This window comes from Tachypleus tridentatus, chromosome 7 (assembly GCF_004210375.1).
Source record: "Tachypleus tridentatus isolate NWPU-2018 chromosome 7, ASM421037v1, whole genome shotgun sequence".
NCBI lineage: Eukaryota > Metazoa > Arthropoda > Merostomata > Xiphosura > Limulidae > Tachypleus > Tachypleus tridentatus.
Genome location: NC_134831.1, coordinates 148,490,690 through 148,779,047, shown reverse-complemented (window position 1 = coordinate 148,779,047; position 288,358 = coordinate 148,490,690). Strand labels below are relative to the sequence as shown.

The window sequence follows — 288,358 nt, the reverse complement described above, 5'->3', positions numbered from 1 at the left end:
ACTTCTATACAAACCCTATATCAGCGCTATGTAAATGACAGTAAATCAAATTTAACGAAATATTACAGAAAACCTACGTGTACGTTATTAATGGTAAATAGAGCAATATCATTACAGTATACAACAGTAGTAGTCACTTCCTAACAGATACATTTACCGCACACTTTTATTATAAAAGTTATTACTTATTCATAAAATACTGGCTTATCAATAGTTAAACACACATAACTGACCTCACATTTAAAAAGAACATCACTGCATCCATCATAAATCTAACTGCTGTCTGTTGCACAAGAAGACATTTCTTATTGTTTGTTTATAAAGGAATAACGTATAATATTCTTAGTACACAGCTAGTAACTACCTGCTTATAAAGATGGCCACATGTATAAACTAACGCTCATTCCTTATCTACAGTAAAGCTGATTGGCCTCACAAACTATTCAGTGCAAAATTACAAAAACTATTTTACATATTGTTTTATATTAAGTGTAAATAATATAACCTACCAGTTTACAATATAGCTTACCACATGTGATAACTCATTTTGTTTAATAATTACATGTTTGTAAAGAAGTTGAACTTTAAATATAATTAGCGCCTCTCTCTCTCTGTGAATTGAAAACTGATACTAGTTTCTTCTTACTCCATGAAATAACTTATTACATGTGAAATAAAGTTTAAAAATAGATTACGTTTATGTTTTGAAGAATACTAATTAGCTCATGAAAATTAATATTTTACTATTTGAAAAGTATACGAATATGTTTCTTAGTTTCAAACACATCGCCTTCTCCAGGTGATCCATCATAAAATATGAACGCCAACAAAACTTTGGGAGTAAGTTTTCAACCAACATATCTCGTAATATGATTCATGGGTATTATTTTCTACATTTTGTTTTTCGAACTATTGATATTTTCAAATACTACTTATTTCATAATCTGAATTTTATTGGCAAAAAAAAAAAAATTATGTATAATGCAATTTAGCAGAAAATGGGATTCCAGCCATTGACTCTGAAGTGTGAATATTATTCCTACATTATATACCCTAATGTGCAATATTAGAATTTTATTTCGGGTATAGCAAGTTGGTCCGAAATTCTAACATCAGCTTTTAAGAATCGTGCAGCGTTAACGTTTTACAGTGTTCACACAAGTGTTTATTTCTTTATTTTTATTATTCGAGTTTTATGTTTAGCCATACCTTATTCTTGCGGTTAGACGTCAAGTAAAACAAAAAAAAATGTGTCAGTTAGAATTTCATGACTCTTGTCGTATGTAATAGATGTCGGAAATGTTCAATTCAGTGTAGACAATTTAGGTTTATTTTTTATTCTTTCGCTAATACTTTCACAAACCTCTTTGAGGACAAATATTTGAACGAACAAGGTGAGGAGCTGATAGGATAAAATCAGTTATCACAATCGATTACATCGTCTGCCTTAGTTTATACATAATAACATACAAATATATTGTTTACTTGTTCTGTTTTATTTATCAGTATTATTATTTTAATAACCACGTACCGAACATACTTATCCAAATACAAAGAAACAAAGCCCTATTTATATAAATATATAATTCAGGGGTTTTCCTAATATGCAGTTAATCACAACTGTCCATAGATTTGTAGATTTGAAAATTCACCTACATAAGTGAGTTCTAGTGGATAAACATAAAAAACAACATGTTCCGGAGCTGATAAATAAATGCATTTATTAAAATATTCTTCATTTTTTGTATCATTTGTTACTAGGCCTATATATGGATGCAACAAGGCGTGATGTATTTAAAAAAGTGAAGTTTAAAACACAATTCTGCTGTTGAAAAAAATCTTTAGGAAGAACCGTGGTATAATTGTTCACTTAAAGGCTTGTAATTGAAATCATTTCGTCACGAAGAAGACTGGCGACAATTAGGAGCACTAGCGTAATAACAAATATTATAAGTATGTACATCTAAAAGGAAGGCTTTTGGCTAAATACACTGGCCTATTGCTCTTCTGATTGAGCTCGGCATGGCCAGGTGGTTAATGCACTCGACTTGTAATCCGAGGGTCGCAGGTTCGAATCTCCGTCACACCAAACATGTTCGCCCTTTCAGCCGTGGGGGCGTTATAATGTGACAGTCAATCCCACTATTCGTTAGTAAAAGAGTAGCCCAAGAGTTTGCGGTGGGTGGTGATGACTAGCTGCCTTCCCTCTAGTCTTACACTTCTAAATTAGGGACTGCTAGCGCAGATAGCCCTCGTATAGCTTTGCGCGAAATTCAAAAATAAACAATCTTCTGACTGTACAGTCTTTGCCCCCCAATGGCAGAGCGGTATGTTTGCAGACTTACAACACAAGAAAATGGGTTACGATACCCGTGGTCCGCAGAGCACAGTGAAATGGAATAACAAAACAAAAAATAAAACAATACTAAATTGTGTTTTTCTTAAAATGCAAGTCATTAGATTAAATAATCAGTTTACAACATCTGTTTATTGTAAGAAAACATATGCAGGCTTACATACTCGTTTCTACATTTTTATTCTGGCTTCCTTTAAACGTAATATTATATCCAGTCTTTTTAACAGATCATCTGTTCTGACTACCTCTCTCTTCGTGCCGAAATAATCACCTATAGAAGGTTCTAATGAACATTGGCTGTCCCTTGCATTTCATTTAAGTCCTAATATGCAAATTCTTTTCTAACAAAACTGATCTCCCAAAGTAACAATACACTGCAGGCAAAATACCCGTTAAGACTGATTATCTATTTTTTAGGTAAACGAAGTATCATAGTGAAGTCACCGATTTTAAGAATAATTAATAATAAGTTAAGCTACAAATGATTCTTAAATCGTCTTTCTAGATTCAAAATCATATGTAAAGGCTTATTACCTAACCCTATTCCTTTCGGGATCGTGTATAAATATACGTGGTGGTCGTAACGTCTCTTACATATTGGTAAAACATAAACGCCAGTTACACCTCCGAGCATATGGGATTGTCAAGCAGAATTATTAAGTAATGATAAAGTCCCCCAGATTTCGTAACTCGTATTCATAATGAAAACAGGAACCACCATATCTCGATTAAAATGTCAAAAGTCATCTCGTGTTATCATCCAACATTGAATTTTTAATTAAAGAAGGTTTTTTCTATTGTAATTGAATTCCCAACTTTAAATAGTAACAGAAAATCACTACAATTATGTATGTTTTAAATAATTTGTATAATGTTGTTGCACTATCCTGTTCTTTTTTTTAAATTAACTTCTCCCCTTTATTCTCTAATTCCTCTTTACAAAATGTTAGAACTTTACTGAATAAATTTTTGTATCTGATATTTTATCTTATTTAATATAGCTTGTTGAAGGATGGAATATTTACATTCCGATAGGATTAAATGTTTGTGTTGAAGCGTGTAGAGGGCAGCGTTGTGTGTACCAAGTAATGGATTGTAAGGTCCAAGGCTTGAGACCAAAATACATCACTGAACACGTTCGCATTTTCATCTGTGGGCGCGTTATAAAAGTGAGAGTCAGTTCTGTGTAAATGGTTTATGATGTTAGCTGGTTGTTCTCCTTCTCGTTAACAGTTCAAAATTAGGAGCAGCTATATTTGAACCGTAAAGTCTCTGACCTGACCGTTTAGCATTTGTATCAAGTAAGGCTCACTATATACTCCAGAATGAAACAATATCACCTCATCTTTAGGACGTATTAATTATAGTGACAAATATTACATGTTCCAAGAGCATAAGAAGCAAATTTTCATTTAGACGCATGCAATCAAGAGAACTTGTGTTATAGTAAATGTGTTAGTATCTCAGTGGCTACGTGACAGTAGTACGATAATTGTAGGTTTCGTTTTGAAATTATCAAGTTAAGTACACAAGTGTATGTTGCCATATTCCACGATTTAAAAGCGGGAACAAGTGAAAAAATGATAATATTTTTGTCAACTGTCTATTAAGACCAAATACGATTAAATTTCAGTTTTGCTTAAATTAAAGTCAGACAAAGTAGTTATTCTTTATAAAAATGTGCAATAATAAATATAATTGATAACGATTTTACTTAGAAATAAGAGCAGAACAGAAAGTCAAAGAAATGCTTTATTCAAAACTATGACTTACGAGATACCATTGGTTTAGAACCATCCAAATATTTTCCCGAAAGTTTTGTAAGATTTAAGTCGACTAAATACTTATGAGATTTATGAAAACCTGATCCTAACATGTCGAAATTCTTAAACCACTTTCAGTGCTGTCAGTGAGTTCGACAATGTTTTAATGGCAAGAAAGCTGCGTGAGAATCTGTAATGTTTTTTTCCAGGTGTCGCAGTTTCTTCTCTTGCATTGGCACAATCACCGAATTTATTAATGATGTTTGTTAGACTTGATCAGCCATTGGTACCATCACGAGCCTTGCTGTATCCATGTGACTGGAGGCTGGAGAAGAATAAGCCAGAAAAGAAAGAATCTTTATTCACGAGAAAGCTCTACATGAACATTTTACAATGAATTGTTAAATATGTGTTTGCGTCAGCATGATGTGAGTTGGTGGTAAATTTAAGCGTGCGTCTGTATAGATATTGTGGCGAGGAATGTTTTCAAGAATGAAACCAAAGTCAGTACGTTTGAAATGATGATGTGGAGTGATAAATGTTTTACTACGGAAGCTGTCCACAGACATTACAATGTAACATCCACAATACACTGTGTAAAAACATCGATTATGGTATAATGTATGAAATGCATGTTTCATTGTAAACATTAATTGAAATTAATTTCATAATTTAATTTTCATTCTAGCGTAAAATACATCTTTAATTTTACTGTAAATGAATTATAAATTGTATACATGAAATATAATAAAACTGAAATCACGAGCACTATTCCTTTCTAATAACCGGATCCATGGCCTATATTTGGCCCCGATAACAGAATGATTAATACTGCACACTATCAGAGTATTTTTAATTGCTATGATGTTCTCTAAATTAGATGTGCTTTCTTTATATATATATTTTTGCCTCCAGTAGTCCAGTGGAAGTTTTATAGGGCTAAGAAAACAGGTTTCGAAATTCATGATGGCACAGCACAGATAGCCCATCTTACACCTCTGTACTTAATACCAAACAAATTTTTACTTTTTTGTGAAGAAAAGATCGAATTTCATCCTAAAAGAACGAGTAAAATAATTTTTTAGCGTAAATTACATGGTAAGAAACTCTTAAGCATGAATTCATTGTGATACTTATCAGTAAATAATTTATTGATATTTTCAGTTAGCCAATATTTCTATCCATTTTTTAGTAATCCGTTGAAAAGATTCAAGCTATAGAGTTAACTTTTATTAAAATTATAAAATAAACATGTTTGATCATAACTGACCGCTAGTGATCATATACAGCAAGCGTTGTCACGAGCCCCGATCTTTAGTGATAGAAGTACATGTGTACTATATTCGATACTCCTGTTATTAAATCCATAACTTTCCAATTGCTTCCAAGTGTCTCTATGGGTCAGCGGTAATAGTACAGCCTTAAAACAAAAACGTCCGGGGCTCAATTTAAAATGGTGGACAGAGCGCACATTACCCATTTGTAGCTGTGCGCTAACACATCATTACAAAATAGCTACCAATATATTTATGATTTAATCAATTGAATTGATATATACACCACCAATGAACCTTCTTAAGTGATTTTCCCATGCTGTAAATTTAATTGAAGATTGCATCCACGTCTGTTTCTTGATTGACCACAGTGTTTTTATATTTCTCATCCTATTTGATCTCAACGTTTAAGTTTATATGTTGATTGGCCATAAACGTCCTGCTTGGTGTTTACGTTCAGTATTGGTTGTGGAGTCAATACTTCAAATGACGTCATCACTTTCTGATTGTCTTTGAAACGTTTTTGTAACTGCACAACACGCATAACTTGCTGTTTTAAATTTCAGGATAATAGAACTCTGTGGCTCATGTCGAACCAAATTTACTGGGGAAATGTTTACGTTTATGCTGTTGTTGTTCATCAAAGTTTTGTGGACACCTCGATACTTCATCTAGTCATCTGTTTATAATAACACACTACATCATCTGTATGTTGGGAAGGCCTTGTCAAGAGACAAATTTTCTTGTAGAGCAATTGTTCTCAGATATTTCAGGCGCGCACGCTGCTTTTTATTTCATGTTTTAAAATTAGAAATTTAGTCCTAGTTTTAAAAGAAAGATAAAAACCTAGTTACAAAAATTCGTATTATTAACACTTACCCTTTAATGCAATGTATGCGATTGTTTTTATGGCACGATTGAAGAATATGTGATACCATTTTTATCAATTTTAAGGGGAGAAAATACTGGCAAGTCTATACAAGTAAATGGTGAGTCTATAAGTGAGGAAAGTAATATGTATAAGTATGTGAAAAGCTGAGACATAGCTTATTACAAATTTGTTTATTTTTTTAATGTTAATTGTGTCGTATGCTATAGACATTAGCTCCGTGTAGCACAGTTTGAGAATCCCTGTATTAGAGCTTCGAATCATACCCGAATTGTCTAAAATATATAAAAACTCACACAGAACGATGCAACAAGTTCAAACTAGGTAACCATCGTATATCGTACGTATTTAAAATAATGAATACATCCAACTAGTTTACCTTATAATGCGTCAATTTTTCCTCGTAATATTTGTTGTTGTTAACTTGAGGTACAGTGCATTGGCAGGACCGATTAATATTTCACCTGCCTTGTAATGTATACTTGTACATTACATTGATAAACCCGCTTAATATTTCACAGTCCTTTTAGTGTATAATTGCCTGTCTTGCCATCTTTCTGGTGATTTTGGAATATTGTGTAGCTTTACTTTCGGTGAGCTCAGCTGATAGCCCGATGTGGCTTTGCCATAAGAAAGCATACACAAACACACACACATTACTTTCACCAAATGAATGAACATCCTGAATTATCTGAATGAAGTTTCGAACTCCGTTTATGTTTTTGCAAGCGCCACCAGAATTAAGTTGAGGTATCGCTATTTATTTTAGATTTTGTCTTAGTTTTGTTTTTGACTCGTCTTATCTGCCACTGTAATTGTTGACGCCATCATACCCTTGTACCTCCATATACAAGAGTTTTTAAATTCAATGATAGATTCTCTAACGTCTTTTTCAATGGGTGGTGTACCTTGAAATTAAGGACACCTGCTCTATTTATGGACAATCACTTTTTTCGACCATAATTATAATGGAACATCCCGCATTCTTGATTCTTGATACAATGTGCATCTTTACAACAGTTGCTAATGATTGTATAAAGTAATTCTGAGTTCTTGGAGTGTAGTACTTTTCCTTTATTTTAGATTCGTTTAGTTGACGGTGGTAACGGAGTCATATTTAGCCTGTAACTTTTTTTTTTCCCCATGTTTCTGCCTAGACTTCCTTTATGGTGACCTTTAAGCAGCGTATGATGTCCAACAGACGCTTCGGGTTCTTTCGTATATAAAAAATAATGTTTAGACTGCGAAATATTCTATATCTTAGAAGAAATAGTCAGAAAATTAATATGAGATCTAAGGAAAATGACAGACGAGAAGACTCAAACGAATACATGACCGAAAACTAACCCGATATAAACTTAAAAAATGTTAATCTTTAATCTAAAGAATACAGAGGAAAACTCAAACAGAATAAAAAGCCTGGAAGCACCAATAATCAAAGAATTGAAACCTAATATTAATGACACATCAAGAGTATCACTATATTTACATTGAGTTAATTGAGTCTGAAAAGAGGAAGCTGGTATTAATACGAAGTATTTGATTGAGTGAATTTGCAATTTCAATATACTTGTACATTGTACAAGTTGTACAAAGTTGTACCTAATTGTTTCTCACTGTTACATATGACATATTGTACAGAAATAAATAGATTATTCCACAAATAATTGTTTCAAAAGTCATATTATCAGACCTTTTTTATCTTGTTTCCACTCTGTATATCGGTCTGTAACAGAACATGCGTGTGTAAAATATTTCATAGGCTATCTTTGTTTCATTATGGATTTCCGTTTTTTGTTATTTTTTCTTATACTTGAGCACTTTTCCCAGTTCTTGATTTATCCAATTATCTTCTGTTAATAGCTCGTGCAAACTGCTGAATAGAAAACAGGTAAAGCAAAATATTGCGTGTTTTTGAGGTGAGTATTCGGGCTTCTTTCTATCCATTTGCTAGATCATTTTTTTTTCTCAACTCTCGTGGAAACCTGTTATAGAAAGAACAGTTTCAGGAAATTGGAACATGCAAAACGAGAAGAGCCAAATATAAATGAAAACATGGCTGAAAAACTACTCAAAATAAACTTTTAAAATATTAAAGTAATGAATACAGAGAAAAACCGATATAGAATAAAAATATGGAAGCACTAAGAACCCATGTAGCTTTACTTCAGCCCGTATGGTTTAAGAGCATAATTTTGTTTTGTTGAAAATCAACTGCAGTAGTAAACATTTCTCCTTCTACATATAGAAGTGCTGAATTGCTTAGAAATCACTCTGACGTGGTAATGTCTGTTTAAGTAAGAGCTTCATTGGAGACTATAAGTTCTTTAACCTGACCAGATATAAATGTTGTTGGTCATCCGTAATCTTCGGACAGAATTTGGTCAACCATGTAGAAGAGTATGTAGTATTTGGTCACAGAAAAAGAACCACAATAAACCGAGTCATGGCTTTTAGTTTCAGCTATCACTTTAAGTAAAGGTTACGGCTTAATTACCGTCGTTACTTGTTGCTACGTTAATTCGTCATCAACTCAGTTATCGGCTGCTCTGAAAGAAGCTTGCAGGGATTCAGTAAAGGTTATTGCTCCTGGTGCAGGCGGTTCGTTGGACAGTGGCTAGAGCATAGAAACAACGTCATCAACCTTTACAAATTATGTTTTCTTTACTACCTACACATTTGTTTCGACATGGTGTATGAGTGGATATGTAGTCGTTGTCAAATACTGCTTGGCATACTTAATTTTTCCACATTGTCGACGTGAATACCCAAACAAGTATTTGTCCAAATTACTGACCATTTTATCTTTCTCTATATATTATATTAGCTATCATGTAACGTATACGGTTTTCGAAAATAATTATTTTGAAAAATTGGAACAATTTCATGTCACTTTCCTTCTGCCCACATGGTTTAAGAGCACATTTTAACTGTTAAAAATCGATCGTGTTTAGTATTTTTCTATATACGTGGTAGTGGTGGTATTTACGTCTTTGTATATATGTTTTGAATAATCGTCAGTTGAACATCCTTCGAAGTATTAACACTGAACTTTGAAATGACGCTAATTCAGCCTTATTCTTCTCTCGTACTAGTAGACCCGGCATGGCCAGGTGGGTTAAGGCCTTGGACTCTTAATCTGAGGGTCGCGGGTTCGAATTCCGATCGCACCAAACATGCTCGTCCTTTCAGCCGTAGGGGCGTTATAATGTTACGGTCAATTCCACAATTCGTTGGTAAAAGAGTAGCCCAAAGTTGGCGGTGGGTGGTGATGACTAGCTGCCTTTCCTCTAGTCTTACACTGCTAAATTAGGGACAGCTAGCGCGGGTAACCCTCCAGTAGCTTCGCGCGAAATTCAAAATACAAATGCAAATACTCTCTCGTAGTAATTCAGTTTTACGCAGAAATAGTCATTTTGTAGTTTGTCATCACATACACTAAAAATTGTTAGGCGTGACATCATATTAAACATAGTTGTTATTTTATCAGTGTGAAGATAAGAAATTATTGTTTGAAATATGTACATGGTATTAGAAATAAATTGCTTATTTTGTAGAATAAATCCTTTTCCTTGTGTGAAAACTTTTAATCAAAGAAAGCCAAGGAAGTATTTCACGGCGTTGTATCAGGCGAGTTTATTATCTGTGTAAGCAGATACAATATCGATGAATATAGAATTTTCAGCTTAAGCAACATTAATCACTATATATAGGCCTGTATGTTTATGTACTATAAGGGGATTGAACACAGCGATTTCAGTTTAAGTATAGTCTGTTAACGTTAAATTAAAAATGAACAAGAACGGTATGCATCTATAATGTAACTTTATCAGCGAAATATTGCGCTAATAAAGTTACATTCTGGAGACATTGGTCGTAATTTTATTTACCTTTATATAAATGTCTCATAATAAACTCCAGTTTTCGTTAAACAAAGTTAAGACTAAGATTGTTTGTTTGTTTTTAATTTTGTGCAAAGCTATTCAAGGGCTATTTGCGCTAGCCGTCCCTAATTTAGCAGTGTAAGACTAGAGGAATGGCAGCTAGTCATCACCACCCACTGCCAACTCTTGGGCTACTCTTTTACCAACGAATAGTGGGATTGACCATCACATTATAACGCCCTCACGGCTGAAAGAGCGAGCATGTTTGGTGCGACAGGGATTCGAACCCGCGATCCTCAGATTACGAGTCAAACGCCTTAACGCACCTTAAGCATAAGAATGGTATATAGTTTGCGGTGACCAGTAGAGAGTTCTTAACGCACCTTAAGCGTAAGAATGGTAATAGTTTGCGGTGACCAGTAGAGAGTTCTCAACGCACCTTAATCGTAAGAATGGTATGGAGGTTGCGGTGACCAGCAGAGAGTTCTTAACGCACCTTAAGCGTAAAAATGGTATGGAGTTTGCGGTGACCAGCAGAGAGTTAGTTCTTAACGCACCTTAAGCGTAAGAATGGTATGTAGTTTGCGGTGACCAGCAGAGAGTTCTTAACGCACCTTAAGCGTAAAAATGGTATGTAGTTTGCGGTGATCAGTAGAGAGTTCTTAACGCACCTTTACGTAAGAATGGTATGGAGTTTGCGGTGACCAGTAGAGAGTTCTGTTGTTCGTTTTTTGTAAACTTTTTGAGAATATTTCTTGTATTTTTTTATTTTTTGAATCTACTTCGAAAAATGTTTTTGTTAATTTTCTTCTACTTCTAGAAAATCAGTAGGTGTAATTGACAGGATTTAAATAATGTAGACGTAGACCAAAATCTTCGATTGTAATTTTTTATATCGAGCAAAATTTCCCAGTTTCTTGAAATGCTTATAAAAGCCAAATAAACTTTTTGTTTGTTTGTTCACCTGATAATGATCAGGAACCTACGTTACAAGTAAACTGTTTTTCCTCTCAAGACGTTGAAAAAGTAAGCGGGCGTTTAAGATTAACTAGTAATATTGCATGGAATTTTTAACAAACGTTTTACGAAAGCAAGTCTTTGTAACTGTACGTATACATTGAAACTAATAATCAGTTTGACTTAATTAAATAAGTAGTGCTAGCTTCAACCTGTGATGGATAATAATAACAGAATAAAAACACTTATTAGTTCTTTGCGAGAAATATTCCACTAGCGCAACATAGAAAACCAGTCATATGTCAAATCGATATTTGCGTGTAAGAAAAGGAAAAGAAATATTAAGGAATGAAAGCGTACTTATAGTCAGAAAACGGAGAATGTAATGTATGTTTATTTTATATGAACAACAAACAAAACAGATGGAAAAATGGGTGAGGATTTCGTTTTATGCAGTTTATCTCGAGAGAAGTTAATATTTGTACATACTTGGAAAGAGCTACGAGTAAGAAACAGTGTATAAGTGAGTAAGCTGCACATCATACAAGTAATTTTTTTCTGGAATCACTAACTTATTTACGAGTTTTACAGACATATAAATTATACCTAAGAATAATGAATGTCTTCAAAACGCAGTTAAGTTCAGTTAAGCCTCACATTATCATCAACTCGAAGTATATACAAAAAGCTAATACTAGATATTTGAGGGAGGATTTTGTACCAGAACATAAAATTTATATCTTGTAGGCCTGTTCATGATAATGTATTCATGTAGTGTCTTAATAATGTTACATGATAAAATTAATAATTTAATAGTCATTAAGGTATATTTTCCTTTCTTATTAGTAGTGTACACTTATTCCTAGAGCTTAACAAAGTCATTAACAAAGTATCTATAATTCTCTGTTTTCTGTTCTTGTACTCGAAGAGTGGGAGACAGACATCTTGGATTCTCCCCCCCCTCAACTGCCCTTGATGTACAGTTCAGCTTTGTAAAATATACGTTATGTTCGAAGATTAACTTTATAACACGACGATTTTGAAGTAAGATTTGCTTGTTTTAAACTGAAAATCTCTTAAATATTACTCTTAAGATGTCTTAATGAAAAAGTGAAGAAAAAAAAACTATCGCAGTTGTGAGAATTTTGGTCAAAAAGATTAAATCCCCAACAACTTCAACCTACCATTTATGATATTTAGGCTTTTATTCATCATGAATTTTGAATATCCTAAGCGACACGTGCATGTATTGTAATGTTTTATAAATAATTTTAGTTCTTTACAACTCGCTGGGTATATATATACAAGTCAATCAGAGTAACTTGAAATCAAGTTAGGAAAAAAATCTAAAAAAATGCACTCAAAACAGTAAAACTATACTGGTTCCTCAATCATGTAAAAGACAGTAATAAAAACAAAGTTTTATATGAATCGGAATAGTACATCAACTGTATATTAAAATTGGTCATTTCCTCAAACTAGTAAATTAAACATTATTAGTAAATAATGAACCATTTTTCTTTGATTTATAAGTTAAATTAGAATTGTATTTTACTAATGTGAAATAACCAGTTTGTAAACATACTGTTATTATTATTATTATTATTGAAATACAAACTTGGAGACGGAGAGAGATTGCATGACTACTAACTGTGTGTCATCGTCACTGTGAAAATAATTATCAGTGCGAATTCTCACGTTTGTTCTACCCAGGGGAGTTTTCAAGGACTTTCAAAGGGGTGGTAGTGACGCCAGCGTGATCTTTTGTCTTATACACCTGCTTCAATGTTGTCATCAGTCAGGTTGCATACTGGGTGTCTAGTGTTAGCTATTCCACTAAGAAGCCAGTGTAACTTTTACCTTGACCTAAAATATTTCTACCTGTCTGTAAATCTGTATGTATCTGGTTGAAAGCTTGTTTGCATACGTGTCTCCCTTTCGAGAAAAAATTAGTAATTTACTACCCCTTATAGTCTGTATTCGTTGGAATGATAATTGTTCTATAAAACCCATAATGTTTTAAAGCAACGGAGGGTAAAACCTTTTGAGTATCTCAAGGATCTTATCTTGTGTTCATCATCAGTTTCATCTATATGAACGTTGATTCCAATATTTTAGTACGTGAGAGACGTTTCTGTCCGATAAGTCTTCAGTGACTAGGGGGTAAGTTGAAAGGCCTATAGCGCTAAAACCGGGTTTTGATACCTGAAACAGGCACAGCACATACAGTTGTGTAGCTTTGTGCTGAACAACAAAGATTAACCTAGTCTTTATACTTCGATCATATATGGAAGTATTTCATATGAAAGCTCAACTTCTTTAACCTTCACCACGACATTTTGAGGAAATTTGATCATTAAACATGAATTCCAAATTATGTTTTTACTAAGTTATAGTTTGTATCAAAATATTCTACGAATGGACAAGAACGATTGAGATTAACATGGTTGGTGGTTTACTTTAGTGTTCATCATATTAATTAACTACCAAAAAACTTCTGAAATGAAGTCTCCATTTTGTATTATCAAGTGAAAATCATTATAAGTCGATTTATCAGACCTCAGTCTGTTTTTTTTTCACTTAATTGTTTATACACAAACTTCTAATTTTATAATTCCATTCAACTTTCTATGTTATAAATTAGAGCATTTATTTATTGCAACTTATGCAATAAACAAAAATAAACGTGAATGCTCACTGAAAACAATGTTTAGATGTTATATATCTCAGGACACAGATGAGCGTATAGATGTTATATGTAACAAATATTTCATTTTGATTCAAGGTACAGATAGACTTTGAAGGAAGAAACGTGTAGATGTTATATGTAACTATCATTTTCATTCGAGGCACAGATAAGCTTTGAAGGAAGAAACGTGTAGATGTTATGTGTAACTATCATTTTCATTCGAGGCACAGATAAGCTTTGAAGGAAGAAACGTGTAGATGTTATGTGTAACTATCATTTTCATTCGAGGCACAGATGAGCTTTGAAGGAAGAAACGTGTAGATGTTATGTGTAACTATCATTTTCATTCGAGGCACAGATAAGCTTTGAAGGAAGAAACGTGTAGATGTTATGTGTAACTATCATTTTCATTCGAGGCACAGATGAGCTTTGAAGGAAGAAACGTGTAGATGTTATATGTAACTATCATTTTCATTCGAAGCACAGATGAGCTGTGAAGGAAGAAACGTGTAGATGTTATACGTAACTGTATCCATTGAACCCTAGCCTTCCCGAAACAGCTGGAGAATAGGTATTCCTATTATTTCATGGGAAGAAATATTAGTTAAGTCTTTGGGTGCAAGGTGTAAAGATTTTCTTGTGATGAATTGATGGAACAAGTGCTGGGAAACCGTTGTTGTACAATATGCAGATTGGGGAATCGCCTAGGAGGAGTCGCATACTTTGGACGTGGCATCCTTACGACGTAGCCTTTTGTAGTAAAAACTGCTCTGCAGCCTATTTCAAGAGGCACGGACGTCAGATAGAACATTACCTGACGTGTCAACATTAACTGTAACGACGTGTTGAATTCCAAAATCGTTTTGATATTACGCACTTAACCTTTCTGTAGTTTCGATCAGATATATCAGACGTTAAATCTATAGGCTTAACTGTTAAGATATAACGTCTTGAAAGGCAGCAAAATAAAACGACATTGTTGGATTCGATCGCTGTTAAACAAAGGATCTAACTTCACTATCTATATGTATGTGTGTATGCTTTACATGTATATTTTTTCTTACAAAAATTCTAATGAATTTCCAATTAGCATTTGAGTACAATATGTAATTTGGATTAATCTGTTTAGTTTGTGCAGTTATATGTACTGTGTTAGTGATGTCAAGCCGGCTTGAGTTTGTTTAACTTGTTCCTGTATGATCTTGATCAGCAATTAGCAGTCTCGATCTGTACTTGTCTATACTAGGCCCGGTATGGCCAGGTGGATAAGGCGCTTAACTCGTAATCCGAGGGTTGCGGGTTCGAATCCCCGTCACACCAAACATGTTCGCCCTTTCAGCAGTGTGAGCGTTATAATGTGACGGTCAATCCCACTATTCGTTGGTAAAAGAGTAGCCCAAGAAATGGCGGTGGCTGGTGATGACTAGTTGCCTTCCCTCTAGTTTTACACTACTAAATTAGCAACGGCTAGCACAGATAGCCGTCGAGTAGCTTTGCCCGAAATTCAAAACAAACCAAACCAAACCAAATGTTATTAAAACTTCTTTGGCATGTAACTATAACCATATTATTTAATAAAAGGCATTTTTATTCTTATTTAAAATTTTATGATGTCGCATATGAAGAAGGTGAATGACAGGTTTTTATCTATAAAACTGACAACCATTCATAAGCATAGACTATATATTAATAGTACATTACATTTCATAGACATAAGAAGCAGAAAAAAAAATTAGTAGGGCAACCAGTTGCATTCACTTTATATGGATTTATGCGCATTACGGTTTAAAGTGTCTACCAAAGTATCTGTGTAATATTCAGAACTTATTTATGATTTTCATCGATTGTCATATAATTTTCCATTTCATGCTTGTATATTCTAGCTGTGTACGAGTTAGGCAGGGTAAAGGTATTGATTTTGGAATCAATTGAAAGTTAGTTTGTTTTTTACGAACAATGCTAACAAAATCGGATGTGAGGATAAAAGAAAAACATGTCGCAAGTTACATGTCTTATTTTTCACATATTACCAGTTAAAAGAGGTAAATTTCAATCGCATGTTACAGAGTAAACGCATTTTACTCGCATGCAAAAAATATTCCCTGTTTCAAATTACTCTGGCATTTTTAGTAAAAATATGAACTGTTGCGCAGATCTATACGCTCATTTGTATATAATGCAAGAAACACAAATGATCGTAAATACTTTTTGTTGTTGTTTCTCTAAGCGTAAAGCTGCACAATGAGTTATATACGCTCTGCCCACTGCAGGTTTCGAAGCCATCAAACTTAACACTGAAACACGTGCTGATGTCTCAACGCGAACCGTGTTAATTACGATACATTGCTTCTATTGTTCCATGGTCTTACTCGTATCACTTCGACAAAATACAGGTGTGGTGTCACGAATGTTTTAAGAATATTGGTTGTCTGTAAGGTGTTTTCTACACACACCATCTACAAAAGTGTGTAAAATAGTGCAATTCATAGAGTGAAATATCAGGACTATATGCAGTTGGAGAAGGACTGTCCATTCAATCTACACAGTTGCATTAATTGCACGGTTAACAGTATGAGAGTTTGACATTGTTCTATTTTATCTTGTTCCAAAAGAACATTTATACAATAACAGCGGATCAGTGTTAGCTTGTGGAAAACAAAAATTGCTTTCGACCTGCATATGGGAAAGAAAATCCTGTTTGTTTCTGAACAACTTTTGCATATTAACTTATATCAGAGAAGTAATTTTGCTAATTTATTATTACTATACTGTACAAATTTCACACATACATGTTTAAGTACATCTTGTTCAAACCGAAGTTCTCTAGAATGGCTCTAATTGCTTGCTATGCACCATTGCGACATCATATCGTGAGAGCTGTGCAAAACCTATTTTTATGTTACTGAGTGCTGTAAAAACGTTGTCTTTCGAATGAAATAACTTTTGCCTAATAACACCTGGTATCATAACTTTACATCGACATCATTCGAAATTAGATCATCTTTGTTTTTATATTTTCAATCTCACGACTGCAAATTTTATATTTAGCGAAATTAGGATTCAAACTGAACCTAGTTATCTCTATCGAATTATGGAATAATTCTTCCCAAAAAAATTTTGTACGTTTATTGTTGTAATTTAAAAATTAAAGACAATGTTTCTTTGTTTTTGAATCTCGCACAAAGCTACACGAGGGCTATCCGCGCTAGCTGTCCCTAATTTAGCAGTGTAAGACTAGAGGGAAGACAGCCAGTCACCACCGCCCACCGCCAACTCCTGGATTGGTCTTTTACCAACGAATAGTGAGATTGACTGTCACATTATAACGCCCCCACAGCTGAAAAGGCGAGCATGTTTGGTGTGACGGGGATTCGAACCCGCAACCCTCAGATTACGAGTCGAGCGCCCTAACCACCTGGCCATGTCGGTGTAACGATTTCAAACTATCCCCTGTAAATGTTACCCCAGGTAATTTGAATTCTTTTTCATATTACCGGAGGTTAGGACAAAATCGATTTCAGGTTACCTCCGGGGTAGTCTGAAATCGATTTCTAGGCCTTTTGCCTCTTATCATGTACTTAAATACGTACTCGACACGCACTACAAATGTTAAAAGCAATCATTATATTTGTCATTTTGGAGTTAGAAGAAGGAATAATTTGAAATTAAGGGGGGTAATTTAAAATCGATTTCATGTTACTCCCCCGGTACTCTGAAAACGATTTCATATTACCGGGGGGTATTTGAAATCGTTACACCGGGCCGTTAAAAACGAAACAGAGTATTTTGAAGTTGTTCAATAAAAACTAATAACTTGTTCAAAGCTTTCGTGGATATAATTTATCAAGGACGTAAAGGCGTATGAAGTAGAACTTAAAAGTGTAGTTAAAGCAAAACCTTCAGTCGTTTTATAAGAAATGGCATTTTATTACAAATACTGTAAACAGAGTAATGACATGGTACATCAATGTTTAACTGTGCATAACAACCACATGAAGTAATTTAGTTATTCAAGGTGGACGAAAACTTGTAGTTTTGAAAAGAAAAAGTTAATTGCACTTCGTTGTGTTTAATGGTTTTTACTGACAGTATTAATGATTTGAAAGAGATTAGGCCTAATCTAAGTATCGGCATAGTAGTGACTGTTGAAATATCGTCGTTTAAGGTTTCCTGAATATCCCCACATACACCTAGGGAATCATTAGTAGAATGCTAAATATCCTGCTGCTAAGTTGTGCGTCATTAATCGCGCATGGGGATGCAGTAGTCGCATCTTAAAACACTTACATGTATGTATATAACATAGTTTGTTTTGGTTTTTTTATGAATTTCGCGCAAAGCTACTCAAGAGCTATCTACGCTAGTTTGTTTTGTGACTCCTGTTTAGTTTTTAAAAGATTAATGTAAAATCAGCAAATATCACCTTAATAAGTGCCGGAAAAGTCTGATTTTTTTGTTTTGGAATTAAAGGAGAAGTCTACAATCTAATTGTTATGGAAGTTTGTAATAGAAATAGAGTCTAATTCAGTAAATGTGAAACATGAAGTCTATACATTGTTCCCGAATCGCAAAGCCCTCAAGCAATATTGAATTTAGAAGAAATGATCTTGTGTGTTGAAGTTCTAAGTTTATTTGGAAGTGTTACAAATGTGGTTTCGAATCTTTTATATGAATGGATCTTCACCAAACTTGGTATGGAGGTTAGTTAAATTTATGCTGCGAACGTACAAATTTTCCATTTAGCTTTTATGAGCGTTTTTGCGATTTTTACCATTACTTTGTCCCGGTATTGATGGACCTTTACCAACTTGGACAAGAATATTTGTTGGATTCATGCAGAGATACATACAAACTTGCAATTTCACATTTTATAATTTGAAGTTTATATGGACGTTTTTGCGTATTTTGTTTTGGAACTGCATATAAGAGAAACAACTTTTCATGTTATAAGATAATTATATTTACTTAACCTTTCATTAATCTTGAATTTACGTAACTTCCGTCCAGGATCGGGTACACTAGTGTAATTATAACCAATGTATACTTATATTACACTTTTTTACTATTACTTCACAAAACAACTTTCACACGGACAGAACTTTATTATCGAGTGATATTTAGACGGAAATCTCCATGTTTCTAATTATAGAGTAAAGTTTGTGTGGGAAACAACTACGCCAAGATTTCGCGCTAAATTTCTAATTTTTCTATATACTGAGAATAGCAGCATAAGACTAGAGAAAGATAACTAGTTGTTATCACCCATTGGCAGCTCTTAAGCTACTCTTTTTCCAACAAATAGTTGAATTGATCGAAACATTATAACGCTCACATGGCTGAAAGGGTGACCATGTTTGGTATGACTGGAGAAACCCGCGTCTCTTGTTACGAGTAGAGCGTTCTAATCACCTGGCCATGCGGGAACACATTATAGAAACAACAACAACAAAAATTAAAATTCATAAAAGTGATTGACAAACATACTCGGTAATATGGGTTTATCTGCAGTAAAACCATCATAAAATAATACGAACCATAGATAGGAAATAAAAGAAGCCTCCTACATCCACCTAACCGATAACTCAGTCAGTCAGTCAGTCTACCATAGAAGTGAAAAACTCAGAATACAACGCCCTCTTGAGAGCGTTAAAATAGTTGATTCATGTTTTAATGGAGTATAGACCCAGTCAAGTGGATAGCATAAGCGGAATATGCGCCTCTAAGTAGTTTAGAAGAAACAAAAAACCGGGTTTAGATAGCTATGGGAGGAGGTAAAGCACAGGTAATCCTTCATATAGTTTTGTGCTCAACAACAACAACAAAAGACAACAAAGATCCAAGATTGAACTTTGGCTATTGCAAACGTAAAAGTAATCCTGAGGACTTTTCTGGAGACAACAGTGGATTAACAGTTGAAATATAGGATTAACAAACCAGTCATTAATTAGACTTGTTAGACTTTGGTGTTCGTATAGATCAGTAAATATGACAGCAATTATCTTAAGAACTATTACCCTAGTAAAATAATAAATGTTTCTTATAATCACTCAAATTACTTTTTCTTCTTTTGTTTGCATGATGATTCCATATTATCCACGTAATCTTCGTGGAATTCCAAATAATTGGATTGTTTAAAGTTTGCTGGTTACAATCACCAGTTAAAAAATTTCGTTTTGGGAAAAGAAATTAATAGAATAGTTTTTGAATTTCTACTTGGACAGAATACTTTTAGGAGTATTGAGTTAGTGCTTAAGATAAATGCCCTTGCTTTGTGCAAAAACAAGAAAGAAAGAGTACAATAACTCGAAAAACTAATGTAATCAATCAAATTTGTACACAGAATATGCTTTCATTTTATTTATTTTTTATTCGTTGTCATAGTCTGCTCTTGTCTTTCATGTTTCTAAAATGTTGGACTACTCTATAAAGTTTTATTTTTGCGTTTAGTATTTTTCTGTTTGTTTTTATACCCACACAATAAATAGAAAATTCAAGTTGTAAATATATAATTTTGAAGTTGATCTGTAGGTGGTTTTCACGATGCATATTACTTTGATAAATTAGTTTCCGAAATATACATACACAGATAATCCTGTCCTAAAAGGGTTCACTCTGTGAGTTCGAGAGATCACGCATTACTTACCATTTTTGGGGTAACACTTTATTGAAAGCTCTTTTATCTTAAACTTTTATCGAGTTATTATTAACCTTTATCAACTCAATAAGAACCGGGTAAAACTAATTATGTATATTATATACATATAAAATAAATTTAAAATACTTCTCTTCGTACTCGAAACGTATTTAACTTATTATTTGTTTTCTGAATGATTATAACTTAGCAGAATAAACATCCTTAAACGAAGTATTTGAGCGTTAAAAATTATTTTTCTTTTTCCATAATCAGACCAAGCAACAAGATGTTTGTTTTCGGATGTTCACGCAGAGCTACTTAAGGGCTATCTGCGCCTGGCGTCTCTAATATTGAGCTTTTAGACTAGAGGAAAGGCAACTAGTCAACCATCAACTCTCAGACTACTGTCTCTCCGAATAGTGGGATTTCACCCTCACACCCCGAATGTGCGGAGTACGATTCTTATTATTTTGCAGTCTGAAAGTGCTTTAGTTGGAAAATTTCATCTTGTTATTCTCCTAGGGAAACACGAAATTATTTTATGCAGGTGAACTTTTTTCAGAGACCCTATTTGTTTTTATACAATATGGTTTAAAATACCAATACACATCTCATTAAAATCTGAGTTAGGAACACATTGTTTCGCCAAAATTATTAGTCATGGCAAGAGGTTTTGATGACTTTATTGCCCTAATAAGATGTAACGACATCTTAACCTGAAATCCTGCTGTTATTCTAGGCATGTTGTCGTATAGGTTCTGATCTGTGTTTGATGCATAATAACTCTCTATTTCTTTTGAAAGGTTTTCCAGATGATAGTGACTAGATTACTTCTATTTTAAACTTTCGAATTACCACCTCTGTCTGGTCCCAAAGTTATTCTGTAAGCCATACTTACTTCAAAACTGTACGTGGGTTGTTAGTTCTTTACGACAGAGAATATTATATTGTAGAAACATTAATTACTTCTAAGTGAAATATCCTGCATGGCCATTGGAACGTTTTCCTTTAAGATAAGTACAGGGTAAATCAATTCTGAACTGCTCCCATAGAAGTTTTTCACAGATCACACCATACATTCAGAGTACACTCTTTTGTTTATAGAACATATTATACAATTTACAGATGACAACGTACAGTCAGAGTAGACTCTTTCATTTATAGAACACACTATATAATTCACACATGACACCGTACAGTCAGACTAGACTTGTTTAGAAATCACATTATACAATTTCACAGGTGGCATCCTTTAAGTGGATGCATGAACCTAACTGTAAATTGGTCTCGTTATGAGTTTTGACATTTCTTTACAATCCTGTTAATCATATGTTTTTGATCGTCTTACTTCACTAAAACCTTTATCACATATTATACTGTTAAGTTCTCGACGACATTGAAAAGTCTAACGCACACCTGATCCCACTACTCTGGTACTGCAACCATTTCACGTATCAAGAACGTGTGATCTCTCATCTATCAGATTCATTTAACTCATTATGTTGTGTCATCCTTAACACGTCTGTACCAACCTATCTCTGTAGCATTCTTTGTATTTACACTCACTGTCATTCCCTTTCAAAACGTATTGAGTGGGCCTTATCACATGACTACACTTTGATAAACTTCAATTTCTTAATGAACTGGTCATTATACACAGACTTAAACAACTATTTTATATACAAATGTAGTGAGTAACTACAAATTTGTTAATAACATATCTAAATATTTTATCCCATCCGTTAACAAAATAGATGAGCATCAAAATATATTATAAGGATACTGTTAAAATAAAGAAAATAAAAATTTAAACCAATAGAAATGCGACCAGGTGGGTTAAGGCACTCAACTCGTAATCTGAGAGTCGCGGGTTCGAATCACCGTCGCACCAAAATGCTCGCCCTTTCAGCTGTGGGGGCGTTATAATGTTACATTCAATTCCACTACTCGTTGGTAAAAGAGTAGCCCAAGAGTTGGCAGTGGGTAGTGATGACTAACTGCCTTCCCTCTAATTTTACACTGCAAAATTAGGTACAACTAGCGCAGATAACCCTCGTGTAGCTTTGCGCGAAATTCAAAACAAATAAACCATTAGAAATGCAAAATAGGACTTATGGTTAATATTATACAATAGAATTCTGGATAAGGAATTCCTACTTTTTACCTCCGTTCTGGCCTAATAACTTTTGTGATGCTTGTATAGAGTATCAGTGATGTAAGATATTTTTAAAAGAGTCATTAGAAGATAAAATTAAATCTTATAACTTTATTGCATGCTTGTTGGTAATTTTCTAATAAACTTTGTTTGTCGTGCAATGCATTAATACTTGTTAGCTATTAAAGCAACTTAATACTAGAAAAAAGGTCAAGGGTTTGTATATAAATTATGTACATATTTATATCTAAAACCCAATGCTTATTCATTTTTTTGTCAATACAGTTAAGTTTACTTGCAGTTTAGTAGCGAAAAACTTTTGATAAATGTCATTTCGCAGTCATAGTACAGATTAAACCATTCTCACAGATTAGCCCCCCCCGCTGGTACAGCGGTATGTCTATGGATTTGCAACGCTAAAATTAGGGGTTCGATTCCTGTCGGTGAGCTCCGCAGATAGCCTGATGTGGCTTTGCTCTAAGAAAACACACAAACACACTCAAGATTATCTGTACTTTTCGTAATATTTGTGGTAGAAGGTTTAAGGGTATTGTGGTTATGTGTTTTTTAGTTGTTATTTAATGTTTATGCTAGACTACAGCAAATACTGCTAATATGCTCAAGCAACAATGTATTATACCACTATATATCTATATATTCACTGGTTCGAGTGCGGTTACGCTCTGCTGTACTAATTCCATGTTTTCATAGCCGTTCCAGAACTCACCAAAACATAATTTGTATTAACAAACCTATAAAGGTTGGAACTCTATGAATCAAAACGAAACTTCCGGTATGGGACACCACATTAATGTTAAAGAGCCAATATTTATACTTCAAATGTTGACGAAAAGAGCCAAGAATTATTATACATCCCACTTTCTGCGGTTATGTCCACGTAATACTTTATTACCAAACTTACCCATTTCATGGGTAGCTATTTTATAAGGATATATACAGTTTATTACGTATTATTTTGTAATTTATATCCTAATTATCAAATATAGAAGCATTTAATGTTTAGTCTTCCACTTTATAATGCAGGCTGATATTTCTACGTGTATGCCTCAGTCATTTCATTTTATCTGTGTATAATCTCGTTATAATCAGCCAGCCAGGTTAGATGTGCTTGCAAGTAACCTAATCATTCTAGTTATGTAGAAACGATGTGTATTTAGACTTTCAGTTTAGTCTGTTCGTATCTCTCTCTGTTTAGTTCCATTTAAGGATAAATACTACATAACCAGATATTTAACTTACTCTGCGTGTAGCTATATATATGTATATCTGTATATGTTTATATACACACACTTACTTACTCACAAAATACGATTTTAGAACTGTTCCATATAACATTTTCCTTGGTAGGCTTTTGTTGTTGTTGTTCTTTTCCACTGGATAGCATATGGTTATTCCTTTGCTATATTCTCTAAAATGGTGAGAATTAAAGAAGTGTGTCTGACATTGATCGTTTCCATTTCACTTTCTTCCTTTGGCAGAATTTCTTTACGTTAGCACTACCATGAGGTTCCTGTTGGATATATGTATAGTATATCATGACAGCAAAATGAAACTATATCGCTTTATACATCAATAAAAAGACTTAAACACTAAATTAACTGTGTGTGTTCAACAAATTCTTGATGAAACATCTCACACCAGAGTGGGTCAGCAGAAAGTTTATAGATTTACAACACCATAACCTAGCGTTCCATTTCCTGCGGTAGACAGTGCAGATAGCCCATTATATAGCTCTGCACTGAGTTATTGTTGTTTGTCATTAAATACAAAGGGATATCTGTGCTTTGCCCACCACGGGTATCGAAACCTAGTTTCTATGGATAAAGGTTTGCAGGCATGTTGCTGTGCTACGGAGTGTGAAGCTCTGTGCTAAGAGAACATCAACATTAGCAACATCCCAAGTGAACACACAGGTGAAGAACATGGTTAAGAGAGCATATCGCATATCATGAAATCGTGTCATCATAGGAAGTTCCCGAGAGAGAAGAAACAAAGAAAAATGCTTAACAAAACTAAAAAGAAATTTGAAGGTTTTATATTGCTAAACATTTATCAGAAGATTCATCATTTGTTTCGAAAATATGTCAAGGGAAGTTCAAGTTATCACCAAGGAAACGAAAAGATAAGGGTAAGAATGATCTTGAAATTGGAAATATTATGATTGAAATCAAAGCTTCAGAAATATGAGCAAGCTACTAAATAAAAAACATGTCACAGATATATTACCAACAAATAAAAAAGAAAGGTGAATACTTTATGAGTAAAGTTAATAGAAATTGGAAGGAAGAAAATAGAAAGGTAAAATAATTTAGGCGAAATAAATACTCCTTTAAAAATAATACATAAAGAACGTAACACTGAATAATTTGAAAGTATGCCTTACCCCAGCTTTTTTAAACAACGTGGGAGAGGAGCTACCTCATATTACGAAGTGTAAGTGAAAATGATACCAACGAGGAAATTGTCGAATTGGTTTAGTTTTTGAATTTCTCGCCAGGCTACACGAGGTCTATCTGTGCTAGCCGCCCCTAATTTAGCAGTGAAAGACTAGAAGGAAAGAAGCTATTCACCGCCCTACCGTGACAAAGCGGTTTCGATACCCGTGGTGGTCGGAACACAGATTGCTTATTGTGTAGCTTGGCACTTAACAACAAACAAACAAGCTAGTAATAACCACCCACCGCCAACGCTTGGGCTACTATTTTACCAACGAATAATGGAATTGACCGTAATATTATGACGCATCCACAACTGAAAGAGCGACCACGTTTGGTGGGACGAGAATTCGAACTCGCGACCCTCAGATTGCGAGTCATGTGCCCTGATCACCCGGCGAAATTAAAGAAAACAATTATATCAATAACATTAAAACAGTCTTCAATACAATTTTAATCACCATTCTCAAATCAATAAGTCCGGAAACGCAATACAAAAGATTTGTGTAAACCCGATTATCCAAAAGAAAAAACGTGCGAGGACATCACTTAAATGGTCGAACTAATATACGAACCAGAAAACAAAACATTAAAGATATAATTATGCGAACCTGGTGGTGTTTTATATATCTTTGATACGTATATCTGTGCACAAGTATATGTAGTTCACCGTCTTATGTCAAGCGCTTTATCCCACTTACATTAAATTATGGCTCTTCTGTTTAACTTCATAGACATTGTTTCAATGTAAGTGTTCATGTTTTTAGCATATAATCAGCTCTTATTATAGTTTGTTACTTTAATCTACCTCCAGCCCGCATTGGCCAGGTGGTTAAGGCACTCGACTCGTAATATGAGGATCGCGGGTTCGAATTCCCATTACATCAAACATACTCGCCCTTTCAGCCGTGGGGCGTTATAACGTGACGATCAGTCCCATTATTCGTTAAAAGAGTAACCCAAGAGTTGACGGTGAGTGGTGATAACTAGCTGCTTTTCTTCTAGTCGTGCACTCCTAAATTAGGGACAAGTAGCGCAGATAGTACTCGTTTAACTTTGCGCGAAATTAAAAAAAAAGAAACCTTATTCTACTTACAGTGTTGAGTTTTTTATTTTCTTTTTTTTTAAGTTTTTATTAAATTTTCATTCATTGGAAAGAAATTAGTAGTAAGGACTTTATGTAAACATTCCATTTTCCTCAACGGCAAGACAGACATTTGTGTAAAAAATCATAGCAATGGTGTGAAAAGATTTTAAACAATTTGAGGTATTCTAGCGGCGCCGGTGATAATGGTTTTTGAGGGTAATCATCAGGGTATCAAACTCAATGTCTTTTACATCATACTTCCTAAACTTTGTCTACAGCGGTATTTTTGTGAGACATTGTAGATGTATACACTTCACGTCTATGATTCTTTGAAGTTGGGTAAACTATATGAGGAAAATAATTTAATGAAATAACAAAATTGGTTTTTTGTTGTTTTAGAAGTAACCAGTATTCTAGTGAAGTAATTTCTTGGTAAGTCTTTCCTCGTTATGTTTCATGGGATTTCCTTTTTCAAATTAAAGTTTAACTGTACATTATTATTGTTACTAAGTTTTAGTGCGTGTTCTCAATCAAGTTCTGTGGTATTTTTTGTGACACGTGTTTGCTAAAGTTAAATTATGTTCCTCGCATATTAAGTTTTAGTAGTTGCCCCATTCAAATTACGTTTATGGTGTTCTTTTTAATTTTTTGTATGTTTTTCATAATTTTTAATTCCATAGTTTTTCTTTATTAACTCTCATCGCATGATCTTTGAAAATAGGTTTGCTGTATTCCGTCGTTTATTGTATCTAATGCGATTTATAGAATATATAAAATTGATTGCATTTAGAATAATGTTATTTGCATATGCTAATGCAATGATGTGTTGTTGCAGGTGCAAGTCATGGCACTACGAATAAAATGTTCAGAACACACACACACACACACACACACACATATATATATATATTTCACAGTTAATATTCGATCACTAGAGTCTGTTACACTACCACAATTAATATTATAAAGTGATATTTATCATAGCCCTTTCCGATAAACTACAGTTTCGAGAATATTAAACTATTTGAACCTTTCAAGCGAAATAACTTGTACAGAAGTGCAATGTTGATTAAGGTTTAGGTATCTTTTGTATCATTAACAGTAGAGTGAACAAAGATCTGAAGTGTTAGTAGCTCACAAAATTTCAGTCATAGCTCGAAATCAATTATTACTTTCACAAGAAAGATGATAGAAGAAACTGGAATTACAGCAATTCCATTCGGCCACATATTTGTAAAGCTTAGTGGCTTTTAACGTTGAAAACAGGGTTTTGATAGTCACAGTGAACAGAGCACAGAAATTCCATGGTGTTGTTTTATGCTTAATAACAAACAAATAAACTTTGATCTGTTTGAACGTGTTCTTGCAAGCCGACGTCCACGTAGATTGGTGGGTCTGTGGAAAGATTGTCAGTCTGTGGTCGGAAATACTTCAGTGTATACTATGGATGTTTAATAGTCGTGTGCAATCATGGCCATCAGATTCAGCAAGATCAATGACGGAGAAAGTAGTTCTAAGGGAAATAATGGATCTAGAGGATTATTCTTATAGAGTGCAATTAACTCCCAGTATTTCCTGCCGAAGTTAGTTTTAATAGTTATTTGTTGGTGAGGGTTTTCTGTAAAATAGACTTAGTATTCTGAAACAATCTGGACAATTAACCCTGGCAACCTACGGTGTGCTTTAAAACCAGGCGACATTTCGAGTCTCCTTTGTCATTATTGTTATGTTTTCAACTTACTCCCTATGGGATTCATCCACCTTTAATTGTCTGTTTTGCTTTCTTAACTGTTGAAAGGTCGACATTCTTACAGAATTTATTCCACCTCTGATTGTGCGTTTTTGAACGAATAGGAAAGCTTTAGGTCTCAAATCTTCACTAGTATGATAAGGAGTAAGCTTCAGAAGGTATTTGTTATTGACTTTTCATACTTTTTTAGCTAAAGTTTTATACGTAGTTCTATTTATCACAGAAACAATTATTTTGTTTAATACTATCCGTTTTAATGTTTCTTGAACATTTTGAGGAAACTGTAGAAAGGGCACAAACGCTGTTTGTAGCGTTAAACAAAGAGAAAAAATATGAAGAGTTTGTACGAATAAAATGTTTTACTACGTATTAAACTGATATAAAACAATAGGTGATGTTACACTTCAGCAATCTAGGAGAAGACAACAGTTAAATAACAATAACAGACATATATAGTGGTAAAAATATTATTCAAAGTTGGAATTCTTAACTATATATAAAGTCACTTCTGTTAACTCAAGATAAACTATATCTAGACCTCAGGGAGGCCTTGCAAGTCGTGTGCGAAGAGGATAAACTTGTTTCAGTGATATGTGTTCCTTGTATATTTCAAGCTGTGATTTATACTCCGATTTAAAAACAAATGTTTTATTTTATAAAATCAATTTTATCAGCTTCATCATTCTTTGCAATTTTGATCACTTAAAAATTAGATTTTCTTTTTATATATGGATGTTTCTAACATGCATACTGCTATTTGTGTTAATACTATAAGTTCCTAGTATTCTTTAACATAAAAAGTTTAGTTCAAAAAGGTTACTTTTTGTCCATCACAACCTGAATATGTTGCCTTATAAAACCTTTAAAAAAGTTAATCCGTAAAATACTTGGTTTGTTTTGAATTTCGCGCAAAGCTAGTCGAGGTCCATCTGCACTAGCCGTCCCTAATTTAGCAGTGTAAGACTAGAGAGTAGGCAGCTAGTCATCGCCACCCACCGCTAACTTTTGGGCTACTCTTTTATCAACGACTTTTAGGACTGTCACGTTATAACGCCCCCACAGCTGAAAGGGCGAGCATGTTTGGTGCGACGGTGATTCGAACTCGCGACTATAAATTAGGAGTCGAGCGCCCTAACCACCTGGCCATTCCGGGCTGTCTATTAATTATCTTAACAAGTAAATATAAATTTGTTGTTGTTTTGAATTAAGCACAAAGCTACGCAATGGGCTATCTGTGCTCTGCCCACCACGTGTATCGAAACTCGGTTTTTAGCGTTGTAAGCCCGCAGACATACCGCTGAGCCACTGGGGGCAAATATAAATTTGAAGTAATGTTGTTGTCTTACGTGAGTGTTAAAATAGCAGATCATTCAGACTTCATTTGATTATTTAGTTTTTATATACTATTCGTGAAATACATTTTATTCAAGTGATGATTCAAGTGTATATTGATTACATACATACACTTATTTTCTGCAGTTTTTGTTTTCTTCATATTAGGAAACTGTCTTTCACTTTAATTGTTATGGAACTAGTTGCGTTTAAATTTTAATAGAATTCTTTCTTCAGACCATCTATGCTTTATCTACCATCCAAAATGAAAACTCGCATTTTAGCGTTGTGAGTCTGTAAAGTTACTACCAACCCAGTGAGGGACTTAGGTTTGAATAATAAATTCCTATTAAGTTCTTAAACATTTCGTAAATTGATTTTAAAGAGGACAGTACTAAACATTTAACTCGTAGTTGTACAAATTTGTGACAGGTTTAGTAAACTATGGTGAATGAATTAGCTTAACTATTGGGATTTGAGGACTATGTAAGTTGTTTGTTTTTAATTTTGACAAATATTGGAGAATATTGCTCGTGAGGTATTCTGTTGATAACACTGGGGAACACTCATTTTGTTGCATTAAAAAAAAGACCTTTCTATGGTCAATTTGAGTGTGTTGATTTCAAATCTGAAGTCGGTTTTTGTCTGCAAGCTACAGATTTTATGCAATTTGACATTGTTATTTATTTTTTAATTTTTCGTTATTATAGGAAATTATAGGAATAGCTTATCAATTTGTTTGTGTATTTTATTCAGGTAGGAATTTGCGTTTGTACACTTCATCTGGACAATCTCGTTTAATGCTCCAGCAGTAGTCAGCCATCATACTTTTGTCCCAGCGCCCTTGGTAGCGTTCTTCCATGACCTTTAGGTCTTGGTGGAATCGTTCTCCTTGTTCGTCACTCACAGCCCCCAGGTTGTCAGGGAACTTATCAAGGTGGCTGTTCAAAAAATGAAGCTTGATGCTCATGTTGCACCCGAGATCACGAAAAGCGAGGAGCATTCTGTTCACAAGTTCACTGTAGTTCTCCGCCTTATTGTTTCCAAGGAATTTCTGAACGACTGCCACAAAGGATAACCATGCTGCCTTTTCTAAAGCGGTCATCTTAGCAACAAACTGATCATCACAAATTAGGGTTAGAATCTGTGGGCCATCAAACACGCCTGCTTTGATCTTCTCAAATGATAACCCTGGTAAAGCTGTGATGATGTGTTGGAAACATTCACCTTCGATTTCCAGTGCCTTGACAAATTGCTTCATCAAACCTAATTTGATGTGAAGAGGAGGTAAGATGATCTTATCTCTGCTTACAATTGGGTCTTGTATGATATTTGGCATGACTGCTTCAAGGGTGTCACGAATAGACCAGTCCTTCTGGACCCAATGTCTGTCTCGTGCTTGGCTGTCTTACATACAGATGAAACATGGTGAAACCTTTCTGTTGTCCAAGAAGAAAGTTGACAATCTTTAAGTCTACACAAATGATCCAATTGTGCTCATGATATTTTAATAAGTCCATGACCATTCTCATGTCATCATAGTCTTCCCGCAAATTCACTGAGTGACCGACAGGTACTGCTCCATAAACATTCCCATTATGTAAAAGAACACACTTTAGACTGCGTTTTGAACTGTCTAAAAAGAGTCTCCATTCAGCAGGACTATAGTAAGGTACACCCAGTTCTTTGAGAAGCCCTTGGATGTCATGGCAGTAAACAAACTGTCTGTCTTCTGAAAAGAAGGTCACAAAAAGCTGGTCACGCTTTATGAAATATGATACTTTAACAGAGTGATCAACAAGATTTCTGCCTTGTAATTTTGATGCCAAAAGCTCTGCTGCTTTCTTTGAAAGACCTAAATCCCGCACTAAATCATTCAGTTCAGCCTGGGGAAGAGGCTTGGGGACGGGGAAAGGTTCAGTGTCTGAAGAACAGTTCTCCGATTGTGTACACTTTTCTGACAATTCACTGTCACAACTGTCTTGTTCGCTTGTATCATGTCCAATTTCTTTATCGTCCAATGAAGGCAAGCCTTTGAAAACTGGAACAGGAACTTCTTCAGAGTGCGGAGCAGGCCGAATAGCTGAGGGAATGTTCGGATACGTAATCTTATGTCGGTTTTTCTTCCCAACACCCGTTGTGTTTACCATGCAGAAATAACAGTCAGTTACATGGTTGGTGGGTTCGCGCCAAATCATTGGAACACCAAAAGGCAGACCATTGCGTTTTCCTTTGGTCCAGTCTCGAAGCATTTCCTCACAATTGTGGCACACAACATGAGGAGCCCATTACTTGTCTTGATCACCAAGATGAACTTCAAAATATGCCTTGTAGGCACGCTTGACGAACGAGGATATGTTACGTCTCTGACGGTTGAGTGTGTAGCATCCACATATGTAGCAGAAGGCATCAGGCTTGTTTCTGCAATGATATCTATTTTTGGAAGCCATGTTTGATCTGAAACAAAAGAAGAATGATCAAAATATTAGAAGCTATCTATATATATGGACGTGAAAATGCTTATACATGGTTTACGCAAGTTCACAGTTGTACAATTTCATTAACCTCAAATTGCATACAAACTAGAGCTTGTAGAGAAAAACTAATTTCAGATTTGAAATCAGCGCCTAAAACTCCTTCAGAATCAGTTAAAATATCCAATGCAACTCAAAGTTACTGAAAAAGTGTTCCCCAGTGATCAATATTATTAAAGATTAACCAAGAAACGTTTGAAATATTTATTGCAGGTATTTGACGACTTTCATATATAAATTATTGTTCGTCTGGTTTTACTTTATACAACAATATTTCATTTAAGAATTCCTGTGAAATAGTACATTGTCATTGTTGATGAAAATTAAAAAATAATATTTTATATAGTTCTATATATTTTGTAAAGTATGTCATGTCATTTCGGTGAATTTCGTTTCATTCTTAAAAGATGATTGTTTATGGTGATGTTAGAGTTTAACACGCAATTAACACAAGTTAAATAATAATATTATTTTTTTATATACTTACTTTAATAGAATTTCGGCTGTGTGTATGTTATTAAATTCTGATTAGAGCAAACTATCCACTTATATCAAAACTAGAAAAACAACTTAGTTGTGATTAGAGTTAATTTAATATAGCGAAGATTATAATGCATTGTTTCGTCAGTTGTGTACCTTCGCTGTTAGCGATATTTTTAGCCATAACCATAGCAAAAGTTCATGCACGATTTGAGCAGCTTAGGAGATTTAGGTTAGACCTATATCCATATAAGTATAAGCAACTTAATCATAAGATATATGGTTGTATGGTTTCTTGAAAATAATTAATATGGCAGTCACAGAACTTATAATTTGGATTATGCAGATCTTGTTTAAGAAATTATACGCTTTCAAGTCAACAAAAAAATATTTATTGAAATTGTTGGATTTTGATATTGACAATTTAACTCCGTTAATTAAGAGAATAAGTCTGTTCTGTTTCTTTTTCGTCACTTTTATCTGTCTTTGATTTCGTTGGGTTTTTTTCGTCCCATAGACGATGAAAGAAAATGAGTACATGACCACAAAGGTCATACGTAACATATTAATAGTTTAAGTAATTTTTATGTTGTATAAGTACATACATAGGAATATATATCACTGTAATTCACCTTGTTACAGGTAACATGGTGGACTACAAATGAAGAGTAAAACCACAAAACGTGATATATGCATTTCCAGTTAAGTTCTTGCCTGTAGATAATTTAACAAAAGGTCAAACGTCATTGCATCACAAGAATCTTGTAACAGATACTCTGAATCGGTTTGTACGTGTACTTATTGCGATTGTTTGAGACTGTAAAGGTTTAGTCAGAAAAATCTGTTTATGATAATTAGTACAACACTGATGCATTGATTGGCATTGCTGTTTTTTATGTTTCTGTTCTATTGGCACGAGCACGAATGAGGATATGATGTTTCTTACACTATAATTAGGAAATAAATATAATATACTTAGCAGGATTTATAACTTGTTGAGTAAAGATATGTTGTGTAAGCAAAAAAACTGTTAATAATGACGGTAAATAGTAATCAAGACAAAACATAATGTTTAGTTTAATAAATCTTATGATGTTGACAAAGCTTAATAGAAGTGTAGAAAATATACAAAGTGTATAAAATTTTAGAAGTAGATTAAGTGGAACACTTGGCTCTTTACGTCTATGCAGTATCTTTAGAGCACGTGTACTGGAGTGTGTTTTTACTTGATTTCTTTGGTATTAATTCACTTGCGTTCTTTTTTAGATTCAAACCTTGAAAGATTCAACAAACCAATAACGCTGTAGTTTTTATGCTTGTTAAATTCAGCATCACTGTACGTCAAAGAATAGTGAACAGTGCAGAATAGACAGACGTAGAACAAAAATAAATGAATAGCTATGAAAAGTTATAATCAGCAAAGGGAAAGTACAGCTTACGAAGGTATCGGCCTCTTAGAATTGTGGTTAACTTGGACCACCCTGTAGGAAACTACGTAAACTAATAGTTCGCTGCTGACGGCTATAAGGAATCTAGAAGCTTAGATCGTTGGTTGTAATCTACCATGTGTATGTATTAAAAAATAAAATAAGAATAGGCTATCATTATTAGGAAATGTGTCACATACACATATATTCAAAAAAGTATTGATATAAGTCCCAGTCAAAGTACTTTACTTAAACTTTGAATTTATTTATTTTAATAACTTTTATTTAACGCACAAGCAGTACCTGAATATAAAAGTTTATCCCAATGTTTCACGAACATAATGCGCCTATTTTTGTGTTTTAAGAAAAATATTTTCAAACGTGCTTTTCGTCTTAGGCCAAGAAATGCGTATTTTCAAATAATTTTTCGGGTTGAATAAAACTCCTATATTCCTAGCACTAGTGTTAAGCCTACGGATTTACAACGCTAAAATCAGGAGTTCGATTCACTTCGGTGGACTTAGCAGATATCCCAATGTGGCTTTGCTATAAGAAAACATATCCTAGAACTAGATTTATAGATTAGGGTTAAGATTCAAAGAAGTTTTCTATATATTTTCTTCACAACGCCACTAAAATGTTGAAAGCTGGTTGTCAGGGGAGGAACTCACTTTTGATTTTATTATAATATACAACAACAGGATGTTTCCGCCCCTTCTCTTCTTCTGAAACGTTTCCCGGTGTTTCTTGATCATCTGTTATAACGATGCAACATATTTTCTTTAAATGAGGTTATGTTACCCTTTTTATGAAGTGTGTCTGTGTGATATTGCATGTTGCTTTTGGTCGAAACTGTTGAAAATATCTTTTGGTCCCCGTGATGTTCCTTCGATAAGTTCGCAGTGAATGCATTACCATGCCCAATAATTACAGAAGTGTGTGTAGTAATTGTACTTTGTTTTTGTTTTATAATTTACAATATTGCTGTTGCATCATATCATATTTTAACTCAGTCATTGTGATTTTCAATCATATTTCTCCCAAACCAACAATGTTACCACAGTCTCTCATCAATCCAAATGGATATCCTTACATAGTCTCATCTTTTAGCTTGACGCATATCCTTACCGTAGCCTGGCCTTCATGGCCAGGTGGTTAGGAACACTCGATTCGTAATCTGAGGGTCGGGGGTTCGAATCCCGTCACACCAAACATGCTCGCCCTCTCAGCTGTGGGGGCGTTATTAATCGACGGTAAATCCCACTTTTCGTTGGTGAAAGAATAGCCCAAGCGTTGGCAGTGAGTGGTGATGACTAGCTGCCTTCCTTCTTGTCTTACACTGCTAAATTAGGGACGGCTAGCGCAGATAGCCCTCATGCAGCTTTGCGCTAAAATTCAAAACAAACAAATAACTCTTATGGTAGCCTTTCGTCATGCATTAACTAATACATACTCTAACGGTATAGTTTGTTTCTGATGATGGCCATCTATCATCATGTTAACTATATTCTTGACGATACACCGTGTAAAAGTTTCATCATGCATATTCTATTCTTAGCAACGTTGTTGCTACAGCAGTTTTGTATTATGTTTTACCCTTAGCGATGTTCAAAAAGGGATCTTTTTATGTTCCGAGCTCAGTGATATTCCTTAAAATCATGCTTTCGTCATGGCCAGTTCTTAAAGATCTCCCTTAAGTAACCTTCCATCATGTTATCTTTACATAGATCTCTGATCTTGATAACCATGATCATTGGAACAATCTCGCGTTGTGTTCTACTCATTTTGTTTTATTTTCAGTAGATTATAATGTTATAGTATTGCCAATGAAATGGAAGAATTAATCATGCTTTGTTTTTCTCGGTATTCTTGGAGTAAAGTTATCGTGGTCTGCCTGTGTTATTTCTTTAGTATGTTATTTATTAAATCTATAGATATTTATAGAATAGTATATTCAGTGTTTTTTCTGTAAATTTTCCTGCACTAATGTTATGTGTATACTTCTTTTCTGAAACAGTTATTTCAGTGTGTGTGTGTACAAATTATGCTTTATTTGAGATCAAATGTCGATGTAAGCCGTCTCGTGTTGGAACTTCATGTGCGCATGTGCACTCACAAAAGTGGTTTCAACTTCGTGATGAACAATCTTTGAAAGCTAATACCCTGATTAACTCAGTATACTCTTAACTCATTTCTATTCAAACAGAATTTTTTGAACTTCATCAGGCTTTTGAAGTCACTCCAATCTTCTATTAATTATATTGTATGTTTGTTGTTTGTTTTTTTTTCGCGCTAGCCGTCTCTAATTTAGCAGTGTAAGACTAGAAGGAAGGCAGCTAGTCATCACCACCCACCGCCAATTCCTGGGCCAATCTTTTACCAACGAATAGTGGGATTGACCGTCACATTATTATTCCCCCACGGTTGAAATGGCGAGCATGTTTGGTGCAACGGGGATTCGAACTCGCGACCATTAAATTAGGAGTCGAGCGCCCTAACCACCTGGCCATTCTGGGGTGTTTATTAATTATCTTAACAATTTCTTATGGATCTCTATCACACGTGAAACACGCATGAGAGCACGTGCATTCCATTAATTCTGTTGCTGCTGCTTTACTTGAAAAGTCTGGCATATCTTGTTTTGTCAGTAAGCGAGTTCTTATACGTGATGCATATAAATATGTAATATCTATTTCTGGTGGTTTTAGTACAGCACACACTAAAGTGTAGTAGTAAATTTTATGTGCGTATGTTAAGTTTCATAAACATTTACACGTAAGCAAACAAGATATAAAAAACAGTTTTAGGAAAAATAATATGATGCATAAAGGAGAAACAAGCTGATCTTAGCTTATCAGACTTTAATGCATCATCAGCTTATCTTAATATGCTAAACTTATCATTATGGAAACCTCACAAATATGTTGGTGTAGAGAACACATGCTCAACTGCAATGGAAGAAACTCCAGTGCACACTTTTTGGAGGACATAATTATAAACCTTGTTTTAACGGCATGAACGTGGTAATGTGTAATTTATGCTATAGAAGAAATGTACACAGAAGATATGCATCTAAAGCGGCCACAAATGAATCATTTACGCATCTTTCAGTGATCTTGATGAAAATCTGTCTAGTTGAAGAAATCCATGAAATACAGACAGCTAATACTTTTTCCTTATTTTATTTTGTTTCTCTCTAAATACTCTGAAACATACATAAATGATTCATTTCTGTGCCGTTGTTCAAATGGTGTTTTTATTGAAGCCGACTATAGACCCAGTATTTAAAGACCAAGGTGCATTGCATGATTAGCCATTTATAGTTGACTTCGGAATTTTTCGCTTTTGAACTTAAAATTAAACTACTACAAACGTTATAGAGGCTCATATTGGAGGATGGATTAGTAGCATGCATCATTTATTCACTGAGCACAGTTGATGAGTCAATTTCATTGATAATGTACCACTAGTTACAACTCCTGATAAGTAAGACCTTCAGTTCATGAGTTGTCGGTATTAATCTGAGTGAATTAACTCTGAGCAACAAGAGATACTCATTAACGTTAATGAGTCCTCTGGTATCGGTACAGAGTCTTTATATATACAGCTTATTTCTCCTCATTTGGCGGACCTTGTTCCATTCCTTACTCGTTGAAATTCCAGTCTCTTTGACGCCGCTTTGTGGATTAGAGTGTCTAACTAAGCGGTGTTTAATAAGATGATAAAGACATTCCATAGAACGTATGTATCAGGACTTACTAGAGCCCGGCATGGACAGTTGGTTAGATTGGTTTGAATTTCGCACAACGCTGCATGAGGGCTATCTGCACTAACCGTCCCTAATTTAGCAGTCGGTTAGGGCGCTCGACTTACAATCTGAAAGTCGCGAGTTTGAATCCCCGTCACACCAAAGATTCTCGCCCTTTCAGCTGTAAGGACATTATAATCTTACGGTCAATCTCACAAAACAAAGTGGCGATAGGCTGTTCAAGATCTTCTTATACCGCCCGGCATGACCAGGTGTTTAAGGCACTCGACTCGTAATCCGAGGGTCGCGGGTTTAAATTCCCGTCACACTAAACATATTCGCCATTTCAGCCGTGGGGGCGTTATAATGTTACGGTCAATCCTGCTATTCGTTGGTAAAAGAGTAGCCCAAAAAATTGCGGTGGCTGGTGATAACTAGTTTCCTTCCCTCTTGTCTTGTATTACTAAATTAGGGACGGCTAGCGCAGATAGCCCTCATGTAGCTTTGCGCGAAATTTAAAACAAACCAAACCTTCTTACATTGCTAAATTATGGACGGCTATAAGTTCAAACAAACAACTTCTTCCCTGACAGTCCATTGCGTCTATTTGTTTGTTTAAAATAATTCATCACATTTCTGACAGAAGGACGCTGTACATTAACCTGTATCAACACACAAGTCTTTAATCAAAATGAGACATACAACTACAGGCTTAACACAACACGTGAATATATCTGAAAGCATTAAACCCACCTTTTGGAAGAACAATAAGATTTCGTAATGGCTCTTTACACTATAGCTTAACCACCCGTTAAATTATTATTGTGGGTAGGGTAAAAAAAAATTCCATATACTAAAAGTACGTGTACGATACGTTACTCCCGGCTGTGACATGCTTAACAAAAGCCAAGGCGGTCTTTATAATTTTGTCGGTCTGTTATGAGCCTGCAGTGGATTTTGTCGACCTTAAGCCAACCAACTTAATGAAGTCTGATTACCGTTAGGGGTATTACGGTATCTTCAGTTGCTGTCTTGTAGTTCGTATTGAGTCCATAGGTTGTAGAATAGTAAAGTTATGTTATGCAAATGTCAGTCATACTGCGTTGTAGTTCATCTTTGATCATCTTGTCTGATAGGATATTCATGACCTTTTTATTATAGGTAGGAAACAAAGGATTCCCTTCACTATATAAGAACGTATCGTAAAATAGCAGCTTGTCACAATTGCTGAGATCGTTTATAAGCTTCTCAAAAATTTAAAGGAACAAGTACGTTTTCTTATATAAGTTATCTCAGTGTTCCAAATGTGACAATATTTTAATTTTTTTAGGTAATTTGCCTCATTTCAGTTCCATCTGTATCCATTTTTGAATGTGTAATGAGTAGTAAACCATGGAGAAATAAAATTTAAAAAAAATAACCAATATCACCAAAACTGATATCCCATACTTTAAGCAGTTTACATGCGTTTATTCAAGAAATGTTTGAAACATTCAATATCTAGTGTGACCTCCACGGGCTGTGACACACTTCTGACACCGATTTTGCACACTTCGAATCAGCCTATCGATCTTATCTTAGGGTATGGCAGACCACCCGTCTACCAGGGCTTGTCGGAACTTCTGTACATTCTAAGGAGGGTGCTGGCGTTCACTAACATACCTTGACAGCATATCCCAAAAATGTTCAATCGGATTTAAATCTGGAGGTCTGGCGGGCCACTAAAAAGTCTATTCCTTCCTCGTTAAGGAAGTCCATACACAGTCTGGCGACGTAGGCTCGCGCGTTAACCTGCATGAGAATGAACCCATCGCCGACAGTACCGGCAAAAGGCCTCACAATGGGTTCCCGAATTTCGTCTCTATATCGTCGTACGTTCAGAGCACCCGTGTCGAATATGAATAAGTCCGTGCGGCCACCCAAGTATATACCTGCTCAGACCATTACAGAACCTCCTCCATAAGCGTTGACATGCACAATGTTACAGGCGGAAAATTGCTCTCCTCGGCGTCTCCACACTCTCACACGTCCAGCATCACGAGACACAGTGAACCTGCTGTCGTCTGTCCACAGCACGATGGCTCATTGTCGAAGTTTCCAGTTCAGGTCCTGACGATCGAACTCCAGCCTGGCTGCACGGGGTCGCGCTATCAGAATACGCCTCTTGCAGGCCGTCTGGCTCTAAGGCGTCCTTCATGCAGACGGTTGCGAACTGTTTGAGTCGACACATGGGTTCCAGTGGAATGCTGAAGGTCAATTCTCAGTGACCGAGGCGTAGCTAACCTATTCTGCAGAGCGGTGGTCACGATGTATCGGTCCTCTCTGGCTGTTATGCAGCGATGACGGCCTTGACCTGGTCTCCTGTCATAAGGGTTCGTCTCCTGGTAGCGTCGCCAAAGTCGATTGATGACGCTTGTGACATACCGACGCGCTGTGCCATCCTCCTCTGGGTCTGGCCATCCTCCAGCATCTGCACTCCCCTGGCCATCTCGTTCTCTGTTAAATGGCGCCTGACTACTTGGGTACACAAGATGAAGGAACACACTGACAAAACAAGCCACAACAGATCCATGTTGGTGTTTGTTTCGAGAATTAATGAGGAATGCATAGTTTCACGTCACTCAAGGAGGATACAACTCAAGGTATCCTATATAAGGCTGTTACGTTATAATTAAATTTATGACAAAAATATACTGAAATATGTATATGTTCCTTTAATTTTTTTTTTAGCAGTATATATTTCTTGCACAGCGAAGTTCCGACAATTCAATTCTGCTACAGATAAGATGTGTGAATAGAAAAAAATCTCCTAGCCTTTATCGAAGAAGTATATATTTATAGTGACATAATTAAATGACGTGGAGCCAAAGAATACAAAATTTCGAAGAAGGAAGCTTTCAGGGCTTTCCATAAGCACAATATAATATAAACAGCAAATGCTTTTAAGATAGCGATGGGTTCCAACATTACACTCACTCTTTGTCAGTCGAGAATAATAACTTCATCAACATACTAAGTTAGGGATATGATTAAGAAATATTACCTTCTGTGTGGTAAAAAAAAAATGCTATGATGCTGGCCACATAATCTGGTACCATTAATAAGATAATGAACAATGAAGTGTCATTAGATATATATCCAGAAAAATTAGAATCACAGCTATCCTATTCATTCATCTACCTATAAAGTATGGAGCTCCAGTGGTATTTTGAACCTTTATTTCCTTAAGTTTGATCCTGGAAGCTTACGATCCTGTACGTCCATTGCTCTCTCTCTCTCTCTTTCTTGTTGTTTGGGTGTACAAATTTTGTATACCCGGCAGGGTCAGGTACTCTAGACCTCTTCCTTCTTCCTTTTCATTGTTACAGTGGACTTTATTTAAAGTAAATACATGAAGGCCAGAGGGCAATGTCTATGTATATTGTACTTTCATATTTTCTAAGTCTAGAACATATGTGGCCTGTTTTATTTTAGCACCAGTATATATATATAATTTTTATTGCTATTTTATTGATATTTTTAATACCTAATTTTAACTTAATGATCGAATGTATTAGTTTATCGGGGAGAGGTGTTTAGGACTCTCTTTATCATATATGCAATATCTGTCTAGTTCGCATAACAGCTCATTTTTTCTCCAATTTTTATTGAAATATTTTATTGTACTATGTAGACGTCTGTCTGGTATTGTTTGTGTATTAGAGTATTTGTGCATGAACTTTGAGGAAGTGGTTTTGGGTACTCTATATGCTGTTGTAATTAATGTGTTTTCTAATGATTGTAGTTTGATTTGCAGTTGTTTTAACTTACGTTTATCCATGCAGGAGCTGCATAGTCTACTACTGGTCTTATATATGTTATGTGTATTTTAAGGATGTTTTAAGGTGTTGTTCCATAATTTTTATCAGTTAGACTCCTAGCATAGTTTGTTCTTCGCCAAATTTTGGTATTTATGTTATTTACATGTAAGTTTAGAATCATATGTTAATCCTAAAATTTTGCAGGTGTAGCAGTCTGGTGTTGTATTTTTTGATGTTTCGTTGATTTTAAAAATGTCACTAATTGTGTCTTTGCTGTGTTTATTTTGATTCTGTATTTTTGGCAGTATTCACTTATTCTGTTTAGTTGTGGTTGTATGTTAGTGGCTGCAATTTCTGGTGTAGGGGCACTTTTAGAAATTGCTACATCATCGGCGAACTGTGAGTATCCATGATTTGGGTCTTTAAGTGGCATATTATTCACATACATGATGAAGAGAACAGGATTAACCACTCCTCCTTGACGGACGCCAGCTTCTGGAGAGAAGAATTCCCTTTACGTTTACTCTGCGTTTTCTATTTTCCAAAAAGTTAGGTAACCAGCGAATAATTCCACTCGATAGTCCCATTTCATTCATACGAAACCAAAACCATTGTGCCATATAGTGTCGAATACTTTCTCGATATCGAGGAAGCAAGCGACAGTGCATTCTTTTTTATTAAAGGTATTTATTATCCCTTCGTTTAACCTTATTAAATGATCTGTCGTTTATCTAAATTTTCTAAATCCGTTTTGCTCCTCAGGTAATTTTGAAGTAATCTCCAAAAATGTGGAGAGTCTAGTACTTATTCGTTCAAGAATTTTGCTTACACAGGTGGTTAAGCTGATTGGTCGATAACTATTTGGTTTATTAGCTGGTTTTCCTTCTCTGTGGAACATTAATATATTAGATTGCTTTCCATTGCTATTGTATAGTTTTGATTTGATTTTGAATTTCGCGCAAGCTACTCGAGGGCTATCTGCACTAGCCGTCCCTAATTTAGCAGTGTAAGGCTTGAGGGAAGGCAGCTAGTCATCATCACCCACCGCCAACTCTTGGGCTATTCTTTTACCAACGAATAGTGGGATTGACCGTCATATTATAACGCCACCACGGGTGAAATTGCGAGCATGTTTGGTGTGACCGAAATTCGAACCCACAACCCTCAGATTACGAGTCGAGTGCTTTGACCACCAGGCCGTATCAAGCCGAAGTTTTATGTACAACTGAAAGTCCAAATATATAGGGTTGTCCGTAAGTCCCTACCCATCCATATGTTATTATGTTATATTCAATTACGCATGTATTATACATTTGTTTCTTTTTTTCAGAACGTTTGGAACAATAACCTCTGCTATGTTGAGGAAAATGTCTCACAGAACATGGCGTCGCATAGTTTTATGCAGCGAGAATGAGGGACAGCACACAGATACACTGGATACATAAGATATATTGACGGGTAGGAACTTACGGGTCACCCTGTACATCAGAAGAGTCATCGCGAATATAACGTTACATTCTTTCGGATGTACAGTATGTTGTAATGCAAAATTGACTGTTGTTTATAAACGGCTCTTTTAGAATTAAGTAGATAAAATGCGGTTAGACTTTAAAAAGTATATATGGGTCATTGCAAGTCCAAACTACTCATTATTATGTTAATTGAGTCTAAATTCATGCTTATTTTCATTGAAAAATGCCCTCTTAATGTTAACAGTGTTCAAGTTTCAGGAGTAAAAATGTTAATTCGTAAGAAACAATAAGTGTCAAAAAAAATGACGATTTTTAAAGGAAAAGTTTGTGCAAAAACCTCTACTTTATAATTTAATTATTTTTACGTGTTTAAGAATTGAATTTTCTATCAGCGTTAGCCCTCGTCGTTAATGGGTTATTATATATTTATATTGTGATTGTAACCATTTTTTATGACGTCTCTAGAAGGGTATTATTAATGTCGGACTTGTTTTTACTGTTTGGTCAGATGTGCTTACATGCTAAAATCAGGGTTGATTCTTAACGGTGAATAGAGCCCAGATAGTCCATTAGGTAGCTCTGCAATAAAAAACACAAAATTTCACGTTTGATAAAATAAATGTTGACGGTTTTTAGCGCGAAGGTACGCAGTGAGCCATCTGCATTCTGTCGATCGTTGGAAAGTGAACCACGTTTTATCATGTTGTATGTCCAGACTTACAGCGGACTCGTCTTGCTGTGCGAAATATCATATATGATTATAACATTAATATTTTTCTGAAATAATTTTGTTTTCGTGGTTTGTACACTGAGTTCCCCTTTTTCTTACGTATGTACATGTGCACGTGAGTGAGAGCTTCATTATTCAAGAAATATTCGTTTGATTTGCCTGGTTTTGACGATATTTTTCGCATTTGATTTAACAGTGGGTTGCACGATAAAATATTTCCGAACTACCTGGAACAAAAAAAGAAACCTTATTCAGTTTTATACATTATCCAAACTTTTGTGTGGGGTGGGGAGCGACATACAGATCAGCGTGGTGGACTGTGAATCTGAGTTTATGGTTTATGTTCTGTTGTTGCAAAATCAAATTTCTTACTTTCGAAACGTTATAAGAGTGACAGCCAAATCCCACAGTTTGATCAGTGAAACCCAAGATATGGCGATGGGTGATATTTACTAGCTGCCTTTCTTTTCAACTCAAAATTAAGAACGCCTATCGCAAATAGGCCATTGTGTCTTCGGGTTAGACAACGTTAAAGTAACCCGTCACCAAATGATTCAAGAACAGGTGCACTGTAGCAACCTACGATTCATATCACGTAAGAAACCCAAAAAATACATAAATTCAAATTCACTTGTTTTGTCGCTGGCTACATTTGGAAGAATTCTAAACGTGTTTAACCTTCAACGCTGATGTAAGTTATGTTTCGCAAAAATTTAGCACAATAATGCTTAATCGCGTGCTTTTTTTTTTTTTTGAGAAATGCTTTTTGCTAGAGGTTAAACTATCCGTATCGATATACTTTACAACAGAACAGTTCGTATCAGTTTTGGAAACTTGGATTAATAGTTTACATGGCAGTGTGTAATTCAAGTACTCGCTGTGTAGATAAGGCAATGAAGCAGATAATGTGGTTGGAATATGTTTCTCTAGCTCTCGTCAGCCTAGGTACTGGATAAACTGATTCCATCTCGTATGCTTTAGTGTGCCCTGAAGAAAACATCCTATAATACTATATTTTGAGTGAATAGAGAATACGAATGTTCAATAAACGCGATTATAGTTTTTGATCAAATGGCTTGAATTATGATAAAGTAACGTTTTTACTAATAAGTACTTTCTTATTACTTGAAACTATTTAAGACATTATTGGCTTATATTTACAATCGCTTTTCTAATAAGTAACCCATATTTCTACCATTTTGTGTGTATATATTTTAAAATGAATAATCTCTACTTTGGGCTTCTTGTTATATATATTACATTCAATTTTATACACGTATATATATATTAATTGACTGGTATTTTTCATTTAGGTTAAAATCAGTTTCAGGATTGACAATTTAATAAAATGTTTGTGTGGTTTACATTTGGAAAGCGATCTTCGTATAGCAACTATGAATAACGTACAACAGTATGCGAAAGTTGACTTCTGAGCATTGATTAGCACTGCAACGGTTTGTTTGACGTGCAGTTTGTTTTTCGTTTTTAAAGCTACGAGATAGACATTTAGTTATCAATCTTTGTAAATGAAAATCCTTTAACTTTGGTTTTGTTAAAATTGCGGAATAAATTGTCAAAGGTTTTTACAGATTATAGATTACTAACAGCGAATAGATATAAAAATCTAGCATTTATTTGTTTATTATTCTCAGTTCATAGCATAAAATAATGCATATTTGACATTCGGTGTTAGAATTAAATGTTTTTAATTAGAACACTATTTTATTGACTGATTAACGTGAAAAACATACTATCATTAGTTTAAGTAAGATTAACTATATTTTGATAATTTTGTTATAACTTATAACGTCATGAAGAAAGTGTAACGTGGGGGTTGCATGGATGTTAGAGAAGTTAACTAGTAGATCTTGTACGCACACTTTTAGTTCTGTCAAACCTTTTATTTCTGTTAATCACATACTTCTTCAACGCGTCTATGTAGGGCTACAGACTTCACGTAGGAATTACATTTCTTAATCCACTTTTAGTACGCTCTCTTAAAGATCATGAACTGCATTCATATAATACGCTCTGTAACTGACTGAAGTTTCTGTGCAACTGACGATGCGTATCACAGGAGAAGGTTACGGTTCTTGTCTCCCTGTTAGTAGTGTGTACTGTCATTCTGTCTCCCTGTTAGTAGTGTGTACCGTCATTCTGTCTCGCTGTTAGTAGTGTGTACTCCTGTTCTGTTTCCCTGTTAGTAGTTGTGTCCTGTCATTCTGTCTCCCTGTTAGTAGTGTGTACTCTTGTTCTGTCTTCCTGTTAGTAGTGTGTACTGTCATTCTGTCTCCCTGTTAGTAATGTGTACTCTTGTTCTGCCTCCCTGTTAGTAGTGTATACTGTCGTTCTGTCTCCCTGTTAGTAATGTAAACTCTCGTTCTTTCTCTCTGTTAGTATTGTATACTGTCATTTTGTCTCCGTGTTAGTAGTGTGTACTGTCATTCTGTCTCCCTCCCTGTTAGTAGTGTGTACTGTCATTCTGTCTACCTCCCTATTAGTAGTGTGTACTCTTGTTCTGTCTCCCTGTTAGCAATGTGTATTCTTGTTCTGCCTTCCTGTTAATAGTGTATACTCTCGTTCTGTCTCCCTGTTAGTAGTGTAATCTCTCGTTCTTTCTCTCTGTTAGTAGTATTTACTGCCATTTTGTCTCCGTGTTAGTAGTGTATACTGTCGTTCTGTCTCCCTGTTAATAGTGGATACTGTCATTCTGTCTCCCTGTTAGTAGCGTGTACTGTCATTCTGTCTCCCTCCCTGTTAGTAGTGTGTACTGTCATTCTGTCTCGCTGTTAGTAGTGTGTACTCCTGTTCTGTTTCCCTGTTAGTAGTTGTGTACTGTCATTCTGTCTCTCTGTTAGTAGTGTGTACTCTTGTTCTGTCTTCCTGTTAGTAGTGTGTACTGTCATTCTGTCTCCTTGTTAGTAATGTGTACTCTTGTTCTGCCTCCCTGTTAGTAGTGTATACTGTCGTTCTGTCTCCCTGTTAGTAATGTAAACTCTCGTTCTTTCTCTCTGTTAGTATTGTATACTGTCATTTTGTCTCCGTGTTAGTAGTGTGTACTGTCATTCTGTCTACCTCCCTATTAGTAGTGTGTATTCTTGTTCTGTCTCCCTGTTAGCAATGTGTATTCTTGTTCTGTCTTCCTGTTAGTAGTGTGTACTGCCATTCTGTCTCCCTGTTAGTAATGTGTACTGTTGTTCTGCCTCCCTGTTAGTAGTGTATACTGTCGTTCTGTCTCCCTGTTAGTAATGTAATCTCTCGTTCTTTCTCTCTGTTAGTAGTATTTACTGCCATTTTGTCTCCGTGTTAGTAGTGTATACTGTCGTTCTGTCTCCCTGTTAATAGTGTATGCTCTCGTTCTGTCTCCCTATTAGTAGTATACACTGTCGTCTGTCTTCCTGATAGTAGTGTATACTGTAGTTCTGTTTCCGTGATACCGGAATAGACTCTTCTAGTTCCAAAAGTCGTTTGTAACCTAAAAAATATGGAAAAAAAACACATTTCACTTTATTTTCCAACAGTATGTATTTCAACAAGACGCACTCTAACCCACACATAAGTGATTTTACCATATATATCGATATGCAGGTTCGATTCTTTGAAGTCACAATATTTTATTTGAAACGTTGTTCTACGCTTTAGTCGGCCTCGGAAAACATGATTACTGTTGTATTTATTTTCTTACATTTTTGCGTTTTGGTTATTAATAGACAATTTAACAATATTAAGTCGATCATAACAGATAGAATAAACATTTTCCTGCTTTTTAATTAATTATCTTGGTGTAAAGTGCCTTCTTGTAAAAATTCCTATGTGAATTTTGTATTAACTAATCAAGCTAATGTGATCAGAACTGCTCATTTGTCCTTCGGTACCACATATTATTAATATAATATCAGTGGAAATTCTGTAAAGAAAAGTTTTAAAAAAAAAAATCCCACAACTATGAATATAAGTCAGAAGTACACTACCATAATTTAAGCATTTATAAGAAATTGTAGAAAAGTATTTCTTTTTGAACGTTCAAAAACACAAATAGCACATAAACAAATTTATCGGTTTTCTGGTATTTTGATTTGTCTGTAGTTCTGAACGGATGTGACGACACACAAGTGTGTTGTAGAAGAAACTGGTCATTTGAAATCGGCAGGATGACTAAGACATATGCTAAACACTATACAGACCCATAGAATATTCCCATTTTTCTTTCCTTCTCTTTTGTTTCGAAGCCTGCGGGCTCGGCATGGCCAGGTGGATAAGGCCCTCGTCTCGTATTTCGAAAGTCGCGGGCTCGAATTCTCGTCACACCAAACATGCTCGCCGTTTCAGCCGTGGGGCGTTATAATGTGACGGTCAATCCCACTGTTCGTTGATAAAAGAGTAGCCCAAAAGTTCTCGGTGGATGGTGATGACTAGCTGCCTTCCCTCTAGTCTTACACTGCAAAATTAGGGACGGCTAGCGCAGATATCCCTCGTGTAGTTTTGCGCGAAATTCAAAACAAACAAACAAATCGAAGCTTGTGTAGGAAAGAAACCGAAGAATGAAAAATGATATTACAATAAAAATTGCTCGGTAGAAGTATTCATACATGGTTTACTCTTTTTTTATTATTATGCGTGTTTGATTAGCATCTAATGGACTTCTGTTGTTATATTAAATGAAGGTTGAGAGCGTAATCGTATTCAAGTGACCCAAGTAAAAGAAAAAAAATGGTTTGTAGAACTAGCAGAGTAGAGGCAAGAGTGAGTTATTACCATTATTATTCCCAACTATTACCAGGGCTTAAGGCCTGATTAATCTTAATACGGCCCAGGGTTTGTGTCTCTCTATTATTTGGTTTTGCTTGAGAAATTTGATATGCATATGGTTATCTGTCTATGCGTAAAATTTATTACGAGTATTGTGCGTGAAAGTGATGAAAAGATCAACTTAGATGTATTTGCTGATATATATATGTGTACGAAACATCGTGAATTTTAATATCCATGCAACCAACAGACTTACAATGACTATTTCTTAGGACTCTTCCTTCACGTTTTGTGCTAGTTAAGATGCTTGTGGCTGAAATGTGCAAAATCATTGTAATGACAGTTATATTCATTCCGTTAGGACCTCGTGTGGCCTGATGGTTAGGACACTAGACTCGGAATCTGCGGGTTCGAATCCCATAACTGAAAGAGCGAGTATGTTCGGTGATGGGATTCGAACCCGCAGATTCCGAGTCTAGTGTCCTAACCATCAGTTTTAATCCCAGTCTGTACTTAACTAGAAATAGTAAGTGTAGTGAAATCTGTTCATTTATGAATGTTAACCACATACTCCGATCCCTCACCTTAAAAATCTTTCCATGTTGGTATCAGTGTTCCCTATGAAAATTGAAATATATCCATTTTTAAGAAGAGTCAGATTTCGAATATGATATTCATTTTTTTCTATCCCATAAGGATCTTTTTACAAATCGGGAAGAAAAAAAACTCGGGTGAAATTATTATTTCGTTTACCAAAATGAACATTTTTTTATTACTATGTTTGTTATATTTGGGTTATAAAATGATCGATAAGACTCTTACGTCGCGATTGATATAGAGCCATTTGCAGTCATTAGTTGTCAATACTTTAATCATAACAAAATGTCACCGGATTTGAAAGAAAATAATTCACTTATGTAAACGTACATATGACGTTTTATGAGAAAAATCTGGAGAGTAAGACAGACACTTCTGATTGGTTTGAAATTCTCATTCTTGTTTCTTCTATATCTCTTTTCTGGTTCTTTTTTTTATTAGAGGAAACTCTTGATTACATATTAACGACATTGGTGAAGGGGCACGTGGAATTATGTCTTAATTATCACTGATGAGTAATGTCAGAGTTTGAACTGTTCATAATCCGATTGTAATTTGAACCCAAATTATTAAAGGTGATGTGATGTAAACATACTAACTGTTTGGAGTTTCCGATAAATAGGTAATTAGTGATATGTCTGGAAATATATGTTTACTGATAAATTTAGAAAATTTAGATATAATAGTTTAAAGGCCTGGTTAATCTTTTGCTGTTGGTTTTCAAGAGAATCGAATCTTAGAAGTGCAAGGCTTTATCAGGAGACTTATTTATAGATTCAGCCAATTTGAGGAGAAGACGAAGTGTAGTAGCTTCTCATAAATATCATGAGTTGTTATTGAGAAGAGTAATGATATTATTACGTATTTTTCTGAATATTTAATTTAGTGGTTTTTTTTTATAATATGGCAGGTGCATAGTTAAAGAATTTAGACACTTGAATAACACACGTACAAAACGTGCTCGACAAGCTCGTGCTCTGAACGAGACAGAATCTCACTTCAGCCACTTGCCTATTACGGAATATTTAAATGTGATAGTTATCTTTGCAGTCCAAAACAGCGTATTTCTTATAGAAATGTAGGCTAAGCTTTGTACTAACTTCGAAAAATGGGAATCGGGCAGAAAAGCTATTTGTGACTGACGTTTTCCGAATGTAAAGTTTAATGCTTATGATATATGCGCGTTACCCTTTCTCGTATTATCGATCTTAATAACACAGTGAAACAATTAAAATATTTAAATCACTGGATGATAGACGACTTGTAACTGTATCACCATACACGTTATATGCATACAAAAACATATCTTGAGGACAGTAAATTTGGTAATTTAATTTTGGTGGTCCAAAAACTTTAAATCACGTTATTCATAAGATATACTATGTGTGTTCAAATATGAGATGACGTTCCACGATGAAAATGGAGACAAAGTCGTTCGCTTTCAAAAATAAAGGGGAAGGGGGTTAGTAGTGAATGTCCACCGCTGGGATAGCGGTAAGTTTATGGATTTACAACGTAAAATCAGGCGTTTGATTCGCCTCGGTAGTCTCAGCAGATAGCCCGCTGTGGCTTTGATTTCAGAAAACACATACACACATACCCTCACATCAAGATATTTTTGTTTGCAAATCTGATTTTAGGTGTTATCTCCGCTATAGAAATATTTTGAAAGTAAAAATGATTAACTACTATAGTTTCCCGGTCGGATAGCTGTAAATCTGTGGATTTACAATGCTAAACTAAGGAGGTTCGATTGCCCTCGGTGAATACAGCAGATAACCCGTTGTCGCTTTGCTGTAAAAAAACCAAAAACCAACAACAACATAATTGCTGCAGGTTTAGACAATGATCATTTTAATTTTCTGTAAAAGGATCATGTGAGCAATATTTTTATTAACATTATTACACAAAGGAACGAATAAAAAACCCTTTCTAGTTTTCATCTTTACAAAGGTGACCTTGTCGTAATGACTAAATGTACTAACGTGCCTTATGAAATTGAATACAAGACTTACAAGTGTTCTAATACAATTGCGTTTTAAAATAAATTTGAAAACGCTCATATATATATGTTTCTGTTTACCGATTTCTGTAGCGTGTTACTTTTTGTGTTTAAACACAAACGTTCTCGATGATTTCCTTAGACGATAAGATTTAATTAACAAACTTATTACGTATAGTGTATTGATTTCTTACATTCTCTTAATTAAAATATAAATTCGTAGGTATTGTGTCATGTAATTAATAAGTTCAACAAAAGAAACGAGATGCATGCTGCTTCCTAATCTTCTTTGCTTTTGTTCCTGTGTATGCACGTATTTGCCTGATGCACATACCTGCCTCACGGCTAATAAAGCGGCAAACATAGTCGTTTAATGACAGATTATTTCCTTGAGAATATGTTGTATTGACCAGTATCGTGTTAAGAAATTAATGTTTTATATATATACCTTGAAGAATAGGGTCCGAGGTATCAAGCAGTAAGGTAGATTCAGTAATTATTACTTCTTTTTAATTTACTTTCATGCGTTGCATATAATGCTTCTATAACTAAATGGGGGAGCAAAACTTATATGTAGAGAATCAACTTTTACAGTGTAAGTTAGCAGACTAAAAGAATATGTGTTATATGTGCTTAAACCCAAACATAAACTTACAGTTGTAATAAAAAATTAATAAAATGTTTAGTTTAACTACGATATTAAACTTATCATAATACGTGCAATTTTTAATGCAATGTAAAAGGGGATGGGTAAATGCCCTCTCTTGCTCCTTCCTACGTTAGTATCCATGTTTGTTTTTGAATTTCGCGCAAAGCTACAAAAGGGATATCTGCGCTAGTCATCCATAATTTTGCAGTGTAACACTATAGGGAAGGCAATTAGTCATCACCACCCACTGCCAACTCTTGGGCTATTCTTTTACCAACGAATAGTGGAATTGTCTGACACATTATAACGCCCCCACGGCTGAAAGGGCGAGCATGTGTGGTGTGACGGGGATTAGAACCCGCCACCCTCAGATTACGAGTTGAGTACCTTAACCACCTGACCATGCCGGGTATCGCTCTTGTATGACTATATTGAAATTGCTAATATATTAACATTATTTAAACTTTTATAATTCTAACATCTCTGCGTGGTTCGTTTGTTTATTTTCCTATAATATGTTTTTTTTTATATTTTCACACCTTTGGAAAACAGTTTTTTTAAAAAATACAGCTTTCCAGTTTACTCGTGATGTTGTATTGTTACAAAACTGTAATCGAATAGATCTTTCCTTGCTCTGTATAAGAAACGTATAGTTAAAAATATTAAACGTTCATGATCAATACATACGGCTTCAGGTTGCACAATTTATTCGCTGTACATGTTATTTGAGATTAAGGTTATAACACATACTTGTGGCCCAGCAACAGGTACCTGTAGAGAGTGTGTGTTTTCTTATAGCAAAGTCACATGGGGCTATCTGCTGAGCCCACCGAGAGGAATCGAACCCTTCATTTTAGCGTTGTAAATCCGTAGACATACCGCTGTACTAGTAGCGGGGGGGGGCACCTGTAGAGAGAGAGAGAGAACGATAAATATAGGTTCATAAGTTTATTCATGTATGAATAAAGAGTTCTAACTTAACGCAAAATGAATCATTGAAATGCAGCTTCAAAAAAAAAGATCACAATTAATACATTTCTTGTAAGGTAGTTGAGCTCCTCGAATTGATGGATTCACATCAGCCCTTAAAGTTGTAGAGATTGAAATTATGCTGGTAAGTAATTTATAGTAATATCACATCAACCAAACATAAAATTACATATATGTGTATATGTTGGTTTAATTCAGTATTTATTAATGCTTTACAAATATATTTTATTGTACGTTGCTTTTCATTTTTACGTTTAATTAGCACTTGAATATAAAGTTTATGAATACTTGCAGTATGTAATATCTGTGCGTAGTTTTTATTGGCACTCAATTATTCAGTTGTTGCTATGACTCATGTTATTCTAAATGATTTTTGAATACTTATTTCAACACCTTTACATAATTCTTAAAAAAACATGTCTAGAAACTCCGTATAAGTTACGGTATCGATGAAATTTCTAATGTTTTCTCGTTGGAAGACATTAGAAAATATACTACATGTAAGACAATTATACTTAGTGCACTAGAAACGTTTGAACGAGCTTATGTCGTTCTAAATGATTCAGCATTTAAAAAAAATGCTTATTAATATTCATTTTTTTATATTTAAAGAACGGGTGTGGCATGGCTTGATGTTTACGGTGCTCAACTCCCAAAATGAGAGTCGCGGATTCGAATCTTGTCACCGAACATGCTCGCCCTTTAAGCTATGTGAAAGTTATAGTTTTAAAGTCAGTTATTTTTCATTGGTAAAGAGTAGGCCTAGAAGTGGGGATGAATGGTGTTAACTAGATGCCTTTCCTCTGGTCTATCACTTACAAGGGCCCGGCATGGCCAGGTGGGTTAAGGCGTTCGACTCGTAATCTGAGTGTCGCGGGTTTGAATACCCGTTGCACCAAACATGCTCGCCTTTTCAGCCATGGGGATGTTATAATGTTACGGTCAATCCCACTATTCATTGATTAAAGTGTAGCCCAAGAGTTGGTGGTGGGGGGTGATGACTAGCTGCTTTCCCTTTAGTCTTACACTGCTAAATTAGGGACGGCTAGCGCAAATGGACCTTGAGTAGCTTTGCGCAAATTAAAAACAAACAAATCACTTCCAAACTTGGGACCGCTGACGCAAATAATTCTGGAGTTGCTTTTCGCGAAATTCAACAAACCTAAATAATATTAACTTCAACTCTTGGCTTTCGAGTGCTACTGTGCTCCATATAGTTTGATTAAACCATTATTACGTTAATGCTGTATGACTGTATTGTATACAACTTATTTAGTCTGACCAAAAACAGAGCACAACATATTCTTTACTCGTTATTAAATTCCATCTGAATTTCTTATAGGTGAACGTAAATTAAAGCGGGCATGAACAGTTACTGCGCATTTTTGTCTTAGAGTATGTCTTACATCTAAATTGCATCTACGCCCGACTATAAACGTTTTTAATGTGCTCGTTAACTTAACATGTGGGTACATTCGGCAGTAATCATAAAGGTAGATGTGGTATCGTTCTGTTTCTGACATTGTATAGGTAGGGAAGAATGAACACGCCACGTTGTTTTCAGATGGTTTTAACAACAAAGTTTCCAAGGTGAGGAACCTGTTCTAAAGTCTGAAACTTGTATGTCGCGTGACGTTAATTAAACAAGAACTAGTATATTATTCATGCTCTTTTCTCTTACACTGATAAGTTTGTATGACAGAAATTCAGTGATTTTACACCACTTGCTAAAAGTATTCGTACATAGAATAATAAAGGCCTTTTAGAGTGATCACTCTTTTAACATTATGTAACATAAACTGTTCTGAATAACTAACTTGTTATTCAGCGAAGAATATCTTCAACTGTGTTTCGATAGATAACCTGGTACAGTTTTCATGTTATTTTTTAAAGTACAGTGAGTTACAGTACCAGAAAACTGACGTTTAACTTTCCGAAGTAACTCCTCCAGGTAGTTCTAAAGCTATTTTATTGTGTTAGTATACGATATTTTTACATTATCACTATTAATTTATGCATAGGTTATATGTTTGTCTGCCACCCTCCGGAGCTATATTTAACCATCGTGACAAGTCTTCGTTATTCCAGTGGTAACGTGCTTTAGAGACAGTAAAACGTGTTGAGCAAGTTTGATATTTCATGTGTGATTTGTCTACCACACTTCTTCCAAAATATCCATATTCAAGGAGAGAACTTTGCATAACCATTTTTTGGTTTGTTTTGAATTTCGCGCAAAACTACACGAGGGCTATCCATTTTTTAGCTGAGGACGCGTTTCAAGTTTTGGATGATGCAAAGTTTATTTCCTTCATTTATTGCTGATCACAAAAAAGTGACTCTTAGTCACACTCTAAAAGAATCTCTGGTCTGCCTCATTCTTTTTCTTTAGATATTATACTAGCTGTTTCTTCATACCGTTTATAATGGTCGTATAAACAGTAAATTGCGCGTGACCAAGTATTTTTACCATTTCACTTATTAGTATTTCCTGCTCTAACATATTTTACCCTATCATGCTCATGTAATTTATATCGTTTAGGAGTCTTTCGTACTCTTGGCAACTGTGAATCTGTTTATCTATATTTGTGATCGTATTCGTTGAATTTTTTTGCATAACATGCGGCCTGTAGCAGTGTCACGGGGTGTTCGGTTACGTTTTACAGGGGCCGTCTGACTTAGAGCCCATGCATAATATTCAGATCGGTGATGTGTTTGTTGATATCATACATTTATCAAATAAAATCAGTTCTCGCTCTTTGTATGTGTGCCATCAGTTGGTTCACCGGTATGTCTGTGGACTTGGGACGCTAAAAACCGGGATTCGATACTCTTGGTGGGTGCAATACGCATAGCCATAATGTAGATTTGCTCTAAGTTATAAAGAAATTCTTGTATGTGATGTCGTTTAATAAAGTTGTGGTAATAGCAGTTTTTATCACGAGTAACGAGTATTGTCTATTTAGCGAAGGGAGTTTTAAGACTGCACCTTCTAAAAGAATAATGGATATATTATCCAATTAGATTAAAATCAGTTTTTATAATGGATTGTTTTGATGTTAGCACACTGAAACATCTCGAACTTGAACTAAATACAGTCTAATTTAAATCTAGCATTCTTAGGAATTTAAATTAAAACCTAGGTTAGTGAACTAAATTATAAGTCTTAGCTGATATACATATCCAAGCCTAATTTGGTCCATGCTTCGCTCTACGGAGTGGTATATGGTCGTAAAATAATTATTGTCTAATTCGTCCCGAAGCTGAAGTACAGAGGGCTAATAAAGCTTTTGTAAGAATAACTTGCATGTTTTTATGCGTCTACCAGTGGCACAGTGTTATGTCTGCGGACTTATAACTCTAGAAACCAGGTTTCGATACCCGTGATGTGCCGAGAACATATCGCTCATTGCGTAGCTTTGTTTGCTTAACTTCAAACATATTTTAATGCAGTGGTGTGTTACAGTTACGAACCGTGGCGCCAAGGACGGCATATTTAATATCTATAAATTTGATTCTCGGCGAGTCCTTCTCTTGAATCTGATGAAAACCTTTTGGATGAACATGACTTCGTATTTGCCATCTTGATCATCTTCCAATTTCTGTGACCCACTTGCTCTATAATAGAGACCAATCGTTCAATACACCTGACAGCATTCTCTGCAGTCTATGTCACGCCGATTTCAAGCTGTTGTCCTGATGAAACATGATTAAATCCGATAACACTTTGTAACAAAATAACTGTATAAAAATCCAGCTTTACGACCATCTGTTTATGTTAATTTTCATTTCTATCTTCGAGTTTTATTATTTTTATATTTCATAAAATATTGTAGTCTTTATGTTATCTCAAGTAATTCTGGAATATTCCATAAGTAATGAAACTTTAACAGTGTCTTTGCCGTGGTATTCTTCCTTTTATTGAAATGTCTTTGAAATAGTATTTATACATATAAATATGTATGGTTCATATTTTAAGTTGTAATAATTACTGAACTTATATTTGTTAAAACAGTAGTAAAACGACTAGCCATCAAATATTACAAACACTACACGCAAGTGGTTTTCTACCATGGGTGTATGTGAAATGTTGTAAAGCGATGCAAGGCTAAAACACTGTATACATAAATGTATATATCCAGTTCCAATAACAACTGATCTAAAAGAGTTTAAGTGAGAAATTAAAAAAAAGTAAATGGAAAATAAAAAACACATACGTACCTGTTTGCCTCATTAATAATATCGATTTTATTCTGAACATTCCAATAGAGGGGTTTAGTGGCATGTTAAATGTACGTTAGAAGTAAAAGTCTGTAAAAGTGAAGTAAATCAAGTAACGTATCCTATTTTACACTGTTTATGTACACATCTTCACCTATTTATTCTCACCACTAGTTGCAACTATTACGCTCTGTCGGTCCGTTTATTACTATAGCTCGTTCGTTCATTCATCGTGGTACTCCATTTCTCTGTGTAACTATGTAACTGGAAAATATTTCTTATTGTTTTGAGCAAAATTGATACAAAAGTTACGAGTTGCACAAGAATCAGTTGAGTAACTTATATTGAATGTGGCACAGAGGTTAAGGTCATACTCTAGGTCGACTAATTACGTTATAATGGAAGAAGTTTGAGATTTTTCAAAACTGTCATAGCTCTAGAACAAACTGGATAGAAAGAAAACCTTTGCACCTGCACCGAAATTTTTGAGGACAAGGAACCTTTCTGGTGTATATTTTTAGTTCAGTTGCTGCAAAAGTAGAAAACATTGCGTGATAAGGGTTGCACTAGATATTATCACATATAACCTTGTTATTTATCAATTACTAGTTTATTTGATTTCGCTTCACTGTGGCTCATTACGCAATCATTTACATGAATTGCACTTCCATTAGTCGCTACAGTTCGATTCTGCATTCGCTATGGTGCATGGCACAGTTATTAACATGATTTGTACATCCATTAGTCGCTACAGTTTGTTTGTCAGTTCACTATGGTTCATTGTACAGTTATTGAAATGCTTTATACATTCATTAGTCGCTACAATTCATTTAACTATTCATTGCAGTTAACACAATTTTGTATAAAAATAAAAGTGTAAAAAATGTAATTGCACTGCAAAATTCAAGTATATAAATGTGTTATCCCATATCATCGCTAAACAGCCTCATTTATTCTTCAATATTGATATTTGTGTTTAATTCTGTAACGGTACTGTTTACTGTTGCTGAAAAAAAATTATGAATTTCGTTCATTTTACCTTTTTTAAGACGGATTTATGCAATTTTGTTCCTTTTAACGTAGAGAGTATTTGGGAGTTTTCTGGGTTTTAATACTTTTTAGCCCTAAAATTGGGAATCTTTCCTAGAAATAATAGCTGTTTTGGTTATCGTAGTTTCCAGCAAGCGACAAAAAGCACTAAAACTTCTTTTCAACGATAACTTAGTATCAAAGCTTTTGTACAGTACAAAGTTTAATCACATTGGGTCGCCTTTTGCAGAGAAACCTTCATTTGAAAATTAAATATTCCTTCCATTTGTGCCAAAATTTTGGTGAAAGTCCATTGCTGTTTGTAAAGTAAATAACCTATGACCTATTTTCAGTGCTAAACTCGTTAATATACAGTTGACAAGTGTCTCAAAATCATGTTTATCCTAGGTTCAGTTGGAAGAGCGATATTGAAAGGTGTAGTGTTTGCGTAAAATGCAAACGTTGTGGATTAATTTCTGTTGAAGGGAGAGAAGTCATCCATAAACGTTAGAATCCAGGGTAAAGAGAACAAGAAAACTGAGAAATAGTTGAAATAGTATGAATAAGTTAATTTGTATCCACCACTTGTGTTTGTCTTATGATCATTTATTGATTTCATACTTGAATATGGTTAATCAGACCTCAACAAATGAGTGATATCAAAGAGTACAATTTGTTGTTTTTTGTTGTCTCTACTAAGTGTGCAGAGTTTTAGATGTCGTGAACATACTGAATCCTTTCTAACATAAAAATCAAGTTAAAATTTCTGATCAAAAGTATCCATCCTTTGGGAAGACATCTCGTCAATACCAGAACAACATTTTGTGAGAATTATTGTCTTTTTTGGAGAGAGAACTCGAAACCTAAGCTTGTACAAAGAAGTTTTTATAAATGAGATTTTAGCCAAATGAAAACTTCTGTCGATCGATTCACGATTTTAGGCTTAAGAAGATATTTTTCACCATATTTAGCTAATAGGAAATTAAATAGTCCTGGCATGGCAAGGCCATCATTATAACAGACTGTAACTCTTAGGATACATGGTTTGCGTACGTTGACGCAAAACCGCTATCCTCACTATTGGACAATGGATGTATTGTAAGAGTGACGGTTAAATCCTTTTGATTAGAGTAATACACAGGCGGTGGTAGGTGCTGTTGCTTAGCTTCCGTCTCTCTGGTCTGTCAGTTCAGTACAGACCTACCTGATGGTTAGGGCGTTCAACTCATAATCTAAGGGTTTCTGATTCGAATCCTCGTCACAACGAACATGCTGCCTCACTCATTTTTTTACATTTTTACAAGCCATTGGTCTTTTTAACTTAATTTAAGGTTTTTATTGGACTATACACTGTTTTAGCATGATTTCTTTTACACATTTTTATTTTGACCTGAACCCAGGACTGGAAATGCCAACTTCAGGTGTCTGACAGCAAGTTTGAACTTAATGCTTCAGCCTTCCTGGCAGGTCTTGATTTTACAGATTTTACGTATTTTTACCTTCATTTCTATATACCATTATACTATACTATATCTTGTTTGACGCAGATAGCCTAGTAACTTTGTGCCAATAAACATGACATACCTACCTACCGAAAATACTCGTTCTCTAAGCCATGAAGGCATTATAAGGTTACAGTGAATCCCACTATTTGTTGATAAAAGAGTTGACAGTGGATAATGTTTAGTAGCTCCCTTCTCTGTAGTATGGGCTTTATAAACAACACTCACGAATCAAATCAACAGACGAAAATGGAGGCAGAGATCCAGGATGTACCTGATCCTTCCAGGTCACATAACCAAACAATTCAATGAAACGACTTCGATATATGGGACAACTAGTGCAGATAACCCTTATTTAGCTTTACACGGACTTCCCAAACAGTCATAGTTGACTAAAAAGTAGCATTTGGGGACATATTAATTTCTGCAAGTTTTGATTTTCGAATAGTTGTTATTATGATTTTAAAAGTATGACCATCTTTAAAAGCATTATAGATGTGTGCATATCATTTAATATACAAGTATACATACTATTTGAAGTTACTATAGAAAATCGACAAACCAAACATTAGAGAAGATTACATGAGGTAAATATTATGTACCTAAGAAAGATACTTTTTCTTCCATCAACTGCATTTTAATAATTTACAGGGTTGCTTTCAATTCAGTAACACAAAAAGTAAAATACACAAGACATTCCAGTGTCTACCACTGCTAAAGAAGATGAATAGCGGAAACTCGTCTGGAGCGGAGAGATTGGTAAATGAGTTTATACAAATTAAAAATAACTACCGTAAATTCCGGCGTATAAGTCGACGTGGCGTATAAGTCGAGGTCTATAAGTTTGGCCTAAAAATCATGATTTTGACATATACCTGCCGTATAAGTCGACCCCCTTCTCTGGCTCAAATCGCTTGGTCGGAATATTTCAGTCGGCATCAGCGGCGAGGTGTAGCTAAGGAAGTGATATTCAATAATCAACTGCGTCATCAGCAGACTTTGTCAGACGGCGCCATTTTCAAGAATTCTTATTATCCGCTGTGACTAGCTACGCCTCGCCTCTGGTCGGCATAAAAATGACAGATTTGCACTTTACAATAGAGAGCAAAAGTTCTGTCACTACGTGTTCTGAGAATTCATTTTTGCTGACTCATTCGTGCACTTTCACTCACGTGACGTTTCGTTTGCCAAAGTAAAGTGAGAAATCTGCGTTGATTGGCCAACATGACTTGCTTGCTCGACAAATAAGGCTTTCACTAAAAGAAGAAGTGTCACGTTTTATGCACCTTACGGTATTCCTGTCTAGACAAATTTATTGATTTTCTTTTATCTGGTGTGTCTGACCTTGCTACGCTTAGCTAGGAAATTAGCTGACCAATCGGCTCTGAATGAATTTTTAACTGTCTATCCAGTTTCAATTTCCAGTTTCAAAATGTCAGTTACAAATTTCAGTGACAAATTTTTAAATAATTATAAATCGTTAAACAAGCAAGATGTCCAGTCAACCACGAAGAAGAATGAAATATGATGCAGCATTCAAGATAAAAGTCGTTCAAGCAGCCAAAGACAGTAGCAACAGCGCAGCAGCTCGGCACTATTGCATAAGTGAAAAATTGGTCAGAGATTGGAGGAAGGCAGAAAACACTATCAAAGAATTGCCCTTAACCAAATGTGCGAATCGTGGTCAAAATCAAGAAAAATGGCCAAGATTAGAGAAGGAAATAGCGACATGGGTGTTATCTGAACGTCAATGTGGCAGAATTGTAACAAGTGCCCTTATCCGACTGAAAGCTTTACAATGGGCAGCTAAGAATAAAGAAGACAGCATGGATTTTAAGGCAACAGTCAGTTGGTGTTCTCGTTTTATGCATCGTCATGATCTGGTCATTCGTCAAAAGACAAAATTGCTCAACAGCTACCGAAAGATTTGGACTACAAGATCACGCAATTCCAGACCTTCGTCATCAATCAAAGAAAACGAAATGAATACGATATGGCTCACATTGGAAATATGGACGAAACGCCCATGTTTTTTGATGTCGTCGGCAACACTACAATTAACAAAAAAGGAGAAAAGACAGTTCTGGTGAAGACCACAGGGCACGAAAAACAACACTTCACCGTCGTATTGGCCTGCCTCGCCGATGGAACGAAACTGCCGCCTATGATAATATTTAAAAGAAAACGATGCCAAAGACAAGTTTCCGCCAGGAGTCGTGGTTCATGTACAAGAAAAGGATGGATGGACGATAGTGGATGTGTCAAATGGATTAACGAAGTGTGGGCCCGTCGGCCAGGTGCCATGCTTAAACCCAAATCGTTGTTAGTGTGGGACATGTTCAAGTCACATTTAACGGATACTACGAAAAAGCATTAAAATCGAAAAAAACAGATATGGCGGTGATTCCAGATGGATTAACATCTGTACTGCAACCTCTGGATGTATCGTTAAATAAACCATTTAAGGATTCTATGCGCACCAAGTGGAATGAGTGGATGGCATTGGGTCAAAAAACTTACACTGCTGCCGGAAATATGCGTGCTGCATCTTTGCCTACAGTGTGTCAGTGGGTAAAAGATTCCTGGGACTCTATTGATCTAAAATCGTTGTCAACTCATTCAAAAAATGCTCAATTACCAATGCGATGGACGGTACGGAGGATGATATGTTATGGGAAGAGGATGACGATATCCCCTCATCATCAGTGGAGCATGACATTATTCCAGAAGAGGATCTTTACGATGACCATTTGAATGGTGAGGAATGGGACTTTGTGTTTGATCGATCCCATGTTGAGTAGGATTACTAGTATTTTACTATTTTATAAATAAATACCTATATGTCATCTCATATAATTTTGATTTGCGATGGTTTTCTCGAATCTGAATTTACTATAATTCATGTCATGAAAAACGTCACCGCCGTATAAGTCGAGGATGGATTTTTAAACTTGAAATTTGGTGTTAAATTTTCGACTTATACGCCGGAATTTACGGTAAGATGATGTTAGCTCTTGGGTTTTATCAAACCTAATTATCTTTCGTTTAAGGCCTTATATCAACAACCATTAGAGCTCTAATAATAACTTTTGGTGTAGTGTACACATTAAAAGTTTGTATAATTAGAGGATTGAAATGAGTATTGAGCTCTAACTGCCCTGTTGTGAAGCATGCAGTTTATTAGAACCATGGAGGACTCCATTTTTTTCCTACACGCGCATCTTTAAGATAAAATTTTTTCAAGGTTATGTTTTTAAAGATGCAAAATAGCTGCACCAAGATCCTTATGACCTCAAGCCTGTTGAATGGTGAGAAGTTTGGAAACCAGTTTATGGCGACCACAAAAATGCTTATGGTGAGGAGGACAAAACATGTATGTATGGGATTTACAGTGTAATTCAATAGAATATGTTATGTGTGCATAAAAGCAAACATAAATTTACAGTTTTAATGAAATATACTAAACATATTTAGTTTAACTATGATGTTAAGTTTACATCAAAATATGTACAATTTTGTGTGTGTGTGTGAAATGTAAGGGTGGGAACAAATTCTCTCTATTGCCCCTTCCTGCGGGCGCCCATGGAAAAGTTTTAGGTGCGTAAGTTAACGGCCAGTAACAAAAATTTTATTCCAATAAAAACATACACAAATGTTTTTTTCGAATCTTTGTGCACAGTGGTAAGAGGTAGAAATACAACAATGTTTGATACTATGACTTGAACTACTGGTATACTTTTTAGGTCAGATTGTGTTATCTATAGTTATATATAGAAATCAGCCGGAAATCTATTCCAACTATGATTTCATATAAATATTTATGGAGCTTATGCGTGATTAAACGCGTATGTACAAAGTTTTTATTGTAGAACAACATTAAAACTTGTTTTATTTTGGATAAATGTTTTATTCTTTGGAAGAGGGTTGTCTTATAATGTCCATTTTGGAATTTTTGGTTCACAAACTCTTTGTGACTTGTTATTGTGAAAATAGGGCAATCGATTTATCAATATAGTAGCTCTATTATATTTTAATGTATCACATATAGGTGATACGAGATAAAAATACGACAATGTTTGATACTATGACTTGAACTACTGGTATACTTTTTAGGTCAAATTGTGTTATCTATAGTTATATATTTTAATGTATCACATAGAGGTTAATTTGGCATTGATATGAATACGTTTTCTGTGTTTGTGTAACTACTTGCGATGTATATGTATGTTGCTCTTTTAACATTTAGCGATATATAATGTTAATCATGTTACAGTTGAGTGGTATACTTCATAGATGTTTCAGTTGAGTGGTATACTTCATAGTTCATTTTTGATACCACGCTTTTTCAGGTAGATCAACTGGACGAATTGTTCCATAATATATTTACTAACCATGTTTAAAAATTCTTAGGATACACAAAGAAAGATTTAACGAGTAGGCGAAGACTTAAAAATTGCCCATAATCTAGTAGTGTCTGTAGCTTGACGTCAGAATGCCTGATAGTCATGTCTTGTTTGTTGCGTAGTTAGTTCGCTCGTATTTTGTATCGACGTCAAACCATTACTATGTGATATGTAGGATAATAATAAACCCTTATTACCTATTTTTTCAATTTTTGTTGTGAAACAATAGTGAATTCTCTGCTAACGTGATAACAATTGCTATAATATTTAATTATGTTTATTTAATATTTTTAAAAGAAGGGTTGACTGAACCTCTCTTATAAATGTGTTGTTAATAATAATAATAATAAGTCTAAAATGACCTTTTATTTAATTGGGAATGAATAACTTGTTGCAGCAGCAAAGATTTGTAATAATAAAGATAATATTTTAATAATAATATAGAGGTTGACAGGATTTCCAGATAGGTTTGTTATTCATAAGAAGTCATGTTATTTAGAAGCCTAAAATAATATTTTATTTGCTTGAAATTCAATTGGTATAACCATGAAAATGTTTCTTTACTCGATTTTTATCGTTATAAGCGGAACCACAGGGGATGAGTAATAATAAAAATATTTAAATGATAACAATAAAGGAGTGACCTGAACTTTTCCCAGGGGACGCGTTATTACTGTGCTTATAAGAGACTACAGTCTTAGGTCTAAGTTAGCATATGTGTTATTATGAGTCATATGTCAAACAACTCTGTTCTTATGTGGTTACTGCTAATACTATTATACATCATTGCAACTACAAGCGTGATTTGTCTACACTCTAGTCATCATCAGATTGGTGTCTCTTCCCCATTTTGTATGAAAAACTTTGTTTGTTTTATTTTAATTTCGCGCAAGGCTTCACGAGGTCTATTTGTGCTAGCCGTCCCTAACTTATCTGTGTAAGACTAGAAGTAAGGCAGCTAGTCATCATTACCCACCGCCAACTCATGGGCTACTCTTTCACCCACGCATAGTGGGATTTACTGTAACATTATAACGCCCCCACGGCTAAAAGAGCAAGCGTATTTGATGTGACGGGGATTCGAACCCGCGACCCTCAGACAACGAGTCGAGCTCCCTAACAACCTGGCCATGCCGGACCAATAAATTTTGTTCCCCAGTGGGATTGCTGTAAGCGTAGGTTTTACAACGTTAAAATACGAAGTTTGATTCCCTGCGGTAGACATGGCAGATGACCCAAAGTGACTTTGCTTTTAAGCAAACAAAAAATAAATCAAATTAGACATTAATTGATGGTCATGTTAAATTGCAGCTACTTTTTGTGAAACATTCATATGTTTTATCAGTTTTAAAAGGAAACTTCTTTACAATGTCTGCTTTGATTATCACACACTAAACTGCTTTATAATCTCTGCTTTGGTCAACACACACATTAAAACTGCTTTTCATTGAATGTCTATATCAACACTCACTAAACTGCTTATTCTTTTTGGTTTTTGGCCATTGGCTGGTAAGATCTATTAATCTTACAATATTCACTCCAGTTGTAATGTGTTCATTCATAAAATATGTCATACCGTGAAAGACTTGTCTTTCACACACTTCTAACGCTCAGTCGCTACAGACACTGATACACGTAATATCTATAACTTCTGATATTTCAGTAATTAGTTTCAAAACATTCGAGCAAAGGATTCTAATATATACGTACAAACTATAGTGGAAATTTCCTTATACGTTCATAGGATGAAGGTGTTCATTTTAATATTTTAGCATCTGTTATACTATTTAGGCATGTGGACAATTTTATGATATATATGTCTATATAACAAATGCTAAAATATTAAAATGCTGGACGTTGTTATCCTATGGACATGTAATGGAAATTACAATATAGCATTTATACTCAATTCAGGATTCTTTTCTTTGGTACCTTCTCAGAGCATGTTTGTCAAACCGTACAGTCATGTTAAAATATCTCACTGCTGCATCGTTATTCTATTTGAAAAGGAAGCTTAATACAGATAGTGAAATATATCAAAATTAAATATACTTACAAGCAACTCTTAGCACATGGCTGTATCTTCAGCTGCCATAACATGAATCGTGTCCTACCCAGCATGTATGTTTGTATTAATCAGGACTTTAAAGCTGAAAAATATGCACACTTGTGTGTGTACGTAATTTTAACAAGTTAATTTTCCCAGAAAAATGACATCAAATACGTTTGTTACTACATATTTTGTTGTCTTCTGCTATAAAGACACTCCGTGGACATTTTTTTAATGGTGCTGTAATATATTTGTAACTCATAGCCAGAGGTTTACTGGCTCCATTACTTCGCCATATATGTAAGCAGTGGTTTCAAAATCATACCACGGTGAATTTTATAACTCATTAGGTGACGCATTATAACCTATACTTAATAAGGAAAATTATACTTTCCCTGAATTCTGAGTCACTTAAATCTGCTTTGGATTGGTTGGCTTTTTTTTCACTACATTTTTTTATAACTGTTGCCACAAATTTTCAAATGCATTATGATAAAACTTTGAACTAGCTATTCTATAAAAATGGTATCACTAACTGTGGGTCAATTAAACGTTTACTGGATAGTACATAATAAATTGGGATATTGTGGTATTGTTCATTATTCATGGTACGATTTTATAACGCTCTCTATTCCTGCAATAAAAACAAATATCCTTATACTGTTATATATTCACCACTATGTGTCACTTGTTACGTAGTATAATTTACCCCAGATTCTCATCAACAACAACAACATCCTTAAATGAAACAGTGATCGGCTCGCTCGCCATCTTGGATTACATTTCCCTCAATCAAATTGTTTCCTAACAATAATGATACACCCTTAGTCGGCAGAATATGTCCTACTCCAACCATAACTAGTCCCGAAACTAGGTCTGATGGTAAACAAATGTTATAAAAAAGGACATTAATAAATCCACCCTCAATACCCTGAACTATAACAGACTCACCAGTGGCAGAACTTGAAGCTAAAGACAATATTCCTTCTAACGACAATGATAGGGTCACCCTAGTATCACATAGAATGTGTATGGTAGAGGATTAGCAGTGTCGTTTATCAGAGATATAAACTAACAGACACAAAAGGTTTAAATTCCTCTTTAACTACATCAGTAGCCAAATCAACAGAATTTGGTGATCTGGTGAAATTACCTCCTTACTTGGATACGAACGCACTGAGTGTTGCCTCCTTTTCTTTTTTCATTTATAATAATTGGACATAACATGACCCGCTTTTTACAAAAATAGCCGACAAGCCTAGGATTATATAGTTTCCATAACTGTATACTTTATAGCGTGACTACCATTCAAATATATTTATGTGAAATATCACCTTAACTACAATGGAGACAGTGTATATTGTTGGTTTGCTACAGTTGGTATACTATAAACCTCGAAAGCTATCACTTTGGTTAACGATTATTAATCGGGAAACTTACAGATATTTCACCAGGAACGTTTAGAGATTTTGAACATTACAAAACATTTAATTTCAGTGAATTTACATTGGAAATGAGGATTTTCACAAACACACTCCACAAGCTCAGCAGCAAAAAGTCAGTTTGTAAACAGGATGAGACAAGCGAAGAATACAGAACTAACCAGCTTCCTCTTAGGTGAATTGTATCTACGTTAACACGAAATTAATTCACTTATCGTGAACCCTCGATAAAATAACAAGGAAGTTCCAGACCGGAAAGAAGATTTAATATTGCTTGCAAGTTTTTAAACCTTTTGTAAGTAAATCATTATCTGTAATAACTGTTTGTAATAACCGTTATTATAAACTATTATTGTCTGGATATTAAAATATATTTATTTTAAGAATGAAAACTGTGTGCATCAATCTTGTTGGCAAATATCGCAAATTGGATACATATCGGCATTTATCGAACTTCTAAATCCAAACTACGATTTAACTCAGTTTCAGGCTATTTGAAACCCTAATACGTAACATAATAAATCGGAAACTCGTCCGGGATAAATATATTACGTAACATTATTCACTGCATTTCTAATATTCCATAAACTTTTTTAAAGTGAAAAAAGTTCCCCAAAAGCTCAATATTTGTTTTGGTTCGTCAGTTGTTTTATAAAGTTTTGAGAGTTTTTGAAAAGTTGAAATTCATAATTTAAATTTTAAGTCTTTTTTTTAAATGCAACTACTTTATATAATATAAATAGCTCTGGTATTGACTTTAACTCTTTAATGTTATGTTTTTGTTCATTTCCATAGATATATCTAGTAAAGATTCAGGTGTTTTTATTCAATGTACCATCATTTAATAATACATATAAACTACCAAAAGCAACAAAACAATTTTACGTTCTTTAATTTGTACCTTTCAAAACAATAAATCTGTATATCATAGTTTGTTTTTATAAATCAAGTCATGACTACATTTGTGTAGATTTTGCTAGTTGTACACTGCAATTATCGATTTAAAGAAAAAAGTTTTTATTATTTATAACAACCATGAAGAAAGTATTATGATGAAAATGTGCATCAGTGTATTAAACCCACTTCATCCACCTGTAATGGTGCCTAGTAATTGAAGTGTTGTTATACTCCCAGCTCAGTTAAAAAACAATTTGTGTAAAATGGTGTATCTCTCTTTGTATGTTAATGATCTCACCATTTGTTTCAGTTCTTGCTACTTTTAACAAAGTTATTATCTTATTATTACTGAACTCTGACTCATAACTTAAATATCACTGACATTCTTTGGGCTACTTTTGATACCAAAGTTCAATCGAGGTTATTTCTTTTTGTATTATTCAGTTGAGTTGAACTAGAAGGATTTTCTTACGACCACATAGTCCTATCTCTGTAGTCGTATTACTGCAAAAATTTTCTTCACATTTGTAGTTTCTACTTTCTGGAATTTTTTTTTTTTATTTTGCGTAATGCTACATAAGAGCTATCTGCGCTAGCCACCCCTAATTTAGCAATGTTAGACTAGAGGGAAGGAAGCTAGTCAATACACCCACCGCCAACTCTTAAGCTACTCTTTTACCAACGAATAATGAGATTGGCCATCACATTTTAATGCCCCCATAGCTGAAAAGGCGAGCATGTTTAGTGTGATAGGGATTCGAACCCACGACCCTCAGATTGTGAATCGAGCGACCTAAACACCTGGCACAGGTCTTGGAAGAAGAGTTTACCAAAGATACCCTTGTATGTTTCACTAATTATGTTTAGTATTTCAGTGAACAGTAGCGTTCACTAATTATGTTTAGTATTTCAGTGAACAGTAGCGTTCACTAATTATGTTTTGTATTTCGGTGAACAGTAGCGTTCACTAATTATGTTTAGTATTTCAGTGGACAGTAGCGTTCACTAATTATGTTTAGTATTTCAGTGGACAGTAGCGTTCACTAATTATGTTTAGTATTTCAGTGGACAGTAGCGTTCACTAATTATGTTTAGTATTTCAGTGAACAGTAGCGTTCACTAATTATGTTTCATATTTCAGTGAACAGTAGCGTTCACTAATTATGTTTAGTATTTCAGTGAACAGTAGCGTTCACTGAAATATTGTAGCATTTTGATGCTACAATAAAACGAGAAACAATGAAGTTTCTGAGTTCAGTTTGACATGTTTTGGATTTTATTCTCGAGTTATACTATATCTTATATTAACATCTACATAGTAGCGAGACTCGCAAAATATTTAACATTTTGTAGAAATTAGTGACTATTCCTTTACCCATAAATTATGGAAAATGATGAAGTTTTCTACTTTAAAAACTATTTTGTTTGTTTACCTTAGATATTCATTAAAAACTACACAAAGGCTCTCTGCACTAGCCTTCCATATTTTTGAACTAATAAACTAGAGGGAAAGCAGCTGGTCAATAATTCCCTCCACCAGCTTTTGGGCTATACTAATCGAACAACAGGATTTAACTGTCACTCTCGTAACTCATCCATAGTTCAAAAGTACAAGAACAAGTATGCAACAGCACAACACGAACCAAGAATTCCCTGGTTCACACTTCAGCATTTAAACTACTGGCTACTCTTGGTCCACTTTAAAAATATTTCAGTCGTTAAACTATTCAGAATAACGTTTAAGAATAACAAGCGGAACGCATATGACAGGAAATAATGATTAATTTTTCTTCTCAAAATTCTATTTAAACATGTTTTATGAACGTGTTTTTAATTAATTATAATCTAGTAATACAATATATGTATGAAGAATAAGTATCCTATATCTGTTATTTCATGAAAACAGCCTTTTTATATATATATTTTGTCTAATCCAAGTATTGCTTGATTAGCATTTTAACGTCAATATATACGAGCCATATCGAGCGTGCGGCGCTCCTACACCCGATTCGAATTTTATTACTCCTCACGATCTTTACTAACCTATCCTCGAATCTGATTATATGCCCAAAGTAGCACATCTTCCATTTGAAATATATATATATGGCTGGAAAAATTCTAAAAAGACAAGCTTATTTGTTATACCAGAAAGCATCTTTCTTTCGTACAAGTTGCATGTCAGTCGATACCTTCAAAGGCTTGTGATATCGGTGTGACAGGTGGAAACCTTATCTACTTCGTACAGTAGATGTATTGTTTTTAATAAAATTTACAAATATATAAACATTTAAGATTTCTGTCATCATCGTAAATCAATTGTGCTGATCTTCCTTTCTCATGTGACTGATTTTTTAATGAAACAGGATGATCCTGTGGTAGAGCTCTGGATTTCAGAGAATTAGAGTTGAATCCAAATGATAAAAGAAATATTCCCTAAATTTTAAGCTGTTGGTGCACTAAAGAGCAACAGTTAACTCCTCAGCATGGATGATAGGTGGTAAGATACTACTGACTGGCTGTCTTCTTTCTGGCCAATATTTCAAAATTAAGGATGGTAGCAGATAGAATTAGTAACTTTACCGTAAACACAAAAGATGTTTAAACAGTTTGCTTATAAACACTATAGAATTTCCAGCGCCAGACGATTTGGCACACAGAATCATTATGAAATGTTATTAAATTAATGTTTTAATGTAAGTGCAATCTAAGGACTTCGGGTTAGGTGAAGTAAACTAGAAGCTGCAACAGTAACAGTATTGACATTGTATGGATTATGTTACTCTTAATATTTGATTTGAAACTATTCTTAAAGAAAGGGTTTTTATAGTACATTCTAACTCACTTTATCACTATAATTTATTTATTAGTATACTATTCAACCTCAAAATGTTTGCCCATTTAGATACTCAAGTTTTTTATCGCAAATTATGATACTGGTACATTTAATTTAATTCAACTGGAAATTATTAACTGGTATTTTATCTCAAATATGCTACTACCTTCTTATATTTGTTAACGAAAATAACTTTTTTAAATGCCCAAAAGTTGTATATAGTAATGAAAACGTACACAACTTTTAACAAAGATAGCGTTGTCTTACTAGTGTTTTCTAACATATATTATTCTCTTTTATATTGTGTTTCGTTTTGTTTTTTGGCAAAATGCAAGCTTTCTAAGGTTTAGTATTTCTTTAATTTAATGTGTTGTGTTTATTCTGTATTGACATGTCATTTCATGATTTTGTTGAATACATAGTCTTTAAAACTAAAGTTTGAAGAATAAATAATTTGTACAAGGAAGTTCATATTTGACACTAATTTTATTTCGTTTTTCTAAAGGAATTAGAAGAGCATGGTGCTATGTTTGCACACCACGATTCCATTGAGCCTCAATCTGTAAATGATTCCCAAGCAAATGATTTAAAGGAGTCAGGATCAGTTTGGTACAACCCTGCACCTGATGAATCATTTCATGTAAATATTGAACAAACTAGGAAATCAGAGGAAATTGACTCTGCGAGTCATGACTCTAAGCGTAATGAAAATTATCATGTAAATACTCCTCAGATTAGGGATTTATTAAAAGAAGATTATCCCTATCTTAACTCTGGATTTGGTAAAATTTCTGGTATAGATGCTTCACAGACTGAAATAAGAAAGTTAAATCTCGTTATGGGCATAGAGAGTAATCATACTGGTCCAAATGTTGGCATCTTAGGTACAGAAATAGCAGACTCTGGTCAGCTAATTTCAAATATTGTACTTACACCTGGAAACAGAAGAATGTATCGTACTCAATTCACCAAGAACAGTCTTATCTCAAAATCTGAACGGCAGCTAAAGACATGCAGTATACCTCAGCTTGAAGCATACAGCAATGAAGATGTTCATACTGGTCCAAATGTTGGCAGCTTAGGTACAGAAATAGAAAACTCTGGTCAGCTAACTTCAAATATTGTACCTGCACCTGGAAACAAAAAAGTGTATCGTACTCAATTCACCAAGAACAGTCTTATCTCAAAATCTGAACGGCAGCTAAAGACATGCAGTATACCTCAGTTTGAAGTAGCACACAGCAGTGAAGATATTCGACGAGGAGGCCGCAGTCATCACCGACCATGGTCGCACGTTTATAGTAAAGTTGAAACCAAACAAATTTTAAATAACTCCTTTAACCTTACTGCTGACAAGTCCAGTGATAAGATATTAAGTAAATCTAGTGGTAACTTTTCACCGTTAGAAGCACCAAATGGTGAAAAATCTGCAGTATTTAATCGCCATTATTCAATCAGAACATCTAATCCACGATTAGCAACAGGCGATAGCGTTCTACAAAAATTTAGAAAAACTTTTTCATTACGCTTTCAGAAAACTAAAAAAGACACCTCTACCACTGGAATATATTCAAATTCCGAAAAGAATAAAAGCTTTGACGAATCTCTTTCACGAACCACCTTCTTTGAGGAAAGTGATACTGACTCCCTCTCTCAACATGCTGTAGCTGGGTCATGCTTCAACACTGAAATTTTCAGAAAATCACTTCAAAGTATAAGTTGCAAGAATCAATATGAAAAAGGCGGTTCATTGGTACTAAGATCTTCCAGAGAGAAAACGGGAAGATACAGGCAGGATCGGCACAGTCTTAGAGTTTCTAGTGTTTGCTATGCTGATTCTTCTGGACAATTAAAACCAAAAGTTTCAGTTACTCAGGTGAGTATAGTTAATATTCAACAAAATATTATGTGGTGTGTTGGCATAAAATATATAAAACAGACATTTTTACTTCAGGACTATGTGATAATTTTCCGAGTGAAGAAGAATTATATGCAAATCTAGGTAGTGGGATGCTTGGGGAAGCTCTAAACTAAACTTACATGGTTGTGGCAAGAGTTTGAGAAATTTCGAAAAAAAAAATTATATTTGAGCATGGTAATTTAAATAATAGTTTTAAAAGACCAATAAATTAAAAAATTATATCTCGTACGCTATTTCCTTTCACATTGTTATGTTTTAGTTCGGTGCTATTCTCTCTCTGCAAAAATGGTTTCGCATGCCACAAACCTTAAACTCCCACGATTAGTCCCGGCATGGCCAGGTGGGTTAATGCGTTCAACTCGTAATCTGAGGGTCGCAGGTTCGAATCCCCGTCGCATCAAACATGCTCGCTCTTTCAGCCGTGGGGGCGTTATAACGTAACGATCAATACCGCTATTCGTTGGTAAAAGCGTAACCCGAGAGTTGGCGGTTGGTGGTGATGACTAGCTGTCTTCCCTCTAGTCTTACACTGCTAAATTAGGGACGGATAGCGTAGAAAGTCTTCGTGTACCTTTGCGCGAAATGAAAAAAACAACCAACAACCAACCCACGATTAACATGGTTCAACTGCGTCTCGCATGTAAATCATAATGCTACAACCCTCCAGTAAGAGAAGTGTGACACACCTTCCTGACCTATATAACTCCTATTCGATATTACTAAACTGTCTCTTTTCCTTAGGTAGTGATCTAGTGCTCTTGTAATGTTTTCTTTACAATTTCCGTGAAGTAGTGATTACATTTAAATATTTTCCTACTGTTTGCTTTCTGTAGTTTTAACTTACCTTTGTTTATCCTTTTGTTTTTAATTATTCACCGTTTATGATATGTTACCACTGTGCACTTTTTTTCACTTTATTTTAGCACTCTTATGCAGGTCACGGGACTTCGACTGAGGAATTTTCAGCTTTAATTTGAGGGGAGATTTGTTTTCATATGAGTTGACTTTCTTCTTTCGATATTTCTTTGAATCTACCTTCCCTGTTCATGATGAAAAGAATTTTGGTAGCCTTTTTTCCTCCACAGAACTATACTGTGCCTTCCCAAGCATTTTGTGTAGAATCTACTAGGCCTAACTCAGTCTTTTTAGATGTTATTTTACAACGTGTTCCATTTTATCCATTTCACCGATTTGTTTTTTTCATGTGTGTTTTCTTATAGCACATCGAGCTATCGGCTGAGCTCACCGAGGGAAATCGAACCCCTGATTTTAGCGTTGTAAATCCATAGCCATACTGCTGTACTAGCGGGGGGAGTCTTTTTATCTCGTTCTTTCCTCAAAGTATTTTGTTTTATTTCCTTTCCCTGACATCAGAGTTCATGCTGAACAGTTTGTTTCTTAATTAAGAGTGGGTTCTAGCAAGTCTCATTCTCCATAGGCCTTGCCTTATTTTTTCTTGGGTTATTATTAGGCTGATTAACCTTTTCTTAATTCTCAGCAGTTGGAGTCACTTTTACCTATGTAGGAAGAGGCTGACCCTAAAAATCCTAGTCATTTATCTCCTCCACAGATTTCCTGTCTTCTTTTTATCCTTACTGCTCTCCTATGATACTTGTCCACCATACACCTCCTTTCTGAGACACTTTACCAATCTCCTGCAGAGTTTGGGGAGATAACATTTTCATTGTTAATTTCACTTTGGAGTGATTACCCTCTTTGGCTGTATCCCTTCACACATTGTTTTTTTATTGTTGGGATCTTGGAAGGGACACTATCTTGTAACAGGTTCGTCTTTGGTATTTGTGTATGGCTCCTTTTCTCCATTTATCTGTTTTTGGTGATATTCCCGAGTCTTTAGAATCATGGAATCTATGAGACAACATTTGGACCCATTCATCTTTAGTTGCTTGTTTGTCTCATTGTGAGCCCTTACACTCTCCTGTTCTTCTTTCCCACCCTACACCTTCTTGTCCTTTACTCGTTTCTACCAGTAAAGGTTCAATAGTTTGACATGTTTGTTGTCAACAGTACCAGTGACTATTCAGTGAGGACAGATTTTTTCCCCAATAATTCTTGGATTATCCAAATTTTTGTGAAAAGAACTTTTCCATTTCCTTTCCCCATTCCCTATTGTCTCAGGTATCTATATTCTTTCCTTTAACTCTGGATCCTGCTACTAGGAGATGATGTAGGCTTTTCTATCCTATAGAGCTATTAAGCCTGTCAGCCAACCTTCCCCAGTTTTTTTTATTTTAAGCTTTTGTGATTTCCCAAGCAAACAAGTTATTTAATATGGTTAGACTTTTTTTCAATCTGGAGGTTTGGTGGCTTTTATTATAACTGAGTATTAGAGATGAACTACTGCCTGTTGAGGTTGAAGAGTCAAAATAGTATGCAAGATGTTGAATGTACATGGGTTACAATCAGAGATTTCAAAGATAGAAACGTTTTTAGTTGGCAATGATTATCAGAAACATGATATCAATGTTATTAATAATAAGAATAATGATGCAATAATTATGGGTGACTTTGATGTTATGCATACCGATTGAATTTGTTTGAAATCAGATAATTTCTTGATGTTATTAAGAGCCATTTTACATTTATTATTACCTGCTAATGAAAATATTATTGTAATAATTGAAGTGGGGAAACATTTTTGAAAGAGTAATTATTGAATAATTAGATTTGATGTGTTGCTGCATGTAAAGATAACAAAGAATGAAGTTCAACTTAGTTTTTCAGAAAGCACATTTTAAACCCATTATGAAAAGTTTATCATTAGTAATGTATTAAAAGATGATTCAAGACAGATACAAAAAACTTTTTGTAATAAATTCTTTTAAGTAATAACAAGCAGAAAAAGAATAATGGGAATATTAAACTTAATTAGCTTAGTAAAAACATTAATAAAATATTTAGGTAAACAATTACAATGTAAGAGTTACAGACTTAAAAATATTTAGTTAAAAATTAAAAACCATAAAGAGTATATGAGAAACGGCTGATTAATAGTGTTTATTTCAATGTACTTGCTATTAATTTCAACTAACAGAAAATTTGTTACTACAAAGATTAGCAAAAAATGTGGATTGGATTCTTAAAGGATACTTATGTCAGTTTTTGTTAAAGATAGAACTTTAACTATTTACTTCTGTTTTACAAAAAATATATTGATAGTATTTCTGACATTACATGAGAAATAATTAAGTTATTAGATGATAAATAGAAGTATTGAGAAACTTAAAAACAGATGATGCACCAGAATTGGACAAGGTTTTTGCCAGGATATTTAAGGGGTCAAAAATTAGATATTATAGCCTCCCTTTTTCATATTTGGTAGCTCAATAAATTGTGGGTATATGCTTGATGATTGAGGAACTGTTAATGTTACTTCTATTTTTAAGGGAGCGATAATAATTTCTCTGAATATTATAGGCCAGTTAGTATTACTCCTTTTATGGGGGTGCAGATAGCCTAGTTGCTTTGTGTCTTAAAACACCAAACCAACATTTTATGGGAAACATTCTAAAGTGTCTGATAAATAACGCTTTCAAAATATGATAAGAGAGAGCTAATGTGTAGTCACTGAAATGAAACTTACCTTACTAACAGTTTGTTTTTTGCTGTGGATATTACTTGTTATCTGAATGAAGGAAATGGTTCAGACTTGGAGTGCATAGATATCTGAAAAGTATATGATAAGGATTAGCATAGAAAATCACAGTGATAGTGGATAGAGAAAAACTAGTTAACTGGATTATAGAATACTTGGATGAAGGCATTCAAAAAGTTGTTATTAATGGAATCTAGTCAAATTTTACCCTTGTTACTAATGAAGTTCTTCATGGGTCAGTGCTTTTTGCTTTGCTGTTTTTTTTGTTTACGTTAATGATATTGATAGGGATATAATTAGTACATTAATTAAGTTTGCTGATGATGTTAGACTTTACCTATATTGAGGATTTTGAGGTGCTTTAGAATGACTTGGATCAGTTGTAATGTACAAATATTTGGCAAGTAACCTTTAATGCAATGTAATGTTCTTTGGTTAATGAAATTTGGATTACATTTTATTTTTTTTAACATGAAGAACCTACTCGGTTATATCACTGAATAGAAAAAATTTGGCATAGTGTCCAATAAATCATCATGGCAGTGCTCTGTTGCTATTAGTGAAGCTAATAAAATTTTAGTGTGTCATAATAGGCATTGATTACAACTCAAAAATGTAGTTATCTCAATAAAAATTGCTAGTTACAGGAGGTTCACTAAAATGGTTTATAAAATAGAAAGATTGTCTTATAAGAATGGATAAAGATATATTTTCCCTTGAAAAGCTAAGAGTGAGAGATGATCTTAGCTTATTAAAGTTTACAAAACTCTCTATAGGATCAGTAAGATAAAGGCTTTTGATCTCTTTGTGCTAAATTATGAAGATGATAAGGATCTGTAGAATTTTACTGAATTATATTAAGTCTTTTTGAATTTTGATCATTTTTTATAGCCTGAAGATTTCATTGGTATTATTCTAAAAGTATTTTTGAATAATAGTTACAAAAGAAAGGATATTGCTAAGTATTTAGAACAATCAAATACTACATAAAAATTATATCTATTGACAAATAATTAATACATAATTTTAAAAATTAATAGGTATTTAACTTACAAAGCAATACTATACATATTTTAAAATTCTTAAAGAAATAACTTGGGAAATAATAATTTGACACATTCTATGATATCACCTACCAGTCAGTCTCTGCTTATTCCTTTTGTAACATTTTTCAAAATGTAGTTTTTGAATTTTTTGAAACCTTTTGAATAAATAGGTCAATATTGTAATGCATAAGTTATGTTAATGCAGTTTTTCTTACAAACAAATTAACATTTTTATCTTCCAAAAGTTTTGGCAAACATTAAATTTCTTAACTTCATTTCATTTATTGTGGCACAGTTTATCATATTGAAGTTTTTTCTGTAAATTTCCTAGACTGCTGACTCCACAGTGCTTTCAAAACCTAAGACACCTTCTAACTCCTCTTCTGACGTGGAAGAACCATTCCAAGATAAGAATAAACCGGTGAGCAGCTCAGTTATATATTTTATTAATGCCTAGGTTATCTTCAGAATTATAAGAATTTTTTTAGCAATAATACTTATAATAAAAAAATTGGAAGATTTTATGTGAATACTGTAAACTATTTTTATGAAATTACATATGATAGCATAAAAACACAGTAAATTTTTGTGTGATAGATGTATATAGAATAAAGAGTAAAAATCTGATAATGCTGTTTCTTATTTGAGGCATTATGGGAAATCTTGTGAGATGCTATCTTATAGTTGTACATATTCTTTTGGGTGTCAGTTACTGTTTTTTCAAAGTCAACTATCAAGTACTAGAGATAAGTTTTGTAGAAAAGTTCTTAATTGTTCAGTCACTACAGTACTTTCAAAGTATGGTAGAACGTATTCAGTGTATATATATGTATATAATTAAAAATTGTAATCAAGGAGAAAAGTCACTTTTAATTAGTTTTGCCAACTTGTTAATACTCAAAATAAGAAACTATATTAGCTTGAATGCCAGTGCTAAAAGTACAGAATTTGAAATTGAATGTTCATTGTAATAACATTATGGAGTTATATACTCTTCAAAAAAAGAAACGCAAAAGGGATATTTTTGTTATTTTAAAGAGAAATATATGTAATAACGTTACAAGCTCAGAGTATGTGATGTTACACTTGTTAAGGCACTGATTGTCAGATCAAAATGACAAAAAAAGTTGTGCACATTGAAAACGGAGGAAAACATCGGATTTTTCGCCAAAACGCATTCGTGCCCAATAAATTTGTTTGAGAGATGTGCATGTTCTGCAAGTGCAACATCCCTATAAAAGTGACGGGTTCTTGGTTTCCATAGCTCAATGTTAAGTCACCGACACGCAATACAGTTACGCCAAGACTGACTGAAGCACAACGCAACATCGCCATTGGTCGCTTGGAAGCAGGCGAATCTCGATCAGATGTTGCCAGAGCTGTGAATGCCCACCCAAGCACCATCACATGGCTATGGAATCGTCACCAACAACATGGATCAACTTGTGATCGTCCACGATCTGGCAGACCACGTGTGACCACGCCCACATAAGATCGCTACATCCGGTTACGTCACCTTCGGGATAGGACCACCACTGTGACGTCTACTGCCTCAACTATACCAGGGCTGCGTAGGATTTATGATCAGACCGTACGCAACCGTCGACGAGATTCTTAGGCCCCATGTGCAACCCATCATGGTGAACGTCAACGACGTTTTTCAACATCGCCCGTCCTCACGCAGCCCAACTCACCACTGTTTTCTTGAGACACCACAACATCAACGTTCTTCCCTGGCCCTCCAGATCACCAGATTTAAACCCCATTGAACATCTTTGGGACGAGTTGGACCGACGTCTGCGACAGCAACAACCTCAACCGCAGACTCTACCTCAGCTTGCAGCAACTTTGCAGGCTGAGTGGACAGCCATTCCACAGGATGTGATTCGTCATCTCATCGCTTCCACGGGCAGGAGGTGCCAAGCAGTTATTGATGCTCACTGGGGGCATACTCGTTATTGACGTCGAGTGACGTTAAACGTCAACTAGTGAGCGTTGACTTCGCAGACTTTGGATGTTCAGCAGTGAATGTGCAAAGTTTCACACATGTCCTACAGAACTACCCAGAATAAACTTGTTAACAATGTCTCAAATTTTGCCTTTTGCGTTTCTTTTTTTTGAAGATTATATTTTTATATACTTTAAAGTTTTCCTCAACCAAATCCAATTTTTATGATCAGATATTTTTTACAATATAATTTTTATCTCACTAATAATATTAGTAATAATATTAGGCTTCACAACAGTTTTTATAAAATAGTTTTAATGTTGTGAAAATGCTAAAAAAGTCAGTCTGAAAATGGATTACTATAAGAGTGAAAAAGTAAACATTGCCTTTTTTTCCAAGTACTAGAAAAGAGTAAAGTTTTTCAGTATTGTTTACAGGACATATTGACAGCAAAACGTATTGGAACATATTTATATCAACTAATTCCTTTTATAGTAAACTATGGAAAGAGATGTAAAGTTTACTGGTTTTTGTAACTTAATTATTCTTGTATTTTCACTGCAAAACAAAAAGGTAAGACTTCAGTTATTTTATATTCCACTGAACAAAAGTGTGTGTAAATTGCATTTAACTGGTATCTTTGAAAATTCAATTGAGTATAGATTCAAACAGTTTTATACTCTCAAATAATTTATTCTATTCTTGACAGGGCTTTTTAATTTTTGTACATTGAAACTTGTAATTAATGATTAATTGTAATGAAAATTGTATTTCATATAATTAATAGATATATTTTACTGTGTTAGTGTAATAAATATTACCAGGTAAGTTGTAAATGACAGTTAAATTCTTTTGGGTGTCAGTCACTGTCTTTTTTTCAAAGATAAGTATCAAGTGCTAGGTAAATGATAATTATTTTGTTTAAATAATGTAGTGTGTTCTGTTAAATTCTACATTTTTCTTCAGGTTGAATTGAAAACGCTTAGCTTGAAAAATGTTCAGCACAGATGGTCTGTGGAGGTTGATCAGAATCAAATTCTCCATTCACCAACAAAAGCAAGTGTTAAAAGGGTGAGTAATTTTTAGAGTATGAGTTTACTTTTATTTGAGCACTTTGACAAGTAAGAGGTACAGTATATATTGTTATGCTTACTTTGGAACAGTTATTTATTTACATTTGAGAATAATTATATTCTTATTGTTTTATTTGCTTAGATTTGTATATCACAGTGATCTATTAGAAACTGTTAGTTTATTCTGCCTTGATAAACAAATAAGGGCTTAGAACTCTGATAAAATGAACAGAAAATTGCAGTGTTGTAAAATTTAGTATTGTTCTCATCAGCTTTATGTTATTTTATAATATCACCCAGCACTGATTAATCAAAAGAGTCCATAAAATTATGTAACACAAATTTTGTACCTGGATACTATTGTTAGTTCATAATTGCTTATGTTGTAAAGGTACAGAAAATGGCCATTATTCCCTTCAAACTTTGGTTTTATGACCTGGATAATGAAATTTAGAAATTAACCTATTTTCTTTGTAAAAACAGGCAAATTTGCACATTTTCATTTACATAAGGTCTGAATAAAACAACATATGAATCATGATTTTCATGTATTTATACTAAAGTTATACAAAAATGTTTAGAAGTGAGTAGTCTTTTGAAATTTACGACTGTAATGTAAATCATTTTCACATATCAGCCCCCAAATATAGTCTCCCATCATGTTTTCATTATATGCTTCCAGGCCACAAAAGCAAAATTTGAAGAGAAAAATGGGTCTTTTCCATTTACTTTAGGCATAAGCAATTGGGAAATAACACTTTCTGCCCAGGAACAAGAAAAAGTAAAATAGTTTGTCACATAGTGTAATAGAAGTAGTGATGGTGTCACTTTGATATCTCAGTCCTAAATTTAACACATTAAAATTTAACATGTTTTCCTTTTTTTTAACAATCCTTAAAAGTGTAGTATATAATTTTGCTAAAGGATCTTGCATCTTTATTACAGTATGTTTTTTTATATTCCAGCAATTTTCCACACCTCATCCAGTAAAGTCTCGTCCTTTGAAAGCCAAGCCACAGGTTTTCCGACACAAACCCAAGGTATACCTGCAAAGATCCTTCAGTCAACCCCTAGACTTTCAAAAGACAGTTGAATCAAGAAAGACTCGAGCAAGCTCCCGAGGTGAGATACTTGCATGCTTTTTAACCTCATAATTCCCTAGCAGTGACAAAAGATACAAAGACAAGTCTCAAAAACAGAATGTGTGTTATAAAAACAAATATGTTAACAAATTGGGCTTAAAACTCATCAAATAAATGGAAGTTTAGCATGTTTTAGAATTTAAGCATGATTAATATAAGAAATTTTTTATGAATCATTTTTGTATATGCTTAATGATGAAGTATTCAGCAGTATTAAATATATTTGAGGCTATCAGGTAACATTCAAGTACACTTTTTTGTGAAACTAATTTATTTTTTGCATTATGCAACAAAAATATGAAAAAATATTTGTATATGTGAACAATTATGAAAATTACTTCAAGATTGATATGTTTCTCAAAATGACCTTTCTTGTTCAAGTTAAATCTATGATGATAAAAAGGGATAGATTTAACTTGGAATAAGAAAAGGTCTTTTTTTTTTTTCATAATATGTTGCTGAATATAATATTCTGATGTGGTTTAACAGAAATTGAAAACAGAAGTCCAGTTTGAGCCCTGTAGCTTTTTTCTACCCACACTAACAAATTGAATTTTTCAAAATTGTATAAAATGATGCTTAAAATGGTAATAATAATAATAGTTGGTAGTAACTATGGAAAGAGAAAATTATATTCAATACTTCACTGTGCACTATAATCACATTTAACTGGAAGATAAACAAGTAACAGTTTATAAGATGTTAGCTCAGTTACTATAGAAGTAAATCATTATTTAGTCCATTTGGCTTGAACATTTTATCCAAAATAAATAAAATTTGGAACATAATTTACCCATTCTTAAGGGTAAGAAAAAGGAATATAGTTAAAATATATGGCTAAAAATGAAGTGCTTATGCACTTTGATAAAGTAATTCACATTTTTGACCAGGCAATAATTGTAGTCCACCATATATTATGATTAACTGAGATAAAAAAAAAAGAGTCTGAAACTGTTGGGGTTAAAAATATTGGAACTTTACTGTGATTAATACATATAAAAGTAATATACAGTTAAAAGTAGACAGGAAAACATTGTTCATTTGTTAGGGTAAATACATGTTATAGTAATTTAGAATTAAAAGTAGTTGGGAAAACATTAATAGTTTATTAGAGTTAATGTGTATAGAAGTAATCTAAAATTTAAGTATTGAGAAAAAGTATTATAAATTTATTGATATTAGTATGATTTTTTTTGAAACCACAATAAAAGTGAGTGTTTTAATTCTTCAAATTTAATTCATGTGTAATCTTTTCAGCTATGTCATTTTTAGTAACTTGTCAATAAGTATTAGAATTGAGGGTCTTAACAGAAAATGCTGAAACACATTATTGATTTAAGGTATGTTCACAGATAACCTTCTATGTTTTTACAAATTTTTTTATGTTACTTTGGATTTACATGTCAGTTTATACTGTTAGTCAATGAAGATTGTATTACTGTGTATGATATGACATAGTTTATTTGGTTTTTTTTTTGCTTTTGTTTTATAAATTATTGTATTCATTAAAAAATTTGAAAGCTGAACCATTAAACTTCATTTACCTTTTTTTTTACCTGTGTGATAGCAGAATGAGATAGTAAACTCTTTTAATCTCACAACTTATAGGTCTGTCAGACCGTGAAGGCTCGTTTGATGGTAGCACAGCATCATCTGAAGAAGCTTTTTCAGATGGTGAGGGATGTCGTGTTTTACCAATATCCAAAACAGAAAACTCTATTAAAATGGTCAGTTTTTTAATTTTTATATGTTCTCTGATTTGTGTGTGTGGATAATGTAAAAATATTTTAAGCTCAAAACCCTTTAAAAAAAAGTGATATACATTGAGTTAATTCATGACAAATGATAATGCTAAAGACATATTTTTCTCAATCTTTTCTTAATTATTCCATGATAGATGAATGGTATATAAAAATAGAATCTCAGATCTATCCTATCTGCTGCAAGTTACTGCTCATTACAGCTTTTGACATTTAAAATTAACTGAATTGTCTTTAGATAAAAAAATAAAAGTTGAAAACCTAAGATTAAATTTTAAAAGAAAGTCTACTAAAAATTTATAATACTAAAAATCTAAAAATGTTTCTAGTAATTTTCAAAACATCATTTTATTTGAAAATATCAGCTAAGATATCTTTTTTTATGTGCATTAGTATTTATTCATTAACCCTTTCACTTTGACTGAGGTGTTTAATACCCACTGCACTTGGAAATACATGTCCTAACCACAGTGAATAGATTACTACAATTCTATATGGATAACATAATTTATTTTAACATTTAATTTTACATGATCTGTCTGAAGCTACATTTATTCATTCAAACATTCTATGTTACAGAGTTGTGTAGGGATACTGTAATTTATTATAGCACTTTATGACAGTTGTAAATGTAAATCCATTTAACTTTTGTAATGTGACAGTTGTATAAGGGTACTGTCACATATGCGGAAGCTCTATGGGACCATGTCACTATGGATCCCGAGGAACTGGAATTTCAAGCTGGTGAAGTGATTGAGGTATCTGATTCTTATGACAAGGACTGGTGGTGGGGCTCAATTAACAACCGAAATGGTTGGTTTCCAGCTACATTTGTGAGGGTAAGAGACTTCTAGAGTAATTGTTTACATCATTAATGTGTATGTAGGTGAAGTCAAAAGTAACATAGAAAAACATAAAGTAGATTTTGTATATATACATGCATTTCACATTTTTCTAAATTACTTAAAGAATTAGAAAAATCACAAAGAAATATAGGGTCTGATCATACAGTTAAAATTAGTAAGTGCTGCTTTTATGTATGTGTATAAAAAGCATCACTCAAAAAAGTATTAGTATATTTTAATTTTTTATAAAACTTATTACAGCTGTATTTTGCCCTCTGCTTAATACTTATGATATAACCAGGGTGCAGATGACATTCATCATATTAGAACCTTAATGTATATTGTTCACTACTATACAATCATAATTCTAATAATGGTTGCAGAAATGTATGTGTATGTCTTTTTGGAACATTAGTAAGCATTATTTTCTATATGAGTTATTTTAATTACAATATAATTAAAGCTGTTGGTATGTAGCTTCTAGAATGCTTGCCTTTTGTCTGCTTCTGTATGCACTTAGCTACGAGTGAATCAAGAAGACACTTTAGAAGACTGCATGGATAAGTTAGCCACAGAAATTGTGGCTGCTGATCCTAGGAGCAAGATAAGTGTCAGTCTGTTGAGTAAAGAGCAGGTTCGTGCTAATGTGGTCCATGAGGTTATTGACACTGAGAAAGACTTTGTCAAACATCTTCAAGATGTAGTTCAGGTATCTAATCAAACATATTTATAGTTTACCATATGCAAACCATAACACAAATAAGTAATCAGTTTAATGCAAAAACAAAATTGTAGACATGCACAAATTAACAAAGAAATTGTAAAGTGAGGCTGTAGTTTTTGTGACTTATAAGAAAGATTTTCAGTGTTTTCAATTTCTAAAAATATCTAGTTTTTTGTTTTTTTTACACAGTAATGTAGTTTCACAGCATTGGAAAGTTTTATGATACAGTCACTACTTCAAATGTTTTTGCAGCAGAAAATAATATTCTTGAAATAGAAAAATCTTTTGCATTCAGAGATAATACGTTATAGTACTATAGTTATACAAGAAGCAAGAAAAATTAAAATACGTTTCTAAGAGATAATAAAGCTTATTATCTGTTTCTCTCTGTTTATGTTAGTTTTGTTCATGTTTTGTATTTTTATGCTGCTGTTACATGTAACAAAAATACTGAGTCATTACCAACTGTTTGGCATATGACATGTCACTGAATTGAAATCAGACCTGAAGCTTTTGTTTGTTTTAAGGGTTACCTGAGACAAGTGTATAGAAGACCAGACATGTTTTCACCAGCAAGAATAGCTGCTATCTTTGGTAACATTGAGGAAATTTACAAATTCCAGAGGAAATTTTTAAGGAAATTAGAAGAATGCATTGATGACAATAAGCCACAGTCAAGTTTAGTTGGAAACTGTTTTCTACAACATGTAAGTTTTTTCAAGTATCATGTTTATATAAAAAAAAATATTAAATTATTGACTTGTTTGATATTATTCACTAGTAATGTAGTTCACATATCGTTATAAGTAAATTTATGTTTTTACCTATAATAACTTTCAGTGTAAAAGATTAACCAAAACCACTGATTGAAATCTCTCATTTTCTGTTTAAAATACAATGAGAAAGTACTAAATATTTGCAGACAAATCAGCTGCAAGACTAAATGTTTCTTTTACCTAAATACACTACTCCAGCTGGCTTTTATGTCTTGCCAAAAATACATTAAACTTACTGTCCTGGTTGCTGTATTATTTCTAACACTGATGTGCATACTAAAAACTTATCTTCCTCCTATATTCACTAACACACCAAAGACATCCCTCTTTACCTACCATCTTACATCAAAGACACAACACATTTCTTGAGTTTGATTTGTAACATTAACAGTAAAGATTAACTCCCCTGGTATACTCTCCTTTGCACTATGGGTGTGTCTTCTTTTTACACATACATCCCACATGATGAATGTCTAAATGCTGTTAAATCTTTATTATTAAAATTTAACAAAACCACCATATAGGTTATTGTAGACTTAGATACTCATTTTTACTGTTAAATTTTAAATTTAATATTTAATTCTCTACTCAGACAAAAGTTGTCACCAAACTATGTAAATATTTTTATGGGAAGCTTAGGCACTAGGCTATTGCAAGGTTATACAGATAAGTTAAAAATCTAAAAATGCTGCATTGATGATACTATTTTTCATGTGTGTAGGAAATGATGATTCTCTGCACATAAAAACTGTTTCCATAGTTCTCTTAGGATCACTTTCAATTACTCTTCTTCATAGATCAACTTTTTAGGTTTAACTCTCAGAATAAAAGAAGGTTGTCTGTGTATCAGTTTTATAGAAAGCTGATTGATAGACAATTTTTGCAATATAAAAGTTGTTATCCTCTTCACAACAAACATAATATTGCATTTAGCTAATCTTTCAGATTTGAGAAAATATACTCTAATAGTAAGAACAATGAAAGTCTCATTGATTCATTTAAAAGAAACTATGACAAAAGGAGAAGAGGTTATAGCCACAACATTGTATTCAAATACTGTTAAAGCTAACAATTTTTTATGCAACAACACTTTGAAACATTCACTCATACAAGCCTCTCTGTTTTCAGAGTCTTTTGAAATCTACCAGGGAACAGCAACTGTTATTAATTGCAATACTGATATTATTTTTGTTTGGATTTTTTTGTATGACTTGTATGTTGTGCACCTTGTTGCCACAAAAACAATTTGGTTCATAAGTAGTTTAACAACAAATTTGTTTAAAATTCCAATTTGAACCCTGTTAGTAATGTTAGGGCTTGTAAAGTGCTCTCTGTTCATAAACAGCTTATATGGGTTGTATTAGTTGTTATGAGAATAAATTTTGAAAAAAAATGTAACATTTGAACAATAATTGTATAAATGTTTGTCACAAATATGGTGAAACTGTAATTATATGCAAGTCCTCTCTGATAATAAGAGAGAGTGAAAAGTAAGATAAACTTGATTTTAATATTACTGTAATATGATAGTGCTTCATCACACTTTTGTGATGGTTAGTTGTTGTTTTTTGCAAACCTTACATATGAAGGAAGCATTTTCAAAATTTATTTTAGTAGCCTAAATATAGACAAGTTTATATTTTTATGCATTCAATTATCTTATGGTTTACAAACAATAATACTGTGAATCATACTTTGTTAAATCTATTGTTGGAGTATAACTGAAGGAAGTATCTGACTTAGTACATTTGTCATGGTGGAGCTATATCTTGCTTACATATCCTAACTGTAAAGATTTGATATCTTTTAAAACAAAGTAACAACATAATTTTATTTAGTTTAAATGATCTTATTATAGTTTTTAATTTAATTCTGTCACTTAAGCAAAAATATACAACAATCAAAATTTTGAAAATTAAAAGCAAACTTTTATATATTCTACAATTCATATTTTGTACTGTTTTTTCTCTATATTTTCTATTTTGTTTTTGTTTTTAGCATCACCAAAGTAAAAATATTTTCAAGCTTTTATCTTGTGTTAGAATTATATTATAAGGCTTCCCACAGTCAGTATTTATAACTGCAGTATGTTTTGTAGGAAACTTGTAAACTTGAATGTTTTCCTGCAAAAATGCTTTATTAAATGTTTTAAACACTCAACTTGTATGTGAAAATATTTTTATTTGTGTGTTTTCTGTAGAAAAGCTGATAACCTGAGTCTGAAGGGAAGTTTATTATCTTAACCTCAATACATTTTATGACATATAGGCTGGCTACTTATTTTACAAATAAAAACTGAAACCTAAACGTCACTTTTAAAAGGTTCCTTTCAAAGAATGATATACAAGTATTACCATCAGCTCATTGGGAGAGCATACTAAATGTTTATTTCAGAATTTATCATTATACTAAAATCATTCAAGTTTAGAAGTCTGCTTAATATGAGAATGATGTGATAGCTGATTTTAGAACTTATCAAGGTGGTGAAGTAATGAGGCTTATTTTTAAGCTTAAAAAACTAATGGAAGATACATTTAACTGAAGGTATTTTTTATCATGTTCTTAATATCTCAAAGAAATATTTATAAAAATTTCTACTGTCATAGAAGAATTTCATTGTTTTTAACAAAAACTTTTGTGATCCATTAAAGGAGTAAATAAATAAACCAAATGTTGAATGTTAAATAAAGGTATCATTTTAGTGAAATATTAGTAGTAGTAGCTGTTGGTGCCATGTTAAAAGAAAGTAGCCCAGAGTTAACAGGAGAAAAAACGTTCAACATGAGGTAAATCCTGTTCATTGTCTATTTATTGAACTAATCAAATATGAAAGTTGTTAATATTATAAAACAATATGAACAAAAGAACTATGTTGCTGGAAACTAGGTTTGCTTATGTTTTTTTCATGGTAATTTTTTTTCCTAATAGTGAATTTTCTATCACTGTAGAAAACAGAATTTAAAATCTACTCTGACTACTGTAACAACCATCCTTTAGCTGTAAGTGAACTCCAAGAGTTATACAGTGATTCACGCTACTGCCACTTCTTTGAGGTGAGCTGTAGTTTCCAACTAATTAAAAATCTTGTGAATTTGTTCTGTTCCAGTCTTATATATTTTAGTACAATAGAGTTGAAGCCTGAGAGAGTTAATAAATTAAGATTTGTAATACTTTTTCTTTTTTAAAATTAACTAACCATTACAGTCTTTATAAAAATTATGGAAATAATTTTATCTCTGATTGTTTTTTTTTCTCTTCAAAAGGCTGTAAAGAATACTGTAAAAAAACATTTGCAAAATTTGTAACAAAACATTTTTTAATGTATCTGAAAGAATATGTTCTTCCTTTTAATTAATGTGATAAAGGCTTCTTGGCTTTAATGTTGATAGCATTTGAAATATTTTTGTTTCTAGTTTTTTTATATCATAACTGATATAATCTGATAACTGATTATTTTAAGAATTTCTACATATTTCTTGATAAATTGTGAAATTACTGTAAATTAGTATATTTTTAAGCTTTTCCTACTAAGTTATTCTTTGAAGAAGTAAAACTGTCTAACATGAGTAACTAGTAATGAAAGATTAAAACAACAAGAATCTGTATTATGCATGATACTTAGAAAATACCACCTTTTTCAGGTAATATTTTGTAATGTCAGACCATAAAGCCTCCCAATTATACAACAACAGGTTTGCAGACTCTCACCATGAGAAACTGGGCTTCCATGCCTTGGTGGACAAAGCACAGATAGCCCATTGTGTAGCTTTGTGCTTGATCCCAAATAATCAATCAGTCAGACCACAAAATTTTTGCAATGTGTAGTGGGTACCTGATTTTAAAATAATGTTTTTTAAGAACAAGCTTAAACTCTGAACTTATTTAATTACAGTCTTCTGCTATAAAAACAATGGAAAAATATAATTAAAATATCTGTTTTAGCTTCTAAGAGAAAAAGATGCCCTATGATTAGCTAAAAATTAATTTCAGTCATTCATTAGATGTGGTAGAGAAAAGGTATGGATTTGTGGATTTTGTATCTAAATGATTTTGTCAACATTTAGTCTTTGATGATTTTGAGTAATTTAAAAAATATTTGCATGGAATGTCACAGTAAACCACTGTTTATGAATCCACTTTTTCATGTGTAAAGGCCTGTCGACTTCTACAAGGTATGATAGATATTTCATTGGATGGTTTTCTGTTAACACCCGTTCAACGTATCTGTAAGTATCCACTTCAACTGGCTGAACTACTCAAGTACACCGATCTTGATCACCCTGACTATGTTCCAGTCACCTGTGCTTTGTCTGCCATGAAGGAAGTGGCTCAGTTAGTGAATGAAAGAAAACGTCGAATGGAATGTCTGGAGCAACTGGTGGAATGGCAACAAAACATTGACGGATGGGAAGTAAGGTTGAAATTAAGTTTGTTTATAACACTTAACTTTAAACAAACTGTATCTAAAACAGTACGTTTTTAAAAAATTACTTGTTATAGTTCTTTTTAATTATTTTGTTCTCACAGCTTGACATTCTTATAATGTGTTAAAAATCTTTGTAGAAAAGTTATGAAGCTTTTTAATGTGTTCTTCTCCAATAATTCAACATGTAAGACAGGAAAATGTAAAATAAGAAGTTATCTCTCCAAAACTAAGATTAAACATCACTGTATTAAACTAAAACCACACCATAATGTTAAACGTTTTGCACATAAAAACTTTATATACAAAAGTATCAAAACTCCTGGACATTCTGTAAATGTTTGGGAAATGGTTTGTACTACCATCATCAGAACAAGCAAGATGTTACAATGAGAAACAATGTATACACCTTAACAACTTTAAAACCACCCAAATATACAAAATGAATAAAATTCAAAAATTACTTTCCCTGATACACAGATCAAAATTGTTATTTAATCTTTGGATTTCATGAAAAATTGTAATATTTTTTTTTAAAAAGGGGGTAATCATAGAATATTTTTTTATTTAAAAACTGGTTTAGTATACCTGTCACATTTTTACTGAAGTGTAACTGAATGTTTTTATTTTGGAAGGGTTTGGATATTTTAGGCTCCTGCTCCATCTTGATTAATTCAGGAGATATCATCAGGGCTTTTTCTGGCTGGTCTTGTGAATATACTCTTTTCCTGTTTGATCACTTACTAGTCTATTGTAAAAAGGTTGGTTGAGCTACTTGTATTGAGTTAAGTGGATTGTTAAGTTGCTTAACATTTTATTTTTCAGTATTATACTATTAAAAATACTGTGTTTGGTAATGTGAAGAACTGGACATCTGCTGATAATAAACTGCTAACCCTTGGAAGCATTATTTTTAGGTAATTTTAAAAAGGGGTAATATTAGTTTATTCCAGGAAACTTTAATTTTCAAAATATGTTCTGATACTTTTTATTTTATGCACATTTCCATTATCTTAACTCTAGGTATTCATTAGTTAAAAGACTCAAAATGTGAGCTTTTGTTGCATCAAACACATTACATGCTACTATAACAAGATTGTTACTTGTTTCAGTAGTTGTTGTCTTGGCTAGGATATTGTTATTGTAAGTAGTATTAAGGTACTTCTGCATTCAAAATGTGACTATTACCTGTAACAGTAATTATTATTGTGTCTGTTGCATGATTACTATGTGTCACATTAGCTGTTGCTTTATCCAGGATGTGATAAACTAGTTTCTGCTGTATCTTAGATGTGGTTATTACATATTATACTATTGTTTGTTGAATTCAGACGTATCAACTACACGTGGTAACAATCAGTGATGTTGAGAAAACCCACTTGTAGAAAAAATATATATGTAAAAACGTCTTGTTTGGGTTGAGAAAATTTTTTACATAGAGGAGCGAATAATGTTTCAACCTTCTTCAGTCATCGTCAGGTTCACAAAGAAAGAAAGAGGTAACTGACCGGAAGCTGACCACATGTTTGAAAGGGGTCGTGTAACTGAGTGTCAGAATGTAGAGGGCGTGCTTAGATGTTTGAATATATCAACCAACATTTGGCAAAAATTAGTAACAAAATATGACATTCCAGTTAATACCAAATTTATTCAAAAACCATGCATAAAACAGGTCTATGCTATATAAAAACTACACTGACAAACACCACACCAACATTATTTATAAAATTCAATGTGATAACTGCCACAACTTCTATATTGGAGAAACAAGTAGAAAAATGGAATCCAGATTCAAAGAACACAAAAAGTCACCTTCACATGTTTTCGAACCTTGCAAATCAAATAAACACAACACAACCATAGAAAACACTCAAATACTAATTAAAGAAACAAACATAAACAAATGAAAAGTTAAAGAAGCCTTACTTATACAACAACTCAAGCCCAAAATAAACCAATACAAAGGAACACCTTTATACCTATATTAAAAAATATAATAAATAATAATAATAAAATAAATAATATAAAATTATATATTCAAACATCTAAGCATGCCCTCTACATTCCAACACTCAGTTACACAATCCCTTTCAAACATGTGGTCAGCTTCCGATCAGTTGCCTCTTTCTTTCTTTGTGAACTTGATGATGACCAAAGAAGGTCGAAACGTTGTTCGCTCCTCTACGTAAAAAATTTTCTCAACCCAAACAAGCCGTTTTTACATATACATGGTAACAATGTTTTCTGTATCTAAGATACAGTGGCTACATGTTCCACAAGTTTCTGTTATATCTAGAAAATATAGTACCTAAATTATCATTAATGTGTGATAAACACATGCTACCTACATATGCTAGTTTTGTCGTTCACATATGTTACATTTACTATATACCACACTAGTCTTTAACTTGTACTAAACTCTTAAGTCTTTGATGATGCCCCACTAGTTTTTTATTATATCTAGATCATACTTACTACATATATCACTAGTTTATGCTGTAGCACATGGTCAATACATACTGCAAAAATTGTTGTTGTTTTTTTACAGTTATGAAGCTATTACCAGGTTATACATAGTAACTGTATGTAGTACATCTTACCTTAGTTAGTTGTGTATTTAAGGCATAGTTACTGTCCTTGTTTACAGATAGTAATATGCTTACATTTTCTTATCTAGGATCTGTTGAAAAGACAGAACTATGTATATAAAGGAAGAGTTCATCTGGATTCATGTTGTATATTTAACATAGAAGATGGAAAAGGTGGGAAATGAGTTTTAGTTGCAGAATCTTGTGTGATGTACTTAGCAGAACTAATGCAAAGAAAATATCATGCCATTTTTTTATAGGAGTTATTTGGGCTTAGCAAATGCAAAATAAATATTATACCATCTTCTAGTTACAGGACTTGAGATTTGTAGCAGTTGGACAGGAAACCATATGTAAATGTGACACAAGCATATCTGTGAATCATACATTTTCATTTGTAAGCAAGTTAAAATTGTCCCTCTTACTATAAAATAAACCTTTAGTAAATTTTTGTGTATGTGCTAGATTATAGTAATTTTTGAAATTACTTTATTATGCACCTTTGTTATTTCCAAGTCAGCAACAGGAACCATTCTCTTCCCTTCCTTTCATAAGTACGTTAACTGTTAGTGATTGCCCTATGGACAGTACAACTAGCTTAATAAAAAAGATTTTTCCTAGCTTTCAGCATATTCATTCTTATGGTATATATACACCATTAACATTATCTCATGATAATTAACTTCCACATACAGGTTTTTCTTCACATTTCTCAGTAACACCACAAGGGTTTATTAGTTCACTTTTTCTTTCTTTTTTTTTTTCATTTATCTTTACACAAGAGACTAGTTCTGTTAGCTACCACCAGAATTCAATGAATTAACTTTTCTCCAGTACTCACCCTCATCAATCAATAAATACTAGATATTCTTCTTCATTATTTCTACCACAGGTAAACTTACATTGACTAAACTCTTTCCTAACTGATACTTGGTTATTTTTATTCTTGGTACCTTATTAATAGGGTCTGTATTTAATGTTTGAACCTGAGCTGTTAGTCGTAACTTGTGTTTTTTAATAAATTGTGATTATAATAAAAGTTTGTTGATTTTTTCATTTTGGATCTTTTGTGAATTTTTACTTGTTTTATTAATTATTGATTCATTCAGGAATTTTTAAGACATTCCCCTCTTTTTTTCACTTTACTCTTTTTATTTATGGTTCTTTATTGTAACAGTGTCAGAACACTGATTTTTACTTGTATATATTTAGCTGGTTAGTTTTAGTGCATGTAGTGTCCTATTGCTTACAACTTTTGGTATTAGACATGTCTATACAACATATTAATTTCTACGTTTTTGAAAAGGATGTTTTTATTCTAAGGTACTTTTGTATTGTAGTCCACTTGATGTGCATATATTAATTTAAACTTTTTAAGATGGTTGAGTTAAGTGTTTGTACTTCTTGAATGTCATTCTTAGATTAAAAACTTAACACTTTTAGTTGATTTTCTTTAGGCTAAGATGTTCTTCGCTTACTCTTTAGTGTTGGTTTAAGTACATTGTTCTGTGTTTTTATAGATCTTAACTAGATGACAATATGTGTAAAGTTTTTTAACAGTTGATAAATTATCTTGTTTAAAAGTTAAGAAATTATTTTCATATTCATCCTTCTTTTATCACTTTATTATGACAAAAAAAAACAAAGGTTTTTAAAAATAATGCAGGGTTTCTGATCTTTGGCAGTTGACATTTCTTTCACAGTGATCTTTAACCCTCAATGTGACTTTTGTATTCTTAAAATAGAAATGATAAAAGGACTGTAAGAGTATGTTCAAAATATTTTTATGGGATATATGGATCCCACCAGTACTGCACAAACATTTGCTGGAACAGTTCTAATGTAACAGTACTATAAAGGTTGAATATCACATTGTGTTTTGTTTTGTTTGTAAACCATCAACTTAATTGTCTACTTCAAAATTGAAAGTATCTTAAATTAACATTCGAATTTAACATAACCAAAGGCTGCAACTACTTCCTGACTTTCACCACTAGCAGCAAAACTGTAACCTACACAAAATGTATCCAAGTTAGTTCTTTTATTCAAAATATTGCTCATCACAGTATATTTCATTGCTTTTGTGTACCATCATCTTGATTTCTAGCTATAACCTCATGCAGTGATTTGCTTACTTAACTGCTGCAGCCTCAGCGTCAGTATCTGTTTGAAGTAATACAAAGTTCAATCCTCAAAATTAGAACATTAGACCCATAGAAAAAAAAGAACATACCACTGAATACATATATTAATTAGGTGGCTGATGCTATACTGTATTCTGAAGACATTTTTCTACACGAAAATATGCTTAAAACATGAATAGGATAAAAAATTACCTGTGTTATGTTAAACTTCCCTGGCAATTTAATACAGATAAATAAAAGGGAAAAAAAATGATATTTGGTGCAATGAAATAAAAAGCTTTATTATGTTAAAAGCTATGTTTTTGATATTTTAATTTAAATGTTGTGTCTGCCAGAGGGAGTTTTTTATTTGATTAGTGCTGGTACACGATACCTAGAAGTTTCTTGAATTCAACAGTTGATGTGGATAATAAGTCATTTTTAGCAAAATGAATTATAAAACTTTTTATTTTAAAGACTATGTTTTTATGTTTTAATTTAAATATTTTATCTACTAGAGGAGGTTTTGATGGCCTGTGACTTCTTGAATTTTTTAAAACTTTGGGTGATTAATAGTGGAACAGTATTTAAACACCAGAAAATTGTTAAATATTTAGTTAAGTCTGTGAAAAATAGTGAGTTAGTGAGTTTATTAGATAGTGAATACATTATGCTGTTGTCAATCAGTTATCAATTTAGTGAGTGTGTTAGCCAGTTTTGAATTGTGCCATAGATATGAGAAGAGATGTAACTGTTTGGTTTTATTTCCAAGTATGATTTGCCATTATCAGTGCATGAAGCTTGTAGAAATTGTGAGCTACAATGAAAAAAACTTTCTAATAATTAAGTGGACTCAATTGTGCATTGTTTTTAACAAATAATAATAAAATAACCAGTCCAAACCAGTACTTAAGTTGAACAGTTTCAGTAACACAACTACCATCATCATGGCTGATAGTGGTAGCTGTGCTACTAAAACTAATTAACTTAAATAACAAATAAAGTTTGTATCATTGTGCCAAAAATTGTCATTTTTTCCTTTTTATTTATTCACATGCTATTTCTCTATCACACTGTGCATAGAAGAAATTATGAAACTTGTATTACTTAATCATATCAAAATAAACAAAATAGTCCTAACAATATTGTGTTTAAATATTGAAAATCCTCATTTTTCAGGTGGTGTAAAATAAACTCACTTTTTTGTTTGCTTTCTATAAATTAATATGTAAAATATGTCGTACTGTATGAACTTCAAGTAATAAACTTTACTGTTTCTGTTACTAAATCTTGCAATAATCCAAAATGTAACTCTGCAACCCTACACATGATTGACAAGTATATATTAGTTCTGGTTTTTAATCAGAGTTTGATTAAAACATGTTTTATTAGTCAAACTGATAAAATGTAAATACTACTAGCCAGTGAGTTATCAATTTTTTTCAGTAAATAGCTTATTCTTGAAAATGGCAGTGCTGTACAAAGTCAGATAGAAATATCTGGATAAATAGGCCACAATTCCAATCTTTTACAGACTCAACATTTGCCTTCCTTTGTTACAGCAACCAATCAATCGTAATTACTATTCCAATTTAGACACTCTGAAGTGATTGTATTATTAAATATTCTAATTACTTATCAACAATTTTTATATAAAATATCTGTTTCTGATGTTATTCACAGGAAAAATTAATAAAGCAAAGAAAAATCAATTAGAACCTATTTCTTTTTAAAGCATATTTTTGTTCTTTGTGTTACTGTATTCGATATTTATTATAAATCTACAAAGCTTTGCTATATGCAGCTGTTATTTAAAAGAACTGAAAATGGAACAAGTAGTGCAGTAGTTTAGCTGCCACTAATGGTACACACTGAAATATATTTTAACAATGATATGTGTTATGTTATTCTTAATAAGGATGTCACAACGTTAGAATTTTGGTCATCTGATTATGATATTTTCTGACTTCAAACCAATATTCTGAAATGTCTAAAAAACATATATAAAAAAATCTCCTAATCCATTGGTTTCACCTGATATCAAGATTGTTATAAAAACTCTAACCACCTCTGGCTGATATACAAGTTTAAATTTTTTTGTAAAATTGCTTTGCTTTGTTTATAGGTGTCAAATACAACAAACACTTCCTTAAATGTTATTATGGTGGATTATTTTATGTATTACATTTTATTAAGGAAATCACTTAATTGTTCTTCAGATGTGCAGTTTGGAGTTTCTGTAAAAAATGCATGGAAAATCTTTTGTGCATCTCGAAATAAATGGTTCTTGTTTTATACTAAATCACCTGAGCAGAAAACTAAATGGTTAGAAGCATTTGGAGAAGAAAGACAACGAGTGATGGAAGATGAAAAACAAGGTTAGTTTTTGATTGTTTCCAGTGATGATAGACTTTGTACACATGTGAATTTATTAAGTAAATAAGTTGCTTAACACTTTGTGAAAAAGTAAGATCATTTTGAACATATACAACATATTCTGTTTAAATTACAGTACATATATTCTTAAGATGCCCTTAAGATTGTATGAAAAATGTTACCTCCAAGTTAAATGAAACAAAAACATTTAAAGAAAAGAAATCCATGAAATAAAGAAAAGTTTTGAGATGAGGCTGTGTGTGAGGATTCTGAGAAACACAGTTTTGGTGTTTTCAGTATTATATTCAATAATAATCAAGACTGTTACTAATAGAAAATTTCAGGTGCTTGTTTTTTTTTTACACATTTTGAAAACAGATGAATAACAAAACTTTATATAATAGTAATGATTTCTGATCAGATTAGACTTTCTGTATACTTAGAGCAAAACTAAAAATTAAAACATTTGGCGATTTGTGTAGTTAATTAATTATACTTTCTTATATATCTTGTAAAGATTAAATGCATTTTTTCATCAATTGGGCACTCTTGCTATAAATGATATTTTTAGTTATAAATCTAACATCTCGCTAACGTTCGGCCAACTTCAGAGAGTTAGGTTAGTCAGTCCTAAACAGAAACCTTAAGTTAATGATGCAAATCAATATTTATGGCAAAAACGTAATATGAATGACAAATTAAAATAAGATGAAGATAATTAATTACATTTGGTATATAGTTACTAGTGTAACCCATATTATTAGTGAAAGAAACAATAAATAAACAACATACCTTACTTAGGGAACACTAGCTTCTGGAACTTTTCTCTCTGTCTAACATCTCACTTTAGAATGATGCTAACAACATTTAGGGGCACAACATTAATAACAAGCTATAAATTACATTGTTTTATATGGCAGTATTTTAAAAATAAATGACAAATTATTGTAGCCTGAGTTTAAAATTCAGTTTTCATGTATTCTATAAAGAGTAAGTGCATCTGTTATAGATTTTATGATTTTGGTAGAAACTTTTAATATTAAAATAATTTTACAATGATGTGAAGGATGTACATGCTGAAATATCAGCCATATGTTTCTAAAATAATATACATATTGTTTAGCTAGGGTACCCCACTGATGACTTAAGGCAGAGAAGATATAGAAGTTTTTTTGTTAAATGCCTGTTAGTCATAATAGGATAAATTAATGTTTAGTTGTTATTATTGCAGAAGTTATTACATGATTGGGAGCTTGTAGTTTTTTATGGTATTCAAATTTTACAGTATAACTCTAACAGAAAAGAATTTCTCAGTTTCTTAGCTCTATTTGGGATTAGTAAGAATTGATTTTGTACTAGTAAATTTCTAGTGTTTTGAAAATTGTATCTTACAGGATTTGTTGTCACTGAACGTGCTAAGAAAGCTGCACGATTAGCTGTAGTTAAGAAAAAGAAAGCCAAACATCCTCGAGGTGAGTAGAATCAAGACACTATAATGACTAGAGCATCAAGGGGTACTAATTGTTGGCAGTTCTTGTTGGAAGATGTATATGTTTTTATTGTTAAAGTATCCACCTAAATAGTGTAACACATTTTTAAATCTTATTTCTTAACGTATACTTCATCATTGAAATTTTGAAATTCTGTGACATAAATGCTCTAAGCTAAGATATAACTGTTTTGATAATGCTAGGTTTGTAAACTATAAGCAGCTTTAGAAAATATAACATTGTTTCAGTTAAACAACTGAAAGGGCCTCGCCCTCACCCTGATGTAGTTGTGACAGAACTTTTGCTGGACTCTTCAAGGACAGTAAACTCTCGAACTGGTAGTTTGCCATCCAACTTCCATCCAAGTATGATGAAAGTAATTGGTGGAAGACAATCTCCAAAGAAGAAAGGTTCAGGATGGTTTCACTTTGGTAGTAGCAAGAAGACCAAGAAGTAAGAAGACAACAAGAATAATCTGTTTCTAAGATGTACTATTTGTGATAAATACAGTTGATAAGTAAGGTATCTTCTCCCCAAAGCTACGTGAAGTGGCATGTATATAAGTGTGCCAAGCTCTTTCAGACAGCACTCTATATGTAAGTTTGTGAACTGAAAGTAATATGAGAGAACTGCATGAACTCACCAGTTTTGTGGAAATTTAATTCAAGGCTCTGAATAGTATTCCCATTTGAGTAGATGTAAAGACAGAGGAACTCCTTCAGGGTAAATTATCTACATAATTGTGTGTTGGTTTTCCTGAAATGTTTGCTGTGATAATCTTTTGTGGAAAGTAGATAATGAAAAGCTATTGATTTTGTATACTCATTTTATATATACAATTCAAATATGAAAAGTTCTAATGAGAAAGACACAGTATTTATCACCTTAGCTAAAAACATTGTGTCATTTAATTGTTTTCATGTTACAAGTGTTCTGATAGGTCTTACTAAGTAGTTCTATATTTATATTGTTCAGTCATAGCTAACACATTCCTTTTCTGGAACTCCTTGAATGTTGAAGGATATTTTATGTTGACAAAGATGTATATATAACCAACAAAGGACAATTGTACAGGTGAGAGGATGAAATTTGTTAATATATAACCTAAAGTACTCTTGTTTTGCCACTTAATTGTACAAGAATAAAGACCACACTAGAAAATAACTGGTTTATGTGTCATTATATAAACTTGGGGATGTAAGTATAATAAGTGTAATGATAAAATTGAGTGTGTGAACAATAACAAATACCTAATCTAGCTAAATCTTAACATCATGCAGGAAGAGGTGAATGTATTCAAAGTACTTTGCAATATATCAGGTAATAATTTGTTTGTTATCAAATTTCACTATTCTCAACCTGATAAAACTTGAGAAATGAATAAACTATATATCTGGAAAAGAATTATATTAAACTTATCATTTCATTACTCATGTGCTTTCATCAGTGTGGTAAGAAGATTTGGTGTGTATAAAACTTTTATGATGATAAGAAACCCACTTGAAGTAGAAATGTATTCTTAAGAAGACTGGAATGGGTATTAGAACTTTAATCAAAATAAACTAAAAAACAACGTTTTGACCTTCTTAGGTCATCTTCAGGTTAACAAAGGTTAATTAGCCTAAAGATGACCTGAGAAGGTGAAAATATTCTGTACTTTATTTTAATTAAAGTGCTAATACCCATGCCAGTTATCTTAAGAATACATTTGTATAAAACTCTGCTAGTTTATGTCACAAAAAGGAATTGAAACTGAACTGTGCCATCAAAATATAGTTATCACTAGTGATTATGACATAATGAAGTAAGGGCTTATCCACTGTAATGAAAACCAAAGGTATGTTTGTGTAAGCACAGATCAGTTGAGAAATACATTATTAAACACTATTTTGAGCATGAAGCAGAGATATCTAAACTGTTTGTTTTCTTAGGGTTAGTTCACAGTTAGAAGATGAATTATTTGTCTTTATTTACATTATAATAAACTTTCATTTAAGTGCTATTTCATTTAAAAATAGATCTTACTTGCAATGTTTTATGATAATAACCTATTCCTTAGTAAGAACAGACATGGAATTAAAGGGTCCTTAGAATGGTGTTAACTTTATTTATATTAGGTTTTTGTTGAATGCATCTTCCCAGTTTGATATAGAGAAATCTCAAATACTTGTGAAGTAATTTAATGAAAACTTTAAAAGTAAACATCATTACCTTATAAAATGTTAGGTTATAGTTTTGTTTAAGTCAAAGAATGGGTTTACTTTCTTCTGCATAAAGACAATATGTTATTTATATTACAATAAGAAGTTATGCTGTGTTTTATTAATATAGAAATATGAATGGTTGCTTTATGGTTTTTATAATAAGATGTTTAAATATGCAACTTTGCTATGTTAGACATCCCTTATGCATTATTATAAGCTTTTTTTTAAATTAAGTTTTTGTGAAAAATTAACATTTAACAACTTAACAGTTTTCAATGATTTGAATGGTTGTTATTAACTAATTAAATATTAAAATATAAATAGCAAAATGTTCCTTCCCAAAAAACACAAAGTTTTGAAAACATTATTTTCAAATTTCTTATTTTAAAAATGATAATCTCTGGTATCCAAACAGGTTGTAAATACACACAAGGAAATGTTATTTCTTCTGAAAATTCCAGTTAGCCAGCAAAGAACTGGTTTTAACTGTAACTGTGCTTAGTGCATAATTATTACTTTTATTTCTTTGCTATTACTGCACTCTAGCAAAATTACTTGTAGCAGTTTTCAATAAATAAGTAATTTTATTATCACCTGTGTATTTACATTTGCATTTGATAGATAACTAAAATAAGCTTTTGCATTCATTTCAAAATAATTTCTTTCCAATTATCTTCTAAGTTTTCCACTTCCTTGTGTTTTGACATGGATCAGTATTTAGGAGCTAAACATGGAATTTGTGTGGTGTGCTATCAAAACCTTTTGACAAATATGCTCACCTTTTCAGCCATGGGGACATCAAAATGTAGCAGGCAATTCTTTGGTTAAGAGTTGATGATTGACATTAACCCAGCTGCCTTCCATCCAGTCTAACATTTTAAAATTAAAGATATCTAATGCATATGATCCTTGAGTAAGTTTACACGAAAATTAAACAAAGAAACAAATACTTGTTTTGTTTATGAACTTCAATTTTTCTTATTTTTCCAGTGTCCATACTTTTTTCCTTTGTAAATTTTCCTACTCTACTCTCTTCTGAATTCTTTAGACTGCACTTCTTTATCTGGTATTCACTGATGGAAGTTTTCTGTTTAAAATTTGGCATAGTGATCAGCACAATCAAAATATTAAGTAATATGTGCATGTGTGTGTGTGTATATATATATATATATATATATGTGTGTGAAAAATTGATGCTGAAAATCTACATATCTAAACATTTAATGTACTTTATTGTTTGTGAGTTATTTTATAAACTATAGAAAATAACTAGACAATGTTTTTTTTTGTTAAAGTAGCTTTGAGGATAATACAAACTTCCATACTATTGTGCTAGAAATTCAAGCATCATCAGTGAATATTGGTCCATGCTGGCCACCAGCACCTGTTAGTCACTTGCTGGTGGACTAATTATTGGAAAAATCATTATGAATGAGCATGTGATTGTCACTTACTGAAGAGAAATTGTCAACTAGCATGTGTTAATTGCTTGCTGATGATTCACAATCATATGTGGTTACTTACTATCAACTTTTAACAGTAGCTAGGAAACCAGCATTGTCATGTGCAGTCTCAGCAATACTGTTTCTATTCAAATTTTTAAAAGTAAGCTGTTAGCACAGGAACCTGTTTCTTACATCATTTGGTCTTCCTCTTTCTTCAAACTGAACAATAACTGTGGGTATTGTTTTTTTAACAGACTTCACACCTGCACGATGCATTAGTCATTTTGTTAGACATAGTGACCTGATTGTGTAAAACTTTGTGCTTTCATTTCTAGCAGCAGATACAAATGTTTTCTTATATTTGCCTGATGCTCTATAAAAATTGCAAATAATAAGTGCAATGGCAGAGGCAGAATGTGATGCCACAAGACTGTAAGAATGAGCACATGAGTGAATGTAAAGAGCAAAAGCTGCTTTGACTTTAACACCCTTGGTTGGCTTTAGACATATATGAAGTACCATTGTGTATTTGACCATGTAGGTAGGATAATGACAGCTGAGGTTGTAACAGAGGATACTATGTAATATATGCACTATGTTTTTCTTATGAATCAGGTGTTTCATACAAGCTAAGAAAGGCTCTCTGAGCATTAAGCTCTTACACTGATATCTTGTATGGCATCTACAATAACTGAAAAACATTGGGAGCTTTTGCAAGTCACCTGACAGACTGTAAAAGGAATATTTCATTCTGAATATTATATTTGGTTTTGTAACATTGATTGTTTTAATTGTGGCTCATCTATATTTTATATTGACAACAGGTGTTCAAAGTTTCTTTCATTTGAGTTATAGACATGGAAATCAATATCTTGATGAGCAAAATAGCTGACTGAAGTGAATATTTTGCAGAGACACTTTTCCATAACCTCTTGTTCACACAGCACCTGGTTACCAGGTGATGCATTGATTGGGTCCCATTGTTTACATTGATTACAGTGATGATGGGCTATGAGCTTTTTTTTTCATAGCCTTTAAATTTCTCCAGGACCTCCTTCTAATTGGAAACCAATCTAACAAAAATTAACTTTCTTAGTTTCCGTTGGCATGCTTTACATATAAAAAACACAGTACTTGGTTAAATGAGTCCTTATAATGTAACCAAACATAACATGTGAACCAGTCAGCTTGAAAAAAATTCTTAGTTGTTAAAACTCCTTAATAACCGAAAATGGCAGAGGGTACTTTGGTTTGCACTCATATCCCACTTCTTGATATCTATTTTAGATAGTTTTGATCACATTTTGGTGAATCTTAAGTTTTTTATAATGATTTAAAATTATATAAAATTAAAAACTGTATTCTGTGTCTCACAGAGATGAGAATTTCTAACTGGTCCATAGATTAATTCCTCTTCTTTCTTTCTTTTTTTAGACTCTAACATATTGAGATTGTTGCATATTCAGTTTAATCACTCATCATGTCTATTTTGACAGTTTTCAAGTAAAATGTTTGGAAACATTATTTGTTTACTGAGCTCTGGATTAGACTTTTGTGTTCCACATTCTCCATTTTTCCATATTTTCCAAAGTTTTCTGCAGACTCTTATCTTAATGTCAAACTTACCCAAAAACTTTTCCAGACTTTTGTGTTAGGCTTGTATTTTGTTGACATTACATCATCACAGTGTCATCAGTATTTCCAGTTTTTACTCTCTTGTAGTTTTTCTTATCTTCATCTAAAATAACATTTTTTTTCTCTCTCTCTTCTTCAAGAATTTCTGCTGCATTATTTTGTAGTCCTGAGGTACATGTATTATTTTGGGCCATTGTACTTACCTATTAAAAGAAAATATAGAAAACTGTAAAAGTGTGCATATTTTTGTGCATATCTTGTGTGTCATTTACATGGCTTTTCTGGCTCCAACTTCCTTTTATATTATCTTTTTCCCTATCTTTGTCCCTTCTTCACCACCCTCAGTCACTAGTGTTTCATCCAGATTTTCTTGTCCTCTGTCTTCATGCCTGGTTTTCTCCTGGTCATTGCAAGGTAATCTGGTTTCTCCCAACATTTAGCTTCTTTTCTGGTTTGTTTCATTTGCCCTACCTATATGAAAGTTTCTCAACTCAAATGGAATTTTTCTGTCTTGGTTTCTAAGTCCAATGTTTCCCCTGATCAACCCACTTTTCTTCATAATGTGGATTTTCTTCTGTCTTCTCTCTAGTTAGTTTCAGATTTTTCAATGGTCATGTCCCATAGCTTTCTTTTCTCATAATCTTCTGGTATGATTCTCTTCCCTACTTCCACATAAATATTTGTTCCCTGTGGTTTTGGATTGTAATTGACTTGCCAGTGGTATTATCCTTTTTCTACCTCCCATATGGATATTAGTACCCAGTGGCCAAGTTTTGGATCGTAGTTGACTTGCCAGGTTTAGTTTGTTGTGCCCTAGCCTCTCTACACCTAGAGGAACATCCTTTTCATTTTACCCAGTTTTATAATTTCTGGGATTGAGTTAATAAATATTGCATGATTCAGTCACTTTCTGGCTATAGTTCTCTCCCAGTTGGATGTTTTCCACTATTTTCCATCCATATATGCAACATATTTATACAATGAGCAAAGAGCTTACCTGGTTCAGAAGTGGTGCAGTTCCTCATATCAGATCTCAGAATCAGACTGTCCCATCTGAGGGAATGTCTTTCAGACACTTTTGAAGGATGCTTCTTTCTTTCCCTTGCACCAGTCCAACCACCTGTTCAGTGTGGAATTCTAGCTATTTAAGTAAGAAGAGGTAATGTACCTTAACAGAGGTTATTATTTTTCTGTGCTGAAAATGTATTTCAGATAGGTGCTTACCTCCTTTCCACTGAAAACTGGTGCTTCCATATCATGCCAAAACTCAAAGTGATAGTTTTGTAGAATTGAATAGAAGGAGTCACTTGTGTCATGAAATTGTCCCACTCTTATTGGTGTAGGTGGTGTAGGGATGATTCATGATGATTTGCATAGGAGACACATTGGAATCAGTCAGTTCTAGTGGATGGGAGATAAAGGCTTGTGGTATGCATAATATTTTGTTTTACATACAGAAGGCAGCATTAAATGAGACTATCTGTTTGTGAGAGGAGGTAAGTACCTATTGGAAATACATTTTCAGGGTAGAAAAATTATGAAGTTTGTGAAGATTAAATAGTCTTAATTATGTTTTCCTTAAAATTACCTTATTCTCACTAAAAGTAACTGCATTTGTTTCTATATGCTCCTTCTTGTGTACAGTAAATGTAAATGGACATTTGGTACACAGCCTATTTATATATCCAGCAGCAGTTGGAGTTCTTCAAAAGTTTCTGAAACATGACAGGTTTAAATATACTGTTATAGATACTACATCAGATGTCAGAAACTTTGAAAGGACTAAAGTTATTTTTGATATAAATATTAAAAAGTGACCTGATACTCAAGTACTTTGTATTCTTTTCTTTGAAATAAAATACCAATGTTGATAGTATAGCAATTATTATTGATATTTTAACATTTGGGTCTTCAACTATGTGCTCAAAGTTTAATGAAGAAGCTTAGAAAAAATAGTGCTCAATGTAATTATAAGTGGTATTGGAAAATGCTAAGATCCTCTTGAAAATGTTAATTAACTATGTGAAATAATGTGCTCCATGTTAAAATAAGAATCAAGCAAAATCACTTATATAATTCAGTTGTGAATCTGCTTGAAGAAATGCACTAATATATTGAAAAAACATCTATTTTCAGTGTTATTACTAACAGAATAAATTAAAATTTGTTGGGAATTACATATATGTATTGAAATGTTGCACTCTAACAATTTTCATTAATTTGAGAGGGCTCAAGCATTTCAACAGTAACTTTTATTTCATTTCCTATCTTAGACTTTGAGGTAGATACAAGTCCAAATGTTAAAGTAAAACCATAGATACTGTGTGTAAGAACATAGAACTTACCATGTTTCTTATTATTGTATTCTCCAATGATTTGTTTAACTAACATTGTAACTACACAATCCTAAGTGGTATAACTAGTGCATTGTTGACTAGCATTAGTAACTTCATCCAAGAGGTCCTGAAAATGTAATATTTATGCAGTATTATACATCCAAAATTAATTATTTAACTTAATAGTAAGACATAATTAATGTAAGGACCTATGCCTTTGTTTATTTTACTTAGATCCAGCACTCTTTATGTTATACTGTCTTTTTTAAATTAATTTCATTACTTGCTACAGATATAAAAGTTTAAAAAAAAATGAATATTTAAATAATTCTTCAAATTGAAAAAGTACTTCATCCTAAAAGTAAAAACTTGTCCTATGTAATACATTTTTTTTGTATTATTTACCTCCAAACTACTGATAAGCCTATCTTGTAGTTCTTTCAACAATATCACATAACTGTTTTGCAAGTTGTTTTATGTTGCTGTTTAATTCCTTTAACATACAATATTGGCACAGTATCTTTAAGATATCTTACATATGCATACTCAATATCTTTATATGTTTGTGTGTGTACAAATATAATAATATAACCAAAGTTTGGTTGGATAAGGCTTAAAAATTTTCTGATGTTTTGTTGAGTAATTTTCTAATTAATATGCTAATTTAGGTATCAGAGATATGCTCTTCATGATGTAAAAATATTCAGTCACTTTTATGTTTCAATACTTTGATGCTTTCAATATCAGTGTCTCCCAGTTGAGAAGTGTTAAATTTACAGACTTGCACACTAAAATCCATGGCTTAATTCCCACAATGGACAAAACAGATAGCCAAATATGGCTTTTCCCAAAAACAAATAAGTCAAATATCTAACTTTTGCTGTTCTTAATAATTCCATTGTAGAAAGAATTTTTTTCTTTATTCATTGAATAGCTTAATTAGGATAGCAGTTCAATGAGCCAGTGTAATCCACTTAGGGAAACTGTATAACAGTTGGCTAACAACGTGTATGAAAAATGGCTTGTAGTGATAATAATTTCTTATTGTTACTGCAGTCTTCTAAAGTAAAGGTTATTAATTAAACTCTACCATGAATGATGAGTTCATTTTAATTTCAAGTCACTGTTATATATACTTCTGTTTCATAAGTTTTCAACTTTGCAAAATAAAAACAATAAATTATATTATTTGTTGTAAATTTAAACCCATTGTTATACATTTCCCTAAAGGGGTGCCAAAGACTCTCTGGAGGAATCACCTTTTTTAACCACTATACAGTAGTGTGTTGTCTGTCAATCAGTCAATAACCATTAAAATAATGCCACATAAGGGATGCTTAACATTGTAATTTGTAGTGTCATTATGTCAGTAAAACATGCTTATTTCTTGAATCATGAGAAGAATTATACACTCTGTAGGCAATGACACAGCATGAAATATGAACTTCAATAATAAGTAAATATTTGTTACTCTTAATTTTGGTTTTATTTACTCATAAAAGAGAACACTTTCAGAGAGACTGCAGATACAAATCTAGTGTCCTAACTGTGTTTTACACTTAGACAGACCAAAGGTGTGGATGTGAAATTTAAAGTCATGTCAATAAACCTAAAAATTAGAAAACAGAATATTTTGGCAACTTACCAAACTAATATAGTCAAACTTTAGGATCAGTCATTTCTTGAGCAATAAGATTAGTTTTATAAAGGTTGTTGAGATGTAAATAAGGATGTGTTTTTAATTTGTATCTAAGGTGAGAATTTAACAACCACTTCTTAAATATAATTTTGTTAGTCATTAAATGATGGTGTTTTTAGTAACAGTATACTGATAAATTAACATACAACCTCTGTAACTATATTCTCGATACTGTTGAGTACCATCATTCATTGAGATTTTTTGATATTTCTGTACTATACTGATTCACTTATTCTAATTTGAAGAAGAATAGGTTATAACTTTTACTTTCACAATGGTATGAGCCAGTGATAATATGCTTTCCAAGAACATTGTTATATTAAGAAGCAGAATGTTATACAAACATTTCAATCCATTTAGTAATGGCATATCTTTCAATTGGGTATTTTTACCAACTGTAAAATAAATTTGTATGTTATGATATTTTTTTTTGCTATAAGTAATATTAAAGATAACTTTGACAACAGATAGTATATTTACCTTCTTGCATACTATGTTTCTATGGCCAAAAAGGGTACAACATAAATATAATGGTATCCTTACTGACTTAAAGTGTAATTGCAAATATAATTGACATAAGAATTACTGAAATTTATTTTGAACTAAATGTTTTTTGTTTGTTTTTCCCCTATTATGGTCCAGATTTTCGTTTTAAGCATCATTTAAATACTCTTATCACGAGCATTGCCATCATCTTGATGGTAAACAAGTTGTTCAAATAAATAGTTATGTAAGTTTTAAATAAATTGGATACAATCCACTCATTACATAATTGAAGTTAATGTGTATATCACAATTATTTGTGTGTAAATCCATTTTTAGTAATTATTTTCAACATTATATAATATAAAATATACATACTGTCATTTGACTTCTTCAGTTTAAGCAGAGTATTTTGTTATTCCATCACATATGAAAATATTAAGGATTTTCCCAGCTAGAACATGATTTTACTGTATAGTGTTTACCTGGTCAATACAATATAGATATTATCATACTTGTTACATACTATACTGAGCAATAGAACCATTGGTTTTACAATTAACTGGGTAGTGGATGTAGTAGCTTGTTGAATTATTGTTTAGTTGTGGTCCAGTAGGTTTGCACCCTAATCCACCCTGGTGTTGCCTCTGTTTGTGAGTGATGCTATTGCATTTGTTTTAAAATTGTTTCAAATTTTTACAGTTGTAGAAATGTTAATAAAATTGTAGAAGTTTATTTAAATGTAAGTATAGTAATATCAAGAAGAGAATTTTATTTCTAAGAGTAGAATTTTGTATTTTTTTAAATTCATTTCCTTATTATTTTTTGTAGAATACAATAGATTTAGATATTTTTTGTTAATGATTGAATTAACAAGAAGGGCTAAATGTGCAATGAGTTTTTTAAATATAAAATTAGCCTTGTTTGTAAATGTTACCAAATTTTGTGTATAAAATTAATATATATATATATATAATTTATTGCTTTAACACAAAGGTCAAGTCTTGAAGTCATTGTTTTTCAAACAGATGCTTACATGTTGATAGCATTTTTTTAAATAGAAAAATCTAAAAGAGTTTATAAATTTGTTAACATCAAAATATATCTACATTTAAGAAGAACATTATAAAAAAGACGTTGCAGTTGCCCAAAACTGTTGTTTCAAGGGATTTTCTATCATTGTAGGAATGTTAAAAAGTAACATTATAGTTGGTGGTGCTAGTTTTCATTTTCTAAATATTTAAAAGAATACTGTGCCTTTCAGAGGATTATACGTGAAAACCTTTTAAGATTAAGTTATTAATACTGAAGCTAGTCAGTCTTCACAGAAAGTAGAAAATTTGTTTTTAAATGTAACCTAAGAAAATTTAAAACTATGGGTGAAACTGTAGTACTGCATGATAGATCTTACAGTGAAAAGTAAAATATTGCTTCCAGTTTGATTGGGTCTATTATTTTCTGTTTTGTAACGAGTATCTCAACATTCAGTACTGAATATCTTCAATATCTGTTTTGGTATTTTTAGTGTTGTGAAATATAATAGTTGTATAAAAATGTGAAAGCATTTCTTTGCAGATGCAAGAGATATAGTTAGGCCATTATCATTAATTTTAAACATTTACTATGTTACATCCAAGATTTTCTGTAGCATTTTCTTCTTACTGACAACCATGATGGCATTGGGCAAACAAACTTTTTAAGCTGAATTTGTTTTTTCATTGTTTGTGGATACATTCCATAACTGTACTATTTTAGCTTCTGTTTTTACTCAACTTAAATTCCTTTTCATACAACCACCTGTCTTAAAACTCCTATGACATGAATCATTATGTTGCTGTTGAGACATTTCTCATATAATAGTTAATTTAAAGCACATTTTAAAACCTGTTAAAAAGACTATCTGAGTTGTAGACTTCTTGTATCAGGGTGCAACTTTGCAAAGCAGAAGCTGCTAAATTAATGTTGCTGTGAATGTCATTATTTCTTCATAATAAAGGAATATTTGTTGTGAATTCTATAATCCAGTGGCATTGTACATGAAAATAAAATGCAGTAAAATGTTGTATTTTTGTGGTGAAAATTGTAAGAAGGTTCTCATTAAGTTATATAAAATATATGTCTGATTATGTAATGCGGAATATTGTGAAGACTTGTACACATTTGTTAATACAAGGTATGAAAGTATACCAGAAGTATATTCAAAATTTTAATTAAATGTTTTAATGTTTATGGTGTTGTTTTTCCTTTTAGCCATATTGTGAATTAATCACTGCACTAAATATTAACATTTGAAATGACACCACACTTTTGTTCTTAAAATTAACTTATAAAAACCCAATTTCTCAGTAAATGAAATGCTTATAAAAGAAAAAGAAAGAATTGCAATCAGTCACAAACTATAATAGAATTTTTTTATTTAAATCACAATTTGTGTATATTAGTCTATTTTGTTTTGTGAAATTTTCTCTAACGTCTTAATTTTACTGATTGTTGTGGCAATAGATGTAAGCTTTTACAAATCAATTTCAACAGCAGTGTCTTTTCATTTGTTTGACTTAACACTCCTACGAAAAGTGGGGCCTAATAGGCCCCAGAGCAACTTGAAAGGTTATTAATATTAATATTATTTGAAGAAATGAATCAAATGAAATGGCAATTTCATTTAAATACAAATTTATTAGCCTAATATTAATAACCTTTCAAGTTGCTCTGGGGCCTATTAGGCTCCACTTTTCGTAGGAGTGTTAACTTTACATAGTTTGCCACACTTACAGTTTAAAGAATGTTTAACAAAATCATATTTCTTAAAATGATACTCAGTTTTTCTACTTTTTTTATTACTAGCTTTTGCCTTTTAATTAAACATTTAATTCAATTGCAACCAGTTAGCATAAATCTACCAACACAAGTAATGTAAGTATTGGTCCTGCCTGAATTAAATTAACTCATGGACAGAGGTACTTAATAGATATGTCTAGACTACAGATAAAACAAAATTCTTTAACCGTATGATGTCTAGAATATGATTGTGCTTAATACATTTTCAGTGGCCCCATACTTATGGAATGGTTTAAAGACTATTGATATAGATATCCTGTAAAAGGGCTAGGTAATGTTTTTGATTCATTCCAGATACTGAATGAAATGCAGTGTGACACACACACACAACTAATGAATGAATGAATGAAATATTTAGAATTCCAAGTGAGCCCATTGTAGATGAAAAAGGTGACAAACTCCAGAAGTTAATATGTTAAAAGACACAGTAAGTCTTTTCAAACAAACTTGTCAAAGAGAAACAGTCCTAAAAAATAACTGTATTTCATATTACAGGATAAAATTAAAATTCAGTTTGTAATGAAAGTGTATTACTATACTACAGAATAGAAAGAGCAATCAACAAGTTATTCTTATGTTAACAGCAGTATTAATCTTTCATAAGGCAGAAATAACAGAGGGTCATTGTAGTGACTTATGGCATTGAAGTCATGAGATTAAGTTTGTGGGTCTCTATTGGATATCCAGACTGTTGCTGATTAGGTCAGTCAATTCCAATCCTGCTAACTGTAAGTTGTGACCAACTAAATGAGAGTGGAGATATTCAGTGCCAAAAGATAAAGCAAACACTTGGTAGTGAATATAGTAACTCAACGGTCAGAGGAGAGCTCTAAAATGGGAGATATTTTTCTAGGATTACAATGTGTGTCATGAAGAACCCAGGAATCATGCAGAGCTTGAAAAGAAGTTTCCTATAGCAAATCATTCTGCTACCCAGAAGCAGGGGTTAAACATTCATTCAAAGGCACCACTCTACCCTTTGTCTTTGAAAATGTGTCTCAACCTAATGTTGGCCAAGATGCCACTAAAGATATTTTATTCTTTGTAGCCATGGGTCCCTGGTATTGAGATGAAGCAGATTTCCACTGGCATATAAGGATATGAAAAAGGAAGACCTGGGCTGCTGCCTTAATCATTTCAAGCAGGCTGTTGGTTGGAATGGATGGACAAGTGAAGTACTGATGGATGTTGAGTATCAGTGAATCAGCACTTGGATAAGAAGCAATTTGGTAACTAAGATACATTCATAGTTGAGTTGCACTAATGTTTTGACCCAATGGAGAAAAGAACTATTCTGAAACTAAGTTCAAGTCTCATAAGATAGTTAGTCTCTGCAGAGAACTTGGCCATTTTTATAGATGATTTGCATTGCCAGCATTGGAAAGCAAATCCAACCATCTCAGTTTGCAACTTAAAATCTAGCTATGGCTCTTCACTGGGAAAAATGGTAGGCTTTAACCTGGAATAAGGCAAGTGTCTATAAGTGAAATTCCTCAGTCACATTGTGGAAAGAAACCTTGTGAAGATTACAGTTATCAAAGCTTTGCTTATGACAAACGAAGAAATCTGAAATTTCTTAAGCCTTGTATCATATTACCAATAATTTGTGCCTAATTTCTCAAAAATTACTGTTCTCTAAAATCTTTTATGTATTTTAGATAGACTGAAGACTAAATTTCAGTCAGTAATATGTTTTAACAGAAGCTCTGGTAATTTAGCATACCCTAGACAAAATTGTCCATTTTTATTGGATAGTGATGCCAGTAATAGTGGAATTAGTGTGGTATTGTTATAGGAATATAGCATGTAACTGTGTACTTCAACCATACACTGAGGATCCTAAATACAAATCCTACAAGACAAATAAACTGCTGTAGTATTTGTAAGATATAATATTGGTACTTATTGTGTGGTAGGAATTTCACCATACATCACATGACTTGTGAATTTTAAGAATCTGGAAGGAATTATTGCACATTCAATCACAATTTTGCAAGAGTATGACTTTATTATATGTATTGATTGAGCTTCAAAATCAATGTGTTGTATTGTTATATGGTAAGTTTGTTTCATTGAACGTTCTGATCCTGTGAGGGAGTAAAAGTTACTGCAGCAGTAATGTTGAACCATAATGATTCCACTGGCAGATGTACACAAAGATTATAAAACAACATCAGCATTATATATATATATGACATTACATATATATTGTTATATGTATGTAGCATGTGTCGTATAGTGAAATTTATTATTGAGGTGATAAAAGTAATGGATGAACTTTGAAGGAAAATACAGTTTATTGTAATATTAGTAAAGAATATTTTCATCTTGTTCAAACTGATGTGTTCATTCATGCAAATTGAAATAATTCACAAGCATATAGTTTTTCATGGTATAAATTGCAGTTAAATCACTTTGGTGTAAACTGTGATTGTTTTGACTTGAGGAAAAAGGTAATTCCCGTGATTTGTGGTTGCTTCATATATACTTTTTGTACAAAACAAAGTTTTAGGGAGATGATATGTTTGTGCTTATCATAAATAGCTGTAATTGTTCAATAATATTGCAGTGGGAAGCATAGATATATGTTGGTTAAACATATATATTAAGAGTCCGGTGAAATGGGACATTTTCACATGCATAAATTATACAAGCAGTATAGATGTGACTACTTTTATTTAAGTTTGCCAGAGAAATTTTTAATACTTTCAATTCAAAATCTGTTTTTTGAACAGATTTTAGTTGCAACTGTAAAACTGCAACTTTGAAACTTACACTTTTTAACTAAACTTGTGATCAATATGAAACCATGTTGACAAATAATTTTCAATCCTGACATTTTTATGTATAAAATTAAATTTTTGACCCTTCCAGCTACCAACTAATTTACAATTAGTCAAAAGTTTTGGTTTTGTATCATGCAATACCTCTCTGTAATGGAAGAGTACATTTTGATAAGTGACTAACAGGAGTCCACTGAAGTACTCCAAAATGTGGAAATGAGCCTGACCACTGGTAGCATAAACTTGTAGATGAGAATCTTCTGTCATAAGGGCCTTCCAGCATTTGGCTTCAGAACCAGCCTCTGCCAAAATGGCACCCTGGGCAGAATAAGTATTTGAACTATACATCTGTATTTTTCATCCTCCATTTTTTTTTCTTTCCATTGGCTTCACACATCATATTCTCAACATTTTCAAACTATTTCAACTATACTACTGATAAAATGGCAACATGTGTAAAAATAGGACTTAAAGTGCTAGAGAAACTAGTGGACACTGCTCAGCACATTTTAGGTACATCCTGAAAATGTATTTATGCAATCAGTAATTTTTTATGAGGGGAGTTTTGCAACCCAGGCTTGTTTGGCAATATCAGTATTATTAATAGCTTAACACTGGAATTCCAGAGACCAGCAGTGAATCTCACAGCCACTAACTGTTGTGTTGGGGTGAACACAAGCAGAAAGCATCACCATCAACCCATAATATTATCCCAGAACCAAGTCTACCCCCTATACTGAATATAAAACTAATTTCATCATCAATACTACCTAAGTAAGTACAAATCTTTTTTCTTCACTGGTTTAATGTTCAACTTATAATGTAAAATCTATGTTAAAGAATTTTTTAATACATAACATTGATTGTTAAAGGTATTGAGTACATTTTGTATGTTTATATCTATTCAGACTGTATGTGTACTATATCTTCATCATTAGTGTTAAAGGACTAATGATTTAGTAATATAAATTATTATTATCTTGGTTAACTGTTTATATTTGTGTTATTATAATTTCATTTGCTTTGATTTGACCTAGAATTTTTATTTATGCACAATTTCAAAATATCTTTGATTTTTGTCTTTTAAATTGTATTTTGGTTCCTTGTTAAAGGGTTTGATTTCTCAATTTTGTCTACAAAACCATTTTGTGTGTGTGTGTTTCAGCAAGTGTAAGAAGCAGTGGGCCATTGTTGATGGAATGTTTTTGATAAATATTTCATTGGTTTTAAGATTAGGAATAGCCAAGGATGGCCTGAAAACAAGGGTTAACGGGTTTCTTTCTTTCTTAAATTAGAAAGGTACAATAGAGGTACATTAATGCATTTTTAGGCCTTCCAGTAGAAATTAAAATATAATTACACACAAATTCCATAATACAGCAGGTTCTGTAAATTTTATGTACAGAGTGAATTCAACAAAGAAAAAACAAATGAACACAAGTGAAGAAATAAAACAAATATCTTTATTAACAACTATGCAATGTTTAACAAGAAACTAGTTGGCTTAATACTTTTGCTGGCATGGAATTCACTTTCCAAATGTATCAACACAAGAAAATGATAAGAATAATATTATACCATACTTTTAAGTCAGATAAAGGAAAATAGTATGATATCCCCCAATCCATAAATTACCTATGTCCATCACAATTTCAAATAACATATTCAAGAGAGAAAACCCCCATGTAATACCAGTTTGTACAAGTATCTACATTTCTTCTTGAAATGGGCTTCCCCTTCCCTGGAAGTACACACAAACACTGGACCAAATTAGTACAAGCTTATATGATATAGTCATTCACATTAGTAACTTTAACCTAAACAAATTGATTAGTAAATGTTTACAACCTGGATGTCATAACTTAAAGCAGAACACCTGCACATAACTTTAGAAAAAGTAGATGAATATATCTTATAATGAATATATCAACTAGCTTTGGAGAGATTAAATTAAAAATTATTTCAATGGTTACATTAAGTATAGCCATCCCTAGTTTAGAACTGCTTATCAGACTAAGGAAGGCGATAGTGACCCAGTGGTTAGTGGGGTGGGTTGTGGCTCTGAAGTTTGGAGCCTTGGCTATATTATAAGTGATTGTCAAACCCATCTATTCTGTCTGAAGAGTAGCACAAGAGTTGGCAGTGGGTAGTGTTGACTAATCATCTTCTTTCTAGTCTGTCAGTTCAAAATTAAGGTAGTTTTAAGCAAGATTGAAGACAAGTAAAAAATAACACCCACTGCCAAGTATCTACTTTTAATCAAGAAACTGAATGTCACAGTTGTAACACACTAGCAGCTGAAAGTGCAGAGTATATTCTATAGCTAGATTTTCTGATACACAGCCACTCTAAACAAGAAAAAATGACTTACTAATTATAAACCAAATAACCGGATAAAGTATTTTGGGAATTTGATGAACTGACTTGTCAAATATGTATATTAAATATCAGTTGCAGCTGTAGAACTGTTTATTTTCATCTTCTCAAAAACTTTGAGAAATTTACTTAACATTTTGCATGTAGGCTCTTGACCCCCACATAAATTTTGTCTGCCATTACCTTTGAATGGAATAATTTCATATCAGCTATCATTCTGATTAATTTATAATAATTTCTTAATTGAAATCATTGATGGATCCACATATTTCATTGACTTTCCAAACACAATTTATACACTAAATTGATTTTGAGTCCCTGACTTTCTTGACTACAGGGCTCTTAGTTTGAGTAGAAAAAACCTGAATAGAAGAGACTTTTTAGTTCCTTCTACTACACTTCTGTATAGGCTGATCCTACAGATTGATCCAATGAACACAAGTCCTTAGCCTGTAGCAAATCCTACACAGTTTGGGTATCTTCTTTCAACCTTTTCAATTTCAGTATTCATAATGCAATTGTTTTCAACTCTTTGTATATGTGGTAAAAGTTCGTGTTGCATCAAAACATGGAAATGTCACATTGTGTTAACAGATACAGCTTCTCTTTATTAATAATTGGATTGCAAATCCATATTTTGCAAACTATTTATAAACTGGATGGGTATCACATCTTCTTACTTGAGGCATGTATAATGTTTTTATCATCTTAACGTGGATGAGGTTGAAGACTAACATATATGGTAGTTTTAACTAATTCTTATGCTGTGCATTGTGTTACAATTCCATCTCCAATAATTAGAAAAAGTGGCAGAAAACCAGATTATCACCCACAAATCATATTCTACAAGCCCAACTTGAGTGAGTGTGTGTAGGTATAAATGTAAACATCTCATCCCTATATCTACATATCATAATTTTTCTTCAAAATTATTCATATATTAGACCTAAAACGAATGCATTGGATATTGGATAGACATGCAAGACCACAAAGGCCAGTAAGGAACAGTGCAAGCTACTTTTATGTATATCAGATTGTTTTAATAAAGTATACCTCAATGCTATAACCCAATTTCTTGCCATTTAATAATCACAACATAATTTCATGATATTTTTATTCTACACTCAGTATTGTTTTGCTATATGGTATACTGAGGCTGACTCACATAAACAAAACTGAAATCCATTTTACAATTTAAATTTGTGTTAGCTGTAATGTTGGAGATTGAAACTTGTCTGATAGTGGTTTATTTATTTTTAAAAATAACAAATTTTAAGATATACTTAGCATTTCCTAAGGAGTTAAGATATTTTAACATGAATATGGTGACAGCAGTTACTAAAATAGTGCAAGAATTCTCTCTTAAGGACTTGTTAAGGGTCGTAGTAATGCTAGTACTAATAACATTTATATTTTTAGCTATAAAACTAAGTTTGTGCAATACGTACATTTAAAAAAGTTTATTTTTCTGCTTTCAATATTGATTTAAGACTATTTGCTTACTTTTTAAGAAACTGGAACTGTTTAGCATGCTTGGATTAACTGAGTGGAAAACCTACATTACAAGTTGAAAACTGTTAATTTCACCCTTTTGTAACTAATATACAATTATATATACATTGTAATTTTTTACAAATTTTCATGTACATTTCCTACATACAAATAGCATCTTCTTGGTAAATCAGAGATCATAAACATTTTCTCTACAATAGCTATCTGATAAAAACTTTTACTTTCTTGGCCGTAGTTCTATGCCAATGACTAGCAAACTACTAAAGAAATAAATCTTTATTACAATACTAGTCATCTGCTATTGTACTAGCTTTAGAATAAGCTACACTGGTGACTGTAGCTCTTTCAATATCCTTAATGGTGCCATTATATCTCTTGCTACAAGAAACATTAAATTTAATATCAAGCAACTGTATAAAAACGAATTTATAATTATCTTATATATTATGCTGATTTAATACAATAACTTAACCATATTAAATAACTCAAAATCTTTTAAAAGTTGGAGTATTCTGCCTGTTATTTTATATTGTATTAATTCATCTGCCAAAAAAACATTTTAATAGGTACAATGTCAGCCTTAATGACATAAAAGAGCTACAGTCAATAGTGCAGCTTATTCTAAAGCTTGTACATTATCCTCTTTTTTGAATGAAATTACTAAGAAATGTAATTTCTTTCAGACCCAAGGTTTTCCTAATACCAAAGCAAACCATAATTATCTGTATTTATTTGTAACAAGTGAATTTGAAATAACTGTTTTTTCACCTGAATCAGAAGGATGTAAAAAAAATTTCTTCATACAACCAACTATCTATATAACTCTACATTTTTTATTTCAGTTTAGCACTTTTCTTAGCTGTGGCTTTATACAGTAGTTAATAAAATTATCTGTGTACTTTCTTGAAAGTAAAAGATTTAAAATAGGCATTAAACATTACGCAAAGCCTTTTCTTAGTTACGCTGCGAGTCTTTAAAACTAGTATCTCTGTACTAGCAATATTGTAAACAGTGCAAGTATCAACAAATAAGTAATATTCAAATTTGCAATGTCACAATTTTCATTAATCAGATTTATTTCAAGTTCTGTACACATCATGTTATGGGGATAATATAAATATTCTCTATAGAAAAACACATTAAGTACAGACTGTACAGGTAAGTGACCCTCAACCATTTTACTTCCAACTTGTAACAACTGCTTGTCATAAAATATTACATATCTTTACATTAATATGTAACTGTACAAAGATTAAGTAAATGTCTACAAACTTTCTCACAAAAAAATATATGCCTTTTTAAGACCTAAGAAACAAAAGTACTTGACAAAACACACACATTTAATGATTAATCAAGCAAACAAGTTACAAGGACTTAAATCTATTTTTTTTCAAATTAATAAATACACATATATAATCATTCAATTAAGGTAATCCACAACTTCAATGTCACAAAGTCAAAAAAGTTCCAAAAATCATCACTGAAGTTTAGACTATAAATGACACTTTAAATTCATTTAACTTTTTTCTACCTCTTTGCTGTAATATACAACTTTTAGTGTAAATTTTACTTTCTATAAATTCCAGCTTCTCTCCCTCGTACCTGCTGTAAGTTAAATAATTTGTCGTGTTGTCAACTTTCCCATTGTTTTAAAAACCAGAACAAAACGCATTCAAAAATTATGAAATAATATAAAGGTAGGTCCTAGGATAAAACAAGTGATTCAGTACCCATAAGTACTATGAATTATTATGAGATGATCTTAAAAACAATGTCATCAGTTTTTCTAAATATTCAACACAATATTGAAGTTGGTAAGTAACACTTTAACTACCAATGCCAGAAAAAATCAATATGTATTTAGTAAAATTTGGATATTTAATGAAGATGTAACCAAACGGCTTGAATAATATAAATCAGAAAACTGACATCAGAGAAGTTTTCAAGAATCTAGAAATCTTTGTGTTGTTCTGTAATATAAAAAAACATCCAAATCAAATTACACATTTTCTTAATTTAAGTAGAGAGAAAGACCAGTCTGTGTATCAAACTCTCAACGCATTTCACAAAAGATGTTTACCATATAAGGCAAAAATACTAACCCACTCTAAGCAGCATAATTAAAACCCACAATCACCAATAATGAACTTACACATATCTTATTTCTATCTGTAACCCTGAAATATTTTTCTCCTCATTAAATGACGATTTTGCCTATATACACTTAGCTCTCTCTAGTATTCAATAATACTTCTCACTTTATAAAAAAAATATTTAGTATTATGTGAAGAAAACATCCTTCTTTACAGACATAATTCCTGTACTTATTGTTCCACCTAAAACAATACTATTATCCCTAATTACTACTTAAATATTGCACAAACTATAGCATACTTAACATGGAACTACTTACAATTCTTGAAGTGTAAACAACATCCTTCTGTAAGGGGAATAAATATTTTTTTTTTTATTATAAGTCTTTATTTAATCAATTACAAGTAAATAATCTGTAGAAACTAAATAGTGATGATGGTTTAATGAACTGACTTCAGTAGCTTTTAGATCCTGTTAAATAAAACATTGCTAAATAATCTCTGGATTACAGAACACTTCAACATGAAAAAAACAGGCAACATTATAATCAAATTCTATCTCATGTACCTACAAAAAAGTACAGTTTTGTTTTGTAAACTTGTTTTCAAAAGGTAAAACCTTAAACTCATATGCTTCTCTTGACTTGTACTTTTTCTTTGTATGTTAGTGGAATAATTTTTATATTCTAACTGTAAAATATTAAAAAAATCAAGTTAACATCTGTAGAGCACCTGAACCTTACCACAAGGGCTGACCTAGCTTATTTAACACATATTATTAAGTTTGTCTCCATAACTATTATCAAAGTCTGTATATAGAGAACACTGTATGCGATAAATAGTAATACAGGTAGGTATGATAACAAGCCAAAGATTTTATTTACATTAGTAATGTTTTGAATTAGAGCATAGGACAAATGTTTAAAGTAACAGCAACTGTTAATCCTTTATCAGCGAAACAATGTCTGCTTATATCTTTGACTTTCCTGTTATCACCACATAATTCATCAACCCAACTGCAAATGACTTTGATATCTAGAATCTCAGTTGTCAAATTTTAAGTATCCAAGCTAGCTGAACTCCTGAATTTCACAACACAACTACTCTCTCAAACTCTGTGATACCTTGTTAAAATAGTAGTAGTAACAGGAATCATTACAGCTAATGGCCAATAGTATGTTACAAAAAAACTGATATCAGAGTGAGAAATAGTACAAGCAAAACGTTCCTTCGTAAGAAGACTAGGATGTTTTTCTATATTAAAAGAAACTTGTGATAAAAATAACATTTAAATGAGAAAATACTTTTTACTACTATTTGGGTAGTAGATGTATTTGAACCATCATAGATACAGGTACCACCACTAGTATAAAATTAATACCAAGTTAAAACAAAGTGAAATTATTCATTCCCCTAAAACGATTACAACCTTCAAATGAAATGTTATGGAGTCTGCACATTTATGCTAGTTTGAGCAACATTTCCAAGGCAATAACATACACATAAAAATGGTCTTAGTTTTCTGGCAGCTTTTTCTGTGAAAACTCTTTTAAAAAACATAATAAACATAGAAATGAAGATCAATATTTACAATGAAAGGAAGAAATCAGATTGATGAACCCACTCAGTGCCAGGAAACCATTTACAGAATATTATTTTGTTACAAATGTTTAAGAACAAATCACAAAAATTATGCTTAAATTGGTAATTAAGTCACATTTTTATTAACATACTGCAGACTTCATAGTCATATAGGTGATTAATTTAATTAAAAAATAAACGAGTGTAGTCAACCAAATACTTATAATATTTACCTTTTTACAGCTTTGTAAGTAATATATTCTTATTTGAGAGAAAAAAAATCAAATTTCATACCTTAATACTATTTGCTAACATCTAACTTAATAGAAGTAATATTACAAAACATAAAACAATTACAAGTTATAAACAAAGAAGAAGAAATTTACATTTGTAATTTCAATACATTAATTTCTTGTTTTTTTTTAACCAGTGCTGCAACCTATATAACATTTCTTGCATATAATACTTCCTCTTTTACAGTATAAACTACTGTGTTATTCTTACTGGATTAAGAGTAACAGGAAAAATATAAGCATCTGAATTAATCCAGACAAAACAGATTTACTAAAAAAGAAATACAATGTTTTAAAAGTGTTAATAAAATTGAGACACAGAACCTTTGAAGAATAAAGTGAAATTCTTAAATCACAGTTAAAGTACTTTTGCATTTGTTTAAAATAGTTGGGAGTATCTTCATTCACTCAGAATATACCGTGAAAGCTTTGCAAAGGCCACTGGGAAGTCAAATCTCACTCCAACTTTAAAGTCTACCCAGAATTAAAACAAATTGGGCACCCCACCTTAAACAATAACCATTAAAAAACAACAACAATGAAGCACAATATTAAAATGATTGTTTCTTTGTGGTTGCCCAAACAATAACCATTGAAAAAACAAAATAAAAATACAACATCAAAATGAATAACTTTTCTTTATGGTTGTTCTTACATAAATCAAATTAATATGATAATGTCAGTTTGATGTAGCTCTAAACAATTACATGTACACATATATATGTATGTATGTATGTATAAAATGAAAGATGAATTTTATGGGCAGTTTACAAGAATTACAGGTAATTTAAAAGACGACTAGTTTTTTCCAAAAACAAATTGCTGATTAACTACTCAGTTTTTGGTGGGTAAAAAGAGAAAGGGAAACAAAAAAACAAATGTGGCAATAATGACTGGTGCACGATTCACACTCTACTGTACTTAAAATTAAGTAACTTGAAATTGTGTATCAAAAGACTGTTTGAGCAATTCCTGTACTGTGATAGCCACTGTTGCTAAGCCTCGCTCTTCCAGTACATCCTGGGGAGAACATATAAGCTCCTGAAGCAAAAAAAGCAAAAATTAACAAATAAATATTAGCTGAACAAAGTAAATGCCTTAAACTTAGTATAATAAAAGTTAGTAAACCAATACTGCTATACAAATTTATAAAATAACATACTGTATTTTTATTCTTTTGTTTCTTTAGTATTGGTTTTATTTTTTTTATGAGAGTTTTCAATTTTTTTAACTTATTTTAAAACTAATAAAGATTTCTTATGAGGTTAGTAACATTAATATTTATCATATTTTTTAAATTTTGAATTATTGATGTAATGTATAAATTAAAGTTCTGAATCTGAACTTTAATCTGAATGGATTTCATTAAATATTATTAGGATTAAGGATGAAAATACTGTTAATAACAAGGGTACTCACAACTGATAATTCAATGCACTTAAACCAATACAGGTTTTAGCTTTCTGTGAACTGACATATGATAAAGTAGTTCTATTTTATTCTTTAGTAGTGGTTTGATTAACATATAACTATTTTTATGTTCAGATAGCTTATTTTTGATCAGTATTTCTTAGCAGACATGAATGTATTACTTAGCTGTACAAAAGATAAATGTTACATGAATGAGATTTTAGTTTAATTACACTTTGTATTAGATTTCAGTTCATCTATGTAGTATTAAGAGAACTGACCCAAAGTAACAAATTAACCACAAGTACTGTAAAGCTGTTACATATTCTAAAAAGTTGGAAATAAAAACACAACATAGATTAATACAAAAGTATTTTGTTTTTAAGCATATAGCTACACAATAGGTTACTTGAAGTACTAAAAACCAGTTTTTTTTCAAAGTTATAAAGCCCTCAGACTTACTGCTGAGCTGCTGGGGGGCAAATGAAAGATGAATACAATTCTACACCAGAGATAGTGAAAGTTTTGTCTTTTAGTCTTTTGTGTACACCATCTCACAATCTGTCATGTACCTACTGCAAATACTGAAACTTGAATTGTTGCAATATAAGCTTTCAGACTTATCACTAAACCATTGTGGGAGGAAAATGTTTATTTATATAACTGAAATTTTAGTCATTAGTTGTATAACTAAAATATTATGTTAGTAGATGATGATTCTAATTTGAACATATATAAAGCATTTAACAACAAAAAGTGCATGAACCAAATGTCTAATTAATTATTAGTCAAAAGACAACTGAATTACATACAAACCATAAGATTCACTAATTAGTATTTATTTTTCAGTTTATTTAAATATTCACTACACCATCCAATATTGATATTTATCTACTTAACACAATAAAGCCTAGAGGTTATCTGATTATTTCCATACATAGCTTTGCACAAACTTGATACAGACAAGACTTTGACAGTAGCATTCATTATTGCAGTTAGAAAGCATTTTACCTGAATAGTACATAAACAATAACTCCAAATAAAATTATTCTGCTGTCTTTTGTTTTAATACACTGGTGAATTTCTTATAAACATCATAATTGTTATTTTTTATATTATTAAAAACTTCCTACAAACAAATTACTGATTGTATACACATAAATAGTTTTCCTTTATCAGATTTCTTACACTTCATATGTACAAAAAAAATCTTTAAACACTACATACTTCCTTAACACAGACTTTAGATAATGGTAACTGGCACAGTAGTTATCAAAATGAAATGTCAACTAGATAAACCTTTAAGATGGATGAGATTGTGCACTTGTCTCAGCTACTAGCTTTTTAAAATAATTCCTCTTGTATACTAAAAGAAACTGCTGTTTCAATTTTATTTAAATGTTAATTATTTCATAAATACCTCAATAATTACTTCATTACATGAATAATAACAAATATCTCCTCACACACATCTGAATGTTAAACATTTTATGAAGTTAAAAACTTGAAAAACAAATGCAAACATATTATGTTCTTTAACTAATTACACTCTACCTTTTAAGGAGCTTTTACAATGTATAAACAAATGCAACAACACTATTTATTCCCAAATTTAAAACCTTTAATTTACTGTTTTCTAAACCTCCAAATCAACACAAGCCCTGTTAGTATACAACTTTCTAAACTTACCCATTAATTTTCAAGTAATGGGCAGAGGGTAAAATAATCAGTGTACATACCGTAATTTTTATTTTCCAAAACTTTACATTCAGTTGTAAAGCTTTATGTATCTTAGAAATAACAAAAACTTGTATGAAACATGTCACTTATCAATTTGAAATATCAAGCACACATGAGTAAACATTTTACTCTTTTAAAACTATATTGAAATTATTATGAATACATAAAAAACAACATTCAAAACAATATTAAACATCATTATTTACAGCATAAACATTCATCTGAGGCACCAACCTTCTGATGGATAAACACAAGTAAAATCAATATCTTGACTTTTAAGTTCAATTAATACCACTTTAAACTGTAATTCTTAATTTCAAACATATATGCTTCATTGTTAACTGGTAGTAGACCAGTGTTTGCAGTTCATACAGAAGTTTAAAAAGAATGTCCACAAATTACTGAACAACTTTATCAACTGAATAGAATTGGAACTACATAACATAAAAAACTGCAATTTGATGTATAATGGAGGTTTATGGTTCAAATATGTACAAGACCAATGGTGCTTTTAGTAGATCTACCAAAACACAGGCAATGTTCGTAGTTCAAAAGAATGTCCAAGCTGTAACAGATCGTTGCCTAAATTCATGGCAGTATTGGTGCAGCAATCACCAGAACTGTGTTAGTTGTGTAATATTGCAATATTCATTACCTTTATCTTAAAAACAATGTTATTTATATACTCAAAATTGAACTAGTTGGAAAAAAACTGAGAAACCAGATTACCACAACTGTTTATCTGTTGTCGTTCCTATTCTGTTCACCTCCTCTTTAATTTCATAATGTCAAAAGTGCAGTAATGCATGTACAAATCAATTGCAGTATGTCTATGAATGACATTGTAGCAAACTCATCAACTGATTGCTAATATTGATGGTGAACAGTAAAATATTATAAAATGCTTTTCATCATTACAGAATAAAAATACACATGAAACATTCAACATGCTTTGCTATCTTATTATTTCACAAAATATATATCCTATACATGTACTCTTAACAATTCAAGAATAGACAAAAAAAAAGTACTATATTTTGCCCATGAAGTACCATAGTTCTTTAAACTCTGAAACTTGTGTAGAATATTTTTTAAACAGTATTAAACTTTGAGTTAAGGTTTTATGATAGTTTTGTTTTAAATATCATAAATTTTTGCATTTTTTTGTAAGAATCAAGTCACTCAAGTTGTTAGATATTAGTTCTATTTGTAACCAACAAGTTCATATAAATAGAACTAGTAACAGCCACTTGAAATAAGACAATTTTGTACTTAATGTACAACCAGGTCAGGTTGCAAATTTTTCCATAAAAGCAAAAGGATGTAGTATTAAAAATTATTGAAATTCTTGTTTTTGCAGTGGCTGAATATCCTGTTTTTACCTGGCTGCTTTATGGGGTGTGATTAATCTTGTATTTTAACATCAAAAAAGTCTTAAAAATTTAAGAACATTCCAATTCATGTTCAGTTTTCAATTATTATTTTTAAATAAATAGTACCATATTGAAGAAAAATAGATAGCTTTTTTACAATGTTACATTACTAACTGTCATGAATACAAAGAAACGGTTCTTTACGTTGTCAAATGTGTTGTGAAATTTCTCCAGAAACTCGAGAACCCTGTAACTAGATTAATGAATAAAAGGATGAAACCAGAAATAAAATCAATCACTATTCTCACTATTTATCAAGTTTGCAATTACACAAGTTTTCTCAATACAAAATACTTACAACTAAGATCTCAAAATGAAGATTTTATACAAGTACTAAAAATGCATCACATTTTAGCTTTTTTATAACATCCTCTTAGGATGCATGTACCTTTTTCATATCTTTATTGACTATTAAAACAATTCCAGAAATACTGTTTACGTTTCTTATATCTAGACTACTATTTGTGTTTATGTGTGTACTTTCAACTAGCAAACTGATAGATTAATTATCACAACAACCGCATGTACCCTGGAGTTCCTAAAGCAGGAGTTATAGAGGGATCAGTATTTATATCTGACCCACCTATATCTTCCCTGTGTACTGAATAGGTACATCATCAAGTTTTATTTTTTGTTGTTGTTTTTAAGAGAATATAGCATAAACCAGAACTGGAAACTTATTAACCATAAATAGACTAATCATAAGTGTTACTAACTGTGAAAGTATGGAGTTCAGCACAGATGTACTCTGTTGACCATTATGGCTGCAAACATCTTTAACACTTAACACAACAAAATCTATATAATATATATGATAATATGCATATTCATATGTATTTTATGGAAATGATATGTGGATGCATGTATATATACATAGTAAGGTCCACATGGATTATCTTGACATACAAAATCTGAGTATTATTATAATATACTAGAAGAGACCCACAAAACACTTGTACATAGATTAGTCATTGCTGCAACAGTACTTCTTTAAATACAGGATTTTAAAATAATACAAAGGAATTCTAATCATAAACATCAAAATATACTCATACTTTAATTCTGCTGTCAATACATGTCATAAACAGTAAGAATTTCACTCAGAAAAATCAGTGCAAGCATTTGTCTGCACCAGAGATCTGGAAAGCTTAATAAACAAGTCACTACAACTGCCCTATGAATGAAGGAATAACAAAAAAAGTAGATGTAAATATTCTTTATAATAACATCAAAAGCTTGAAGTTTTCAAAAAGTGTGATGTCATGTCCTAGAATAATATTATATGTTTATTCATAGACAGTATTACGTACAGTACAGTTTAGTTCTAAGTTAATGTAAAAAAATGTACACATTACAGTGTTAATTTATCTTTTTATAACACTTAGGCCTAAAATCTGTAAGGTTTTATAAAGTATAACCTGAATACAAGTGTACTTGTACATCTCATTGTCTATAATTGCATTTCATTTGTATTATTCTACAAATTTTACAATTAAAAACAATACTGCTGCAATGAAGTTATTAATTCTATAGCTAATGTTTTCCATGTATCTGCTAGTCAGTAATATTATACAAGATTCAATTTCTAAACTTGATTAAACAAAACATACATTTGACAAGTGACCCACTTAGAAAGAGATAAAAGTAGGTAGAAAAATATAATCATATAAAGCAAGCAAACATAAACTAATTTTTTCAAAAGTTTAGGAAGTACTAGATAAATATATCACATTCATTCAAGATATATAACATTAATTCTAATAAGATATATTCACATGTTCTTACATTAAAGCAAAACTGTTTTATATTGTACAAAACTATCATACTATTTGCTAACTAATTAATGCTAAATATGAAAAGTTGGAATTTATTTTTGCAAGAAAGAGTGCCTTCATATATCTTTAGCAAATTAAATCACTGTGTTGATAAAGATATTTCTAAAGACAAATTTCATCTCTGCATTTCATGAACTAACTTACAATTCTTCTAAAATTCAGTTTTAAACTGCTACTCCTTCATACTGTGTTAACTGTTATTTACACAAAATCAATGCAATAATAATAATTTTAAAAAGTTGAGAACCAATATAAAACTTGAGCTTTTCATTATATAATTTTTGTCTTAATGCAGATAATAACTTATTTGGTGAAATCACTTCAAAATGAGTTAAAAATTACTTTAAAAAGGTGAACATAGCATGAAGTAAGTGGTACTATAAAATGTATGAAATGTGAGCCAGTACTTATAAGACTACCAACACAATTTTCATATTTTAATTCTACACAGCTTTTATTTAAAATTAACAGATAAATTCTTGGTGTACAGAGATGTAAATACAGAAAAATACATAAAACCAGTTGCTATGATTTTAGACATCTCAAAAATCCTTCCCATCTTCATTTATTGTTTTCAGTGGCAATTTTTTTAACATAAAACTGTTTTCATGTAAAACATTACTGTCATTTCACAGTCGTTTTTTTAAATTCATATTTTGCCTTAACTATTAACAGACACTTACACTACCGAGGATACTTGTACAAATCCAATAATATAATGACTAAGTTTTAAGTTTAAAAACTGCTGCTATATTTGAAGGTGACAAATTCTTTCAAATATTTGTTACATGAACAATGATATAAAGAACAAGAAACTTATAGTGTTACAAGACTGGTACACTTAGAACCAAGACTGGTACACTTAGAACTATTAAGAGCATAATGTGCTATTACACAATTATTTCCTCTTTTTTCAACTAACCATTCTGAATAAGTTAGATGAAACTGAGCTTAGAATTGTTGAAATGGCTTCCCTAATCTGAAAAATAATATCACAAGATGATATAAACATATCAATTCTATAAATAATGATACCTTCATAACTAGCTACAACACTAGTTGAAATTCCACCTTGAAATATAAAAAATGAAATACATCAAGACCCCACTTTAAGCTGATTTGCTATAAAACCTTTTGTCTCCTTGAAATATTTCATCAGAGACAGAAAAAGTTATGAAAATCCGTAACTCTCTCAACCCTACATTTTTCATACCAATGGTAGCAGTGCACTAAATAATTTTTATTTAAGAAAATAATATAATAAAGAACACAGAATAATAAGATGCAAAAAGCAGACAATGTCCCATGACTATCACACTTTTTCTGGCTTTTTTAGCAACACAATATGAACTGTTAAAACGTCATCCATCTACACAATATCATTTTCTTAGGAAGCAGTCTACAAATCTCTGTACAGAAAACAACGTAATATAATATGTCATTTGATAGATAAAAAACCTCCCCTGTTTATTGGTTATGACTAATATAGTCATAAACAAGAGAGAGAACTAATGTATTGACATTATTCAAAATTCAAAAAGAGAGGACATGACAGGTGGCCATGGCAGGAAAGGTCTGGTTTCTATTTGATGATTCTGTAACCATACAAGATTGAAGGCTAATAAAAATTAGCTTTTTTCCAGCAGTGACAATATTATATTGAGTAATTTACATTCAATTTACCAATATCTAAATAAAGCACTTGTACATCATTCACAGGTAAGAAACAATGCCTTCAGTTACATGTCTCTACATATATAATGCTAAAAACACCCTACTTAGAGCAGATTCATTTATAGCCATTTTCAGGAACCCTTGCTGAATGCTAAATGGGTTATTACTGTATATGGAGCTACATATTTTTGCAAAAAAACAAAGGAAAGTTGACTTATTCTGGTTATTAAATACTAAGGTTTATTTAAGAATTATAACAAAGTATATGGTACTGAAAACTGCAATACTCATAACTTTGCTTTTACTGGTTAAAAGTTTAATGAGATTCCAATACAGTGTCGAAAAACAAATAAAGGGTAATCATTAACAGCTACTACATTTAAAATAAGCAAAAGTTAAGATCCTTGATAGAATTCTCACTTATAAATGTAAAAGCAAAGGATAAGAAGAGGTAGAATGAATAAACATATCAAAAGCTCACAAGCTTCTGTATATTATTAGATGCTTTATTGCACACAAACTTTATTATATAAATATTGCAGTAAAGCACTAAAACATATCTGGAATTATTCAGAGGATATTTCTAGTCTAATATTCCACAATGATCATGAAAAAGGCAACTTAATTTAAAAAAAAAGACAAAATGTACATCAGTCAAAAGGCAGCTTGTTTCCCATAAGTTATAACAAAACTAACTGAAGCTCACAGATATTACAGGACTGTGTGTGTCAATGATGCTCACAGAGGACAAAGCCTAAATTTTATCAGTCATTTTACAAACTCAAAATGTATACAGACTAACAACTTTCTAGTCTATATTTAATAAAGAAATGATCAAGTCTTTATACAATCAAGTAGAAATATCACAAAGCACCAAAAAACAAGGTCTTCATAGACCATGTAATTTCATTATTTCTCAAAGGACATCTTTAAGGCCATCAAAATCACAATTTATATTTTATCAGTAACTGGTCAATTCCCTGTACAGTCATGTAAAACTATTACAGATTACCAGTATTATGGTTGCTATTTGATAATATTAGTAATTTTAATATCATAACCTATATATTATAAATTATTGGTCAGTTATCTATTAAAAGTCATGTTTTATGCTTGGTAAGCAGCTGTTTAGTTTAATACCAAAATCTAAGTGAGATGACATGTCAATTCTCCATAAAACCTTGCATAACTACAACAAAATTTAAGAGGTCACTGATATGAATTTGTTATAAAATCCAATAAAATTACTAAAAATCACAAACATTATGGTCATTATTAGACATCTGAATGGTCAGTATAAAATCCAGTAAATCTATATTTTTATTTATACTGTTATTATTATAATACTCATCACTTCCTTCACATTATCCATAACTATTTCAGAACACTCACAATGTGGTTTCAACTGGTTGTGGTAAATAATTGATCTGTTCACTATTGAATATGATATAGTTACTATACATCATCATCATCATCATGCATTGCCTAATATTGATCTAGTATATCAGTAAAAAGTTACAAAGAATGTGGCTCTGATCTTGACAGTCATTAGCTATCCCATCTTACCAGTTAGTCTTTCAGGTTAAATAACACAAAATAATACCAAAATTACATAAAAGTGAACATAAAAAGTTAGTGACAATTGAAACTTTTATACCTGCATACACTAGATGTTCCAGATGGCCATTTGACTTTAGTGAAAAGAAATTACTTTGTTCTAACATATGTAATCACAATAAGACATAAGAGATGAAAATTATACATCAAACATGAGGTGTATCTGATTATTAAATACTTCTGTTTATTTATAAACTATTTATCAAAAGATATATCACTGAGAGAGTAAATATAAAATATCACTGAAACCTGAAATTTTAATTTTGTATCAATACATTTTCTTGAAGGTTCAAATATTTACAACACTCCGAATACTGCTCCTCAAAAAGACATCATGGTTGTACAAAGATGCTGGCTACACACAGTCATTTTTTTTTCATAACGTATAGAGAGTTAGTCATTTTGAGGGTTAGTTAGAAGAGATAAAAGTATCAAGGTGGTGGAGGACAGATGTACACAAACATACAAGAGAACAAAAACACCACCAGGAGGACCCAAGAGAAGACTACATCCTTAGGAGGTGAGGTAGCTGACAGAAGGTTCTGGACAGTGTGGGTTACATTGGCCACATGTCGTTGTATGACTAATTCTTCCCAATTAAACAGATTATCCTGTAATAAGAAACCCAATAAACAGAACTTCTGTCAGCTAATGCTGTTAATTACGTGAAACAAAAAATTACATAGTTAAACATGTTAGTGATATTAGGTAAACTATGTTAATTGTTCTATGGAATGGAAAACAAAATAAAGTTTTAGAAAAAGTATTTTTTACTCACATCGTTCAAAAGTAACCCAAGACCAATTTTGTATTATTGCTTAAGTAATTTACAAGGTATTCACTTCTTGCCTATTTTCATAATTTAATAAATAAAATAAAAACAAGTACTTTCAATGTGTATATATATGTTTAGGCATTTTCTAAATTTTTTACACAAAAAAAAAAAACAATAATTTAGATTTTGCTTAAAATTTCTAATGATGTCATTAGAAGTTTACTAATGTTATTCCTAAAACAATTATAAAACAGATAGCTATCTCAAATATCTTGACCAATCCATCAGGAATAATAGTAGGGATGGGTGTTATTTCACTTTCTTTACAAGTTCTACCTCCCAAGCACTGTTTCCTTGCCCCCCCCCCCAAATATTAGACACCCTTTAACCCTTTGTACAGACTTTTAAAGTTCACAATATGGCATATCTAAACCTTCTTGTAAATGCTATGATCAGTGCAAGCCCTTGACCTTATTACAAAAATAATTAACTCTGATTTTGATCATTAACCTTGGAATAAGGCTAATGAATTTCACAGGCACATTTTGACAAACAACAACAGACCTAGAGATGAACTTTTAACCATTTATCTCTCATTTGAAACTACTTTTTACCACTGTGATAATGTTGCTTTGTCTCTGGAGAAGTTTGAACACAACCAATCAGCAGGTATGCACTGTTTGATTCTTCTTGGAACTAGACTTTTTGAAAGTGACATTTTGTTGAACCATTCTTGTCTCTCACAACATCCAATGAAACAAATTACTCAACATATATCCAAGCCTTCATAGAGCTTTACTTGAAAAAGATTGAACTATACAAGCTCTTGACTGTGAAAATAGGCTACCTTTAAATCTGCCATAAAGACTCAGTTTCAGCATTTGAAGTACATGGTTATATGAAACTGTTGGAAAAACATTGCTCACAATTGCCAACCATAGGTTCTAAGCTGCTTAGAACACAAAAATCCTGTTTTATCTCACTGATAATATGTACATGTGTGCTAGTATGCCTCTAGCATTAAACTATGTGACAGTGGGCTATGAACCAAAGTAAAACAATGTATGTACATTCATTGTTTCTTTAGAACAGAAAACTGTATTTGAAGACTTGATATCAAATACAAGTTTATACATTTTAGATTAAGGTAGATGAAACATATAAATTATACACTTCAGTAAAAACGTTTTTTGGTTAAAAATGCTATTTTGATAGGGTAAAAACCTCAAAATAGTTAAACTGTAATAGCAATGTCTGTGTTTAAAAGTTCCAAAACTATTACACATTTACACTTGATAAAAACCAAATTTCATCTATTTATTCACAGTAATGTGTTTTTTGTTATTGTTCTTTTATACTGAAAATGTTCAGAAGTACTGTACAAGGGGGTTACACATTTCATCCACATTTTGGAGGGTGTAGTTGGTATTAACACCCATCCCTAATACTAGTTTCAACCTGACTTAAGATATTTCCCAAAATCAGTCAATAAAGAGAGATATTGTAAATGTTAATCATTGTATGTTTTATTCAAATTTGTACACAAGCCTCTCTGAATAAATTTCATCATATGATTAATCTATATTTAACACCTCAACCAACATGAAAATTGTTTTAAAATAGCTGAATCATTTAATTACAAATATATGAAATGTAAATTAGAAAAAATTGTTACTCTTGTATATCAAAATCAACTATTAAATAGTATTTCTGGAATATAAGAGGAAATACAAACAGACATCTAATGACCTATCTGTTAGTAATCCAACAAAGAAACAATATAAATAAAGCTTCACCTTGTTTGTACAGAATACAAGATAAATTGGGTATAAAACCCTTCAATCTTTATGCCAATTTTATATTAAGTTAAAGATCAAAAAAGAAAATACAGACTATAACCAAAATAACATACAAAATTATTATCAGCACAATGTGCTTTCATACACTAGTATTATATTAAATAAATTCTTCCATAACATAAATGCAAATCTACAAGAAAAGTAAAGTTCCAGAAATTGTTGATACCTCTCTTGAAAGGAGAGAAATGCATCAAGAAATATTATGAAAATTTTCTTTATGTGCTGGAAGTTGAAGTCAGAAAATAAAAATTGACATGCCAAAAAAATAAAGTCAGGCTAAAGATATCAATAACTAGACATATTTGTCTGTTTTAGACAATGCATGCATATTCATTTTCTGTTCTCTACTTCTTAAAATCTCAGTTTGTATATTTATGGTTAAGAGATGTGGCAGCACTATATCTACAAACTTACAATGCTAAGATCTGGGTTTTGATTCCCCATGGTAGACACAGCAGATATAACTCAATATGTATTTACTCTCTGTAATTATGAAAATTATCTTGTGCTTTATTCAAGTTAGGTTAAAACACAAATTATCAGGTGTGTATTTCACTTATCATACATGTTCCAGGCAAAAAAAAGACCAAAGATTCATGCAGTCACCTACATAAATGATATTGATAACGAAGGTTCCAACTTAATTTTCTGGATGACTCTTCCTATTAAACAAGTAATCAACCTACACTATAAAATATTCTGTTAGTAAATATATTAAAATTTAGTTGATTTGTAAAAAGTTTACAACTACTTCTAATTTTGCACACATTTATAACATTTCATATTTACTCCCATGATAGTTAACAATATATTAATATTTAGTTGATTTGTAAAAAGTTTACAACTACTTCTAATTTTGCACACATTTATAACATTTCATATTTACTCCCATGATAGTTAACAATATATTAATATTTAGTTGATTTGTAAAAAGTTTACAACTACTTCTAATTTTGCACACATTTATAACATTTCATATTTACTCCCATGATAGTTAACAATATATTAATATTTAGTTGATTTGTAAAAGTTTACAACTACTTCTAATTTTGCACACATTTATAACATTTCATATTTACTCCCATGATAGTTAACAATATATTAATATTTAGTTGATTTGTAAAAAAGTTTACAACTACTTCTAATTTTGCACACATTTCATATTTACTCCCATGATAGTTAACAATATATTAATATTTAGTTGATTTGTAAAAAGTTTACAACTACTTCTAATTTTGCACACATTTCATATTTACTCCCATGATAGTTAACAATATATTAATATTTAGTTGATTTGTAAAAAGTTTACAACTACTTCTAATTTTGCACACATTTATAACATTTCATATTTACTCCCATGATAGTTAACAATATATTAATATTTAGTTGATTTGTAAAAAGTTTACAACTACTTCTAATTTTGCACACATTTCATATTTACTCCCATGATAGTTAACAATATATTAATATTTAGTTGATTTGTAAAAAGTTTACAACTACTTCTAATTTTGCACACATTTCATATTTACTCCCATGATAGTTAACAATATATTAATATTTAGTTGATTTGTAAAAGTTTACAACTACTTCTAATTTTGCACACATTTCATATTTACTCCCATGATAGTTAACAATATATTAATATTTAGTTGATTTGTAAAAAGTTTACAACTACTTCTAATTTTGCACACATTTCATATTTACTCCCATGATAGTTAACAATATATTAAAATTTAGTTGATTTGTAAAAAGTTTACAACTACTTCTAATTTTGCACACATTTCATATTTACTCCCATGATAGTTAACAATATATTAATATTTAGTTGATTTGTAAAAAGTTTACAACTACTTCTAATTTTGCACACATTTCATATTTACTCCCATGATAGTTAACAATATATTAATATTTAGTTGATTTGTAAAAAGTTTACAACTACTTCTAATTTTGCACACATTTATAACATTTCATATTTACTCCCATGATAGTTAACAATATATTAATATTTAGTTGATTTGTAAAAAGTTTACAACTACTTCTAATTTTGCACACATTTCATATTTACTCCCATGATAGTTAACAATATATTAAAATTTAGTTGATTTGTAAAAAGTTTACAACTACTTCTAATTTTGCACACATTTCATATTTACTCCCATGATAGTTAACAATATATTTTCTAACTTTTCTCTCACAGAACTTCTCTTTCATCTAACTTTATTTTCTTTATTTCTGCTTGTCTAGTCACAAGCTATTTATACGTATATATCACTTAGGCCTTCTAGAGATCTCCATAGCCTAGACACCAATGAACTGAAAAACACTGCTCAATAGCCTCAACATCAAGGAATTACAAATACAAAATAAATTAATTTACAGTACTACCTACACTAGATAGTCTTATATTTCACAATACTCTCCTCTTTAAGATGAATATTCATATTTTGTTTTTTACCATATACAAAGACTGCTCACCCATAAAGTTTACTAATACAGGTTCTACCAACATTTATAGTCCCCCTGATGGTTTCAATGCAAAACATGTCGTTCTAAGCGTACAATGCCCACCTCGTGATACTTGTACTGTCAGTTTTGCACCTCTGAATGTATGATGATCCATTTGGATGATGAACTCCTTCCAAATAGCAAATATGATGGCTAGACACACTTGTTCAATAAGGGAGTAGTTATTGTAAGAGTACTATCTCAATTCCACTGTTTGAAGCATTAACCTGAACAATGAATGGTTTGTTGAAGTATGGCATTCTGAGAATGGGAAAACTTCCCAACATGTTCTTTAATTTCTGGAAAGCCATCTAGTGTGGTTGTCCCCACATCTTGTTGGGTAAAGCTTTCTTGGTCAGATCAGTCAATGGCTCAGTAGCTTAAACATAGTTTGGGATGAATTTCTTGTAGTATCCCACTAACCCCAGGAAAGATCTGACTTTCTCCTTGGTTGTTAAAGTTGGTGCATCTTGCATGCAGATTATCTATATGCATGGTTATCTGTTAGTCCCCCACCTTCTGTCCAACAAACTCCAACATATAATATCTGATGTAACACTTAAATGGTCTGGTTGCAAGACCTGTCGCTCTCACTCATCGAACAGATCTCCAAGTTTGTTCAGGTGGTCTTCTCATCTTGCAGTGTCAGAATGTCATCCACATAATACTCAATATTAGTGGTGGTGCACATCCTCCTCCTCTTAAAACAACGGAATGTTGCTGGTAAGTTGGACAACCCAAATGACATCTGCTCAAATTGGTAACATCCATCTGGTGTCACAAATGCTCTCTTTTCTTTAAATCCAATCTCCATCAGGATCTGCCAATAACCTTTACTGATATTGATCTTTGAAAAATCCTTGCCCAATCTAGTTTTGCCATAATGGGCTCTGGGTTGCCCATGGGTTGGTGTCAAACTCTGTCACAAAATTGAGCTTCTGAAAGTCTATGCAAAAGTGGTTTGATACATTCTGTTCCTTCATAACTACAACTGGTGAACAGTAGACTGAATTTCATGGCTTGATGATAACAGCTTCCAACATTGTCTCAACTTCCTGCTTTATCAGGTCTCTCACTGTGATAAGGCATGTGACAGAGCTTCACTTTGACTGGATACCCAATTGCAGTCTTGATCTTATGTTGCTATTGAATAGCTGCATCTGTTATATCTTCTTCTCTCCCAAAGTACTTCATCAATATGGTATATCGTGGTCTTCTTGTTCACCTTCACCTTGTTGTCCATTTTATTCAGCACTTCCAGTACATCAAAAGATTCTTTCCACTGCAGAGTAAGTTTGTTGTGGTCTGTGGGGAACAGAATTAAGACCTTCTGTCCAACCTTGAAACACTGATCCTTGGCCTTCTGACTACTGTCTCGAGCTGCATAAAGTTCTGGCAAGTTTACAGATCTCCTCCAGTTGGTTTTTGAGGTCTGGCACATACTGGTATGCATTCCTTACTTCTGATTCTTCTTCTCCCATCCATAGCTCTTTCAGTATTTGCATCGGACCTCGTACTGTTATTCCATACAATAACTCAAAGAGAGAAAATCCTGTACTTGCTTGTGGGACTTCTCGATAAACAAATAATGCTGTCTGAAAGTATCTGTCCCAGTCATGTGGTTTCTCTTAGTACATCTTCTTTTACATGTCTTTACAACTCCACTGACTATTTCACAAAGTCCATTGCAGTTAGGATTGTAGGGGATGGTAAAGAGCTGCCTAGGACTGATGGGTTTGCATACTTCCTGCATCATTTCTCAAGTAAACTGAGTCCCATTGTCATTCAAGATTTCTCTCAGAAAGCCTACTCTGCAAAATACCACCAGGAAGGTTTCTACTACTCTCTGTGTCTCTTATCTTTGACTATGTGACATGTTATCCAGAAACAATTGTACTGGCAATTACTGTCAGAACATACCAGTTGCCCTTTTCAGAAATAGGCACAGGTGGTCCAATCACATCCCTAACTACTTTTCTTAGCTCTTCTTTGAGAAGCATCTCTCCAAATGGAACCTCAGCTAACTTCCTTCTAAGTATTATCCTTTGTCAGATGTCATATGACCTGCAGTCTACTCACATATCCAATGACTCTTGACCAATGAAAGATCCCCGTGATCCTGTCTGCAGTCTTTTTTGTTCCTAGATGTCTTCCCACTATTGATTCATTATCCAGCTTTGTCTCTTAAGTCTATATTCTGTTGGTATTATGCTTTTTTTTTAAATCTCCCCAGGATAACTGCCTTGACAAATCTGATACATCACTCTCTTCCAGTCCCCTATGCTATAAGTGTCTTCCCCTTTGTCATGTGCTCAACATTTTCCCAGACCTTGTCCCAAAGTTTCAGCAGTGAAAGGTTTTTCTTCTGTGATTCCTTCAGTTCCTGCAAACCTACATTTTGCATGCAGCCTTTTGACTCTCTCTTTTAGGGGCTTGATGTCTTGTTTGCTCTTCTTTTGAACTCTTGTGGTGATTGCAGATGTGCTTCAATCTTCTTTCTCTCTAGTTCCTCCAAATTTCTACTACCTGCTATGTTTCCAACCACCAAGCCATATTCTGGTTACTTGATACACATGGCCTCTAGATCTCCTAGTATCCTCTGGCAGTATTATACATGATGCCATTCACATTCACTCTTTTATTGTCTCTTTGTAAATAGCTACAGCTGTTTTATATTGATGTTTTTGCTGTTGCTCGCTGATAATGGACTTGCACTCCTATACAATTTGCCCCATTTTATATCAAACATAGCATCTCTTCTGCCCTCTATTTATTAACCTAATGTCACCTTTGGTAGATGTTTGCTTCTAGTCACCATCTATGGTTTCAAATTTAACTAGATATTTTTGGACTTGCCAATTATACACCCTTCATGGGCTTCCCTATACTGTTCTACCAGTTTTATCATCTCCTATTTTGGTGTTCTCACCTTTAAGGACAGTGAAATGTCAGTTGAACACATGATCATGAACTGTTCTCATACTAATAGGTCTGCTAGTTCCTCAAAAATACTGTCACATTTTGCCAAGTCAGTCCATCTTGTGAAGTATCACCATAGATGTGCCACAAGCTGAAATACAGTTTCTCCAGTGTCAAGTTCGACTTCCCTGACCTTCTACCAAAAACCTTTTTCCATAAGTCATGTAATTTCAGCAAAGCCTATTCTGATGTCATGGCTGCATATACTCATAGGCCTTTTCCTGTGAGAAGTAGATTTAGACAAGTAACCCTTGTCCCAGTTCTGATTTTGGGTTGATTTTTCAAGTCTCTCCAGGAAAGCATCCATGTCATCTTTTTGTTCATCAAATTTAGGCAGCTTAAGTCAGCTGATCCTGACCCTGTTGTCATTCTTGAGTCGTCCTTCCTCCAGATGGGCAAGCTTTGCAATATCAATGTGTTCTCTTATTCTATCTATTTCTAGTCTCTCCTCTCTCTCTTTCTCAATTTATACTCTTTATTTGCAGTTTCTTCTCTTTCTCCTTTTTTTCTTTCTCTTATGCTCTTATTCTCTCTCTCTTTGTCTATTTCTAGTTTTACCTTTCTCACATTTCCTCTTTTCAATCTTTCTTCCTCTCTTCTTTGTTTTCACTCTTCTCTTGTCATTTAACAAACTCTTGTAGTTTAACCTAAAACTCTCTCCTTTTTCTATCCCTTTATCAAAACTTGTCACAGTTACATAGCACGAATGTAATCTCCATACCATTCGCATTACACTACTACAGTTGTGCACATAAAGGTCTACTTATTTCTTCTGTCATTTGCATTTTCTTTTACAGCCATTTACCACTGTATATTCGTGACTGACTTGACAAATGTCAAAAATACTTTTTAGTGGTATATATTCAAATGTAAATAAATGGGTGTGTTAGGCTAAGGATTCTTATATGGCAGATGATTGTGATTTGTTGTAAATAAATTTGACAACAACAAAAACAACACACATTCCACTTATTTGAAATAAGTTAAACATAAGCATAAAATTATTTACACTATGGAGATTATAGTTGTACTTTAAACATTATACATTTCCCTTTTTTTTGTCAAAACTCCATTTAGGCCAGTTCAATTGCTTTAGAATTCAGTTGAAAAGCTGAAATATTTTTTTTATTTTTATCACAATAGTATCTGTATAATTCATATACTCTAACAAGTGAATTACTGCAGTTGTATTCTGAACTTCCAATAATAGTCTGCCTTTTGTCAGAGTCCAAACAGGCAGGTTCAATTAGTTTAGAACACCCTCTAACAAGACAAAGTAGTCTCCATTCACTCTTATAACAGTTAACTTTACATTTTCTAACTTTCCTCTTCTTGTCTGGTTGCACCTATTTATACTTCTATCACATAGGCCTACTAGAAATCTCCACAGTTTCAACATCAATGCATTGCAAACACAACATTCAACAGCTTCAACATCAATAAATTAAAAAAATAAAAATAAAATTAATTAATTAATATTACTACTTACATTAACAAGTCTTTTATATCTAATAATTTATTATGATGTTCACTGATAGTTAATTACGCTTAATAAAATTTGCAACTGTGAATGCAATATGTTATTACAGTTGCCATGACAACCTGTTTAGCACCTAAATATTTGGTTCATTGTGAATTTCCATCCTCTTGACAGCATAATGCTGTTGCAAGAAAACCTGATCATTGACAGATCATATTACAGCCCTTTCCAAAAAGGATATTTGTACAATGAGATGTTTAAACAATAGAGAGCAGAATGGCATCCTTCATAAAATTATTCTTCTGCCATATAACAACTATTAAGAAGAGCCAAGAACATAGTTCACAAAATAGAAAGCATCATATTCAAGAAGCTGATGGTTGCCAGTCTCACTTGAATTCATGCATTAGAAGATTTTCTCAAATATAACTGACAGTAGCAACATAATATTTAAGAAGATACTGTGAAAATTCAGGAAGTTATTTCAAGGAAAATGTTACTATGTACTTTTCAAAACAAAAGACCTTCATATTATCATATACATGCATAAAACTTCAAAGTATAGCACACAAAATTAGAAAACTCTACAATCATGAAACAATCTTTTTTTTCATACAATGAAACTCAGATCCCAAATTCATTCATGCTCAAGCTTTAATTAAAATACAAACAAGAAAAATATTCAATGTTGTTTCCCAGTAAATGTAAAGGTTTCTCTGAGCACTATTCAACTACACATAATTTACTTTACTATATTACTTTCCTTGTTCATGAAGATTACAGAATAACATTATAAAGTATGCAGGTAGTCTTACCTGAGGTACTCCAATCCTGTAACACGCATCTAAGAAATTTTCTACATTTCTTCTACACTTTGCCATGGTTAGTGTAGGCTAAAAAGACAACACGGTGAATAATAAAATCAGCAACTGAAAAATTGTTTTATGAAATGTAGCTGTTTGAAATATTTCATGTACATACAGATTGGGGTGAAAAAATAGCTATAATGTTTTTAAATTATTACTGCTGTTATATAATAAACATAGAAGAAGAGACAGATGTGTATATGGTGTTTAAATTCAAAATTTACTCATAAATAGTAACTTGTATTCATAAAGATTTCTGAAAAATAAAAAATATTAATTTATTCTTCTGTACTTTTCAATAGATAAATTTGAGATCACTGTCTCCTTGTCATCACAAAAAATGTGAATCTTGATGAAGCATTAACATGTGGCCCAATATATTCCTAAATCTGTCCCCTACCATGGATTAGAGGTTTTCAACCTTGTCTTCAGTACATATTCAAGAAATTACAAGAACTCTTTTAGTGGTAAATTACTGTTTATGTGTAATGGACAATTCAAACACCATGCATGTAACGTACATATCATCACAAGGCCTATCATTTCCATAATTAGATGCATGTGATGAACTTTCTGTTAAAATTAGAATAGTTTCAGAAAAACTCCACATCATACCACAGCAGGTGAAGGCACATGAATGCTAGCAACAGAACGTGGTCGTACTTGGTTGGCTAAATGGCACAGAACTACCCCATCCATTAAAGCAGACCCTAGATCATCTGGTAGTGTCACTTTCAGCCTAGACTCTATAATCTGAAAACAAAAGGCATTTTTGGAATATGTCCAAAATTATTTAGCTTAATTTAAAAACCTGCATATTTGAAAATTATTTTAATTTTTTAACATAAAACTACTAATTATGTGTTCTTAGCATATTTAATTAGAAACATAATTTGGTGTTACAAAATAAAACCTTTCACCAATTATTTATTGTCATATTAGCTTAAAAATATCAAAATTCTAACTAAATTAATATAAACCAAAATACATTTATACTATATAAACACTGTAGAAAGGTTAAATCAGTAAGAAATGTTCAAAGTAGAGTGATTTCAAACAAACTGACAATTGTAAGATATTATATTAAGCACAAATAATTACAGAAATTACTACAGCATTCAATACTTATTCTTTATTTTTTGTGACAATATTAGAGGTGGCAAGATACTGTGAATAATAAATTATTACAATTAATTTTTTTTGATAATGTATCATAATCAACTAAACTATTTTTTGTGATAAAGACAATACTCACCCTTCTTAATTGTTCAGTCAACTCTTGCTCCTCTCTTGCTTTTTCTAATTCCCGTCTAAGGGTTAAGTTAGTATTAACAACCTGAATTGGCTGATTAGAAAGTGTTCTTAGGCCTAAATGAAAAAAAAAATCCATAAAACTGTTTGATTCACATCTACTTTTCCTTTCTCTGGCAAAGAAACATTTTTACTTTGCCAACTTTTTCATTCTTTGATGCACCTAATAGCAATACTCCTCTGAAACTTCTCTCTTGGATATGAAAACATCAATATTTGATAAGGTTTGTAAGACATACATACTATTCAAGACAATTTTTTTTTTTTTTTTTTTATAAGATATTAATTGGAAAAGTTCATTTCATTTCAAAGAGTCTAAAATTTTAGAAATAAGTACAACCATAGTAATCTAATTCTTGTATCTCCCACATGTAGGGCAGTGCTATACATGCTGAGTCAAGAATTTGATATTTGGTAATAAAGCACCTCTTATTAATTCAAATTACCTTATTGTTACTCTTACAAAAAAAAAACACTCATTTATGTTTTTTATCTCTGGGCCTTAGGCCAAACAACAGCTATGTACAAATTTCTGTAAGATAATCTCACTTTTACTTACCAAGTATGCTGGATTAACCTGTGACCACTTGTATACCAGGTACGTAATCTCCCAATTGATCTTTTAACTTAACTCCAATTTTAACAACATAAACTACCATCCAACTATTAATAAACCAGATAATAGACATACCACTTGGTTATTTAATATATTTCACTCAAGTTTAGAAACAATATAAAAATATTAAAAAAGCATTTGATTATAATTTGTTTGATATTCAAAGTGCAGATACACTGCTGTTAAGCTCAAGAAAGGGAGGAGGTTTTGACTTGAATGATTTCTTTCTTGATGTAAGCACAACAGCTTTGTTGTTGTTTCTTTTATAGAAACAAATATTTTGTCTAACATTTAGTGTCTTAAAAATGTGAAATAGTATTTCTGGTGTACACTAACACAAAAATTCTATGACATTAACTAACTGTTCTAAAGATCTGTGAATTTTTTGTGTGATAAAAATGCCCAAATTCTAATTTTGTAATAACCTTATTTATACAGATAAATTGTAATTCATTCAATAGGTTTTTGATAATAATGTCTCTGTCTCATATCATTAAAAGCCTAAAATTATTCAGTGATAACTCTTCATCTGTAAGCCAAGCTGGGTGTTCATAGAATTGAACATTTTAAAACACATCAATAAGTAACCAACTTTACAAACCCTCACCTGACTGACACCTAGATGAAAGAACTGTTCCATTATATCCACATTCTATAGGTGTGTAATGCGTGGGTACATTATTGTCTTGAAATACATCAGAAACATCTGCCATAGGGTTTGTGCGTTGCTGAGGGAGAAAAAAAAAGGAAATTACAAATAATGTTATTTAATCCTATTCAAAAATAAAGTAAATAACAGAGAATATTTTAACTGAATATATTTAAGATTCTTTTGTTCACACACAATTAACAAAATACCTTATGTATAACTTAAAGTTAATTTTTTTCTTTTTTAAATACACTCAAATCAAGCTTCATAACATTTTTTGAGACTTGTCTTTTATGACAAGTTCAAATGTTTGAAAGGCAGTGTGCAAGTTTAACTGCCCATCTTGTCATTATTCTAGTTTGCCAGCAAAACTACAAACTATGAAATACAAAATATAATCCAGCTAAGTTTTTCTTACAACCACTACCCATTAACAATTTCTTTTGATATTTCAGTTTCAAATCTCTTTTATGATTGGCATTTAGTAACAAAAATTGCTACAAAAGTAATAGTGAAAAACAACAAAATGCTAATAATGACAGAAGAATTTCTAAAATGTCAATATACTGCATAAAAAAAGATGTTCTATAAAATAAGATGATATATGTGTGCAAAAAGAGACATTAGAAGATAAAAAATTATTAAAAAATAAAATATTTGAAATGAATATGAAATGGCAAGTAAGTTATATAGAAATGATTCTGCTTTCATATTTTCTGATTCTATTAATTTTTAGGTCAACTGACGAAACAGAGAAACTGGTAATCTCTACCAAACAACTACAAAACATTTTTGTTTTTATAACATGTCATACTTTCAATACAATTATAAGTTTCCACGTGTGCTACATAACTAATGTGACAGGCTTGTATTAATAACAAGACATTTAGAGATAATATAACCTTCAGTGAATATATGTAATACAAAAGGAACACAAATGATGTGACACTGATAATTTGTTACCATGATGTTTTTTAAATAAATGTTATTAATCTATACAATAGCTCCCTGCATGAAAAATTCAAGTATTTTCTACCTGTGTTAGAAAAGCACTGTATGGGTCTAATCACGTAAAATGTATAAAGCAACCATTAGCTAATGAGGAAAGATGAATAACCTGGTTGTTCTGACAAATCACACTCAAGAACAGTTATCAATTACTAAACTGCATATATTAATATTTGTGTTAAAGTGTTAAATAAATCAATGTCACTGTGATTCATTTCCCTGATGCTATTACAAATACTTTTTAGTAGATTTATATGAAGTACAAAATTTTGAATGTTACTTGGCTTCACAGATATAGTTATAAAAGTATATTACCTCTAACAACCACAGAAGAAACAAACTTGTCTGTCTAAATTATGCAACTTAAATTTGATAAGGAACCCACCTTTCAGAAAATAAAAGTTTGAATACAGCTTTACTGGATAATGAAGAAAACTTTATTATAGAAGTACAACATTTTGACAATATTATGTCATCACCAGGTGTAAATAGTGTACAGACACATGAATGTATATATACAGGATGGATCAAAGAGGTCACGTGACCAGAGACTGCTTTACAGCTTAGAAAAGGTATCTTGGTATCCCAAGGTGTTTCTTTTTCAAATAAGATAGATTCTTTTATTTTGGATTTGCCATTATTTGGTTCTCTTGCTTGAAATTACAGTGTTTTGTGTGTATATATATAACTGGTTTCTTGAATTGCAGTAGTGGTAAACATGAAAGACTTTTTGTTTTATGTTTGTTGAATCTAGTTTCCAATGTTCCTCCAGTTTCTCCAATGTAGAATTCAGGACAGTTATTGCATGTTATTTTATAAATGATGTTGGTATTGTGTGTGATTTTAGTTTAGGGCTGGGTGTTTGAGGTCAACAAGAATTTCTTGATTAATTGGTAGATTTCTCCAAGTGTTGATTATTTTTCAGCTGATGTCAGGAAAAAATGATAAACTGCAGTGTAATAGTGTGTTGTTGTTTGGTGCTACTTTTGTTTGTGAGTTGAGTTCAAGATTTTTGTTCTGGTGGTTACACAGAAAATTTTCAACAATGGTTAGTGCAAGTTTGTTGGTGTGAATGAAGGAATGCTTTATGAAGTTGATTTTTTCATACATGTAGTAATTTCAGTAGTCTTGAAACTGTTTCGAAGATTTTTAATATGTTAATTTTTGGTTTGAATTTGTTGGCAGAATTCTAGGGAATATAGAGGCTTGTGTAAATTATTTTTTTTCTTCTTATAAATATTTGATTTTGAACTGCATCAGGTCTAATAACATCAAGGTTAAGAAAAGATAACTGTTTGTTATTTTTCTGTTCAATGCCAAATTTAATGTTAGAGTGAGGGGAGTTTGTGTGTTCAGTAAACCTTGCACAACTGACAAAATAGAATTTTGCCCATGTATCCAATCTAAAAAAATCAGTATACTAAAACCTTATAAACACACCTTCAAGAATTTGCTCAACTGACTACTCAGATGAAGAAATCGACTCTATAAAGCATTACTTCATTCACGCCAAGAAACACTGTTGAAACATTTCTACATAATTATCAGAACAAAAACTTCAAAACTCAATTTGCAAACAAAATTAATACTGTTAAACCAAACAACACAACATTACACTGCAGTCTACTGATTATCCATGACATTAGCTCAAAAATAATCAACACTTGGAGAAAACTTATCATTAAACAAAATACTCCTGTTGACTCCAAACACCTAGCCCTAAACTAAAATCATTATTACATAAAAATTACATAGAATCACATACAATACCAACATTATTTATAAAATAATGTGCAATAACTGTACAGAATTCTACATTGGAGAAACTGGAAGAAAATAAGAAACCAGATTCACCAAATAAAAAAAACAAACCTTCGTGTTTACCACCATTGCAATTGATAAAAAACAAAAAAACACCATTTCTGTAGAAAACAATTTACTTTTATACAAAGAACTACACATCAACAAATGCAATACAAAAAGTTATCTAAAGTGAAAAAAACTGCCCGTCTCTGAACCAACACCCCAGGATACCTTTTATTAAGCTGTTAAGCAATCTTCAGTCATGTGACCTCATATATAATATATGTATTCCTGTATCTCTGTAAACTACTCATACCTGATGATGACATAAACTTGTTAAAATGTTGTTAATTTACAAAGTTTTCTTCATTACCCATTCAAGCTACCTCCAAACTTGAATTACAACACTGTAATAGTGGAATTATTCTGACAGTTTTCCTTTACAGATTTTTAAAAGAATAATCTCTTTCCATGGCTTTGAGTTCATCATTTTCTATAAAAAATCAAATAAAGGATTATGTGAACAAAAAATATGGATGCTTGCTATAGGTAAATATTACAAATTGAAAATAATCAGTATATATCAAAAAGGAAACTACTCATGTATCTGATAGAAGATATAAATTGAACACACCTTAACATAAGATAACACTGCTTCCTTTTGCATTTGTTTACGTTTATTCTTTTCTTCTTTAAGACACTGCTGGGTCAATGCTGCTTCACTTCTTTGTTGATATGTTAACAGTTTCTCCTGTAATAAAGTATATACTTGTATGATTATTTCTTTAAAAGATCGAGTCATGTGACTCCCTTCTACACAATGTTACTAACCTCACTGGGTCTCATATTTAAATTAACTACTTCATATTTGGGTAAAATGATTTCAGAAATATCTCAATCACTGTCAAAATGGATTAGGTTTATTTAGTAAATTTCTTTTTTATGCTTATTAACACTTCAATGTGTTGTTTTCAATTACCCATTTAGAAAACTGTTCAAGATGACTGAGCAAAGACCTTGATTTATTTTAAAGACTTATAGAAAGTGCTAAATGGAGTGTGTATTGCACTTGTTATTTACATCAATAAAATACTTAATGTTGATTGATTTTACTGAACAGCAGATATGCTCTCCTTTTTTCTTTTTAATTCTTTACCTATTCAGAAAACTGTTAAGGAAAATAAAATGTGAGAATCTTAATAACAACAGTTGAGATTATTCACCAATAAGACATCACCTACACATTTGGCTGTAAACGCTTATTTCTTAAATACAAATACAGTGTAGACTTAGTCTTATATTACTGTGTTGAAATTTAACTTGCCTACAGGTATAACCCACTGTTTAAAATATCATGTGCTTTATTTAGTATTACAAGATAAAGGTGGCCAATGGAGCCCACCCATGCTCAAAAGTACAAAAAATGAAAGGTTGTTATTACCTGTCAGCATATTATTACTGGCCCAACTTAGCAGCCACGGGTGAGAAGAATTTCAACTCAAGCAACACAGAGTAGCAGTTTTAACTCATGCTGCTAAATTTGTTGCATTTTGTTTAAAGAGGAAAATTACTCAAACTGACAATACTTTTTTAAAAGTTTCAGATACCCATGGAATCTTCTAGTTTTCTTTGTCTACCTTAATGGACTGGTAATATAAAAATGTTTTTCAATTTTTCTGCCATTTTATATAAAATGTACTAATTCTACTATTTGAGAGCAACAAAATACATTTTACTAGCTCCAATTAACTTCTTTTTAGATTTGGATAACACTGGTAGGTAGCAAGGACTTTATGATTCAAGATAATCTGCAAGTATGACCTGAAAATTATTGATCCTTTGACAAATTATAAAATGAGGATTAATGGTCATGTTTCCACCAAATTAACTAATAATCCAATCAGATTTCCATTATGGGTCAAGAACGTTTAGTTAAAAGTAGTTTGAGAAATGATTTAACTATTATTTTTATGACCGTCTAGAGCAGGGGTGTGCAACAGGCGGCCCGCGGGACACAACCAGGCCCGCCAAGCCATTTAGTGTGGCCCTAGTTGTTGTAATCTAACCATGTGGCCTGATCTGTAATCCAACGCAAATGGAATATTTTTTAAAAGCATCGATCCTACGGGATTCCCAGGCTTCGACTCGACAAACTTCTAAAATTATCTTTGCTAGAGAGGAGCAGGCCGAATTCGATTGGTCGGCCTCCTTAGGGCATGAATAGGTGACGTGCACTAGCACTATTGTCTACGACTCAACGTCATGTCCTGAACCTCGCCTTCGCCCACTGGCGACAATTTTCCCTGACCTCTGCTGTCCGTCATTCATTATTGGTGAAAATTTTATTACCTTTTACAGTTACTACAAGAGATTGAAGGTAAATTGATTATTATTTAGCATATTGTTGTGACTTTACTGAATTTATTAAAATTTTGCTTTCAGATGCATCTGATTCTATGTACAGTGTGACCTCGTTATTCGCGGGGGTTACGTTCTTTACCCTCCCGCGAATAGCGAAAAACCGCGAATATTGGACGCAGTTTTAAAACGTATATGTATGCGATTATATACTATATGAAATGCTTCCCAAACACTAATGATACTTATACTCATTGATGCAGTAATAATGTAGCAATATTGCATACTGTTATGTATTTCACTAAATTGTACCGTGCGTTACCGGGCTGTGCTTTGCCGTTTGCGTTGTTGGGGAAGCTGAGGCAGTCAGCCAATAGCAGTCAATCTTGTTTGGTGAAGACGACAATTGATAAAAACGGCTTGATTGAGTAAATACAACAGAAATCTCCTCGAAAAGCCCTTTCAGTCTCTGTGACCTACAAAAACGCAGTTCGCGCATAACCCGCGAATATGTGGGGCCGCGAATGGCGAACCGCGAATAGGCGAGGTCACACTGTATTTTGCTATTCTCAATTAATTTAAGTACCGGAAGGCTATGATCGGGATGCCAATTTAGAAACATGTGTTTCTGTCCATAAGAGGTTCCATGTGTAAATAAATTCTATGTTTTTTTCTACTTTGCTATTTTCGTGAGAATAATTTTTGTTTTGATTTCAGGGCTAGTAAAATGTCAGCAGTTAAGAAACGAAAAATTGATCATGAGGGAAGGTTATTCAACAGTGAATGGTGCACAAAATATCTTGTTGTCCCACATAATCAAGGTGTTGTCTGCCTCGTCTGTCAAACTACAATTGCAGTCATGAAAGAGTACAATATCAAGCGACATTACGCAACTAAGCACTCCTCCCAGTTTGATGAAATTGTTGGTCAGGCACGAAAGGACAAAATTGAACATTTAAAACATCCATTGAAGAGCAACAAGGTGTTTTACCACTTTCAAGAAAAATTCAGAACTGGTGACAAAACTGAGTTTTAAGCTTTGTGAATGTATGGCAGAAAGGGAAAGCCTTTCAGTGATGGAGAATTTATTAAAATTGTTTAACAATATTCACAGAATATGCATGTCCAGAGAAAAAATATTTGGTGGAGCAAACTAGCCTTTTCCGCTTTACTGTCTCCGCATGGGACAAAAGATCTTTCAGAGGACATCAAAGAAACTTTGAAAGAGATTTGAATTTGTGTGAAGCTTTCAGTCTGGCTTTGGATGAAAGCACTGATATCAATGACACATCCCAACTTGTCATTTTCATCAGAGCTGTTACTGCAGGCTTTGATGTTTTCAAGAGTTTTTAGATATGGCAAGCCTTTCCTCCACAACCACAGGACAGGATATTTGTGAACAAGTGCTTAAGGTTCTAGAAAAGTTTGAACTGAATCCTTATAAATTATGTGGTGTTACAACAGATGGTGCTCCTTCCATGACAGGTAGAACAAATGGGTTCACCAAGAAATTTCTAACTGCAATTGGAGCACAAGACGTAGTTGTAAGCCATTGCATTATTCACCAAGAGAGCTTGTGCACCAAAGTTCTGGATTTTGCAGAAGTCATGAAAAATGTCGTCCAATGCGTAAATTATATTCGAACACGAGGATTAAATCATCGACAATTTAAAACTTTTTTAGATGAGCTGGACAGTGAGTATTCAGATGTTTTGTACTTCTCTGCTGTACGTTGGCTTAGTAGAGCTGCTACTTTGAAGAGATTCTGGAATCTGCGAGAAGAGATTAAGTTCTTCATGGAGAGCAAACGTCAGAATGTGGACTTCTTGAGCAATGAGAACTGGCTGAATGACTTAGCATTCCTCACAGACATTACACAGCATCTGTCTGATTTAAACTTAAAACTACAAGGGAAAAGTCAACTTGTGAATAAGTTGTTTGAGCATATTTGTGCTTTTGAGAAGAAATTGGAACTTTTCAGGTTCAGTTGAGAAGAGCCATATTGACCCATTTTACATGTCTTGCAACCAAGAAACTGGAATTTCCTAATCTGGATTGCACCAAATATGGAACCAGTGTACAAAAGCTGCGTGATGAGTTTGCAAACAGATTTCCAGATTTCAGACAAACTGAAATTAGATTGAAATTGTTCGCTCAACCTTTTGATTTGGCAGTGGAAGACAGTCCTGATGGTGTCGCACTAAAATGATCACTCATGCAAAAATATAAAATATTATTGCTTGCATTTTGAGAATTTTTTTAAATTTATTGTGCATGTACACGAATAAGCTTGTTTTTTAAGTGGCCCCGCTTGATTGATGAAGTTGGTTATATGGCCCACCGACGAAAAATGTTGCACACCCCTGGTCTAGAGTAAAACATAAATTATTTTAATGTCAATTATTGGCCACAAGCTGATGTACTCATGCAATGCAAAGATAGTTGGCTCTAAATATGAATACTCCTATTTCATTTCCTGGGGGATCATAAGAGTGGATGCCAAATATGGTTACAATCAGTCCAGCAGTTTGACAGTTAAGTGGACACAATGCAGAGGGAAGACACAGATATTCCCCAAAGATGATATAAGGATGTCATATCCTAATGCCAATTTCCCATATCACAAATACATGAAACATTTGATGACAATTGGTACAGCAGTTTCCCAGCTGTCAGCTGACATGTTTACATACTTTTATCAAATAATGGTTTAGATAAATGGTCTGATAATCCAATTTCACACATAAAAAACACAATTCCCATATTTGTATGTGCTAGTGTAGATGTCAACCATAGGAAGCAAGGTAAAAGTTTTAAATACATGGATTATTAATTTACATTTTCTTTTATAATTGGATTACAAGTTCCTGACAAGGGTACTACTAATATATACACTTTTCTAATTAGGGCTACTTTTAGGGCAAATAGCAGACTATATAATTATTCTTTATTTATCTTGTAATTATACTTTATACCTATAGAAAGTGATTCAATGATAAGATCATTTCGTTTTCATTTCTGAATTTTGCTCAAACCTACGAGAGCTATCTGCACTAGCCATCCCTAATTTAGTTGTATAAGACTAGAAGGAAGGCAGCTAGTCATCACCACCCAATACCAACTCTTGGGCTACTCTTTTAACAACAAATAGTGAGATTGACTGTCACATTATAATGCCTCCACGGCTGAAATGGCGAGCATGTTTGGTACAAAGGGGATTTGAACCCGCAACCCTCGGATTACAAGCCAAATGCCTTAACCCACCTGGCCATGCCAAGGGATAAAATCATTTATCCAACTTTTTAAAATACTGAAAACTAAACAAACAAGATTTTGTCTTATTACAATATGACTTAAGAATAAATACACACTCAATTTTAATAAAAATTGAGATAACTGAAAGTCTATCCTAATATGACCCTATCTTAAAAAACACCACATTTTAGAAAAAGTCTCATAAAAAGAGGTACAAACTACAATTTATTGAAAAACTATTACAACATAGCCATGGATAATTTCAAGATGTTTCCAAGAGTTTATAAATCAACAGAGCAAAGTGTTTCAAATTCAACTTACAGGACTTGAGTAGCTGGATTTTGGTGTTGCAGTAGCAACACACTGGTAATTAAGTATCATCTCTGTTTTAGTATCTGGTGATGAGTTACCATTACAACTGTAATACAAAAAAAAATCACATTGTATGCAACTAGGAATTTGTTATTCAGCAACACGTTATCACATCCTTTCAAAGTGCATCTTTACAAAGAAATGTTACAAATATTTTTATACTGACCCAATATCACAGAAAACATTATAGATTTCAAAATATTTTAGCACAATTATATTTACGTCTAAAATGCTACCTGTGTCATAATTTCTGTTTGGTTTATCAAGATAAAAATCAGACAATTTAAAGGTGACATTTACTAAAAAAAGTTATAAACTTAAGTGTCTATCTACAAAATCCAACTGTTATATTTTATCCTGTTAAAAAAACAAAAAACTTTCTTCCAATCTGACACCAATGTTAAAAAAAACTTTTGCATATAAAAATGCCATATCATATTATGTACTATTATTGTAAAAAGGGATCACAAATTACTCAAAACTTATTAATAATGCTTCTTCTAATTCCAGTTTATCAGAATCTATGTTGGTTGCTAATAAAGTTGTATATTTTTAATTTTAAGATTATTCATTAATGGGGTAACTTCAAGTACTAAATAAACAAACATTTTCAGCTGAATGAATGAATATATACACTCCTTATCATATAAAGCAAAAACTGACCTTCTGTACAGGTTGTTGTCAAGAGATCGCTGAAATCTAATACTTTCTTTGTACTCTTTGTATGTTTGTATGTGTGAATATGGTTTCTGTCGGTTAGCCTGTATAAGTTCTTGCCCTTCCTCCAAGACAGGAGCATCGCCAGCCCCTAGCATAGGAACGCCAGCACTGAAATCAACCAAGATTTAGTTCTACCAAATCTCTAAGTATGTAATGAAAACTTGTCTCACTAATCCCTTCCACTGGATATTTTTTCATCAACTTTACAGAACTGATACAATAACAAATAACAAAATTCATATTACCATCTATACATGTTTTGCTCAATTTAAGGGTATTAGGGTGGTCTTTATTTTCAAACTTGATTTACAACACTCACCCCTTCATTTTGTTCTAATACATCAATATGTAATTAACACCAAATTTTACCCACATTGAATTACATTCACAGACTGAGTAAGACAGCTGAAATTTTACCTTATAATTTGCATTATATCTGCATATTCTGGAAAATTACACATTATTCAGAATGTTCAAAAACATTATCATTTCAACTTGTACTGTATCAGCTTTTCATTGTTTATACATACTGCTTGGTCAGAAAACACTGGATTAACAGGAAGCAAATTACTTTCAAACAGACAAGTATTGCATGTATTTTGCTACCATCAAAAATAAAAGAAAACAATTTGTGAAAGCTCAGGTCTTGTGATCATGATTGCTGCAGCTTTTTGGAACAAAATTCAAGTTAATCTATAACACTATGCCATCATCAAACTGGAGAAGTTTTCTAAAAAATAGGCAAAGCTACAGAAAAAATTTAAAAAAGAAAACTGAAACACTAAGATAACAATGAAGTTTGTCAATAACCTGGGAAAAGACAGATAAGGTTCTTTATTTAAAGGAATCAAGGACTAGGAAATGAAGTGAGGCATGCATGGACTGGAAACAGTAAACCTAGAATAAAACTGTCAGTTGTTGGAAATCATTCCATAGTAATGATGATGAGTTTGGTAGATATAGTACCAATAATGATGAGGATAGAGGAGCAATTAGAGGATTCTCATCTTATACATCTTGAAATAGGTAAAAAAAAAACTATTATCATTCTCAATTTATAGCAGCTACATACTAACCCAAGCTGAGTAACAGAAGGGCAATGCAACAATTGTCTTTGCTACCACAAGTCACAACCTTGGTTATGATGTGCAGGCAGTAATCATCAGCCCTTCCTCAATCCAAAGATTTTGACATCACTTCTGCATAGAACTTGTCAAAAACTTAAAGGAACAATTCACTCCAACAGACTCACTTGTAATTCCTCATGATAAGAAATTATTAAATGATCTCAAAATGTAAGAACAAGTGGATCATCTGCTGTTAAACCCGTCTGAAGCAGCAGTATACCAACTCCAAGTGTTTCATAGTTGGCTTTCAGCACTGGAGAGGTTTAAGCTTCTGCTGTGGCATATTTATTGGAAGATTAGAAAGTCATTAATCATGTAAAGGCAGTTTTCTCTGACACAACAGCAAGCAACAATGATTATATAAATGGACCACATATGGTAATAACACAATGAAAAAAACAAATTCTTCTGTATTTGGCATGCTAGCATCATATCTCAAAACACGTTTTGACATATTTTAAAGACTTTATGGAGCTTTTCTCTTGTCCAGATGCCACATTTATCAATTAATTCCAACAATTTTGGGAATACTTGGATCACTCCAGTTATGAAACTTTAGCTGACTATGATGAAGTAGAAGAAGTCATAGAGGAAGTTAAGCACAATTTCATTGAGCTTGCTACAAAACAACTTCAGATTAGCCAATTTAGGAACTATTATCAATAGTTTTTGAAGTAACCATAACCTTTCTCAGTGGCATCCGTTCTCATGGAACATGATTTATAACACCTGATACACTATGTCAGGCACAACAGATGGCTAAGCATTATACAACCTCATAATATGGATATTTATGGGACAGTTTTAAGCTCATTGGCCATAACAAAAGAACACCTGCATCTTTTTTGTTCAAGTCTATCTTATTTCATGGTTCACTGTTTCTAATTCCATTTATAATCCACACAATCATCTTAATATCCTATAGTTCTATTAACTATAAAAAGGTGAATTCTGTTTTCTTCAATAGCTGCCTGTCAAAAACGTACTGAACATCTGTGATACCTCAGTGAGGAACAAACATTGATTTAATATTCTTTGGTTCAGCTGTATCCATGGTGACAAAACAAACAATGGCAGAAGCTGAATATTGGGAAGTCTGTAAACATGTAATTTGATGATTTTGTCACAAATAACAAACTTCTTTATGTGCCTCATAATTCCATCTAGATTTCTAGATTATGACCCCGATTCATGGAAACTCAGACAGGACTACAAGACGGCACTATAGACAGTTCAACACTTGACTGTGGTAAATGATAATGCTAAAATGGTTGTAGACCTTAATGGGGAGTATAAACACCATTACAACAATGGAAGAACAAACAACCCCTGCTTCAAGTTGTGTAGGTTTGTAGAAGACACTTTCCTAACAGCAAAAACAAAACAATAACAATATAAGAAAGAGTAACCACACTAAAATTGTAATATACTTTACCTCATTAAGCAACCTCTAAATATGGTCCAATATGGATGAAGTTCGACATTTAATATATTTTTGTATATTGGAACAAAATAAATGGAGTAAGAGCTTTACAATTTTTAACCTGAAGTTTTACCTGGAAATAAAGACTTCCCTTATGGGTAAATTTAAAAATAACATTTCTTTACTGACAGAGAAAAAAATCAAAAGACTTAACACAATATACACTATATCTACATTAAACAACCACTATAACACACTAAAAATATAACAAATTAGATTGCTGTGGCATGATAACTACTCTAATGCCAATTATTTAAGAGATTATCTCCAATAAGTCATCACACATTGTGACCAGTTTTGAGACAATTTTTTCTTTATTAAACATAAATAATAAGTTTTCAAATTTCACATAGGTCTGTAATGAAGTGACAAATTATACTGTTAAGATAAAGTTGTTATTATAAGCTTCAAAACAGTTCTATTACTTAACGTTTATTAATCTTGACAGAAAGTCATTAAATTATGCATCTGCTGAAAGTCACAACAGTTGAATACAGTTTTCTTCATTTCTCAGAAGTGCTAATTTGAACTCCTGTTAAATCTGTAGATTATCTATATTTGACCAAAAAAATATATACAAACTAATACTAATACCACTGCTCTATACATACAACATGGACCATTAGCAGTAAAACATAGTAATTATGTTAGCTTTCACCTTAGTTTCTCCAGGATTGAAATAACAAAACAGGGGCTGTTTTAGTAGGTGACAAAAGTTATACAATTTTATGACTATATTGAAAAACATTACATAAAACAACTCATAGTCACCACAGATAGCCTCACAGCTATATTCAATTCTTAGACATGCCATAGTTGCATATTCCCTGCATTAAATATATGCATGTTGTATGAAAGTAACTTTTGATGTACTATGGTTTCCTCAGGTGTACCTATTTCCCTTAAAAGTAGGTCCTGCAGATTAAGAAAAAGTTTGAAACATGTGAAGTTTCTAACTTTAACCAAGTTATAAAAAGAAAGAGAGAGAGACTGGACATAATGTGTGCTGTGTCAATGTAAGTCTTTATTTATTAATATAAAACAATCAAAGGTAGTGTATCTACCTAAGATACCAAAAAGGTTTTACAGCTCTGAGCATAGAAGTGATAAAGCTCAGAAATAATATTATTTACACAAAACAATAACATTATTATTTTAAGAGTGCATACACTACTCACTTGACTATTGGTCACTCCCATCAAAAAATTAAGGAGATACAATCTCAAAGTATTACCTGACCTGCCAGTTGGAAAAGACCACTGTCCACTTTTACAGGGAATGTTCAACTTTACAGAAGTATTTCTCATCAGAAAGAAATTTTTTGAACATATAGTATAACTGTATGTTAAAAAACAACATTTCTGTACCTGTACCACTTTGTATTTGATAAGATTCAAGAATTTTTTATTCAACAATATCTCTTACTTTAAAACTCATTATAAAGTTTTTTACACAATGTGATAAAAACATTAAATAGATGAATTCCTATAGAATATGGTGCACACAGACATTAAGTGTTGTTGTTTCTTTCATTTGTTTTTATCCGTGATTGTTGTTGTTCAATTCCGAGTACCTAAAATAATTTTAACCTACTTATAGCTTATTTTGGAAGCTAGATACATTATAGTAGTTTTGCAACATCCTGTTCTAAATGAGTAATACATTTTCAAAGCTAAATTAATGCTGTTTTTAGTCAAATGTAAAAACTTTCTCAATTTTTCATCTTTTTTTTTTACAAGTGCCTTTCATTTATTGTTGTATGTATTTTTTTAACAAATGTTACTAAAATGCAAAAATTAGAAACTTTTTAGGTAACAAATTTTACATAAAGATTAAATTACAAGTGCTCAATTGATTCCATCAGGTGAGCTCACAGTATATGCCCAACTTTAACCAAATTATTTATCCCAAGACAAACAAATCTTTAGTACAAATTCTCTATTAGAAAATCTAAAGTTTTGTTTACAACAGAATTATAATGTCTATTAAAATACTGCCATATTTTATGAAGATACACTTAGCATATTCAAAGTTACGTATAGTTTCACGACTACAGGTGGTTACAAGATATTGACTGAGCTCGTATATAGATAATCAATACATTCTAGTTTTACATTAGTAGTTGATAAGATCACACTTTATAAGATCCCCCTACCTTAGCTCTTGTGTTTTTCTGATATCCTCTCTATGTTGATCTAATAACTTTTGTGCAATTTTTCTCCTTTCTTCCCTGTCTTTCTCTTCTTCCTGGCTTGACTTACTGTATTTCTGTTGAAGAGCCTACAATTTAAATAACAAAATCTAGAATTAACAACTCACAAATTATGATCAAAATTTCTCTATTTCAAACTAAAAATACAATAAAAACAAATATACACGTTTTTGTTTTTAGTTTCAACCTAAACTTTCAGTTATGATTCCTGAACATATGACCTGGAAATGAAACACAGTACACTTTTCATGATAATATAAAACTTACTAAAAGAATCTTGCAATTTTTCACTTCATTATTTTGCTGTCAAAATCAGCATTCTTTCAAATTTAAAATGTAAAGATATTAACATCTTCTGAATCCAATACTCAATCTGCCCCACTAGTGATAGAACAATTTATTACCAACATAAAGACAAATAACTGTAGAAAGAACATAAACCTCAGAATTAAAAGTCACAAATTAACCACATATTATTTTATTGCAAACAACAGATAATGGTTAAAAATCCCTTGATGTTTGACTAAAGCAAGAATAAATAAAATTGTTTTCATTAAATTAATTGATTGGTGAACAAAATAAGATGGATTATACTACATACCATGTTTATTTCTTCTTCAAAGTTGAATTCAGAGCCTGGACTGAGTGTACTAGGAGTGCTTAAACTACTAAGTCCAGACAGTGTAGAGGACAAGCTTGTGCTTCCATTAGAAGATGGTGGACATTCAGTGTCAGAAAGACGTTGCTGTAAACCTCGTTCTCTTTCTTGCCTTTGTTCTTTGGTAAATTCAGCAGCTCGTAGAGCCAGCTTACGAGCCTCTTCTGCATCACTGTTTAACTAAATTTACAGTTTCCAGCAATATTCAGTTGAAAACAGTTTTTACTTTTTAATCACGCTCATATGATCAGTTACTTTTGCTTGAACTATAATTCAAATACCACATCTACATTTACAATTTTTGAAAAGCAACAGCATTATTAAGCACATCTTAAGAAACAAGACAGTCATTAGTTGAAATTGGTTATTTACTATGGAATGATATAGTTTGCTCTTTCACAGTAATTTGATTTACTAATGAGTAAAAGATGTTGCACGCATAATACATTACATCACTTACAAAACAAACACACTGGCTGGTTAGTGAATCATATCATTAGTGACTCAATTAAATTTTCAAGTTAATACATTTCTCAAACCACAGTTAGGCATTATTAGCAAAGATAAAAAAGAACAATGATTCATGATGAATACTATTTCAAAAAAAAAAGGACTTCTATATTTTTTAAAACAACATATTCTGATTAGATTGAAAATTAAAACTGAAAAATTCTTCTGGCATAAAAATATGAACAAATGAATCATTTTTTTCAAGTTGAGAATGAAGAAAACAATTCTTAAAAAACTCCTTAACCCCCTTCTTAAATACTGACTCTAAAAGCTAATTATCTAGGTATTTTATCATTTCTTATGGTTGTTTGCTTAGTCAAAATGTTTTTTGCTAAACTTGCAAAAACACAGGTCTGTACATACATCTTGTAACTCTTGAGACCATCGCCTGTCCCCTCCATCAGAAGTATTGTATCCCGAATCAACAGTGTATCTCTTCCTTCTACTGTCTGTTAAGCCATTCTGATAGCGGAAGTCATTCCTGTTCATATAAAAGATCTGTTAATGAAGCAACTAAAAGAGAACAACCAGAAATATGTGGCAAACACTTCAGTAACATTTGTGAGACATACAGTTTGTACACAAGTAGGTGCATGTATAAACAGTGAAGTAGAATCAACAACACTACTTTGGCTGTACATCTTTAATAAATACTGGAATACACAATACAATTGCAAAAGAAAAATTTAATATGTTCTAATCATTACATTTATGCTATTACAATTTTAAGCATAATGTATTTGTTAAAAAAATCCAAAATTCAATAATTATCAGATTCTCTTGTAACCTTATCTATAAGACTCTACAGTGTCAAAGCACTTTATGAAAAGAATATTCTACATAATAATACAGTGTCTTGTTATCTCAAATGAACACTGATACCATAGAGGTATTGGGCACCTATGTTTGGTTCATTGTAAACTCCTCATAATTCAACAGTGTACTGTTGCCTTAGGTAAACTTATGACTGGAGTGTTCTGTTATAGCCATTTCCAAGAAATGTTCATAAAGTGAATTTGTTAAGTGATGTTTGGTTAAAAAGCCCCAGATTTCAGAAGAGTCTTCACTGTTTTCCATTTACTTGAGAAACACATAATAAAGCATTTAGAAAAGCAGAAAGCAATGGTTTCAAATAACCACACTCCAAACCAAGCTGTAGCACTGTCCTAAGATGTAAAGTGAAGGTTATGCTTGTGAAACAGCCTGCTCTAACCCAAATAACCATTACAATGAACTTGTAAAATATCATGGCACCATTAGAAAAATAGTGAATAAAAACTTGAAGCTTATGTAGGCTTACAAGCCAGACCCTCACAAACATCCAACCACACCTAACTTATTAGTTGCTGGCTAAGGAAACTTTGAATCACATCAACATGCAATTATGTAGGCTCATAAGCAGGCCCTCACAAACATCCAACCACACCTAACTTATTAGTTGCTGGCTAAGGAAACTTTGAATCACATCAACATGCAATTATGTAGGCTCATAAGCAGGCCCTCACAAACATCCAATCACACCTCAAAATTATTAGGTGTTAGCTACAGAAACTTGAATCACATCACCACCCAGTTAACTACATATAAATTACATTGATGCACTCTCCAATGGACTTTTATACCTTACTTTTAATTAAATGTGTACTTGGAAGCTTATATCATGTACAGTGGAGGGTCTAAATAAAACCTGTCAAGATGTATGGAATAAAAGTTGACCTCACCTTACTTACATCGTGAACTAATTACAATGGAAATTTTAATATCGGGTAATTGTGCAAAATCATAACAATTAGACTGAGTATGAAAGATAGAAAAAGGAACTCCAAGAGCCACAAAAGATTTGGAATATAATTCTTAAAAAGTGCAACTAACCCTCAGCACATCAATCGCACATTGTTATTATCAGTTTTTGACATTACTAACCAGTATTTATTTCCATTTATGCCAAATAGTCTCTCAAAGCTGGTATAGATTAGTTTCATTTTTATTTGTTGCATTACATTTTAAGTGGCAGTGTAATTTGCTACAGGATTAGGACTGAGAATTTGGGCTGATTATTTCAGTGTTTTATATATCAGCATCTCTGTCCCTCTCTTTCAAGTACCTTTTAATTAGTAAGACAGTATATTTGAAATCACTGTCTTCTTATAATTTAAAGCTGAGGTCAATTGCATACTGTTGACTGAGTATTATGTAATGAAGTAGGATGTTATTGTTATTTCAATAAAATTTGACCTACCTTGACATCTTCCATTCCTGCATATCATATATCCATTACCCATATTTTATCACTCTACTTAGACACCCTTCAATAATCTACACAAAAACTCTAACAGTTTCTAAAAAACCCTCAATCTTGCTTTCTAACACATCACATTGTTGAATATTTGTGATCTACATAAGAATTAAGCACTTGACAAACAACTTTTCATGCTAACTTTTTTCTTTTAACTATATTAAACCAATTTCATTGTTGATTCTAAACCAGTGCTTTTGAACATTATCATATTTTTAGATGTCATCCTGTGATTATTTTAAACATCAGTTTGCAGAAAAGTATTCTAAACTGTATGATGTGTATATATCATTGAGGTATTTCATTACGTAAACAAATAATTAGTGATAATTTTTACTTTTTATAGCTAAACCATTTTTCCTTTGTTTCCAGTTTTAGCCAAACTTGCAAATCCTTGACCAGTTTTCATTTTACAAGTTATTCAAATCAAGTAACTCAGTTTGAGCAAAAGTGTTGGTAATGTAAAACAAATGGAAAAATAACTGCATGGTTAAGATGACATGTATACATAGATCCAACTCACTAAATCATAGTATCTGATGTACTATTATACTGTGATATTATTTCACAAAGTGAACAGTTTTTTTCTATTACAATTCCAAAACAATTCGTGGATATGTAACAGACAGATGCAAAGACACAGTCTTTCACCAATAATTATTCCCATTTTTGAAGGTTTATGTAGCAAAATTAATCTTACTGTTGAACAATACTTATTACTAGTGCTGTATATCTATGATTACCCATTTAGTTTCTCTAGAAAGTAATAAAAGAAAAATGTCTCTAGCTTTGTTTATATTATTTAAAAACTAACAATATAACAATATTCCTAACTACATATAAATATTAAACAAACTCTTTAGTACAGTGTTAACTACCAAGATCCAACATTAGTAAACTTAATATGTATGTGTGACACTGCAGTAATAATAACATGAAAATGGTTAATTTATACCATATGTAAAAAGAGTTTTGAGAACATCTGCATAACAACTGTTTTTAACAACAAAGTTAGAGAAGCACTACTTCTTTAATACCTTCCCTACACATGTAACAACTTATACAAATGAGAGTTAAACTGGCACTGCATTTTTTTAATTTGCTATCAATTACTTACAAGAGAGTAGGTTTCCTACATGAATGGTGGAATTCAGAATTTAACAGCAGTCCCTGTTTCTTATCTTCTCGGATGAACTGTATCTCTAGGTACTTAAATATATGTATTTTTCCCCTTGCACACAACTGTAACAATAGTCAAGAAACTGTAAATGACAAAGTAACAATAATAAACACACACAAAACTAATGTGACCAAGTGCTTCCCCTTGCACACAACTGTAACAATAGTCAAGAAACTGTAAATGACAAAGTAACAATAATAAACACACACAAAACTAATGTGACCAAGTGCTTCCCCTTGCACACAACTGTAACAATAGTCAATACACTGTAAATGACAAAGTAACACTAATAAACACACACAACTGATGTGATCAAGTACTTTTTTTGTTTCTGTTCATTTTCTACCAACATGTGTTCAACAAGTTATCTTTACCATATTTGTAAACAAATATTACAGATATATAAATTTTTAGGTAATTAGTTGACACACTTAGATCACCTTTTAGACAACTTCAAAATATGTCAACAATAAAATCTGTGTATCAATCCCTTTACCTTTAATACAGCTTCAGAATCAAAATGTGACTATTGCAGAATCCATGGATTAATTCCTTTTCCTTTTAAACAATTTCAAAATGAACATCTTATCATAGAATCCCATATCAAACACTTTCCTTAGGTAAAACAGTGCTGACCATTTTCAATTAATCCCTTTACCCAATCAAAAGGAGTTTACAAAATGTAGACCATATATCTTATTGCACATTTCAGTCATAAATTCTTATCTAAAAACTTTTGCCTCTAAAATTGGAATTGAACTCTCAGTTATCTCTCATGAATGGGTGGAAATCAAAGTGTTCATGTCATTAAGCATTGTACTATGCGGTTGATGTCAGGATTACTAACTATTCATTTTATCCTACATTGCTGATTTAATGACAGTTCATGATAGATGACAGTAAATAACAGATATAATGCACAGAGAGAATAAAAAACTGTACATGTGTATTTGAGAGATTCTAGAGATTATGCAAAGTAATATGAAACTGTAAGATGGACACAGTATTTTTATTCTTCATGTTTACTTCACTTTGCATGCCAATTGTCAGACTAATATTGTCAATTCACAAATACATCTTTAGTACAAATACTTTCATAGCACATCTGATTTTTTTTTGTGCAACATACTTTTACAGTTACTCAAAGCTTGCCACACTTTATGTATATGCATGCAGTAAATTCAGAACTATAATCAATCAATATTCCTTCTCCAATATGGATTTAACAGAATGGACAATCCCATACACAATTATTTTTACACAGAGTTAAACATTAAAAGCAAAAATGAAATTACTTACATATGATGGAGGAGAAGTTAATGGATTATGATATAAAACAAGTTTCTGCAGCATTTTCATCTGTCGAAGTGCAGTGGGCAGTGAGGATATTCTGTTGCCAGATATATCTAACTTGACTAGGTGAAGTTCACAAAATTCTGCATTTAAGAAAACCTGGAATTAGTGATGTGTATTTCAAAACATAAGCAATAACCAATTATGTTTAATAATATCTTCTCCCACAGCAAAGTTGCATCTTTTTAGTACCACAATAACAACTAAAATCCATAAAAATAAAATATTTCACAAAAACACAAGTCCTCACCAGGTGGTAATTCAACTAGAAGATTTCTCCTTATGTTAAATGACCTTAAGGACTGTAGGTCTCCTATCTGAGGTGGAAGGATGGTTATTTCATTACAGCTCACATCCTACATTCGAAATTAGCAATACACTGTCATTATTTAAGTGTTTCCCAGTGGTTTAAAATTTGCTAATTCATTAAACATCTTATTTTGTTTTGGAAAAAGTTCATATCTTTTTAAAGAAATATCAACCTGAAGTGTTTTAAGTATAAACTGTCTGACCACGTTCATTGGCTCCTTCACAACTTTGAATCAGAAATTAATTTACAAGTTGTTAAACAATATTAAATGAGCTATTGCAATAGCACAATTTGAAAGTTTTAAAGTAATACAATGTTTATCTTGCCTTCTATTAAGCTATTCAAGAAAGTTATGTTGTTCACAAATCACTCAAATTCTTTTTCACAATTATTTTTGATTATTACAAAAATATTTCACCAATCCCTAAAAGAGGTTAAAACCTATATATACAAAATTAACCACAAACAACATTATAATTATTTAAAACATTACCTTGATTTTGATTCTATAATTGCCTAAGTTTGGATACACTCAAGGCATCCCAAATTTATCAAGAAGTTTATTATTACTTATCTTTACAGTAATACTGTAATCTAAGACAACCATAACACAAAATTCTCCACTTATATTTTATTTCAAGACCTTTTCATTTCCAATTCCCATATTAATATCTAATTGTTACAGGTATACATAAATAAATAATTAGAACAGGTGGGACAGTAAAAACAAGAACACTTAATGCAACATACGATACAAAATAGATTATTTTCTGCTACGTATAAAGTGCAACTCATTTAAGTACAACTTACAACCTACCAGATCTATTAAACACTGCATGTGGCCTATCTCTTCAGGAAGAGACACAAGTTTGTTGTTGCTAACATCTAAAAGCTCTAATGGAAGTTGGCAAAGTGCTGGTGGAATGGTTGAAAGTTGGTTACGACTGTATAAATAAACGAAATTTATATATTTCTGGCATGTAGTAACCAGAGTTCTTACAAAAGGACTGTATGCAAAAAAATACATAAAAAGTCCTTCAACGTTCAATTTTCCATCACAACAACCAACAGGTATTTAGAATATTTTAGCATTTGGCAACTGGCAATAAAAAAACCCTGTTCCTAATAACAGTCAAGCTTTTTAACCTGAAGAAAAATGCAAGTTTATATCAAGAACAGACAAAATTAGTTTCTGTATTGTTGCCAAGAGCTATTATTAGTTCACAAACTAAAGAGAAATAACTGTTACTTTCAAATTACAAGGGGGAAGTAAAATACAGAATGAAATGACGAGAGTGGTTTGACAGAATTATTAGGTGCACAATATTTTGATTTAGTTTAAGACCAAAACAAATCAATTCAAATAACAAAACAACTACATTAACAATATATACAAGTTCTGAAATAAAATATTAAATGGTTTAAAAGTAATCCTAATTTCAGCTCACTAACTAATATAAATTGCACTTACTCTGCACCTTAATCTGTTTAAGTTCAAAAGATAAAGTTAAATATTCAAAAATGAACCACACAAACCTGAGATTTAAATGTGTTAATGAATGCAAAGTTATTATCGAGTCAGGAAGAGATCTAATCATATTGTGGTAGCAGTTCAGCCTTTCTAACAGAAAGAATTCACACACTTCAAGTGGAAGTTCTCCAAACCTGTTTTTTGATAAATCTGAAAAAAAAATAAAAAAATTTCTTTATATTTTGGCAATTTGCAAGTAATATTAAAATAATACATTTAAGTAGAAGTTAAAATTTATTTGACTGCTTGACTGTTTTCTACAAACAAGTATAATATACAGTTTACATATTCAAATGGCTTTCTTCCTTTTAGAGCTCCCATTGTTTGCAAAAGCATTAGCCATGTCATTCTAACATAGTTATCCACTTGTAACCAACAAGTTGTAATGATTCAAATTCAAGACTTTTTTCCATAAAATATACTCTACATGCACTATTGTACCTAGGAATACTTTATGTATAAACTAAGTGTAAATAGGGTAGGAAAGTTGTTCATATAAGGTAATCTACTTTTGTGATAACTTGATTGCATATAATATTTTTTTAAATCATGTTCCTTTTCATTTTTTTTAACCTGAATACAGAAACTGGTAGCTATGTAATCCCATTTTGATAAATTTTGGCTGACAAATTTATAACAAAGTTTTATTGGTATACCATGGCTGAAATTAAAGAAAAGGCATTCAAACACCACAATCACAAGGAGTGTCATAAATAAGGATTGTTTTAATTCAATAAACATATTCTTAGAGCTTTCAAATATGTAGTATAATGAAGAACTGCACTTTGCAAGACAAATAGCAAAGATATTTCATATAGTAAATAATGACCATGTGGGGTGGATCCAAAGCATTCATAATCATATAATTTTTAATTGTTCAACAGTTTGTTAGTTTACTGCTTGAATTTCACACAAAGCTACACAAGGACCATCTGCCTAGCCACCCTTAATTTAGTAGTATAAGACTGGAGGGAAGGACAGCTAGTCATCACCACCTACTGCCAACTCTTGGACTACGTTTTTTTACCAATGAATGGTAGGATTGACTGTTACATTATAATGCCCCCACAGCTGAAAAAGTATGTTTGGTGCAACAGTGATTCAAATCCACAACCCTTAATGTTCAACAGTTACACAGGAATTACAAAAGAAGCAATAGAGGTAATTCTCTTAAAAATTACATCACAAGAAGTGAATTTTGAAGTCACATAAATGATAGAATTTTAACCAGATCATAAGAAGTCAGGAAATAATATACAAGAAGTTAATAATTAGATGTTTTGTTTTTAATATCATGCAAAACTATACAAGGTCTATCTACACTAGCTCTCCCTAATTAGCAATGATAGACTAGTGGGAAAGCAGCTAGTCAACATCACACACCACCAGCTCTTTGGCTATTCTTTTATTAAGAAATAATGAGATTGACTATCATATTACAATACCCCATGACTGAAAAAGCAAGCATCATCAGTGAAAAAAACTGAACATGCAACCCCCTCAGATCATGAGTCAAGCATCCTAATTACCAGGTCATGCAAATTAATATTTGTATTCACAGGTATAATTTGTTTCTTTTAAATTATATACTCTTTCCCCCATGGGTTTCAAAACCTGGTTTCTTGATAGAAATGAAATAAAAACTCCCAGCTTGCCCTTGAAAAAGAAAGGTACACCTTTTGAAAGCATTCAGGTTATGGGGTTTCTGTTCAATTTCCATCAAGACTTTTTGAAACTACACGTTTTTTTTAACATAATAAAAACCCAGTTTCTAAAGTTGTAACTCCAGAGACACACTAGTGTCCCACTGAGGGACCCGTAGGTAGAAAATTGTTTTCTCAAAACTGCTGGAATGGGTATTAAAATATATAACGGGCAGTAATGACTTAATTTTCTAGGCTTGCAGAACACGAAGATGTTCATCAATGGAAAAGCTTAAAACTACAAAGTTTTACAAACATATTTTCTACTATGTACTGAAATGTCATGTATTCGTTTTAAAGAACTACTTAACATGCGAGAATTTTAAATGAACTATTGAGTTATGATACACTTATTGGTTAACCTCGTATTAAACAAAAATTCTTGTGTCTCATTTCTGTTTTAAGTATATTTTTTTATGTACGGTCAACAAGCATCATAGTCAATCAACAAACGGCTAAATGAAGCAGAACATACTGTGAACCACGAGGTTACCAACTTTAAATCATACTGACCTAGATCAGCACACTACTACTATTATATATGCAAAAACGGCTCGTTTGGGTTGAACGCCTTTATACCTATATTAAATATAATAAAGTAAATAATGTAAAATTATATATTCAAACATCTAACTAACACCGCCCTCTACATTTCGACACTCAGTTACACAACCCCTTCCAAACATGTGGTCAGCTTCCGGTCAGTTACCTCTTTCTTTCTTTGTGAACCTGACGGTGACCGAAGAAGGTCGAAACGTTTTCGCTCTTCTACGTAAAATATTTTCTCAACCCAAACCGTTTTTGCATATATACTTCTCTACAAGTGGGTTTTCTCGACATCACTAACACTACTACTATTGCTAAAGGTCCACTCATACCATAGTTCCTTACCTCTAACCAGTAGCGATCTTAACGTAATCAAAACTTACCATCAGTAAAGGATATCAACACATATCTAGTATCGACTGTTATAAAATGTGTGTGTACTTACACAATAATGCTGACGTAAAATTTTTCTCGAATATTTTTCATATTAAGTTTCACGTAAAAATCGCAATTTTATAAAAACATTCTTCTTACCTGTTTCACTAAAATATATAAACATATGACAAGTGAGATTATTCTACTTCAATAATAAAAACCTGTAATTGATTATATAGTTGTTGCAACGATCGCTGACAGCGAACTATATCGGAAACTAGATCCTTTTCTGGGAAAGTCAGGTTCCACTTGTTCCTCTCACCTGCACTGGTATTTTAGCAGCACTTTTAAATGCTGAACGTTCCCATAAACGAGGGTTACTTTCATGTAATGTTACTAGCATGATCAATACCCCTACCAAGGCCATGTCCATTTGTGTTTAACTTTTAGAATTTGCATTACATACTTTGCTTCATTTGGTATATTATCAGTGTTACATAACACAAAGAGTCCCACACAATCTAATGTTTATTCCTTGTGTAATACCTCTAGTATGTATTAAAATAAATACCCTTTCTAATACATGACATACACATTACACAAATGATATGTTAAGTAATTTGGTAGCAGGTGGCTGATTACTTAAGAGTACATACTTAGGAGTGAAAGGTATTTAGGCTACCGTATTTCCCGGCGTCGAAGACGCACCCCACATTTTGATCACCTAAATTTTGAAAAGAAAGATAAACATAAAAATAAGGTTGCAGCACTTCCACCAATCTTACCAAGATGTTTCGTGGATTGTTTAGTGACTTACGGTACATAAATCCTTATGCCCATTATATTCTTATCATATCTATCTTTGAAAGTGTATACCTTGTATTACCACTGGAATATCCGTATTATTACCAGTAATAACGTTATTATAAGCCTATTCTAGGAGTGTCTTTCTTTTGTAGAAGCCATAATATGGGCTATATTTTAAAAAATTTGATTCAGCTGAACTGTTACAAAGAACTACTACTAAGAACAGGTCTGTGTTTGAAATCATTACACAACAACTGAACAGAATGGTCTGAACGGAACCAAAACAAACTTAAGATATTTTACAAATGGCTGCCGTTACCTGGTAGTGTTTCGGCAATTTTACTTTTCATATGTTCTTATAATAAATGTTGTCTTAATATCAAGATCGTTTGAGGTGAGTAAAAATGTCATTATTTTATGGAAAACGGGCAAATTAGACCATCGATTGGTTTTCCTTAGCATACTACGGAAGTGCCAATGAATTTTATGATCATTTATGATTGTCTTGTTTATTTATTTGTTATTTAACACTAAGTAACTTATACATTTCATTCTGGGTCATATAGAGGGGGGTTGGATTACTGTCTAGTATCGAAACGCTTCCTCTAGGCTTAAATTTAGGCCTATGAGCAAGGTAACCTTCGGCCTGGAAGACGCAGGGTAAATTTTTGAGACTTATTTTGAGTTAAAAATAGCGTCTTTGACGCCGGGAAATACGGTAATGTTCATCGTGTATGGTACAGCGATCAAGTAAACGTAATAATTAATGTATACGCAAGTTTTTCTCGGAAATGTATGAATAATCTATTTAGAAGTTTGTCATAGAGTGGTTGTATATTTTCGTAGTTTTGTAATAAATGTGAGCTTGTTGTCAATTCCCACACAACAACAGTTTTGACCAGATGACTATTTTAACGCAAAACTGCACCATAGGTTAACCCTACCCACATTCTGTACAAAAGGAATCCAGCTCCAGATTTTACCACTGTAAGTCCATAAACTTACCGCTTACTCACTGAGCTGAGAAAAAGGTGAACGTATCGGATATTTGTAATATTAGAAGTCTATATGAACGTTAAAAACATACATTTTTGAGGTGCAGATTAGAAAGTAGATACCCTTTATTACTAAAGGATATTAACTAATTGTTCATCTTATTACTGTTCATTTACCGTTTAAAAAAATTATACACAGGGAATTAAAAGAAATATTCAGAATCCGTTTTGAAACCCGTCTTAACTTAATCTCGTTTATAAAATGTCAAAAAAACGAACATAATACTAATAAAGTATATTTTAAAATTAAAATTCTAAACTTCAAATTAAAAAAACTGTTTATACACTGTTCGTTAGCGGTAGTATCAATTAGTGCATCATGCAAAGTACGTTTTTGTCTGCTAGAAAGAATTATAAATTGAGTGAATTCACTTATTTTCTGTGTAAAATGTACAATTACCTCAACAGATATTGGCAGAATCGACGGCAGCGTTGTTAGCGCTTTTAACTTGTAGGCGAGACTTGTATTCTAATAACCTACGAGTTAAAGCAAAGAAGAATGTTATATCAACCACTCTGCATATCCACTGCTGACAAGACCTATTGTCCAATAACAGGACTCGTCAGATATATTATTAAAAATGACTATAGAACGAACAAATTATTGTATAAATAGTTTATCAAAATGGGTTTAAAAAGTCAATTGATATCGTTTGTTACGATAGTTTCCCTTCTTATGCACACAAGTTTTATCTAGGTCACATTTATTCCTATAATAAATTGATTCATATCGATGTAGGCATAGCAAACTCTTTTTACTCCTGGCAATCATTAACAATTTTAGAAACGGGTTTTAACTGGCAGTATATTATTTTTACCCTCGTTCTCTCTCCCACTTCTCCTGGGTTTCTCTTTTACCTTCGTTCTCTCTCACATCTCCTGGGCTTCTCTTTTACCTTCGTTCTCTCTCACTTCTCCTGGTCTTCTCTTTTACCTTCGTTCTCTCTCACTTCTCCTGGTCTTCTCTTAATTACTTTTTTATTTCGTTGAAATCCTGTCTTGATATTCCTTTCTCAAACCCACACCAAACTGGTCTCTTTCTTTCCGACCTTGCACCTAGTTCCCCACGCACTGAATCATAACGTTTCATAACCATAATTGATCTTGCAGCCTCTGTACCGAACTCCGAAAGACAGTCGTTCAATTCAAATACATTCTAAATGTCCTAGAGACTGTCCAAAGGCTAGCCGCTTTCTCACTCTTAGAACTTCGACCGATGTTACTTTACACCTAACTTCATAACACAGACCCCATTGGTAATTCCAGGGTTAAACATTTTCATTTTAAAATTAAATATACTTTGAAAGTTAAATCGTTGCATAAAATTCATAATGAATTTTGCTTCAGCTTATAACGTAATTAAATTCAACAAAATCGCACACTTTACATACACAAATTAAACACTACGTGAAAACTATTTAGGTGTCAATGATCAAAGACCACAAATATGAAAATTTCACCTCTTTAAATGGTTTCACATCATGGTTTCATCATTTCACCAACTCATTTGCGATAAGTTATAACTATTATGCTCTCATTTATGGTATACATCGATGTAAAAGCAACATACGACCGATATTCTTTAACACTATCAAGTTATCTGTTTATTGTTTTAAGTAAAATCAATCGCAACAAAACAAAGAAAATACAAGCATCGATACAAGCGCGTGTTATGGCGCAAAAGATTATATATATTTTTTTATCTGATGATTATAAAAAAAAACCTAAGTACGAGAAGTCACAGTTATGTGGCCACGAGTACATAAAATTAATGAGCTTCACTTGAGTGCAAATATAAAAAATCGCCGTCTCTATGAACACATTTTATTTGTTAAGAGAGAATAAACACACGGAAGAAGAGGATGAAGTAATTTTGAAAATGATTAATGACACTGTCAAAACCAAGCTAACATTTAAACTTCATTAATTACATTATTTGAAGTCCATCAGTATCTTAATGTTATATAAAGTATCAAATTTTACAACGAAAGAACCTATTTATTGTTGTTATTGTTGTTGTGAAAGTTGTGTACATGAAACATGTTTAAACAAGTGACAAAATAATTTATTTCAATAAGTTTACTCGCAATTTGAGATGAAATATTGAAGTTTATGTACGAAATCACTATGAATTAAGATACCATACGAGTCAGCTATTAAAACAAGTACGGATACGGAAGTACATGCAGCTTATACTATAGGCATTATAGCATGTGATGATGGCATACATGTACATCAGATACCATAACACAGCTTATATGTGCTGCCTGCATCCACTACCAAGTGTATTCCATTAACCTATCATTTGCCTCTTAAACAAATGTCTCTTAAGAGACAATTTCCGAAGAGAAGTTCCGCGTTGATTAGCGACAGCAGTTTAACATGAACGTTACAATTGCCATTTCTCCTGTTTAAGAAATATGATTATTCACTTGTTTCACGCTGAATGGGGTAAACAAAATAATAGCAGTAATAAACATCCGTTAACTTCATTTAAAAAAAATAAAAACATGTTTACCACGAACGTTCAGTTATACACGACGATACTGTTACAAAACATTTCTTTCCTAAACTATCTATAGATATTTAACTACTGTATTGTTACAAGTAAAATTTAAAGGAAGAAACATTTAAAGCTTTAGTTATTACAATACTTGTATATATATAATTTTATCTCCCTTTTACTCTTTTAAAGATTTGACACTAGCAGAATTTATCTCCACTGAAGTTCGAAAACAGTGTTAAGAAAGAATCCCATACGGAGCCATTTAGAGTGTTATTTTCCCATAAAAACTAAGTATGAAACAAATATAATTGTAGATACATTCCCACAAAGCATGGGAAATACAACAAATACAAATAGATAGCTATGGCTTTAAGAGCGCGGGAAAAGTTACGCAACACCTTTCTTTCTCAACAAGTGCAGATGAACTTTCAACGCACGTTAAAACAAAACTTATATATATATATAAACACACACACATGCACACTAGATACCATAACACAGCTTATATGTGCTACTTACATCCACTACCAAGTGTATTCCATTAACCTATCCTTTACCTCTTAAACAGACGTCTCTTAAGGGACAATTTCCATAAACATAATCCTTTTACACCATGGAAACAAGCGATGGGATATATACTTGTTTCAACAGATCAAGAAATATAAACTGTTATACTTCCTCGTATCAAAGGTTCATTTGCGTTATTAATATTAATTCGTGTACCTAAATACTTCAGTTGAACCTTTACCAAAATTCAATCACAAAAATACAAATGTAAGCTAATTCAATGCAGAAAAAATGAACTTACTGAATTTATCGTAACACACATATAAATATATATTTCTAAAAATTGCGAAAGTTATATACATTTGGGAAATACTATTACCGTGTTTCTCCGAAAATAAGACAGGGCTTATATTAATTTTCACTCCAAAATATGACACTAGGGCTTATTTTCGGGGGATGTCTTATTTTGATATATTAAAAAAATGAATATACAAAGTAAAACTATTAAACTAACCATTTAAAATAAACTATTATTAAACTATTAAACTAACTGATTAATACTTAAACTAATTAACTAACTATTAAACTAATTAATAACTTATTATTTTTTTATTTCTTTCCTCTTCCTGCCGCTCTTAACTAGGGCTTATTTTAAGGGTAGGGCTTATATTAAAACTATCCCCAAAAAACACTAGGTCTTATTTTATGGGTAGGTCTTATTATCGGAGAAACACGGTATAAAACCCTGATGAACAGGTCAATGCGCCAATATTGGTTATAGTAATTACACACACTGCTCTGTATTCTTATTGGTTATTTTATTTTTCCTTCATTTTCAGTATACAAAATTTCGTGAAATTAACCTGCAAAACACTACTATTTAGTCACGATTATTTCGTTCACACTTTAATTCGTGTAATACCCTAATTTAATCAGATACGAACATACAAAAACTCCGAGTGGTACTCGCACACGTTCATGTCACTTTGACAGCAATGACACGATGACCTGACCTTCTGTAAAAATCGAAAAGCTACAGCTGGCTCCAATCAAGAAACGTGGAATGTCTGTGTGTATCAAATTACAAATATAAGGTTGCTGTAACGAAACGAAAACAAAATATATTCTTTAAGGAACGGCCAATATACAAACTTATGGGCACGTTTACATATTTAAGTCGAATGGATGGACAAAATAAGAGCGTTTATTCTGAAGTGACAAATTCCGATATGACTTTATTATACCTTTATACTTTAATATCTTGACCGTAAACCTAATTTACAAACATAAGTCCACATTTTACACATCCAAACTTTCCAAAAGTAACTTAAATGTCAAACATCGGTCAAAAAACAGCATAAAAAGGTTTTGAAATGTAACATGTATATGAAATTGTGTGTGTTCATAAAGCAAAGCCACATTGGGTTATCTGCTGAGTCCACCGAGGGGAATCGAACCCCTAATCGTTGTAAATCCGTAAACTTATCGCTGTACTAGCGATTGACATATGTGAAATTAATGGTTGTTAATACCATAATAACACAAAAGACAACAGTTTTTAATACACAGTCAAAAACTTCACTTTACACAACAAAATGTCGGACTCACGTCTGCATCAAAAGCTTAAAATAATGCATTCTTGCGTTTTATTTTAAATCTCAACAGTTTTAAGTTTTTGATCATGTTGTTACATAACTGTTTTAGCACCATAACGATTTAATACAAAGAATGTTTTCGTTGTTATTCTTATTTAGACGTAATATTTATATTAAATGTTCAGTTATCGGGATGCTAAATTCAAAGTTCATTAAACACAGTAAATTAGCAAAACTCGCAAAATTAAGGAGAAATAAGGATTGGAAAGATCAGTGGCTTTAAAATAGTATTGTAGAGTTCAAATAGTATCTCACTGAAATACAGAAAAAAATGGGATTGTTCTGATACAAATTTCAGTTTAATGGAATAAATGTGCACAAAATGGCGAACGTTTACATTTTGCCCAGAGAGGACGCTTTTGTGTACAAGAAATATATTTTGCACATTTCATGTAAATAATTCATTTGAATATTACGTGGATAAAATAAGTAAGCGTTTGTTTTGAACGGTAATAATAGAGATATCGACATTACTTTATACTTTAATATTTTGACCATAAACTCAATTTACAAATAGAAATATTCCTGTAAAAGACTCTCACTAGAGAAAAAAGTAAAATAAGTTGAAATGGCCTGATCTTTAACCATAATGCTATATCTACAATTTTTGAGTATGTGAACTAGCTTGTCACAGGAAAACAAACATTCTTATCGAATACTCAGTCATGTCAGTGTACCTGAACATTTAACTTGTTCAGTGCCGCAGACGAGATAACTCGTCCAAGCCGATCGGTAACACAGTGCCACGGACGAGTTAATTCGTTCTCAATAATACCTAACTTCAACGCTAGATGTTAGTACAACATGCATTTGACCTACTTACAAATTGTTTCACTTTCGATCCAAAATGGCGTCATGAAAAAGTTACAAAATGAGGAAGCATTAGAGTTGTATAGTAGCAGCTGAAATACTTGGCAGTCAACAAGTTAAGGAAGGATTAAAAATAGAGTCAGATGTCGAGAAATCTGTATGAGCACAATAAAACAAAACAATACAGTATCGAGAATATAGGAGATGAACTTTAAGTGTCCATGAAGATTTTGGATATATGGTACTGATTCATACGTGTTACGAATTCTATAAGGCATGAAGATAATTTCATCTTGGGATACTTGTTGGGTCATAAAGGTCACATTATTTCTGCATTTGTCTTTTTTTTTATTAATCTTTGTTTTTCATTTTTAGGAACAATAATAAATTATTTATAACATATATTTGATACCAATAAGTCAAATGCATATTTATTTTACAATATTTATAATAAAAAATAAACTTAAAAACAAAGAAGACCAAAACAAACGCAATAACAAAATTGTAATTTAACAATCTTTAACATTCCATGTGCATCACAGATGAAATTACATTCACTTCATACACTAAAGAAAATGTAAACAGCAATAATCCAACATATACAAGAAAACTTCGAAAATAGTCCAAATAACCTTTTATACCATATTCACAGTATTATATCGTCTTCTCTAATTATGCTCACATATTTGTCTTGTCCTTCACTACGCATATTTCAAACATTCCTCAGTACACATTGCTTAGTTATTTTGATATGACGTGAATCAATGTTATGATGAAAATTTATCTGTTATGAACTAGTTCTAACAGTCGACACTACGATTTTGGCATTACGTAAATGATGAGGAAATTCTGGCATTTTATTTTTTCAGTAGTAGAACTTTTTCAGGAATAATACTCTAAAAAAGTCAAAATACTCAAATATCATCACAAGATATATTAAATACACTTCATAGTGGACAAAAAGATTAAAATGCCTTTTTAATAATAGTCTTGCTCTCCTTATGCAAAAAATATTTTTTGGAAAATTGCAACTTCTCAGAACAAAATGTAAATGTCCGGCATTTTATTTCTGTTGATGTCACGGACCTATAATTGGTGTCAAAAAATTAGTTTTCTTTGTATTATTTCAACGAAATACTACTTTAATATTAACTCTAATTATGAGTTTTTATCATTCATCTTGCTCGTCCTTTTATATTGCTTTCTATGATATTTCTTTCATGTTTTTCCCCAAGAACTTAGGTTTTCTTCAATAATTTATTTCCTTTAGTTAACGCCTCTACTGACTTTGATACATGAACTTCAATATCTGCTTATTACCATACATAGGTTCGTTGTTTAGTTTTTCAATATGGCGCAAACTACATGAGGGCTACCTACGATAGCCATCTCTAAATCAGCACCCATCGCTAACTCTTGAGTTACTCTTTTACCGATGAATATGGAATTGATCGTCATATAATAACGCACCCACGGCTGAAAGGTCGAGCATGTTTGATTGGACGAGGATTCGAAACCATGGAAGAGTTAAAAGTGTCATATTTTGAAAAGACAACTATCATGCTTATCCCAAGACTTTTCTATACACAAACTTAATGGAAACTCGTAAAACAGAGAACAGAATTACAGGAATATATGCTTAAAAACGTAAATTATTTTTATTAATCTCATATCCCAAAACACATGCGGAAAATAATGTATTATTCTCCCTAATATACTGACAATTGCTCCGAACGCTGACAGAAATTTCACCCGTAATATCTAGTTCATGTAGCACGGTGATCATTTATATTACTGATTAGGCTCGGGTGAAAGTGGTATTTTAAAGCTATACAGCACAGACAGTCATGGTTAAACTTAAACTTTTAGACCATATGAATAACGTTCCAACACAAGCTCGTGCACTCTTTTGGAGGCTAAAAGTTCCCCATAAATAAACGAAGGCATGGGCTAAGGAATAAGTTTCTACTGTAAAAAATAAAATATATCACACCTACGAAGCTGTATAGAGGATTCCTTTTTCCTCAGGAACGTCTCCAAAAGCGACTTGACACAATAGGTCTCTTCTATAAAATAATTTTAATGAAGGAGAATGAATTTAACCATTTTGGGGTAAGTTATTTCATAAAACAAGAAAAAAAAATTAGTCTAGCCAGTTCAGCGGGTACAACAACCGGAACATGTCAGCTATAACTAGAAAGCAAATGTGAGTCATAGGGTATCATTTTCTCTGGGAAAAAAAAAAGGCCCGTCAGTGCATAGTATTCAACCTCTAGCTGAATGCTTTCTTCCTTCATGTGTACATGAAATAACCCTATAGAAAATACTGTTACGGTTCCACTGGCGTCATTGTTACTACTTCCGCTCATCAAACCCTTTCTCTACAAATAAATCCAGAAAATACAAAACTGACACACGAAAAATAACAAAATTGTTATTCTATACACCTTAAATAATAATCAAGGGCTCGCTACAAACGGCAAGTTTAGGTTCATAATACAGAATACATTCCAATAAAAAGCAAGTCAAATATTGGCAAATACATTGGTGCATGCGTCTTATTTAACACGGCCGAGAGAAATTTCGAGTTTTAAATGAGTGACTCGACCCATGTAATTCATAGACATGAAATAATTTTTATTACAACAACGACCGCAGTACAGGATGGTCGAAACGTAGGTTTAATATTAAAAAACAACAAGTATTTCATGTCAACAACGTGGTATAATTTTAAATGGCTATGCACATGTAGTGACGATTAGATATTCTCAAGTTACAAGCAATGACTCATCAGTATTCTCCATTTCCACCTAGTTATTGATCCCACAGAATACTGGCCTAGTCTTCGTTTCAAGTTTTCACTGTCTGATTTCTGTTGTCCTGGCAACCCTATATTCAATATCGGAAATAAACTGAAGCGAAATTAGTTGTTTAAATTTTGTACTAAGGCAGCGTCCCTGCAATACACTTCTAAAATGAGGTCGTTTTTAGAGCAGTAACAGTCGAATCAAGTGTTGTCTAACATGTAAATACATTTATGCATACTTCAAACGTTTCTCGTATATGTTTATCCCAGGATTATATTACTATCCACTATCATCACTCCAAATAATATTTGTTTTATGATACCATTACTAAAATAGCAGCTTCACCGTTTACACCATGTCAGTTGTTAATTAATACTTGAGGTTAAAGAAAAATGAATCCTTCTAGTGTTATACGGGTTACCTAAATAATTCATGAAATCATCTAGTGTGAGTCTGAGCGTAAAGTTGCACAATAGGACTATCTGCAATATCCATTAGAGACTGGACCCTCACTTTTAGTTTAATAAATCCTAAAGCTTAACGCTGAGCCACCGATGGCATTTCGCGAGAAAACTTAGAACAATGAAATCATTCAAGAAATATGGGACTGGTGGTTAGGGTGTTCAACACGCAACCTATACGTCGCAAGATCGAAATCTGGCTGTCGCCGAACACGTTCGCTCTTTCAATCTTGAAGGCGTTGTGTGGCTGTCTGTCTCACTAGACGTTGTTAAACAATATCTCAAGAACTGGCGTTGGGTGACGTTGACTAACTAATTTCTTTCTATCACTTCAAAATTAGAAATGACTAGCGCAGATAGCCCTTGAGTAGGTCTGCGCATAATTCAACAAATAAATACAAAAAATATCGCCAAATTCTCACTTAAATTAGAAACATGAACGTATCAAGGGTGTAACACTCCAGTTACATCTTAACGTTATTTTCTTTTTCTCTTGTTTGTTTTGTTTCAACCAAGACCGAGTGTAACACACACAGCTCCTTGAAATATAGTAAATGTTACGTATAATACATCAAAAATAGTTTATGACAGTAGAAAATACATTCATAACGAAAATTAAAATAAAACTATGATGTTCATGCCCGTAGATTATTTACTAATCAACGAGGTTTAAACTACAAATTGGTCACTGATGTGTCCGTCTGAAGTTAAATCGACAGTAATGAAGTTACATTACTCTTTTCAACTGCTTTAAAAATATTGATAGTATGTAGAACTCGTTTTTATTTTATATGTGTGTATTTACTTATTTTCAAAGCCTGCTTAAGATGAACTAATAAAATAAGTTCATAACAAATGACGGGGAAAGACCGTCTTTGCCACTAAAATATCCAAATTCGGTTTTTGAGGAAATAAAAACGTACAAGATGGGAAAAATAAAGTAAAATAAATTTACAAAAGCCGATGAAACCGTCATGTTCTTGACTAATGGATCTTACTAATTCATAAGTAAAGACACACAAAAAAAAAAACAAAAAAAAAAGACCTCTACCTTTACTCTCGAAATAGACGGGTCCACCTGTCGTAAACGTGACGTTTTTCATCTGATCTTTTAACAACTTTTATTCCTGAAGAACACAGGTCACCTACTTTATCTAGTATTTTTTTAATGATTGAATAAATATGTATAATGATAACCTTATAAGTAATCGTTTGATTACACGACGACTGATTAGTTGAAGAATATTTCTTTCTTCATAAATGTGTATGAATATCCAAGAACTACGTCTATACAGTAGCCTAACACTGACATCGAGCTTCTGCATCTTTAACGTACGTGTGCTCATTACCTTAAAATGTTGATTTATCCTTTATATTATTGTATATCTCTACCATGTAATAACAGGGCAAATACTAAATCAAAGTATTTTTGTTTGTTCAGTTATTTTCAATGTGCTAAAAGGCTGGGTGTTCAGGTTATTACACCCTTATAAGTGGCGAGCCACTGAACTGATTGCAAGAAAATCCGGCAAATATCATCAAGGTTTTCGAAAAGTGAGGTTGCCCGTTACATTATAACGCCCTACAGGGCTAAAAGCGCAAGTATGTCCAATAAGAGAATTTGAACCCGCCAATGGGAGATTCAGAGTCTAACGTCCTAACCACCGGCCCATATAAGGCCCAGGTAATTTATAAAACCATGGATAGTCAATTCGTGTTTGAATTTCCTATTAGTTTTTAAACAAAGTCATAAATACTTAAATATTTATGCACGTGATTTTTTATTACGACAAACTGTATATATATATGTACTGTTTACGACAGCCCATACTTCTGCCTGTTCAACTTTTTTCGCGAGCATATTATCTATGGCAGGGGGTAGTCGAAATAATGTTTCATTATCTGTCTTGACGCCGTTACTTTTCACAGTCAGAAGTGTGCCTGAAGCCTGAGTGAGTCAGTTACATTAGACATATTCTCTATGCGTATCCTTTTTTAGCCACGACATAGCGGTTCGCAGAATGGCTCCGAGTTTTTCTTTGTTTGTTTTACTTCAAGTACAAACTTTTAACTCATAGCTCCGTCAACTCTTCACTAATTTGAGATATAATTACAGTTTTGGGCTCAGAAGGTCAAACCATTTCGATTGATGTATTTGACCACGCTAGAGATCTCATATCAATTTATAACCCTGCCCCAAAGAATTTCACTTTAAGGATAGGGTGGTAGAGATTCTGATTAGTAATAAAATGAAATTGAGTATATACGCGCACCACACATGGTATTGCTAATGCACAAAAACTATAGCTAATAAAAAAAAAGTATAACAGATTAGCTTACTTTATCGTGCTTAAAAAGAATTTTAAGGTTATTGAGGATTCCCTCTTTTTGTTGGTGTTCTAATACTTTTATGATATAACACATATGCAACCTACGTCAATAGAAGAAAAAGCGAAAGCCTAATAAAGCTATTTTTGGTCTCCGTAGGTCACTTGAATTTTGTAGAAATATATTGTAATTTATCTAATGCATGGCTAATACACATGGTATCCTTTACAATAAAGATAACCTTTCTTTCATTGTCATCATGAAATATGAAAGTATAGAAATGAAATAAGAAGTATTTTAGTTGTGTTTCCAAAGTCGTTATACACAGTAGTAAATAATTTGTAGTAGCATTGTAATCACGATTTTAGTACACCTAACACAGTACACAGACTTGTTTTCACGAAGTTTCGGAGATGTTCATGACATCATATTTGACACTGCTGGTGTATCCTCTGTGTAAGTGTTCTTTTATCACGTACATGAATAATTGTATTAAAAACGTCTTATCACTGGGTGTAAAGAGTGAACGGTACAATATCTGGAAGGATTAGGACCATCCGTTCACAAACACACAAGAATCAACATCTGCTGCCGTAAGAATTGTTAAAGAAAAAAATATTTAAAATCACTCCAAGAACACCATTCATATGTGCCAAAAATCCAAGTACTGAAACTGACCCAACATAGTATCTCCTTGAAAGAACGTTCCCTGGTTGGATTATTCGCGAGGTCACGACTGTGTCAGCAAGCACAATTAAGTTTAACTGGTGTTAGGCCTGTTATAATGAACTAATTTACAATAAAAATATTAAAACGTGAAAAATAAGAAAATAAAAACGTTTACTCGGTGTCAACGTTTTGGGCAACTACTGCTCTTCTTCAGTTTACAATTAATTAATTACGCATAACTGTTTTGTTATATTTAAATTATTCTGCATAAACAGTTAAGTTATAAATATTCGCACTCGCCTCAAGCGTCACTGCATGGTAATAAATTTTCTAGGGTGGTTTAAGTGCTTAAACATACTACGACAAAACTACAAGAAAAACAACTGATACCTATAGCAAGTACTTCTCTGTGAGCTATAATTCAACCTATTAATGGTTTAACAGTTTAGGACAATACAGCAGTGTTAATATTAAGTGGCGTTAAACACATTTTCTATCTAAACATTCTGCATGTCGTTCCATCACTTTGTTTTTATTATTCAAAATATTGTTAAGTGTTAAAAATTGCGTCATAATTAAAAAATTAATTGAACAAAATTCTGAAATGTAACGTGACATCTGGAAAATTAGACAAAACAGAAACATTTCTGGATAAAAAGTAAAACAGCATTCATAATGTTTTTAAATATGGCGTGTTTAAGTAAGTGTATGGCAAAACAGAAGTACAAAACTATTGTATTCCAAATTCCATGCAGGCTTCCTGACTTCCTGGAAACGGTGTGGTGTTTTTAAACTATGTCAAAACAACTCACTGCACATTTAATCATGGGAATACATTAATTGTCACATAGACAGTTAATTTTTAAAGCTTTACTTTATGCAAGTTATTGGTAAAAGTAAATATCGGTCTACTTTTTTGCAATGTCGCAATTCATACACCACGATAATGCAGAATTTCTATTAATCATTGAACGCCTTCCTTAACTGAATACATCATGATACAAATAAACAGCCGCGGGTTACTGTATGTGGGAGACCCACGTTTCAAGTTTTTCGCACTAGTTTAGATAGTGTAGTGTGTGAAGGGCATCCAAACGACGAACAAACCACATATGAATAACCAAAGCAATCACGACGATTATCGCCTGAACAGGACACCCTTCGGGCCACTAACGGTGCCTTTGTCGTGTTTTGGCCACGGGCAAATCTGAGAGGTTACTATACTGCAACTGTTCATCTAATATTGATCTATATGCAATTAATAACGTGGTTCAATGACATAAGAACACTGTACATTAAAACAAATGTATTCAATAGTTAAACGTTTGACAATTAGTTTACGGCTTTGCAACATATCGACATAGCAGTTACGCTTTTTACTGAAATTATCTCTACGATCTTCAACTAGAGAACGTAATATAATGTGAAGCGTATTAAGTAATAACACTTGATCAAAAAACGGCAAGTGTACAGTTTAACATACATTTACAAGGTCGTAATGCAACCCACATAAACCAACACACCCATTTTCTATTTTAACAAACCCAACCTTGGAAGAGAGAGAGAACAAAAAAGGAAATGGTGTTGTTATTAATATCTCCTCGCCTCCATAAAACACGCATATGTTGCAACTCATTTTCGCACGTGAACAGAGATAATATTATTTTATATACACTCGTGCATCATACCTAACTCTGGCATCACATGTCTGTGGACCAACTTTATTTGCATCTTAAATTTATAACCTCTTTGTGAGAACTGTTACTATTAATAGTGATAGCACAACTTTTACAACAAAGTACTAGAAATTAACATACTGTTTTTATGACAGCCAGTCACGTGTCATTTCGTGCCATCTCACCCAGAAAAAAAAAGAACTTTTCCCAGTTCATGTCATACATTTTCTTGAAAAAATCAAGCAAAAACTTCATTTTGATTTATTCAGCTATACAAGATCGTTTTGTCTATCAAGGCTAACGCATAAAATGACGGTAACCAGGGTTTCTGACGTCACATAAGATACCTTTATACTCGTATATGACTATTAGGTCGATGTGTTTGTTTGTGGAATTTCACCCAACGCTACACAATAACTATCTGATATGACTATTAGGTCGATGTGTTTGTTTGTGGAATTTCACCCAACGCTACACAATAACTATCTGCGCTAGCCGTTCCTAATTTTTAACTTGTTAGCCAACAGTACCGATCCCCAGACCTTGGCCTACTAGAATGGAATAATTGGATTTGACTGCCACTCTCATAACACACCTAAAGTGCAGACTGCAACTTCGTACCGACGAGACGCGAAATATCATAACAACTAGGCCACGCTAGGCCTTGTTACGTCGAGAAGTTTTAATATTTCGTGACCAAAATTAACACATTGAACATGAAGCAAGAAATAAAATAACCTTTCTGTGGTATAAATTTTCATAGGTAAGTTTATTTTGTATACTATGTAGAAAACCCAGTTTTTATAAATTTATTTACCATACTATTGTTGAAGTTTCTTACCAACTTTCTCGTCACTAGTTTTGTTTTACTATCGTTTTAAGTTACACTTCGAGTCGTTTTTTCACTCAACATGGAACTTTCGATTTAAGATATCCTTAAGAAACAGATGATGAGTCAGGGGAGATTCACATACAATTCTATTAAAATCTCAAACACGGATAAACTGTTTATATCCACATTATGCCACAGTTTCGGACCTATCATTTCCACATGGTGCCATAGCCAGGAAATATTGTCCAGGGAGGGATGCTGAGTAAATGACTTAATATATTATGTTGTAAAGAAATGTAAAATATCTAGAAAATTGTTCCGAAATTGTGAGGAAGGGGTTAAAGCCCAGTACCCCTTCCCCTGGTTACGCCCACGGTTCCCTGTATTTATTTCTTCTTTTTTTTTGTTCCGTTTTGTTTTTATTATTCTAAACCACTGAGATGTTTGTATTGAAATTATGCTTTCCTGCATGTTAACCTAGGTTTAAAATTAAATTTTACTAATATAGTTCAAAGAGAGAAATGAGTCGCAGCTCGGTTTTCAAATTCAATAGATTTTCACACTGAAAATCGCCACATCTTGCGTGCAGGTGCATATATGAGATTAATAACAATGCGCTAATGTATTAAGACTTTTGTTCTGACAACGTTTAATCATTATATATGTTATAGATCAAATTAAAATACTTGTTTCGTAACTTCTCAATTTACTTTGTAAGTACGGACAACCTGTATACATCCATATGGATGCTGTTAATTTAAGGGACCGTTTTATACATATGTAAATAATAAGGGCTGTCCGAATGTTTTATCTTAGTTTTAAAGTTTAGCCTAAATTGATCAACGGGTCCATTGATGTCCTTAAATTGTACGTATATATAATAGTTTTTTTTATATATATATAAAAACAACATTTACAATACAATCTAAGTTGTCAACAATGTGCACGTATGTGTATACCGAAATCTCTAACTTGCCCTCCTTGAAGTACATGTGTCAGTCCGAATCTGCATAAATTCTTACTAATATCATATTTATGTGAACTATTTATAATTCTTAGTAACTTATAAAATATATTTGCATTCATTATTGTGAACAAAACAACTTAATTACCGTGTGACACATGAATCAAGCAATAAAGGTGATAAATGTTAACACATCGAACCAACAACTTAGTACTATATATATATGTATGTAGTATAAACCGTATATCCCATTTACAGAAATAAGATGTATTTGGTTTGATTTGTTTTGAATTTCGCGCAAAGCTACATGAGGGCTATCTGCGCTAGTCGTCCCTAATTTAGCAGTGTTAGACTAAAGGGAAGGCAGCTAATCATCACCACCCACCGCCAACTCTTGGGCTATTCTTTTACCAACAAATAGTGGAATTGATCGTAACATTATAACGCCCCCACGGCTGAAAAGGCGAGCATGATTGGTGCGACGGGGATGCGAACCCGCGATCCTCAGATTACGAGTCGCACGCCTTAACCCACCAGATCATGCAGAAATAGATGAAACAAATGTCTCTTCTTTTTCTTGTTGTTGTTTATACATGTTACTAGCGTTTGCTAACATTTTCATTACACCGTACTGTTCTGTTACTACTATGCAATGAGGTTGCGGTGTTATTTTGATACCTCGAAATCTGTAGTAACTAAATATAATAACACTTATTTTAATATTTCATTATAACGTACAGTTTCTTTTGTTTGTTAAGCACAAAGCTACATATTGCACTATCTCAGCCGTACTGACTACGGATATCGAAACCCAGATTTTAACATTACAAACCTTCATATATATTGGGAGGGGGGGTGTAAGATGCAAGGCACAATCCAAAGTGAATCACGAGCTCAAAGACGTAACTGTAATCGTTGCGTACAGAGATAAAAACTCAACGTTTTGACATAAAGTCACATACCGTTAAGTTATTAAAGTTTACAAACAAGGTATATGATACATCTCGGATAGAAGCGTGCTCCGATGAACGTCAACGAAATTTGAAACCGCTAACAAAAGACTACGTCGATACTCGTTTTCACTTATTTTGCAACACTTACTATTTAAAGTCACATTCATTTTTGGAGAAAACCTTTGAAGCAACCATTTCAACAAGCGATTTTATAGATAGACACGACAAAAAGTCGTTAGTATAATTACTTTTGAACACGTAAATAATGTTCAGTTTCCAGGGGTTTCGTTGCGTGTGTATGTATGTGGTAATGGAAGTGTGGCCCTATGAAACATTAGGGCTAGAAAAAAACGACTCATCCAGTATAGTTGATGTACTGAAAAAAGTCGTGAGCATCTGGCCCAGGAAAGCTACAAGGAACATCTGGTGAAGACAAATTTGTTCTAAATATGCAGAATGTAAAAGATAAAAGAAACTGTCAAGCTTAGGGTCGAATCATATGACAAGTGAAGCGACTGGAGACAAGCAAGAAAAATCTTCGCACAATCCAGTAGCTAGACACAAAATTTAAAACCAATCTACAAAACTAAGTGCGTTCTGTTCAATACTTTTCTTCAACCGAAAACCATTGACCTACATTCCTCTTATTGGGGTGGGATCTCCTTCTGAAGCCGCTTTAGACTGATCGATTTATTGCTGTTCATACTGATTCGTTACTTTCTGTATTAACACAACTTTTTGCTCACTTCCCAAAAACGAAAAACAAATGGCCAGGAGTGTGAACAATAATAATAGCGTATCAGCGATATTTTTTTTTACTCCCGACAGTTAACTGGAGTACTGTAGACTTCGCCATTAAAAAAAATAATAATAAAAATTGTGTAAATTAGAGATTAACAAATGATGGCTACCTTGAAATTAGATTATGTAGATTGGCTTATAAAGGGATCGCTATAAATTGATGTAACTTCGAAGTGTTACAAAGTTTTGTTAATTCTACGCAGCGAGCTAAGAATGGCGGGTATATTATACATACATTCAACTTGTTTACTTTTATCTTTATGTAAACTGTAGAAAAATGAATTTTGTTTAGGGTTCTCTCCAACAGCTTGCAAACATTTATAATATCTCAACAGAAAAACGTACTTCTAAATATATTTGATATCCTGGGGATTGCTGCCAAAATGTCGCTCAACATCATGGTTGAGCAACTTTGCGAATATGGTTTTAACACAAGGTATTGTTGCTACTAACACATTTGTATAGATTTTGTCGTACAGATTATTACAGTAACTTGAATTCAAGGCTCTCACACTGCTAATAGTTTAGTGGAATTAGTAGATTTCCAGGTGTCTTATTATGGCCTAGCCTTCAAGCGTTATATTTTGAAAATATGGTTGTGAAAATATTGACTAAGTACTTTCCTTATGGTCTTTTAAACCAGGGACAGTTAGCCCTTGTGTATCTTTGAGCGATATTCAACACTCTTCATCATGACGTGCTTTGTAGAACACCTAGCCCTAAACCACATTAATATATATGAATACTTCTTACGCGTCACCGAAGAGTAATGATGTACAAGCTACACTGATACAAAATTTCTAAGTTTACGATGTGTATGTACTCCGCCAAAAGTATGAACAAAAACACTTATTCAGTTAGGTGAGATGTATTAATTTTTTTCAATCTTTCTTACTGATTGTTAGGTGAGATGTATTAATTTTGTTGTTGGTTTTACGGGTTGTTACGATGTACCTTGTGTTTAAAAAAATTGCAGTCTCTAAATTCACTAAATAAATAGTAAATATTTTCTCTGTTTTTACTACCTTCATATTTATAAATAAATATCATAAGAATTACAAAACTACGCTAAGTCTATGATATTGTTTTTCTTTATTATTATTCCTCTGTGCATTATCACGTAAAATTGAGGCCTGACATAGCCTAGTTGTCATGGCGCTCTTATGTGCTACCTGATGATTGCGGGTTCGAATCCTCATTACACCGAACGTGCTCGCCCCTTTCAGCCATGAGGTTGTTATAATGTTGCAATCAATCCCACTATTCGTTGATAAAACAGAGCTTAAGAGTTAGTGGCATTCATTAGCTGTCTTCACTCTAAACTATCGCTACTAAATTAAAGACGACTAGCGCAGGTAGCTCCAGTGTAAGTTTGCACGAAATTCAAAACCAACCAACCAACCTGCATAAGGCTGTAAGAGTCATCGTACGTGATAAAGCCAGATTAAAGATTACTGGATTTGTGGACCGATTCTATAATGAAAACGTTACCAGTATAGTGTGATTGAAATGCACTATTTTAAGTAATCAAGTAAACAGTGAGTTTAGAAATACATTTAATACTATTGTTTTATGACACAATTGGTCAGAATCAAGTTTCGTAAGGTATTCATACAATAGCAGTTGTTAATAAAGATTTTATGTATATATATCAGTGATTATGCATTCTGGAAACTGATAATAATTTAAATTTATATATATATATCATTATATATCATTATTCACCAATACCGGTGAGGCCTTTCCTTTGATATCTGGGAACAAGAGGCTGAGTCACAAGATTTGTTCCAAATGCTAATTAAATCAGCTACTTACAAGGCATTTAAGTCTTACGGCGTAAGGCGCCTACGTTGGTGGAACATTATTCGTAAATCTGTTATAACAGTAACACTACAGCCGAAAGACTGATAATTATTCAATGACGAATACACTTGTGTATAACCCAGGAAACGCTGTATTTTTTGTTTAGATACTCCGTTTATTATCTGATAAATATTTGTGCACTTTATGCAAGCATGATTTTATTATAGCTTATAATTCGACATATGAAATAAAACTTTTACAATCCAATTGCTTTATTGCATACCTATACCTGTGTCTTAAAATGCTTTTAGTTTTAGGCTATTTTAAATTTAGTATAACATTTACACACTGAACATTTTGTTATTGATATCTGGCCCAGCTTCGTTTGAACAAGATAGCACACAACAGAATTTGTTTACCGTTTTCAAAATAAACGAAAGCTTAAAACACATGTCGTTCATATAGTTACAGAAATTAACATGCCTTTATAAATTTCTTCAATAAATGTTACTTTCAAACACATAGTTAATAGTGAGTTTTAACTCATTATTCAGCAATTCGGGTTAATAATTAGGTTTACTATGATATTTATTTTTGTTCACTCACAATAACATCAAAACTGAATCTATTATGCAGGTAAATCGTTTTATGACATTATAGCTAGAAGTCAAGACGACCACAAACAAAAGGAGACACTGGTAAAAGCACAAGTTCAAAAGTCAGAAAGCAATTGCTGCAAATTCGATCGCAGGGGTAATATTCATGTGATGTTTTGGGTTTTTTTATCTTTGGGAATTATTGCTGCTCTAAATTTTGGTAGACGATTTTATTGGCAAATCCACAGAAAGTAAAAATTAAAATTACCAGTAAACAGTATCTTTTAAACCGATATAAGAACGTTAAGTTGTTCTTGAGTCTTATCGGACTGAATCTCTTCACTACATTCACCAATCCTTTATGATACCTAGAACAGAATTTTGAGGGAAAAATGTTTATCACCATTGGTAAAGCAACCTTTTTCTGCAAGGAGTTTGTGTAGTAACATTTCTAGGACCTTTTTTTTTTATAAGATGGGATAGGATGAAATTAGTTAAGTGTCATTAAATTCAAACTAAAGTTTTTTTTTTTTGTTTTGCTTTTAAGAAATATACTTTTTTAATGATAAAAATACTAAAATAACTTCTTTGCTGTTATTTCAAACTGCCATTAAACCAAAACTCTAGGTCTCACATGATTAGAAATACTTCTCTACTTAAATTATATAGTATGGCTTTTTTTCATGGACAGGATAAAGAATATTCATGTCAGTGAAAATCACAATGTAGAGAAAATTTAAAAACCTGAAAGACTAAATCCTGACATCTCAGATTAGAAAAGTGCAGTGTAAAGATTTCCAATGGAAGGGAGGTTCTACTGTTTTTGCCCCACCATGCCATCCAGATGGACATGCCATGATGACATTTTGTCCTTTGATTGCAAGGAGGAAAACTTCCTTATTTATTTAGTGCCTTATTCATCTTACATCAAAATATCATGTATACCATAAAAGCAAAAAAAATACTTTTCTTTCTTGGATATATATATGAACTAATGAGAACACAAGCTACACAATATTGTTTACAGGAAACACACACACAGACAGATATCTTCACTTCCTCTCCCAGAATCCACCCATTGTCGAAAAAGAGATAATACAATGTCTATACAGAATAATTAAAACAGCAAATGCTTCACCGAAAGTAAAAAAAAAAAAACCTCCCATAAGTGACATCGATCATGATTTAGAAGTCAATGGTATCTTCATTTTGGAACACAGTTACTTTTCACTGTTAGGTAAGATAACAGGAACTACAGTACATTGATATTCAAATATGAAAGCAAACTAATCCCTGCTTATGCTTATTATTAATTAAAATACATATGCCCATGCAATTGTAGCAGTAATACTGAAGAATGCATTTATGCTAGTTTTTTATTTAATGAGATATCTATACATTCATACAGTTTATTACTGTAATAAATGGTCTCACAATAGGTAACACTCGTAAAAGTAAATTGTAAGAAAAATTACAAAAACTTGTTACTAGCATAAAATCATTTAACATCTACACTTAAACCCGACTTCAAAATTTGTATGTTTTGAAAGGTGAAGAAAAATAAAAATCTGATAACATCTTGTTAGAAACTGGCATCTGCTTCTTTTATGTCAAATATTAGAAATGTGGCAATATGTCACTTTTACATAATAACAGACATAATGGTCTATTAAATGTTTGCAATAAAATTGAAAAAGCAAAATTTAGCCAAACATTCAACACTAGCATATTTTGGTCACAATATGTCTAGGCAGATTGGTGGCTAGTTCCAGCTAGCTACTAGCAATGATATTAACTTATCAATACGTCAAATGTACAAAGAAATTTTTCAAACCATCCTATATATATTTCATACACAGCCTGCAAGTTATATGTATAAACCAATAAACACTACATTAGTTTGTATTATATGTTCCCAAGAAGGCTATAAATAAACTTAAAAAGAACTGAATGGCTGGAGTTTTGTCTGTCTACCCAATTTTAAGTGGGATAGCAAACTTAACTCAAGAGCAAACAAAAGATCCAGTAAAAGTTGTCAAATATTGTACCACTTTGACTGGATATGATCCAGATGAATTTTTTTTTCAGATACCTGTCTGTTCTATACACTTTCCATTTTTCACTCAATGGTAAAATTAAATATTAGATATAGACTGATTTAGAAACACACAAGAAGCTTTCTAGTTTCAGTGACCACACTGATACATTGCTGCAAAATCTACGATACTCCAGACTTAAAAACTTAAGATATCCACATTTACATTGAATAAAATTTTAAATAACATATTTCACTATTTTTTTTAAACTGCTCACAATATTACAGTCCTAAGCAGTAATACTTATTTACTAAGGATATTTTACATATTTTGTAGCTTTATTTTTTATAACAGAATGTACAATGTTTATGATAAAAAGGTCTAGGCCTGAGATGTAATTGTAGGAAAAAATATTATTTTAGTACACTTAGTTTTAAAATATTTTACTATGAATAACCTTATTTTAGCTTAATCCAAAATCTTTTGTCTTAAATTTTATAAAATTAAAGTTTAATTTCAGCTAAAATACACAATCTAATATCTTGCAGTAATAATTTTAGACAGGGGAAGCAATTATAAAAAAATATACTTATAGAATCCCTTGTAATAACTTAGTTTTATTTTGTCTGAATGCATTTGGAGAGAGAATAAATTTCTTAATATATTAAATGATGTACCATTTTAACTAAATGTTATAATCATTATGTCAGATATATAAAACACACTGAACTTAAAAACAAGAATAAGATGAAAGATTCCAGTTATTTAAAATAGGAATTACTGGAAATTCCAATTCACTGAAACTTCAGTGGGATAACTTTTAAATATTTACTCAATTTAATAGTGTTTCACTAAAAACTAAAGCTTGTAATTTTTTTTCTCCTTACCATTTTGTTAATTATAGTTGATGAGGCACACTAGTTGAAATTAGACACCAAAGCTTACGTTACTGATTTTATTAAGTGATATATATATCAACATAAAGCAGTGCACACTGACAAACACAAAATTATTATACAACATTATATACACTGGCTTGTATTTCAAGCAGTTTTTAAAGAATATTTGTTATGAAAACTTATTTACTTGTCCATATACATTAAATATGAATAATAATAAATGTACAAGTTTTACTTTTCAATTATAGTAAACTGTAATGGAAATCTTTCCTATACACTTCAGTTAAAAATAATTCTTAAAAAATAATAGAACCTCTAGTAATCATAATTAGTACTTTTCATTAAAAATACATGATTACAACAATACACAAAAGAAAATACCTATGGAAACACCTTTTTTGTTGATAAACCTTGTTTGATTTCTACAATCTGGTATGACTGTCAGCAAATTATAAAAACCAACATAACTAAAGTATCAAATAAAATATTCTGCTTCTTTGATGCATATGGACAAAGCATACAGTGACTTTACTTTTTTATATTGAGTTTTATCATAGATGCTTACCTGTATTATAACATTATTTCAAAAGTATTGGGAAAAATTTTTTACAGTTCTGTTTTCATGTTTTATTATCAGTAAGTTGTAGAGCAAAAATATAATTATTCCACTCATTATTTAAAACTGAAATATTCTTAAGCTATTGCCACTAAGTTTCAGTTTGTTACCATGAAATATCTGGGCAGCACAGGTCCATCTAGTAACTTTAGTGAAAAATGTGAGAAAAGTTGTATGCTGCATGTAATGTTTGCTCAATACGAGTTTTTTCTTGTTACAAACTATTATTTATTAAACTTAAATTATTTGCATGTTATTCGTTTGATATTTACATAATTTAACAAAAAATTTATATAGTTTGTAAGATTAAAGATAACAAAAATAATTTTTATGTAGTACAGTACAATTATAAATTGAGGTTAAATATATTGCAGCTATCTACAGGACAGAAAATTTATTAGATAGAAAACTGTTTTCTGTGATTGTGAACGGTTAAAATTTACAAATTAGGTTATTTATCTTGTGTTTTACTTCTAGTAGTAAGGTGACGAAAAAATTAACTTTTTATAATTTTAATAATTATAAAAAACAATCTTAATACGCATTAAAGGCGAGTAAACTTTAACGAAGAGTATTTAAGTCTAATTTTACACATTTAAATCCTGTTTACAACTTACATACCTGCTAAAATACTATCACTGAGATCATATTTTTGGGCAATCTTTGGAAATTCTTTCAGTTTTCTTCCGCTAAGTTTTAATTCACCAGTTAACTGTGCATCCTCAAGAACTCTTTCTAACGTTCTTGTTAACTGATGTTGATGATCACCATTCTGGTTTGATAACGATAATACATATGTCGACATTATTATTTGTCAGATTTTGATATCTCACGACATGTCACTTTCTACCTTTGTAGCACACGTCCATCACTCCATCAGTTTGAAACTGTTTTTGGATGTAATACCGTTTCGTTAAGTTCACAGAAGTACATCGCAGAGCATGCTGGGATCCCTAAGGGATACAATTCTTTTAAGCTAACGCAGCGCTATCTATTTAATGTTTTTTTAAATTTAAACTTTCCAGGACACCGATAATAAAATATATTCTCAAATTCCCATTACAGTGCGACATTTACAAAACTCGTATATTATATAAGGTAAATAATTTGCATAATTTCAAATTACGTTAATAAGAACTTTTAATCATTAATTAATACAGGCAGTAGATTAAAAATAAAAATTTAAAGAATGATAATTTCCGATCATAGTAAGCTATGTACAAAGAGCGAAACTAAAATTCCACCTAGCCATTAGTAGTGATGTCGTTAGATGCTAGCACACGGGATCCGTGCTCTGAATCCACAGTTGGTGTCTTGAAAATTCAGAACATAAAACTATAATCCATTTCATACTGAAAGTTCCTGTGCCTATGCCTACAGGCCCGAGCCCTGAATCTTTAAATCACCTATTGACGTATCTAACCATCGATATAGTTTATCAACAAAGAAAACCTATCTTTCGATAACACTCGGGTTGTAAGATTTTTATTGTTATATTGAGATTCCTTGAACATATGTGTTCCTCTGACATCACAAGTATAAACAAAATATATATATATATATATATATTTATTTATTTTTTTTCACGTACCTACTTATAACGATTACATATCTATCAAATGCATTGTTTCGTAATGTAAGCACTCTATCTGCAAGCGAAATTTCCACGGTAAGACCAATAATATCTCACGAGGTTCGGGAATTTTTTTTTAGGTTCGTCCGAAGTACACTTTCTAAGCTAAAAATGCAAATTAATCTTTATAATAAAAGTATTATAATAAAGGACAAATAATCAACCCAATAGCATTTGTTTTCTTTTAAATCAAAAGTTTTCTTTCAAACGTTTGTTCAAATTTATGCAAAGGTCATTTGCATTAGTTGTCCCTTATTTTGGATTAATTGGTTAAGGAAGGCACTTAGTAAGCAGTATCGCCGCTTAACTTTTATCCGGGCGGCATTCGATCGTTATGCACCTATAACCCCAAAGTACAGATCGCGAAACATGTCTCACCTGATCCACAGTTTGGCACGCTAACCACTATGACTGGTTCAAATCTGAAAGCTAATTTACGAAAATAATATGTTGTTAGTTTGATTGATTGGAATTAAGCACAAACCTACATAATGGGCTATCTGTGCTCTGCCCACCAAGTGTATCGGAAACAGTTTTCCAGCAGTGTGTCTGCACACATTCCGCTGTGCCACTAGAAGACATATGTTGCTAGAATTCATGAATAATATGTGATAGTATTAAAAATCCTTACCATAATTCTCGTGTGTTGTAAATGAAACAGATGAAAAGTTACACTTCACCAGTTTAATCAAGTTCATACCAAAACAGGTCTCAAGAAATGTGCTAGTATACGTAACATCACAAACACTATATTCGTCATGTCTTAACCGGCCTGTAAATCCGTATCATTCCACAAATATTCAAATGTGGTTGACATATTTTTATTATAAGCTCTTCTTTACTAATACTCAAAAAGTTCTTATTTAAAAAACTATTTAGAACACAGAAATAAGAGTTGATTTTCCGTAGTAAGCTGACCAAATAGTTTGAATTAACATTAAATTTTTTTTAAAAAACGTGTTATCTTAATAGGCATTAAGTACTGACTCTATGCTATCGGTATTTAAGTTTGTGAATGATTTCTGTTTTCGTTATCTTGTGGTTCATTTTACGCTTCTAATCTAGTCGGTTTAATACCCGACTATTTTCTTTTTTATTTATCACACCTAAAATTAGATTGATGGTTTTCGAGTTATTTTAAGAACTACCTACCTTAAAATAGCAACTTTTTATAGAAATCACTTTCAGATTCATTCATTAGAAATATTGAAATCAATGTAAATAAGTACAATGCTACAGTTTTATGTGTCTTATTATACATGTTATTAACGTTTGTTCTGCTATATAGCAGAATACGGCGACTTTAAATTTTGTCAGTTATTTTTACTACTATTTTATTTAAAGAGTAAATGCTATCTCTTCAAATCCCACCAATCTGTGCCACACGATTGTTTGCAGTACGGTTAATAGAACGTCTACCAAAGATACTTTTATGATTCCACAGTTGAATAGGAAATTGGAACTTGTTCTGGCTCATTGAAATTAGAATATAACAGGTCGTATATGAAGCATGGTGTTTCTGAGGTTAAAGTGTTCAAATTATTTTATTAAGTAATCAGTTATAAAATATCTACACGAATGCTTCATATCCTTAGTTATTTAAAAAAAAAACAAGCTAAATTATTCCATTTTTATTTTGAGTACAAAAGCATGACTTAACATTTATTTTAAGTCGCATGTAACAATCACTGTATTTTTCTACAGATCGTATGAACAGTATTTCGCAAAGTTATATAACATCAATAAAGTTTATTAAAAATTTGGACTATATAAATAGATGTTTATAAAATATAGTTCTTGCATGAATATTAAGATAACTGTAAAACTATCAAGTTACGTCTCCATTTGTTTAAGTTATTTTTGTAACTCATGAGACACAATACTTCTTTAAATAGTGCTTTGGGGATTTTAGGTTATTAAAATGCAATACAACTACAAATTAAGCGTTTACTTAATAATTAGATAAATAACAAGTTTCTTTCTATCATGAAAACAAAGAAAATTTTTTACCCATCATATGCAATAAAATATTATCACATAATGATCTTATTCTACTTTGACCTACTTAAAAAGTACAAGTCATAAAATTATGAAAACCAAACCTCCCACTTTGAACAAGAATATTTTTTAACAGAAGTATTAAAAACATTGTCAAGTAAAATAAAAGTTACTGTTAATTTAGATCATTAAATCAACAGTAATGTCTGATGTGTTTGCAACAATTATTTAAAAATATTAAAATGAAATTTAAATTGTGAACTAAACATTGGGAAAAGAAAGTCGTCAATTTTTTTGAGGTATCTACAACACACCAATAACAACTAATGAAGCCTCAGAAAAATATTAAAAATAAAATTCTGCTTATGCACATCTTATGTCATTCTGTAAAAGTTTTATATGTATATTTATTCAAGTATATAAATATTTACAGCTGCTCTTCTACACATTGTATTAGAAAATACATTTCTCATTGTATGCACTAATATGAAAATAACTAGTATGATACAAAACAGGTAATGGTCACACCTATCAATAATAAAGAAAAGATATGGAAATTGTCACTTAACAGAATTTAACTGACAAAACTTTTAGTTGTGTAATAATTCTATATTATAAATAGTAATATGTTAGTAACTTATTTTAATACCTGCTCAATACAGTCTTCTAAACTGCACTGAGCAAATTACTTGAATTAAATTTCACATACAAGACACCACTACCATGTTTCCTTTATTAAAGTATAGTTGGTTTCATTTTTAATTACGAGTATTTACTTTCTTTATAGCAGGTGAATAGTTTGATTTTATAATATCACATTTTTAAAATAAAATAACTGTTTCAATCACTAGCTATAAGTTTATAAAAACAAACAACATTTAAGTCATTATTCCTTTTTGTAAAATATTTTCAAGTAAAACGAAGAATAAATAATCTTTTACTACACATTTTTAAATTTTTTTCCACCTTCCAAATTTAATTAATTTTTCTGTGTTATCATTTTTTGCACTGCATAAAAGCATTTGAAATATTATCTTACAAATAACTAATTTTTGTTTGTTTTGAATTTCCTGCAAAGCTATTCTAGGGCTATCTGCACCAGCCATCCCTAATTTAGCAGTGTAAGACTAGACGGAAGGCAGTTAGTTATCACCACCCACCACCAACTCTTAAGCTACTCTTTTACCAATGAATAGTAGGACTGACTGTCACATTATAATGCTCCCATGGCTGAAAGGGCGAGCATGTTTGGTGCGACGGGAATTCGAACCTGTGACCCTCAGATTACAAATTGAACGCCTTAACCCACCTGGCCATGCCAGGCCAAATAACTAATTAGTTTTCCTTTCTTCTGTACCTTTCTCAGATATATGAAATGTATTTATAATAGCTATTCTATAATTATTATACAAATTACAAAATAATATTCCTTCTTATTTTTTTATTTTTTTTAAATACTAATGAAAAATTAGTTGGCTACTTTCACAACAGCCAGAGTTGTCAGTCTAAGACTCTTAAAGACATATTTGGCTCCTTAATTACTGAACCCTCCACATAAGAAAACCATTTGAAAAAAAAACTTCACACTGCATGTACTCAAATAATTATCTGCCTACAAAATATGCCTTTAAGGTGTGAGAAAGTAGAGATGATTGTGTAACATGCTTTGATTGGTTTTCCTTGTATATATAAACCTTGATGTATTCTAAAAAGCTAGGTCACCTAAAGTCCAGTATATATTGTTATTCCCCAAATATGAAATGTTGCTTATTGATCTTATAATCCTGCATATAGACTTATCTATTTAGTACTAAATGTAAAACATTAAGGAAAGAAATTTTTATAATTCCTTTTGTTTTGTTAAATCACAAAAAAAATGTTTACACAAATATATATTATACACATACAAATACATACATACCTGTTTGTGTATATTTGAGTATTTATCATTGTTCAAATACACATATTTAAGTGCTTGATTCTCTTTTAAACTATTGTTATAAGCTTGGATCATTACACCACTCTTCACAAAATTAAAGATTTATGTATTTGAAACATAAAATTTCTGCACCAAAGGTACAGAGAGTTAATTTTTAAGTCTAATTTTGTGTAAAAACAGTTGTTGAGTGGTTGTCTAATATTATAATAATGGATATCAGTAGTTCAATGAATATCATACAAATCACAAGAGTTTGACTTCTCCAGAACAGTGGCGACAACAATTCACAACTGACTGCTCATGACCAGTGCAAGAATGAACACGACATAATTTGCTTCCTATTCGTAGAGACAGAGCATTTCTTCCATCAAAGCTTAAATTACCATCTTTGCTCTGAGTATCTAGAATAGATGTAGAATTTTTGGGAGACAGGACCTGTAAAATACATATACATTTACAGGAAACAAAGACAAACATACAAGTACTTTATCAAACTAGAGTTTTCACTATTACTGTTTCATTAACCTAATAAGAATTTAGTGATCTCAATTATTTAAATTTTTATTTTTACTAACAACCACATGTACAATGAAACAGAAACACAGAGATACTAGTCAAAATGTACGTTAAATTTGGATAGTCAGTGTCATAAGATAGTAACATAAACAATTGCATTCTAAACTACTGACCTAAAATAAACATAGAAACTAAGAAATCATATATAAAAGAGTAAAATAAGTATTAAAGACATCAATTACCTTTTGAGCAAATTCTTCTGCAGCAGTATACAGTTCAATAGCATCCCATTCTACTTCCCTTTCAGCTTGTTTGGTAGACGACCCCAATAGTCGAGAATAAACAGCCTGAGCCAAGTCTCTGTTACCAGTGGCTAGCTTCAAAAGAGTAGCACTTTGTATTTTCCTCTTTTGATATTGAATTGCAACAGGTTCAAAGGTTTCTCGTAGCATACCGAGAGTCCTGTTGAAAAAAGTATTCTTAATCAAAAGTGGTCAAACTGAATAACCTCTTACACAACTTATTCTTACATTTGTTTATAGGAATCTATATTCAGGCTTTCTACTTTTCAGCAAAAACTCCAAACAAGTTAAAAAGAAACTAAACTAACAGCAACATTAGTTAATAAACTATTACTTTATTAGTGAAATAAATAAGACATTGCCCTTTTGGGCCATTAAACTATATTTACAGTGTGTGTAAATTATTTTTTATCAAAACAAACATGTTAAATTTTGCAATTAAAAGATTTATTATGAAGTATTTTTGTAAGTTAAATAATGTTTATTTTCACGGTGTTTGAGAAGAATGCCTTTCTTCAAATATATGCATGAAGCACAACTAATGGAACAATAAAAAAAGTGCAATTTCATTATACATTCAACAATTCAAGATAAATACATTTGCATGAGTAATACCACTTACAAAATACAGTAAAATAAAGAAGTTATAGTTAGTTATATGTTTGTTTTCTAAATAAATGAAGTTAAAACTGATTCAAGTCTTTATCCTAAAAACCTAAAACCAAGCCAATAAATAAATGTCTTCTATGGAATGATAAATTAAAAAAAAAATTAATGTTAAAAGAAAATAATAAAAAAAGACAAATATTAACAAATGGAAATTTTAATAACCATATAATAAAATTAAGTTAGATAAAAAGGCTTAAATCCAACAGTAATAAAGCAAAGTAACAATATGTAAACAAACTGCTTCCTTATATGCACTAATAATAAACACAGTATAAATGAGTTAAGATCGATATCAAAAATTTGTTTGTCAAGCATGTGAAGTTAAGGTTCAATCATAAAACAATCCTGAAACTAAGACAATTAATAAAGATAAATTGTTCTTTTACACTTAAAGAATAAGAATAATAACACTAATTTAAATACAATAGAAGACAATTTAAAATAAGAGGTTTTTTTCATCTAGTTAACATAATTTCCATTCTTTAACTTATTTTTCTAAAAAAGAATTCATGGCAGTTGTTGTATTTTATAAATAATACTAAACTCAGAAAATACTAACATTAAATAGAAAGAAATAATAAAAAAGTTAAAAAAACTCTTCTAATACAAGGACTTAAACCCACATTAAACCAATATCAAAGAATACATTTATACCTTTATAATTCTGTTAAATGTATTCATGTATGGTATTACATTGTTGACTATCAATGTAATAATGCAATTAAATATATGTAATGCTCCCATACACTCTTACAGGTATCATTATAGTTTCCCCACAACATTCGATCAATAATGGTCACTTTTTCTAAGTTATTCTTAACCTGATAAGGGCATAACTAAGTCAAATCTTGTAATGTGTTTTGAATAAATGCAAAACACTGCAAAAATTACAATATGCTTTAAAATAGCATACTTGAATATTGGAAAATTTCAATCAAGATATTCTAAATAAATTAATTGAATCAATGCCTGACAAAATCGATGCTTTTCTCAAAGCTTGGGAAGACCACACCTAATATTAGCTTCACTTGAGAATTCAATTTGTTTATGCACAGTTTTGGAATTCAAAATAAATATATTAGTTTTCTTGAATTCTGTACTACTCAGAGAATAACTTTCATGTCTTAAATTTCAATTTTATATAAAACAGTTTGTTGGTTGTTTAATGCTTATTGGTACAAAGCAACTGGGCTAGCTGTGCCAAACAGCTGGTAAAAAGTAAAATATGTAGAAAGGAATCATGCTGAAAGAAAACACAGTCCAATTCACTAATTAAAATCTTAAATAGACTTAAAAAGACCAATGGCCCTTAAAAATTTAAAAACACAACTGAGGTGGACATTATCATCCTCACCAATGACACTGACCAATGTCAATGGTGAACCCACTATAAATATATGTTTAAAATGGTGTCGTCACTCTCGATCCTAACTACGGCATGAGAGTAAGATGTGTGCTATTGTGACTTGAGTGCCACACATTGGTGAATCAGTCCCAGGTAAAAGAAAACAAGTAAAAAAACAGTGACCAATGCCTAGTCTAGATGGAACAACTTCTCTCCAATCCTTACAGAAACAAGACAGTCAAAGAGTAATAGAAGGTTTAATTTGGAAAAGCTTATTATCATGTTGCTCACTCCAAGTTGACTGCCAACTGGCATGGAGCTGAGCCTTGAATACAGGACCATAGTCCACATATGGGACAGGCATGGCAGTGATAGTACCAGAGCAGACTGACTTAGCTGTGATGTCAGGGAGCTTGTTCCCAGAACCAATTCATCGAACTGAACCTGGATACAAAAAACAAAAGGAACAATGGCAGACCATCTATTATGAAAAAGTATGGTTCCCTCAGAAAGGAAAACACAACCCCATGTGGGATGCTGTGGTAAAGATTGAAGTTTTGAAGCATACATTAAAGACAGCAGCAAACAATGAAGGTAAAGAGGGGGTTCATGGGACTCCGCATACAAACATTGGACTGGAGTAGTGTGGAAAGCCCCTGTGCAGAGCCAAAGCCCCTAATGGTGAACAGGGTCCAACACTTTAAAGGCTAAGGTCTTGACAGAACTATAGATCCAAAGTCCAGTTTTGACTGAATAAGGGCACAATAGATTTTTTAGCATGGAACATCAATCCACTCCTTAAGAGGTGGAAGAAAGGACACAGAGGATGTTTAGTGCCCTTGTATACTTGACACGTAGCTGTTTGATGTGTGGAGTAAAGGTCAGCTTATGGTCAAAGATAAGCCCAAAGAAGTTTGCCTCAGGAACCACAGGAAGCACAACTTCACCAATACGGAGTTCAGAATCAAGGTGAATACCCCACTGATGACAACAGTGCATGCAAACAGTTTTAGAGAGAGAAAAAGGTTCAAACTGTTTGCTGTGGTCTACTTCAGTAAATGCTTGAGGGCAGTCTGTAGCTGCCACTCAATAAACCTCATGTTAAACAACAGTCCAAGCCTCTTGGCATTCAATGTACTGGGCAAAGAATATAAGAGTTCATTACTTCTTTGCTCAAACCTTCCTTACTTAGTGGCAATTGTAAAATCTGTAATTAGTTAGTGTTTACATTTAATTAAATACTTTCTGAAAAATATAGAGAAATAATTTTGTTGAACAAAACTGCCTAATACAATTCAAAACACAAAGCCATATAGTTCTTTGTATAAACTAATATAAAGTCAGATACCACAAAAACCATAAAAATGAATGAATGACCCTAACATCCCACTGTTTGTTATTCAAATATACCTGAATATGTATACAAGGACAACAATTTGCCCTTAAGAACAAGCAAAAAGATGGTCACTTTGCACAATAACAAGGACTAAAGCTTGCTGAAGCAAATCATTAAGTACACTGGGATAGAAACAAATATAAAAGAATGTAATAAGATTTTTAGAAATTAAAAATTATTTATATTGCTGGAAAAGTAACTAAACCTCTTTGAAATGTTAGTGTCATGGCACAATCTAATCTAACTGAAAATTATTTACTTGGAAAAATCTTTCTCACAAAAATTTTTTTGACATGTTGGTTGCCAGAAATTATGAATAAAATAAAATAGCCTTTTTTGAATACATATAAATATTGGGTTGAGGAATAATTCGTGAGCATTTTCTCAAGTTAACAAAATATATTCATAAATGAAATGCTTTTGCAAAATATTTCATGTCTTTTGGTAGATAATTTTTTGCTCTAATAGATGGTGTGTTTGATTTTCATGTCTTTAATTTTTGCTTTCATTTTCAGCTCATTAAATGGAATGTCAAGTGGCCAAAATCGAGCATTTTCGACACCATCTGCTTTTCGCATTTAATTTCTTGCAATTTCGTTTAAAACAATGCATACTATATACCTAGGTATTACATGAAATAAAGTATCATAATAAATGTTTTGGGTGTAATGTGTTCATGCATTGAAGTATTGTATAGTCTTGCATGTAATGCTTGAATGAAATTATTTAAAAATGCTCACAAATTATTCCTCAACCTAATAGTAATTGTCATTTTAAACTGATAAAACTGTTTATGCAATACAAGACTTAAACAACACAGAATTGTTGCTTCAATAAATTAACTACTGTTGAACAAACATATAACAGATATAGCTTTATACACAAAACACTTGAAAAAACATACAAAAGAAGCATAAATTAAAAATAATATAAAAAGATTACGCTCAATATAATAAAAAGTATGTTTACTATGTATAACATTACTTTGTTTATAGAAAAGCTACTAAAGCTGTCAGTTGGTGTTCCTAATTTTAATGGCCAACCTCAAGAAAGACAATCATCCCCATTACAAACTCCTAGGCTTCTCTATACCAGTGTTTATTTGTTTTTGAATTTTGTGCAAAACTACAAAAGGACAATCTGCACTAGCTGTCCCTAATTTTGCAATGTAAGACTAGAGAGAAGTCAGCTAGTTATCACCACCCACTGCCAACTCTTAGGCTACTCTTTTATCAATGAATAGTGGGATTGACTGTCAAATGATAATGCCCCCATGACTGAAAGGGTGAACATGTTTGGTGTGACAGGGATTTAAACCATTGACTCTCAGATTAGAAGTTGAGGGTCCTAACCACCTGGCCATGATGGACCCTCTATAGCAATGAATAGTAATGGTGATCTTCACATTATTATGCCCCCCAAACCAAAAGTGTGATAATTGTTGGCACGAGGCTTTTGATAACATGTCCTACATATTGTAAGTCTAGAGTTCTAACCATCAACTTCCTATAAAACTGAAAATGCACAAAACAGTGAGCATAATTCATTCTGTACTGCAAATGTAACACATCATACATGTTACCTCATAGCTTGATGACACAAAAGAAAACTACAGAATAACAACTAAGCTTACAGGTAGGCATCATGTCGAAATAAAAATTATACATTATGATCATTCATGTTTTACTAGTTTTGAAAAGTTGAGTTTTACCTTTTTTTTTTCTTCACAACCTTCACTTACCCTATAATAAACAAATGTTAAATTGCACTACTTTAAAAAGAACAATGACACATGTTTCACAAAAATGTTGTTTTAGACACTAAGTTTTACTGGATAAATCACACCTGTTTTACATTTGTTAAGTTTTGTACAAATTTAAACACGGAATTTTTCAGAGATGTCATTAATGTATTTTTCCCAAAGCTCATTTACATAAATTAGAGAAAAAATATTTAAGCATGTTAAATACTGATAAATATTATTTCACGCTCCTTTCACCTTATGAATCATTAAAGTATTTTACCAACGTTCTATTATTTAATCAATAGATTTTGATCACAAATCTATTTATTACATCAACTCCAAGACCTAAAAACAGTTACAGTAATTTTACCGATATGTCTGCATCATATCTTGTCTAGCCTGTTGTCTTTCAGCTAAAAGGAGATGTATAGCATCTTTGGCTTCTTCAAAATGTCGAGAAAGGTGAGCCTTCCACTGGGCCAGTTCATCAACCATTAAGCTATAATTTAATTACAAAGAAGTACTATTTTTTAATTGTGTGAAAGTGACAAATTTTAAATAAAAATAGATACCTTTGAAACAATTACAATGTTGAACTTCAAATATTCTAAAAACCAATGTAATATAGAAAAATTGTAAACAATTATTGTTTGAATGCTTTTAAGGTAATTAACTTAAAGTATGGATGGTGTTTCACATTACAGATAAAAACCAATGCAAACTTTGATTCTAATCATGCAATGTTACTAACATGAACTTATGAAAGAATACAGGAGTTTAGTAGTGGATTCTACACTGCAGATGTGCAAATTATTTCAAGCAATGTTAAACATTTCTACAAGCATAAATCTAAGCTATGCCAGCCTCAAGAATTTAGAAATCTAAATCTTATCTTCAGAAACCAACATATGAAAAAATTAATACAAAATATAATGAATTACTGTTACTAGCATAACAATTTAGATATATGGGAAAAAAAGGTAATTGTAAATACTTGTTAACCCTAGTATTATTGCATCAGATTTTTAAAACATTTTTTGTACTATTTATACACAAAACATATCAATCAAATGCATTGTTTCGTAATGTAAGCACTCTATCTACAACCAAAATTTCCACCGTAAGACCAATAATATCTCACGAGGTTCGGGAAATTTTTTTTAGGTTCATGATCAGACATTTCATAACTGGAAGATGAAGGCTGATTGTGAACAAGATAATAGCTAAAAGAAATGTCCAGATGTACTAAATGCTGTGCAGGTGTGAGAAAGGATTTGGAAAGCATGACAATTTAACCAAATGAGCAGTCTCCCACAGAAGACGAGAAGTGTAGCAGAAGAATATCTCCCAAAAATGGGCAGTTATAAGCCAATCAACCACAAAGACAAAATAAAAGCCCCAGACATGAATGTCATGAGCAAATGCCATCATGAATTGATTGAATACAAAGGGCTGATGCTATATCAAAGAGAAAAGCATGTAATTGAAATACTTTATCCCAATGGATGAAACAACAAAAAACACATCTGGAGGTTAGGGTAGTTGGGATGTACAGCAAGGCATCTGACTGTAGTCACCAATAGACAGGTGATAAAAACCAGAAGATAGGAAAAAAATTCCTCTTAACTAAAACTGCGAAATAACTAAAAATCAGTTAAGATACAACTGGTTGATAACCAAGTGCCAGTCCCAGCTATACTGAGGAACCACCACGAGATAATAGCAAAATAATCTGGGATAGGAGTGCACTTCTTAATAGCATGTTTGGTCAAAAGATCCAAATTAAATCTATGAAGTGGTGAAGAGAAACAGGATCAGAAGAAAGAGAAAAGTATAAAAAAGGAAGATAAAAATAGCTGTCAAAAGAAAAATGAGACCAAAGGATGGGCATACACAGGACCCAATCTAACAGGAATATACACAGACAAGATGAACACTGAACCAGACATTAGAAAAATGAAAAGAAAATGACCTGAAAGAAGCTAAAATGCAAGAATAGGGGTAGACTGATCTAGCCAAGGAACAGGGGTGAAAAGCAAAGTGTACTCATATATCACTCAGGTGAGGATGAAATGATGAAAATTTTGGGAAGATAACAAGAATGTAAGGGAAACAGGGAATGTGGGCACAAGTTGGTCAAGAAAGAAACCAGCCTGAACTCTAATATTAAGCAAAAGAGAAAAGAATAATCACAAGAATTGGTTTCTTGTGGAGTTAAAAATGTGTGAAAAACAAAAACACAGACCAAAGGTAAACAAAGGAGTATACCTGAGAAATTATATCCTCAAAGAGATGAAAAGGTTGATTATTTTCCCATCCAGCAAAGTAGTAACCAACTAAACCTTGGTGAAAGGGAACAATCAGTTAATTTCATTGTCCTCCTAGTCATTCACTATATTAGAAGAAAAGGAATCAGATAAAAGACGTGGGTGGAGAAGACACAGTACGCATGAAGGAATTCGCAACACCATACAATGACCATAATGTTCTCAACAGTCAATGATCCTCTAGAAGCCACAATAGAAATAAATTATGTGTTTATAAACTCAATTACTTTCAGAGGATGAAGTCACCATCACTTGAAAATTCATTATGTTAATGCTTTTGAAACAAAAGCAAAGGCAGAACAACAATGTAAATTTCATTGAGGATCACATATTTTGATAAATTTATTTCAAGTGCAAGTGCTTAAGAGTTTACTGAGCATGGGTGTTGTGTTGCCTTTTTATTAAAGGAAGAATATTTTTGTATCATGATATCATCCTGCATCAGCACATTTCACAACAAGCACATGAATTTTGGATGACAATTAGCTCAAGGCTAGTGGCATTGAAATCTTATAGGCAGAGGTGTAAGTAATACAGATGTTCTGTGAGAAAAGTTAAGGTATCATCTTGGAAACAAAATATTACTTATGAAGTATGCAGATTCCTACAAGTTGTAAACAGTATAAAATGAATTCAGTAATTTGAATGATAAGAGAAAAATCAAAAATTAATTACGCCCATTTCAATTTGCTTTTTTATACACTATAACCACTTAATAATATTTAATCAACCTGCTTGCCAAGAACTTGCTTCTCCATACGTCGCATTGAATAGAGAGCCGTTCTAGTTCTTCATTGTCCTCCAAAAGCTGTTGAGAGTAAAAAGCTATATCTTGAGCCAATTTGGCTTTGTCTTCACTCAGAAAATGTACTCGGGTTTCCATATCTTCTCCTACTGATGCTACTAATAGTTTCTTAAGCTCTGCATTCACCTGTTAAATAAACATAACAAAGATAATAATTTCTAAGTTAAAACTACCCAGGGCTTTCATATTTTATCTTAATGAGCTACACATACCAGCAGTTAATGACACTTAGCAGAAACTGCTGATACTGATAAGTTAGCAGGAAATTAAGCAACTAAATGTGGAAAAAATACTTGAATTCAAGCACAACTGCAACAAATGTGATGCCTGCATTGTTCTCAGAATGTTGAAAAAAAACACATTATTCTTGTAAAACACATGCAGTTTCTTTAATTTGTGGTTCAACAAAACTCAAATAACTACTCATTAAACTTGCATTATTTTGTATCCTACTAGCCACATCTTTTAATTCACAAGTTTAATACATTTTTATGATACTGTTCTGAAATATTTTACAAATTATGTACATTAATAATTACAGCAACTATGACAAAAATATACTGTACTCACTGCAAATAAGTGCATCAAAATTCCCCGTTTCAACTGTACTAATATTTTATCAAAATAACTTTAAGATAAGTAACTATGCAGCATATTAATTTACACTGCCAAATAAACAAAAAGTAGGATGGTGTTTTTTGTTTTATTTTTCCAGATTTAAATCTTAGACATGTAAAACTTAAAGGTACATAGCCAACCAGGCATGTTAAGACTATATAAATTTTCTACCCATGTAAGTGGTTTTAGGCTACATTTTATGGCTATCAAATGCACAGAATTTTGTACTTATTTGTTACTCAACATTACCTGGGTCTGAGCCTTGAACTGTTTTTCAAGTTCATTTTTTTCATCTTTTAGTTGCTTAATCTCAGCTTCCATGACTTTCTTATCTTCTTCCCACTGGTGGCTTTCATTGTTTTCACTATCACTGTTATCAATAATACCATCAGTGACAACTTCTCGTAACACTTTAATAACAGGTGATGACTGATCATTGTCAACATTGTCTGGAGTTACATTTCCAATTGTAGATGTTAAAGGAAAAGGAATAGGGGTTTCTGTTAAACTACCACAAAGAGAGAGATGTTTCTCAGCTCTGGGTTTAAGTAAATTATATTTCTTTTGTTTTATGCCAGCCTCTGATATAATAGGTCTCACTGCAGCTTTATATGGCTCATATGGTACAAATTTTGGTTCTTTATGTTTGACTGAAATAGCTATATCTGTTGTTTGTAGCTTCGGAGTTACATTTACAACATGTGAAGACTGTATTGTTGTTTCTAATTTTGACAAAGCTGATGTCAAGGATTTTGTCTGAGAGCTTTGTAGCTGCTTTACAGATAAGCTACCCATATGTGAAGGTTTTATTTCACCTCCTGTTATAGATATGTTTGACTGCAGCTGTTCCAGTTGAGAGCTTTTAGCTTCCATTCCATCACCTGCTGACCTTCCTGGAGATGGCATCTTCACTTTTTCTGAAGAATAACAACAAATAAATAAAATCTAGTATGTAAAAGGATAATGGTTACATAACCAGATTGGATAGTTGGTTCGGTGTTTTATGGCACAAAGCAACAAGGTTATCTGCACCAAACATCCAGTAAAAAGTTAAAATTAAAGTAAAATTCATAAAAGGAAATTAAGGTAAAAAAAAAGTTTAATAAGAAAACATAAACAGAATTAAAATCAAATTTTACATCTAGTCTACAGCAGTAAGAGAAAAACTACAGTAATACAAGTTGTAAAGGACTTTCTGTAGCATAATTCTAATTATCATAATTTGGCAGGAAGACAAACAGATAAGTTCAAAAACTTATTAGTTACCTGAAGTTGGCCTTTCCAGTCCTGGTTCCAAGTTATTTAACATTATGGCCATTTTCAGAAAGTAAAGTAATAAAAGTTTTAAAACACTTGTAGCAAAACTTTAATTGTAACTCACCAAGATGACTAACGGGTAGTTCAAACAGCAGCGTTAGTAACCTAAAGTTGGCCTTTCCAGTCCTGGTTTCAAGTCATTTGACAATACGGCCATTTTCTAATTTCAAATTGAAATATATCTACCTTGATTCTTAAAAGGAAATCACATTAAAAAAAGGTCTAATGTTTAAATTAAAAACTTAATTAGCATTAAAAAGATTAATGGCCTTTAAAAAAATAAAAACATTTCAGAGGTGGACAGTGTCACCATCACCAATAACTCTAACATTACGGATAAACTTTGGGACAGAAAATAACTTAAAATGGTGCCATCATTAAGAGTTGTAATGATGGCAAGACAGTAAAATGTGACTTATTGTGACCTAAGTGTTACACAGACAACACATTGGTGCATCAGTCCCAGACAAAAGAAAGCGATGAGTTAAAAAACTGTGACCAATGCGTAGTCTAGTTAGAACAACTTCCTCTTTCTGATCCTTACAGTAGTAAGATGGCCAAAGTCCAATAGAAGGTTTTACTTGGAAAAGCTTGTTTTCACATTGCTCACTCCAAGTCAACTTCCAACTGGCATGGGGCCAAGCCTTGAATACAGGACCATAGTCCATGTATGGAACAGGTACAGCAGTGATAGTGCAAGAGCAGATAGATTTAGCTGTGGTGTGGTGAGCTCATTTCTGCAAATACCAACATGGCCCAGTATCCAGAAGAACTGGTTAGAAGTAGATGTTAAAGAGAAATGGGCCAGTCGGTTTTGAATATCGACAAGAACAGGACATGAACTGATGTGAAGCAATTCCAGGGTCAGTAGAGAACTAAGCTAGTCAGTATAAATAGTGCAATTTGAGTACTGCTTAGCTTCTATGTGATCCAAGGCAAGAGAAACTGCGTACAGTTCAGCAGTGAACACAGAAGCTGTAGAGAGAATTCTGCACGCAACCACCAAACCACAACAAACTATGGCTTGACCCACACAATCATCTGATTTCAAACCATCTGTATACTGTATAAACAGGAATAGAAGAATGGTTCAAAAGATGTTCAGCAAATAACAGACAGTATTTCCAAATGGGTGTGTCTGCTTTACTCAGATGACTTAAAGATAGGTCACATTTGGAGACTGTAAGATGCCATGGTGGGATGGGCTGACCAGTGGATAAAGCAATGTTATCTAAGGACTGACCAAATTCATCCAGCTGTGCCTGGATATAAAGGCAGATCGTCTGTTCTGAAAATTTATGGCCCACCGAGGAAGAAAAACCCACCCCTGTTATTGTAAGGAGAAATGTTTTGAAGTATATATTAAAGACAGTTGGAAATGGCAGAGATGTAAAGAAGATTCATGAGACTGTATATAAGCTCTGAATTGGGGAAATGCAGAAAGCCCCAGTACAGAGTCAAAGTCCTTGTGATGAATGGGGTCCAGCATCTTTAAGGCCGAGGTTCTGGCAGAGCCATAGACTAGTAACTTATATTCGAGTTTTGACAGAATAAGAGCACGACATAGCTCTAGCAGAGAACACCGATCCACTCCCCAACTGGTGGAAGAGAAGACACAGAGGACATTCAGTGTTCTATATTTGACCCATAGCTGCTTGATGTATGATATAAAGGTCAGCTTTAGAGGTCTCACAAAATGCTATACCTCCATGTTGAATGATAAGCCTTCTCAATGTCAAAGAATATTCATACAAGATGTTGTCGTTCGAGAAAGTCTTCTGTGATTTACGTTTCAAGTCAAATCAGGTAGTCCATGGTGGAGCTCTGTTGTTGCAACCCACATCATAAATATATGTTTAAAATGGTGATGTCACTCTCGATCCTAACTACGGCATGAGAGTAAGATGTGTGCTATTGTGACTTGAGTGCCACACATTGGTGAATCAGTCCCAGGTAAAAGAAAACAAGTCAAATAACAGTGACCAATGCCTAGTCTAGATGGAACAACTTCTCTCCAATCCTTACAGAAACAAGACAGTCAAAGAGTAATAGAAGGTTTAATTTGGAAAAGCTTATTATCATGTTGCTCACTCCAAGTTGACTGCCAACTGGCATGGAGCTGAGCCTTGAATACAGGACCATAGTCCACATATGGGACAGGCATGGCAGTGATAGTACCAGAGCAGACTGACTTAGCTGTGATGTCAGGGAGCTTGTTCCCAGAACCAATTCATCGAACTGAACCTGGATACAAAAAACAAAAGGAACAATGGCAGACCATCTATTATGAAAAAGTATGGTTCCCTCAGAAAGGAAAACACAACCCCATGTGGGATGCTGTGGTAAAGATTGAAGTTTTGAAGCATACATTAAAGACAGCAGCAAACAATGAAGGTAAAGAGGGGGTTCATGGGACTCCGCGTACAAACATTGGACTGGAGTAGTGTGGAAAGCCCCTGTGCAGAGCCAAAGCCCCTAATGGTGAACAGGGTCCAACACTTTAAAGGCTAAGGTCTTGACAGAACTATAGATCCAAAGTCCAGTTTTGACTGAATAAGAACACAATAGATTTTTTAGCATGGAACATCAATCCACTCCTTAAGAGGTGGAAGAAAGGACACAGAGGATGTTCAGTGCCCTTGTATACTTGACACGTAGCTGCTTGATGTGTGGAGTAAAGGACAGCTTATGGTCAAAGATAAGCCCAAAGAAGTTTGCCTCAGGAACCACAACTTTATCAATATGGAGTTCAGAATCAAGGTGAATACCCCACTGATGGCAACAGTGCATGCAAACAGTTTTGGAGAGAGAGAAAGGTTCAAACTGTTTGCTGTGGTCTACTTCAGTAAATGCTTGAGGGCAGTCTGTAGCTGCCACTCAATAAACCTCATGTTAAACAACTGACATGAGATGTAGTTGTTGTTGACATAGACCCCATTTCCAACAATAAGAGGGAGTTGTCCAGTGAAGACATTAATCTTTATACTGAAAGGTGTGACACTCAAGACACAGCTATGAGGAACTCCAAGTTCCTGTAGAAAAGAACTGGAAAGTGTTGAACCCACATGAACTTTGAATTGCCTATCAATTAAAAAAAAATTAATAAAAATGGGCAAATGGCCACGCAACCCGTATAAGCAAAGATCTTGCAAAATGCCATACTTCCACGTAGTATCATAAGCCTTCTCAAGGTCAAAGAATACTGACACAAGAGATTGTCCCTTGAGTAAGGCTTCTCTAATTGACATTTGAAGTAGAATTAGTTGGTCTACTGTAGAGCACTTTCATCAGAACCCATACAGGGTGGGTGAGAGGGGGTTATTTGATTCAAGAAACCAAGCAAGATGAGCATTATGGAGGAAGAAGTGCTAGATACCTGGCAAAAGCTTTCACCTAGAGTATCGGCAATGCTCCAGATATCAGCTACTTTCTGGCCATTAGAAAGCAAGATCAAGAGGGAAACAAAATTATATTGCACACTTACCTTTCGAATCTTGTCCCATATAACTTTGGAACTGGTGGTAGAATATATGCTGGTTGTGAACATAATCCAAGATTCCTTCTGGCTTTGATGTCTTACCCACCAAGCATGTGCACAGGCCTGCTGAAAAGCAATGCAGTACAAGTGTGTGGAATATCTACAAAAAGTATCGAAGGCCTGTCTTTGAGGTTTCCGTATCATGTGGCAGGCAGGATTCCATCATGGACAAGGTTTCCATGGAAAACATGTTGAGGTTTTAGGAATACACTGAGCTGCTTGTATAATACAGTCAGTTACTACTGCCACACAGTCATCTATTGATGGCTTAGAGATGATGTCAGGATCAAGTTCTGCAAGAGCAGTGAAAGAGGGCCAGTTTGCTTGATCTAGCTTCCACTGGGGCATGTGGGTTGAGTAGCATCAACCATGACCCGTCTCTCTCAAAATTATCACTGCCTCATGGATTATTATCAACCCTCCATGAAAAGTGGGAGAATAGTGAAGGGCAGCAGATCAAGACATCAATAGCAGTAAAAAACTGACTAGGTACATGAAAATAAGTATAAGAATAGCTACTGAAAAGTTGTGATTAGAAAGCATAGCTCCACAGAGCAACCCCTCCCATCAATATCAGCACTTTCCCAGAGTGGATGATGTCCATTAAAGTTCCCCAGAAATAAAAAGGGAGATGGCAACTGTTCAATGAGATCATCAAGGCCTGATTGATCATAGGTATCTCCAGGCAACAGGTAGAAAGAACAAACAGTGATGGTACGACCCAAGAAAACACAGATGACTACGGTCTCCAAGGGTGTGTTGAGCAGTAAAGATAGGATGGGCACATGCTGTCAACCAACAGTGCCACCCCTCCATGCACTCATCCATTACACAGCCTGTCATTTCTGTACAAAGAAAACCACTGAAAGGTGACTGTATCGGCAGGTTTGAGAAATGTTTCATGTTAGGTAAGGCATACAGGATGGTAAAAGTCAATCAGTGTTTTGATGTCATCCAGATTAGAATGTAAACATCAACAGTTCCACTGTATCAAGGTGGCTATTTTTATTTATGTGTAAGCAAATTGGTGGAAGAGCCCTTCTGTTTTTGACCATGTCTTTCTTCCTTACTGTCTTTATTTGAGCAAGGTCTGTTGACTTCCATGGATCCTGCTCTGTGTTGATTGGGCAGGTCTTTGCTGTTGAAAGAAGATTCTAGCAACTGAGGATGTGAATGAATGACCATTTTACATCTTTGAATGGGAGAAGATGTATCCAAGGAAATGCCCGAACCTAGAACCAAAGGAAGTAGATATTGGGATTTGCTAAAATGTATGTTGGAGACAGAGATGGATGTTGAAGTTGATTCAATATTTTTGACCATGGAGGTTAAAAAACTTTTCATTTGGTTTGAGAATGATTCTTTTGGAGGCACAGAAAGATCTGTTTGAACTCCAACTGTAGTAGTGGAACGAATTGCAGCAGCATACATCCAAGATGAAGTGGTGGACAACAACTTTTGAGCCTCAGGGTAAGTAATGTTTTGAATTGTTTTCACACTATCTACCTCTTTTTCCTCTAACCGTTCATGGCAAGAAAAAAGTGGGACTGGTGAGAACCATTGCAACTGACACAATGAGGGTCTGTTTCACACTCATAGGCATCATGGTCCTCACCACAGCAATGAACACATGTCAAGGAACCACAACATGATGTCTTCGAGTGACTGAACCGCTAACACTGGAAACATCCAAGAGGGTTTGGAATGTATGGCCATACCTTGCATTTAAGATAACCTGCTTTGATGGTGGCAAGTGGACGTGTTGATGTATGTATCAGAATGAGGACATTGGTCAGCATCATAATTCCATCTTTGCGAGTGGAGATACACCTCACTGCAGAAACTCCTTGGGTGGAAAAACCAGAGAGAATCTCTGACTCAGGGATGTTCTTCAAATCCCTCTCAACAATAACTCCTCATGATGAATTCAAAGTAGCATGAGGTGTATCCTCAATAGGTATATCTTCAATTGCCTTTGAATGCAAGAAGAGTTCACTGTGTTGAGATGTGGATGTTTCCACCAATATGTCACCAGAGAAAGGTTTCTTTACTGACTGGAATCCACACCAAGGGGACATAACCAGAAGTAACTAACCAGAGAAGCAGAAGCAGCATGTGTTATCCCATTTAGAATATTTTTTAGTAAAACATTTTCTTGGTTCGTTTATCAGTTCTTTCTTGCCCTTGTCCTCTCTTACTTCTAAACAGAATTGTACACATGTACATAACTCTATATTTAAGAAACATTTAATTAGCTTAACTTAATTTAGACCAAAATGTTTTTATCAATGAAATATTACACATAAATAATCATGGCTCATCCTTGCAGAATTCTCTTCAAAGACCTCTAAAATCTGTAGTGTGTTAAGGCAAACAAAAATATCTACCTACACATAGATATCAACTACTTTAAATCTTCACAAGAAATAACTAATGCAAAAAAACACCCTTTATACTAAATATTAATACATTTCTTTCAGGAACTTAACATTTCTACAAAATATTTTATATTATCACAGAGAATTGTGCTGCCATAAGTATGTTTAAAACTTCCCAAGTGAGTTTTATTACTGGTTTAAAGAAAATCTGAAAATACTCAGCTTAAATAACTGTAATGAGAAATAGTAACACTAGTTAGTTACACTATAGTGTCTAAATATAACATAATATTTAAGTGCCTACAGCTCTTTTGTTTTCTAATTTCTGTTCTACTTGTAAAAATACATGTAGAGTAATAGAAAAACATGCTCTTTGGTTACAAACAAGATCTACAGTAACCATTACAGTCAAGTAATTTTGTATATTTAATTTTAAATGTAACTGTTGTACCTCAATAAGTTGTTTAATTTTTCCTGTAAGAAGTTAATCTGTAGCTTTTACTCCTTGTAACATCATTCCTACAGTATTTCAGTGGACACTGCTAATTCTATTTTATGCAAGATTATTTACGAAAATTAAGTCTTCAGCTAAGTTTTTAACTGTAGTGACAAGAGCAGAAATAATTCTGAGATGTATTTGTAGAAATTATGAGTTAAAGTGTCAGATAATTATCTTTGTAGTATCTAAGCACTGAGGAAGGAATGATCACAAAATTGGTTAAATTTGTTGTTGACTTAAGAAAGATACTGTCGCTTTACAGAAAGTTTTAGATTATTTGTGGAGTAAGGTGAATGAATGGCAAATGACTTCTAATTATAATTACAGAAAAGTAATATACTTGAATTATCATATTTTAAGTATATTTTAATGAGAATAATCTTAACAGTGTTTACAAATGAGGATAACAAGGGACTTGTTGCTTCATCTAGACCATCCACTCAACTAACTTCAAAATAAAGCAAAGTTAACCCTTATCATTAAAATATTTAAGCCTTTTTTAATTTCTTAAATTAATTGCATCTACCACATCTGAAGACAACCCATTCCAAAGGCTAGCCATCCTCTTAGAAAAATTCAGCTGCCTTAGCAAAAAATAACTTGCCCTGCCAAAATTTTCGTCTTACTATTCCTACCATTAAGTACAAAAAAGATAATCCATCAACAATATCAATTTCCTTAAATCTTAAGCATCTCAGTCAAATACTCTTTAACTCTCTCTTTGTCAAAAGAAAACAATTTTAGATATCTTAATCTATCCACTTATAAGAAAAATTTCCATCCTTGGTATTATTCTAGTAGCTATCCTCTGAAACCTTTTCAAAAATTTAATGACTTTCTTAAGATAAAGAGCTCAGGACTGAAAGCAGTAATCCATACATGACCTACAAATGACCTGTACAATGAAATTGTAGCTTATTTACCCTACAACAAGCAACAGCACTTTGCTTGATAGATTATGAGACTGATTAACTGCACCATGATCCTCTTCTTCCATAACACTTCTAAACTTATTATTCCCATTCAAATTAAACTCATAATTCAAATTACAGTATTCCACATTCAATATCTTTCATTTATTACCATTAAAAGCCACCAACCATTTATTAACCCACCTAATAAAAAAATCCAAACCTTTCAAAGAGCAGTCACATTAGTGTGGCCCCTATCTACAAGGTAAAAATTTAAACTTGTAATTTCTTTTGGAGTACTCCATACTTTTAAGAGGATTGAACAGAAATAAAACAAACAAAATTTCAAAGGAATTAAAGCATTTTCAAAAGTCACTACCAGCCCTTCAAGATTCTTCCCCTGTCATGCTATGCTATACATTGTGCATCACACATACAATGAGCTACCTAAACAAACAAAAATCAGCATACATGATAAAAATATCCCTGAACCATTCAAGGAAAATGAAGAAAACTAATTCATTACAGAAACACACAGAAAAATAGATTGCTCAGAATTGCAAGTATACTCCCATATAATAGAATCAAACATTCATTCCTACAGCTTTTATGATACTGCTCTTCTTACATCAGGAAATTTCTTCCTATGATCCCTAAGCATCAAAAAAGGTACTATTCTGGGTCTTCATCTGTATCTTTCTATGACCACATCATATTCAGCAGTATCATTCACAATCCAGAACTGCTTCCATGTTTCTTTGCTCTAGAAAAACTCATTTTGATCCCAATGGCCTAGATCCACAGAAGGGAAGGAGTTCAGTTTGGTGAGCATGATTTTGAATTTGTACAATGCATCACTCCTGAAACTATCAACCAAACTCCACAAAGCAGGATCCCTTGCAGAAAGATCATTACAAATACAAAAATTCTTTGAAGTTTTCTCTAGGTCAATAAGTCTGGAGTATTTCTTTAATAAAAACAAGAATTTCATCATGAATAACCAAGACCACAAAAGCTGTAATGTTATTAGGCTAGGATTTGAAATACTACTGTTTGCTGTAAACATAATCTGATTTGAAATGTGGGTGGCTAGGTAAGTAAATATTTGTTTTTTAAATTGGTTGTCAAAAATACTTTTAAAAATACCACTAGTTATATTGCCACCTAAAACATATCTCATTAAAATATGATTACACTATCAGCATTTATTCTATGAAAAGAATTATAAACATTTCAAATTCTTTGTAACACAAGCTTGTCATTATTGACTTTGACAAACAAAGTTGAATTAACTTTTGTTCACAATTTTATGCTTTGTTCCTCCACTTAATTTCATTTGCCAATAATAAATATATAAGTACTTAAACTTGTCCATGTGGTCCTCCACCTGGATAAATTTCCAACCAAAATTAATTTGTTTTTTACCCTAATCTTCAATCTTTGAGAACAGTTTTTCAGAGACAGATACACTAAATAGACTTAAGTTCACCATGTTGTTGAGATATGCTTGTCAGTAGTGAATGTTTCCCTGCACATGTTGTCAAACCTCAATGTACTGATCAATAAGAACTGAGCTGTCAGTTGGTTATCAGGTGATGCCCTTCCACATGAGAAAGACTACATGAATTTCTAAGAAAAAATATTCTAACCCTAATACAGTTAGAAAACATTTGAAGTTGGCAAGTTTTATTGGATGGGTTAGTATATAGGCAGAAATTATCAAAAAAAAAAATCCCAGGATATACATTACATCAGAACACTCTCTCAGTTGCCCAAATTTCAGTTTATCAGTAAAGTTACAGCAAAAAGAAATATTTTAAGCCTAACACCATATCCATTGCAGCCTGGAACCTTTTCTTATCCAGAAATTCTCACTTCTTCAAAAACACTTGAAGAACAAGATGTTGCATAGCTGATGTTTCCATGCAAGTTGAAAAACTGCCTCCAACATCAGTTCAAATGTGTGATACCTGCAGGGAAGTGGAAAATGCTTTTCTCCAACTTTTTCCCAGAAGATACAGGTCTGATGCTATTCCCAGTTTTCAATATAGTGGTACTGAAGTGCATGGCTCAGACCTTGTCTTTAATATTCCAGGTTCATATTTCCTTTTCCACTGCATTATAAAACATTAAATTTTGGTAGCAACCTCTAATTTTGAAAGTATTTTACTAAAAATTGGTCTGAATTAGTTTTCACTAACTTACAATTCCTAGATATACCTGATTAAAACTCAGAAGTCTGAAAATAAGACAATATCCTCTTCATAGCCAGTCACATCCACAACCTTGACACAGTAAAACCTGTCTAAGGTGAAATTGCACAGGGCCAAGTAAAATTTCCTTTATTATATATAATTTTTGAGTGGAACATTATACTTGCTTGACTCAAGGGAAATAAGACATTTGTGAATAAAGTTCTTATACTGTTTATGCTACATTTATCAGAATAAAATCAAAAATAGACATTCAAAATATACACAAGTATGTAAAATCTTAATCAAATTTACTTGAAAAAAAGTGTCCAATTTCAACTGTCTCATTTTTTTTAATGGGCTTTCTCATGTGGTTAAAAACAAACGCCAATTCTTCGACCTTTTCATGAAGTTCATTTTCCCCCTTCATTTTTGCATGCAATTTGATAGCGTCAATATAACATAACACTAGTGATGAAGTAGGAATTATTTCCTCACATTCTTTTCCATTTTATTCATCTTCTGAATTTATCATGTTATTACCAGCTTGCAATTCTATTATAGATTTTAAATCAATTTCATCAGTTTCTGTTAAAACATTCTTGTCAACGTACACAAAACTTTCCATGTTCACAGAATCACTGCATCAATCTTCTCAGAGTTTAGAGTTCACTAGAATCATCATAACAAACAACTTTTAAAGCAAATGAAGGTATTTAATAGCTTTTTTTTTTTAAATGAAGGTATTAAGTAAATTTTTTCCAAATTATAAAATAAGGGACAATAGGAATTTATTTTTTCATGAGAATTATTTAAAAAGCAGAATTTTGTACTTAAAAGAGAAATATATTTCTATAAATCATGAATGTAATTTAACAGCAAAAATAATGACGGCAGAAAAAAGAACAGAATATATTTAACCAATACTTACAGTAACAAAATGTCTGAGAATTTATTAATATTTAAACAAATCATAATTAAACAAAAATTTATTTAATATTTAAAGAAATGATTAACTAAATAAAAAATTAATATTTAATAAAAATCACTTTTTCTACCTTAGTCAGGTTCTAATCCTACTTATTGACATATGAGATAAGTGAAAGATCGTTTTCAGTCTGTGTTACACAGGTTTCACCATGCAGATGGCCTTTTAAAAGAGAAATTTTAAGAAAATGCTGAAATATTTTGATATTTCCAGCTCGTACAGGTTTCTGCTCTATGCAGTTTTTGGCTTAGACAGGTTTTACTGTAACATTTAAATTTCAACTAACTTATTAACGTTATTTCAGTATGTCATCAGTGTAAACCAAAAGGAGCAAAACTCCTAACACTGACTCTTCAGGTACTTCACTTATGACATTAATTCGGTTAGGCTGAATTCCACAGATAACAACCCTCAAATTTCTTCTTTCTATACAGTTTTCTATCCAAGAAAATAACTTACTCTCCACATCTAAAGAAATATATTTTTTTTATCAAACCTTTTAACATGGCACCTTATCAAATGTTACCCAAAAATCCACATACAAAAAAATATCAACTTTGTTAAATGACATAGCAAAGTTTTATAAGGCTTTCAAAAACATTTTCCACCACTGAATAAAAGGTCGAGAATGACTGGGACAGTTTTTTACCACCTATCTTGAAAGCCAACTTCCAAACATCTGGCATTTACCCACTCATCAAGGTCTTAGAAAAAATAGTAGAAAGCAGTGCACATACCCAATCTTTAATTTTCTTCAAAACCTTTAGAAAAATATTACCTTGCCAAAGAAACTTATTATTCTTTAAAACTTCCCAATTTCTTTTAACATGCTCAGATTAATGTCATCATCATTTACAATCTTTTTCCCATCTAGCAGCTGTTTGGGATGAAGAATACTTAGATCTTCATTAATAAAAACTGAAGTAAAAGTATAATCTAATAACCCAGTAATCTCATAATAATCAAATAAAAGAAAGTTTCAAGAAAAGAAATGATAAGTTGTTAGTGATCTTCTGAGTTAGAAAGCTGTAAAGGTGAAGAACAGTTGAATATAGCAGGTCAGGCCAAGATAAAGGAGATGCAAACAAGTTATGAAGAGAAAGGGAGAAAAAGTGCAAGTTAAAATGTTAATAATTGTAATTTTCTACTTCAATTTGACCATTTTGGTTAAAAGAATATTTTGTTGAAATTCATATAAACAAACCTTGTAACACCGAAAAAATAAACGATCCATGTCATTTTACTCACAAGACTTCATTTTTCATTCATTTGGAACATTGTAGTTCCTAGACAAGGAGACTGTACAATAGCTATAAATATTTCTTTAAATTTTGCTTATAATAAAATATTCTCAAAATTATCAAATAGCTGTTTCCTGTTATTCGGTCAATTGTTCTCTGTATAGTGTAATCATCGGTTCCTGTCCAGGTGCTGGTTATTTGATAACTCCTTTATTGTTTAGCCACAGAAAGCTGAGCCCTATCGTATTCTTGGTTTGTTTTGAATTTTGCACAAAGCTACATGAGGGCTATCTGCGCTAGCCGTCCCTAATTTTGCAGTGTAAGACTAGAGAAAAGGCAGCTAGTCATCATCACTCACCATCAACTCTTGGGCTACTCTTTTACCAATGAATAATGCGATTGAGAGTCACATTATAACACCCCCATGGCTGAAAGAGGGAACGTGTAGTGTAAAGGGGATTTGAGCCCACGACCCTCACATTACAAGTCTAGTGCCTTAACCACCTGACCATGCCGGACCACTGTTTTCTTAAAACCGGTTAGAATAAAGTATTTATTTATTTATTATTAATCATAAAACTGCCAACTGGACTACCTTTGCTATGCTAAACGAGAATATCTAAACCCAATTTGTACCGTGATAATTACTCATTTTAATTTCAAATTTCACAGATACTCATCTAATACAGTTTTAATTTTCTCCATTTTTAAATGAAGCTGTTAAGTAGTTACTATTACCGAGCTTTTATTATTTAAAAAAAAAATACAATCGTATGATTGAACGTGTATTATGTTTAGACTTACAATATACATTTTAACTTTCATATAAATATATATACAAGGAAAAAAAAATATTTCAGAGGACAGTACAATGTATTTTAAGACACGTAAAGTTAGGAACTGAAAATAACATTTAACTTCACTTGCGAGCAGAAACCCAACACAAAAAAAAATAAATTAATCGGTTGTGACTACCACTCTCATAAACTCAACTTATGCCCTCTATCTACAAACACCAGTACCTATGAACATTATAAGTATATACTCTTTATTTTTTGGGAGAAAAAAGCAAGAGTTTTAAAACACCAAGTTAATTGTAAAAAAAAAAAGAAACACTCCAAATGGACCGAAATGATTTTAAAACATTTCTTCAATTTTTAATATGTTTACACTCAATATTTTCACATTTTTTGTCACAAGTTTTGTAGACGTTGTCAATAAATATTTTACTGATTAAAATATAGATATACCCAACAGAATGACTTTGCAATTATGTGTTTCTATAATTCATATTTAAGGACTCCTCATAATAAAAAAATAAATATATTAGAATAATGATTTGTTGTGTTAGTTGTAATTTGTAATTGTAACAATTACTGTTAAAAATTTCATATGTCAATGCTGAATAACAGCAAAACAATGTTGAAAGTATTTTATTAAAGCACAGGGCTAGGGTAATGTTCAGTTAAACCTTAGATGAAAAAGTGATGTCATTTGCACATCTTTAAATAAGAACGTAATAGTTTAAATGTTGGAAAGAATGTAAAAATCACGAAAAAGTGTTTGAGTTTCCTATGACAAATCTTGCCTCATTAAAAATTAAAGTTAAATAGATATAATGTAAAAGTGATTTTATCTTAGAAAGTGGACTAGATATGATTATTTTAGAAAATTCACTGTAACTACCAAGAAATAAAAAAATACATTTAAATCATTTCAGAGATTTTGTTTCATTATTGGTAGATCTAAGAGGTTCTCTGTACAATCTCTTTTTGGGGCAATACTGAAAATATGTTAATTTTTTTAAATTTATAAATCTAAGTTATAAAAACCATTGTTTGTTTCCATGTCAAATAAGACACAACTTTTGGCCAGGTTAATAAAGCACTAGACTCGTAATCTGAGGGTCGCTGGTTCCAATCCCCGTCACACCAAACATGCTCACCCTTTCAGCCAATGGAGCATTATAATGTGGCATTCAATACCACTATTCATTGATAAAAGAGTAACCCAAAAGTTGGCAGTGGGTAGTGATGACTAGCTGCCTTCCCACCAGTCTTACACTCCTAAATTAGGGATGGCTAGCGCAGATAGCCCTCGTGTAGCTTTGCATGAAATTCAAAACAAACCAAACATAACTATATTCATGTTTCTTGGCACATGAGATGCAACAGAATAATTCAGATTACAAAGGAAAATAAATTATTTGCCTTTAATAAAGGACAACTGTTAAATATCTACCCATAATACTAAGGGTCATTCATAATTAGTTTGAAGTTTATATAATCTTCCCTTTTTAACTTGCCATAAAAATAATTCATGATCACCTAAGAACATTCTAAAATATAGATGATGGCATATATTGTTGTCAGGTAAGTTTGAAATTTGAGGTGAGGCATCAATTTGTAATTCTGAATGAAGTATGTCTTTTTCTTGTGTGTAATGAAAATGAAAATAAGGATTTATTGGATCATTCAAGGCCATCCATGCAAATCCATTCTCAAAGAAGAGTAAAACTTTGAATCTACCCTTTATTTTTAAAGAAAATGTCTATTCCCCTTTTAAATTCTTGTAAAGTGTTGCCCTTCCATACTGCCAAAGGCAACTAACTCATTTTACTGATCTTTGTTACAAAAAGTGTCTTTTAACTGGAGCCTGGCAGTATTTTCCATATCTTAAATTTGTAACCACTCATCTTTTGGATACAACATGAATAAATAAGACAGAGGCTTTTTATCCTATTGACTCCATGAATAATCTTATAAATTTCAATAAGCTAATTTCTTACCATTCTTTAGGATTGTAATCTATCCCCACAACATTATCCTGATAACTGTTCTCTGAAGCCTTTCAAACACAAAGTCCAATACAGCACCCAAACCTGCATTACTATCAATAATTAGATTCGACTCAAAAGTGTTACTGTAAAACACAGTTTAAAGAATATTTCATATTATTATTATTAAATTTTTTTATATAGTAACACATTCATTAATGCATTAACTGTACCTGAAAATAACAGCAATTGTAACTTGAATTTGTATAACTGTAGCACTAGTAACAGTCAAGGCTGAATTAAAAGATTTTATTGGCCCTACGTCTTTCAACTTATAGAGGTCCCCTTGAGACAGAACCTCTAGTGCAACACATTTATAGTTATAGCTTGAGGACCCCTAATTAATGGGAGACCCTGGACTTCAGTCCAGTAAGCCCATGCCTTAAAACTGGGTTTGGTAACGATACTATAACTAGTAGTAGTGGTAACAAATACTTAACGTTAGCTGTATGATTTAGCTTAATTGTAAGTGCTTCAGGCTAAAATGTAGTTAAAATCTAGAAATATATAATTAACTTATAAGGCTTATAACTAAAAAATTTATTAGTCTCATTTATTGATTTATGACATTTTTTACCTTAAATAATTTAAATATACAAATAAACTCCCTAAGTCATAAAATTTAATACAACCTAGTGAAGTCTATGCTGAAATGTAAGACACCTATATGCCACAAACATCCGTGATTTGTTTCAGCATTTATTTTTAGCGTTGCTTAACTCAAACTAGGCCAAAATACAATGAATCGGTCGAGCAATAAACCTAACATTTTGCTTACTTATAGATGTCCACATTGTTACATTTTCAGTTGATCCAGTTTTTCTCAAAAGATTTTGACGGATTAAACCAGCAGAGGTATATTTACAATTTTCAGTAATAACTGACATCACAATACTTACAGTCTTACTCCCTAGCTTTTTTTCTTTACAAAATAACTTAAAAATTCACCGTTGAAAGAAATTTATTGAAACACTAACACCAGAGGATATGACAAATACCAACTACCTGATGACGACAGCCATTTCTTAAAAAAGCTGCCTACGTCAGTATTATGGAAACGGTTGAGTTATAGGAAAATTGTGTATGTTTTTCTAATATCAAAGCCACATCGGGCTAAATGCTTGAGTCCACCGAGGGAAATTGAACCCCTGATTTTAACGTTGTAAATAAGTAGACTTACCGTTGTACCAGCGGTGTACAGGAAAACTAAATAAAGCTGCAAAAGAAATGATATATTTGAATGGTACAAAGTAATAATATGTTTATTTGTTTGTGGTTGAGCGCAAAGTTACGCAATGGGTTATCTGTACTGAGTTCATCTCAGATATCGAAATCTGTTTTTGAGGGACAAAAGTAATAAAACAACTGAGGGTGAAAACTAAACAAATTATTTCTTCTGTAAAATATACGTCAACAAAAAGTCTGGTATAGTACGTAGGCATACATATGTTTTCTACCTTCTTATTTTCACGATGGCACGGCATGGCCAGGTGAGTTAAGGAGTTCGACTCCTAATCTGAGGGTTTCTGGTTCGAATCCCTGTTGCACCACACATACTCGCCCTTTCATCCTTGGGGCTGTTATAAATCGACGGTCAATCCCACTATTCATTGGTAAAAGAGTAGCCCAAGAGTTAGTGTTTTACAATGTAAAACTAGGGACGGCTAGCGCAGATAGCCTTCGTGTTGCTTCGAAATTGAAAACAAAAAAACAATTATACACGTTGTTTTATTGTATGAGATATACATGAACGGTCATAAGGATGATTCAACATTTAAGACTAACCTACAAGGACAATATATCATTGATTATTTTCCAAATACGCTGTTGGCGACATCGTGCATAAAAAACAAGTTATTCTCACGTGCTTCATAATAATATGATCGATAACAATGCTTTACATTTTCTTCAACGTTTTAATTTTTCGGGAACAAAGCATTATATTGGGTTAATTAAACTCAGTTTTGTTTTCCATTCAAAACTACACATAGAGTTTGATGAGCGTTTTCACCTAGGGTAGAAATATTTGATCCTCATTTAACTTGACTTATCAAGTCTTTAATCAGTACTTATATCCTAACAAATGCACCATTTGTTTGGTTGTTTGTTTTTTATGATCGAAATAAAGACGAATATAAGTTGCCTGTTATGGCCTTGTGTTTAGGGTGCTTGATTTGCAATCCGAGATTAAAGATAAAGACAGACGTCGGAACTGGACAAAACGTTTCATATCAATAACTAAAGTGGTGAGATTAAATATTTTTGTTCCTTTTCCCATCGTCCAAAATTTTACTGATAACAATATTTATTTAATTGTTTTTAATATGCAAAAGCCCGGCATGGCCAACCGTGTTAAGGCGTGCGACTCGTAATCTGATGGTCGCGGATTCGCATCCCGGTCGCGCCAAACATGATCTCCCTTTCAGCCGTGGGGGCGTTATAATGTGACGGTCAATCCCACTATTCGTTGGTAAAAGAGTAGCCCAAGAGTTGGCGGTGGGTGGTGATGACTAGAATCCTTCCCTCTAGTCTTACACTGCTAAATTAGGGACGGCTAGCATAGATAGCCCTCGAGTAGCTTTGTGCGAAATTCAAAAACAAACAAACAAACAAAACTAATATGCAGTTGGTAAACTTTATCATTCGAAATAATTTGAGATTGCAGTTTTTTCTTGCAAATTCCAAACATTACGTTGTTAATAATTTTTTATGTATCTGTATGACGTGTTTGTTTTTGAATTTCGCGCAAAGCTACACGAGGGCTATCTGCGCTAGCCCTCCTTAATTTAGCAGTGTAAGACGAGAGGGAAGGCAGCTAGTCATCACCACCCAACGCCAGCTCTTGGGCTACTCTTTTACCAACGAATAATGGGATTAACCGTTACTTTATAACGTCCCCATGCCTGAAAGGGCAATTATGTTTGGTGTGACGGGAATTCGAACCCGCGACCTTCGGATTACTAGTCGAGTGCCGTACCCACCTGGCCATGCTGGCCGCCATTTTTTTTTAACACAACAACAGCACGCATGTGTTTCGATAACGTTGCTCGTTGTGTTTGTTCTGTCAGATGTGGCACGCAGGTAAGCGTGTTCTTAATGAATAAAGAAGGTACTGTTTAAATTAATTGCAATTCCAATTAATGGAAAAGGAGTCGCATAATGTATATTATAACCCTTTGCTTTACCTCTATCGTTATGAGTCCTGAGCCGTTTACTGTGAATTTTTCAATTACTTGATACCGATTTCATAGTATTCTCTTTGATAAATCAATATTTATTATTGGGTATGAATTACTGTCAGAAATACAATACTAAAATGTAATGCAGGGTGATTCAGAGGTCAATTGACAGGTAAATAATTCATAAATAGATAAATAGGAGAAAATGATTGTAAGTTATATGGAATGATATTTTGCTATGTAACCTTAGGTTATGTCTCTTAGGTCATATTAATTGGAATTCTTATTATACACTAACATTTCAAGTGCAGACGAAGTAAATGACATAGTATATGTTGTGAAGTCCAGAATATATTGTTTAATTTTGTTTTACAATTTATTTTACTTTGGTTGCATAGAAGGCTTACACTTTATTTATTCTTTTCTTTTCCAATGTTGTTAATGTTACGAAAAAAATGTCATTTATGTTAAGATTGCCACTTTACATTTCAATTTAAAAACATTATTTATAAACAAAAAAGTACAATAAGATGCTTGATATAACTGGAAAATTCCTTATATGGACTGATAAAGGGGTACTCTTCATTTAAAATGTTTTGGTTAAAAATCAAGATTTCATTAGAACTGAGATGTTTGAAACTTTTAAGTATGAGAGCCAGATAATTTTATTAAATGTCATCCGTGTTTTCCCCATTTTGTTTTTACCACCAAGACACTACTTGTAAGATATGATTAATCTAATGTTCTGTGTTCGTCAAATTTCTACAGCTTAAAAATCATAATTTATAATTGTTTTTAATTATGTTGCGCTACTTACCAAAAGAAAACTGTGAATAAGCTCTTTAAATAATTTTCACATTTCTATATTTTGTAATGAGAATAGTTTCAGATCATGTACAAAGTAAGTTAGTTAGTTCGTGTTATTTAGAAAATTCTTTATTTTCTCTATTTTTAGCACTTGAAAGCGATGGCTGTTTTCATCATTGAATTCTTTGTCAAAGAATAATTTAGGATAATTTTTTATTTTATAAATATTATGACTATTTTTTCCTGTAAACCAGACATTAGAAAACAACATATATTTACGAAGGACAGCAATATCACATAGTACTCAACCTTAAACAAATATTTAACAAATCACCACAAACTCAACAGTGTTGATGCTTCGACAGTTTTATTTTCAAGATAAAGGTATATGAGAGTTCAACATATTCCAAAGAAAAGCTAACCACAACAGATTCAGATTATTATATCATAGGTAATATATGAATGCAGGTCCTCATCAGCTGTTAAGCGATCTGTTGAAGCTGTAATTATAAATAACATTGAAATGATTAGGTATTAATGCCAATTCACATAAAAGAAATCCAATAACATTTCGTTTAATATATTAGCCAAATTAGTTAATACCAAATGTGATAGAAAATCACAAAACACTAACCAGTGTTCTACAACAAGGACAAGACTTGGTTATTTTTGGATTGAATAAGCTCATATATCTTAGTTTCGAAATTAAAAGTTAAAAATGTTTTCTTATATAAGTTAGTTTCTCCCTTTAATTAAATGAAACTTATCTTTTTTATATATTTATGCTTCATTATTTTACTTCATGATTAAGATTCTATATACGTACCCTTTAATATTTCTTCAATGATGTCGCATTTTGTTCCGTCAACCAAAGTGTTGGAATGCATACGGTATTGGCCAGGTGGTTATGGTACTCGACTCCTAATACGAGGGTCGTGGGTTCGAATCCCAGTCACACCAAATATGCCCGCTCTTTCAGCCGTGGGGGCGTTATAATGTGACGGTCAATCCCACTTTTCGTTAGTAAAAGGGTAGCCCACTAGTTGGCGGTGGGTGATGATAACTAGCTGCCTTCCCTCTAGTCTTAAACTACTAAATTAGGATCGACTAGCGCAGACAGCCCTGTTGTAGCTTTGTGCGAAATTCAAACCAAACCAGATATATATAGTTTCAAATGTATGTGATGTAAAGGGAATACATTTGGCTTTGGTGTCCATTAAACTTATGACGTTCATTGTCTCAGAATTATTATCATAAAGTATAGCGTATCTGAATCTTTTTAATGAGGGTTAGTAGTGTCATTCTACACAAAATTAATGTTTAATTACTATCCTCACTGAATTTTTTTCTTGATGTTTAGTTTGAATTTTGCTACCGTCCCTAATTTAACAGTGAAACACTTGAGGGATGGCAGCTAGTCATCATCACCCACCACCAACCATTTTACTCACAAGTAGTGGGATTGATTGTCATATTATATGCCCCTTGGGACAAGAATTCAAACCCACGACCCTCAGATTGCCATTCAAGCACCTTAACCATCTGGCCATGCCTCTTTGAAATATACCTATCTCTCTTTAATGTGTAATAGAGGGGGAACGGGCTATAATTGTGTTATGTTTCTCATGTGTTTTTTATTAATATTCAAAACTGTGTGAGAGATATACGACTAACTGTTTAATCATACTTCAAAGAGGGTACTTTATCAGTCTGTGTAAAGAAATGTAGGTTTTTAAGAACTTTTTGTTGTTTTTTTTAAATATAACTTATTAAACGTAAAATCTAAGGTGGAATTCTTAATATATAACCACGTATTTTTATAATAACAACGTATCTGTAAATAGAAGAGTAGTTAAAGTGCTAGTCTTCTGTATTGTGAAAGTAAAACTAAGCAATTAACCAGTAATAATATTTACATGATATTTTGAATTGTTGTGGAAGTTTTTCTAAAACTAAAACATGTGAGAGAAGAATAGTTATTACAAGGTCTAACCGCCGAGCCACACCTTTCCTCATTTTAAACTATAAATATTTTAAATGTTCTTGTAGATAATAATGTTTATAGAATTTTCGGCACGTAAGGCGTTAATGTTCAGATATAGTTGTTTAATGTATTAAATGTGTTGAAATATTTTAACCTTATATTAACTTACGTCTTCAGAAACATTTGGTAATCCATTCATTGAGTGTAGATTCTGGATCCTCGTGAAGTTTTGCAAGTTCTACACTCAAACAATCTTTCATTTCCTGCACAAATGTATAAACAGGATTTAACATCATTTTAGATTTTTCAAGAGCGATACCTTGAAGAGTAAAATGATTTAACAGATGTAAAATCTATTTGTATAAAGCCTTTATGTAAATTATAGTCCTACGGTAGGTATAAAACACACAACTCATTCTCCTATAGAGTACTGGAACTTCAAGCATTTGGTTCATTTCACATATAGGTTGATGGAATCACGTATAGATAAACATGGGGTCTTGCGGCACTCATTTTAAGAGTTTTTATTATCATAGTTCTGTACTATTATATGTAGCTTTAAACAAATTAATAGTTATATTGTAACACTATAGTTCTATACCGTCGTATCTATTCTTAATTAAAATCAAAATAATAATTAATAATAATTAGATAAATAGCTCTTTTTAATTGGTAAGATGAGTGGTTGCCTTTTACACCTATGGCAGAGACGTCTTCATATAAACAAATTTTTAAAGGGGCTTTCGGATTTATAAATGAAATAATTATAACATATAGTCGTAATGCATTTTAAAATTGAAATAAATTGGACAGAGTATTCAGTTTGCTCCCTAAAACAGGGTGGCCTATAATGGTAAAGAAATGGACACGAGTTCAGGGTTAAAGCTAAGCCTAACTGGCGCATATCCATCTTCACGAGTGGTATTAGTCTCAAATTTTATTCTTTAGACACTAGTTAAATCGGATAGAATGTCTGTAGAGTACTGAGAGCTATTTCTTTGTTTCTCAATTGTTCTATAATCTCGCGGTAATATATAATTACTAATTTTGTTGCTGTAGTAACTTTTCATATAACACACTAAAATAAATTTTGATTACTCAAGCAGAAATTAAATCCAAAACTTCGTTTTATTTAATTATTACCTGCATTTTCGCTTCATTTTCTTCTTTACACATTTCTTTCAATAACTCGTCCAAGTTATCTGTAGGAAGTTCTGCGTTTTCACATTTCTGCATTGCAGCTGGAAGCTTGAGATGAAAAACACTTTTCGTTACATTTTACAACTTTCTTTTGTTACATTTAATCGTAAACTTAAGTTTATGTCTCAAGAACAGTATAATTGTTCTAAATTTTATTATAATTGTTTTCAAATATGCTTATCTTTTGGTTTTTTACAATCAACATGATATGTTTATGTAAACATATACAACTGATTGTAAACTGAGGGTAAGTAACATTATTGAAACAAAGACAGAATGAAAAATATAACTAGAGCAAGAAAAGTAAGGTAGAAATGCTATAACATTGTTTCAGATCTGTGAATTGTGTCCAAATATTTACCTATACATGGTGAAGTTTATACAAGGAAAGATTTTCTTCACTAAACTTAATGTTTGTTAAATATCAGTTAAAACTGGGAGTTGGTTGTTACTGTTTGTAACAAATTCAAGTTTTAAACAGTTTATGAATACTTTTCATGATGTTGAAGTACGGAAATATCGTTAAGTAATTTTTTATCAAATTTGAATATTGTCGTTTTAATTCTTGATTATTAACATCTGCAATTACTGTGTTAAACTAATTCTCAATATGAATGTAATTTTAAGTAAAGTTTGTATACCAAGAACGATCTTTACAGAAGATGAAATATGTTATTCACAGTAATAAAACGTTGTTTCCAAAATTATAATGAATTAATAAAACATGATTAATCATAATACTCCAAATACTTACCCAACTTGCCTTTTCACCAAACATTTGTATATCGCACTCTTTTATCTCGTTCACTTTTTCAGGATCATTTTTATCCAGCGCTGCATAAAAAATTATGTGTTTGATTTAACTTAGTAGAATATTCTCCTCATGTTACACGCCTACTTAAGTAAAAGTACTCTACTAAATGGAATGAAAAAGTTATACTATTTTCCCCCAAAGAAAATTTGGACCTGAATAGAAGTATACAACTTTAATGAAATTTTTCCAGATATGCAGGTATAACCCAGTTAAAATATTCTGTTGAAGTAATTTTAAACTGACCCTTTTAATCGATTTGGAAATTGTGACGTCACTAACGAGTTTCTTATGTCTAGTAATGTTTTTATGAAGCTAAAAAAGTTTGCTTTAATAATATTATTTTATTCTATTTTTTATTGCTTTGTTTTTCTAATTGTAAAATACAAAAAAGAGAACACTTATTCAAGTAATAATATTAATTAATATCTCAAGTAGTAATAAAGTTTAAAAATGAACTTACTACACAGCAGTTTAAAAGCTATATCTATAACATTGCCTTTGGCCATCGCCAGGCACACGAGCACAACAAGAGGAGCGAACAGAACTTTCATGTTGAGAATGTTGCTGTTTTCATGATGATTTCACTTCAGAAATCCCTTTTATAGTCCATATACCTAACAATTTCGCCCAATAGGTTAAACTAATGTCATGTTATCTTAAACTTAATAACTAGTGTTTTCACCAATCACTGCAAGACTCTTTCCGGATTGGACGAACCGTGATTGTAAGAACCAGTAATATAGTGATCATCTTAAACACAAGAGTCTTTCCTTCATAAAATACGATCACGTGATTCACATGTGTTCGCTTACAGTTTCATTCTTTGTGGAAAATTCACTCTGTTACAGCATGTTATACATGTTATGTCTTTAATATATTTCCGTGAAAGTACTAACATGTCTGACATAAGTTTCCATACAAAATTAATTGCACACAGTAATATTAAATGGTATAAATATAAAGATACATTTTGTTTTTCTTTTTTTCGTTTCGAACCTTACGAATTTCCTTGTGTGTCCTGTAAACACTTTTTACGAAACATGGATATTTAATTCATCTTATCTTTTGAAAAGTAATAAAACAAACAAGCAAAGTCTAAGTTTCTATAATAGTGAAAATAAATTTCAATTAGCATTATTTTGCTTATAGTAAAAATAAAAGCTACATTTTCTGAGCTGAGCTACCGAATTGACATATCCATTACTTATACTATAAGTCTGAAAAAGTAGCTTTCTCATCGAAGGACGAATGTAAGGAGCCTGTTATGGCCTTGTGTTTAGGGAGCTTGACTTGTAGTCTGAGATTAAAGATAAAGAGAGACGTCGGAACTGAAAAAAAAACGTTCTTTATCGATAACTAAAGTGGTGAGATTAAATATTTTTTTCCTTTTCCCACCGTCCAAAATTTTACCGATTAGAATATTTATTCAGTTATTTTTAATATGCAGTTGGTTTTCTTTATCATTCAAAATAATATGAGATTATAGTTTTTCTTGCAAATTCCAAACATTACGCTGTTAATAATTATTTTATGTATCTGTATGACGTGTTTGTTTTTGAATTTCGCGTAGAAGCTACACGAGGGCTATCTGCGCTAGCCATCCATAGTTTAGAAGTGTAAGACTAGTGGGAAGGCAGTTAGTCATCACCACCCAACGCCGACTCTTGGGCTACTCTTTTACCAACGAATAGTGGAATTGACTACACTTTTTAATGTTCCCACGCCTGAAAGTGCGAGCATGTTTGGTGCGACGGGGATTCGAGTTTGCGACATTCAGATTACTGAATATTATCTGGAATATTCTTATTATTTGTATTTTTTACCATTTCATTCTACACAACAAACAATTTAATGTTTATTTTGCAGGTACAATACAGCGCTTGTTGCTGTTTCAAATTATTGTTAATATTTTCAAGCGTTTTACTTAATGTTTAATATTTCATGACTGACCCTTCGTGTTTTGTACATTTCGAAATGACTGATGAATATAAGTAACAAAATCAATTAGAACAGTTTTAAGACGTGATAAGAGTTTGAATGTGTTGTTGTGTAAGGGAAGGATTTTTTTTTAAATTAACAATATTTCTTTTTCAGGATTTCAAATAGCAGTAATAGTTCTGAAGTGTTATATGTCGATGCAACGAACTCTATGCTTATTATATTGATGTATTACACATTGTAAAGGAATCTTCTACCCGTTTTAACTAAGTTTTTTTCTTTAGGTACCTATGGAATTAATCAGACGTAATTCTTATATTTTCTTATAGTAGATTTATTGTTATACATTTATTTTAATATCTTTGGTTCATTTTAATGCGTGTAACCTATATTGCTAAATGTATATTGGGAAAGTCCCAATTCTCTTAATTTGAAGAAGATTCTCGTGTGTGAGAATCAACAATATATTTTTTTATATTGTTGCCTACTGAATTTTCGAGAAAATCGCCTAAAGATTATAAATCGACGCGCCAAGAAACAGAATATATTGCTGTTCTGCTACAGTTAGTATGCTATAAACTTCGAAAGCAATAATTTTTATAAACGTTTATTTATCCGAAACAATATATATTTTATCAGAAAGTTTTATGGATTTCTAACATTACACGCCGTTCAACTTCAGATAATACACTTCGAACGTTAGTATTTCTACGGAGACATCGTCAAGTGAATTGTGCTAATTTTAACGTTGAATTTTTCGTTCGTCGTAAACCGTCGATAAAATATTCAGCTACACACCAGATAGATGATTTAATGTATTTTTTGTAAGTTTGTAAAGCTATTGTATATAAACCATTATTTGTAATAACCATTTCATACACATTTGGTATAAACTGATATTCAGTTACCTTTTCAAATTATAATTAAAATTTCTGGCCATTTAAAATCGTAATATGTAACTTACATCACGTGAGAAATTTGAAGACTCGTCAGAGATAAATTATGATAAGTAATACTCTGAAGAAAGTAGTCGTAAAATTATTATACGTACGTGAAGATAGACAGGAATCTTCTATATCAGTAGGGCAAATTTAAGTAGAATATAGTCTGGAACAAGTTTTTGTAATATTTACTAGAGCGATATTACTGAATTTTACCTGAAAATAATACATATGTATATATATAGATAATAGTTTCTGTTCTTGAGTAAAGACTCCATTGAGACTTTTTTCACAATCTCAGTGTTAGATTTGCATTACAACAAACATCTAGCTCTAATCATTTCTTTCTTGCCGGCTTATTTCCGTCATCTGGCAGAATGCAGAAAAAAGTATGAATTTAAAAGAGTTAGAAGGAAAAAATCCCTTTTTAAAGCAACAGTACTCCGAACCAAGCAGAAGAGTTGTTCACTGAAGGAAGAAGGTCCTTCAAGAAAGTTGTCAAACCAACAAAATGTCTCGAGCTGAATGCTGGGGCTAAAATGGTCAATAACATCTTTTCTTGACCATGTTAGATGAAGAACTGCCAGTGTCCAATGTGCCCAGAATAGATGATCTCTTCCTGTCAGGGGCGTAGATTTTTTACACCTGATGGGGGAGATGATTATCGGAACCACTTATGTGGACTGTTCAATTTGCAAACTGGTAATTTCTTATTACAAAAACCTGAAAGCTGTAAACATGCAGTCACACAGTAATCTTGTTGACACGATACTTGCATGTATACTTAGGGCTACTGACTGATACTTATGAACTATCTCTTAGATCGAAAAGCTTACAAGCACGCCTATATTAAAGATGTATATTTCGGCTACTAAAAAAGCCTACATCTTGGCTTAATTATGCAATTCGATTGGTAAGAACACAAGAATCACAAGAACAAACACACAATTTGTAGGCCTGTGATGCAATTAAACAATTCAACAGACCAAAGTGTTGGGGGGATGATTGTATGCACTATACCCCCCACCTAAAATGAAGGAAGAATGTATACCTTCCACCCCCACCCCACCCCCAGGATCTACGCCCCTGCTTCCTGTCCATCTTTGATGATCAGGGGTGCTGAAAAACTGTTGTTTCTATTCGCTCCACTCACGCGATTAATGTTTATTCATTGAGTGAATGATAGTAAATTCTGACCTAGCAGCTGAGATATTCAGTAGTTAGATTTGACTTTACTAGCAGGGCTAGAAGGTTATTAATATGTGGTTGTCAAGTAACTAGCTGGACTTGAGTATATAGTAAGCGAAATTATGTGATGACGACTATCTGTGTTCCCTCTAGCCTTACATCGCTAAATTAGGGACTGCGAATGCAGGCAGCATTCGTGTAGCTTTGCGCGAAATTCTAATTGACTTAACATCTGTAAGGATAATTTTAAATATGTATATGAATATATAAATGTCTTACTCCTCTCATGTATCAAAATAACTTCAGGATTCAGATACAGTTAGTATTTTCCAAGACGAGATATATTGTGCAACTGTTTATATAAAATGATTTGATGGTTTGTAATGATATTATCATCTTTAGCTTTAAGTCTGTTAATATTTTTCTGACATTAATAATATGAACTTTGAAAGATTATTGTTACTGGATATGCTTTTATGAAGAATGAACATATATTAGCGGATACGACTTATCCTTTTACATGTAACGTAAGAAAAACTAACTCTAAGGTTCTATATACTGCAATGGAAGCCAGATGATTGAAAGCATGTGGAGTATGTAACTAAGCTGCATCAATACATCACAAAGTAAGTTTTCATCAAGAGTCCAAGGCTGAAACTAACGGATCAAAGAAAATTATGATGTTAATCCAACCTATCCAATGACAGAAATAGAGCTGAATGTACTTATGTGGCTGTTCATGACATATGGTGAGATGGTGGAGTTGGTTTTGATACCGATTTTGACCTTCTTGTTAAATGGTGTAGAACCATCACTAATTAGCACAATAATTTACTTAAAGGTAGAGGCACCCTAATTTTCAGAGACATTGGGTTGTATGGTGAAAACAATACATGAACTGAATACCTATTATTTCTCATGTTTCTGCACAAGTATGAGATAGGTTTATGTAATAACGGTATGGCCACTGGGAAAGTTATAGAGTAATTGCACTTAAAACCCAACTGAATTTTATGATTATGTGAGAAAAAGGATGCTAAACACGTTTAATTGAAAAATAAAACATCTTTATTACAAGCAAAAGCGATAAACAATGCATATATACTTAAGGACACACACTTAAGTGTGTTATGGTGATAAATGATATTCAATCACAGAATAACGGACCTTTCTTTGGAGAACGTTCCTTCCATCGCAGCTACCCATGTCATAAATACGTCTGATGTCGAGATTTACCTATGCCACAACATGTATCACTACTCTTTAATGCTTTTGGCTAAGTACTTATAATCAGTCAGATTTCATCACTCGATAACAGTTACAGACATAAAGCATACAATATATCATGTCAATAAGTTTTATTTAAATTCATTTTGTCTTTATAATAATGAAGTTTAAGATGAAAGTTTCTATGTTTGTTTGCGGTTAAATGAGCTAACCGTAAGTATCGTTTGTTTGTTTTTGAATTTCGCACAAAGCTACTCGAGGGCTATCTGTACTAGCCGTCCCTAACTTAGCAGTGTAAGACTAGAGGGAATGCAGCTAGTCATCACCACCCACCGCCAACTCTTGGGCTACTCTTTTACTAACGAATAGTGGGATTGACCGTTACGTTATAACGCCCCCACGGCTGAAAGGGCGAGTATTCTTGGCGCGATGGGGGATGCGAATTCGCGACCCTCAGATTACGAGTCGCACGCCTTAACACGCTTGGCCATGCCGGGCCCAACCGTAAGTATCGGACATGTTATAGATATTGGACATACCGTTAAGTTACTGGTGATGTGATGAAAGTATGTGAGATGAAACATTATTGAAATATAACAAGAGGTTATGTAATACAAGTTTATATTTAATATACCATTGTCTGTTTTCTAAGTATGATATTGACGATAGAATGTATAAATAACAACTGCTATTCCCACATGTTTCATTATAATACGATCGATAACATTTTACATCTTTTGCGAAGTTTTAATTTTCTGTTACAATACATTATTTTAGGTTGATATTTAAACTCAGTTTTTTGTTTCGTTCTTCAGCTTATGTATAAATTGTACACATTTGTACCCAGTGTAAAAGTATTTAATTTTTATTTAAGTTCATGTATCAAGTCTTTATTCAATACTTAAACACCTAACACGTTTCATGAGACACTGTTTCTTTAACATAATAATACCTCACAAATATTTCCAAAACATAGTCCATTGTGTTTGTTCAGTCAGATGTGGCACACAGGTGTTTGCGTACTTGATATATGTAAACAGTACTGTTAAAATTATCTATAATTCTAACATAAAAGATAAGCAATCACATAACGTCTGTTTCCATTCTTTACTTTCATCGTTTAAGTTCCGAGCTCACTCTCGTTGTTTGGGTATGTATGTGAATACTCAAGAGTGTCAGGTATACTTGACTTCTTCCTCCTTTGGTCCGGCATGGCCGGGTGGGTTAAGGCGTTCGACTCATGTCCATGTATCTTTCAACAACAGTTCCTCACTAATGTCTAGCTCATAGGTGGCCTGTTTTTATTTCATTACTTAATTCTTAGTCTGCTATATTCGACTGAAAAGTGACGATTATTTTATTCAAATAGGACCATTTCATTCTAATAAGACGCCAATTTTATGCAACTCGAAAAGAAACTTAAAATTTGTCAACTTGATATAGTGGGAATATTCTAAATTAACGTGACAATAGCTTTTATAATGAAGTAGAAAAAGATAATTTATTACAATTAGCTAGCTGGTATCGACATAAAAATTGGCCATTCCATTTTACAAAAAAATACCCATTATAACTTTTTATTTTCATACTGTTATATCATTCTGTATTTTATCATATCCTTATTTCACTTCCAGCTACATCCTTGGTACTCAAGAAAACTTCAGTAATTGTTTAAATACTAGCAGTACACATTTGATGCTGTACAAGGTGACTTCTAAGTTGTATTAGTGAAAGGTCAAATTTCACTTATTTCTCCTTCATACAGTGATCATAAAACTCAACCTGTTAACATTTGTTGTTGTATTACTGGTTCATCATATTAGTTGTACATATTTTTCTCTTGTAGATATTAGTATTCTAGAATTGTAGCAAACTGTTAAGCCAAACAACTTCTTTCATGCAAAGACATTATCACTGTGTTTGAAGATGCTTGTATGTACAACTGAAACATAATTTGTGACAACACCTGATGTGTATCCTGTTTCTTTAATTACTCTGGTCTAGCAGCTCTTAACAATTGTCTCTAACCCTACAATAAATGTAAGTTACCATGATAGACCTGTCATTATCGTCTCGCACTGAATGAATAAGCGTGGTATAAGCAGTACTGTTTCCAGTGTCACATATATTTATAAACTTTAATAAGAGATGTTTACAAGACAAGCTGTACACTACTAACAATACATTATTTGATCCTGAGAGGGTCTAGTGAGTGAAACAATATGATACTACTAAACTTTAAGAAGTTCCACTCCTACAGGCTAACCTGTCACATGATCTTGTGATTATAGAGTTTGTGTTGCACAAGATATGTTTTATACTACCCAAGGTCTGTGTCCTTCAAAAGGCCCAAACCACATTTAATATTTTATTACTTCCAACTTTCTGTCATTGAATTTAACCATTCAGTACATAGGTGCTTCGCAAAATCGGAATCAAGTATTAAACATGTATTGGATATTTTTTGCATTTATTATATGTAGTTCAGATATTAGTGCTGAGCTGTATGCTACTGGTTGCAGCCATAGTGATGAATAAATTATAATGAAAACAAACAAACAAAAACCATCAAAGTGAATGCTTAAACAAATGCTATGCAACTGACACATCATGCAGGCTGTTAACTGTTTATATAATAGCATCTAAATAGTGTATTGTAGTTAGTAATAAAGCTAATTGGATTTTGGGTAGCATCTACAAAATTATTGAATATAAGACAAGGGATAGTATTGTTTCACTGTATAGATCACTTGTAAAGCCTCATTTAGAGTATTGTGCACAGTTTTGCACTCCCTTTTACAAGAACGACATTTAATTTTTGGAGAAGGTTCAGAGAAGAGCCACTAGGATGATACCTGGGATGGTGGGATTGTCCTATGAAGAGAGTTTAAAATCTCTAAACATGTTTTCTCTGGATAGAATAAGGGTCCAAGGGGATTTAGTTGAGGGTACTTAAGATTATTAGGGGATTGATAATATAGATTCATTTTCCATTTTCAGTGTTTAACAGTGAAAACAGTAAGAGAAGAACTCATACATTCAACTTTTTCCAGCATAGGAGTCATCTACAGTTTAGGATGGTTGGGTTTTCGAATGAGCTGCCTTTAAGGGTGGTGCAGGTAGAAAACCTAACTGAGTTTAAGGAAAGATTAGATGAAAACATAAGTAGTAAAAATAGGTTATAGTCGAGTCAATACGTTGATCAAACAGGCAACAAACTGAATTGACACAGACACCAACTCCACAGTATTTAGTACAGTTGTTTGATCCAGGAATGAATTGTTATCAGATCAAAAAGGAGAAAGAACTTGACACTCTTTATTTTTATAGCTGTTTGTTATTCTTATTTTCTTGAAGATTCATTATATTAAATTGTTGTACAGATAATGTTGAGTATAAATGTCTATAGTTGGTAAAAAGGATGACAAGCAGTAAAACTGAGCAAGTGGCCAAAAATTTAAACGTATGCTATTACTTACACTTCTTCTTCCACTAGGTTCAGTTCTCCTGTAAGTTAAAATGTATATGTACATGTTCAGCATATATACCTGTTTTTATAGATATTTGTTGAAAATCGTAATAAAATCACAGTGAAGTTGGAGTTAAATTTTATATCAGAAGAACTTATCAGTGTGGAAAAGCTGGCAGCAGTCAACTGACAAAGTGAAATCAAAAATGTATTTTCTAAATTTTCCATAATATAGAATGTTTTCAAACACAAGTTTGAACATTCCTTCCAGTTAATGTATAACATAAAAACATTAGAGTACGAAGTTAATTACAACACTTTTGTTCCAGCATTTTCGACCTCTACACGTAAGAGGGCGATAGACAGTGAAGATGCCGACTTGCTAGCGATTATGGGAATTTTGTGTATTGCTTACATTTAGGCTAGAGCTGAGGACAAATGTTAAAAAACTTGTGGTTACGTCACCCAGTATGAGTATCTTGTGAGTAGTAACTCACAAATAAACAAATCCTCAATATATTTCAAGTGATATCTATCAGATGTAATATCATAACCGATATATGTATTCAGGTTTATCTGTTTGTAATTAAGAACATAGATAAAAAAGGGCTATCTGTGCTCAGCCCACCACAAGTATTAAATCCCGGTTTCTAGCGCTGTAAGTCCACAGACATAACGCTGTGCCATACTTATTAAGGAATGGAATAAAAAGAATTTTTCGACATTCTTCTGATGGTTTAAATATTTAGTGAATTAAATGTTTCTTGGCAGGTTTTCCTGGTTTTTCAGTTACTCTGTGATATACAGAAATCTAATGTTTTGTATTCTAAATAAAGATTATTTCTGTACCATATATGTGTCCAGACAGTTTATTCTATGATCTTAAACTCGGTCATTTAGTTAAATTCAGACCTACTATGTAATTATCGAGCATGAAATTTTCATAATTTACCGGTTTTATCTATTACTCGTGCAGAACTCAATTAACCCTTAAAAATATCACAGTGCTTACGTACATCAAACAAGGTTTAAATATAGTTTTGTTATCAGCTATCCCATCGTGATGTTATAACGGTTGTGGGTGTCAAGTAAATTTCTTATATACGTATTTCAAATCGTTTTAATATAACGCAATCAATGTTTAGTTCAGATATATGCATCAAATGCACCTTTGCATAGTTGTCACATTTTAAACGTAGAAACAATTTCGGTTTACTTGTATCTAACTTTTTTAAATAAATGGTATGTTTCTTTTTCAAAATGATTGTAATATATCTCAGATCTACCTGAAAATGAAACTGTTGGCTTTCAAAAACGCCATTCCTATCTGAGTTAGTTTTATCTGTCAGTCCACTAAATCTTTATGTATTAAGAATTGCATTCATTAAATGAATATCAGCTATGGTGAAACCGGAAAGAGAAAGTGACAAGGATAATCTTGTTCCCATAGCTATATATCAACTTGGTCATAGATATTATTGCCGAATAAACAAATAATAGATTATTTGGTAGTAAAATTCGTGAATTTCTGAAACACGTTTAGAAAAGTTCCATTATTGTAATTTTGATACAAAATACATTGAATATAGGTGTGGTCTAATCTAACAGTCTGTAGTTGTAATGGACTGTTTTCTAAACTAGCACCACATACTCAATAATTAAGTCTAATTTTTCATATGATAAAATTCCAAATTCATTGACAATACATCGTTTCAAATTAATGGTCCCTTAAACTTCACTTATTCATGATTGTATGTATGAACGCAGTTCTCCATGTGGAACAGCGGTCAGTCCACAATCTTAAAATGCTAAAATCTGAGGTTCGATTTCACGCAGTGGATACAGCAAAAAGCCCACTATGGCTTTGTTCTAAGATGAATAAAACATAATTTAAGGATACAAATGAAAAACAGTTTAATTATATTTGTAAACGTTGCAAAGGGATAACTTAAATATTAAATTTTGTTTTCAATTCATTGTCTCTGTGACTTATTGTTAACGCTCTGCATAAAATAATTAGGTTCGAAAATATTGATGAAAACGTTTAGCGTTAAAAGCCCTCGGATTTACCTCTGAGACACAGGAAGATATTGAAGAACGTTCTCGAGGCATTACTTCAATGTGACAATAAAGTCGGTTATTATAGGTTTGAATCTGGTATTTATGTATAAGCATTTGTTATTTTAACTATCGTATTGACAACAGAGAATAAATAACTGCTAATTTGACGTGTTTCATAACAATACTATCCATAATACTTTACATTTACTGCAAAGTTTTAATTTTTCTGATACAATACGTTATTAACAACTTGGAAAATTACAAAGAACAAAGGTAAATTGAAAAAAAAAATGTTATGGAATGGCTTTCTGCCCATTTTCAGTATAAATTACATAAAAATAAACCTATAGTATATTCCTGTACCATATACAAAGGTAAGACATGTGGACTTTCCCGGTCAAATTTCATCAGTATGAATCCTAGAGACGTAATTTCTATGGAAATGTTTGAATTAGTTCCTTGCAGTTGTTTGTCATCAAAATCTTTTTTTTTTATTTCTTTGTTACTTTTGCAGATTTTGTATTTAAAACACTGAGCTACATTGATTGCTGGACAGCAAGAACTGAGAACACTACATAAACTTTAACCTTGACAGAACAATTGTTAAAAAAAGTTAAGTTTACATATAATAAAGGGCTTGAGGCAGATTTAGAAACCAAGGTTTTATTTTGAGCTATCATTTCATTCCAAGTACAAAATTTAAATTATTTTTACAATCATTTGATAATGTCACAGTAATAGAACTATGACTAAACACTTTAATTTTACATACAGTTAACCTAACATGAAGACTAGTAATCTCTTAGACCTGCACGCTTTTCCCAGTATTTAAGATTTTTTGATGCATTACTTCTTCACACAACAATAGCACCATCTGTTTATTATTATGACAATAAAATTACAAACTTTTACTGAAACTAATTTGTTTAAATAGAATCTATCCAATCCTACAAATCTTCTAGTCTACTTAAGTTCAAAGTTGAATATCAGGAGTCCTTAATCCATACCACTTAACACAAGGCAAGTGCTTCTGATGATTAAAAAGTGAACTGCTGAAAAGAGGAGTGGTTTATAATATTACAAAGTGACAATTGATTGTAGTAAATGAGAACCTAAGAAATAGGACGAGAAAAAAATTATAAAATTTATAAATAAGTGTTGTTTACTGGGAGGATTCTTTGGAGATACACAAAGATAAAACATGGAATATCTGTTTTTCATTTCTAGTTGTAAAATACTCAAAACAAATGCAATTTAGAACTAAATCATCAATATAAAATATACTTACTTAAACAAAACATTCTACTAGAATTGTAATTATTATTTGTCTTCAGGTTTGAAAATCTGTATGCAGGTGCATAATGGACATATGAAATGTCCTTATCAGATATAACAGGATTAAGATTAGTTAACTTACACAGTACATATAAAACAATATATTAATTAAATTTAATGTATGATAAGTGCTGGTGCATGCCATTCCCTTTGATTATATAAGAAAAGTATACTGAAAAGTACATATATACAAAGTAGACAATATATGTAGAGAGTTTCAAATTCGAACACATAAATCTTTACTTGTAAGAAGATTCGTTGTTACTTGGAATCAACTATAAGTTATAACCAATTTTTATGTTTCACAAACTGGAACTGGGCAAGATCTTGGCTTCAACACGGTAACATAAGAAAGTTAATCTTTTGTTTTTTTTCAAGATTTCAAAGAGATGTTTCACTACATTTAACCATGGCCTAACAGAGTAAACATAAAAAAGGCTAGTAATATACTTATCTAAATACAAGGAAACATCATAAAACAGTATATAATATTAATATGCACAGAACCACACATACTTATTAGTTATTTTGTGACTACGTTTTACCATTAAGGTCATTTATATCTCTGAAGGTCTTTTATACTAGAAAAATTATATTGAGAATGTATGTATACAGTTTTTTTTTAATATTTATAACCTCATATATATATACATATCATCAATGATGATATCTTCCTTGATGATATTAATTCCATGCCTGCAGAACTTGGTTCAAATAATACATATATAATTAGTTTCTAACTGGAGACTATCAAGTTAGTATGATAAACAAAATCAAAATATAATTGACCACAATGTTGGTAACAGACTAACCAAGTAACATTAGGTGAAAGCATTAAACTTGTGAAACATTTCACCTAGAAATGTTGATGTATGTATTATATATATAACTGTAAGTTATTAAAATTTTCTATCTTGTACCTTTTATGTGAGTAGGAATAAGCAAAATAATAATTTAAAAATATCTATAACAGGTGAAACCTGCTCCCTGGGGATATTACAAGTTGAAATGATTGAGCATCTTTTATTTCCTAATTTATGAATATTAGGAGGCAAGTAAAAGTCTGGAATTTTGAGATTGATAACAATTACCTGTATGGATACAAGAAGGTAGAAGTTTACATGTCATAATCTTTTTCAAAAAGTTATACTTAAACCTTAATTAAATTATTTTATTATTAGTGTATGTTAAATTGAAATGAAAGTGTAACGAGAAAAAATCAGACATTAATATCATACAAGTTTTAATTTTAAATGAAATCATAAATAAATTCAAAAATTTTACTTTTATATGTGGCATGATTCTTGTCTGCTTTGAGTTGCACAACGAAGATAATCATTTCACTCATATTTCAGTTCTGAGTTTTAATGTGATTTATGAACTTACATTATAGATATTGCTATATATAATCCAACTTTATAGCTTCCAGTGATTTTGTTTTTACTCTGACATAAATATGTGTAACTCATCAAGTACTTTCAGAGTGTCTATAATTATATCTGATGTTTGGTATTACGTTATTTATAACCAACAAAAAGGAAATATCATAATTTACAGATTTATGTATAATGTTAGCTTGTTTTCATAATAGGTTTTGAATTATTTCTTGTTCAGATTCACAGTAACTATTGCTCAGTTCATCTCAGCCAGCCAAGTTAGTTATTTCAACACACTTTTAGCTTAGTTAGAAAGCCAGTTAAATTACAATAGGTACAAGACATTGTTTGATTTGTGAATGTTATTGTTTTTTTAAATTGAATATTTGAAAGTAATTTGGTTCATTAAAGTTCTAATAACAAATTTTGTTCTTCTTTAAGTTGTAAAAGTATCTACTGTGTAAATACTAGAAACTTATTATGTTAGGTAAGAATTCATAAATGTAAAAAAAAAAGTTCCCATAATGTATGCTTGTGAGAAGCTCATGCATTGATTTTGAAATTGAGTTATGCAATGTGGACAGTACATATGGTGTGATGTAGTTAGTATCATTGAGTTATTTATTTTTCAGTTTTTTATTAATACAAGTCTGAAACAATTACATATATAAAGAAAAGAAAGTTAATGCTTATAGTTTATATTATGAATGTATAGAACAGAATATTATAGCAGTTCACTAAAATTGTTTAATAAGGATGTTCTAGTATAGGTTTCTTCCAATAATCATATTAAAGATACTTGGAATTAGGAAGCAGCAGGTATAAAATTACAAGGTTATAATATCTATAAAATAATTTTGAAGATATATATGTAGTTAAGGCAGCTAATAAACACCACCAGCTTGAAACTATTTTTATTAAAATACACAGTGTGATTTGAACTTGCCTTACAGCTTACCCACAGCCCTAGTGTGGAAACAATTTTGAGGTGTACCACAGATTTGAAACTAGCTCAAAAGATGCAAAATCCAGAGTTCTATCACATGGTCAACTCATGCTTCACTGTCAGCAAAGAGAAAACAAGTCATTGAAAATATGACCTTTATAAATTTTGTGCAAATGATGCCTTTCAAATGATGAATATTCTTGTTCGGAATAAATATCACTTTTTATCACAAATTTAGGTATAGTGACACGTAACTTAAGTTGAAATGAAAGAAAATTCATATTTTTGCACAAATATTTTTGATTAAAATGTGAAAGTGCAATATTTGTAGTGTTAAAAATATTATTTTCATCTCAACTGAAATTCCTTATGATAAATGTAATATAAAAACAAATGGGAAGACTTACACCAGTTAAATTAATGACATTAGGGCCATTTATATAAACCTATAAAAGATTTTCATGCAAGAAAATTATCATAAGAACTTAGGTAAGATAGTTTTTTGTTATTGTTTTATAATCTATCATCCATGCATGTCTTCAGTGTTGAGGGTTTGATGATATTAATCTCATGTTTAAAGAACATGGTTTTAAAACAAAAACAATAGGTTTGACAAAAGATTCTGCTCAATTGGAAATTATAGTAATTGCATTTTTTAAAGTTGTTTTAGGAGATGTGAAAATAATTTTTCTTTTTGTGAAAATCTGGTTTTTACAATCTTATGTAAAATTAACCGAATTTTTACAACTAATTCATTTAATAAATATAAAACAATTGGTGACCAGATATTTTCAAAAATAATAATTGCTTCAAAACTCGGAACCATAGAATTGAATAGAGAGATAATGGCAAATTGGTATACCTAGATGTACTGAATTAATTTCAGAGGTTAACCAGGTAAATCTGATAAACAGGAGGCTTGATAGAGACATGAAATTATGGAGTAATATTAAAAATATTTAGTGACTATGCTAAATGAAAGAGGCACTGGACAATGAAGTTGTAAATGAAATGAAGACTCATTAACAAAACACTCAACTCACAGAACCAGTTTACTAAACTAAGGACTTATTCAGAGTGCTTTATACAAGGTTTTACAAATTTATCTAATATTACTTAGGCTAATATGATTTTTTACAGTTCACTATGATTTGTTCTCTTCCAGTAGGTTTGAAGAAACTTTATTTATGGAGTTCAACTAATGCTACAATGTGACAAGTCATTCTCAGAATACATACCTCAGACCTTAACATCTAGGTATTAAATAAACAACCAGTGAAGAACATTACACACTAAATCTTAGCTTACACAAGACCACATTAAGAAATGTTGTACTTGCAGTAAAAGAATATAAATGATTTTCAGAATAAAAAAATAAAATAAAGGAAACTGGAAACAAAATTAAATTAACAACTTTCTCAACCACATTTTATATGAAACCTGCACATATTCTGAAGAAAATATTAATTAAAAATAAATATTACAATACTATGAGAACCTAGAAACCCTTAGTATATTTGTATACTATAAGAAGCATAGCAGTTTAATTATGTTGTAGTAAAAAAATTCCTACCAATTTAGAGTTGTCCATTCTGAAAGAAGCTTCTTTAAAGTTAAATCCAAGTATAAACCAGAAAAAGGGTGTTTTGTTTTATTTTCGTGCATCAAACCTTGACACCAATATTGAACATTCTACTCTGTTTAAAATGAAGATCAAATTACAAACTTTCAATATGACAGTATATTTTAACATAGTTTCTGCACAAGTTAATATAATTCTTCATATTAAAGATCAGTTGCTGATTTCTTTAACTGTTACTTGTAGAATTATAAAATATTTGCTTCTTGTCTATTAAACTCACTGGTAAATGCTTTTGTTTGTAAATTTTACTTTTCTTTATAAAACGTTTACTGAATAAAGTACTTTCTATATTATTCCACAAGAAAGACTTTAATATTAAACGTATTTCCTTTTTTTATATTGTGTTTATTGTGAAGTTCTTCAGATATTATTTATAGCATTATAACAGTTTAAACTTTATAAGAGTTGATTTGGGTTTAATACATGCGTGCCATTTTTCCGCTGAAACGCGGATTTCCGCGGTTTTCAAACGGCCAACGATCACCCACGAGATTTGTGTAAATTCGAGGAGAAAATATGCGCGATTTGGGGGCCGGGTAGGTGGTTTTTGGAGGAGAAATCGTATTTTTTCAATGTTTATTGCAGAAAAAAAAAATCTGACCGCCATCTTGTAGGCAGTCTCGTGTGCATACCAGACGATAAAATATTCTTTACGCTCCAAAGAAACAAGAGCGATTGAAATGTTTAAAAGGAAAGATGTTCATTTTGCTCCTGTAGACAAAAGAATGTGTAAGGACATTAGATCAGCAGCTTCAAAGTATACCTCAAAGCTGAGGGAGAATCAGAAGAAAAGGGCAGAAAGGCTTGAGGCCTATGGTTCTGTGAAATCTGGCCCAGCCACCTTGGCTAAAGAAAAAGTCCAGAAAGCCCCAGAGAGCTGCCCATTCAGAGAAGGAGAGAAAAAGAGCTCGGAAGAGAGCACTGGAAACTCTTGTCTCGAAAAAGAGGAAAGTAGCCAAGATTGATTAAAGGAAATTAAGTGATTTGAAATTTGACTGTAATTTATGCAGCAGAGCAGAAGTTGATGTCAGTGACTGAAAAACATTTTATTATTATCTGCAGCATACATTGCCAGTGGTTTATTTTAAAGCATATCATTAATTTTATTTTGAAGCAATGTCAAAGCTTTCCTTGATTTGCTGTTTCAGTTAGTATTGTGAAAGAATGAAAAATATACTGATATTGAGGTACCAGTAATTTCTGACAAGATTGTATAGATGAACAAGTTTTACTGTAGGTAGTCATGTAGAGTAATTTTAAGTAATTTGAAATTTTAATGGAATACATGCAGCAGAGCAGTAGTTGATGTCAGTGACTGTACAAAATTTAATTTCTGAGGCATATCACTGATATGAGTAGTTTAATATTGAACCATATCAGTAGTTGAATTTTTAAGCAATGTCATAGCTTTCCTTCATATGCTGTTTTAGTTTGTATTGTCAATTTGTGAAAGAATGGAAAATTCACTGACATTAAGGTACCAGTAGTATAATGACAAGATTGCATAGATGAACAATTGAACTGTAGGTAGTCATGATTAGTCAAAAGAGTAATTTTATGTGATTTGAAAATTGTATGGAATATATGCAGCAGAGAAGTAGTTATTGGCAATGACTGTAAAACATTTAATTGGCAGCATACCAGTAGTTGATGATGTTATTGATGACAAAAAGGATAATAATGAAATGATTTGTATTTGAAATATTTACTGAGTTATTTTGGCTTTATTAACTCATATTACTAATATATTTTGATTTAGAAAAAAATTAAACTGAATAAATAGCAAATAAACAATCTTAAATTTCATTTATTTACTTTTTATTTTATTTGTTAATTTTAGATATTTTGATATATCTTCTAAAAAATGAATGCAAATTAAAAGAATAAATCAATCTGCTAAAAACTGTAAATGAAAGTTATAGTTTTTATTAGTTTGATTTAGTCTTTTAATTTCCTTTTGTTATTTTATATGATATATATTGTGTAATTTTTCAATATTGCAATGTCAAAAAACATAAAGAAATTATGTCCCAGATTGCACCAAATAGCATCCATTTTTTAAAAATTTCCCAGTGGGGCATGCCCCCAGACCCCCCTAGTCAGACGCGGCTGAATGAATATTTCATTCATAAGTAAAAAAATCACTGAAATTTTCTAAGCAGTCAAGTTCTTCTATAAATATACATTCACCCCAAAGATTAGGCTTACATTGAAGTGCTTCCATTTTACTTTGAGCTGGTACCCTGTATTCTATCTAACATTTACTTCATTTAGATAGGCAAATATGCTCAAAAGATAAGCCACTTTCTGTATACAGCATTTCTCCCATAATTTGTATGCAAGTTCAAAATGGCATTCAGATAAAAAGAAGCCTATCTCTTTGTGCAGTTTGTAACACCGAGATAGCCGTTGGACTTCAGTATAAAGCAGCAAATGTTTATGCAAACTTTCCATATCCTCACAGAGTAAACTGAAGATCCTCACATTGAGTGGTCTTGATTTTATAGAATTAACTATTTTTACAACATCACCCAGTACCTCATTGGATCTCATGTTCTTCCATAAATAAATTGATCACTTTAAATATTTCTTCACCTGTTGTTTGAGTAGGCAAAGGTTTGCAAGTCAGCATGTCTTCTTCAAACTAGCTTCATGAATATAGTGAACAAACACAAGCAACATCGCATAACCTGTGACATCTGTTGATTCATCCATCTGAAGCAAAAAAGATAATGGAGATTGTAATAACACTTTCTCGATAAGAGCTTTCCCTAAGCTAAATAAAAGCATCTGGCGTTAGGCAGAATAAAATACTAAAAGGCTCAATACACGATAAACATGTTATATTAAAGATATATTTTACTTTTTTGTACATTGTATTCTGATTCAGTCTTATAGTTTTAGGAAAAATATTAACATACTAAAATTTCCTCATGGGGTCCTAGATAATGATGGTGGAGCCCAAGGGCTCCACAGAGCACAGTTTAAAAACCAGAGAAGTATATATCCAGTGGTTGTCAACATGTACAGCATAAAATGTTATCCAGTATCATTGAAAATGATTCACTTATGTAAAGGTACATATGATGTTTTATGAACAATTTGTTGGTAATGCAGAAAAATGAATATCATTCTTGGATTCAGCATACAGAAATTTAAAACAATAAAATAACATAAGCCTGTGTAATTAAATTAATAAACCAAAGCCAAAATGTTCACAGTGAGAGTTAAAATATAAATAAAAAATATGTCCCTTATCAATTGGTGCCATAAAAATACCGTATCATCATAATGGAAAAGGCCTCTGGTCGTTGCCTCATAAAGTGTTAAAAGTATTCTATCTATCGCTATCAGGCATGATACAAACACAGATGTTAGCATCTACAGATATTCAGTTATAGGCTGTCTGCAGCCAATTTTGCAATGGCATTCACCCAGAATATGTAAACATAAAAAGAGCCTTGTAGTAGAAATAAACCACCCTATATAAATAGGATTTTAAGACTCCCAGCCGCCACCCTTTTCAATGTGTATTAAATTTTACAAAATGTTTTTAAAGTAGACAACCATTTTAATACTTAAATAACCTTATAACAGAAATAAATTATACTTTTCTAAGACTCACAACATCGATATTTTTAATAATTATTACAAGATAATGTTTAATAGTGATCTCTGTATGAATTCTAGAAAGTAATGTTAGGTCATCAAAAATTTTATTTTAAATATATTATTATTGTTTTTTATAAAAGAGTGTAAAAAATGTCATTATTGTTAGTCTTTGTAATAATTAGTTCTTAGGTTATTTGTTAATATTTGAATGTTATTGATAAAGAAATGAATATTCTTAAACACTGTCAAATATATTATTCTTTGAGAAATAAAAATTCTTTTTAATTAACAATGTAAACAGAACTACATTGTTTGGGGTGGGTAAATGAAGGTTGGTAAAACTAAAAACCAGTTCTTTTGTCTGAAATAGTTAACTGTACTTGACCTCCACAGAAACAATGTCAAAATCTAGGTAGTGTGCATGATTACAATTAATTTTACTTCTATCTATTGTAAATAATTTTGGATATATTTGATTTGGATTAAAATTTAGATTATCAATAGATATTAGATCATCAATTGTGTAAAGTGATGCATGTATATTTCCACAATTCAAATTATTATTACAATTTAAAGAGGAATGCATTCATTGAAGAAAAATATAGAGCTGTCATAAAAAAAAAACAAATTTAAGTCACCTAATTAGCGTATTGTAGCTAGCAATATGGCCAATTGGAATTTGGGTAGCATCTCTAAAAATATTGAACACAAGACAAGGGATACTATTGTTTCTCTGAATAGATCACTTTTTAGGCTTCATTTAGATTACTGTATACAGTTTTGGGTTCCCTTCCTCAAGAAGGACATTCAATTGTTGGAGAAGGTTCAGATAACAGCCACTAGGATGATACCTAGGATGGTGGAATTGTTATGTGAGGAGAGACTAAAATCTCTAAACTTGTTTTCTCTGGATAGAATAAGGGTTGGAGGAGATTTGATTGAGGGTGTTTAAGATTATTAGGGGTACTGATAATATAGATCCAACATACTTTTTATGTGTTTAGCAGTGAATACAATAGGAAAAGGAATCATACATTCAATTTTTTTCCAACCTAAGAGTCATCTACAGTTTAGACAGTATTACTTTTCAAACAGGATGGTTGGTTTTCAGAATGAGCTGCCTTCAAGGGTGGTGGAGGCAAAACATTTAACTGAGTTCAAGGTAAAATTGGATGAACATATTAGTAAAAACAGGTTATAGTTGAAAGCTGGAAGGGAAACTCTTGATGAGCTAAAAGTTTCTCTTTTGCCCCTTTAAAATTTTATGAATTTTACCTCATAATAACCCATCATTTTATATACTATCATGGGACCAGTTGTTCTTGTTATAGATGGATGGTGCTGTAATTTTTAGATATTACTTGTACAATCACTGAAGAACATTGCTTTCAACTTCTTGATATAAGGTCATTTTAAGCAATGTTCTTCAGAGGAGATAACAGGTATTAACAACTTTGAAAATGATATAGAATGAAGGTAACCTAAAACAATGTGATACAATAACTTTCCTGAACATATATTTTTTAGAATAAATAATAACACGAAAGAAAGAAAGAAATTATAGTATATATCTACCCTATAAACATAAAAAAGCACATAGAATTTTCAGGTAGATGTTCATCAATATCAACCATAGAAACTTAATTCATTAGAAATGTTTAAATTAGTTCCTTGTACTTGTTTGTAATCAAAATCTTTTTTCATTTCATTGTTAGTTTTGGAGATTTTTGTATTTAAAACACTGAGTTACATTGGTTGCTGGTAGGAAGAACTGAAAACACTACATGTACTTTAACCTTAATAGAGCAATTGTTAAGAAAGTTAATTAGCCGTATTATAAAAGGTATTAGGTGGATTTGGAGAACAAGATTGTACTGTAACTCATCATTTCATCCAAATACAAGTGAATTCTTTTTTTAATCATTTATTAATGTCACCACAGTAACAGAACTGTGACTAAATCCTTTAATTATACATACAGTTAACCTGATATGACGACTACCAATTTCTATATCTTTATGTAGCAGTTTTGAAAATTTGATTTATGTTCAATGATTAGTAGTTATTATTTCAATAAATCCAGTTCAAACTGGTAGAATAAATTAAGAATCAAATAGTATAAGAAAACCTCTAATGTTACTCACTTTAATCGAACTCCAGTTTAGTTTCAACTGATGTTACAAATTCTTTAAAAATCCAGTATAAGATTTTAAAATAGCCACTACATTATTTGCCTCATGCCTTTTTTTTTCAGAGAATACTACAGTGAAACTCCGATCTTTTCTTGTAGTCATGTTGTCTTATCAAGAAATAGTTTTGTTGTAACTTGCATTAAAATTAATAAACAGATAGTTTGTACTATTATTGCTTTCATAATGAAACCTGGAACAAATATATCTGTAATTATTACTTAACACATCCACTACACCTGGAACGTATACCTCCCAGTACCATGAGAAATATATGTCCCAGTCACAGTGAAAGAGTTAACAATACTGTAGGCAAAGACTATACAGTACAGAAAATTGAATATTAGTTGTGTTACATACATTTTCATCTATGATTTAATTTTTTATGAATTTGTGTAATTTCTTGGCATAATTAAATTCCACAGATGTCAATTAGCAACAAAAACTTCTCTCATCAATATATTCTCTTTAATTGTGATACACAAGGAAAGGTAATATTGAAGTATCCTGTATAACAATTAAAAAATTGCTAAAAATAAATTATAATAATTAATAAAAACAAAATAATACTTTCAGAGAAGACAGGGCATTATATTGTGTCAAATACAGCAGGTATGGTCCTTATTTTATTTTAAGTGTAAAAGCAAAACTATCCTGGAAGTAAATATAAAAAAGTAAATATATTCCAGTCAGATAGTGTTGTACATGTTAACTTAGAAAATATATGAAGAAACAAAGCCCTCTAACAGTAAATGTTACATGAACTTTTGACAGAAAAAACAAAGATATATCAGCAACTAAAAATTCATTCAAATGTGTCAAAGGAACCACAGTTTTGATGATATAGTTTTTAAAAGTTAACTTACTATTATAACTTTTCTTCTCCTACTTAAATTACCCAATGAAACTACATAAACTTTGTACACATTTTCTACATAGAATCAACTTTGTGCTAAGAGAAAATATTATAATTTGAAGATGTTTTTAGGTTGCAAAACACTGTTTACAACTATATTTAAAATACTTTGTTTGGTATTGACTTTTCTCTACATTTTACTTTGATTAGAAAATTCTACTTCATGTATTTAGTTACTTTTGAATTGATATTCGTTTACAATTTTTTATTTTTCTGAATGAAATAGTTTATTTCTTGTTAGTAAATCATATAAACACTCTATGGCTGACAATTGATGAACTATGACCTCAACCTCAAAAAATGTTCACAATGTCAGTTGTTTGATATTTTATAAAAAAAATATTTTTGGTGAGATCAAAATGTATTTAATATTTAAAATCTATTTTTAATAGATAAAAAAATTAGTATATTTGTGTGTATTGTTTGAAAAGTAAACTTAATAAAATATTTAATGAGAAAGGATACCACTCTAGACTGGCCAGCTAAACATAAATAATGTTAAAAATTATTAAGCATACACATTTTTCTTAGCATTTAAAATTTTATCAATGGATTACTATTTCACAAAACAAAACATTACTATTTCACCAACTGGTTACTCTTATGACAACTGAATCACAAACTTGTTATAAAACTACTTTGTTTAATTACAATGTGTCCAATTCCACACATCTTCTAACCTCAATTTCAGGAGTTATTAAGCCATACCACTTAACATAAGGCAAATGCTTTTTATGATAAAAAGTGAACTGTTGGAAAGAATGTGATTTATAGTATTTTAAAGCATTATAGGTTGTAGTAAATATGAACCTAATAACTGAGATGAGAAAATAATCTAAAAATTATTAACAAGTGCTTTATTCACAGGTAAGATTATTTTTTCATTTCTATTTGCAAAATAGTCAAAATAAATGTTATTTAATACTAAATCATCAATATAGAATATTCTCAAATGAAAAAATAACCATTCCTCTACAATTATATTTATTATTTTTCCTTTGGGTTTTAAAATTTTGTGTGCAGGCATGTACTGGACACCTGAATTTTCCATATTAGATATAACAGATTTAAGGTTAGTTAATTTACATGGTGCATATAAAACAACACGTTAATTACATTTAAATTCAATATATGATTAATGATGGTGAGTGTCTTTCACCTTTGATTTTATAAGAGAAAATTACTGAACAGTTGATGTGTAACTACAAAGTACACAATGTAGAGAGTTTCAAATTTTAACCCTTGTTAGGAAATTCATTGTTACCTGTAATCAACTCAAAGTTATAACCCTTTTGTTTCACAAGTTGGAATGTACAATGTCTTGGCTTCAGCACAGTGACATCAGAATGATCATCTTTTTTTTTTTCTATGAGGTTTGAAAAAGATTATTACTACATTTAACCATGACCTATTTTTTAAAAGAGTTATATTTAAATCTTAATTAGATTACTGTGTTTTCAATGTATATTAACAAACTTAATTTAAAAAGTGTAATTAAAATTTCAGATTTTGATATCATAATTTTAATTTCAAAGTAATATATATAAATTCTAACTTTTTACTCTTCTACATCTCACGATTCTTGTCTGCTTTGAGTTGTTCAATTTAGATAGTCATTTCACTCATATTTGAGTTCTGAGTTTCATTGTGATTTATGAACTTATATTATAAATACTGCTAAGCTATCTAATTTTATAGCCTCCAATCAAAATGTCTAACTCATTGCCACACCTCTTTTCACATATTTTCAAATAATGTTAGTAATTCTGTCTGATGCTTCGTATTACATTGTTTATAACCAACAAAAAGAGAACTGAATGGTGAATAATGTATTCTAAAGACAACTTATATGGGTATTAAAGCTTTATTTATTTTAAAATAAAGTACAGAACAATGTTTTGACCTTCTTGGATCATCTTCAGATTAACGAAGATAGTTTGTTAAGAACAAGCATCACTTTTGATCACATATGTATGAAGCATAGCCTTATTCATTCAATTTTCTTTTGTTCAAGGTTATTGATGAGGCTGGAATTCCACGAAACCTGCATAAGGCGGTGAAAAGATGTAAATCATATTATATACTGAGCTTATTTTCTGATAAAATTCTAAGTTCTCTGAATACTTACTGCTGTCCATTGTTCACTTACATGTATGAATAAATCAGGTTAGTTAGGCAATTTTCTGAAAATTGATTTTTTCTTCAAATTATTCTTTCAGGCTATGTTTCACCTATGATGTAGGGTCAGAGTATACAGTTACAAAGCACTAAACTGACTGTATATAAAATGCATAGAAGATCAGGACCAAAATTTGATAACTACAATGAAAGTGGCAGCAAAATCAATGAGAGCTTCTTATATGAACAAATTTGAATAGGAATTTCAGTTTGTGAAGTTTTCTAGAAAGAAGATAACTGTGGATGCTTAAAAGCTGTCTGCATCTCTCTAGTAAAGGGCTAATTAGTGGTGCATATAGGGGTGCAAGAAAGTTTTAAGAAAAGAAATGATAAGTTGTTAGTGATCTTCTGAGTTAGAAAGCTGTGAAGGTGATGAACAGTTGAATATAGCAGGTCAGGCCAAGATAAAGGAGATGCAAACAAGTTATGAAGAGAGAGAGAGAAAAAGTGCAAATTAAAATGTTAATAATTGTAATTTTCTACTTCATTTTGACCATTTTGGTTAAAATAATATTTTGTTGAACTTCATATAAACAAACCTTGTAACATCGAAAAAATAAACGATCCATGTCATTTTACTCATAAGACTTTATTTTTCATTCATTTGGAACATTGTAGTTCCTAGACAAGGAGACTGTACAATAACTATAAATATTTCTTTAAATTTTGCTTATAATAAAATATTCTCAAAATTATCAAATAGCTGTTTCCTGTTATTCGGTCAATTGTTCTCTGTATAGTGTAATCATCGGTTCCTGTCCAGGTGCTGGTTATTTGATAACTCTTTTATTGTTTAGCCACAGAAAGCTGAGCTCTATCTTATTCTTGGTTTGTTTTGAATTTTGCACAAAGCTACACGAGGGCTATCTGCGCTAGCCGTCCCTAATTTTGCAGTGTAAGACTAGAGAAAAGGCAGCTAGTCATCATCACTCACCATCAACTCTTGGGCTACTCTTTTACCATCGAATAATGCAATTGAGAGTCACATTATAACACCCCATGGCTGAAAGAGGGAACATGTGTAGTGTAAAGGGGATTTGAGCCCACGACCCTCACATTACAAGTCTAGTGCCTTAACCACCTAACCATGCCAGGCCACTGTTTTCTTAAAACCGGTTAGTATAAAGTATTTATTTATTTATTGTTAATCATAGAACTGCCAAATGGACTACCTTTGCTATGCTAAACGAGAATATCTAAACCCAATTTGTACCGTGATAATTACTCATTTTAATTTCAAATTTCACAGATACTCATCTAATACAGTTTTAATTTTCTCCATTTTTAAATGAAGCTATTAAGAGAAGTAGTTACTATTACCAAGCTTTAATTATTCAAAAAAAAAATACAATCGTATGATTGAACGTGTATTATGTTTAGACTTACAATATACATTTTAACTTTCATATAAATATATACAAGGAAAAAAATATTTCAGAGGACAGTACAATGTATTTTAAGACACGTAAAGTTAGGAACTGAAAATAACATTTAACTTCACTTGCAAGCAGAAACCCAACACAGAAAAAAATAAATTAATTGGTTGTGACTACCACTCTCATAAACTCAACTTATGCCCTCTATCTACAAACACCAGTACCTATGAACATTATAAGTATATACTCTTTATTTTTTGGGAGAAAAAAGCAAGAGTTTTAAAACACCAAGTTAATTGTAAAAAAAAAAAGAAACACTCCAAATGGACCAAAATGATTTTAAAACATTTCTTCAATTTTTAATATGTTTACACTCAATATTCTCACATTTTTTGTCACAAGTTTTGTAGACATTGTCAATAAATATTTTACTGATTAAAATATATATATACCCAACAGAATGACTTTGCAATTATGTTTCTATAATTCATATTTAAGGACTCATTCATATAAAAAATAAATATATTAGAATAATGATTTGTTGTGTTAGTTGTACTTTGTAATTGTAACAATTACTGTTAAAATTTCATATGTCAATGCTGAATAAGTATTAAACAATGTTGAAAGTATTTCATTAAAGCAAAGGGCTGGGGTAATGTTCAGTTAAACCTTAGATGAAAAGCTGTCATTTGCTACATCTTTAAATAAGAATGAATAGTTTAAATGTAGGAAAGAATGTAAAAATCATCAAAAGTGTTTGAGGTTCCTATGACAAATCTTGCCTCATTAAACATTAAAGTTAAATAGATATAATGTAAAAGTGATTTTATCTTAGAAAGTGGACTAGATATGATTATTTTAGGAATTTCACTGTAACTACCAAGAAATAAAAAAAAATCATTTAAATCATTTCAGAGATTTTGTTTCATCATTGGTAGATCTAAGAGGTTCTCTGTACAACCTCTCTTAGGGGCAATATTGAAAACGTGTTAATTTTTTTAAATTTATAAATCTAAGTTATAAAAACCGTTGTTTGTTTCCACGTCAAATAAGACATAACTTTTAGACCCAGCATGGCCAGGTGAATAAAGCACTCGAGTCGTAATCTGAGGGTTGCTGGTTCCAATCCCCGTCACACCAAACATGCTCACCCTTTCAGCCGTTGGAGCATTATAATGTGATATTCAATACCACTATACGTTGATACAAGAGTAGCCCTAAACTTGGCAATGGGTAGTGATGACTAGCTGTCTTCCCTCCAGCCTTACACTGCTAAATTAGGGATGGCTAGTGCAGATAGCCCTCGTATAGCTTTGCATGAAATTCAAAACAAACCAAACATAATTATATTAATGTTTTGTGTCACATTAGCTGCAACAGAATAATTCAGACTACAAAGGAAAATAAATTATTTGCCCTCAAGAATGTAATTTATAAAAATGATAACATTTGACTTTGTCACAAGTTTCTTTTAATGAAGGGTCATTCATAATTAGTTTGAAGTTTATATAATCTTCCCTTTTTAACTTGCTATAAAAATAATTCATGATCACCTAAGAACATTCTAAAATATAGATGATGGCATATATTGTTGTTAGGTAAGTTTGAAATTTGAGGTGAGGCCAGAATTTGTAATTCTGAATGAAGTATGTCTTTAAGTAAAACTTGAAATCTACCCTTTATTTTTAAAGAAAATGTCTATTCCCCTTTTAAATTCTTGTAAAATGTTGCCTATCCCTGGTACTAAAGGCAACTAACTCATCGTACAGATCTTTGTTACAAAAAGTGTTTTTTAACTGGAGCCTGGCAGTATTTTCCTTATCTTAAATTTGTAACCACTCATCGTTTGGATACAACACAAATAAATAAGACTGAAAGGTTTTTTTATCCTATTGACTCCATGAATAATCTTATAAATTTCAATAAGCTAATTTCTTACCATATTTTAGGATTGTAATCTATCCCCACAACATTATCCTAATAACTGTTCTCTGAAGCCTTTCAAACACAAAGTCCAATACAGCACCCAAACCTGCATTACTATCAATAATTAGATTTGACTTAAAAGTGTCAATGTAGAAACAGTTTAAAAAATATTACATATTGTTATTATTACATTTTTTATATAGTAACACATTCATTAATGCATTAACTATACCTGAAAATAACAGCAATTGTAACTTGAATTTGTATAACTGTAGCACTAGTAACAGTCAAGGCTGAATTAAAGGTTTTATGGGCCCTAGGTCTTTCAACTTACAGAGGTCCCCTTGAGACAGAACCTCTTGTGCAAGACATTTATAATTACAGTTTGAGGACCCCTAATTACTGGGAGACCCTGGACTTCAGTCCAGTAAGCCCATGCCTTAAAACTGGGTTTGGTAACGATACTATAACTAGTAGTAGTGGTAACAAATACTTAACGTTAACTGTATGATTTAGCTTAATTGTAAGTGCTTCAGGCTAAAATGTAGTTAAAATCTAGAAATATATAATTAACTTATAAGGCTTATAACTCAAAAATTTATTACAGTCTCATTTACTGATTTATGACATTTATTACCTTAAATAATTTAAATATACAAATAAACTCCCTAAGTCATAAAATTTAATACAACCTAGTGAAGTCTATGCTGAAATGTAAGACACCTTTATGCCACAAACATCCGTGATTTGTTTCAGCATTTATTTTTAGCGTTGCTTAACTCAAACTATGCCAAAATACAATGAATCGGTCGAGCAATAAGCCTAACATTTTGCTTACTTATAGATGTCAACATTGTTACATTTTCAGTTGATCCAGTTTTTCTCAAAAGATTTTGACGGATTGACCCAGCAGTTATATTTACAATTTTCAGTAATAACTGACATCACAATACTCACAGTCATACTCCCTAACTTATTTTGTTTTTACAAAATAACTAAAAAATTCACCGTTGAAAAAATTTGTTGAAACACAAACACCAGATGATATGACAAATTACAACTACTTGATGACGACAGCCATTTCTTTGAAAAGCTGCCTTCATCAGTATTATGGAAACGGTTGAGTTATAAGAATGTGGTGTGTTTTTCCTACAGCAAATCCACATCGGGCTATCTGCTTGAGTCCACCGAGGGGAATTGAACCCCTGATTTTAGGGTTGTAAATCAGTAGACTTACCGTTGTACCAGCGGGGAACAGAAAAACTGAATAAAGCTGCAAAAGAAATGATATATTTGAATGGTACAAAGTAATAATATGTTTATTTGTTTGCAGTTGGAGGCCTAGCATGGCCTAGCGCGTTAAGGCGTGCGCTTCGTAATCTGAGGGTCGCGGGTTCGCGCCCGAGTCGCGCCAGACATGCTCGCCCGCCCAGCTGTGGGGGCGTTATATAGAGTGGTCAATCCCACTTTTCGTTGATAAAAGAGTAGCCCAAGAGTTGGCGGTGGGTGGTGATGACTAGCTGCCTTCCTTCTAGTCTTACACTGCTAAATTAGGAACGGCTAGTACAGATAGCCCTCGAGTAGCTTTGTGCGAAATTCAAAAACAAACAAACAAATTGTTCTGTCAGATGTGGCATGCAGGTAAACGTGTTCTTAATGAATAGAGACAGTATTGTTTAAATTAACTGGAATTCCAATTAGTGGATAAGGAGTCGCATAATGTATATTATAACCCTTTGCTTTACCTATATCCTGAGTCGTTTACTGTGAATTTTTCCATTACTTAATACTGATTTCATAGTATTCTCTTTGATAAATCAATATTTATTATTGGGTATGAATTACTGTCAGAAATACAATACTAAAATGTAATGCAGGGTGATTGAGAGGTCAATTGACAGGTAAATAATTCATAAATAGATAAATAGGAAAAAATGATTGTTAGTTATATGGAATGATTTTTTGCTATGTAACCTAAGGTTATGTTTCTAAGGTCATATTAATTGGAGTTCTTATTATACACTAACATTTCAAGTGCAGACGAAGTAAATGACCTAGTATATGTTGTGAAGTCCAGAATATATTGTTTAATTTTGTTTTACAATTTATTTTACTTTGGTTGCATTGAAGGCTTACACTTCATTTATTCTTTTCTTTTCCAATGTTGTTAATGTTACGAAAAAATGTCATTTATGTTAAGATTGCCACTTTACATTTCAATTTAAAAACATTATTTATAAACAAAAAAGTACAATAAGATGCTTGATATAACTGGACAATTCCTTATATGGACTGATAAAGGGTATTCTTAAAATGTTGTAGTTACAAATCAAGATTTCATTAGAACTTAATGTTCTGTGTTCGTCAAATTTCTACAGCTTAAAAATCATAACTTATAATTGTTTTTAATTATGTTGCGCTACTTACCAGAAGAAAAAACTATGAATAAGCTTTTTAAATAATTTTCACATTTCTATATTTTGTAATGAGAATAGTTTTAGATCATGTGCGAAGTAAGTTAGTTAGTTCGTGTTATTTAGAAAATTCTTTATTTTCTCTATTTTTAGCACTTCATAACGATGGCTGTTTTCTTCATTGAATTCTTTGTCAAAGAATAATTTAGGATAATTTTTTATTTTATAAAATATTATGACTATTTTTCCCTGTAAACCAGACATTAGAAAACAACATATATTTACGAAGGACAGCAATATCACATAGTACTCAACCTTGAACAAATATTTAACAAATCACCACAAACTCAACAGTGTTGATGCTTCGACAGTTTTATTTTCAAGATAAAGGTATATGAGAGTTCAACATATTCCAAAGAAAAGCTAACCACAACAGATTCAGATTATTATATCATAGGTAATATATGAATGCAGGTCCTCATCAGCTGTTAAGTGATCTGTTGAAGCTGTAATTATAAATAACATTGAAATGATTAGGTATTAATGCCAATTCACATAAAAGAAATCCAATAACATTTCGTTTAATATATTAGCCAAATTAGTTAATACCAAATGTGATAGAAAATCACAAAACACTAACCAGTGTTCTACAACAAGGACAAGACTTGGTTATTTTTGGATTGAATAAGCTCATATATCTTAGTTTCGAACTCTGAGAAATTAAAAGTTAAAAATGTTTTCTTATATAAGTTAGTTTCTCCCTTTAATTAAATGAAACTTATCTTTTTTATATATTTATGCTTCATTATTTTACTTCATGATTAAGATTCTATATACGTACCCTTTAATATTTCTTCAATGATGTCGCATTTTGTTCCGTCAACCAAAGTGTTGGAATACATACGGTATTGGCCAGGTGGTTATGGTACTCGACTCCTAATACGAGGGTCGTGGGTTCGAATCCCAGTCACACCAAATATGCCCGCTCTTTCAGCCGTGGGGGCGTTATAATGTGACCGTCAATCCCACTTTTCGTTAGTAAAAGGGTAGCCCACTAGTTGGCGGTGGGTGGTGATAACTAGCTGCCTTCCCTCTAGTCTTAAACTACTAAATTAGGATCGGCTAGCGCAGACAGCCCTGTTGTAGCTTTGTGCGAAATTCAAACCAAACCAGATATATATAGTTTCAAATGTATGTGATGTAAAGGGAATACATTTGGCTTTGGTGTCCATTAAACTTATGACGTTCATTGTCTCAGAATTATTATCATAAAGTATAGCGTATCTGAATCTTTTTAATGAGGGTTAGTAGTGTCATTCTACACAAAATTAATGTTTAATTACTATCCTCACTGAATTTTTTCTTGATGTTTAGTTTGAATTTTGCTACCGTCCCTAATTTAACAGTGAAACACTTGAGGGATGGCAGCTAGTCATCACCACCCACCACCAACCATTTTACTCACAAGTAGTGGGATTGATTGTCATATTATAGTGCCCCTTGGGACAAGAATTCAAACCCACGACCCTCAGATTGCCATTCAAGCACCTTAACCATCTGGCCATGCCACTTTGAAATATACCTATCTCTCTTTAATGTGAAATAGAGGGTGAACGGGCTATAATTGTGTTATGTTTCTCATGTGTTTTTTATTAATATTCAAAACTGTGTGAGAGATATACGACTAACTGTTTAATCATACTTCAAAGAGGGTACTTTATCAGTCTGTGTAAAGAAATGTAGGTTTTTATTAAGTACTTTTTGTTGGTTTTTTTAAATATAACTTATTAAACGTAAAATCTAAGGTGGAATTCTTAATATATAACCACGTATTTTTATAATAACAACGTATCTGTAAATAGAAGAGTAGTTAAAGTGCTAGTCTTCTGTACTGTGAAAGTAAAACTAAGCAATTAACCAGTAATAACATTTACATGATATTTTGAATTGTTGTGAAAGTTTTTCTAAAACTAAAACATGTGATAGAAGAATAGATATTTCAAGGTCTAACCGCCGAGTCACACCTTTCCTCATTTTAAACTATAAATATTTTAAATGTTCTTGTAGATAATAATGCTTATAGAATTTTCGGCACGTAAGGCGTTATTGTTCAGATATAGTTGTTTAATGTATTAAATGTGTTGAAATATTTTAACCTTATATTAACTTACCTCTTCACAAACATTTGCTAATCCATTCATTGAGTGTAGATTCTTGATCCTCATGAAGTTTTGCAACTTCTGCACTCAAACAATCTTGCATTTCCTGCACAAATATATAAACAGGATTTAACGTCATTTTAGAATTTTCAAGAGCGATACCTTGAAGAGTGTGTGTGTGTTTGTGTGTTTTTCTTATAGCAAAGCCACATCGGGCTATCTGCTGAGCCCACCGAGGGGAATCGAATCCCTGAGTTTAGCGTTCTAAATCCGGAGACTACCGCTGTACTAGCGGGGGACACCTTAAAGAGTAAAAAGATTTAACAGATATAAAATCTATTTGTATAAAGCCTTTATGTAAATTTTGTCCTACGGTAGGTATAGATCACATAACCCAATCACCTATAGTTTACTGGAACTTCAAGCATTTGGTTCGTTTCACATATACGTTGGTGGAATCACGTATAGATAAACATGGGGTCTTGCGGAACTCATTTTAAGTTTTTATTATCATAGTTCTGTACTATTATATGTAGCTTTAAACAAATTAATGGTTATATTGTAACACTATTGTTCTATACCGTCGTATCTATTCTTAATCAAAATCAAATTAATAATTAATAATAATTAGATAAATAGCTATTTTTAATTGGTAAGATGAGTGGTTGCCTTTTACACCTATGGCAGAGACGTCTTCATATAAACAAATTTTTAAAAAGGCTTTCGGATTTATAAATGAAATAATTATAACATGCAATTGTAATGCATTTTAAAATTGAAATAAATTGGACAGAGTATTCAGTTTGCTCCCTAAAACAGGGTGGTCTATAATGGAAAAGAAATGGACTCTTGTTCAGGGTTAAAGCTAAGCCTAACTGGCGTATATCCAACTTCACGAGTGGTATTAGTCTCAAATTTTATTCTTTAGACACTCTAGTTAAATCGGATAGAATGTCTGTAGAGTACTGAGAGCTATTTCTTTGTTTCTCAATTGTTCTATAATCTCGCGGTAATATATAATTACTAATTTTGTTGCTGTAGTAATTTTTCATATAACACACTAAAATAAATTTTGATTACTCAAGCAGAAATTAAATCCAAAACTTCGTTTTATTTAATTATTACCTGCATTTTCGCTTCATTTTCTTCTTTACACATTTCTTTCAATAACTCGTCCAAGTTATCTGTAGGAAGTTCTGCGTTTTCACATTTCTGCATTGCAGCTGGAAGCTTGAGATGAAAAACACTTTTCGTTACATTTTACAACTTTATTTTGTTACATTTAATCGTAAACTTAAGTTTATGTCTCAAGAACAGTATAATTGTTCTAAATTTTATTATAATTGTTTTCAAATATGCTTATCTTTTGCTTTTTTACAATCAACATGATATGTTTATGTAAACATATACAACTGATTGTAAACTGAGGGTAAATAACATTATTGAAACAAAGACAGAATGAAAAATATAACTAGAGCAAGAAAAGTAAGGTAGAAATGCTATAACATTGTTTCAGATCTGTGAATTGTGTCCAAATATTTACCTATACATGGTGAAGTTTATACAAGGAAAGATTTTCTTCACTAAACTTAATGTTTGTTAAATATTAGTTAAAACTGGGAGTTGGTTGTTACTGTTTGTAACAAATTCAAGTTTTAAACAGTTTATGAATACTTTTCATGATGTTGAAGTACGGAAATATCGTTAAGTAATTTTTTATCAAATTTGAATATTGTCGTTTTAATTCTTGATTATTGACATCTGCAATTACTGTGTTAAACTAATTCTCAATATGAATGTAATTTTATGTACAGTTTGTATACCAAGAACTATCTTTACAGAAGATCATATATGTTATTCACAGTAATAAAACGTTGTTTCCAAAATTATAATGAATTAATAAAACATGATTAATCATAATACTCCAAATACTTACCCAACTTGCCTTTTCACCAAACATTTGTATATCGCACTCTTTTATCTCGTTCACTTTTTCAGGATCATTTTTATCCAGCGCTGCATAAAAAATTATGTGTTTGATTTAACTTAGTAGAATATTCTCCTCATGTTACATACCTGCTTAAGTAAAAGTACTCTACTAAATGGAATGAAAAAGTTATACTATTTTCCCCCAAAGAAAATTTGGACCTGAATAGAAGTATACAACTTTAATGAAATTTTTCCAGATATGCAGGTATAACCCAGTTAAAATATTCTGTTGAAGTAATTTTAAACTGACCCTTTTAATCGATTTGGAAATTGTGACGTTACTAACGAGTTTCTTATGTCTGGTAATGTTTTTATGAAGCAAAAAAAGTTTGCTTTAATAATATTATTTTATTCTATTTTTATTGCTTTGTTTTTCTAATTGTAAAATACAAAAAAGAGAACACTTATTCAAGTAATAATATTAATTAATATCTCAAGTAGTAATAAAGTTTAAAAATGAACTTACTACACAGCAGTTTAAAAGCTAAATCTACAACATTGCCTTTGGCCATCGCCAGGCACACGAGCACAACAAGAGGAGCGAACAGAACTTTCATGTTGAGAATGTTGCTGTTTTCATGAAGATTTCATTTCAGAATTTTCTTTTTATATTCCATATACCTACCAATTTCGTCCAATAGGTTAAACTAATTTCAAGTTATCTTAAACTTAATAACTAGTGTTTTTACCAATCACTGCAAGACTCTTTCCGGATTGGACGAACCGTGATTGTAAGAACCAGTAATATAGTGATCATCTTAAACACAAGAGTATTTCCTTGATAAAATACGATCACGTGATTCACATGTGTTCGCTTACAGTTTCATTCTTTGTGGAAAATTCACTCTGTTACAGCATGTTATACATGTTACATCTTTAATATATTTCCGTGAAAGTACTAACATGTCTGACATAAGTTTCCATACAAAATTAATTGCACACAGTAATATTAAATGGTATAAATATAAAGATACATTTTGTTTTTCTTTTTTTTCGTTTCGAAACTTACGAATTTCCTTGTGTGTCCTGTAAACACTTTTTACGAAACATGGATATTTAATTCATCTTATCTTTTAAATAGTACAAAAACAAACAAACAAAGTCTAAGTTTCTATAATAGTAAAATAAAATTTCAATTAGCATTATTTTGCTTATAGTAAAAATAAAAGCCACACTTTCTGAGCTGAGCTACCGAATTAACATATCCATTACTTATACTATAAGTCTGAAAACGTAGCTTTCTCATCGAAGGATGAATATAAGGAGCCTGTTATGGCCTTGTGTTTTGGGAGCTTGACTTCCAATCCGAGATTAAAGATAAAGACAGACGTCGGAACTGGAAAAAAACGTTCTTTATCGATAACTAAAGTGGTGAGATTAAATATTTTCGTTCCTTTCCCATCGTCCAAAATTTTACTGGTAACAACATTTATTTAATTGTTTTTATTTGCTGTTGGTTAACTTTATCATTCGAAATAATATGAGATTAAAGTTTTTTCTTGCAAATTCCACACATTACGCTGTTAATATTTTTTTATTGTATCTGTATGACGTGCTTTTTTTTTAATTTCACGCAAAGCTACACGGGAGCTATCCGCGCTAGACATCCCTAATTTAGAAGTATAAGACTAGTGGGAAGGCAGTTAGTCATCACCACCCAACGCCGACTCTTGAGGTTCTCTTTTACCAATGAATAGTGGAATTGACCACAGATTATAATGTCCCCACGCCTAAAAGGGCGTGGTATGTTTGGTGCGACGGGGATTCGAACCCGCGACCTTCAGATTACGTGTATGATGTCCCACTTCTCTTAATTTGAAGAAGATTCTCGAGTGTAAGAATCAACAATATAATTTTTTATATTGTTGCCCACTGAATTTTCGAGAAAATCGCCGAAGGATTATAAATCGACGCGCCAAGAGACAGAATATATTGCTGTTCTGCTACAGTTAGTATACTATAAACTTCGAGTATTATTGTATTTTCTTATAGTAAAGCCACATCGGGCTATCTGCTGAGCCCACCGAGGGGAATCGAACCCCTGATTTTCGCGTTGTAAATCCGGAGACATACCGCTGTACTAGCGGGGGCTGTAAACTTCCACAGCAATAATTTTTATAAACGTTTATTAATCCGAAACAATATATATTTTATCAGAAACTTTTACGGATTTGTGACATTACACACCGTTCAACTTCAGATAATACACTTCAAACGTTCGTATTTCTACGAAGACATCGTCAAGTGAATTGTGCTAATATAAACGTCGAATTTTTCTGTCGTCGTAAACCGTCGATAAAATATTTAGCTACACACCAGACAGATGATTTAATGTATTTTTTGTAAGTTTGTAAAACTATTGTACGTAAACCATTATTTGTAATAACCACTTCATACATATTTGATATAAACTGACATTCAGTTACCTTTTCAAATTATAATTAAAGTAGTCGTGAAATTATTCTACGTACTTGAAGATAGAAAGGAATATTCTATATCAGTAGGGCAGATAACACCTTGGGGCTACAAATGTCTTTTCTAAACTGGAGACTTGTGCAAATTTAAGTAGAATATAGTCTGGAACAAGTTTTTGTAATATTTACTAGAGCGATATTACTGAATTTTACCTGAAAATAATACATATGTATATATATATATATATATATAATAGTTTCTGTTCTTGAGTAAAGACTCCATTGAGACTTTTTTCACAAGCTCAGTGTTAGATTTACTTTATAACAAATATCTAGGTCTAATAATTTCTTTCTTGCCGGCTTATTTCCGTAATCTGGCAGAATGCAGAAAAAATTACGAATTTAAAAGAGTTATAGAGAAAAAAAATCCCTTTTTAAAGCAACAGTGGTCCGAACCAAGCAGAAGAGTTGTTCACTGAAGGAAGAAGGTCCTTCAAGAAAGTTGTCAAACCAACAAAATGTCTCTAGCTGGATGCTGGGGCTAAAATGGTCAATAATATTTTTCTTGAATGAAGAACTGTCAGTGTCCAATGTGCCCAGAATAGATGATTTCTTCCTGTCCACTTCTTGATAATCAGGGTTGCTGAAAAACTGTTGTTTCTCTTCGCTTTACTCACGAGATTAAGGTTTATTCATTAAGTGAATGATGGTAAATTCTAACCAAGCAGCTAAGATATTCAGTAGTTAGATTTGACTTCACTAGCAGCGTTAGAAGGTTATTAATACATGGTTGTCAAGTGACTAGCTGGACTTGAGTATTTAGTAAGCGAAATTATGTGATGACGACTATCTGTCTTCCCTCTGGCCTTACATCGCTAAATTAGGGACTGCGAATGTAGGTAGCGTTCGTGTAGCTTTGCGCGAAATTCTAATTGGCTTAACATATGTACGGATAATTTTAAATATGTATATGAATATATAAATGTCTTACTCTTCTCATGTATCAAAATAACTTCAGGATTCAGATACAGTTAGTATTTTCCAAGACGAAATATATAGTGTAGATGTTTTTATAATACGATTTGATGGTTTGTAATGAGATTATCATCTTTAGCTTTAAGTCTGTTAATATTTTTCTGACATTAATAATATGAACTTTGAAAGATTATTGTTACTGAATATGCTTTTATGAAGAATGAACATATATTAGCGGATACGACTTATCCTTTTACATATAACGTAAGAAAAACTAACTCTAAGGTTCTATATACTGTAATGGAAGCCAGATGATTGAAAGCTTGTGGAGTATGTAACTAAGCTGCATCAATAAATCACAAAGTAAGTTTTCATCAAGAGTCCAAGGCTGAAACCAACGGATCAGAGAAAAATAGAGCTGAATGTACTTATGTGGCTGTTCATGACATATGGTGAGATGGTGGAGTTGGTTTTGATATCGATATTGACCTTCTTGTTAAATGGTGTAGAACCATCACTAATTAGCACAATAATTTACTTAAAGGTAGAGGCACCCTAATTTTCAGAGACATTGGGTTGTATGGTGAAAACAATACATGAACTGAATACCTATTATTTCTCATGTTTCTGCACAATTTTGAGATAGGTTTATGTAATAACAGCATGGCCACTGGGAAAGTTATAGAGTAATTGCACTTAAAAACCCAACTGAATTTTATGATTATGTGAGAAAAAGGATGCTAAACACGTTTAATTGAAAAAAAACATCTTTATTACAAGCAAAAGCGATAAACAATGCATATATACTTAAGTACACACACTTAAGTGTGTTATGGTGATAAATGATATTCAATCAGAGAATAACTGACCTTTCTTTGGAAAACGTTCCTTCCATCGTAGCTACCCATGTCATAAATACCTCCTATGTCGAGGTTTACCAATACCACAAGATGTGGTATAATCAGTCAGATTTCATTAATCGATAACAGTTACAGACATAAAGCATACAATATATCATGTTAATAAGTTTTATTTAAATTCATTTTATCTTTATAATAATGAAGTTTAAGATGAAAGTTTCCATGTTTGTATGCAGTTAAATGAGCTAACCGTAAGTATCGGACATGTTATAAATATTGGACATATCGTTAAGTTACTGGTGATGTGATGAAAGTATGTGAGATGAAACATTATTGAAATATAACAAGAGGTTATGTAATACAAGTTTATATTTAATATACCATTGTCTGTTTTCTAAGTATGATATTGACGATAGAATGTATAAATAACAACTGCTATTCCCACATGTTTCATTATAATACGATCGATAACATTTTACATCTTTTGCGAACTTTTAATTTTCTGTTACAATACATTATTTTAGGTTGATATTTAAACTCAGTTTTTTGTTTCGTTCTTCAGCTTATGTATAAATTGTACACATTTGTACCCAATGTAGAAGTATTTAATTCTTATTTAAGTTCATGTATCAAGTCTATAATCAATACTTAAACACCTAACACGTTTCATGAGACAGTGTTTCTTTAACATAATAATAGCTCACAAATATTTCCAAAGCATAGCCCATTGTGTTTGTTCAGTCAAATATGGCACACAGGTGTTTGCGTACTTGATATATCTAAACGGTACTGTTAAAATTATCTATAATTCTAACATAAAAGATAAGCAATCACATAACGTCTGTTTCCATTCTTTACTTTCATCGTTTAAGTTCCGAGCTCTCTCTCGTTGTTTGGGTATGTATGTGAATACCGAGGAGTGTCAGGTACACTTGACTTCTTCCACCTTTGGTCCGGCATGGCCGGGTGGGTTAAGGCGTTCGACTCATGTCCATGTATCTTTCAATATCAGTTCCTCACTAATGTCTAGCTCATAGGTTGCCTGTTTTTATTTCATTACTTAATTCTTAGTCTGCTATATTCGACTGAAAAGTGACGATTATTTTATTCAAATAGAACCATTTCTTTCTAACAAGACGCCAATTTTATGCAACAAAGTGCCGATTAGATTCAGACTTTGGAACAAACAAACCTAAAATTGCAAACAAACTTTCAAAAAAGTAATAAAAATTAAATAAAAGAGTAGACTATATAAAAACAATTTGCATGAGACTACGTATTCCGCCCCTGCTACTTGACCATGCAGGATCCTCTTATTATGAATTACTCCATAAATTAACACTAACTGTTTAGTATTTTCTTTGATAAGTCAATACTTATTTATTGGTTTTGAATTACCGTTAGAAATACAATACCTAAAAGTGAAATATACAAGGTAATTCAGAAGTGAATTGACAGGCAAATATTTCATAAAGATAGGAGAAAATGATCGTCAGTTGTATTGAACGACCTTTTGCGTCTTACTTGTAATAAATTGCCATGACTGATCCATGAGTATGATTTCATCACACGATAACAGTTTAAAATATGAAATATGAAAGTATCATACTAATAACCTGTATTCACCATCTAAAATGTTAAGTTGGCAAGTGTAGATGAGGTGAGGAACGTTAAATGTTCTGTTGTTTGAGACAAAAGAAAGTAACACCTTTGTATATTAAATAACGCACCAGTGAAAAATGATAATGTTTGATAGGTTAAAAAACAGCAAATTTCTTACAACGTATTAGAAAAATATAATAAATATACACTATTACAGTATTCTTTATTATTAATTTACTTTCAATAGTTTCTTTTAACATCATTACTGCTGTGTCTTCTTATTTGATGGGGCCTGGCATGGCCAAGCACGTTAGGCGTACGTCTCGTGATCCGAGGGTCGCGTTGGTTCTCACCCGCGTCGCGCTAAACATGCTCGCCCTCCCAGCCGTGGGGGTGTATAATGTTACGGTCAATCCCACTATTCGTTGGTACAAGAGTAGCTCAAGAGTTGGCGGTGGGTGGTGATGACTAGCTGCCTTCCCTCTAGTCTTACACTGCTAAATTAGGGACGGCTAGCACAGATAGCCTGCGAGTAGCTTTGTGCGAAATTCCAAAAAACAAACAAACTTATTTGATGTTCAAAATAATATACATTGTAACTTAGATCTCAACTTCTAATAACGTTAATTATAATTCGTTTTCATCGATTAATTTAACATGAAATATCTTTAAAAATATGTCTAATTTATCACAATTACAACAAATACTTATTTGGAAACTCGAAAAGAAACTTAAAATTTGTCAACTTGATAAAGTGGGAATATTCTAAATTAACGTGACAATAGTTTTTATAATGAAGTAGAAAAGACTGTATAGGTTATTACAATTAGCGAGGTAGTATCGACATAAATTGGCCATTCCATTTTACAAAAAATGCCCATTATGACTTTTTATTTTCATACTGCCATATCATTCTGTATTTTATCATATCCTTATTTCACTTCCAGCTACATCCTTCGTACTCAAGTAAACTTCAGTAATTGTTTAAATACTAGCAGTACACATTTGATGCTGTACAAGGTGACTTCTAAGTTGTATTAGTGAAAGGTCAAATTTCACTTATTTCTCCTTCATACAGTGATCATAAAACTCAACCTGTTAACATTTGTTGTTGTATTACTGGTTCATCATATTAGTTGTACATATTTTTCTCTTGTAGATATTAGTATTCTAGAATTGTAGCAAACTGTTAAGCCAAACAACTTCTTTCATGCAAAGACATTATCACTGTGTTTGAAGATGCTTGTATGTACAACTGAAACATAATTTGTGACAACACCTGATGTGTATCCTGTTTCTTTAATTACTCTGGTCTAGCAGCTCTTAACAATTGTCTCTAACCCTACAATAAATGTAAGTTACCATGATAGACCTGTCATTATCGTCTCGCACTGAATGAATAAGCGTGGTATAAGCAGTACTGTTTCCAGTGTCACATATATTTATAAACTTTAATAAGAGATGTTTACAAGACAAGCTGTACACTACTAACAATACATTATTTGATCCTGAGAGGGTCTAGTGAGTGAAACAATATGATACTACTAAACTTTAAGAAGTTCCACTCCTACAGGCTAACCTGTCACATGATCTTGTGATTATAGAGTTTGTGTTGCACAAGATATGTTTTATACCACCCAAGGTCTGTGTCCTTCAAAAGGCCCAAACCACATTTAATATTTTATTACTTCCAACTTTCTGTCATTGAATTTAACCATTCAGTACATAGGTGCTTCGCAAAGTCGGAATCAAGTATTAAACATGTATTGGATATTTTTTACATTTATTATATGTAGTTCAGATATTAGTGCTGAGCTGTATGCTACTGGTTGCAGCCATAGTGATGAATAAATTATAATGAACAAAAAAAAAAAAACATCAAAGTGAATGTTTAAACAAATGCTATGCAACAGACACATCATACAGGCTGTTAACTGCTTATATAATAGCATCTAAATAGTGTATTGTAGTTCGTAATAAAGCTAATCGGGTTTTGGGTGGCATCTACAAAATTATTGAATATAAGACAAGGGATAGTATTGTTTCACTGTATAGATCACTTGTAAAGCATCATTTAGAGTATTGTGTACAGTTTTGTGCTCCCTCTTACAAGAACGATATTTAATTTTTGGAGAAGGTTCAGAGAAGAACCACTAGGATGATACCTGGGATGGTGGGATTGTCCTATGAAGAGAGTCTAAAATCTCTAAACTTGTTTTCTCTGGATAGAATAAGGGTCAAAGGGGATTTAGTTGAGGGTACTTAAGATTATTAGGGGATTGATAATATAGATTCATTTTCCATATTCAGTGTTTAGCAGTGAAAACAATAAGAGAATACCACTATTCGTTGATACAAGAGTAGCCCAAAAGTTGGCAGTGGGTAGTGATGACTAGCTGCCTTCCATCCAGTCTTACACTGCTAAATTAGGGACGGCTAGCGCAGATAGCCCTCGTATAGCTTTGCATGAAATTCAAAACAAACCAAACATAACTATATTTATGTTTCGTGTCACATTAGCTGCAACAGAATAATTCAGACTACAAAGGAAAATAAATTATTTTCCCTCAAGAATGTAATTTATAAAAACAATACATTTGACTTTGTCACAAGTTTTTTTTAATGAAGGGTCATTCATAATTAGTTTGAAGTTTATATAATCTTCCCTTTTTAACTTGCTATAAAAATAATTCATGATCACCTAAAAACATTCTAAAATAAAGATGATGGCATATATTGTTGTTAGGTAAGTTTGAAATTTGAGGTGAGGCCTCAATTTGTAATTCTGAATGAAGTATGTCTTTAAGTAAGACTTTGAATCTACCCTTTATTTTTAAAGAAAATGTCTATTCCCCTTTTAAATTCTTGTAAAATGTTGCCTATCCCTGGTACCAAAGGCAACTAACTCATTTTACTGATCTTTGTTACAAAAAGTGTCTTTTAACTGGAGCCTGGCAGTATTTTCCTTATCTTAAATTTGTAACCACTCATCGTTTGGATACAACACAAATAAATAAGACTGAAAGGCTTTTTATCCTATTGACTCCATGAATAATCTTATAAATTTCAATAAGCTAATTTCTTACCATTCTTTAGGATTGTAATCTATCCCCACAACATTATCCTGATAACTGTTCTCTGAAGCCTTTCAAACACAAAGTCCAATACAGCACCCAAACCTGCATTACTATCAATAATTAGATTCGACTCAAAAGTGTTACTGTAAACACAGTTTAAAGAATATTTCATATTATTATTATTACATTTTTTATATAGTAACACATTCATTAATGCATTAACTGTACCTGAAAATAACAGCAATTGTAACTTGAATTTGTATAACTGTAGCACTAGTAACAGTCAAGGCTGAATTAAAAGATTTTATTGGCCCTACGTCTTTCAACTTATAGAGGTCCCCTTGAGACAGAACCTCTAGTGCAACACATTTATAGTTATAGCTTGAGAACCCCTAATTAATGGGAGACCCTGGACTTCAGTCCAGTAAGCCCATGCCTTAAAACTGGGTTTGGTAACAATATGATACTATAACTAGTAGTAGTGGTAACAAATACTTAACGTTAGCTGTATGATTTAGCTTAATTGTAAGTGCTTCAGGCTAAAATGTAGTTAAAATCTAGAAATATATAATTAACTTATAAGGCTCATAACTCAAAAATTTATTACAGTCTCATTTATTGATTTATGACATTTATAACCTTAAATAATTTAAATATACAAATAAACTCCCTAAGTCATAAAATTTAATACAACCTAGTGAAGTCTATGCTGAAATGTAAGACACCTTTATGCCACAAACATCCGTGATTTGTTTCAGCATTTATTTTTAGCGTTGCTTAACTCAAACTAGGCAGATAGCCTTCGTGTTGCTTCGCGGGAAATTGAAAACAAAAAAAACAATTATACACGTTGTTTTATTGTATGAGATATACATGAACGGTCATAAGGATGATTCAACATTTAAGACTAACCTACAAGGACAATATATCATTGATTATTTTCCAAATACGCTGTTGGCGACATCGTGCATAAAAAACAAGTTATTCTCACGTGCTTTATAATAATATGATCGATAACAATGCTTTACGTTTTCTTCAACGTTTTAATTTTTCGGGAACAAAGCATTATATTGGGTTAATTCAAACTCAGTTTTGTTTTCCATTCAAAACTACACATAGAGTTTGATGAGTGTTTTCACCTAGGGTAGAAATATTTGATCCTCATTTAACTTGACTTATCAAGTCTTTAATCAGTACTTATATCCTAACAAATGCACCATTTGTTTGGTTGTTTGTTTTTTATGATCGAAATAAAGACGAATATAAGTTGCCTGTTATGGCCTTGTGTTTAGGGTGCTTGATTTGCAATCCGAGATTAAAGATAAAGACAGACGTCGGAACTGGATAAAACGTTTCATATCAATAACTAAAGTGGTGAGATTAAATATTTTTGTTCCTTTTCCCATCGTCCAAAATTTTACTGATAACAATATTTATTTAATTGTTTTTAATATGCAAAGCCCGGCATGGCCAACCGTGTTAGGCGTGCGACTCGTAATCTGATGGTCGCGATTCGCATCCCGGTCGCGCCAAACATGCTCTCCTTTCAGCCGTGGGGCGTTATAATGTGACGGTCAATCCCACTATTCGTTGGTAAAGAGTAGCCCAAGAGTTGGTGGGTGGTGATGACTAGAATCCTTCCCTCTAGTCTTACACTGCTAAATTAGGGACGGCTAGCATAGATAGCCCTCGAGTAGCTTTGTGCGAAATTCAAAAACAAACAAACAAACAAAATTAATATGCATTTGGTAAACTTTATCATTCGAAATAATTTGAGATTGCAGTTTTTTCTTGCAAATTCCAAACATTACGCCGTTAATAATTTTTTATGTATCTGTATGACGTGTTTGTTTTTGGATTTCGCGCAAAGCTACACGAGAGCTATCTGCGCTAGCCCTCCTTAATTTAGCAGTGTAAGACGAGAGAGAAGGCAGCTAGTCATCACCACCCAACGCCAGCTCTTGGGCTACTCTTTTACCAACGAATAATGGGATTAACCGTTACTTTATAACGTCCCCATGCCTGAAAGGGCAATTATGTTTGGTGTGACGGGAATTCGAACCCGCGACCTTCGGATTACTAGTCGAGTGCCGTACCCACCTGGCCATGCTGGCCGCCATTTGTTTTTTTAACACAACAACAGCACGCATGTGTTTCGATAACGTTGCTCGTTGTGTTTGTTCTGTCAGATGTGGCATGCAGGTAAGCGTGTTCTTAATGAATAGAGACAGTATTGTTTAAATTAACTGGAATTCCAATTAGTGGATAAGGAGTCGCATAATGTATATTATAACTCTTTGCTTTACCTATATCGTCATGTGTCCTGAATCGTTTACTGTGAATTTTTCCATTACTTAATACTGATTTCATAGTATTCTCTTTGATAAATCAATATTTATTATTGGGTATGAATTACTCTTAGAAATACAACACTAAAATGTAATGCAGGGTGATTGAGAGGTCAATTGACAGGTAAATAATTCATAAATAGATAAATAGGAAAAAAATGATTGTTAGTTATATGGAATGATTTTTTGCTATGTAACCTAAGGTTATGTTTCTAAGGTCATATTAATTGGAGTTCTTATTATACACTAACATTTCAAGTGCAGACGAAGTAAATGACCTAGTATATGTTGTGAAGTTCAGAATATATTGTTTAATTTTGTTTTACAATTTATTTTACTTTGGTTGCATTGAAGGCTTACACTTTATTTATTCTTTTCTTTTCCAATGTTGTTAATGTTACGAAAAAATGTCATTTATGTTAAGATTGCCACTTTACATTTCAATTTAAAAACATTATTTATAAACAAAAAAGTACAATAAGATGCTTGATATAAGTGGACAATTCCTTATATGGACTGATAAAGGGGTACTCTTCATTTAAAATGTTTTGGTTAAAAATCAAGATTTCATTAGAACTGAGGTGTTTGAAACTTTTAAGTATGAGAGCCAGATAATTTTATTAAATGTCATCCGTGTTTTCCCATTTTGTTTTTACCACCAAGACACTACTTGTAAGATATGATTAATCTAATGTTCTGTGTTCGTCAAATTTCTACAGCTTAAAAATCATAATTTATAATTGTTTTTAATTATGTTGCGCTACTTAGCAGAAGAAAAAACTGTGAATAAGCTTTTTAAATAATTTTCACATTTCTATATTTTGTAATGAGAATAGTTTTAGATCATGTGCGAAGTAAGTTAGTTCGTGTTATTTAGAAAATTCTTTATTTTCTCTATTTTTAGCACTTCAAAACGATGGCTGTTTTCTTCATTGAATTCTTTGTCAAAGAATAATTTAGGATAATTTTTTATTTTATAAAATATTATGACTATTTTTCCCTGTAAACCAGACATTAGAAAACAACATATATTTACGAAGGACAGCAATATCACATAGTACTCAACTTTAAACAAATATTTAACAAATCACCACAAACTCAACAGTGTTGATACTTCGACAGTTTTATTTTCAAGATAAAGGTATATGAGAGTTCAACATATTCCAAAGAAAAGCTAACCACAACAGATTCAGATTATTATATCATAGGTAATATATGAATGCAGGTCCTCATCAGCTGTTAAGTGATCTGTTGAAGCTGTAATTATAAATAACATTGAAATGATTAGGTATTAATGCCAATTCACATAAAAGAAATCCAATAACATTTCGTTTAATATATTAGCCAAATTAGTTAATACCAAATGTGATAGAAAATCACAAAACACTAACCAGTGTTCTACAACAAGGACAAGACTTGGTTATTTTTGGATTGAATAAGCTCATATATCTTAGTTTCGAAATTAAAAGTTAAAAATGTTTTCTTATATAAGTTAGTTTCTCCCTTTAATTAAATGAAACTTATCTTTTTTATATATTTATGCTTCATTATTTTACTTCATGATTAAGATTCTATATACGTACCCTTTAATATTTCTTCAATGATGTCGCATTTTGTTCCGTCAACCAAAGTGTTGGAATACATACGGTATTGGCCAGGTGGTTATGGTACTCGACTCCTAATACGAGGGTCGTGGGTTCGAATCCCAGTCACACCAAATATGCCCGCTCTTTCAGCCGTGGGGGCGTTATAAAGTGACGGTCAATCCCACTTTTCGTTAGTAAAAGGGTAGCCCACTAGTTGGCGGTGGGTGGTGATAACTAGCTGCCTTCCCTCTAGTCTTAAACTACTAAATTAGGATCGACTAGCGCAGACAGCCCTGTTGTAGCTTTGTGCGAAATTCAAACCAAACCAGATATATATAGTTTCAAATGTATGTGATGTAAAGGGAATACATTTGGCTTTGGTGTCCATTAAACTTATGACGTTCATTGTCTCAGAATTATTATCATAAAGTATAGCGTATCTGAATCTTTTTAATGAGGGTTAGTAGTGTCATTCTACACAAAATTAATGTTTAATTACTATCCTCACTGAATTTTTTCTTGATGTTTAGTTTGAATTTTGCTACCGTCCCTAATTTAACAGTGAAACACTTGAGGGATGGCAGCTAGTCATCACCACCCACCACCAACCATTTTACTCACAAGTAGTGGGATTGATTGTCATATTATAGTGCCCCTTGGGACAAGAATTCAAACCCACGACCCTCAGATTGCCATTCAAGCACCTTAACCATCTGGCCATGCCACTTTGAAATATACCTATCTCTCTTTAATGTGTAATAGAGGGGGAACGGGCTATAATTGTGTTATGTTTCTCATGTGTTTTTTATTAATATTCAAAACTGTGTGAGAGATATACGACTAACTGTTTAATCATACTTCAAAGAGGGTACTTTATCAGTCTGTGTAAAGAAATGTAGGTTTTTATTAAGTACTTTTTGTTGGTTTTTTTAAATATAACTTATTAAACGTAAAATCTAAGGTGGAATTCTTAATATATAACCACGTATTTTTATAATAACAACGTATCTGTAAATAGAAGAGTAGTTAAAGTGCTAGTCTTCTGTACTGTGAAAGTAAAACTAAGCAATTAACCAGTAATAATATTTACATGATATTTTGAATTGTTGTGGAAGTTTTTCTAAAACTAAAACATGTGAGAGAAGAATAGTTATTACAAGGTCTAACCGCCGAGCCACACCTTTCCTCATTTTAAACTATAAATATTTTAAATGTTCTTGTAGATAATAATGCTTATAGAATTTTCGGCACGTAAGGCGTTAATGTTCAGATATAGTTGTTTAATGTATTAAATGTGTTGAAATATTTTAACCTTAAATTAACTTACGTCTTCACAAACATTTGCTAATCCATTCATTGAGTGTAGATTCTTGATCCTCATGAAGTTTTCCAACTTCTGCACTCAAACAATCTTGCATTTCCTGCACAAATATATAAACAGGATTTAACGTCATTTTAGAATTTTCAAGAGCGATACCTTGAAGAGTGTGTGTGTGTGTTTGTGTGTTTTTCTTATAGCAAAGCCACATCGGGCTATCTGCTGAGCCCACCGAGGGGAATCGAATCCCTGAGTTTAACGTTGTAAATCCGGAGACGTACCGCTGTACTAGCGGGGACACCTTAAAGAGTAAAAAGATTTAACAGATATAAAATCTATTTGTATAAAGCCTTTATGTAAATTTTGTCCTACGGTAGGTATAGATCACATAACCCAATCACCTATAGTTTACTGGAACTTCAAGCATTTGGTTCGTTTCACATATACGTTGGTGGAATCACGTGTAGATAAACATGGGGTCTTGCGGCACTCATTTTAAGTTTTTATTATCATAGTTCTGTACTATTATATGTAGCTTTAAACAAATTAATAGTTATATTGTAACACTATTGTTCTATACCGTCGTATCTATTCTTAATCAAAATCAAATTAATAATTAATAATAATTAGATAAATAGCTATTTTTAATTGGTAAGATGAGTGGTTGCCTTTTACACCTATGGCAGAGACGTCTTCATATAAACAAATTTTTAAAGGGGCTTTCGGATTTATAAATGAAATAATTATAACATGCAATCGTAATGCATTTTAAAATTGAATAAATTGGACAGAGTATTCAGTTTGCTCCCTAAAACAGGGTGGCCTATAATGGAAAAGAAATGGACTCGAGTTCAGGGTTAAAGCTAAGCCTAACTGGCGTATATCCAACTTCACGAGTGGTATTAGTCTCAAATTTTATTCTTTAGACACTCTAGTTAAATCGGATAGAATGTCTGTAGAGTACTGAGAGCTATTTCTTTGTTTCTCAATTGTTCTATAATCTCGCGGTAATATATAATTACTAATTTTGTTGCTGTAGTAATTTTTCATATAACACACTAAAATAAATTTTGATTACTCAAGCAGAAATTAAATCCAAAACTTCGTTTTATTTAATTATTACCTGCATTTTCGCTTCATTTTCTTCTTTACACATTTCTTTCAATAACTCGTCCAAGTTATCTGTAGGAAGTTCTGCGTTTTCACATTTCTGCATTGCAGCTGGAAGCTTGAGATGAAAAACACTTTTCGTTACATTTTACAACTTTCTTTTGTTACATTTAATCGTAAACTTAAGTTTATGTCTCAAGAACAGTATAATTGTTCTAAATTTTATTATAATTGTTTTCAAATATGCTTATCTTTTGCTTTTTTACAATCAACATGATATGTTTATGTAAACATATACAACTGATTGTAAACTGAGGGTAAGCAACATTATTGAAACAAAGACAGAATGAAAAATATAACTAGAGCAAGAAAAGTAAGGTAGAAATGCTATAACATTGTTTCAGATCTGTGAATTGTGTCCAAATATTTACCTATACATGGTGAAGTTTATACAAGGAAAGATTTTCTTCACTAAACTTAATGTTTGTTAAATATTAGTTAAAACTGGGAGTTGGTTGTTACTGTTTGTAACAAATTCAAGTTTTAAACAGTTTATGAATACTTTTCATGATGTTGAAGTACGGAAATATCGTTAAGTAATTTTTTATCAAATTTGAATATTGTCGTTTTAATTCTTGATTATTAACATCTGCAATTACTGTGTTAAACTAATTCTCAATATGAATGTAATTTTAAGTACAGTTTGTATACCAAGAACTATCTTTACTGAAGATCAAATATGTTATTCACAGTAATAAAACGTTGTTTCCAAAATTATAATGAATTAATGAAACATGATTAATCATAATACTCCAAATACTTACCCAACTTGCCTTTTCATGAAACATTTGTGTATCGCACTCTTTTATCTCGTTCACTTTCTCAGGATCATTTTTATCCAGTGCTGCATAAAAAATTACGTGTTTGATTTAACTTAGTAGAATATTCTCCTCATGTTACACGCCTACTTAAGTAAAAGTACTCTACTAAATGGAATGAAAATGTTACACTATTTTCCCCCAACAATAGATCAGAAAATTTAGACCTGAATAGAAGTATACAACTTTAATGAAATTTTTCCAGATATGCAGGTATAACCTAGTTAAAATATTCTGTTGAAGTAATTTTAAACTGACCCTTTTAATCGATTTGGAAATTGTGACGTCACTAACGAGTTTCTTATGTCTAGTAATGTTTTTATGAAGCTAAAAAAGTTTGCTTTAATAATATTATTTTATTCTATTTTTTATTGCTTTGTTTTTCTAATTGTAAAATACAAAAAAAGAACACTTATTCAAGTAATAATATTAATTAATATCTCAAGTAGTAATAAAGTTTAAAAAAGAACTTACTGCACAGCAGTTTAAAAGCTATATCTATAACATTGCCTTTGGCCATCGCCAGGCACACGAGCACAACAAGAGGAGCGAACAGAACTTTCATGTTGAGAATGTTGCTGTTTTTATGAAGATTTCACTTCAGAAATCCCTTTTTTATATTCTATATACCTAAGAATTTCGTCCAATAGGTTAAACTAATTTCAAGTTATCTTAAACTTAATAACTAGTGTTTTCACCAATCACTGCAAGACTCTTTCCGGATTGGACGAACCGTGATTGTAAGAACCAGTAATATAGTGATCATCTTAAACACAAGAGTCTTTCCTTCATAAAATACGATCACGTGATTCACATGTGTTCGCTTACAGTTTCATTCTTTGTGGAAAATTCACTCTGTTACAGCATGTTATACATGTTACGTCTTTAATATATTTCCGTGAAAGTACTAACATGTCTGACATAAGTTTCCATACAAAATTAATTGCACACAGTAATATTAAATGGTATAAATATAAAGATACATTTTGTTTTTTTTTTTTTTCGTTTCGAACCTTACGAATTTCCTTGTGTGTCCTGTAAACACTTTTTACGAAACATGGATATTTAATTCATCTTATCTTTTGAAAAGTACAAAACAAACAAACAAAGTCTAAGTTTCTATAATAGTGAAAATAAAATTTCAATTAGCATTATTTTGCTTATAGTAAAAATAAAAGCCACACTTTCTGAGCTGAGCTACCGAATTAACATATCCATTACTTATACTATAAGTCTGAAAACGTAGCTTTCTCATCGAAGGACGAATATAAGGAGCCTGTTATGGCCTTGTGTTTTGGGAGCTTGACTTCCAATCCGAGATTAAAGATAAAGACAGACGTCGGAACTGGAAAAAAAACGTTCTTTATCGATAACTAAAGTGGTGAGATTAAATATTTTCGTTTCTTTCCCATCGTCCAAAATTTTACTGGTAACAACATTTATTTAATTGTTTTTATTTGCTGTTGGTTAACTTTATCATTCGAAATAATATGAGATTAAAGTTTTTTTCTTGCAAATTCCACACATTACGCTGTTAATATTTTTTTATTGTATCTGTATGACGTGCTTTTTTTTTAATTTCACGCAAAGCTACACGGGGCTATCCGCGCTAGCCATCCCTAATTTAGAAGTATAAGACTAGTGGGAAGGCAGTTAGTCATCACCACCCAACGCCGACTCTTGAGGTTCTCTTTTACCAATGAATAGTGGAATTGACCACACATTATAATGTCCCCACGCCTAAAAGGGCGTGGTATGTTTGGTGCGACGGGGATTCGAACCCGCGACCTTCAGATTACGTGTATGATGTCCCATATCTCTTAATTTGAAGAAGATTCTCAAGTGTAAGAATCAACAATATAATTTTTTATATTGTTGCCCACTGAATTTTCGAGAAAATCGCCTAAGGATTATAAATCGACGCGCCAAGTGTTCTAACTGTTCTGCTACAGTTAGTATACTATAAACTTCGAGTATTATTGTATTTTCCTATAGTAAAGCCACATCGGGCTATCTGCTGAGCCCACCGAGGGGAATCGAACCCCTGATTTTCGCGTTGTAAATCCGGAGACATACCGCTGTAAACTTCGAAAACAATAATTTTTATAAACGTTTATTAATCCGAAACAATATATATTTTATCAGAAACTTTTACGGATTTGTGACATTACACACCGTTCAACTTCAGATAATACACTTCAAACGTTCGTATTTCTACGAAGACATCGTCAAGTGAATTGTGCTAATATAAACGTCGAATTTTTCTTTCGTCGTAAACCGTCGATAAAATATTTAGCTACACACCAGACAGATGATTTAATGTATTTTTTGTAAGTTTGTAAAACTATTGTACGTAAACCATTATTTGTAATAACCACTTCATACATGTTTGATATAAACTGACATTCAGTTACCTTTTCAAATTATAATTAAAGTAGTCGTGAAATTATTCTACGTACTTGAAGATAGAAAGGAATATTCTATATCAGTAGGGCAGATAACACCTTGGGGCTACAAATGTCTTTTCTAAACTGGAGACTTGTGCAAATTTAAGTAGAATATAGTCTGGAACAAGTTTTTGTAATATTTACTAGAGCGATATTACTGAATTTTACCTGAAAATAATACATATGTATATATATATATATATATAATAGTTTCTGTTCTTGAGTAAAGACTCCATTGAGACTTTTTTCACAAGCTCAGTGTTAGATTTACTTTATAACAAATATCTAGGTCTAATAATTTCTTTCTTGCCGGCTTATTTCCGTAATCTGGCAGAATGCAGAAAAAATTACGAATTTAAAAGAGTTAGAGGGAAAAAAAATCCATTTTTAAAGCAACAGTGGTCCGAACCAAGCAGAAGAGTTGTTCACTGAAGGAAGAAGGTCCTTCAAGAAAGTTGTCAAACCAACAAAATGTCTCTAGCTGGATGCTGGGGCTAAAATGGTCAATAATATTTTTCTTGAATGAAGAAGAACTGTCAGTGTCCAATGTGCCCAGAATAGATGATTTCTTCCTGTCCACTTCTTGATAATCAGGGTTGCTGAAAAACTGTTGTTTCTCTTCGCTTTACTCACGAGATTAAGGTTTATTCATTAAGTGAATGATGGTAAATTCTAACCAAGCAGCTAAGATATTCAGTAGTTAGATTTGACTTCACTAGCAGCGTTAGAAGGTTATTAATACATGGTTGTCAAGTGACTAGCTGGACTTGAGTATTTAGTAAGCGAAATTATGTGATGACGACTATCTGTCTTCCCTCTGGCCTTACATCGCTAAATTAGGGACTGCGAATGCAGGTAGCGTTCGTGTAGCTTTGCGCGAAATTCTAATTGGCTTAACATATGTACGGATAATTTTAAATATGTATATGAATATATAAATGTCTTACTCTTCTCATGTATCAAAATAACTTCAGGATTCAGATACAGTTAGTATTTTCCAAGACGAGATATATTGTGCAGCTGTTTATATAAAATGATTTGATGGTTTGTAATGATATTATCATCTTTCGCTTTAAGTCTGTTAATATTTTTCTGACATTAATAATATGAACTTTGAAAGATTATTGTTACTGGATATGCTTTTATGAAGAATGAACATATATTAGCGGATACGACTTATCCTTTTACATATAACGTAAGAAAAACTAACTCTAAGGTTCTATATACTGCAATGGAAGCCAGATGATTGAAAGCTTGTGGAGTATGTAACTAAGCTGCATCAATACATCACAAAGTAAGTTTTCATCAAGAGTCCAAGGCTGAAACCAACGGATCAGAGAAAATTAGATGTCAATCCAACCTATCCAATGACAGAAATAGAGCTGAATGTACTTATGTGGCTGTTCATGACATATGGTGAGATGGTGGAGTTGGTTTTGATATCGATA

The 288,358-nt window shown here is 32.3% G+C and overlaps 6 protein-coding genes and 2 long non-coding RNA genes across 23 annotated transcripts; 1 reads left to right on the top strand and 7 right to left on the bottom strand.

Moving 5' to 3' along the window:
* Positions 1-52,098: 52,098 nt before the first annotated feature.
* LOC143258162 (uncharacterized) lies at positions 52,099-65,886 on the bottom strand. Its single transcript, XR_013032169.1, has 2 exons — positions 65,613-65,886; positions 52,099-52,320 (listed from the first exon to the last, which is right to left on the bottom strand). It is a non-coding gene; the product is annotated as an uncharacterized LOC143258162 (long non-coding RNA).
* A 5,399-nt stretch (positions 65,887-71,285) lies between these two features.
* Positions 71,286-110,658, top strand: LOC143256878 (uncharacterized). 2 transcript variants are annotated; one of them, XM_076514683.1, is made up of 15 exons: positions 71,286-72,654; positions 77,693-77,782; positions 80,276-80,380; positions 81,348-81,504; positions 83,133-83,251; positions 83,947-84,123; positions 84,650-84,838; positions 85,381-85,560; positions 88,578-88,682; positions 89,783-90,040; positions 90,688-90,813; positions 92,730-92,814; positions 96,983-97,141; positions 98,534-98,611; positions 98,878-110,658. In XM_076514683.1, exons 1-15 carry the CDS (start codon positions 71,305-71,307, stop codon positions 99,084-99,086), a joined length of 3,387 nt encoding a protein of 1,128 aa, XP_076370798.1. In that variant the 5' UTR covers positions 71,286-71,304; the 3' UTR covers positions 99,087-110,658. The 2 variants fall into 2 exon arrangements, 1 of the variants encoding a protein (XP_076370798.1); XR_013031591.1 differs by lacking the exon at positions 98,878-110,658 and having other exon boundaries at positions 97,078-97,141; positions 98,534-98,602.
* A 4,837-nt stretch (positions 110,659-115,495) lies between these two features.
* LOC143256877 (DISP complex protein LRCH3-like) lies at positions 115,496-195,727 on the bottom strand. 7 transcript variants are annotated; one of them, XM_076514679.1, is made up of 17 exons: positions 194,859-195,260; positions 166,838-166,982; positions 166,119-166,245; positions 165,242-165,347; positions 164,938-165,074; positions 163,576-163,700; positions 160,526-160,643; positions 159,596-159,832; positions 158,938-159,050; positions 154,116-154,280; positions 153,402-153,498; positions 148,102-148,218; positions 144,615-144,735; positions 143,336-143,448; positions 142,696-142,833; positions 142,030-142,107; positions 115,496-122,948 (listed from the first exon to the last, which is right to left on the bottom strand). In XM_076514679.1, exons 1-17 carry the CDS (start codon positions 195,040-195,042, stop codon positions 122,835-122,837), a joined length of 2,235 nt encoding a protein of 744 aa, XP_076370794.1. In that variant the 5' UTR covers positions 195,043-195,260; the 3' UTR covers positions 115,496-122,834. The 7 variants fall into 7 exon arrangements, with proteins under 7 accessions (XP_076370794.1, XP_076370793.1, XP_076370797.1 ...); XM_076514678.1 differs by having other exon boundaries at positions 158,938-159,062; positions 194,859-195,248; XM_076514682.1 differs by lacking the exon at positions 115,496-122,948 and adding an exon at positions 122,983-123,892 and having other exon boundaries at positions 158,938-159,062; positions 194,859-195,256.
* Positions 195,728-198,244: 2,517 nt separating this feature from the next.
* Positions 198,245-226,692, bottom strand: LOC143256876 (golgin-45). 7 transcript variants are annotated; one of them, XR_013031590.1, is made up of 7 exons: positions 226,208-226,451; positions 209,779-210,446; positions 208,838-209,037; positions 206,150-206,278; positions 205,747-205,777; positions 200,566-200,785; positions 198,245-200,242 (listed from the first exon to the last, which is right to left on the bottom strand). XR_013031590.1 is itself a non-coding variant. In XM_076514669.1 (7 exons), the coding sequence occupies exons 2-7, from the start codon at positions 210,845-210,847 to the stop codon at positions 200,051-200,053; spliced, it is 1,461 nt and encodes a 486-aa protein (XP_076370784.1). In that variant the 5' UTR covers positions 210,848-211,006; positions 226,208-226,428; the 3' UTR covers positions 198,245-200,050. The 7 variants fall into 7 exon arrangements, 6 of the variants coding, with proteins under 6 accessions (XP_076370784.1, XP_076370786.1, XP_076370789.1 ...); XM_076514669.1 differs by lacking the exon at positions 205,747-205,777 and adding an exon at positions 210,796-211,006 and having other exon boundaries at positions 226,208-226,428; XM_076514671.1 differs by lacking the exon at positions 205,747-205,777 and adding an exon at positions 210,911-211,006 and having other exon boundaries at positions 226,208-226,428.
* Positions 226,693-229,765: 3,073 nt separating this feature from the next.
* LOC143256874 (uncharacterized) lies at positions 229,766-234,033 on the bottom strand. Its single transcript, XM_076514667.1, has 5 exons — positions 233,874-234,033; positions 233,354-233,433; positions 232,543-232,647; positions 231,569-231,662; positions 229,766-229,915 (listed from the first exon to the last, which is right to left on the bottom strand). Exons 1-4 carry the CDS (start codon positions 233,962-233,964, stop codon positions 231,573-231,575), a joined length of 366 nt encoding a protein of 121 aa, XP_076370782.1. The 5' UTR covers positions 233,965-234,033; the 3' UTR covers positions 229,766-229,915; positions 231,569-231,572.
* Positions 234,034-244,781: 10,748 nt separating this feature from the next.
* Positions 244,782-262,997, bottom strand: LOC143256875 (uncharacterized). Of its 3 annotated transcripts, none has more exons than XR_013031589.1 (5): positions 262,572-262,997; positions 258,157-258,297; positions 257,518-257,619; positions 252,132-252,251; positions 244,782-245,349 (listed from the first exon to the last, which is right to left on the bottom strand). It is a non-coding gene; the product is annotated as an uncharacterized LOC143256875 (long non-coding RNA). The 3 variants fall into 3 exon arrangements; XR_013031588.1 differs by having other exon boundaries at positions 244,784-245,286; positions 262,572-262,994; XR_013031587.1 differs by having other exon boundaries at positions 244,785-245,289; positions 262,572-262,994.
* Positions 262,998-264,503: 1,506 nt separating this feature from the next.
* On the bottom strand, positions 264,504-268,920 carry LOC143256873 (uncharacterized). Its single transcript, XM_076514666.1, has 5 exons — positions 268,762-268,920; positions 268,243-268,322; positions 267,432-267,536; positions 266,319-266,412; positions 264,504-264,653 (listed from the first exon to the last, which is right to left on the bottom strand). The coding sequence occupies exons 1-4, from the start codon at positions 268,850-268,852 to the stop codon at positions 266,323-266,325; spliced, it is 366 nt and encodes a 121-aa protein (XP_076370781.1). The 5' UTR covers positions 268,853-268,920; the 3' UTR covers positions 264,504-264,653; positions 266,319-266,322.
* An 11,758-nt stretch (positions 268,921-280,678) lies between these two features.
* Positions 280,679-285,094, bottom strand: LOC143256872 (uncharacterized). Its single transcript, XM_076514665.1, has 5 exons — positions 284,938-285,094; positions 284,410-284,489; positions 283,599-283,703; positions 282,485-282,578; positions 280,679-280,828 (listed from the first exon to the last, which is right to left on the bottom strand). The coding sequence occupies exons 1-4, from the start codon at positions 285,026-285,028 to the stop codon at positions 282,489-282,491; spliced, it is 366 nt and encodes a 121-aa protein (XP_076370780.1). The 5' UTR covers positions 285,029-285,094; the 3' UTR covers positions 280,679-280,828; positions 282,485-282,488.
* Between the last annotated feature and the right edge of the window lie 3,264 nt (positions 285,095-288,358).

Coding starts and splice junctions, on each gene's coding strand:
- LOC143256878 (XM_076514683.1), top strand. CDS start 71,305: ATGTTTGCACACCACGATTCCATTGAGCCTCAATCTGTAAATGATTCC. Junction 72,655..77,692: donor CAAAAGTTTCAGTTACTCAG/GTGAGTATAGTT, acceptor TAAATTTCCTAG/ACTGCTGACTCCACAGTGCT. Junction 84,839..85,380: donor ATCTTCAAGATGTAGTTCAG/GTATCTAATCAA, acceptor GTTTGTTTTAAG/GGTTACCTGAGACAAGTGTA.
- LOC143256877 (XM_076514675.1), bottom strand. CDS start 195,042: ATGTCGACATATGTATTATCGTTATCAAACCAGAATGGTGATCATCAA. Junction 165,075..165,241: donor TCTAGTTGAATTACCACCTG/GTGAGGACTTGT, acceptor TCTTAAATGCAG/AATTTTGTGAACTTCACCTA. Junction 143,449..144,614: donor TTCATCTAGGTGTCAGTCAG/GTGAGGGTTTGT, acceptor TTTTTCATTTAG/GCCTAAGAACACTTTCTAAT.
- LOC143256876 (XM_076514670.1), bottom strand. CDS start 226,316: ATGTCAGTTATTACTGAAAATTGTAAATATACCTCTGCTGGTTTAATC. Junction 210,447..226,207: donor AACAATGTGGACATCTATAA/GTAAGCAAAATG, acceptor GTTATTCTTCAG/AAAAAGTGAAGATGCCATCT. Junction 200,786..206,149: donor GATATGATGCAGACATATCG/GTAAAATTACTG, acceptor TTTTTTCAACAG/GACTCTCGGTATGCTACGAG.
- LOC143256874 (XM_076514667.1), bottom strand. CDS start 233,964: ATGAAAGTTCTGTTCGCTCCTCTTGTTGTGCTCGTGTGCCTGGCGATG. Junction 232,648..233,353: donor TTGGTGAAAAGGCAAGTTGG/GTAAGTATTTGG, acceptor TTTCATCTCAAG/CTTCCAGCTGCAATGCAGAA. Junction 231,663..232,542: donor AAAATGAAGCGAAAATGCAG/GTAATAATTAAA, acceptor ACATTTGTGCAG/GAAATGAAAGATTGTTTGAG.
- LOC143256873 (XM_076514666.1), bottom strand. CDS start 268,852: ATGAAAGTTCTGTTCGCTCCTCTTGTTGTGCTCGTGTGCCTGGCGATG. Junction 268,323..268,761: donor AGCTTTTAAACTGCTGTGTA/GTAAGTTCATTT, acceptor TTTTTTATGCAG/CGCTGGATAAAAATGATCCT. Junction 267,537..268,242: donor TTGGTGAAAAGGCAAGTTGG/GTAAGTATTTGG, acceptor TTTCATCTCAAG/CTTCCAGCTGCAATGCAGAA.
- LOC143256872 (XM_076514665.1), bottom strand. CDS start 285,028: ATGAAAGTTCTGTTCGCTCCTCTTGTTGTGCTCGTGTGCCTGGCGATG. Junction 284,490..284,937: donor AGCTTTTAAACTGCTGTGCA/GTAAGTTCTTTT, acceptor TTTTTTATGCAG/CACTGGATAAAAATGATCCT. Junction 282,579..283,598: donor AAAATGAAGCGAAAATGCAG/GTAATAATTAAA, acceptor ATATTTGTGCAG/GAAATGCAAGATTGTTTGAG.